We start from the raw sequence: 288358 nt of genomic DNA on the forward strand, positions 1-288358 counted from the left end.
ACCTTTAAGAGACAGTGTTGTGTCCTGAAAGTGTGGTCCCAGAGGAAAGGCAAAATGGCCAATACAATTAAAAAGCAATATAAATGCAAAAATGTGACTCAGTCTATCTTTTAGGGATGGAACATTCACTCATAACTAGTCAATTAATTGACCACCAGATGTAACATTTGCAAAACAGATGCAAAATGGGCACTTAGTGTGCACCTTTTTTATTTTATTTTATATAATCCTGTGATTATTTGGAATATTTAAAAACTATGTTTATCTGCGTCGATATATACATGCAATCATGCAGATGCTATGTTAACCGTATTTCTATCAATTTACCATCAGTGAAAATCTGCTGGAAAGCTATGTTGCTCTATCTCCTGGAGATCCGTCCTCTATTTGTCCCCAAACTGATTACAGCATGCTGCATCCCTCACAACCTCTGTCTGACAACAGGTGCTATCCCAGAGGAAGAGGAGTAATGTCATGAGGGGAAAAAAAGATCAGTGGATGTTGCTCATAACGTCAATTTAGTCTCTGGTCCAGACTCGCAGCACAATTATCTCGCTCTGGAGAGCTGCCTGCATGTCTGAGGGAGTATGCCTACAGGGGTACACCCCTAAGATTAAATGTCCAGTGAAGACATTAAAATGATTTTCTATTGTCATTATGACCATCATTACGGCAGTTAAATCGTTATCTGTGTCATAATGTTTTTGATTAATTATTAACGATGACTGGTTATAAACAGTTATTAACTGCTTTGTTTTTAACTGTGCACCTCATAGAAAGACTTTTAATGCCAGTAACTCTTTTAGCATGGCTTTAGAAATGGCCTAAATTAACATTAATTAGAGTATCTTCAAATGCAATTTGTATCCCTCCCATAATAAGATGTGGTGTCTTTTTGAAAGAGTAACAAAATAACCAATAAGTATACTTTCGTTGTCGACCTAATGCAGCAGGTGACTCACCAAAAAGGAATCGGAGTGCTCTGGAGCACTGCCTATTTCACTTAAAATAATTTTTAAAAAATGCTGTTTTTCTGACTTGATTAGAATTTTTTTTGCTTTGAAGCTACAAGACCTTTTTTGGCTCTGATGTTATGAGATTCTTCTGAGTCTGAATTAAAAGACTTTCCTTCAGGTCTGAATTTATGAGATTCTTTTTTCGCATCTGAATCCAGGAGATGATTTTGGGTTTTAATTTTTTTGATTTTTTTTTCCAGCTCTGAATTTTTTTGCTATCTCAAAACATCTGACAAGAAGCTTTCAGGATGCAATATGTTTCCGTATTTATCCATGTAGCATACAATTTCTATTGCTGTGTAAAGGCAACAAACCAATAACAATACCATCAATGTTACTTAAATGCTGGAGAATCTCCCAATGTCTCAAACCCAAAGAAAAGTAAAACTGGATTAAGCACGGGGACATCTTTGCTTTCAAGCTTCATCCATTCAGAAAAACAGATCCTGAAAACAAAATAATCAGGAGAAATTATGTCATTAATTCTGAAAAAAACAGGGCAATTTCTTTATTTTAAGTGAATACTTCCGTAGAAACATGTCCAGCAAACAAGAATAATGAACTCCAACATCATATATAGTTTCAGCCACATATTTTATATACTGAGTATAAGCTTCTCATTCCCTACCTTCTCTCTCTGTGTTCGCTGCCTGCTGCTGCTGCTGCTCTCCCTCCACCTCTATCTCTATCCCTGCTCCTTGAGGAGCACTTCACTGACCCTGGCTCACTTCCATTGTGACAGGTTGGCCTGTACTTTGCAGAGATGCAGAGGACGGGAAGGAGACAACACCACCTGTAATGGCAGCCAGGTTTGCTGCAACCGCCGGAGACAGACTTATTGAGTACTGCCGCTCCCTGTGATTGTAACGCTGCCAAGTGGCAGTCACCCCATCCACCTCTTACCCCCATCACAGGAACCAAAAGTTGTAGAACATAAAATCGGGAAACTGTTGTTTGCAGTAGTAAGCATTATTTTAATGTTATTACAATAAGGGAAGTTGAAATGCTGACGTCATAAATAATGTGTGTTCAATATGTATGTGAGCTGATGGATATGGCGCTAAAAATGAATAAATAACACTTAAGCAAGCATCTCAGACAACATTATACTGACTCATGAAAATGAAGGTGACCTTATATTTTTCCTTCCAAATTATTCCATGTCTTCAAGGCCTATTTGATCGGCATGCAGGAAAAAAACAACAACAAAAACTAGAACTTAAACATCCACATCAAGATGTAACCCAAGGCTTCGTTCTGAAGCTGCAGGACTAGTTAACCCCAGACTTCTTTTTTTAATTTTTCTGTGGCTCAAGATCATAAATGACCCCTGGCTGGTGTTTCAAACAAAAACAAAATAGCAGTTTTTTTTTTGTTTATCTGCATGAATCAAAATAATGGTGAGCAAAAACACCAGGCAGAAACATGGGTATGTCTCACTGGTAGAGCAAAGGTCTGCTTTGTCTTTCATGGATTTTGCTCTTTGCAAATGTATTGACACTAATTTGAGAGAAAAGAACAGGAAGACTATAACAACAATATTGTCGTTCCACAAAGACATGGATTAAGGCACACACACAAACACTCACACAAAATAAAAAGTCCCATCTGTTATCATTCATATACGTTCATGCACCGTCTCTCTCGGTCAAGAAAAACTTACTTTGTTTCCGAGTGGACAAGGACGCTTACTTCCGTGACTTGATTTGAAAATTGGATTGGGAAACCTTGGCCGGAGGAGAAGCATGTAATGTTGAAAGGAGTTGTGAGGTTCGATTTTAAAAGAGTGCATCACACATGAATGAAGAAGGGGCAGCGAGCGCAGATTCGGTCCGGAATAAAATCGATAAAGAAACTATGTCGTTCAATAACAAAGACGGAGGGATAATGACAAAGGGGCAACATGTAGAGATGGGAAATCATCGGCATAGTATCCTATTCAGGTAGTCTGATAAGTTTGACATAAGCATAATGGAGTCAAAAAGGTTTCACAGATTTAAATAGGGCAGGGTTATCAAATGCACTGTAAGGACGTGGCTCAAATACGAAGGTCAAGGTCTTCTTAATAGTCACTAATTTGAGGTCTTTTATGTTACGCCGCGATATCCAGTTTGTAAATGATGGTTCAATTAGAGTCAAAGAGACATTCACGAGCAGGGACTGCACAATCAGACGACAGCGCATAAAAAAAGGTTTTATTTATTTTAATTTGATGGATGAGAGTGACACCGGGACGATGAGTTACGGCGTGGGGGAAACCTTCGCGGGGATCAGCTGCAGCTCACACATCTAAGGAAAGGAGTAGAGAGGAGGGAGACAGAAATAGAGGGGACGATGTGAAGAGGGAGTGTCGAGCTTTATATAGACGTAGGTGAAAGGGAATGATCGATGTGTGCTCCTGAAGGAAGAAAAGCATGGACTGGTTTGCTTCATGGACATAATATGAAAAATTAAACACTTAACATGAGACACTGATTTACCTAGGACCATCCAAAATAAAAGAATGAAACATTTTGTTGTAAGTTTTGAAAGATTTAAAGGCAGCTTCTGACTTAGCCTGCTCTACTCTTTATGTTATAGTTAGACGTGAGCGAGCGGCTACATCAGTTTAATTAAAGTTGTTGTGCAACATTGCAATCCACTGTATATTTCAGTACACTAACTACAACACATTATGAGTCAGTGAAAACAGTAGCAGAGTTTTCTTAGTTACAGAAAAATCATCATTACATAGTGAAACGCATGTTGTCACCAGCATGGTTTCTCTGTCGACACAATATTACATCAGTATGAAAAGAGCACAGTTATGAAATGTACTTAAGTCATCAACATCATGGTGTGACCGCACTTGTATTGTTTTGTTGCTTTAAATCGTATTGTCTCGTTGTGTAGAGCCTGTCTGGATCGGATCCAAACCTGCTGACGCAATAAATCAAGGTCACTGTACGAGGAGAAAGAAATAAATAAGGAAAAAATAATGTTACGGGAAACCATCTGGAAAATGAAAATATATTGTCGGTGGCAATATCTGAGAGAGGCCGTTTGTGATGTGTAGTACATACTTCAGACACCTGTCAGTGGGAGATGCTGCCGTGTAAACTCCTGCTGCTGCTGTGTGTGACGGTGACATTTTAGTGTGAACTCTTCGCAGGTCAGTAAATTATTGTACATTCTAGATCAATTATGGAATTATTCACCAGTGCAAGTTTTGTGTGTTGATAATGTCCACAATACTTCCACATGGAGGTGATTTGTTTCGGAGCAAGCGAGATAGAGGAACATCGATAGCAATGTTCAAAGCACATTTAAAACAACCGGGGTTGATCAAAGTTCTGTACAGATTCAAACCAATACAGACCATAAAATCAAAAGTAAAATCGTACAATGATGCAGTTACAATACATAGAATAAATAAATAAATGGGGTTTATAATTTTGTAATTTTATAATTTTTTAGTAAGGATTTAAAAGCCTCGGTCTATCCTGCAGAGCGGATGTGCCATGGCAGGTTGTTCCAGAGCCTGGGGACCGCTGCCAGTGTTCTGGCAGGGGTGGAGGAGCTCGGTCACGTACTGGGGGGCTAGGCCATTAACAAAATTAAAAAATGGGCAACTGGGAGCCAGTTGGGACCCAGTTGAAGTGGAGCTAAGACAGGGGCCATGTGGTCAACGTTGTGCTAAAGTGAAACGGCTGCAAAACAGTTTTGGGTTATGACTGAAAACACAAAGAAGAGCGAAGAGTGAAAAGTTTTCCGAAGTGGATTCTACTGTTCATAAACTGGGTCATTCAGCAGTTTGAAGGGATGAATGCTTCTTGGCCCCTCCAGCCCCTGTAATGCAGACAAACACTTCCTCTCCCTCAGTCAGGTCTGATAGTTTTGCTTGACAAAGTTTGTTTTCAGAACAGCATAGAAAAAAGGCAGCATTACCAATGCAAAATTATAGAAAGGCATCCTCTGCAGCTTTAAGAAACACTTCTCTAAAACACAAGGTGACTCACCAGAGTTTACTTTGTTGATTTGCATTTTAGAAATACTGTACGGTGTTGACCTTGACTCAACCCTCTGAGGAAATGCTGCGTGGAGTGACAGGGGTGCTGACTTTTCTCAGGTGTTGCTTGTACAGGGCAACAGTGTGCTTAGAAAACTTTTGAGATAAAAAAAATAAATAAATACTACTGTCAATATGAACAAGCAGTCAGTGAGATGCATCTTTAGATTGGTGTTGTTTTTAGAGACTCTAAATTGGTGGTACTTGGACCTTATCTCTCTCTCCATCTTTCACTACACCTGTGTGAATTATATGTGATGAAGAGGAGGAGTCTGGTGTTGTAACGTTGGTGATAATGGTGTTACTTCAAGAGCTCCATGCTTTCTCAGGTGGTACTTGGTATACAAAGTTTGTATATTAAATATGGTATTCTGGTTTCCTCCTGAAAAGGAGATAAGAATATGTTGATTTGCCATTCAATGGATCTTGTAGTGAAACATCTACATTTTATGTTCTCATTTAGACACAAAAGGGATGGTAAGGCACGGCACATATCAGTGGAATATCAAATCGACCAAAATCATCAAGATTTCAGAAGGAGGTTGGTTACCACTTGGTGGATATTTGAATCCACCAAAAACCCAGACCAGAAGTATGAGTTATGAGCTGTGTGGAAATGTCAGTGGGCACTTTTGATTTTGAAGAACCATTTGATCTGTTTCCCCTGGCTCTAAAGCTTTTAATGTTAACACATGGGCCCATCTTCAGCAGCCTATTATTTAACTTTTTAAGGTTTGGAAAAAGTCTGCCCCATAGCATTTAGGCAGTGGATCTAAAGATGGTGAGAACACAAACCACAGATTTGATCACGCTGTGTTGGGCCTGCTTTGTGGTAAGGGGTGTCTGAGAAAGTAGTTTAGTACTATACTTTCTTCCTTAATGTTTAATTCCCCGACTTTCATCAGAATCCATACTCCGTTCGTCTGTTACGTGTCTGTCAAATGTGATTCTGCAGATGATACATCACACAGCACAGGCTCTATTAAGATGATTTGTTACCGGGATGGTGCATTTTCTCTCTATGGGTTTCAACTTTAAAATGTTGCACTGATAAAAGAGCTACAGAATATTTAAAGGGCAAAATTTAAATACCAATCTTGATGCCACAGATGACACTGAAGATTAAACATGGAGGATTTTTTTTATTTTTTTTTTCATCTCTGAATTCTGACATTATAAAGGTACCATGGAGGAAAGGTCATATCTTAAACCCAACACTTAAGCTAATCTTTTCAGGTTTTTTCAGTTTAGGTGGTGGAAAAAAAAAGTATTTGTCAAAAAGTTTCCATCAATACCAAAAAAACAAAAATACTATACATTTAAGACACACTGGCATTGGCACTCTTTAGCCATTTTTCCACATGATTACCACAGTAAATTATTACATAATGCTACTGGGAACCTTTAAACTGAAGTCTAGTTCACACTACACTTTTTCGCAAATGAGTTTTGCAACTTTATGAATTTAATCAACGTATTATCCCAAGATAAGGAAATGAAAATTTGTTGCTGAACATTCTTGGCCTGCGCAAAGTCATGATTGATTTACAACTTTACGTTATCTCAAACCCATCAGCAAAGTCGCGCTGAGTTAAGATGCATTAAATCAGAAATAATGCACAAAGATAAACTGTATACAATGAATGGAAAAAAAGAGATGAAGATGTTTTCATCACCATGAACCATTTTATCACAGTGTTCGCCCACAGTCGATCTGCAGCCCTCTGCTGATATCTTGAATTGCCAGGACTCGGTTTGATTCATTAACCCACAGCAGACACGGAAGGAATATGTTGCCAGCTGAAAACCTGCTCTGCTGGGAGCAGCGAGAGGGGGAAACCAAAAACCTCCAGTCTGGGAAAAGTAGACCAGAGAGAGAAAGAGAGAGAGAGAGAAATGTGTGAAACAAAAAAAAAGAGAAAGGGATGAGTCTGGGGAGAGAATCCCCAAAGCCTGAGATCTGCTGCCTCATTGGCAGCTTAATTGTGTGTGTCATAACTGGTGTCACCACCTCATCTCCACCCCCCCACCCCCGCTCCCAAACCTTCATCTCCACACACCCCCACTCCACCTGCTCCATTCTCATCTGTCTTCACACAATCCCCTCCTCCTCCTCCTCCTCCACTGCTGCTCTCTTCCTCGCTCTTAATCCTGAGCCTGGCACATAATATTTTTCAGTCCCACAACCAGAGATTTTATCTCCTTCTGCTCAGCACCTCAAAGCATTAGCCAAGATTTACATCTTGGTTTGGGCAAAAAAAATAAAAACATTCAAATGTATCATTTTGCTATACTGAAATCAGCAACATAAAGGTTGTCTTAAAATAATCATCGGATACAAACATGCAGAGTGTACCAACAGGGGAGAAAAAAAATCAACTTGCAATCCGTGTTTTATGTCAGACCTGTGTGTGTTGATGGACACATCTGTAATAAATGCGTCACACCAGCAGAGCACTGCTGCCTGGGGAATCATTCTCAGCCAAAGACTGTCCATCAGATAACAGAAGCAACACTCGGTATCACCGGCGAGCAAGTGCAAGGGTTTCTGCAGTCCCGACAACTTCACCTCCAGAATGACAGCGAGCTCGCACTGAATTTAACACTTGACGGCACACAGGGTTATTATCCACAGCTTGTTACAGCTCTGACTTACATTTCGTGGTGAGCATGAGTAATATGAAAGGCACAGAGTGATTTGCATGCAGTGTTATCAATCAATAAATTATACATTTTGTACACACACACACACACACGCCAATTAGTGATGGTGAAGTTGACCTCTGCATTTAACCCATATTGCTCATGTGCACCCATGGTAAGTTGCCCTGGGAATTACACACAACTCCTTATATGGGCATCCTGGAGATGTGTGTTTGTAGGTCACATATTCAGGCTTTATGTGTTGTTGAGTCAAAGTTATGATTCATTTTTAGTAGCAATAATTGTGCAGAAGTCGTCTTTGTCATACGAGCGTTGTACTTTTTGCTCAAGTGTGTTTATATAGTTAGTGAAAATGATATAAATGTTGTCGTCATCATATTGCCTATGTTGTGCTTAAAAAAGGATATAAGACACTCTATGTTGCACATTCTTATAACCTCTGGATATACTGTACGTTTAAACATAGTAATGGACAAAAAGCAGCCAAAATGCTCTGTGTTCCAAGGGTTAACCCATCCTTAAACACCATTAGTGAACACACACATCACATATGCGCCTGGGGAGCAGTGGGGAGTTGGGTGCCTTGCTCAAGGGGTTACCTACATCCTTAATATCCCAGTTCCTTTCCTGCCCTAAAGAATGTGATGAAGCACTACATGGATGGAGCTCGAGGGCTACAGGTAGCAATCACCCACACTGACATATTCCACTCAATTCAAACCAATCAGCAGATTATTACTAATAATCCAGAATTGTGCCAAGAGCTTAGAGAGGTTAAATGAATTAGTGAAGATTGAGCGATGAGGAGGAATCCAACGTGCCAGGTTAAGACGAACTGAACGACGTCGTCGTTTAGTATTCCACTGGCTTCCTCTCTCTGAAAAAGATGGAAAATACAGGCTGAAATTTGAGAGGTCTGAGGTATAAATTGCACAAGAGATGAATTGTACCTGAAAGACATAAGACAGGAGGGAGAAATTAGTCGGGGGGTATTATCGGGAACAGGTGGTGGGTCCATATTGAGAATGTATCGGTGGACTAATAAGAATTTGTACCTTCCAGCTCCTTTTCGGAAAAAAAACTTAAGATTCAATAACGGACAAAACTGCAGTCACAACCTCTGATGACATTGGTGCTGAAGGCAGGGCTGGACATAGATGGATGTAAAGCCCTGTATGTTATCAGTATAACAGTCAAATCATCAAAAATCAATTTAGACATTGAATATATATATATATATAGCCATGATTTGGGACATTTTTTTTTACCATATTGCTACTGTGGAATTAAAAACATTGTTGTGCTTCATATCAAGCTCATGTATCAGATGAAGGTTAGATTTATACAGTATTATATATTTTTTTTTTTAAATCTTTCTGTTGAGTCCACAGCCCCAGTCACATTGTACATTTCTGCAAACCACAGATATGTGAGGTCACATTTCTGAACCACAATTACATCACTTACATACCTGTCAACGGACATGATTATCTGCACGATAGCGTTGCACCGAGTGCATCGGAACAACCTTCACTGATACTAGGAAACGTCTAGGACACAAAACTTTTTTCCATGGAGTTAGATGTGGATCCATGTGTTTGTGCAAAACGACTGATAAATACCAAATAATTAATAAATGATTGTGATTACGGAATCTTGGACTCTAGTACGAAATGTCCCTACAGTCCAATCAGTTCTGCCTCATTTGGGAGAGCAATTGTTCATGAATTCAGTCTCTGAATGTCTGTGACCACGGTCACATGGTCGGCGAGAGGAGAATTAATTTTTATAGCCCAAAATTAAAACGGTTGTTTGTCCAGTTAATATTATTACTGAATGGCTTTAACGAATGAGGAAGGGACAGAAAACTATGAATCTATCAGTCAACTATCGATACTGGAAATGAACATGGCAATATTTGCCATGTTAAATTTAATTGCCATTCATCTATTGATGTAATAAATCTCTCGGTCTATCTTATTTCATAGATTAATATTATCCTTAAATCCTATTGAATAACAGTTTTAGAGGCCTTTGAGCCTCTCGTGTCTGCACGTGAAAGTCATTGTGGAGGTGGGCGTGGTTTGGCCAGGTGAGCTGATTAGCTCAGCTGGCGTGAGATAACCAATCAACCTTTCTTTGTCCCAGCAGTAGTGGCTGGATCAGAAGGACAGCTGCTGCACACGGGGGGGAGTGCAGAGCTGAACGTATGACTTTCATTTTGGGTTTCAGCTGAAATTAAAAATAACTAAGCCGTAACCTAGTCGTTGATAACGGTCAACAGGATGACTGTTGGTCAGTATCAGTGTACAACTCCAAATGTGTGCATCCCAATAGCTTAACTCTAATGAAAACAGTAGTCCACAGATCATATCCTTGGCTCACAACTGTGCAAAGCAGGACAAAGTTGATGCAAAGTTAGACAAATAATTTGGGATTTCTCATGTTGTGCAGTGTATTAAAACCAAAATTACAAAAAAAAACCACTTTTGCATATATAAGCAATTGTCTTCTATGATACGTAAATCAGGGCAGTTGCATAGAGCAGCACTATGACTGGAATTTTTATAGTCGGAATCTATCGCCAAAGAATATACCTGGACATTCAGTAGAACTTGATTCTTATCACAATCACAATTTTGGCTTTTCACAAATGAGATTGTCCAGTATTTGAAATGTGCATTCTGTCAAATAACAATAAACAACACATGAATTACTGAAGCACTGTGGCTAAAACTCTTGCCTTGCACAGCAGATGCCTTCATCTCGCTTTCTCTCTCTCTTTAAGCTCTCAAGGTTGAGCTGTAAGATCAGCTGTGTCCCATAATCCATTCATGTTTTGATGACTAGTATTCTTCTGGTTCAAAGCAAATAATCAAGTGTTTAAATTCATTTTTTTTTTACAAATTGTATGTGTGAGTTTGGAGTGAAAGGAAAACACCACTGTGCTTTGTCACATGTCACAATCAATAAGGCAGAAATAAAGACTAGCTTTTGACCCATGTGACCTATTCAGTCAGATTCAATCTGCATTTAACAACACAACACAGGCTCAGATCACCTTCAGTTGCTGTTTCATTTCCACTGGGTGGGAGCTGCCTTCATTGGCCCCAGGCTGTGCCAAAGCCAGCCATGCTGAACACGACAACCGAGAGAGAGAGAAAAGAGAACTTCACACCGCTTCAAACCGTATTGATCCCTGATGATTAATCAATGCAGAGATGCAATACCAAATTCTTGTTCGGACTAATGGATTTTCCACTGACTTTACTTTTAATCTGGTTGACGAGGCTGTGACAATGCTGCCACTCAGTCACTGTGGACGTGCTTCACACCGCTTCATTACAATGTTATGGCAGAATAAAAACCTGATCAATAGTTCCACTCAAATGTACATGCATTTATAGAGAGGACCTCGAGGTCACTTCAAGACAATCGCTCTTGTATTCGGTGCAGTGGGAGACAAATGGACTCGTAAATGCTCAATAGAACTGCAGTTGCTATTGGCACACAATAATGGGCTGCTGTGCACTTTCATAGGCTTTAATGGATCGAGGCGGCCGTCAGATAATAGCCATTTGCATGAATATACAACATAGACAAAACATGAGCACTGCCATTGTCAATCATTTTATGTAAATGTTTCTAATTTTAACAGCCCCGCTAACACCCAGCTATGAACATCTCTTGTTCATAGCTGAGCTAATGACAAATGACTGTGCTTGAAGCACTACGCACAGAGTGCTATCTATCACAGAGGCTCGGTGATGGCGTATTGATCAGACCAATAATGCATCTGTAGCATAGGATATCCATATGCTCACAACACAACACTTAATAAACAAACGTGGGCTTTTTTATGCAAACAAATGCGTCTTTCAGGGATTTACACAACGATAAAATGTGCAATACAGTTTTATTAGCAGAGTCATCAGAGATGCTGTATGTGCATAGTACAAGAGGCTGAGCGAGATAATGTATAGATGAAGCAGGAGAGATAATATAAAAGTCCCTGCGTCCTTTGTTGGGCCTGAGCGTGTTTTACAACCACTGCCTTAATTACATTTTGATGGATTTCACACAAAGTGTTTAGATGCTCTGTCGCAGCTCTCCTCAAAGAAATATGGACACGGAATTAAAATGCTGTAAATGTTTCCATCATGGGGCCATCAAGCAGCACAGATTAATACAGCACTATTACGCAAACTACAATAAAAACACGCATACCAGGTTAAATTGATAATACTGATTTCAGGCAAGGAGATGAATGTGTGTTTGTGTAAAGATAATGGATGATGTGCGATGCAGACACAGTCTCAATATGGATCCTCTTCACTAAGGTGTGTGTGTCTTTTTGAGATAAAGGCTGTCTTTTGTCTGCAGGGTAATTACAGGCTCTGGGTGCAGTCATTTCTCCCTTTTTACAGACTACAGTCACCTGACCTCACTGTTGCTGAACCACTCTGAAGCCATTATACTCTCTTAACTTAAAAGGGACAACAAATACAACTGATTTCTCTGAAATTGCTGGGCGCCATGTTAGTGTTTTGTTTTTGTTTTTTTGGAATGATGAGATCATTCAACTGCCAAACATGTAAATAAATAGAAGTTTAATGTCACAATCACTACAGCATTATGTCCATTTTGGAGCCATTGGACTCAAAAAGACCACAACATGTATTGGACATGTACACCATGTGATTGACGGCTAGTACCCTCCAAAAAATTTTTGCTTTTCCAAATCCTTTTAGTCCACAAAACTGGCCAAACATTCTAAAGCCAAGTTTAAAAGGGCAGACCACAGACTGATGATTGACATCGCTATTACTGTTGGTTTCCACTTTTATTTATTCCAGTTTAACAAATGCTTAAACAAATGTGAGGGAGTATAATCTACTGAGGTACTTAATGGAAGAGTCATCTGCATAAGATGTGACCTGTCCCAACCGTTCCATTCTTTGGCACCTTTCTCTAGGGGTACTAGAGCAAAAAGGCACAGTACAGTCAGGGTAGCTCCACCAGACAGTCAGAGACAGAAAAACTCCACTCCCTTTCGATAGGTGTAAATATCCCATGGAAGTCCAATCAAACACCTGCAGTCTATTTTTTGGGACAAACAGCCACAAACTGAGCAGAAAAAAGAGCTGCTGGATGTTCTCTGTTGTTTTTAAATGACCTAAGCGTTTAAGTTAGTAAGATATACATGTTTACCAACTAATATTTCCAGTAAAGTTATCATTACTCTACTACTTCTGATGACCCTCATGTGCAGCCAAGCCTGAAATGCCTCCCCTTCAGCTTCACAACCTCTTTCATTGCTGGTGTACAACAATCTTGGGACCCATTTTCAATAACAAGCAAGAAAGTAGCAAGAAATCAATCTCTGTGGATAATGGCCAATATTTTGGGGAATTCTGGTGAAGACGGTGGCTATCAGTGCCAAGATATCCACTGTTTACTATCTACAATCTGACAAATGCAAAACAAGAGTTTGTGATTGAGTGAAAACATCAATAACCAGATTTATTTTGGTTCCCAACTACTGTAATGGTGGAAGAATGTCTATTAATAGCAATAGCTGTCTGAATATGAATGTAGTCAATACATTTCTGTCAACGTGTTCCACCTCTTGTGCTCTCGACACAGACCCTTTAATTGCAGACAAGTATGTTGACTTAAACGTAATTGGTCAGTGATGGAAACGTCTTGCATTCCCTGAATACTGTCCCTCTCCTACAGATGCTTAATGTTAGCATGCAGAATCTGTTAATAGTGGTTGGGTGTATACAGGTAGCCACAGACAGCCTTGCCATGGCCATCTAATATTGTTTCCTTCTGTAAATGATTGAAGGCAATTAAAATCCCCCACAGCGAACCCTTCCAGGTTGGAAACTGTGAGTTTTAGGATGTAAAGAAAAATGCATATAACTATCCATTTAGTCAGCATGCACAGAAAATACAGCTAGTTGCACAGCGGTGCACCACTCATGATCCTGGGAGAAATCCCAACCAGGCAGAGCTCGTCTGTGCTATATTATGAATGAAAATTGATTTTACACTAAATAGAGATAAAACAAGTGTTGCAAATAGAATCCGCACAGTAAATCAAAAATAACATAGCCTTCATACAGTATGCAGTATTATCCAATACTCCAGTGTGAAACTAAGTGACCCTTGCAACCTTTAAAGTAAGACAAGATCAATGGAATAAGAATTTAATGGGCCCAATTTTTTTATTGCTTTCTAAGTGTCAATCAGTGAGTTTTAAGTTATAAATTAAGAATTAAGTTACAGTTCCAATGGGAACTGGGGAAGACAGTTTGGTTGCATTAACCCATTGAGGCCTGAAGCGTCCGGAAATAATGTGAAAAAACATGAGCTTCAATGCCGACTAAATGACTGATTTCTCAGCCTCTGTAGCAGATATAGGAACACAATTCAAAAAGTATTTGAGAGCTTACACCTGTGGCTAGTTTATTTAGATAGAAAAATGAAAAATTGAAGTGAATAACAATTTTCAATTAAAAAACTGTAAGAAAATAAAGTAATATCAACTTGTGTCAGTGCCTTGATTTAGTCCTGATGGAGTGTGAAGAACAAGAACAGCATGTAATGAGTGTAACAGTCTGCTTCACATGTGACGGTGATAGAGCTTACAGCGCTGTGGCATCTGCAGGTAAATCCACCGTTACCCCTGGTGCGCGGTTGTAAACACTCCGTCGATTACGTTGGTATTTATCGTCATTATTGCCGACCTCGTCGTCTTCAAACATAATTTTGTCTTAACCATAAATCCCGGTCGATTTGTTCAGCGTGTTTGAAGTTATCAGTGATGACGTCATCGACGATGAAACTCCTCAAAATCACTGCCTTCAGAAATCTCTCCGCCAAGTCCTCCATGTTTGCGCGAAGTAATTTCAAAACAATGTCGCGAGGAACCCTTATACCCCTGAAAATTGACGTATCCGCTTTACTGGCGTCTATGGGAGAATAAAACGTGCAGCCGCTCTCCCGGCGTCAATGGTAGAAGTGCGGCAATGCTTTCCCGGCGTCAATGGGTTAAGAGAGAAAACCTGGGACACAAAACTGTGTTGATCTCCTTCTCATGTGTTGTATTACCTTTAGTAAACGATGGTGGATTCTAATCCCATGTGGGATGGGCCAAATGGCTTGACACAGAAATAAAAATGAAATAACTAACCAACTAACTGGAGTGCATGGGTGGCACTAATTGAAATGGGTGTAATCAGGGGAGCAATTTATTCCAGGAAGTCTGACCTCCTGGATGTGGATGGCAGTGAATTTACATTAAGGTAGTTGCGGCTGATATTAGTCCTCATAACCCAAAATTAGATTGATATTGTTTTGGAGTCGGTGTCCAATAAAGAGTCGATAACAGAGCCAGACAGGTACCATCTGAGTCTAACAGGGATTTATATTGGGACCCGAAACAGCACTCACGTCTAGTCAATTTGCAGCAGATGGATCAGCTCTGTTGGACCGTGAACAAAAGCCCCCCATGGGCCAGTCTGACACCTGCTTGGCTGCGGCCCAGCGATGCAGCACTGTGATGACCAATGAAGCAGGTCGACGCTGACTGCATGATTTGTGTGGCCCTACAAGAGGACTTTTTGTGTTCTTTGCATACAGCTAATTTGAGGAGATGTGTTCTGGATTTGCCTCATTTGGATGTGACTGAACCATAAAGACGAGAGAGATTAAATGCCAATCAATCACAGAGAATTTCAGTTTCTAAGCCAACAAAACAAACAGGAAAGTTGTTTCTACCCTGAAGCAATACAAGCAATGAGGAAAAGATAAATAAAGCTCTGCTGGGAAATGCACAATAGTCTAAAAAGTTGACATGGTTCCTCCATAACTACGCCTTTGAAGGGGCTAGAGTGATTGCATTCAGCATTGTGATACTTCAGCCTCATTTTTCACTTCAATTTGACACCGACTCCACTGAAATGCTTGACCCATTTCTGTAACCGCAAGGTTTAACGCGGTGGAAAGAATGGACATGGATGGAGAGGTTAACAATGCTGCTGCTTTAGTTAAACTAGGCCAAGCTGACGAGGGCAAGGGAGCTGAAGGAAATAAGAGACGAAGCGATGCATATTAAGTGAATTATCTCTGAGCTGAGAGCAACAGCATCTGAGTCAACCCCCCCACCCACCTCATCTGGACTCCTATCTCCAATTAATCCAACACACATTTTTGTCATAGTCTTTGAAACATAGCCTTGTCGGTTCTAATAGACATGAGCTGATAATAGGGGCATAGTTAGAGTTGATTTTCAGTGGTGCCGGGCAGATTGCTATGACAGTATGCCAGAGGTTGTGCCCCTCTAATGTGGAAGGCTGCAATTAGTGGCCTGTTTGCAGTGTGTATGGGGTTTAGCCCTGGTCCTGGTTCATAGGTATTGAAATTATATGCAAAATTGGTACTCTCTAAGCCTCAGGACAGCGAGACACAATGTGTGGTCAAACGAAAATGAATTTAACAGGACCTAATGCAACTCGGATGCATCGCTTGCAACACTGACTCTTATGTTTGAGTTTCTATTTTAGTGTCTCCCTCATTCTCAATGTGTCTTCTTTTTTTTTTTGTCTGATTTGCTCAGACTGATAGATGAACAGAGACGAGTTTTCAGTGTATTGTGCAGTGTCTCTTGATCTGGATCCATCTGCGTGGTATGGTCTGAGACTATTAGGGACACGCGGGAGCAATTTAGAAAATATTGCTGCCAACCATTATAGTCCTCTGAAAACAGGTGTCAGGTATTAATGCAGATGGCTATTGGTATTCTGATAGCAATTCAGTGGCATCGTGAAGCTGAGGTGCACTATTAAGCAGCGTGTGGGATACCTAATTACACCTCTTACATGGCAAATCAAGAACACACTCACCTTGAGCCGCTGTTTTACAGCTGAAAGAAAACTGACCTCGCTTGGTTTTATATATTATGCGCAGTATAATACACAGGTACGGGAGCTTTGTGGTACTAAAAAGTATATCCTTCACAGATCTATCATCGCAGACATATGATTGAACCCCCGAAGAGCATAAAGTTGAGGTTACACCCACATGAACAATTACAGTACGCGGTAGAATAACCCAAGGTTACCGACAGCACCGAGACATGCCGTCAATCCTATAAAACCACATTTTTGTTTTATTCTACACTCTTTTTGGGAACAAATGACAGTGTGTGTGGTCTACTGATTCAAATGTGGCGTGTAGTGCTTTCAGAATTTACATTCTGTATGCCTGAGTTGTATTAAGTGATCATTTAAAGGGACACTGTGTAGTATTTATGGGTTTATATGACCCAAAATCCACTTTTGTATACATATTATGTGCTCCCGCATTGTCTAGTCGCTGTATAATATTCTTTGTTTCATTTTCGTAGTGTTTCAAAAAGTCATGTAAAATAACATGGTCGCGGGCCGCTACTGCATTGCCACAACGCCATATTTCTACGGGAGCCTGTATAGACAAACGCGAAAGAACAAATCAAGCGTCGCTTTACTTGTAGCGGAAGTCCCGCCTCCACTCTCTCCGCTTCGTCTGCTACGGCCGCGGTAGCTCGGCTGCTGACACGGAGAAAGACGAAGAGGACGACATTTGACCGGCTGAGGATACCGTAGCTCTCAGGGAAGGGAGGGGGTGAGCAGAGGAGCAGGGGCCTCATGTACGAAGGTTGCGTACGCACAAAAACGTGACGTACGTCCTTTTCCACGCTTACGTTCAGATGTATGAAACGTGAAATGACCGTGGAAATGTGCGGTGCCCACGCCAACTTCATGGCTGGCGTACGCCCGTTTCTCCAGCTATTGTTCCTTTGGCGACACTTACTGGTGATGCTGGGAAACTGTTAATAATGTGAAAACATGTAGTCATCATGTGCACATCAGAGACACATTTATGAACAATCTGACGTGAGCGAGTATTTAGGGAACGCGAGGATTTACTTGCAAACTGATAATTGGCTCATAAGCCGATGCGGTCAGGAGTGTTCCAGTCAACCCTGAGCCGAGCCACGTCAGCTGTGTGGGATGGAATCATCCGAATGTCATCCAGGTACATCACACTCCCATACAATGCTGTTGAACAGGCCAACATTAAAGCGCAATTTTCAGCGAGAGCCGGTTTCCCTCATGTAATCGGAGCTATTGACTGCACACACATCGCTATAAAAAGCGCCGTCACAGAATGTGTTTACGTTAATAGGAAACATTTTCATTCCATCAATGTTCAAATCATATGTGATGCGCAAATTGAACAGGCTGGAGGCTGGAACAGTGCGCGATGGGTGGCTTCTGGGTGGGTAAATAGTTTATTATTTTAATTGTCCCGTATGATGAAAACCAGCGCCATGCACATTTGGGCATGTGCGCATTCACATATCATGTTTTTGGTTTACTTTGCTTTTTTCTGCTGGTGAAATTAGAGCTACAGAGCTTTCTAACAAGCCCCTGATTGTCTCTCTGTGTTCAGTATTCATGTCAGTAAAAGCGGGCGTAAAGTTGCAAATGTCAGCCGCGGCGCACTTCTGCATTCTTTAATTGTGAGAAATAATAATAAAAAAAATTAAACATGAGTCAAAGTGTTTAATGTCCTGCCATCTTTACGCACGAGCGATGTGTATTGTGAGTGTATTGTGTGTGTGTGTGTGTGTGTGTGCGTGCGTGCGTGCGTGCACGTGTGTGTGTGCGCTGCTCTGATCCCACAGACTCACACACACGCTCCCACTCACGTCTTTTTTGTCATATTTATACCTGTTGACAGGGTGTCAAACAAAATCTTCCTGCGCGTTTTCATTCACTTTTTTCATTCACTCTTGAATCTCTTGCTCAGACTGTGTGAAATTCCTTTACTTTTCTCTGTTCAGTACATTATTTGATCAAAGAGGTGAATCGCAGGGCCTATTTAAATTGATTTGCATATGTAAATAAGGGCGTGGACAGGGAGGAGTTTGGCACCTCTGCATGTGCGCTCAATTCCACGTTGATTTGGGATGTACAAAGGGAACATGCTTGGATCCATGCGTACGCACACTTTGATACATCTGAATTTATTTGTGCGTACGACAGTTTCTGGGTTTTGGCGTACACCAAAATTTAGTAGGAAATCCACGCAAGTCTTGTACATGAGGCCCCAGGTCTTTGTATGTCAGCCTCTCCTCTAGATGGCACTATAAACTACTTACTTCACCTTTAATATAAATGTTGGCTTGCCTTAATATCATTTTGAACCAGACAGTTGTTCTGTTTCAACTATACAGTAAGTTGTCTTTAACCTTGTCTGCGTGCCTAAATACATCTACATTTTCTTTCAAAGTTATCCTTGTATGTGGATGAAGTACAGTCCATTGTCACTTGCTAAGAGGAAACATGAGGAGAATGTCTAAAGGCTAAAGAATGTACCGACACATAAAATATGACTAATAATTCAGACATACTGTATGATTCATGCTATAGCAGTAATTACTGTTGGGGTTTTGTGCTGTATAACTCCCACAGTATGTCATTGTAGTTGTGCTCTGTATTAACGCAGACCCATTCTATCTGTGTATATGTGAGGCTACGTCAAGCCAGATCTGCTCTCATAATTATGTTTTGCATCATGGGAGAGTGTCAGAAGGCTGAGTGACCCTATCCCCCCTTTCCTGTTTAATTACTGACAACAGAAAAATATCTGTCAACCGACCTGTATCCTTGCAATCCCCATCATGACAGCACCCTTCATCCCCAAGTGGCCATCTGTCTGTACAGTGAGTAATACGTTTGTAATACGCAACCAAATGGAGCTGTCAGTCTCAAACACTCAAAAGTGTGTGTATGTGAGTGTATGTGAGGCAACTAGGAAGTGTGTGGACAGAGGTGTGGAGTTTGTATTCTGTTGTTTGCCTGTGACTGACGGCAGATGTTTGAGAAGTAAAAAGTCATGGTGCGGTTTGGGATCAATGGGGGTTGAAGGTCACCTTCTCTGAGGATTTTTGGCTCCGCCACAGTGAACCTGAGAGCAGCAGCAACATTGCAGTCAGAGTGTTTGGCATGAACCGATGTAAACCGATGACAGGATTTGAGAGATTATACAGATCCTTGTCCTGGAGCTGCAAGAGGCTGAGGCTTCATGCCAATAATGCATCTCTGCCACTACTTATGCTAATATTATTTCATGTCTTATTTGAGTGGAACTTGATGTAAATGTCAAGTGTAGTAAACTGTAATACAGGATTATTTTCTGCAGCTCTGGGTAAGGAATTCGCTGTAGATTCTACTATAAAGTAGAATAAAATCCTCCTCAATTCAGCATTTCATTTCTGAAATGAGTGCTGCCTCCCTTTATCTGCGGTAAATTTAGTTTGATAGATTTTTCTTCTTTTGCAAATCACGAGAAATGTTACATATGACATTTTAATCAATTCAAATTGAATATAAATAAGGCAGTATCGTAACAATAGCAAAATGTCCATCAAGGAATATACTGCACACCAAATCTTGTGCCTATCAGAGAACCAGGTGAGAAAAGTTCTGTCTGAACTTTTACATATTCTTTACCAGCTATTTATTACTTTTATTTCAGCCAAAAAAAAAACACTTGCACAACTGTTTAAAACACTATACGCTTCATTTATAAATGAGTATCATGGTTTTTGGTCCGGAAAGGTGAGTTTACATATATCTGTAGCTTGAACATCCACAGCTACTTTGTATAGAAGCTATCACACCTATACGGAAGGAATTTTGAGTCTTTACCCTAAATTTGAGTGACTATCTTAGGACATAAACCCCAAACTCTCCACATTCTCTGCTGTTTCTCCTAACCCAGTCTGTACCATTCTCCGCATCAATCTCACCAAGTGTCTATGGTTACCATCTTCTTCATTGTCTCAACTTTGACCAGAATAAGGTGGAACATGTGCAGTTGGTCCATGTTTCCACTCGGTTTGGTATGGTAGGGTATAGATTGTTATGTTTTCATTAGGAATAGTACCAAAATAACCAGTTTTATTGGCTCAATCTTGTACGTCCTTCATGCCGCCTCCATATAGAACAAATCTTCTTTTCCACCGGCAAAAATCCTAACATGTAAAACAACCAATGATAATGCTTATATAAGTAAAGATATCTCAGTATTCATTTATATATTTGCTGCCTTTTATTTAAAGAGGGACATGGTAGTGTCCTGGTGAGCACTGTTGTCATACAGGTAGAAGTTTCTCGGTTAAGACCTGCCAGCAGACTGGAGTTTCCATGCTCCTCACAGTCCAAACACATGCAATTTTAGGGAAATGCAGAGTCCTGTGATTCCTCCATTCCATTTAAAAAAAAAAAACCTCTGTCTGCAGTTCAATTTCTGTATTTCCCCGTACTGTATTTTCCTGTACTCCTGCAGGTCAGTGTATTCAGTGACAGAATATTATGACTCAGTGCTGATGCAAGGAGGAATTCAGGCATCACACTGTCATTTTTATTCTAAGCCTCAGTGTGACTGCGAGGGCAGCGCACACAAACAGGTATAGATCTGTGCCGTTTAGTATTACTGCAGTCAGCACATCATCAGCACAGGCTGTGGAGGAGGATCACAAATGGAACCGTGTTTGGCATGTGACGGGAAACTGAGAGTCACAATTTCCCAGCATGTTTCACTCGAGGGAGTCCCGTAAACAGAATATGTAAGTTTACACTCGCCACACAGCTTCTCATTAAGTCTTAGTTGAAAAAGCTATTTCCTTTCCACCAAAGAAGTGGGACTAAAATGTTTTAAATGGCTTTAGGGTTAGAATATGAAGAGGCCTATTGGGATCAAGATGGGTTGGTGGGGATGTAATCTGCCTAATGGATTATGACGCATTGTGTGAGCCAAGTCAAAATTTGGCCAGTTAACACCAGTTGGCGAGACGCTTTGTGTCCACGTTGATGCATCATATGCTTGTAAAACCGCCCCATTCTAGCGTGACATACATGCTGTTCAAGCTCTAGAAGGTAAGGTGAAATGTTAAAATGGCCGATCGCCATCTCTGAAACTGTGTCGGTGTTGATGAATCCCATTGTTTTTAGTTGATTTATTCAGGTGTGATCTTCTCCAAGCTTTCAGTGTTTTCTACGTGCAACTTTTTCTATTTCGTCCCGACTATTTGTAATGATTCATTTGCTGGGGTTTTATCGACTGTTTCAAAATGACATCCCTTGACATTCCTTTCATAGGAGGAGGCCAATTTGGCATTATGTGTTTCATATTGTATTCCCTAAAACATTTTTATAATGCTTCTATTCAACTTTTCCCCCCACCTCCCTTTCTCATCTCCTGGCAGCAGCATTGTGTTTGGTCTTAGTAATCAGTTATGCTATCGGAGTCCCCGCTGTACTCTCTGATTTTATCTCTCCTGCTGTCTGCATCTTCTTCCTCACACGCACAGCATGGGATTTTCTTTCATAGATGATAAAAGATAAATGGACAGTTGTCAGTCATCGATTCACACAACATTCGCGCTGCATTTCAATATCTTTCCCTGTCGCCTGTCACTGTCATTCATAAGATGTCAGCACAGCCATTGTGAGTTCCATGGACACTGTGAGTCCTTTTCTTTTAATTCTTAAGATCGCATTATTAGCAAAAGGTCATGTAAAAATGTATTAAGGGCTAGATGATATAAATCTTGTCAGATCAGTGACCCAAGTGCCCTGCTGCTACGCCGTCTGCCCACTTCCTGCATGGATAAAAAAAGCAGTAAAAAAGTTGTCTGTCTCTGCAGGTGACTTGTGTTGACTGTTTATAAATTAAGGTCAAAGATTTAAGAAAAGAGTGTGGGCCACAGTTTTCTGTCCAAGGATGACCTGAATTGGACAGGCGTTTTTTTCTAAAACTTTACAGAAGCCACAGTGCAGTTATGACATCAGCGCTCAGTCAGGAAATGTTTTAGTTTATAAGTATTTTCACCATTCCAGCTATTGTCTCATTGAGATTACCTGCCTCGACCCAGTTAGTTTCACCTGTGTTACTCCTGGCCAAATGTTCCTCTCTTTGTATTCAGAAAGCATCCAGCACTCAGTATTATCTCCTGTATGGTACGCCCCTCTGTTTTTCTGATACATCCTCTGTTCTTGATTGTTTGCCTCTGCACTGACCCTCTTAAGAACCTCAGAGAACTGATTATTGTTTGTGTGAGACCCCAAGTCTTCTCTCTGACCTTCTGCCTCATATGTATAGATATTGAATTAAAAAAAAAAGAAGGTGCGACCCATGTAGCACCTTTTCTTACCATTGGCCCTTGGGTTGGGTATCCACGCTCTATTTCATAACAGCTGTTCCATGTGTCAGTCTCAATGTGGGTCAGTGAAATAAATAAAATACCAACATTTAAACTGCTTGTTCAGTCATTGACCCGCCATATTTTTTCAACCGTCAAATGGGAACAATGTCGTCTTTTTTTTCCTTTTTTTTTTTTTTCAGATAACTGACTTCACACCCGGCAGTAACAGTGCTGGTTATTTAATATACATCCCTCGTACTCAACGGTGATGTGCCTCAAGGGCATTAATGAAGTGTGGGCCGGCCAGCCCATCTGTGACAGAGCACACTGAGACATCTGGTGACTTCTTTGAAAAGTTCCAAATTAAAGCAGAAAACCATCTAACCTGATTGGCCAGGATGTGAAGCAGTGTGAAGTGGATTAGAATATCAACACAGACAAAAGGTATGTGCATTTGTGAACATTAACACACACACACACACACACACACACACACACATGCAAATAAGGAAATCAAAGTAACCGGTCATATCACAAGCGCACACACACCCACGTACTCACAAACGAATGCTAATTAATAGAAAACAAACAGTTACTTAGGCGGTCTGTAGGGACTGGATTATACTGTGTCTCTCCTTGCTGAACAAATTGCTCTCTAAATTCAATCAAACACACCAAGCTCTTCTGTGAGTCTACGGGAGACTGTAATCAGCGTGGCGGAGAGGAAAGATGAAAAAAAAAGTACAAAAAAGAAGTCGGTGCCCTCAAACTATTCGGAGGACTGTTTGTTTGGCACAGCATCAGCACCATTCATGGAGAATTTCTTGATTTAATGTAATTGATATGTGCCTGTAGAGAGCTCACGGCCTCGGGCGTCCACCAAGAGCGGGATGGGAGCAGCTGCACTCGCAAGATTTCAAAATACTTATCTCAAAGATACGAAACCCTCTACATCTAGATTGTTGTTGGCAGTGAAGAAGTATTTGGGAAATTAATTTGGCTCGGTTTACTGGAAGCATTGCTACTGACAAGCACATGTTAGTCTACTCTACTCTGATCCAAACACACATCTTAGGGGGGTTTTAATTAGCCTTTTATTCCCCTGTTTGCTGATTTGTAGAAAAGTTTAAATGCAGAGCATTTAGTTTAGTTCTTTGTCAATTTTCTTTTGTCAATACAAAGGAAGATGTTCTCAATTATTTCACAACAAGTACACTTAATATTCTTTACAGTGAAAGTTCCCTGTGAATGCTTAAACGGGAAGTGAGCCACCATTTTTCTTTACATGTGACTTGCAAATATCCACTTGAAGCAGCTTGATGTAAATGACTGCTGATGATTTCAAGCTGTTCCTCTAATTGACAGTTGCCAATGGTGCTAACACAGTCAATAGTGATGAACCAACAAACGGCAGGAAGAAGATGGCACTGTAAAGAATGGAATGTGATGCTTCACTACGAGCTGAAACTGGTGCACTGCTCTAAGTGCTATGACAAATTATTGTCTCTCAACTCGTGTGACGTAGTCCAATACAGTATAGTTCTAAAGGCTTGATTTGTGAACCGTCTCATAAAATCTAGTAATTGGAAAAAAAATGGCAATTTTGTCAGTTGACAGGTGTGGGAATTGAGAAACTATAGTTTCCTATCAGAGGTGCCTGTGTTAAAATAAGATAGTGGTGTACATACACAGTTCTCCCAGTTTCAGTAAATTTCCCCGTGGGGATTAATGAAATATTCAGATTCTGATTATCTCATGCCAGCACATTACTGCCTCTCAGCACAGGGAGCAAGCCAAGCACAGTCACCTGTTTGTTTTTCTAATATTTAAAATGACCATTTATTTAATCCCAAATGATCTCTGTAAAGCTGAGACTTAAAGTTGTATGCCCTTATATCATTTTGAGTTAAAAACACCCTACGCATGTAGTTTATTTAGAAACAAGGTCAGCTCGTGCGCCAGTCATCGTTGGCTCATTCAGTCACATTGTGTGGAGAATGCGTCAGCCACAGAGTGAACTTTGATGGTGCTTTGTTGGCTCAGTTTGAAGCCTGTCATGTCCAACCTCAGCATCATCTTCTAGGTCAGTCCCAGAAGCATGTACGCATCATGAAGCATCATGTACTTCAGTCCACAAATGCTTTGTCTCCGGATGCTTTAGACCTGTTTGCACGTTGTCATGACAAATCTTTAAACCTTTTTTTTTCTTTTTCTGCACTGACTGTTTTCAGCCCTCAGAATTTAGCAGAAAATATATGCTATGGATGTCTGTAGAACATGTTTTAGGCTGGGTTTGAGTTACGTGGGAGTGTTTGAGCTCCTATGAAGATAGTAAAATTATACATCTGTGGCTAAAATGAATTACAAATAATGCAGTTTTCAATATAAAGAGTAAAAAAAATACAAGTTTGCAAGTAGTGGGTTGTGTGTGTTATTTATGTATCTCAGCCTTAGTTTGACGTCAGTTACTAGAGACCCCAACAAAGTTCAGGTTATAACCCTGGTTTAAGGTAATGTTTTCAAATGAAGACATGTGAATCCATAATGCAACTAACTGCTCATGCTGGACATTTTTTGAAGAAAAGCCGCCTCTAATCCGAAAGGCTCCAATAGCTTTAATTGAACAGTCTCAGGTGTCCAACAGAGCACGGCTTACTTGGTGCAGGCTTATTGGAAAGCACTATTGACTGCGTGGAAAAAAAATGGATGTCGCTGTGTTTATGAAGTGAATAGAGTGCTAATGTGAATGCAACTGAAATCTGTATTCTCTAAAGGCCACAAGTTAGTGGCTGCAACAAAAAAAACTTTATTTGTAAGCCAATAAGGAAATGAGCCTACTTGTCTATTGATTTATAGCATCGGTAAACATTTTCCTCAAGAGTTTATATCCTCAGTCACTTGTAGCAGGAAAAGCTATTTTTTAAAAATTATAATCCCATTTTGAGTCAAATTGGTCATGTATTGGGGTGTGGAAACCATTTGAAATGGCATGGATGACGATGAAGATGGACATGGAGTCATTGGGCATCAGTGGGTCACAAGAAACTTGTAATAAAATCAGATAAGATGACTGTTAACGTGTTTTAAAGGTAGTACGGACATGTCTCTAAAGAGGATTTATCATTAACAGTTAAAGCAATGAGAATGGTTTGTGAATTATTGTTGTGTGTGTGTGTGTGCGTGTGCGTGCGTGCGTGTGTGTGTGTGTGTGTGTGTGTCTGTGCTGGGTTTTATGTCTCATTAGTGAAATATATCGTGTACGGCCAAGTTTACTCCCTTGCATGCTGAATTTCTTTTTGCACCACCAGGATGTTTTTAGCTGTTTTTCTATCATTAACGGGGTAATTGGAGGAACAAGGAAAGACAGACAAAAAGTTAATTATGTCTGCACAATTAAGCAAGAGACCCTACTGTTTTTTTCTGTCCCTTATGATATTCAGCCACGGAATGAAATTGTTTCTGCCACTCACATATTGATTTAATTCTCTCATCCACGGCGTTAATTAACAAGTCATGACAGCTGAAGTCAGACATTTCCAGCGTAACTATGCTACACTTAGTACAATTACAACACTACATTGTGGTGGCATAATAAGCCACCAGGAATCCGCAGTAGAACACGAGAACAGATAAACGAGCATGCCAAAAAATGTGAAGGTAATAAAAGTAAATGTGGCAAAGTTGGAGTATACTGTCAAAGTTACTAACAAACCTAACTTTTTCAAATAGCAAGGGAAACGGTCTAATTTTTTTTTATCTCCAGTTCATCATCTTCAGCTGTTCTGAAAGTTACTTGGTTAGTTATTAGGATAGTAATGGCTGTTGGCATCTGTAATGTTGCATCACTGCCCTTTCCTGAATCTATTCATCCCCTTCATCTTCTGCTTCCCTTCCATCATCTTTCTGTCTCTTCTTCTTCTTCTCTTGTGCTCCATGGCAGTCAGCATCTGCAATCGCTCTCTTCTTTCCTTTTGCAGATTTCATATTATTCTCTGGTGCCACATTACTGATCTCCTCTGGATTCAATCACCCCTTATAGTTTTTACAACTAGTCTTGTTTTCACGACCTTGATTCTGCAGTGTTCTAGTCTCTGAAACAATGCTCTCAAGATTACAATGTCCAGAAGAATGTTTTCCTATAGGAGAACTAATCAAATTGCTGTGACTTATTCTCAGTCTGTTCATGATCACCTCCACCTCCTCCTCCTTTCTGCCTCCTTTTTTCGACAAAGCCTGCTCAGATAAATTGTGTCAACCAGGAATTGTTTATGTGAAGCCGATTGTGAAGGAGACAGTAGTCAGCGCGGGCAAACAACCCTTTCCCTAGTGTCAAATGATCAATAAAACCCATAATATATCCACACTGCTTATTCTAATTTCACTTAGATTTAGATTTCTCAACCCCTGTCTCATTTCAGCTCCTGAAGTGGTTTGTCTCCCCCTCCCTTTATCGTCACCCTCTCCTGGTCCTACCTGTCTACGTTCCCCTGCTATATAAGCTCCCACATGTCCACTTGTTCTCTGCTACCCTGCCATTTTTTTTTGTTTGTCCTGTTTTCCAGTAGCAAACAAAATGCATCACAATAACCATTCAATATTATACATTAAATAACTCACAGTATTCACTGTCTCTGTATCTCTGTACCTTTCATCTTTCCAAATCCCCCCACTCCCATCCCTGCTTTTCTGTAGTCAACTAATAATGTTCAGGTACCAGGTGACACTGTCCAGATGGCACTGATAAGAATCAGCACTTTCTATTGGCTTAAATTAATTGTGTACACTTTGGTGAAGGCCGATCCTTCCGCTGACAGCTGTTTTGTTGGCTTTCTCTGCTACTACTGACATATGTCAAGCCCAAAGCACGCTGTATGATGGGAAAACTAATGGCCTTGTCATCTTAGATGACGCAGGAGATGTAATAGAAGGGGACGAGGAGACTGTATTTATACGCTGGGGTTTCACCTAGATAACCGTTAACTCCCTGTATAATGATACTTATTGCTATAGCTATAAAGAAGAATATTGGTCAAATTTGAAACTGTGTCATGTTTTGTCCCCATTGCACAGATGCTCTGTCCATTGTGAAGGACACACATTACATTTCACTTATAGGATTTTTTGAGGAAGCCTGTCATTTTTAAATCTAGCACTGGAACAATGCAATAACAGGCCACTAAGGACACAGGATATCTAAAATGGCATAAGTGGCACCCTGTGTGCTCTTCTAATTTTATCTCCCATTTGCTACAAGGTGAATTCCTGGCTCCACTATAGTCTAGACACTTAACCCCACGGCTGTGCCAGTAGCGTGAGGAGGGGTATGAAAGATGTGGGATAGAAAAACATATGAATATGGGTGTGAATGGGTGAATGACAGTCAGTTTTATGGGCATCACGGTTGGTGTTCTGGTTAGCACTCAAGACCTGGGTGGAGTTTGGAAGTTTCCTTCCATAGTCCAAATCTGGATGAGGCAAAATGGACACAAATTGACCATAGGTCTGAATGAGAGAGTGAATGGTTGTTTGTCTCTATGTGGCCCTGTGATGGACTGGCGACCTGCTCATTTCCAACCAGCGTAGGCCATTCTCTTTTGACCTCTGTCATCAACACAGGATTTTGCCTCAGAGAGCTGCCATTCATGGGATATTTTCCTGTTTGTTGGACCATTCTTTATCTTTGTCTCCAGAGATCACCACACCTGGTCCCATCCAACCACCATGATGTTTAACCTCATCATTCTGATGCTCAGTCTGAACTTGAATCTACATGTCTACATGTATTTGGTCACTGCCATGTGAATGATTGATGAGGAGTATTTAAGAAAGTGGGTGTAGGTGTTGTTTCAGTACCATCTGCAGTTCTACAGACTGGGGTCAACGTGGCAGATAGAAAGGCTTTGGCCATAGATGAGACTGTGAGCTTCTTGCTGTTCGGCCAGCTCACGCAATGGTTATTTATTCTCGTGCTTTACTGTGTGCAAAGGAATTCAATTAACAAACACTCAGGTCACATCTGATCCAGTCTCTCACACGCACTTAGAGCAAATTGCAGAGACCAGGCAAAGTGTAATCTAGGTTGAGCCTTAATAAGAGGGTGAGATAAACATTTATTTGATCAAATGTTAGCTATAGAAACAGAGTGGATAGAACTAACATTACCATTCGAAGCAACACCTTATTGCACTGGTTTTTTTTTTATTGCATATGCTCTATTGGTAATTGCATTGTGTAATTTCTGGCAATCACAGATCCCTGTGCAAGAGATGGAACTAAACAATACAAGTCATTATGCCACCACTTGAGCACATAATGTGCTGGTAGATGTTATTTAACTCTTCATCAGTCCACCACCCAATGAATAAAACAAGCAGAAGGTGTTTGTTATGGGATGCTTTCGTCTACAGCAATTGGTGTTGCAGTAATGTAATTAGGGATGAAATGTTGTGTGGGTGACTCAGTGTATAGGCAGTGCAGATGTGATTAGTCAATGACTGACAGAGGCTGCTGCTTTGGCAACTGGCGTTTCTTTTATTGTCTACTATTATTTAAGGCTGCGTGCGTAACTCTTAGTGCTTTTTGTTGGTCTTTGTGAACAGACATGACATACCATTATTTGTATGCTATGTCCTCAATCTGTCAAGCAATATTATCAGACCTGACTGTGGAATTGTGTGGATTCATCAGCAGGGCAGGAGCAGGGATGACAAAGGTTTGTCTAGTTAAACTGCAGAATAACAAATATTTTTGAACAGTGATTGGGTGTGCGGAGTCCAGTGTGTTCAGGCCAGTCCCTCACAACCATGGTCACACTTCTGGAGGTCAAATAAGACCTGAGACTTTGCAGGTACTTTGAACAGTTTTGTGGAGCCTGAATCTGAAGGCTACGGCTTTCAAACATCATGCTATAGCTATTTTTAATCCAATGACTGTATAGCAGCAATTCGTCATTATGTAATGTTAATTTAGACTAAATAAATTTTACATCAGGGTTATGACTGACTTCATACTGAATCGATAAAGCTGCCTCATATCCATTAGAGGACTTCAGCTCCGTTTATGTACACAAACCACACTGGATGGAAATAAAAAAAGATCTTGTCAGCCAATTGACTGAGCTGATGCTCGTGTTATTGCCTGCACCCATCGCTACAGTATAACTCTTCACATAATTTATGTGAGTTAATCAGTTCTGCCTCATGCCAAAATGACTGCAATACCTCAAATTCAAAGCCATAAAAATTGATCAGTGTGGCACTCCTTTGCCCTTGGGAGTGATCCTGTTATCATTCAACTTATAATTAGCTTTTCTGATACATTCATTCATTACCTCATTCACGAATACGCAATCCACTATGCCAAACTATGCCAGAGGACTCTCAGATTGGTGCTAATGAAAACATTTCATAAGGTTTAAGAGCGATGATTTTATCAAAGGATGAAACCCTGATGCCTCCCAGAACAAAAGTATCACATATACACCGAAAGTTTATTGATCACAGCACAATGATGCAGCTGAGTGCTGCTACCGTCAGATATGATGCACAGAACCAATGGGAACTTCATTATCATACCAACAATGAGGTGCTCAGGAGCCATACTGACATCACCGATACCAATACAATGACTGATGCAGTCATTCTACACCTTTAAGCTATTCATATTTATATTTTTACAGTCTATGTATAGTGAGGCATGTGATACATAGTTTTTTTTTTTGAATTGTATCGGATTTTACATTTTTCAAATTTTTCTAATAACTGATCGGGTGATTTTGACCACTGACAAGATTGGACCGCTTAACCCTTTTGTACCTAACCCTCTAAATGTCCGTCTTTTGCTTATTTTAATCATAAAAGGGACAGAAAAAGTCCTGTGACTTCTGCCCATTGTTGCCCAAAAAACACTGTAGTTGTACACGAACACCAGATTTTAAAGTTAAATTTGAAATTTGAACATTATAACGCATATTTAAAGTAACATTTGTTTGAGTTGTTTGTTTCCTTTCTGGTGATAAAGACGGTGATTCAACTTCTTATCTTTCAGACACCGTTGGAATTTTTCCAATAGCGTGAACGGTCGCATAATTACGGTAATGCAAAGTGCACAAAATTGTTACAGGACCTTTACAATAAGATAATTAACACAGATAATGTATTGTATTGTCGGATTGCAGAAAACATTATTTTAAACACACACACACAGTTTGTATATGTATTAGTGCTGGGCACGCATGACGAGTTTCCATGACGACTGACCGGAAAAAGACGTCATGTTTTATGTGACTCCCGTTTGGTAAAATTAGTCTTGAAAGTAGCGTGCATAAGTTAGCAGGAGGTTTGATATTCGCTGGATATTCGTTTTTGAAAGACATTTTCTCAATCAACAAATAGTAGTTGTGGAGTAGTTGCCAATGGTAGGCAGCTACTTACTACATGTGAAGTTTTGTTGATATCTGCCATTATTGTAAAACGGTATGAAATTAAATATTAAAAAAATTCACCAAAAATCAACAAAAAGATATTTTCTCATTCTGATTGCTGCAGTAGTTGCCAATGGTAGACAGCTACTTACTACAGGTAAAGTGCATGAAGAGCTTTCACTGCTGCTGATTGGCTGTTACCGTGACTCAGTGTAACCAATCAGATGGTGCTGTGGGTGGGACAATGCTGGAGACACAGTAGTGACTCTGCAGGCAGAGATCAGCGGCTGTAGCGGAGCCAAGGAAACCCAGTTGTTGATTTTTGGTTAATATTTTAAATATTTAATTTCATACTGTTTCAACATAATAGCAGATATCAACAAAACTCTACATGTAGTAAGTAGCCTCCTACCATTGGCAAATACTACAGCAATCAGAATGAGAAAATATATTTTTGTTGATTTTTGGTAAATATTTTAAATATTTAATTTCATACTGTTTCACAATAATGGCAGATATCAACAAAACGTCACCTGTAGTAAGTAGCCTCCTACCATTGGCAACTACTAAGGCAATCAGAATGGGAAAATGTCTCTTTGTTGATTGAGAAGATGTCTTTCGGAAAAACAAATATCCAGCGAATATCAAACCTCCTGCTAACTTATGCACACTCTCGAAAGCAACGCTAAACAGAGGCACACATACACAGTATACAGGTGCGCTGGTTATTTGTAGCGCTGCTCGTTTCATTTGATAAACAGACCGCTCCAGTTCAACTGTAGGCGCTCTAATGGCGCTAGTTAATGCAGCAAACGGAGCTAACTGATAAACGGTGCCTGGACTCCGTCCGTGCCTATATATATATATATATATATATATACACACACAAGAGTGTTTGGGCTGAGAAGGAGTATTTATTAATTCATGTCTCTCTGAGAGGGATTTCCTTGCACAGGAAGTGGTGTGCCGTGTTCATTATCAAGTACATGGGAGACCGAACGATATGTATACGATAGAAGTGCCACAGCCATAACCTTAAAAGTACAAAGACAACACACACTGACAGGTGGGACATTATTGCAAGTACGGTGCAGAGACACAGTGCTGTGCAAACTTGTTGTGCATCCAAAGCAGCACAGTATCACAATAATGTGACCACAGAGTAACATCCATAAGAAAATGTGTAGGGCTGGGGGGGAAAGCAGTTCTCATTAACCTTTGGCAGCAGCGGAGGGAACAGAAAGCAGTCGAGTGACTCAGCTTTAATATTAAAGAGACTTTATCATGGTATTTTTTTTATTACGAAATACAGTATCCACAGCTCTCCTGGGTGGGGATGTTTTTAATAAAGTCTTAGATTTACTCTTGTGCGCAATATAAACTGATTCCAGACTGGAGAGGCTAAAATGGATCAGGGCTGCTACAAGTACTAAAAGTATAGTGAAATAAATAATAGAGAGATGAATTAAATCTGATACATTAAGTTGTGATTAAAGGGGACTCTTGTGCTGTACGTCTCACCTTGCATTATTTAACCATTTGAACAGTTACAGGCTGGGTGGAGCAGTGTCTGCACATCCACACGTGACATTCAGGAGTTTTAATTTAGACATTTAGAACCAGAATCTGAAAAGAACCAGAATCTGAAAAGTTAATTTTTAGTTTAATTAACGTTTTAACACTGAGCTTATTGCAGGCGACACGTTCGCACAAGCGCACTTTGCATTTCGGTAATTATGCAATGGTTTGTGCTATTGGAAATATTCAGACGGTTTCTGAAAACTGAGAAAGTGGCTCGTCAAAGCCAACATGTGTTTATTACGGTAATTGCACTCACTCTGTTGCAGGAAGCCGGCGAATCAGCATCTCTGTCGCCAGTACATAGTTTCCGCTTTTGGCCTGTTTTTGGACAATGAGACAAAAACTCAAACCATTCTGTTAAAGTGGGCAAAGCACATTTGAATCGCTCTATTCTATACAGCAATCCACTGATGTTTGCTAGTCCATGCCACAACTGTTCACAAGCCTCTGCGTGTGTGAGACGAGGCTGTAAGCTCCTCCTTCACCGAACAACGAAAGGGCACAACAGACAGGAAAATACACCAAAACATGATATCACGGACAACAACTTTGATTATTACATTTCGGGGAAAAACACAATGTCACATATAACTAGATTCATGTTGATTTATGTCTTGAGATTGTCCATATTGTGTTTGTGATGGATGGCGGCGACATCACGAGTAGTCACCGGTCATTACACTTTTGAGTCAGAGTTGAGGCTCGTGCTCTGAGTCCAATTCCCCAAACAAGTGCCAAAGTGAAGTCCAAGTGGAATCCCCGTTACATGAGTCCGAGCTGAGTTCCAAGAAGTCATCCAGGACTCCACTTAGAACCGACTTGCACAAATGAAAAAGATAGACGGCAACATTTCGACACTATATGCCTCGTTTACAGAGCTTGACCAATTGCCAACTTTAAAGTCTGGCTGGAATCTAAGTTTAAGTGATCAGCTTTATCTATCTGCTTTTAAGCTATCTTTTCAGCTGTTGATTACTGTATATCCACATTTTTTGTTTTTATTTGTTGAATAAAAAATGGAAGGAAGTCCACAGAGCTGCTGGTGTAACATTGACAGCAAGCTGCGTCTGTTTCTCAGTCAGTTAATGAGATTAACTGTGGGGCCAATGCCACATCCTGCTGCTGCAGGGTTCATTACCTGAGATACTGATCGAGTGTGCTGCTGCATAATCAGACTCGAGAAAGGGCCAGAAATTAACCCAAAAAGTCACTATGTAGATCATAGTAGCCTTTCATACCGTAGTGGAGGTATTAGTTTATTTATTTTTTGGAGGCATTTACCTCCGTACTCAGTGTTCATAAGTTTAATTTGAGGTGAATTGAGACCCACATATCAGATGGGATTGACACCAGTGCCCCCGACAACCCTCATGTGGAGATAACACGGTAGAAGATGGATGGATGGATGGACTAAAAACACTGTAAATCACCTGATCTCAAACCATTATTGTTCAATTCATCACTTCCTGCACTTAATTTAACTGTGATTAGTGATTTTGCCTTGTCATTGTGCTTTCAGTCAATGTGAACATTTCTGACCAGCATAACGTTTACCTGGCTGAAATAATAATCACAATTGCAAAATTCTTCCATAGGAACATCCTTGAAAATGGACAGGGTTGGCAATAATTCCATTGCATACAAAATACACTCAAAAGGGTTAAATGAGCAGCAGCAGCATTCGGAATCATCCACCCTATGAAGCTTGACGACTTCACAATATCCATTGCACCTCTATGGACATCATTCTGAACTGGAAAAAAAACATAAAGATGGTGGTGCCCATGTGGGAGAGATCACTTCTTACATCATCATACTCTGACAGGCCTGTATGTCACATATTGTGCAGATGAGACCCACAAAGTGGCCTCCGACACTTGGTGATTGAAGATGCTATCGCTGTCGTTCAATCTTGTTTCTCACTGCTATTATGTTTGATGAAGAGCTGACTTGACACACACTTCCTCAGATCTCATTTGGATTGTAGCCTATAGCTACAGGGCCTGGTGCCATTATACTCGACTGGTAAACACAGAAAAACACACACACACACACACACCCACCTAGATGCACAGACAAATGTATTATCAAACGCCTCCAGGCAAGCACACAAACACAAATTAAACATCCATTTGAATCACTCAGTGTCTAATTTAGGTCATTCTCTTCAGACTCTTCACTTGCTGCCTTTTTTCCTCCCCCTAATCCTTTTCTTTCTGTCTTTCTCTCTGGAGACACCGGTGAATGTCACGGGGCGAGAAGACTCAAGGAGGGTCATACATCACTGTGTGTTCATGCAAACCCAGAGAAACGGGGAGATAGAGGCTGCGATGATGACAATAGCAAACTGTGGACCAAGTTAACAACAGGGATTCTCTTATCACTCATAAAGTGTGTTCCACCTCCCTGTGTACCCCCATTTGTATAATAACAGTCATAAAACTCCTAGACGGCTCCGCGGATGTGATGGAATGTGCTGTGCATCGATATCACTCTCCTCAAGTTTCCTCATCTCTGCTGCCCACGCACCTCTGCTGATTATACAGCAGCATTACAGATGTTGGTTTAACTCGTCTCACCCACACACAGAGCAATACCTGCTACATACATTTGTTCAGCCCGGCCGCACTCGTGCTGACAGACGACGGGCTATCGACAGACTACTGTCTGCAAACTAAGTGGATGTGAGTGTGTGTCTGAAGGGAAAGCACTGGAGGAGGTAGAAGGAGAAAAGAAAAGGATATAGGAGAATAGACACTGAGGGAAATATGACTTTGGAGAGAGTGTGTGCGTGCGTGTGTGTGTGCGCTCACAAGGGACTAACTTCTAATTATCTGGGTAAGTTCACTACAAACAACTTCGACTTTAGCAACAGTTTGCAGACAAATACACAAGGGCATTGACACTGGAAGCTGACCAACACAATATTGATCCACTGAGACAGTTCTGCACCTCGCTAACGAGCAATCTGACATCAGTTCTTGTTGGATGGAAAGCATATTACTCTCATTTACTCTAACAAACTATACATATATATATATATACATATATATATAGGAATCATTTTCATGAATCCATTTGCCTTGATGCACTTTGACACTGGGAGGGATTTTGACGTGGCTTTATTAAAAAAAAAGAAGAAGAAAAAAATGATTTGAAGTTTTCTTTAATAATAGTCAGCATCACCGTGAACAAGGATCCATTAAGAATATTAGCAAAACTTGTAAGGAATAATTTTAATGATTTTTTGAAATTGAGGAAATGATCCATTTGCCCTGATGCCCTTTGACACTGGGAGGGATTTGAGGTTTTTCATTTCCATTGAAAATATTAGCAAACCTTTATGTATTTTCTTTCCGCAGCTTTTAATTGGTTCTGATTATTGTACTTACTCTAATATTAAGTGTTTCTTTATTGTTCTTCTTATTTTTTGTAACAACTTTAGTGATTTCTTCTTTTGGAAGAGTTCTCGTTATGTAAATCACTCTGAGCTGCCTTTGTATATAAAATAAGCTATACAATTAAAATTGGCTTTCTCTCACTCACACACATCCACACACATGCGGCAGCCCACACAAAAAGCAGCGGCAGTTTGAAACTGGCTGCCTGGTTTCAAAAGAGTTACAGGAAAAACATGGCAATTATCAAAGGAAATTCAAATCTTTTCCAGCCGTTTTTGTTCTTTGTATGAGTCTGCATGACAATGTCATTCCTCCAATCCCATCACACATTCAGACATACTGAATGATGGTGTTTTATAATGCAGTTATGTAATGATGTGGGGCTGCTTGAGGTTTCAATGATTTCCTTAAAGTATATTTTTGTTCAACAAAAATAAAAAATAAACAAAACAAAAAAAGCTAGCAGACAGAAAATGTGTTAAATTTAAGTTTAATCCACAGGCTCCACCAATATTCTGGTACAGTTGTGTGTTTAAGTGCTTAAGACACATTTTTTTTGCAACCGGATTGGCCAGGTTTAGCTGATTCTATACAATAATTCACTTCTAAGTGGCTCCTCCCTCATTGGGCTGTCTTCTGGTTTTGTTAACTTGAAATAAATGCCCAGGCTGGTTGCCAGAATGGCTGATGAGTCTCACCTATAAGGACTGTGAGGTGTCTCCTCTGCAGGACAGCTGTTTTTCCTCCTCATGTGTTCATGAAGCACTGTGTACATGTTGATGGCACAGTTCAATCAGCAGTTTCCACTCACCTGACTCCACTGTTCGATCTACGTTCCAACCCTCACCTATGGGCATGAGCTTTGGGTAATGACTGAAAGAAGGAGATCTTGAATACAGGCGGCTGAGATTAGTTTCCTCCGCAGCGTAGCCGGGCTCAGCCTTGGAGATAGGGTGAGGAGCTTGGACATCCAGGAGGGGCTCAAAGTAGAACCGTTTCTCCTCCACGTCAAGAGGACCCAGTTGAGGTGGTTAAGGATCTGGTTAGGATGCCTCCTGGACACCTCCCTGGGTAGGAGGATATGTCCTTCCAGGAGGAGACCTCAGGGCCGACCCAGCACACCCTGGAGGGATTATATCTCTTGCCTGGCCTGGAATTGCCTTGGGATCCTCCCTGGAGGAGCTGGCAGAAGTGGATGGGAAGAGGGCGGTCTGGACTTCCTTGCTAAGTTTGATGCCCCTCACAACCTGGGCCCAGCTAAGCGGAAGAAAATTAAATGAAACCGAACAGAATGTCAAATTTTACATGAATTTTAGAACTATAAAACTGACTAAAAAGGCACAAAATAAGAGCTTTCACAGGGAAATATTTAGACAACATCTCCAAATGGCGCAGTCTATGCCAAGTGTCCACCTCAGTGAAATACAGATGGCTTATGTTTTATTTCCAGAAAAATCGCAGTGTGTAAAACCATCTTCCAATCTTTGTGACATTTCGGGTTCAAAATAATTTAAGCAGTCTTTTATGGACCTAACAGCACGTGAAATCCTCGTCTTTCAAAGCAACAACTGACCACATTAATCAAAAGAGCAGTGAACGGATTTCCAGTTGTAAAATGAAGGTAGCATTTCTTTGAAGGTTATCCCTAAATGTTCATAAAGACAACCCATTAAGTATTTACAAGGCGCTGTTATCTTGCAAAAATTAGATTTTTAATGACTTTGCTTAATGATATGTTCCGCGCATGTCCTTCGAAGCTCTAGTGCATCTGTGAACGACAGCGGCGCCGGTGAAGTGCCGTGTCTGCTCAGTAATTCATGCATATACAGCGGCAGACGCATGCACACCTGCCTGCAGCCACGGTGAAATGAAACACGCCACCAAGGGCAGATGCTTCCAAGCAAAAACACACAGCTGTTCCTCATTGTCAAGGAGAATCTCAGGAGCGTGTTGCCCTTAAGCGGCGTCGTGTAGTTCGACAACATAAATCACCTCTTAACTTAGACGATTCATGTTGTTGTTCTTACATCTTGGTTGTCAGAGCGACGCTTGGTAAAAAAAAAAAACCCGCCGGCAACTCGCAGATACAGAGTGAACTGCCCTCTGGTGTTGACATACTGACACGTGGGGTTTATAATTGACTTCGGTGTTAACCCACTCACAGCAACACGAGATCCCCAGAGTAAATACTGGGGTTGTCTGTTGACTCAATGTAAATCTACTCACATCCATATTGGATGTTTTGACATCCAAAACATCCAGAAGAGGCACAGGGCATTTTCTGCCCAAATTGAGCATTCAGTCCTTTGGAAATATTTATTTTCCTCACTAAATCTCACACTCGAAATCTTATTTTCATAATAGAGAGAGAGGAGCACAGACATCCATAGATTATATGGCTGTGAAATTTTTATTCCATTATTGTTTTTTTAACACAACAGACTACAGACTACAAAGTGTCTTTTTTTGTTGTTGGGAAGACGCGAGTAAAAGCGAGAGAACCCACCTTTGAATGAACTGCAGAAAATGGAAACCCGGTTATTATTAAACGGTATCAGATTGTCCTTTGGGCTTGATGTGAGCTTTTTTCCAAGTTGGAATGATGTATTTCCAGAAACCCAGAGGTTTATTGATACCATCTGTTTTTATCTTTGTCTTTCCAGTCGAGTAGTATCTGGGGTTTTTTTTTGGGCGACAATTACTTTGAACATGAAAATTAAGGTTTTTAAGGTGTGGGGTTGTATATGAGGAGAATTTACCTAGAGGAGAGATGAAGGGGGAGAGGGGGATGGTAAAGAGGAGTATCTTGAGCTCAGCTCCAACCAAAACTGACTATCTTCCCAGCATTTAAGAATAAAAGATACACATCTCCAGCAAACCCTTTCTAATTTGTGTATTTGCTTTTAGTGCTTGTGCTTGGTGACAGTGTAAACTTTTAGAATATACACTGAACAAAAATATAAAAGCACGCAGAAACACTTGTAGTTATTGTTATGTGACGAAACAGAGTAACTATCCAAAAATAACATTACAACTTTATCAATAAAGTGGCTTTAATTTGCGAGCATTAGGATCAATTTCAAAACAAAAATCCTGGAGCAATGGCAGGAAGAACACAATGTCGATTGTGGCCTGGGGGATGTTGTCCCACTCCTCCTGCAAAGCCACTTGTAAGTTGACGGCCGTTCTGGGGAACTGGAACTGGAACGCGCTGGCGGACACGCCTACCCAGAACATCCCAAAGGTGTTCGATAGGTGACATGTCTGGTGAATACGGCGTAATTAAGATTAAGAACCCGATTCAGTTGCCATGCTGTGTTGCCACAGCTGTAACGCTCAACCCAGCACTCAGCATGCCAATGGCACGCTCCCTCATGATTTGTGACATCTGTGGCATATTGACAAGTGACAAAAGTCCACATTTTGGTGTGCCCTTTAATTGACCAGACCATAAGGAGTGTCTGTGTACTGGTCACGCATAATTGACCACCACTCTGCCATGCTCCATGACTCTCGTGAGTTGAAATAATCAATCTGAGATTGTTGTCAATAGGAGTGGCCAAGTGACACTGGACTACTGGGTTTGAGCAAAGGTCATGACATTCTATTTTTGTTCACCATTTCAAGTTTGTGCGTTGAGTATATGTTTGGTCTGGCTTAGGGATCATAGCAGTGTGGGGGGCGGGGTTGGACATCAAACTAAATATACATTTCACAGATTTATTATCCACTTTGGATAAATGTAAATTGGTTTGGGTAATAAGGTCTTTGAGGTCTTGACTTTTTTTCCCCCTAACATCTCAAAGGTCAAGATCTGGAGAAAAGAAAGGCTTTAGCCTGGCAAAACTTGGAATTATAAATGAAAATACTGTACAAACATGATACTATGGATTGACATAATTCTGTTAGAGACTGTATTAATAAGCAATACCTGTATGCATGTTTCATTGATGGAACATTGCGGATACGGCTTTGGTGATCACAGCTCTTAAAAATTGTATTTTATAATGACATTATCAATATATTGTTATTTTGCTGGCCTGCATGTTGTTGATAATAACATTTACTTAAATGTGTAAATTGTGCGTGTAAATAATAGTTCATACTGGGGAATAAGAGAGAAGGGAGAATAAAATCAAACAATGGGTGTCAATATGGGCAAAGAATTCCAGACATGGTGAATTTACGTTGGGTCTTCCATTTTGTGTCTGACTGTGGTCATCTGAATGAGGGGGTTTCTATCCCTCGTCTGTCTTGTCACGTGTAACTTACTGTTTCCCATAATGTAAATCCCCCCCTCCCCCTTGTGTGTACTTTTCTTCTTCTTCCAACTTTATTTTCTGCTCGTGTTTCTGATTAGCTCATTAGTTTCACCTGCGTCTCATGTGTGTCATCTGTGTCTGATTAGTTTTCACCTCCTTGTGTATAGAAGCCGCCTGTCGAGTGCCATTTCATCTTGTTGCCCCTGTTGCCTTTGTTTTGCCACAGCAGTAGCTCTGCGTTTGGATCTTACAACACTTTCCTATTTCACCAGACTGTTGTCTTAAAAATAAGCAATAACATTTATAAAAAATGCTCAGTTGTAGCTTCAATCAAGAGACATATTTTAGAATATCACATCATTGAATGTTACATCTACAATATTATTCAGACGAAATACAGAAAAATTATTTGAGATTCTCCCTTTCAACTGATTATTGAATTAGAATATTTCCAGCATACATATCCCAGATAAAATGTTGTGTCTGTAGCTGCTGCTGTGCAGCTTATGCCAGCTTCTTACTGTGTTAATGCCCCCTGCAGATCAGTGGGAAATTGTAACAGCATTGGCAGAACTGTATTCCACCACCCATGGGCACAAAATAAACAGAGTTTTACAATCTGGTTAAACCCTCCACTGCTCTGATAGAGCTGCATTTCTGATTGTGTTTTCTTAATTGACAGATGTGACTGGTGCTTGGCTCCCGTAATTGAAATTCCGACCCATAAGATGTCCTTTTAGCAACCTGAAACCCACACGTGTCAACAAATCAACTCGTGTTAAAAGTCAACGCCATTTTTTTTTCTTTTTTTTCGTAATACGATGTGAAAAGACGGCTCAAAGCTGCAGAGCCGAGATACAGCTTCATGCCCTTTTCCTCGTCCTCCCCACATTGTGGACGCTGTTAAAAAAATAAAAAAAACAAAATACTGCACCGTTTGAAGCGTGAATGTGTGGAAGCAGAAGCATCAGCCTTTAAAAAGAAATAATGTACACACAGTATATAGGCCGCTGCATAGTACACAAGTTGCATACTTGGTATAAAGAGAACTCCACTATACAACTGTGGGCTGCTCTCCAGCACAGCTTGTTCCATTAACCCATGGTACAAGCAGTCCAGGACACAATATGCCCTGCAGCCAGGCACACTGGAAACACAATAACACCAGAGAGACACAAAGCCAAGCATCAATCCAGCACGAAGCTCAGGACTAAGCTTTGGACGGCAGTCATTGTGTCGACTCTCGTCACTGTGTAATGTCAGCAGGTTTAGTGTCTCCTTGTTGTCCATGTGTCCGAGACAACACAGAGAGGACAGACGATCTCTAAAGGTTTGGTTTTCGGTTTCAGATCAAATAATGACGTTTTCTTTGAAAACATAATGAGTTTGCTTCTGGAAATTACATTTCTAACCATTAATATGGGCTGATAATCATCAAAATTGTTGGTGACAATTCCGCATGACTGTCTTCATTGCACACTTTGTTGATTAGTCTCACAATCATTGTCTTCACGAATCAATGTGCATTCCCTAATGCCCTCAAATATATATTTTTATTGTACAAGCAACAGTCCAAAACACTCTGGTTGACTCTTACATACCCACAGATGTAAACAATCTTGGAATATGCAGTAAAAATGTCCTGTCTTTTGTCTCACCTTTACAAATTGGCTTGAGATTGACTGTACAAAACAAATAAAAAGGTTAGTTTGACAGGTGAAGTTAGTTGGACTTAGACAGTCATTGGAAACACAACAATTTAATATAATCCAAGATAAAACCATACACCCATGCCCTAATTGTTTGAAAAAATCAACATCAATAAAATACTGGTATTTAATTGCTATGTATCTGATATTAATAGAAGGTTTAATGCTCATCTATCTAGTGGGCGAGAGATTAACCAGCATTAATGCAGTGAGGACAAAAATACACGCAGGATGTCTGACTGCAATAACGTGTGTGCTGTGACATGAGAACATGGAATGAGATAAAAAGCAAAACAAAAAAATGCTCATGTGTGTGTTTGTCATGTGGCAGCATGTGTGCATAATCTCAGTCCAAGGACAGCACTAATGTAACGTCTTTGGTTCCACCAAAATCCTCTAAAGCAAGGTCACAGTGATGGAACATGACGCGATGAAATACAGCGAGTGACACCGAGATCTATTATCTAAGCATCAAGAAATTGTACACTGACCCCAGAATACATTAGATACATGTTCCTGAACACAGTGTGAGCCATGTACTCTGTGTTGTACCAAAGACTTTAGGGTGTAAACCATTAAAAACAATAAATCTTCCCTGGGAATAACCTGCATGTCATTCCCCCGCAGGAGGAGCAAACAGTGTTGCACCACTGAAGAGGAAGGACAGGGAGTTTATTGGAGTTACTGAAAGTGAACTGGGAGCACCACCCTCGCATTCGCAGGAACGCGGCAGCTTTCTGAAGCCGATTGTTTAAACTCGCCCCGGTATTTCAAACAGACGGGCACAGTTCTGCCTTTTTCTTGACATTCCATTAGGCCGGTCGCAGCTTCCATGCAGAGAGGAGAGAAGGAAGGGAGGAGGTGAGGTGGAGGAGGCATGGTGGAGAGTTGGCTTGAGTCACACTGCCATCTAGTGTTGGCTCAGACAGCAACAGGTGCTGTCCATGGTGCTGACAGGCACAGCTCTATATTTCCGTCCCCGTCCCGCACCCCCACATCAAGACTGTCACATGTATTCAGGAATCTCACTACAGAACTTAAGGCTTGTTCACAACAGTTGTGAGGAGAAGTCAGGTCAACCCGCACAGGTAAAGCTCAACAGGCTGGAGGTTCGGTCTTGTCATGTATGCTATAGCACTGGGATGTAATGGTGTTGACACTGTATAACAACTGCAATATACAATCAACAGCCACTTTATTAGATATACACCTGATTGACTGTGTGTTACAGCCATCAACAGCCTCACTGTCGTAAAATCTCAGCCCCCCCCCCCCACAATTAAATACATAGCAAACAGACATTTTATCTCAAAGATACTTAAAAAATCAAACAGCGACAAAAAAAGCCAAGTCGGCCTCCGTTTTGCACGCTTCTGTGTTTTTCAGTTCCCGACATTTGGAAAAAGACAGTCTGACGTTTAGTAATGTGCGAGTAAACCCCTTGCTCGGTCAGACAGTTGTTTCCTCTTCCTCGCTTCCACTACAGTTTCCTCTGCCTCTTTTTCGAACGTCTAAAATGATGCTCCTGCTGCCTTGATCTATTAGCCAGTACCTGATTGGGAGTCGTGTGTGTGTGTGTGTGTATGTTGTGCCGTAAAGCAAACCGTGTTTCTTCTGAGACCCGAAACTCCTCGAGACCCCTGATTTCTTTTTGATTTTATCTTGCGAAGCTGAGTTTTTCTGTTAGAAGATGGTAGGGGGAGTAGAGACGGCCCCCAGTCTCCCTGCAACAAGCCACTTAACCATCACAATGACTCTGAAGTTACATCGGGGTAAAAATCCTGCATAGTTCTACTTTAATGCATTTAGGTCAGTCAGACAGCTGGTCTGAGTACTGTAGACACTGCTAAGACTCTCAAGCACAACTTTTTTTTCTCCGCGGTTTACAGAGAATGCTCCAAAGGTTGAAAATACCCAGTGAGCAGCAATTTTGTTACAACTAAAGAATCCAAAAGACTGTCTCTCAATGAACTTGAACCGACAGCAGAAGACCAACCCTGGTGTCACTTTTTTGAAGTGTCCAGTGTACATAACAAATTGGCTGCTGGGTGTACTGAAAAAAGTAGGACATTGTGACATATAAATAAAACATACAGCGAGATTCATTCATGTGGACTGAGACCCACTAGTCATCAGAGCAAATATTGGATTTGAGCCATTGGAGTCGGTGTAGTCCAGCTCTGTGGTTAGTGGCTGGAAAATCTGAAATGACATCTGTTGTTTTTCTCTCTTTTCCTTCTTTATTTATTTTTATTTAATTTAATTTTCCATCAGTCTTGTCTTATGCTAATGGTTAAGTTTGGCCATTTTGATGTCTACAACTTGGTCTAATGAATCATTCCAACACTTAAGTCTAGAGAATCACTGATCTGAAGACCTGACCATCATCGTTAGGTCATGCTGTGGTGCTTCAAAGCAACGCTGTTGCTTTGTGTTTTTTTCCATTTGTGTGGAACTTTCCTCTGGTTAGTCAAGCCTCTTCCAACAGTCCAAAGACATGCAAATTGTGGTTTCTAACTGGAGACTCTAAATTGACCATAGATCTAAATGTGATTGTTTATTTCTCTTGATAGGCTGACGATATGCACCCTGCCTCTTATCCAGTGTCAATGAGATTAGCTCCAACTCTGCCCTTAACCCTCAAAGGATAAGCTGTAGTCGGATCAAATATTTAACCTTGATGAACACATTACTTCATTAAAATTCAGAGCAAATGTCATGTCAGTGAAGTTTGCTCTAGATATTCACAGCATTAGTAAAGTACTAAGATATTTTGGTGACCCCTCATCTATCTCTAGTTCCATCATTAGACCAAACATTCACTTGTACACAAAGAATTCCCCCTCATTAATGCATTGTGATTAACTTACAACATTCCTTGAGAAGGAACTCTTTCCATGCTGGGTGACTGCAGTGCTGCACCCGAGCCAAAATGTCAACTTTACAAATGAGGCTCGGTGGTTAAATCAGACCAGTGGGAAGAACGTGGGCTGAAACTAAACTGAGGTAAATTGACCTAAGCAGATGTCAGGAAACAAGAGTGGAAATAGTGCAGGAGTGGGGGAGTGTTTTCAGTGGTGCATTAATCCCCATTTGGTGCTCGAGTGTGTGGTTTGGGCAGCAGGACTGTGTACATTAAAGTGAGTGAAAATACCAGTAAACAGTGGGGATTAATGCTGTGTTTTAGGGGCTTTGGACAGCAATGGATGGAGCAGAAGGATAAAGATAGTAAGACCTGTTAGCAGGTTACTAACATATTCCTTTAGTGTTTCATTACAGCTTATACGATTTATGTGCAAGGGAAAATGACGTAGAAGCAAAAGAGAGAATGTCGAGTCTGTTCCAAAGCATAGAACGGTTATGGGATTCATGTAAAGATCCCCTCACTGACTGTTGCTGCATTAAATGGAAAAATTATGTTCCCACACAACTTAAGTGCATTCTCGCATACGTTTCTTACAGAATGTAAGCAACGTGTTTTCTCCCACTGATGTAGTTGGGGTTAATTTTATCTTTGTAGGTGGAGAGGCTGAGACCACATGTGTTTCAGTGATGCTATAAGGCAGCAGTCTCAAACTCATGGCCATCACTCAATTTCAACGTGGCCCTCCAAACAATATCAGGTCATAATATAAATTTGCATCTTATTGCTGTTTTTCCCATTGTGAACTACTTTTATTTTGAAATTCTCCAATCCAACTTTATTTGTGAAGCACTTTAAAAGCACCATAGTTGACTAAAGTTCTGTACAGAATATATATAAATATAATAATACAATTATTTAAAAATGACAAAAAAAAAACAACTTGTGAAATATTGTATAACTGTTATCACAAATATTGGAGTTGCAATATCATGATGGTATAGTGTCATTTAAGCTCATATCATCCAGCCCTACTGAACAGTTAGTTTTTCCCAAAAAAGTTGGGCTTTTCTTCACATGACCAGACAGGACATCCTGCTATGAGAGAATTCAGTGTTGTTGGTTTACTGGCCTTGTATTCTGTGCCTAAAGAGTTACTTAATAGTTCAGTGGTTATAAGGATACTAGAACCAATATTTTCACAAAAAAAAAACCTTTTCCAAGAAACATTTCCTTATACATCACGTGGTATCAGCGCCCTAATATCTATGTTTGCCTTTGAATGGAACTCAATAATTTATGTTTACAACTTGAGGAAGTTTTGAACATGACATTCAAACGGTAAAGTATGAAGAACGCTGTTATCCACAAGTAACACTTTTGAAATGCCACACAAACCTTTGTGTCATAAAGTGGCAAACGGCAGCGGTGCTGTGTACTGCAGATGCCAACTGCCATAAAGAGCCAGAGAAGAAGACAAACACTGAGAGAATATGGGAAAGAATATGCTTCGGCTGAATACATTTACAAGAAATCGCTGTATTGTAACAGTGTAACCACTGCCTTAAGATTCAACCAACCAAAATACTGTACCAAACAACCCTTTTTCACACTTCTAAGCATGCAAATGGGCTCATTTTGTAAAAACATGTTTAATGTACAACATTAAATTGAGCAAAACCTCCGCTCTGCTTCCTCGACATGTTTACCAAACACTTCTGACATAGTGTCCAGTGTATTTCTTTAAGCTGAAACCTTAACCAAATTTCATCAGTTTCGATTTCACTGGGAGGTTTTTAATGTCCCACGATAGCTCTTAATGCGTCTCCACCGCGACTGTAAAAACTGTTTGGCTTGAGAAATTCTCTGCTTTCAGAAAGTCTTATGTTGGTACAATTCATCAGAAGCTGTCACGCTGGCGTACGGAACGTAGCCTTCATCAGCCTTTTTTGCCCCTCTGGTTTCTCATTGCGCTGAAACAGATCGCAGCAGTTCAGCCCCGAAACACATACTGATCCACAGCAGAGGCATTACCCCAACCACACACATACACACACACACAAAAACATGCATCTCCATCAGTCTTTTTGACTGGAGGGCCTGTGTTTTTTTCTGAGGTCATGGAAGATCAATGTTGACTCCACGGCGTAATCATCTGAGGAATAAGATTAGCATATCTTAGCGCCGATTGAGTTGTCTCACTGGCTGCAGTGGGGAGAGGTGATTAAGGACTGATTGTCCCAGCAGGAGCAGATGAGAATTTCAGGAGACAAAGATGGAGAACAGCAGAAAATGAGAGAGGGAAAATACAAAGACACTTTGGACGTCGTTTTATCAATTTCAAATCAGTATTTTTTTTCCTTTAATACTCAATCAATCAATCTTTATTGATTTGTTTATTAGAATAACTGTCCTTTATCCAAAATTGGCCATGGTTTCTAATTAAAACCCTTTAACAGCGAGCAGATCGCAAGACGTCACGCTTGCACAAGTGCACTTTGCATTGTCGCAGTTACGCGGTGGTTTGTGCCATCGGAAAAATTCCAGCGGTTTCTGAAATGTGAGAAGTTGCGCGTCAAAGTCAACATCTGGTTATTGCAGTAATTTCACTCGCGCTGCTTCAGGAAGCCGGCAAATCAGCCTTCTTCACCAGAGAGGAGAGAGTTGGAAAAACACCTGTGCATAGTTTCCATTTTTTGGCCTGTATTTAAATATTGAGAGAAAACTCATGTTTAACATGTTTTATACTGTTCAAACTTCAAATTGAGCACACAAAATCTGGTGTTCATGTACAACTACAGTGTTTTTTCTTCATTTGCAATTGTTAATACACTATTCTAACATGCAATAAACTGTAAATAAATGCCAGATATTGGACGTTATTCTGGAAAAATGGGCAAACGCACTTTCCTCACAGGACATTTTCTGGCCCTTTGATGGTTAAAATAATTCTAAAAGTCCAGACATTTTGAGGCTTCGGTGTTAAAGGGTTAATGACAACACTGTACTCGTAGGTACATGTTGTAACTGGTCTGTAAACTCCTATTTTTAACTGACATTCATACAAGCTGACTTCAACACAGGGCCATGACCTGGAGTCTACGTTCCTTTTCATGTGCAGTCTGTGGATGCAATCACTGAACGTGTTCACATTTATTCTCCGTCACACCTTGATCTCTTTTCAATGAGTTTGTCTAAGCCCCAGCGGTTTGTTTATCACCTCTCAGTTCTTTCTCGACCCAGCAGACTTCTTTTTTAGATCTCCTAATTAAAGAACGTGACCTTGGATGATTTCAGCCAGTACACGATAACACCAGACCAGAGTAAGTTTCTCTTTTCTTTCTGAAAGTCAAAGTTTGGAGCATGACCACAATCTCACATTGGCTTTATTTTTGGAAACTGAAATTCTAAATCTTTTTTTTTTTAAGAAGTTTTAAGTTGCAGAACCACATCTGGTCATGGATCAACCGGAGTGATTTAAGTGTTGTGTGGCGATACTGTTGCTTTACTAGAAGATTAAAACTCTCCCAGTGTTTCTTACTTGAAAACTTTTGTTATTAGTTGTGTTGCAAGTTTAGATTAATAAAAAGACGTGAACACACTTTGTGCTTTATCTTCTTTTGGAACCATATTAAGGCCTTTTCTTGACCCTGTTGCAAATTCTACCCTGTCCCTGGAGGCTTTGACCAAACACAGAAAAGTTCAGAGCGAGAGAGAGCACACTCCAAATTCTCTACAAAATAATCTGCATGCAGGTCCCTCCGGTGGAACGATCAGAGGGAAATGCGTATCCTGAAAAAAAGGAAGTCTGAGAGACAGTTGGACCATAAACACAATAAAACCTGTGTCAGCCTTGGCAGAAAGTTTCAGAGACGGAGAGATTGCCTCTGGTTTTCTGTTGCATATGAAATGAGTGTGTCTGTGTGTTTATCTGATGAAACCCAACAAGCAAATACCATTTCTCGCAGTCCTGCAGCTTTGATGTTTACTCACTTCCAAAGTAAAAAAAAAGAGAACTCTGCTTACCTTTTTGTTTTTATGTGGGGAACTTCGAGATCAGAGGCTACATGGTTGGTGTAGTGGTTAGCGATGTAGCATTGGCAGCAAAAAGACCTGGGTTCAACAGCCTTCACACAGAATAGTACTGATAGCATACATGTTTAGGGTTGGTCTGTTGTGTCCCGCATGATGTTTTGAGGCAACCGGTCAATGTACAGCGAAGTTACAGGACACTTCCTGTTTTATGGTGAAATGGATGCAAAATTTAAAACAGCCGACTTCCTGTTGGGTCAAGTTTGTGTCCGTAGACATGTTTGCGGTCTGTCTCTAGTGTCACATATAAAGTTTATCAGTCAATGTATGCCTAAGTTATAGGGCACTTCCTGTTTGGAAATTCACCAAAATGCCAATGGTTGCTGTGGCCGCGCCCACCTTTCGACAACTTTTTTCCCTTTGATGTGTCTAGTACAAATTTAGCATTACATAGTTTTTTTAATGTTATTACGACAAATGTGTTCAGACGAGTTTGCTCATTTACGTAGAGTGCAAATTGGCAAAATGGACACCAAAATTCAAAAAAGCAAACTTCCTGTTGAGTTGAGGTCACAGTTATGGTCGACTTTTTTTTTATTCATCTTGGTCTATAACATCTTCCCACCAAGTTTCGAGAAATTCGGTGGAACTCAATTTTGCCTCTGTTTTCACCTTAAGGGGCCGCTTTAGAGCCCTTGAGCAATGCAAGGGTCCTTGAACTGTGCCATTATCCCATTTTCTCCAGACCTGACCTCCATACATAGTTTCAAGAGTTTGCATGGATGTTAACGCCCTCAAAAATAACCACAAAGCCACGGCTATAATAATAATCTGAAGGATAACAATAGGTTCCTCACAGAAATTGGTGCCAGGAGGCGTCTCGGCCCCTGCCAGTTGTGGCTCGGGCCCTAATAATAAAATCACAAAAGTTATCCAAAAATAAAACAGAAGGGAAATGATTCCTAAGTAGAGGAGTAGAAAGAAAAAGCAGAGAAGGAGAAGAAAAGGCAAAGTGAAAGAGAAAAGAGCAGTAATGCCTTATTAGAGACGTAAATTGCCTTAAAACGTAGAACAAACAAACCAAACAAAAAAACAAATTCACAACATAATTATATACATTTGTATTCTGTACTTACAAAAATGCTCATGAATGAGGTTTCTGCAGACAGCTAATTTCCTGCTCTCATTCAGAACAAAGTAGCTGACCGTTGTTTAATGTTTCGCTGGATGGCCCACTTTAACTGCCATGATATCCATTAGACACCAGACAGAGTCACGACGCGGCTCAACATCCAGCCATCAGCGGGCAAATTGGAAATTCTCTACAAACTTGTTCTCATTTCTCATTCTTTTATTATCTGGCTGTTTGTTCATAAATATTCATAAATAAATTCCAACCCCTGACTTTAGCTGTCACGGGGGAAAACAAAGGGCTCATCCACGTTGCCAGTTGCTGTCAGAGAATATAAAGAGCCCATTATTGTGTCTGTTTGAGTAGCTGTGAATATCATTACAAAGTCCTCTACGCCACCTCTGAGTGCGTTTTGTGGCTCTCCAGTGGGGCGAAGGTGCCACCGCGTTCATTTATCGTGGCCATTACTGACATGTTTACAGCCGCGCTCTCCAGATGCTGCTACATTTGGCGCCGCTCGTCAGAGTGTGACTGACAGATGCCAAGCGTGATTAGATCCAGTGGATTAAGGTGGATGCTCGCTGCCTGAAATACACCTCCGCAGCCCTCAGATGGCACCCATGAAATGAGGGAGACACTCTAAATGACGGAACAGCTCAAGCTAATATCCCGTCACAAATACTGTTTACTCTGGGTGTCTGGGTTTAGCCTGACCGCCCATCAATATGCCTGGCCAGGCTGTGTAGCAGAGGGAAGCATTTTTCTCTTGAAAACCCACAACGCTAGAGGTTGAATTCACCTAAATCTCACTCGTTTGTGTCTGAAACTGATCTGACTAGCGCCTCATGTTGCTGCAGAGTGGCATTGTGCCACAGAGGCTCACTTGTGAGCCATAAACGTGGCACAAAAAAAGTGTTAATTAGTGAGACTTTTGTCCTTTTGGACAGTTTCCTGTTGTAACTACAGTTGAAAGTTAAAGCACTCAGACTGACTTCATCACCGAGAGAATATCACACTTTTAGATGATGCCAACTGTAGTGGCCGAGTACCATTTTCAGCCGCTGCTAATTGCTAATTGGTAGATTTTGTCAGACGTGTAACTCTGTTACTTTCAATAAGTTTTCCATAAAAAGTGATATGGACTATTACGCCCCCTGGTGTACAGGAGGAATAAACCCGGAAAATAACTATGCTACACCAACATTCAGCCTCAGTGTGAGTGTAACATTGCATGTAAACATAGGTGAGTGCTATACGCTGGTGGTGGCCCCTATAGAGAAGGTGGACATAGCATGTTACCTGTCGGTGTCCAGTGTGTGTGTGTGTGTGTGTGCTTTTGTCGTCTCAGCTGTTGTTATTCTCAGTGCAGCGGTGTGATAAGGGTTGCTGGGAGCTGATCTACACCTCGCCTCTGTGTTCGGGCTGTTTGTTTTCAGCCCCACTGCATGGACAAGACAAATGCTCTGACCTCTTTGACCTCTCAGATTGCCGCCTCTTACACACTGTGCTTTTTCACATAATAATGAAAAAGGTGCGGCTTGTAATGTAATGCTGTTGGTTTCAGATGTCGGCTTTAGGTTTTATATTATTATTATTGCAAAACAAAGATGTTCTGTTCTTAAATTGCATTTTTGTTAAATATACTTTATGGTGTAAACATTTTGCTGTACAGTGAATCCATTATTGTCATTTATTATAGATGTTTCATTCACCCACCTTTGAATTGGTATCATATAAGATTGTATTCAAATAGCACACATTTCTATGCCTTTAAACCTTTTCAAGTTTAAAGGCATTTAAACATGAAACCCTAACCCAAGGCATTTAATCCTTAGAACACAGAGCATTTTGGCTGCTTTTTTCCATTACTGTGTTAAAAATTACAGTATATGCAGAGGCTTTAAGAAGAGCTATAAGTCGTCATTTTCCGTCTTCTCACTCATCATATGATGGGAAATCATTTTCTCATCCATAAATTGTCATATTTTTCGTTGACCTCATCTAATAAACTCCCATTTTTGATTAAAAATCTATCTATGTGTTGTTCACATACACACACACATACACACACACACACACACACACACACACACACACACACACACACACACACACACACACATACACATACACACAAACACACAGGCTAAGCTCTGAGAAAAGCTTTAAAGGAACCGCCGTGTTATTTACGCGTCTTTTGATGATACCAGGCTGACATTTAAATGGCGACGGGGTCCCCGCTTTGTTTTCCTTTGCCGCCTCGCTCCAGGTCCAAATAAACAGCACTCGGGCTGAGAGTAAGAGCCAATGCATTTGCATTAATGTCCATTTAAATGCCTTGCCGTCCAGATTGTAATGTCAGTCGGAAAACAAATATTATAACTACTTCAGATACTTAACTTTGGGGAGCATTTTTCTAAATTATTATTATTATTACTTGAGAGCCTAATACTCACTGTCATATTAGTTGGATATTTTTTTTTTTTATCTCCGCCACAGAACAAGAGGCAGCCCTCATTTTTTTTTTCTTTTACCTACAGTATAACCTGGCCCCGACATTGTCCGCAATGCAACACAAACGCCATCTGTTATGCTAATAGCTGCTAATGTAGCTAACGCTGATCAAGGACGATGAGAGGAGACGCAGGTTTATAACAATCACTAATCTTAAAAATGCACATCCCAGATTATTGACCTCTGCCAAGGAGGTATATGTTTTCGCCGGAGTTTGTGTATTTGTTTGTCTGTCTGTCTGTTAGCAACATAACTCGAAAAGTCAAGGACGGATTTGGATGACATTTTCAGGAAAAATGGGACCAGGAACAAGTGATTAAAGTGATGATTTTGACCGTGTTCCGTAGATGCAATCACTATTTTTATTGCTATTTTGTGGGGGCTGAGCTGCCTTGGCGGAGGTTTGCGCTCTCCGAGTGCTTTTCTTTTAAAGTTAGTTTTATCGCTTTTTTTAGTAAATCATTGCAGACGAAAAAAAACACATGACATTTTTGTTTGAAACACTAATTTTAAATCTCTGTCTGTCTAACTCTGTCTCTATATCAGACGTAATCTACACTTTTTCCATAACACACCTGAAAAACATATTTCACATGATCATTCGTGGATATGGATCATGTATATGGTGGTGAAAGCAAAATTCATAGATTCTCAAAATTACACTTTAAAATGTGGTTTGTATTAAAAACAACATATAATAACAAATAATAACATCTCACATGTGAAGCGCATTTTCCCTCCAAGAAAGCAAACTGTGAAGCTGTGAACTCAATGTTTCATTTATAAAATGAAACATTTAAATGTTTAAACCATTAGGTATTTATATTTAGCGTTTGCATTTTGTTTTACAAGAAACAATTTACAGAAAAAATACTATATCCGGGCGCTCAGGTCATACCGTCAAATAAATAAAAGAACACAAAAACATCCATCCAGTCAAAATGACGATCAAATGAAGACACCTCGTGTCTTTCTTCTGCAGATGTTTTCCCGTCACTTGGGCCGTGCAGCAGTCACTAATGGCTGAATCAGACTCTGAAGTAGAGGGGTGGGGAAGGCTGACAGCGTTCCGATGTTGCTCGATTTCGGCTTTTAGATCAGCCTCCATGTAACACAAAGTGACAGGCAAAGCAGACTTCTGAAAATCAAAGCCTCCTTTAGCTTCCACACTCTGCGAAATAGAACTATTTGAGTGGTTTAGAAAAACTTCAAAGCTGCAGAGAGAGAGAGAGGGAGAGAGAGAGAGAGAGAGAGAGGGGGACGTTTTTAATTTCAGATAAGGCCCCGGAGCCGAATGTGAACTGCTGGAATTGTACGAGTTCACATCTTAATCGACGTGACCAGCTGAAGTGAGTGGAGAAGAAGTGATGTTAGGAGTTGTCGTTTTTCTTTCTTTTTTTTCTCCTTCCTCCCTCCTGGTTTTTGTTCTACATTTGTATAATTGAAACATGTTGAAAAAGCTACAGGTCGGGGACTGGTCAAGTCAAGTTAATATCGACCGAAAAAGAGCTTTGGTTAGGACTAAATACAATAGTTAGTTCAGCTCTACTGGTGTCATCAGCTCCATTGATTCCAGTTTGATGCTGTGTTGTCATTATCAAGCCGAGATAATCTCTTCTAAGTCAGCCTTCTTGCATGAGCAGTCAAGTCAGAGGCTTTCAATGTATTAGCATATTGACTCTGTGTGTGTGTGTGTGTGTGTGTGTGTGTGTGTGTGTGTGTGTGTGTGTGTGTGTGTGTGTGTGTGTGTGTGTGTTCTTGTATGGGTATCTTTGTGAGGACCAAAAAAATTGACATTTTGGCTGGTCCTATTATATTTATATTATACAAGGATCCTTTGAAAATATTTGCAAACCTCTTAAGGAATCATTTTAATGAATTTTTGAAATTCAGGAAATTATCTATTTGCCCTGATACACTTTCACAGTGAGCTGACTTTTTTCAAAAAAACAAAAAGTATCTCGGAATGACTTGACATTTTCCACCATAATAGTCGGCATCGGCCTGAACAAGGATCCATTGAAAATATTTGCAAACCTCTTAAGGAATAATTTTAATGAATATTTGAAATTCAGGAAACGATCCATTTGCCCTGATGCACTTTCACAGTGAGCTAACTTTTTTCAAAAAAAAAAAAAGTATCTCGGAATGACTTGAAATCTTCCACCATAATAGTCGGCATTGGCCTGAACAAGGATCCCTTGAAAATATTTGCAAACCTCTTAAGGAATAATTTTGATGAATTTTTGCAAATCAGGAAATGATCCATTTTGCCCTGATGCACTTTGACAACTTCGAGCCCCGGTTGGAACAAGGGCCTTTCTGCATGTTCTCCCCATGTGTGTGGGTTTTCTCTGGCTTCCTTCCACAGTCCAAAAACATGCAATGTGGGGATTAGGTACATTGGTGTTGCGATGGAATGGCAAACTGTCCAGGTTGTACACCATCTATTGCCCCCTATGTCAGATAGAGATAGGCACAGCACCACCACGACTATCCGGTGGAGGATAAAGTGGTAGATAATGGATGGATGGTTCTTCCAAAAGATTATCCATGATTCTTTGACAGACAGCCATTATTTATAATGTTTTTAGTGAGAACTGTTTTGTAACTGCACTTTATCACCTAAACCATGGTGTTTGTGAGGATAGTGAGTGAGTCTCACACTGCACTGTGCAAGGTTCCCATTCAGCCTTTTCTCCAAATGTCTCCTGGTATAAACACAGCACCAGCTCAGGCCTAAATGAATAGTACATGGACAATTACCACGAGGAGAAGACAAGGGGACAAAGAAGCAATAATGTGAACACATTAGTTGGAGTGAGTTGTTATAGATTTGAGGAGGCGCTGTAAGGCAGAGAAATTCAAACAATTTAGCAGTCTTTCACTGAAAAACAACAAGTAATCAATTCTCTCTCTCTCAGACTAATTTCATTGGGCTCCAGTGATTATGGGCCAAGGATTTTGCTAATTTCCTTTGTGAGAGAACAGCCCTTTGCTCCTTAAGCAAACTAATGGCATGGGCAAGCAGCCATACACAGACATAATGCACAGAGCTTTTAACAATGGGTGAGTATTCTTCAACTGTTCAGCACAGCGGACTGAAGGTGGAACTGAGGGCTGCACGGCTTGGGCACAATCACAACATTTTAATTAGAAAATGCGTATAAGAGATGCATGTTTAAACTGTAATCATGGCTTTCTTTCCTTTGCCTTCACTCCTCGAGGACATTGTAATGAATTAATTTAAAACCTAGCAGAGATGTGCAAATGTGCACTAAATGAGCAATCTTCGACGCCAAAATAAAACCCATATCTAAATATATAGCTCAACAAAAAGACCTGTTTTTGGACACTGAGACAAAAACTAAAAGCTTTTTAAATGTGTTATACTGTTCACATTTAAAATTTAACATACAAAATCTACAGTGTTTTATTTTGTTTTGTTTTTAAAATAAAAGGTTTTGTTTTTCCTAATTTTAAATTGTTTTAACACCATTTTAATGCCTGATATTGAATGTTATGGTGGAAAAATTGGCAAAAGCACTCACTCACTGGACAATTTTCTGGCCCTTTTATGGTTAAACTAGAAAAGCACTCCCCCCACAAAATAGCAATAAAAATAGTGTCTACGGATCACGCCCAAAATTTAACCACTTGTTCCTGTTCCCGTTGTGGATTATGACTATTGTTGGGTGTAGGCTCAACAGTGACTAACCTATGGTTACATTTATTCAGCAAAGGCACTTGGGATGAGGAAAAGTTCTTGTTGTATTCCTAGTAGCATCAAAACACTGTGTTTCTGGGGGAAAACATCAACCTATTCTTATAACATTTTGGGCAATGTTCACAAAAAATACAGATAAGGGACCACAAATGCGACAAAGTATATTGTTTTACAATAAAGATAATTGAGCTGAGCGGCCATGATAAGCCGCAGCGAGCTCGGCTGTTGAAATCAGTTGTGCTGCGATGTCAGATTTGAGTGATGATAACACGCTGGAATTGGATCAAAATAACTACTTTAAAACCATGTCAGTGAGCAGTAACATAAATCATCCATCAAGCAGTTACGCTTGAAAGTCAGTGTCGGCGTCGGACTGAGTGATGGACGCCCGCAGTCTGGAACCACCAAAGAGGCGAAAATGTACATCTGAAAATGAAAGCTGACATAGTAAAAAAAAAAATTAAAGACAAAGTCGCACCACAGACGATATGTGACTAATATGAATATGAAAACATGAATGGAGTGCTCTGGTTTCCTTGGTGAGGTCAGTCAGGAAGTGAAAATGTATTGAATGGCCACCTGAGGGTGACACTGCTGGCTGCAAAAAGAAGTCTATGGGGAAATTAGCCCAAACGTCTCACTTGATTTACGTCAGTAAACATTTTCCTCTGGAGTTGTTGGTTTTGAAGATTTTGTTCCCATTTTGAGGAAAATAAACAATAAAGCATAGCACATACACGTATGGGAGCAACGTGAAACCCAATCTTGAACCGTTGTGGTTTAAAAAGGGGAGTTCACGTTCAGTCTTTGGACCTTGAGAGATGTTCCAAATAGCCTCTACTCCAATTTAAAACTACCCTATTGGGCAGCAGATTACGATCTTAAGTCCGTTGAGCCAAGTCTTTTTTAACCCTAACCCACGATTGTGTGTCAAACTCATTTTAGTTCAGGCGCCACTGTTGATCTCAAAAGTGGGCCGGACCAGTAAAACAATAGCATAATAACCTATAAACGACAAGAACTCCTATTTTTTTCTTCCCCTTTGTTGTACAAAACATATTATGAACAACCGGACATTTCCTGAGAAAAATAACTATATTATGTTTAATTTACCATTTACACATTACAACACAGATCACAGTCTACAAAGGGACACAACATTTAGTCCCAGGTGTTTGGAACTGAAAAATAAATTATTTCACATTATGATTAGATTTTCTCAAATTCATCCCATGGGCCGGATTGGAGCCTCTTGTGCCTAATTGAGTTGAAAAATCCCGGTGTCTCTCCTACCACTGGGGGCAGTACATTAGGAAACGCTCTTACGGGTCATATTTGGGGAAATGGCACCTTTTTGGTGTTGGGAGGCTAGAGTTCAATTTTGGGTATCCAGAACGGACTCAGTAAAAATAAATGTTGGCAGAGTCTGTAGAGTTTGTAGAGAAATACCAAGGATTTACTTAACAAATAATGTCTGATTTTCACAAATTAAAAAAAAGTGTTAACCTAGACCACAGGTTGCTCGCGTGGGGAGTTGTCTGAGGTTTGCTGCCATGTTGCTGCTTCGCCTCCAGCCGCTTAGTTTGTTTCATTATGTCAAAGTGTAGCAAAACAACCCTGTAGCGATCATAATCCTGTAGTCTGTGTCGGTGTTTGGAAAACTCCAAAGAAAATTCCCTTCCTGTGCTTTCAAAGGCCTGGCTTTCACACTTCAGAGATGGCTGACTTAGCTGCTGCAGGCGAGCGTTGGGAACCCACACCGCATCCTCGCTACAGAGGAGCAATAATGCCGTTCTCTGGACAGACGGCGAAAAATATTTAGTTTGGAGCATAAGCAGCAGCAGCAGCAGCAGCTGGGAGAAGTTTCTCTGACCTTGATGTAATCGCCTGCGGTGATGGAGCTTCTCACGTGTCTAAAGTGAACTGAGGATCCGTCTGTGTTTTGATGCGAGTAGACGGTCATAATCACCGCCGCGAGATTCTGCCTCATTGGTCCTTCAGCAGGACCTACTGTACTGTGCGTGCTGCAGAGTGGAGATTGTCACACAACTATACTTGCTGTCAGTAACTGGGAGTCGGCTTTGAATGAGATAAACCTGTGCACATGGTTGATGTTCACAAGTCTAATTATATTTCATCTTGTGAGCACCATGCACACACACACACACACACACATCCTGAGCTTTCGGTGCCTCTTAATCCCGTCACACTCTGTAAAGCTCAGCAGTTTGCCTAGTGTTTAGCTCCATCTTCTCACTCTTCTTTATTCATATTTATTTATTTATTTATTCCCATGTTGTGGACTATGGTCCCCCTGTGTGCTGTGTTGGTACTGCAGGTGAACAATCACATCTCCATCCGTCCGTCTTCTACCGCTTTATCCTCCTCCGCATGAGGGTCGCAGGGGGGATCGATAAGTTTTAATAAGAAAGTTCAAAAGATTAAATAAACTTTTTGTGGAATTTATCTTCTATAATCTGACGTTTTTATAGTGTGTAGCCCTAGTATAATATAATGTGTCAAAAACAAACAAAATAAAACAGTATGGCCTTCGTAAAACTTTACTTCTTTGGACATTTGTGTCTTTGATTTTGATTCTCAGACACATATTTAAGCTATATTTCTGACGTAGATTCTTCTACGTGGACTTTTGAAATGCTCAGTTAATAATTAAATGTGATTTATCACCATCAGTGAGTCCAATACTTTTTATTGTATTTTTCTTTAACCTTCTTGGTTTGTGTTTTATGTCCAGTTTTTTATGCTTGTCACCATTGTGCATCAGTTTGTTCCTGGATTACTCTTTAAATGTTTTTGTCATTTTTTGGATTTACTTAGGTTTTGATTTCTGCCTGGCTATTATTATCTTTGTCCTTGTTTCCATGTGCATTTTTTAACCACTTCCTCTCAGGAACCTAAACAGTATTGCAGGCCAGGCAGAATTTAACTCCAATAATAACCTCTCAAAATAATGTAAGTCAAGTGACCTGATAGAGACTTCTGCACCTCCTGTTTACAGCCTCAGACACAGCACTTTGGAGAGAAGGCACTCCCTGGGTGAACAGACTGTTACTCCAGCACCAACATCAACTGCATATGCTGCAAAGAAACTTTTAAAAAAAGGACGGAAAGAGTCACAGAGTGATTTTTGACAATGAGCACAAAAAACACATGAGCAGAGATTTTCTTGCATCATCAGTGCATCCGTCCACTCTCGTCTAATGATCGGAGCTCAGGACAGGGATTGTAGCTACGTGACGTGTGACGGCACAGCATATCATTTTTGAATAACGATAAATGCTGGTTTCGAGGCGGAATATTTCCGGCACAAATTAACATTCGGCACATCTGGGAGCTAAGTGCAGTTCTCGCAACCTGACATCAGACAATTTCCCCCGCTGAAGGTTGGAAATCAAGCTGTCGCAATAAAGTGGCCGCGCGGGGAAAATATTTTTGATTCAAAAGGTTGATTTCGTACCAAGTCACATCACTGTGCGGACAAACAGCAATTTGTATCCCTCTTTGGCTGAATGATGATGCACTAATAGCCCGTGGGTCTGCTCACAACACAGCATGACAAATTGGGGGGGAGGGCTGGTGTTTGTGTGGTGTGGCTGTTGATGGTGATCAGTGCATTAATGAGAAGATATAATTGTAATTTTTCTAATATCAGTCGACAATGAACACATATCACACTGCCTTCTCTAACATGACAAGGAATATTTTTCAGTTAAGGCAAATAACAAAGTTCTGTCAAGGTAAGACTCTGAAAAAATGCTTAATTCTCTTATATACGTCTATAAACTATAACGGTCTTTGTGTCGGGGTTATCCAGGCTTCCATTGCTCGCCTTCAGCTTGTTCAGAATGCTGCTGCTTGCCTTTTTAATAGGAGCTCACAGGCATGAGAACATTTCATCCAGACCTGGCTTCCCTCCATTTGCTCCCAGTACACTACAGGATCCATTTTAAGTTTGTTCACTCCACCTTACCTCTCCAACCAGCTCCATCTTGGTCCCTCAGATCAACTGATTAGCTACGCTGAAGCTCAGGGCTTTCAAGGTAGCAGCTCCCAAATTGTGGAATGAATTGCTGCTACACATGAGGCAGGATTTATCACTTCTGTTTTTAAAACACAACTGTTCCCTTTGGTCTTTCACACAACGCAAGTTGTTGTTGTGTGTGTTATTTGTTCATATTTGAGATTTGTGTTATATGTTGAGTGTACTACTGACGTCAGTCAGGGCGCTGGTGCTTTCATTTCGAGTCACTCTTGTGCTAATGTAACATAATAAACACCATACAGAGTGGATGCTATTCATTGTTTTGTACACAGGATCCCACAGTTCTTCATTGTTTTGGATTCGGAATAAAGCAGTTTATTTGTGCAGTAAATGGCGCTGCCCTTTTTTCAGTGAAAACATCTCTCCTCTTGCAAAGAAATAAAGACATATACAGTGGATCAATGTGAACACGCATAGTGGAAATTGCAAGTGCAAATACTCTTAACATCACAATAAAATATCGAAGCCAAATGGTGTCGGTTTCAACTTTAATTTTACACAGTTTCAACCTAATTTCAAAACAAAACCCCATGTAAACACTAATGACTGCCAGTAGCAGCTCCATGGCAGACAATCAGCAGACTCGCTCCCTGTGTGAACAACAGTAACTGACTTTCATGTATTGAGTGACAGCTGTGATATCCAAAATTACTCTTTGGCTTCTCTGATTAATTGGAAGTTGCTGTTCAGTGAGTTTGTCTTTGAAAGCGTGTTTTAGATTATTTGTGTCATAGTGAGACAGGTTTCTCCTCTCGTTTGCTGCTGCTGTTTGTTCCTACATCCTGAAGTCCCTCCTAAACATCTCACCTGCAGTTCATCATCTCGTCAAGACTCTCTTCTGCTTAAAAACTTGGCTCTCAGCTCCGCTCTTTGTCAGATAGTTCACTGACCTCATGTGGGATAAGTCTTGGTAAATTCTTGTTTCATTTAAACCTTTTTCATGTGCTATAGTTCTCATCTCTTTTTGGTCACCACACCTCACCTGCCTATTTGGGAATACTGGATCTTCTGCCACAACTCACCCTGACCATGCCACTGCTTCTGTCAATGCCCAGCTAACTTTAGTTGTTTTCACACCTAATAGTCTGCTCGACTCGGTACGATTGGGGACTCGGTTCAATTGGGGGTTGCAACATTCAGTCGGTCCGAGTTTTGCTTTCACACTTTTGCACTTTAGTGAAACGAAACAAACCTTATGAATAACGTATTCCCCTCCTCGCCTGAGGCGGCGCTGCATGAAGAATTACTGAAAGACAAGACGAGACGACAAAGAACAAGAAAACTCGCTCGTCTGTTGGTTCATGCAGGACAACTTCTGTTTCTGCCACATAAGAACAAAACATGGAGCTGCATCAAATCCTATCGGTCTTTTGGTGCGCATCAGAGTTTGGTCGCACCTCCCCAAACGGACCGGACTTCCCAAGTAAACAAGCAAGGGTTCGATTAAGTAGGGCTGGTGTGAATGCATCCTCAAGTTCCTCTTAAACCTCTAAACATCGTCAGTCTGTGTAACTTTGGTCCCCGACAATTTACGACTAAATATTAGTTATATTGCTTTCATGTGTGTACCTGCTGCGTTTATTGAACAGATGCAAGTGCAAAAATATATTTGGACAATACATTTTCATGGACATGCTTTCCTCATCTTACTTCAGGTCACATTGATTGATTCACATGCTGTATTTATAGTATATTCTTTGGGGGTTCAGAGTGTCACCCAAGGACACTTTGACATGCAGACTGGAGGAGCCAAGGTTTGAACCGCTGATTAACGGATGACCTGTTATACCTACTACATACTGAAGCATATTGCATAGTGACAACTTAAATCTTCTGTATTTGAATGATAATAGAAGCAGCCAGATGATCTATCGGCAGACAGGCAGGCGCTAACATCGGCAGCTCAGTGTAATGGATCCCTCCCACTGTACTGCCGCCTCCTACTTTCCTAAAGAAACTGCTGGTGGTCATACAAAGGAGTTAGTGCTCTAAGCATGAGGCCATTATAGTAGCACTATGTCCAGTAGATGTGGCCATCTGTCAGCATGGGTCCACTGCTCTCTCCCAGGTCTCATTATGACGCCGTGGTGCTGAATATCAAACCAATGCCATGCTGCCGGTAGGAGCAACCGCTAAGCCATGGAATGGAATAACACACACACTGAGATGCACAGGTGTGCATGTGAGCATGCAAAGCACACACACACCACAGGCGCAATATTTAGCCATAAGGTCACTTAGAAGAGACACAAACTGAATTTTAATGAGACCACAGCTTAGTTAGTTAATGAAGCGAAATTGTACACAAATGATGGATTTTAAAACGGGAATTTGAAGCAGCATTATCTCTTGGTTTTGGATGTTTAGCCCATTTACTTACAGGCAAATCACATTTACACTCCATTATTGCTGCCCATTTTTCGTGATGTACTGCTTAAGTATACTTTGATTGATTTTTTTTCTTCCCCCCATTCATTATGATTAATTGCAATGTCCAGCCACTTTGAAATAAAGCTAAACACATGGCTGCATGCGAAGGTGCACAAAACATTTCCGAAAACATCACGATCACGGTCTGACGTTAAGTGCAGACATTAAGAGATGGGTGGGATTAAAGGTGGAGTGTGATAACCCTAATCTTGTCTGTATTTCTGAGCTAAACCCAACAATATTTATAAGAGGACTCAGCTCCTCTGGTCTGTTGTGGTCTGTCGTGTGTGTGCAATGCAACTTACACACATTCTGCAGTGTAAACACAGTGCAGAGTAAACTGCACTGTGTCCAGGTGAGAATGTCAGTCATTAGTGTTACCTTAGAAAACCTCTGTGTGAACAGTAGTTGGTACTTGTCTTAAGAAAATCTAAACAATACCCAGCAATACAGAAGGAGGAAAATGGCTGACCCATGGGACACCTCTGCCCCTCTCTTCCAGATTAAATCCAATTTGATTTTATTTTTGTCTTTTGTCAGTATATATTCTGTATATATATTGATTTGGGTTTATATTTAACCAGCTAACCTTTCGATTAACTTGGCACCTTTATCCTAAAATTGTATTTCATCTCTCGGAGACAGGGAGACTGAACTGAACAGAAGAGAGGGAAGGGATATTAAAGGAATCAAATATGGGGAGTAAAAAGTACATGTCAGAGGGGGGGAGAAGCTTCCTCCTCCAGTAATCTGTCTCTGAAAACACTCACACGACAGGGGAAAATGATAAATCCCAAAATATTGATTTCTTGCATCACACAATTAGTTCATATGAAGATGAATATTTCCTATTGACGCATTTTAAACAGTTCCAAATTGCCTCGAAGGTTGAGCCAAAGTTAACTGTCAGGATCAGTTTCTGAAATTGCCTTTTCAGCCAAACCACTTTATGGAATCGATGGCCTGAATAAGAAGCAATTAATTGACCTTGCAGTTCTCTGTGCAGCTGCAGTGACGCTTCTCCACACGAGCAGCAGGCCTGTTGCACAGCGGCGTCCTCTGTCAACGAGACAGGAGAAACTCAAATTTTAACATGGGACATTTTGAGGGTAAAAAGAAAAGTGTGTAGTCAACAACACTCACATTCAGAACTAGGTGAATTTCATTTCTAAATCGGCGTGTCTTTGAACTGTTTGAGGAAGCGACATTATCAGGTGAATACACACCAGAGGCGTTTGCGCTAAGACGGTAAGGGAAGTTCTGCTTCCTCTAAAATGTCATAAAATAAACGGCCAATTCAGAATAGAATAGATAGAATCAGTGGCGGCTCCTGAAGAAAATTTCAGGGGGGGGCAATTTTTTCTGATAATGATTAAGGTGACCTATTCAAAAGGTGCATAAAGCAAGACAGTATCAATTTGTTAGGTGATTAACACTCCTCCTTATTGTGTCCACTAGATGGCAACTTGATAAACAAATATTATTTACATGAATTTATTATATGTATGATGTAAAATAGCTAAACAGGACACAAGATGTGTCCAGCAACCACATAAAGACAGGGGCAGCATGTTAAGGGCCTCATTTACTAAAGCTTTGCGCGTGCAAAAACGTGTGCAAACTGGATTGCACACGCAGATCTTCGTTGATGCTGATCTACTAACAGGGCGCAACGAGGAGTGTGTCCCTCAGACGGGCAAAATAGCACTCGCAACCCATTTATCGTTCTTGCCTTATGCAATATGGGGCGTTTACACACTATTTTGCGTGTGATGGGAGGAGAACATGTAAATATGTTATTTTAGAACGCGCAAAGTGATTTATCAAAACTGAAACTGATTGCGGTGCTTATTTCTGCGTCTATATTTAGCACGTTTGAAAGGCAGGTCTTAACTGGCACAGCGGTGCGCACACATGGCTGCGGTTATTTATAGTTATATTATATTTGTAAATCAGGAAATTACGCTTCTCCAGAGAATGTTCAACTACGCGTTCACAGATGACGCACATTCATTTCTTATTTGGTATATCTGAATAAATTAAATATAGATATCCATAGGCGAAATGTGTGTTTGTACTGGTATGGGCTTACCTTGGTCTGCAGTTTGTGGTTCAAGGAGGGGTCGTACCTATGTTCCCCGGTTAAGACACCAAAACCTCACAGGCAGGTTACCCTAACTCTAACCCTTCCAGTTCCAGACACATTTAAATGCAATAAATAATCACAACAATCACTATTTAATGTAACTCTCTGAATCAGCTATAGATATATCATCTATATCGATTGTTCCGTCGCCTCTGACGTCAGTTCAAAGGCTGTTGGCACGCGTAATGGAAACTCAGCCTGACTGAATGAACACAGATGAAACCAGGGACGGACTGGGACTAAAAAGCCGTTGTGATGATCCGCTATATTTATTTATTTACTTATTGACAAGAAAGTCACACATCCATTGAAATTAGACCTATGTGTAATCTTGATAGAAACAGCAGAGCGCCCCCTGGCAGCTGTCAGTGAGCTGCAGGTGAGTCAGGAGGAGAGCGCAGCACCTTCTTTTCTTTTTTTTACGGCAACATCCATAGTCCATAGTTTTCTTTGTTTGATACGTCAGGTAATGATGGACTTTCGTTCAGTGGCTTCAAATTTCATTCTGCGCTTCCGTTGAGTCTGCTCTTTCTCCATGTGGACAACTCTTGACTCGCGCAAAATCCTCATTTAAATAGGGCGGTCTTAACCACTTCTGCGCCTGTAGTCAATTGCGGCCGCAATCTTAGTAGTTCACCCGCAAAACGTAATCCGGTAACAGGCGCAGTCTTTCTGCTCACGCAAGCAATTTAGCGCTCTCTATTTGGAATCTTAGTAAATCAGGCCCTAAGTCAAGTATTTATTAACTGACCAAGGATCAAGAGCTTTCACAACCTTTACCAGATACATACAACAAACATACATGACAAGATAGTGCAGTCAAATTATTAATTAAGTGTAAGGAAAGTGCAGAATTTGATCTTTAGATGTGTTGATAAATGCATCTTACAACACTCTCTCACACAAAACCAAAGTCCGATTGTCTGATTTGCGTGAAGTTTAACCTGCAGTTAAACCCTGATCACACGTGTCCATGACACTTGGTCCGTACAAATCAGGTTTTTGAATCATGAAAGAATATAATCTCTGCTGCGCCCAAACCTTCTCATTGGTCTTTCTCTGACTAACTCCAGGCTGGACATAGTTGATATCAAATCAACCTCAGGGTCAGGAGGGGATTGATCGCCAACTGATTTTGAATCCGTTTGGAGCTATGCTAATTAATTGAATAACTTTAACCAACATTACCAATTTCAATAGCTAGTAAAGGTTGCAGAGTTCTGTGTCCAGAGACTATTAAAGAGTGATTAGAGACTGTTGGCATAAGGAAGACTTTGCAGCAGATCTTAATTCATTGCCCCAACATCCCTCTGCCTTTTATGCATCCATTAATATTCTGAGGCTGCCGCCTGAACAGAGGAGAGAGGAGAAAACTTAGCCCTAGGCTTAGTTTCCTAATCACTACAGCAAAGATAGAAGGGCCAGGAGAGACTAAAGGAAGGCCTGCTCTAACTGGCTCGCAGGCAGTCTGGGAGGGCTCTATGTGTGTGTGTGTGTGCATGTGTGTGTGTGTGTGTTATGAATGAGTCACTGAACAGAGGCCAACTCGATGTTCCTTGGCCTCAGGCAAACACAGACAGGAGTCTGCTCCGTTCACCCCGTTCTCTTCCTATTTGTCCCAACAATCATATTTCAAATAATGCATCACATCTATTTTCACTGATCTGCTGAAGGCGTCTCTGTGATCTGTCTCGTGTTACATCTCCAAACAACTCGGGTTAACTCAGGTAAAGCTGTGAAGACATAATTCCAGTCAGCTATTTCTGCGCTGCTGTCAGTTTCAGTTTTGTGATCACAGTTAGCGGTTGAATGTAAGCAGATTATATAGAAATAGAAAGAGAAGTAGTGAATGTATAATTCAGTCCTGCCAGCAGAAGTAAGTGACTGAGAGGGCTTGAGAGAGAGCGTCTTTTTGGGAAATAAAATAAAATGTATTTGCTTTATAACAGGGGTCTGAAACTCCTGGGGGCCAATCTATTGTGGTCAAGAGGGGGCTGGCCTCCAGAACAAAAAGTGGGAAAAAAAAGAACAGACATTTATTTTAATTACATTAATAATAGTGTGGACAAATGTAATTAAAATTGGTACCAGGAGCCGTTTCAGCCACTGCCATTCGTGGCTCGGGCCCTAACAAGTGTATTTATATATGTAATTGAATGTTGTATATGATACATTTAATAATGGGATAATTATGACCAAATGTCTCATTATTACTGTTATAATAAACATTGCTAGCAAACATATATCATGATGGCCGATACAAACTATCGGCCATCATGGACAACACCTCTCACCCACTGCACAAGACTGTTGGGGCCTTGAGAAGCTCCTTCAGTCAGAGACTGATGCACCCTAAGTGCAGGACGGAGCGGCTCCGCAGGTCGTTCATTCCTACTGCTGTCCGTCTGTACAACAGTGTGCAAACCAAATAACTATGTTTGTGTCACTGCTGTATTAGTCTGTTATTGTTTACAGTTTATGTTCCTCGTTTTTAGCTGGTCTGTTAAGTTATTGTTTACAGTTTTTTGTTTTTCGTTTTTAACTGGTCTGTTAAGCTATTGTTTACAGTTTTGTTGTTTTGTTTTGAACTGGTCTGTTAAGTTATTGTTACAGTTTTTGTTTTTTTGTTGTTTAACTGGTCTGTTATGTTTATTGTTTACAGTTCAGTTTCTTGTTTTAACTGGTCTGTTAAGTTATTGTTTACAGTTTTTGTTTTTTTACTGGTCTGTTAAGTTATTGTTTACAGTTTTTGTTCCTTGTCTTTAGCTGGTCTGTTTAGTTATTGTTTACAGTTGTTGTCCTGTTTGTCTTGTCTGCCTAGATTTGTCTTATTTTTACCTGAACCAAATACGCACCTTATTTACATTCACTCTTATCTTATTTCTTTCTATGTACAGTTTTTATAACATTGTGTAATTGTTAATCTGTATACGGAGCTGCTGAAACCCTGTTCTCTCCCCACTGTGGGATAAATAAAGCTATCTTATCTTATCTTATCTTATCTTATCTTATTATTCTATCACCTCGCTGACAGCTGTGCCTCAGCTTCACACTGTGTTTAAAAGACAGTGAGGTCGTGGTCCATGTATTCATTAAAACATGATATTAAGTGAGGGACTTCATGTAATCGATTTGGGGGGCCGCCAGTTTGAGACCCCTGCTTTAGAAAGAGGAAATAACAGCATATGACTACTGTTTATAACTATCAGTACAAGTTTATAACTAGCAGAGCTCTGAAATTCCCCTTCTCTTCAATGAGTGTCACTTTCAATCCGATCCAACTTTAAAGCACTTTAAAGACAACACAGTTGGCCAAAGTGCTATACGCAGACATGGCAAATAAAAGAGTAAAAATAATAAAAGACAACCTCTCAAACTGAGTTAAAAGCCAAAGAGAAAAGAAAATGTGTTTTAAGAGAGGACTTAAAAACAGGAAGTGAGTCGACGTGCCTGATGTGCAAAGGCAACTCATTCCACAGTTTCACTTCTAAGCTTCAGTCTTAGAGGTGACTGAGGCCCCGCCCCTAAAATGTCCACTTGGTATGGAGTGCCCTCAACCGTAAATTCCCCTTGTTGAGGGAAGTGGCTTCCCTATGGAATTGGAACACCATAATTAGCGTAGTAACGAACGTGCTTACCTTCGTCACATGCTGACAATTCTACCAGTGGAGCTAGTTAGCTAGCTGCTTTCTTAATCGTAAGTCATTTTCTGACATCAGTGTTCAAAGCTCAATGGTCCTCTGCAGATGTGGCCGCCATCTTTGTTGAAAAAAAATCAGCCGGCTCGCTGAATTTGCAAAGCATCATGGGTAATTTAATTGTCCACTAAGTTTTAAGCCCGCATCAGCACTCACTACATTTTGAGGGTTGATTATAAGGGTAGAATCACACTCCCCTTTGCTCCCTCCCTACACGAGAATACACACAATTTATTTCCATGTTCATTCCTGTATGTAAATATCAAGCTGATAATGTTTATATTCTGGTAATTTAATCTCTATAATCTATTTTTTTTTTTTTTTACCTTTTTATGGTCTCATCTTTCTATATTGTACACTCACCGATGTGAAAATGCATGTCATCATAATTTATTACCTTTATCTTTACTGACATTTCCATATTGCAGGACTAATCTTATCTTACTTTATCCCATCTTATGTTATCTGTACTATTTAAATATGTGTTTTACTTGAATCACTGAATGTGTCCCTTTGTTTGTCCAAAGAGTACAGACAGAGCAAGTAACAGAGCTACGACAAAAAAGTTGTCTTTTGTGACTGAACTGCTTTATTTTCAGCATAATGATAAAATGTTTGGACAAAGATAAGGAGATTTTTAAAGTTTAGTGCACTCAATCTGGAGTCGTCACGTACGAAATCATCCCAGTCACACGCTGTTAGTTTAACATTGTGGCTCCTTGCGCCTATAGATATAGGAAGTAAAAAGACAAAGGCAGATGGGAAATAATAGGAAATGTACGAGTGACCGACCAGGTGAGGAAAAGTTGTGCCGTACAGACAGAGTAATGGGGATGAGATACAGGAGGAGAGGGGGAGCTGTGCGGCACTGGCTGCAGAGCAGTCTGCTTGAGAGTGCCTTTTAATCAGCAGAGAAAGCACTGGTGAATTGGATAAAATGTTATCTGAGAGCTGGAAAAGTGGAGGTAGAATTTATGGTACATTATGTTCAAGCTATAAACAAGTGCTCCACGAATTTTAGCTCACAGAAGTCATTCATCAAAGCACTGCGTCCCTTTTCTTTGCTTTTTGCACACAGGCTAAAAAGGAACCTGGACCAATTTAATGCACAGAGCACTATGAAAAGTTAAGAGGCAGAGAAAAAAGCCTTTTCTTTTAATTTCTTCCAAAAGAAATTCATTTAATTTATTTTATTTTCCTCTCAGTCTGTGGTAAACATATCATATTATTTGATCCCAACGTGTCCAAACACTGACATGTAAACACAGAGGAAATGTTTAAAAGTCAACACTGAAGTCAAATAAAGACTTGCTGCTCGCACTAAGTAGCGCGCGTGACGTCAAACTGATTCAAGAGGACCTTGGAAGCAAATTAGTACCTGACTGGTGCTTGTGTTTACCCTCAGTGCAGATGATGTAAATTACCAGAGGAGAGGACATTAACCTGAAAAAAGAGGCTCCGCGGGTTCGAGGAGATGGCTGTTGACTTCTGACAGCCCTGTTTTCATCACGCTTAAAAGCCGAGCAGAGGTGAGTTGAAAAGGCTTGAACGATATGTCAACACATCAGCCGAGGACACAAGCACTTCGGCAGGAAGCACAAAATTGCGTGATGTTTTCAAGCCGGTGGCCACTTGGAATTAATATGAGTCGGAGATTTGCTGCGAATTAAAATCAGAAAGGTGGTGGAAATGGAAATGCAGACATTGCATTGACAAAAAAATACATGAAATGAAAGTGTGCTGGTAGCATGTCAAGTGTTAATGATCAATAATTGCATTGGTGATGTGTCAGCACGGCTCTGTTCATGGGACACTTTGACCAATCACAGTTCAGAGAGAGGAAGAGCACTCCCGATGGCTGCTCTTCTACTACTTCACTTAATGATTTGTTAATCATTAGGTATTCATTAATTTACAGTTAGATTATAATTATTAACTAATCAATTACTCATGATCGCCCACCCGTGGCATTCAATTTAGAAGAGTACTCAATAACCGCCCAAAAATACAATAATTTGACAATCTTTAATCATGATAATTTCCCAAAACTGACATTTCCTATTGATTGGCGAACCATGATCTAACTCGATTTTGTGCATCGCCAAATTTTTGTGACAAGTAGAGATTAAAAATGTGCGTCACATGAATAAATGTGAGAAGAAAATGCATAAGATATATGAGGGTATTAAAAGTATTTTTTAAAAAAAGAAAGCAACAGCACAACACAAGTAGGTATATTATATGGTTTGTTGAAATGTTGTTGAAATAACTAATAAAATCAAGAATGACAGAGTAAAACAGAGGCAGAATAGAATAGGAAAGTGGTTGTAAAAACTTTTTATACCAAGTATCACCTGAGAAAACATTGAAGCTCTTGAAGTAACACCATTATCACCAACACTGAAATACAGTGGATCAAAGTCAGCTACAGACTTTTCACAGGGGGCAGATTTATTCCCAATAAGGTCATTTGCTCTCTCATCATCCTCCTCTTCCTCACATACAGTTATACCACCGTTTGAGAACCATCCGACAGGTCGCTGATCCATCATAGGGCCACATACATGGTTTAAATAATTAGAACATTTGGCATTAAAAGTTCGATTTTTCTTTTTCAACTACATTGTTATCTGTGGCATAAGCTCCTCCCACTCTATTGTGTTCAGCTGGTTACCTTCGGGGTCACTTTAGAGAACACATACAAATGTGACGGTGCTTTCAGCCGGAGGATTTGTTGGGATTCCAATGTTGGGGGAAATGAAATTCTCTGCACGATCCTGGCGTGATATGCAAGGTTGATCAGATCTGTCAGACTGCATATAATGGTCTGCATGTGGCTGGAAAACCACAACAATGAGGTTTACAGTTTATCGACCTTCATTTCAATAGTGAACTGTAGAGAGGTGACGGGAAATGAGTGGAGGGAGATACATGGAGTCTCATCCCCCCCCACTTCTAACCAACCATGGAAAACCAGTGTCAAGGGTGGAAGCTCAGGACTGTCAATCATTTAATGAACGCGCTTTTAATGTGACACTAAAGGCTTTAAACTAAAGGTGTCACTGTGGCTAATTCACAGGCTAGAAAGCTCCCGCTTCCTGCATTATCTGTGAGAGAGTGAATGTCGGTGATGGGATGTGGCGAGTGGAAGGGAGGGAGGAAGAGAGAGGTTGTTGCACAGTGGCTACATCTGCTATTATATTGCTCTTATCTTGTCAGGTATGAATGGGGTCATAGTGACCCAGGTTTGATTCTGGTTTGCGGTCCAATCTCATACCCTCTTTATGAAAGTACGATAGCACTGATGCTACAACATCGATGGTGGAACAATTACTCCTTCTGAGCCCAGTTAAGAAATCCATTACCCGTTTCTACAGCGCTTTAAGGCAGACTGATATGATAAATGTGCAGCGTGTCATGCAGACGTGGCAAAGTGGACTTGGGATAAACGTTGAAGTGGATAAATGGAGCAGGAGAATATCTCTCTGTATGTAATCGTGTCAGATTATTGCAATTTAAAATTAGGCACCGTTTGCAGATCTCCCCAAACAACATCTGATGGTATTGCTTTGCATATGGATCCTCTAGCTGTCTTTGCTACTGGTCTATCCAGCCTGGATGATTTTGTAGATTCTAGTTCCAACAGAGTATATGCTATCCTTACATCTTTTTATCAAACATATTTGTGTCCTGGATAAATAACCCACTTAAAAAAATATGGCATAAAATAATTGTAAGAGGAAAAACTTCTTTAAATTAGTAACTCACATTCCTAAGCACAAATCTGATAAGACTATAGCTGCAACACGCGAATCACAAAGGCCTCTGTGTAACCCTGGCACATACGATGTCATTATATCTTTGTTGAACCTAACCTAACTAGGACAAACGACCGATAACTCAACACAGTGCTCCCCAAGATCGACTCTAGGTGTCAGCAAAGGAAGGCACCAGACATCTTGACCTGACGTCTCTCTCCTCCCTGAGATTCACAGGCAGACGGACAGAGGATGACCAACTGTTAACATCTTGTTCATGTTTGGCATTGTCTCAGTTCTCCTCAGATGTGAGCTGTTTCCAGTAAAGCTTCTTGATACCTTAGCTACCTTAGCTAGCTAAGGGACTGACCTAGCTAGCCTTCAATTTCTGCTCTGTATCTTAAAGGTGCATTATGTAATAAATCTAAAGCAACTGGCCATAAAATCCTCCTAATATGTCACAGAGACTCAGGAATAATGTTCATATAACAAACTGAACTCACCAACAACAACAGTACACCCAAAATATTTGCATTAAAAATATATATTTTGCAGACTGCAAATCATGTTTATGTTTTGAAATCATGTTTTGGCATGTGGCGCCACCTACCAATCATTGCAGTCAGTAGAGTCTCAGCTGCCGAGCAACCACGAGTTGCCAGTTACATTAAAAAAAACGAAACCTAAAAGACCTCTGTATTTTGAATTTGAATGTAGTAACCATTTTTGGCCACATTCTTACATATGGCACCTTTAAAATTGTGATCTCAACCCTGTCATCTGATGTGTTTGTATGCACTGCACTGGTAAGATATTTCTTAAATGAATGCCATTGAAGAATTTCGTTGCACCTTATAGTGTTTTATTGCTGAGAAAATAGAAAACTCATAAACAAGAAAAAAGAAGAATGATAGTACTATTTATCCCTCCATGTAAAAGTTGGTGCAAACATTTCATGTTCCAATCAAGGACTGCGCAAAATATTCATGTTAATTGTCCTGCATTATCTCCGTTTTACATGTTGATGCTGTTTGAACCAACTAAACATGTTCTCAGTTCTCAGTCACTGTCACATTTTGTAAAGTGATAACCAGTCCTTCCTTCATCTCCACACTGACAAACCTTATCTCCCTTCTGCTGCTCCGGGGAGCTTTATGAACATCTGCAACGCTCGCTCAACCTGACCTTATTCTCCTGTCGTTCTCTGTTCTGATGTTTCGCCGCTCTAATGTTTTCCATGCGGTTTTGATTTCCTCTCACCTGAAGCGAAGGTCACCCCATGTGTGAGCCATGTGACACGGAGAGAGCCCCACAGCAGTGAATGTTAGAGCAGCAGGAACAAGATATAGTGATAGGTGGTTTAGCGCGTTGAAGATTGCAGATGGGGCCTTTAGTGTGGTCCCACCATTCACAGGCTTATATACTGTATCTATTTAACCCTGAAGGGTGCATAAAGAAAACAGTGGCTGTGGCTTCACTCTTTGACAGACTAAAATCTAATATACCCGACATTCATTGTCAATATTTGTCCTCACTGTCACTCCCAGCAGCTCCCTGTCTTTGCTCTGTTTAATTAATAACAGTGTGTCCAAGGCAAATCATTCACTCTGAATAAATTGTTATAATTATAATTGTGTTGGAATAAGGAAAATCAAACTCTGTACATAGTGTCATTCTCATACAGGTGACTTCATTATGTTAGACATCCTTTTTTGACAGGAAACTGAAATATGTGTAGCTTCTTTTTTTTAATGCCTCTGTTCAAAGTCCATTGACCAAAACCAGCTATTTTGGTGCACATGACATGAATTTTAAAAAATTATGAACTTGTTCGTTGTCTACTTGTTATACACTCTCCATGAGATTAATGGCCCTTTTTTTCCATTACACAGTTCTAGTTCTACTTCACCCGACTCCACCTCTTCAATGTGGACATTGGCAAGTTAAAAAACTAAACATTGGCTAAAAAAAAACCGGTGGGTTTGATTCTTGTGTTTGATGTCGCGCTCATCCAGTGACGACACTCTCTGACCAATCACTGGCCGCTAGTCTGTTGATATCACATTTTAGTATCAGTTCACCTTGCTTGGAACCTTGCCAGAGCATGTACCCAAACAAAAGCACCAGGTACTATCACTGATGGAAAAGCAACACAAACGAGTGCATTTGAGCCGAGAACCAGCCGAGTAGTGGTGTAATGGAAAAGCCCCATATGTAGTCTTGTGTTGTATTTCTTGTTTTATTTTGAAATAATTACCATTGCTTGCTTGTTTACTTTGTCTTTCCTTTGTCCTTTGTCCAGTAAGCAGCCTTGCTAATCTAAAGATGAATTACTTTTACTTTGACCTCTTTTGTATCTTTTGTTGCCTTGTATTATGGTATAGGTATTATGTATTTTATTGTCATTTTTTTGTAAAGTTTAACTACACTGGTTCTTTTTACTTCCAAGACATTGTGGTAAACAAAAAAATTATACTGTGCTGTCCTTACCACAAAGACTGGTAATTGTAGAAATAATTGTACATTATTGACAGTGCTGCATTCAGACTGTGGAAGATGCCACCACAGTGATGGTGGCATGCTTACTTCCAAATTAATTTATTAATCATTTTTAAAAAATAAACCAACATTTTTCGCCTGGGATCTTGTAATACTGCAGTATTGGAGAGAGGGGATGATATGTAACACAGGCCTGTGTCACTCATGTGTCGTTTGAAGAGTTTGAGCCATTTGAACAAGATGCACGGAGGGATAAAATGAGCTCCTCTACAAACCAAAATCCTTTCATCACAGCACGGATCTATAATCAAAGTACTGAAGTGCTTGATAATCATCATCAGAGACTTGTTTTCTTTCCAGCGAAAACTCAACTTTCATCTTAGCGAGCGTTTGAGATGGTCTGTTTTCCTCTAACTCTGCTGTTTGACTAATTGGCAACTTTATCCTTGTTTATACCCTGTTGCTTGCTAAAAAATTCCCAAAAGTTTTGATTTATTTCTACTGTTTTTAAAAGCATATAACATTTTGAACTGTTCATTTGCGTCCATTATGGGTCTTGTTCAACTAAGAGGCACAATAAAGGCATAGTCATTTGCAGTGTGTGTATGTGCTTGTATTTATATTTTTGTGAGATCCAAAAAAAATGTACAAACCTATTTTGTGAGGACATTTTGACCTTGTAGGCTTTTACATGTCCTAGCTTTAAATGGCGAGGACGTGTATTATGTATATGTGTCCTCACTAAGACATAAAAACAAGTGTGTGTGTGTGCGTGTGTAGCCATGTGCCTCTCTGGATAGTATGCAGCAGACACACCCCACACTGAATGCTGCAGCCCAATAAAATCATGGCAGGGTGCATTCCCTCCTGACCCATCTCGGAGGATGTGGGCCTAATAAAAGAGATATAAGTGGCCTGTCATCAACCCCATGTGGAGATGACTGCATTGGCTGTTGTTATTTTTATTTTATGAGGAGCCATGAAATGAAAGCCACTGTTTGATTGTTCAGATGGCGAGGTAAAGAGATTCGTCATTCACTAGAAATTAAAGTCCAGGCGTGTGGCTTCTGGTTCGTATGGAGGTTTGTGATTCTGCGTGTTTTGTTTTTTTATCGCTTCTGTCCTTTCATTATCACAGATAGGTGTTGTTTAATGAGGGCTTTGGTTTTGCCCATAACTTAAGGATTTTCCTGAACAGGCTCTCTAAATTGCATGATTTCACTGACAGAAATTGAACACACAACCCATAATGTTGTTTGTGTGAGTGTTTGATCGCTTAAAGAATAATAATAGTTTGTTTTTTATAGCCACAGATTAAGACTTTATGTCGGGATCAGACTATTAGGGGGAATCACGATTCTAATCATCCACGATTCTGAATCGATTCACAAACTTCAAAAAACAATAATTTGAACTTTTAAGTTTCTATTTTGAAAAACCACACAAAACACCAGTTTGTTATTTATGTACAATTAATTTTTGTAACTTCTGGGAGAAAAATGCAGCTAGCCTAAGCTTTTATTTATACAAGTTTAAATTTTTTTTTTATTTGTTTTGAATGAATAAATGTTAACTTTTTGTCAATAAGTTTGCCTTTGTGTGATCACATTATCACATTATCTTATACAAACTGTATTGTTTTGATGCCATAATTTGCCTTAACATGTTTGAATCTAGAATCGTATGAATCGAATCGGTTGAATCGAGAATCGATTTTTAATCAAATCGTGACCCTAAGAATCGGAATCTGAACAGTGAGCCACCCAAAGATTCACATCCCAGACTACACAATATTTGTGTCTTCCACGATGTCCACCATGTCAGATTATCAATCACAGTGGCACGGATTCTAACCCTAACACCCAAGCATTACAAGTATTATCCCAACCAATCATCGTTCATGACACTGCGCGAGTTCATAGGTCATCGCTGAAACCAAGCAGTAAACATGATAGTAGCTGCATGTCAGGAACGGGACAACTTCAAACTTAGTAGTAGTAGTCATGGTGGAGGAAGAATACTTTATATTACAGTACACTATATATTGGTGTAGTAATGCATGTTCAATTGGGAATTCCTTTAATTTTGGTAATAAATCTTATTTCTAACTAATCACCAAGTAATAGCTTGGTACTAACAATAAAAAAAAAATGTGGTAGGGAAAATATGGTATTTACTAACTTTGGTTCCCAAATATTTTAATGTGAATGTATTACAATGATGTCCAACAATAATTGTCACCTGTATACTACGTTATAATATTTATATATATAATATTTTATCTCCCTATTTAAAACATCATTACCATGTCACTGTACTAGAATGTTAAGTGTCACCATTGTACACTATCATTGGGGTCACTTAGAAATGTCCTTATTTTTAAAGGTAAAGCACTTTTTTTTCAATCAATCTAACTTTAAATGAATCATAAATACACTCTATACATTGTTAATGTGGTAAACGACTATTCTAGCTGCAAACGTCTGGTTTTTAATGGAATATATACATAGGTGTATAGAGGCCCATTTCCAGTGTTCTATTGTGTGTGCTAATGGCGTTAGAAGGCTATTGGATGATTAGAAAACCCTTGTGCAATGATGTTAGCACAGCTGAAAACAGTTTAGCTGGTTCTTTAAAGAATAAAAATCATTATTTCTAATCTTGTCAATGTCTTGAATATATTTTATATTCATTTGGCAACTCCTTTGATGAAGAAAAGTGTGGAAAACACACAAAAATTGTATTGGTTGAATGGTAGTGTACAGTATATTCATAGTATGTTCATAGTAATTTCCTCCGTATACACATAAGGCCACTGTGAGGTGAAACAACGAACACTTAACTCCGTGGTGCCTGGCTTGGGTTTGGACAATGAAACAGGGTTTAAGTTACTCGCCAGAAAAACTGCATCGCTTTCATAGGTGTGAAGTTACTTCCCCTCTATTAAAAAGGTCTTTGAGTGGAGTCAATTAGCCCTTTCAGAGCAGTCCCTCACATTACTGTACTTCCCACTGACAGCAGCAGAGAGCGTGTGTCCCTGCCCCTGATCCATATAACGCAGACGTTTAAGATTCAGACGTTCAGAATGCCACTCCCCTCACTCAGCCACTCACTTTACAGCTCCACCAGCCTTTTTATCTCCTACAGTAAACACAGCTATTACTGAGCTCCCAGTGCTGCGATCGGGCCAAAGTGCTGCAAAAGCCTCACCAATTAATCAAGTAACCATTACAAGATCTGCACATTCAGATGGCTCTCTTTGAGAGACAAGCTGTGGAGCAGTGAATGGAAGAGCGGAGCGTCGCGATCAGTCCTGCTCACTGATCTCTGCCACTCTCTGATTTCAGTAAACAGGAAGTGTCTTTAAAGCTGTGACACGAGCAAGAGCACTTAAATACAGCAGCAGCAGCAACCCACAGTGGCAGCTTGCATTGTGTGCAGTGTAGTGTATTTTGACAACAAAATATGTATGGCTGTGTTCATCTTTGAAATGGTAATCATCCATCTGGATAGATTTTTCCTCCTGCTCTTTTTTGTTTTTTAACTGAACATCCACTCAGTATGTCACCTATGCACCAGCATTTATCTAATGCTGTTTGAACTTCAACATCTCACTTAAACCATCTTTAAAGCGGACCTAGACCGGAAGTTCCAACTGACAATGTTGTTTAGTGTGTATCTGCGTCATTACCTTGTTTACGAAGCCCTGAAGTTTCGAAACAAACAGTTCAGCCATTGCTGAGAACGCTGTGTTTTATTGTAATCTGGGGCTCAGCTAGATCTCTGATAAAACCCGGTCCGGTTACGTGAACAGCGGTTCTCCAGAACAGCAGATCCTCCTGCTCCGGGCACTAGTCCGGGCACATCCTGTTACATACATTGAACTGCAGAAAAAGAATAACGTCCGTTGTTGAGGTGTTTCACGAGAGACAGTGTCTTCTGACTCTGGGTCTGACTCCGGGTCAAAGTCATAAAAGGGACTGCGGCGGGGAGTCGTGAAGAAGCTATTTTTAAACACTGTTAAAACAATGTTTTGATAATGAGTAGCAGTGCATCCACCGTTCCAGAGGGGGGAGCTGAGCTTCTGAGAGAAGGAGTGCAGAATATGTCACTTCCAGGTATTGGCCAATCACAAGACAGTTGGGAAGGCTCTACTCTGGCTGGCCAATCACAACACACTCTGTCTTCTGGGTGTGAAATTTATGTCTGAAATATCGCGGCTGGGGAACAGCGTCAGAAAAGAGGATTTCTATCGGCTCGTTTACAGCAAGTAGGAGGTTTTTGACCATAAAAACAAGTTTATGGTATGGTATGTGTGTAAGTAGACCTCCATAACTAACATTTATGTGCAACAGGACCACTGTATGTGAGCTTTAAGAGTTTGATTCTTATCTCATTTTGCATTATTTCTTCATTTAACGTTCACTTGTTGCCGAACTTTCCCTCAAAACCTTGCCCTCTCTTTAGAACAGCTCTTCGCTTCGATGTACTGGGGAGTGTGTTATGGATTAAACCATGGATTAAGCATCTATACTCTGATTTCTGCTCTCGTTCTTAGATTTCTCGGACTGGAATTTAGTTCTAACACCACTAATGTTTATTATCAGTTGCTCAAAATGTAAGAAACTGGTAGAAATGTAGGTTAGTGTTTCGAATACTGAACAATGAATTGTAGACGATGTGAGTGGGGAAATACATTTGTTCCATGTGATTATTAAATCAGTTGGTAATGATGGGCTAAAAGGGAGTGGGCCATTAGTCCCATGATGATAACTTTTAATAAGTCACAGGTAGTCACATACTCTGTTCAGTCAGATTTAATATAGTGCTTAATTGCTGTATAAAGAAAATTATTAAAATGATTAGCGTGGGGTGCAAGAATTTGTGCCTCCTTCGTGCTGGGTCCATCTGTGTGTGTGATTGTGTGTGTGCATCTGAGAATGATTCTGAATGAGAGTGTGGTCGATGAGCCTGCTGTCCAGACCAAAAGGCCAATGATCCTCTCAGCTTGTAGTTGTCCTAATGGCTGGAGAGAGTTGTCATTAGTCATTGTCCCAGCCGCCACCCTCTCAAGCAGCCCTTCATTTATGGCACATCTCCCTGGCCAATCATATGGCCATTAGTCTTCATTTCTCCTTCTTTTATGGCGAAGGCCTGCTCAGTCCAATCAGTTTCTCCTCTCATTTTCTTCACATAGGTTTTTCGAAACAGAATCAGCAGAGCTGGCAGCCTTCCAGACAGATACTTCTCCATCGCTTACGGAGCTGGAGTAAGAGAGAGGGAGAGAGGGGAGACTGCAGCAGAAGTTCAGCTGCTGGTTAATGCAAACATCCAATCAGCCATTCAATCAGTGGGTTTAGTCGTGTGCACATGGTCAAGGCGACCTGCCAAAGTTAAAATCGAGCATCAAAATGGGGAAGAAAGGTGATTTCAATTGAAACATGGCATGGCTGTTGATGCCAGTATTTCTACTTAAACTGTAGATAGACTGTAGATAGATTTTCAGAGTCCAAAGATAGTTGATGTACCTCATTGATGTACCTTCACTGAATGCACATCATCTCAAACGTGAAATCCTGAATGTATATAAAATATTGTTTATGTCAAATGCTATATTAAAGAGCTGCTCACTCTCTGTGGTCCAGTCTGTATCCTGAGATCCGATAATCAACACTCGCTCACAAGTCAATGCTGGTATCCAACACTGTTCCAGGATCCTGATGCCATGGTGAAATTCAATGTTCCTTCTCTTGACCTATTTGACCTAAACAACTCTTAAACATAAAGCCTAGAAATGGAACAATTCCATTGAGGAACAGTTGCAGTAGAACAGTCAATAGACTCTCTCTGAACTGTCTTGTGACTGAATCAAAGTCTCCCATAAGATATCATCAATGCTTGATTCTGGAAATATTGATCAATAAGACTAAAAAATATTCTGCCTTATCAGACATTACATGCAATGCAGGTTGTCCTTTAGAAAAAAATAAAACTAATAAATGTAGTGACGCATACTCAAGTCATTCCAATTCATTTCGATCATGTGAAACACACATCCATACATCAGCTCAGTTCACTGACACCAAAGACAAAGACACATGACTCGCCAGTGGCAAGATGGCTTGAAGTGTTTGTAAAGCCATTTTCTGTCATGACATGAACCTGTAGTAATGTATGGAGATGTAGGTTCTCTCCAGGGTTGACGGGTGCAGTGGGGCATTGACACGTTCACAACAGCAGAAAGGATCCCTGGAGTTCTTCCTGCAGACATTTGTATTTACACATAAAGGCCCTCCAGTCAGTGCACAATAAATGTACAAAGACATCGTTGCTATGTTGTTATTCTTTATACTTTACATCCCCCTTGTGCTTTCATTTCTTTGGTTACGTCTGTGTATCCTTGAAGTTTTTCCTTAACCTTTGAGGCAATTTTGTTTTTCGTCTGTTTTTCCCCCCCATTTCACTCCGAGACACATTAGCATAACTTAAAGCCTTCTCTGTCCGACAGAATGTTTTCTTTGTCATGACTTAATTCCTCACGTCTGACACAGTGCCCAAGATGAAATGAGAAATGGATCTTAAATTGAAACTGTATTTTTCATTATGCCTTCATGCACTCAGCACAGATGGAGAGGGGTTACAGGAGTAAATGTCACTTATTGTTTCCACTGCATTCTCTTTTTTTCCCCCCTCCAACACTCTTCATTATAGCTTTATTTGTTTGAGAGATGCAATTGTTGTGTTTAAACTGTGTTTTCTCAGCCTATGGAAGTGCTGCTCTGAGGGGACACAACCAGCCGCTCACAATAAATGAGATGTGGCATAGCAATCTGTAGTAAGAGGCTCCGGTCATAATACGTGCCCTCATCCATAAATTACCTAGTTAATGCACAGCTAATCATCCAGACAGACAGAGGGCAGCACCCACTGGTGATGGTGTATGTGCACTTCTGCTGTGTGAAATGGGATTGTCGGCCTGCACATGTAAATGAATGCAGCCACATAGATAAACAAAGTTTGGTGGAGTTATGATGAGTTTTTGCATTTTATCGTCCATTAGCTATATCGCTTACAATCACAGCTGGCAATATAAACAGATTACCGGTCTGTAACCGGGTCAACATACAGGGACAGACGACCATTTGGAGGCTAAACGATTCATCTGTTTGCCGATTGTTGTGTTCCATGTCGTCTTCAAGTAGATACATGTAAATAATTTGGGCAATTCCAGTTGTTGCGACATGTAGGGCTGGCTCATACTTATCACATCTGGCATCTGTAGAGATGTGGAATTTGCACTCCCATATGTACAGTTCATACTTAAACAAGGGTCTGTGTAAAAATAAAGCTCACGTTCTAGTCTAGTAGCAAATATTTGTTACCAAGAGTTTGCACCTTTTGTATGTCCATCTAATAGTTGTGTCGTCGGGTTTCTTTCGATGAAAGTGACAGTAGTGTGTAATCCCCATCGCCCATCGGTCATATAGTGGAAACTCCCGATGGCTGCAAGACATGATCGCAAAACAAAGTCATGGGGTGGAAACTGTGAACCAATCGCACGACTCTTAAAGAACTCTGAGTGCTTTCAGTCGTGTTAAATTAAATCAACCATGGCGCAGCACAACAAAATGAATAAAGTGTTGTCTGGAGAGAGGGTATAAATAAAAAGGTCTGGGTTTGGTGTCGGTTTATTTTAAGAACTCGCTGGGTGTTCAATCTCAATGATTGCACGACAATGAGCCGAATAAGGTTAATTTTCCATCCATCTTCTGCTGCTTTATCCTTCACATGAGGGTGCGTGCTGGTTCAAATCCCAGCTGTCACAGGGTGAAAGGCAGGGTACTTCCTGGCAGTCCATCACAGGGCTCTGCATGGTTTTGGACTGTGAGAGGAAACTGAAGAACCCAAAGGAAACCCATGCACACATGCGGAGAACATGCATATTTTAAAATTCTTTGTCTGAAACGGTATGCTACACCTTAAAAGTCATCATATTCACAGACAGGAACATGAATACACACAGGAAGGCAAAGTTCAACAACACTGAGGGTGCATCTCTATCTGAGCATTCAATAGGCTTATTTGTCACTGCCTTTTCGTGTAAAATATCTGTTAAACAAATAATATATTCATTGTGTGACACATGAACACAACAGATATTGTGAGCAGACCAAGTATCCATTATTCCATCAGACAAAGACTTCCATTCAAGTCTCTCACGTGAACCCATCATCATCACAGGCTCATTTCACTTCCTTGGCATAATGCTCAGATTGAATATAAATGCAGATCACCTCCCCCAAGCAGCCCGGCAGAGGCTGTTTTCTCCCAGACAGCTCATGAAAGCCAAAGTGACACGAGAACTCCTCCCACAGTTAAAAATAGCTGTTACTGAAAGCGTGCTCATGCCATCTTTCACGGTCTTCCATGGCAGCTCCAAAACCTCACGCAGCAACATTGTGACACATTGTCAATAAATTATTCACGACCATTATATTGAATACGGTGTAGGACAAAGGTGTGCTAAAAATGGCAGGTAAAGTCGTGTCTAAGCAGTCTTTGCGTTCACCACCTTATCTAAGCCGGAGTAGCATCCTGCTTTCTACATGTGTGTGATTATTTTCACCAAACGTGGTGTGAATAATACGTGGGAGTTTATATCCGGATGGTAAACTTTTTGATAGATCAAAGAAAAGATGACAATCTGAAGCTTAAACTCCCCATGTCGTAAGTGACAAAGAATTCAAAGTACAAAATAGTTTAACATATCTGGTCTGTGCTGTTTAAAGTTATTAAGTCATATGTGACTCATACATCAAGAGAATTCAGCATCTAATTTATTTGCAAATGATTCCGTATTTTGCAGTGAATTTGGTAATATTCAAAGACACAGACCTACTAGTCCATTTTTACCCCTAAATTGAATCCAAGCACGATTTCTAAAGGCAAATCTGTGTTTGACAAGATTAAATAATGACTAAACCATAGACAGTGTATGGTTACACTAACTTCATACTTAATACAACCCCCACCATTCCCCCCCACCTGCCTTGCCAATAATATGATCCACCGTATGTCTCCATCTTTTGCGTATAAAAATGGGTCCTATAATCGCCCCTGCCTCACACTCCAGGTACAGGAACTCCATGTGCTGTAATATTAAGCTTACGCTTTAAAGGGGACATATTATGCAAAATCAACTTTTTAATAATTTAAATCCTTATATTTGGGACTCTGGAGGCCCTATCAGTGGGGAAAGTGTGAAAAAAGATGACTCATTCATATTTTTTGTGGTCCTCCTCAGTCTAAGTAGAGGAAATAAAACATGCGATGTTGACTTCCATGCTCATTGGGACATCACAATGCGCTAAATTCCTGGAATTGTTGACTCGTGGAGCTCCGCTTTGTCCGTAAAACACGCGAGAGTGCTGGTAAGGGCAACAGTATCCGAAAAACTTAAGTCCGCGAAAAGTTATATTCTTGTCTCCACAGTGCAGCACAGAGTCCTACACAGACTTGCGGCCTCAGAGGATTTATCTGTCCAGTGGATACATGTTATATATGACAGCAATGTGCCTGCTAGAGCCTGCAAATGATCACTTTTCCAAATGCTAACTGCTGTTAGCTCCCAGTAGCCTCTGTGGCTGATGTCATTTCCTGTTTTTTTAACTTTTTTTTGAGGTGTACCTTTAAGGTGGACCTAAAGAGATACTACTAAACCGAGCATTCTGAACAGGGCTGTTTTGGCAGTGTGATTGAACTGCTGTGGTGCTTCATCCTTATGGTATTTTGACCAAAGCATGTAACAGACATGTTCATTAGGACACCAGGGAACTAGGTCAACTTGGAGAAATAGGGTATAATATGACTCCTTTAAAGACTTTGTTACTGACTGGGCCTGATGTGTGTGAGATTTAATAGAGGTCAATTTTGTGTGGATAAAATACAGTATGTGTTGAGAGTGTGGGTTAATTTCAGAGGTGGCAGTGGTATCAGGCTGACGCTGCAGTAAAGGGGATAAAGTATAGAGTGAGGCCCCGGGGTTCCTGGCAGCTTCTCGACAGAAGTGTCACACTGGCTTAAAGGGAAGGTTTTACTGCCAACATCCATACCATATTTTCCATTTTTTAAAACAACATTTTTTCCCCCCATCAAGACACACATTTCTGCTCCACATCAGAAATTTGCATCCATTTTTCCACAGTGTAGCCTCTATAATAATATTATGACCGAGTGCCTACCATTGGAAGCAGGAAGGAGATTTTCTGCTCTTGCTGTTTGCCAGAAAATATGACAAATGAGAATCATCAATAGTAAAAAAGTAAGAGCTGGGATTTCTTTTAAATGTCAAAAGCCTTTTTTTTTTCTCCAAAGTCTGATAGTAAACTCACTTCTGCCAGTCACAGCAAATGTCCATATCTCACAAACAAAATGCAATTTCAAGTTTCAAAAACAAAACAGAGCCGGCTGCGTTTCTGAACTTCGCCATTTTATTTATTACACTACACAAAGTGTAGCAGTGTGTGGCTCAGTCGGTGTTCACCGGCATCAAGGAAGCCACGTGTAATTATAACAATGAAATTCTCCTGCCAAATTACATCTCATAATAACACTCATAGGTGATCCCTAAATTACCGTTGTGTTCCGTTATTCAAGTCAAAGGTGGACTTTAGAGTAATTACCAAAACACTGAAGTCACTGTGACCCCCCCCCCCCACTCCCACACACACAGAGAGAAAAAACACAGAAAGTAATGTGGAGCAGATACGCTTAATCAGCATCGTGTGCACTCATTCGACTATGCTTTGACTGTTGCTGACATTTACATTTACGTTTTTATTTAAATGTTGCGCACTAAAACTTCAAATATCCAGCAGGCTTGAAATAGAAAAGTCACGTCGCTGTCACATCTGACAGTAAGATTAACAGCAGTCAAAGTCAAATGTATGATTTTACCATGTATGATCTTTCAGGGAGGGGTAAATATCTGGCAGTATGTGAGTAAACATTTCCATTCACAGCAAATCAAATGCATAAATAATGTCCCTGTTATCCCGTCTCCCCTCTTCAAACAGGCATGCGTTAAACAATGTTTAACGTATGCAAAGCCCAAAAACGTTAAAGCAGAGTGGTTTGATTGTGTACTTACAGCTTTAGCAATAAAAGGAAAGTTATTCATCTCCGGTCGCGGGCTCGCTTCACTGGTTTGTCATTTTAACCACACTGACCTGAACTACAGCAAGTTACACAGCAGACACTCACGTCTAAAGTCATTTCCAGGCTTGTTCGTCTCCAGATAGCCATCAGAGTGTCCAATCACAGAGGTGTACATGTTGTACAGCTGCTGCAGATTCTGTTTTTCCCTCCGTCTACACTGTGTTTTCCTTGTGTCACTTTCATTTTGTGTCAGTGAAAGTGTGATGCTTGTGTGGAAAGGCTGGGTATCTCGTTTCTAAAGCAAACAACATCAATACTGAAGCCTAAATGCAGGAAGAAACTAGAGGTCACCTTTCTATGGCGACATATTATCACTGGCAGTGTTCACTGTTTATCACACGCGGTGCGATTTGACTCACAGTGCAGTGCTATTGCATTACATTTCTGAGTGTGTAATAGAATCTGACTGCCTAGTTGACAAATGTGATGCCTCAAAGGTGGATTGACCATTAATTAGTGTTCAAACTCTAGCACCTCTGTTCTGAAAGTGCAATTGAAGCTGGATATTTACAATTAATGCAGATATTACAATCAAAATTCAATTATTTGCTTGATTACAATGCGACTATACATAAACATTGAAAAGAGGCTAGATCGTAAAATCTTTCTGCTACAATGACTACACCTAATTTGTGGTTCATCTACTACCACAAGGTGGCAGCAGCAGGCCTTTAGTAGTCAGTGGATTGCATGTCTGTTTGCTGGTTTCTTGAATGCATCTTAAAGCCTAATCTATAAAGTTGGAGACAGTGTGAACCCTGCATTGCTTTCACTAGCGCTCATGCACTGGAGCTTGTTGATGTTTGTTTTCTTGGAGTTGACAAAATTATATTTGACGTTGAGAAATTTAAAGAAATGTACACTTTTTTACGTGTTTTTCCACCCCATGAAGAAAACGTGTGTTTGTGTGTGTACCCAAACGTGGTGGTGGTGGAATATTAAAATATTCATCAATAATCCCATCAAATCAAACACTTTTGCTTGACAAATGCTTGACACCAACACTCACATGGGGACACAAGGAAAAACAGATTTTAGCCACTTAACAAAGATTACTAATGTTACATTTAGCACTTAATCTTGCTGGTAGACACTTTACCCGAAATATTATTTCAAAGTATTATTTCTCATGCATTATTACAGGCATTACCAAAAATAGCCAAACAAAAACACAGTAACACATACATATGAACAGTTTAAAGGGACATATAAAACTCTTGATATGGCTATTCTGTCTGTATTAAGTCTGTACTTTACAACAGGTATAATAAACTATAGAAAAATTCCCTGAAAAAGTCCACAAAGCACTAGAGCTACGTAACATCTGAAGGGACCATGGACATTTGCATTGAATAATAAACACGTTGTGGGTGGTGGTTCTCCCAGAGGCCACATATTCATAAATTCACACAGAAGGAAAAGTGAATTTGTTGCTAAAAAAATAAATAAAACCCAATGACCAATTGTGTAACAATCATGCTGTCAGTCAGATACAGATACTTGCATTTCCTGGGCCAGAAAGGACGGGCATAAATAAAAAATTAGAAAAGTTAAATAGTTCAAATTTGCTCCAAACATGATGATCTGATATTGCTTGCTCTTTGATAGTCTTCTAAAGTCACCCAGTACGTAAGGTGCTGTTTTGTTTCATTTTTTTGCTCCGCCCTGCCACTTATGTGATTTTGAAGTTGCACACACAACCGGTCGTCGTCGTTACAATCCACTCGGTGCTGTTTTCTCTTCAGTCAGCATGGTGACCCAGTGATACCTGTCAGCCTCCACTGGTGCTGAAATAACTGCAGAAAACAACAAAGGAAAAAAAAAACAGTGTAAGGGCTATAATGGCCGTGGATAAAGACATTCCCTTGAGATCCATGCTAAATCGTGCTCTCGTGCATTTCCCAGGAGAAAGCCTTCACTCACAGGTTCTGCAACTGAGACTTTTATTAAACGGTCAAATTAAAGTTAAACAAACCCCCTTCAAAAACATTTCAAAAAGTGGAATATTAAAGCTGCAGTGTGTAACTCCTGCCACCAAAACACCTCTTCCCGCCGCTGCGTTACACAGTGTAGGAATGTCATCTGAAACTCAATTCTACTGGACAAAAAAGTTATTTATCTATAATAACATTGTGTCGCTAACCAAAGTATATATATATATGTATATATTCATGAAACAGTCAAAAAATAGTGTGTATATATATATATATAAGTGTAAGACCAAAACAAGCATTGACTGTTTGTTAAAGTATGACTATTTTATGTCCTTAATAGACCTTTAATTGTTTTTTCATTCACAAGATCTAAAGAATCAAATGTTAGTCAGAAATATAAAATGTGGAAAACCTGTTGGATGAGCTGCATATGTTGTGTCCTAAATTGGAGCCTTTGCATTTGCTTGTTGTGCTGTTTTTAAACTGTGATTTCTTTTTGAAAATGATCATTAGTTTAGTCCCACTGTGCTCCACAGTCCAAGACATTTACTCTTGAATTTTCTGTATTTTCGGTTAAAAATGGAAACATTAGTAGGATTTCTTACCAAAAATAATATCAGACTGCAGTTCAGTCTGAAGTGCTTTGATGAATCCATCGAAGTACAAGGATGCATCATTACTTGCAGTTTTATTGCAAAAATCATTATTTTATCTCTCTTTGGGTTTGCTGATACTTTTAAAGGGATAGTTCATTCTTTTTGAGACAGGCGTCAGCAACTTTCAGAGAGGGATATGTACCATAAATATGTTGAGGTTTACCATGTTGTCGGACAGCCCATTTCCTATATTCTCGACAAATTCCTACACCCAGATTTCTGCATCCGTTTCTACAAGATAGCATGGTGTCGTATTTTTCAGTTGGGCCTTCTAGATGAACGCTGAGTCTGCCTTATGTCGATCCACTTCAAAATACCTGAACTATCCCTTTAACAGCAATGCCCTGTAAGTCACAGAAAAAACTTTTTAGTTGCTGCAACAGAAGTGTTTAAAAAAACAAAAAAAAACATGTGCAGTTCATCTGTGTATTGAAATATACTTCATGCATACCACCAACATGTTTTTGAATTCATGCATCTGCACTGAAACATAAATTCACACTCTTCTACAGTCCCAGTCAATATATTCAATATATATTACAGAGTATGTTTATTGAATCTGGGTAAACAAAAATGGCAGCGTTGAATCCTTTATTCAGTATTTTCTGGCGACAGTTGTCCGATCATTATTCAAAATCACTATAAATAATGTGTCTCCCTATCAATATTGGGGACTGTACCTAATGTCATTAATCCAACTCTCTGCTGCTGAAGCTGTCACTATAGTCACGCTATGACCTGCCAACTGTGGTAATGGCGGCTCCACTAGATGGCAGAACACACAAATTGGTCGTCAGATTCATCTTCAGGGACATAAAGTTGCCGCTAATTGGGAGCAAATGTTCAGACAACGCTGAATTTAATTTGACAGCAGATGTTATTCACATGTCACCGTGAAAGCAGAAGTGATTATTCGTCTTGACCTCAGAGCCTGTGAACTAAATCTTGGTTTCCGCTTGTCCTCCTGTCACAACACAAGCACAGTGTCACGTCTGAATGAAAGGTCGTCTATAATATCTTCGCACGGCAAACCTTACTGTGTTACTTTGTACTTTGTTAATGTTGCTGCTGTCAACATTACACACGTGTGGTTGTTTCAAACCTGGGGGGGTTTAACCTGTCCAAAATAGAAGCAAACTCAGCTGCAGAGCCCAGCTGTGGAGCAAACAAACCACTTCCTCTTTCAGCACTAATAGAGAATGAGAAGGTAGCTTTTTCTCTGGTCAGAAGAAGAAGAAGTTGCTGCTTTCATCCTGCACAGACAAGACAGATAGAAGTCACCCACAGGGCCAAGCAACGCTTTCATCCTCAGAAGAAGGTGCAAGGCTGTTCCAGTCAAATTTGCTCCTGACCTTATCAACCAACAAGTAAGTTGTAAGAGGCAACAGAAGTTCTGTGTTTACTCTTTGTAGACTGTTTGTTTACTGTGTTTATTCTTATTTTCTCCCCACTTTTGTTCACAGATAACCTTCAACATGGCCCACTGCAAAGAGATAATGTTCTTGTTTTACTCCACACTGCTGGTGTCCTTCATTTTGACCACATCCCTGACAACTCTAGACTCGGAGCAAGAGCTGGAGGACAGCGGCTTCGGTCAGCCTGCACCGCCACGCCACGGCCTCAAGCTGCTGGTGTGGTATGTTCAAAACTGCGTGGACAACAACATGGTGGCTCTGTGTCACCCCACGAAAGGAGAGTATGGATTTCATTGTTTCCTTAACCAAGGACCCCTGCTCCCAGTGATCAAGGACATAGAGCAGTATGGATACTACACCGTCGGGAACCTAAATGCTCGTCATTCCAAGGACTTGCCTGATGAAGTCAGGAAGTACTACAACCGCAGTGACCCTAGAAGTAACATGGACAGAGTTTTGGTGAAATACAACAACAACAACAAACGCATTGAAGAGATCTACGCATCCGCACATTATAAACCTAGAGAGACGTACAAAATCGGGCCCGATCTTGTGGCGTCTCTTCGGAAACCAGCGACTGTTGTTATCAGAGAGAGGTGGTGAGGTTCTGGTCCGAAATGTCAAAGCTCTATCATTCTTCAATGCTGATGTTCTTCTTTTTTGTCCGACCAAAACTACTTTTGTTGATGTTGTTGCAAATTTTTGCTGATATATAACAGGCTGATGCATGTGGTTAATCTGTCAAATGAGGCATCGCGTGGCTACAGAGCAATGCATGTTTTACTCACCAAGGAGCACAGTGATACTTTGAAATAAAAATAAAGCAAATGAAATAAATGATAGGCATTTTAGAGATGTGTAATATAATGTCAATGTATTGCCATGTGCTGTAATTGCTCCATTCTTTCACTTGTATTTAGTTTGCTTGGTTGATATTGCTATATTTGGTTATAATAACACTGTATTTAACTATTTGTACAATAAAATAAGTGTTGAAATAATGAGCCTCTCTCTCTTTCTCTGTGTGTGTACTTGTATTAATATCTTTGTGAGGTCCAAAAAAATGTAAAAACCAATAATGTGTCCTCACTAAGATATAAAAAAAAACAAGTTTGTGTGTGTGTCAGACAGCAGCCATACCCATAAACTCCATTAAAATACATACAATCACATGCTTATTTTGACACTTCCCATTATTTCTCTTGAAAAGTACACATATATATATTTTTTTCTTTAAACTTATACTTGAATATATCTGGCCATTAAGTTAAGTATTGATTTTTTTTCAGCATGTAATTACAGGAACCCATATTTCCACTTGTGTTTTTCGTGACAAATGATAAAAGGCCCAAAATATAATATGGTAAAGAAATGGCTGCAAGGATAAAATATAGATTCTTGGAAGCATTTGATTAAAACACAGCATCCATTTCAATTGTGTCAAATATTAATGTTAATTATATTTTGTGATTGTTTGTACGTAACTATGTGTCAAACAATCAAAACGTGATGTTAAACTAAAAGTTAGCAGGCAGTCGACCAAAATGTTGTGAAACAAGGCACCTCGCACCCTAACGACCACAAGTCACAAACTCTCCCATAACTGACTTTCAATATTATGATGACAGAGCACCTTTGTGTCTGCACACTTCAAACCGCACAGAAAGGCCTCGTTCATCTTCTGCCGTCCCTCTGTTGCCCGTGTGAGGACGACATTTGGATCGCTGTACTCTCACAGGTTGAAATTTGATTTGATTTGATTTGATTGGATTTGATGCGCCCAATGAAAATATTACAGGGCTTTTGGAAGGACCCATGGACAAGGAGGGGGCAATCTTATAGGTAAGAGAGATTTATGGGATCTTTTCTCTGTGCAGAAATATGTGGAGCATTATATGGCCTAGGTTTTGTGAAAGGACCCTGAGGTGCCTCAAAATCGCACATAGACATCACAGCATACTCTTAATATAGTAAAATTAAAGCTCACATAGAGTGGTCCTGTTGCACATGTTAGTTATGGAGGTCTACTTACATACATTAACTTGTTTTTATGGTCAAAAGCCTCCTAGTTGCTGTAAACGAGCCGATAGAAATCCTCTTTTCTGACGCTGTTCCCCAGCTTCCCAACTGTCTTGTGATTGGCCAGTACCCGGAAATGACATTTTCAGCACACCCGCTCTCAGAAGCGCAGCTCCCCTCTCTGGAACGGTGGATGCACTGCTCCTCATTATCAAAACATTGTTTTAACAATGTTTAAAAATAGCTTCGTCACGACTCCCCGCCACAGTCCCTTTTATGACTTTGACCCGGAGTCGGACCCAGAGTCAGAAGACACTGACGCTTGTGAAACACCTCTACAACGGACATTATTATTCTTCTGCTGTTCAATGTACGCAACAGGATGTGCCCGGACTAGTGCACGGACTAGTGCACGGTGATCTGCTGTACCGGAGAACCGCTGCTCACGTAACCGTACCAGGTTTTTTCAGAGATCTTGCTGAGCCCGAGATTACAATACAACACAGCGTTCTCAGCAGTGGCTGAACTGTTTGTTTTGAACCTTCAGGGCTTCTTAAACTAGGTAACGATGCAGATACACACTAAAAAACAGCGTTAATTGGAACTTCCGGTCTTGGTCCGCTTTAAACTATAATCTATAGTATTCTAATAATTAAAGATATTGAACAAATGTGTTATTCGGTAGCTTTATCAAAAGTTGAATAAGAAGTGTGTTATCCCCATGTCTGTGGATTTTCTCTGGTGTCCTCCCATACTCCTACACTCTTAGAAATAAGGGTTCCAAAAGGGTCCTTCTACAAGGGCTGAGGTTCTACCTGGAACCATTTGCTTCTGAAAAATCCTTTCCCGAAAAAAGGGTTTTTCAAGGGTTCTTGGTAACACTAATGATTCCAGTAAGAGCCATTTTGATCCAGAGAACCCTTTAAACCCCCTTTCCCGAATAAAGGGTTCTTGGTGGAACCCTCCATAAGGGTTCAAGGTGGAACATTTATAAAAAAGGTTCTACCTGGAGCCAAAAAGGGTTCTCCTATGAGGACAAGCCGAAGAACCTTATATGGTTCTACTTAGCACTTTCATTTCTAAGAGTGTAGCATTGTACAAAATGTCTTGGTATGCTGAAGCGTTAAGATTACCCTTCATTGGAGATAAGGGGCCAAGCCCAAAGCCCTTTATTAAAACACCTGAATCCAATACTCAACAGGTGTGGCCAAATACTTTTGTCCATAGTGTATTATTTGATCACTTTTGAGCTCATAATCCCTCCAAAATCCCCCAGAAGTCAATGAAATGTCCACAAGAAACCACATGCGAATGTGCACGTTCTCTCACGTTATAGGTTAGTTCATGACATGCGACGTGCAGCAAATCTCTTCCGCAATGAAAACAGTATTCAACGTGGATAGCAGTGCCGATTTATACTCTGCACACTCTTCCCTGTCCCCCTACCTCTCCACCTCTGGCTTCTGTTCCTCTTAAATGGCCTTCAATGGAAATCAAACTGAAGGCGGCTCTTAGAAGAAAGTGCCTCTGAAGTTTCTCTCTGCCTTTCCATGCCTAACAGAAGACAGGCTCTCTCTGAGTGGATGTCTGCATGCATGCGCGCGGGTGTGTGTGTCTGTGTGTCTGTGTGTGTCTGTGTGTGTCTGTGCATGTGTGTAAAGTGGGGGGGGACGGTTGAGTCCTAACTCTTTGACAGAATTGTAAAGCGGCGGAATGAACAGATGTCTCCCAATGATTAATGTTCCCCCTGCCTTGCCTCGGAGGAGCTGCGTGCCCATGCATCTCTAACCCTACACCCACCTCCTCCTCCTCAGCACTCTATGTAGCTAATTTCTTTAACTCAAAGCTTTTTTCTCTATCTTTCTATTCCCTCTCTAGTATCATCTCTCCTCTTCCACTTCCTGTCTTTGCAGGTCTAGTCATGAAACCTAAATATCTTGCTTTATTTGTCGAAATATGGCACATATGGTATTTTTCTTGATCAATTCTTATGGAAACTTCTGTTTGTTTGTTTGTTTGTTTGTTTGAATATAATTGTTTTACTGATAGTGTGTGGGTTCATGTGGAAATTCCTTTCAATTTTGATGACAAGAATGAAAAAAAAGAAGAAAAAAAAAAACTGTAGTGACACTTGCACACAGTGTCAGCCTGACCCCTATTGGCTGAAGTGAGAATTTATTTTTCTGTTATTTTGTATGTGAATAAATAAGACCTGTTGTGTTCCTTCAGTAGTTTGCGTTCATGCATTAAAGGAACAACATGAAAGCGTGCTGAGCAACTTCCTCTCTCTCATCACACACAAACTTCTCCTTTGTCCTCCTCTCAGCTCACACCTATAGAATGTAATCAACACTAAACAAATGTGACTCAATAAAAGACAGAATAAAAACACACGGTGCAAAACCTGCATCTTATATTTCCTCCAAACATCCCTCTTAGTTCATCTCCCCCTCCTTCTCTTTTCTTTTTAAATGTTTCTTAGTTTTGGATGAGATTCTTTAAAGAACTGCAGAGCAACAGCACCCCCTGCTGAAGCTGCTGAGGAAGCGCGAGGCAACCCACACACACACAGTCTCCGGGGAAATTGCCCATTAAAATCCAACACTGCATGGTAATGAATACCAGGCCTATGGTAAAGGGCTCGCATTAAATATTTACACTCTCGCTTAATATTTCATGTGGTAATTTGATATTTAAATTGGATTTAATTTTTAATATAAATACAGAGCTAAGTGGGGGTGTACTATCTTCAAACATCAATCCATACACCTCCTGTACAACTTGGGGAGTAAAAATTTAACACGGTTCGCATACATATGTACATCGTTAAAGTGAAAACATGAACATGCACAAAGTAGGAACGGACAGAGAGGGTGTCTTCTTCGCCGGCAGCACTGGGTCTATCGCTGGAGTTTATAGGACTGTGTTCAGTGGGGTTGAAATGCCGAATGAGACATCACTGTCTCAAGAAGCTGGGCCAGCCCACCGAGACGTTAACATAAACTGTATTTCAGGAGTGTTTCAGGCTCTGTGAAACACATCAGCTCCGTATGTCGAGGATAAACAATAGTGAAAATGCATTTTCCGCAATTCTGCGCAAGTGTCACACCGTGCCGTGACAGGATGACAGTCAACCAGCATGCGTACAGGAATAGTGAAAGAGAATTCAGTCATCATTCATAAATATATATCTATATATATCCAGTATATCCCTGTACTTTAGCCTTTGCTCCCTGCCAGTTCTGTTGATGTTGCCCGGGTTTTTGTCTCCTCGCTTTGAGTCTGTGGACGAGGAGCCTGCGTCACACTGCCAGCTGACTGCCTATGCTCTGCAAGCGTCACTGTCAACTGACCCCGACATCACCCAGTTTGAGTGGTGTTCACTCTCTTAGATTGTGATGTATTCTTTGATTTAGTTGGTCTTATTCAGCCTTTTGTGCGCTGACCTGTTTTTTGTTTTTTTTCATATCTCGACCTTGCATCTGCATGTATTGTATTGCCTTATCTTGTACAGCACGCACTTGGTTTTTATGATGATGTGTCCTTGCCTGGCTGCAGTCAAATGTTTTTGAGATGATAAAGTTTTATGATGTAGATGTTTGGCCAGTACCATGTTGGCATTGACACCAGGGGTGTCAGAGCCCCAAATACATGCTTTGCTTTATGATGTGTTTGACTCTGACCATAATGAGACCATAATAGTCTTCAAAATCCATATCAAGTATTGAAGAAGACTTGAATCTGATGATTGAGAACATAAACTTCTTTGGCAAACTTTTACTGAGATGTGAGGAGTACTACTCATATAAAATACTCATACAAAACAACTAATTGATCACTGGAATCACCCCCTGATGGCCATAGGTTTCTATCAATATTTTAATGTATTTGCCTTACTTTTTTTATTGTAAGTACATACCTTGCTTATTTTATGGCTGGGTCATCATCACCACATCCAAACCTATGTCTTCATTCATACCTAAATGGAATATTTCTTCTTTTCCAAGCATATTCAGTCTATACTATTCCATTCCAGTGTTGGCGGTATACTCTCACCTGGAGTTCACCTTCATTTGTACACCCTTGAATTATTTGAGCACAGACTTTTACATGTGTGGGCACTGCCAGACGTCCTCATATAACCTCAAGCAATGACAAACTCCCTCTTCTCAATTGTCTCTTTTGACGGTGCAGTATCAAACAGAAGTTCTGCACGTCTTCCATTTTCAGCCAGAAGACTGTCTGAGACCCAAATGGGTGGATGACAAAATGTACATCACACTGACCTTAGTAGATCTCAGTGCTCATGCAGACACAAAAGGTATGACCTTGCCTTCAAACATACAGTAATTTCTACTAAAAATGTCTGCCTGACTGTCACCAAAAAAACAGAGAGATAAACGTACAGCTGGTGAAAACATAATACAGTATTCAGCAGCAGACGTTTGTGGGAATGAAAGTGGAGAGAAAAATTACTCCATCCGTCTCAATTTTTGTCTCTTTTACGTCCATCTATAGTCTTTTGTGTTTGGTATGGACATTTACGCAATACTTCCTCTAGAGGGCAGTGCCGAGTACCAAGTTGCAGGCATCAACACACTTGGCGACCATTGAAGAGCTTATTCCATTGAGATATATCTGAAATAGACGGTGGCATGTAAGACCACTTCATGGAAGTCATCCCATTAATGGGGAGTATCACTCATTGGTGTTGCCGATGAGTGAGATTGATGATTTCCGTCCGTCCGTTGAGTTGAGACTTTTGACAACTTGAATCCCACAGCCATTGAGTGAAGCCAAGCCCCTATTTGGATGATGAACTCTACACTGCCCCCACCATTTCCAGGGGTATTGCTCCAGTTCGTGCATCATCGTATAAGCTCTCCTGCTAGGCGCTCATTGACGGACAAAATGACTCCACCCGTCTCCGTTTTTTTTTACGTTGATTATAAATCCGGAATAAAACATTGGAATGTGTCTCTGTGTTTCCTGCTGCGGCATAGCCACAAATAAATAAAAAAATGTAAATAGAAAATAGAAAAATACATTTATATGTAATATAAATATATAAAAATGAAATATTCATTTTCAATTGTGTGGTCAGAGGATAATATTGATTCCAACTTTACGGAAACAATAGACAAACGGTACAACTTCTCCACCAGTTTAAGTCACACCAGTTTCCCCTCGGGAAATAAAGCTCATCCCTTTCCCATATGGCATTGGCAAACATCAATATAGATTATACAGAGATAGTGAGAGAGGGTTTTTTTTTTTATCTACTTTGATAAAATTCCAAATAGTAATTTCTTGGAGTTCTTGGCATACAGCACAGATTGGAAAGGATTAAATTGAATTTAAAAAAAAAAAAAAAATTGACCCATTTGGCGTAGCTTTATCTGTGTGGGCACAGCACAGAACTATGAGTGACAGATTTCTCAATGCAACAACAAATGCTTAGACAGCACACAAGGATATCTGAGGGTATGTCATCCTCATCAGTGGCCATCGGGTAAGCTGTCATTTCAAACATTCTGCCCAGAGGAGGAACAGACGGCGCAGAGGAGATCTGTCTCCACAGAGAAAAGTGAAGATGCCTTTTTGCTCTCAGCAGACATTGTGTGGTTTGGCTCAATGAGAAAGTGATGGAGAGGATTCAACAGACTTGAGATTCTCCCATCAAAGCAAATAGTGCAGACAGAAGTGATCAATCACTTGAATGAACTTCAAGTTGATGAGGTCTAGACAGACTGTTAGTTCTCCAGTGTGCCATACTTTCCCACCCTCCAATTATCTCTCAATCGGTTCATTCATCTTAATTTTATCCATCCTCCCAAATTTTGGATATTTTATTTCAGTTAATTAAGTTGTGCTGACAGGAATTAAATAGCTTATACCCATGGTTCTCAAACTGTGGGATGTGGACCAGCAGTGGTACTTGAGCTTCCACTGGTGGTACCTGGAGGAAAATCAGAAATGCTGTTGTAGTGGAGCTGAGGAATTTTGACTGGAGTGCCTGAATAGCAAAAAAGCTATAAAAATAATTAGAGTAACCTTATCTCTCGCTCCATCTTCATCTAATTTCACTATACCAGTATGTGTAGTATATGTGAGGAAGAGGAGGATAATGAGAGAGCAAATGATCTTATCTATTGCAAATAAATTTTACTGTTGGCGATAATGGTGTTACTTTGAGAGCTCAGTGTTTTCTCAGGTGGTACTTGGTACCTGCAACCTTTCCACCAAAGGGATTTGTAGTGAAATCACTCTGAACTATCCTGTGATTGGTTCAAATCTGATTGTAAACAGTTGGTAAAGTTGATGAAGCAGGCTATTATACTTTCATTTTCCAGAGGACAAAAATTAGTTTTTTGAGATCACTGTAACCTGCAAAACTTTGGCCACCAATGTATACAGTAATCTGGGAATCCAAGTGAATGTTCATGGTAAATTTTAAAGGACTCTTTCAAGACATATTTACAACCTATTTACAAAGGAATGTGAACTTGCAGGCACCTGTGACTCCTGGACTGCAGGATCCAGGTCAAGTTGCGAGGATACTTTTGAGTAGCAGTTGCCGTATTGTATTCATCATTATCAGTATCCTTTTTTTTTTTTACAACAATTTATTCTGCTGCTTGTATAAATGACACTGTAATAAAATATATAAACATATTATGAAAATCCTATGACAGAATGACTCTAGTTGTTAAACATTTGCTTCTGGTCTCAAGCTTTCATCTTTGACATTGCTTTTCTCTCCCCGCAATTTGTCCCTCACCTCTCCTCTCTCCCCCCATTTCTCCTTTCACCCCCATCGGCCGAGGCAGATGGCTGCACATCTTTGACTCTAATACTGTCAGAGATGTCTTCCTGCACAAAGGGGAGTGTATTTTCTCTCCTCTGACACCAACTGTTAACTCATTGTGTGAGCTGTTGGATTTCTCTTCTGTTCTTTGTGCCTTCTTACTATGTGAAGTGCCTTGAGATGAATGTATGTTGTGATTTGGTGCTCTATAAAGAAACTTTGATTTGAATTGACTTGAAATGACTCATTTACATATCATAGCAGTTGTGCTTATGAACATGATGCTCGTGGCTGAAAAGATGCAGAATGTAGCTGACATTAATTTATGCTTTTCATAACACGCTGAAAATACACTGTACTCACTCTGTATGGTATGCGTGGGCATCAGGTTCTGTTTAAGACTCCCACCTGACTTATTTACATGCCACACAAATTACTACAGAACACACTGCATCTCGTTTACGCTTTGTTTTGGGCTCAGCCTGAGCTGTGTTGTGTAAAATTGCAGAAAATGACATAGCTTTTAGTAGACATTTCCCCGTGCTTTGGATTTTTCGCTCAGAGGTCAACATGTCTCAAGTGGCATTTCAGTAGATGGATTCAACCTCTCCACAAGCTTCACACATAATATACATGTCTTCCCCAGTCCCACTTTTGTTGTGGTTTTCAACTTCCCTATCAGGTTATTTCAGTTTCCAACCACAGCTGGTTTTTATTAGTTTTGCGTTGCATTTCCTCTACAGATTGTTTTGTGCCACCGTACAATACACAGTATTCTGCAGTATGGAGGTCCAGGCTGGTTCTGGGGATATTAATACTTTTCCAACATCTGTTCTAAGATGGTGGGCCAACCTTTGGAGACCTGCTTCCTCAACAGCTGCTCTAATCACACAATGAGACTGGCCAAAAAGATCTTCACAGACTATTTTACGTCCTTTTTTTTTTAGGATGGAGCTTTAGGGTGCCCAGCTGGAGAAGGAACAGATACAGTCATTCATTCCCTCCTTACTCCATCTCACTTCTTAACCAAAATGAATCCCCAAGGAAGAATTGGTTAGGCCATTGAGGAAGTTTAATGTGTTTTATGGACTTCATTTTTATAGCTGAAATTGTGCTGTGCCTGATTCTGTCTTCTGTCTGTCTCGTACCACTTTTAGAACGGTGGTGCAGACAATACAGTATTATCTTATCTTATTTCAGTCACAAATCACACCTGCATTTTAAGATGTGTGACACATATGTCTGTTTTTGTGCTTTCTTCATTTTAGTATACAGACTGAAAGGTTCAAAGGTGAAACACCCATGTATCCATGTATTTCAAAACAGGAGGTAAAATGCTGAGAGTGCACTTAAGTCCAGCAGAAGGTCACTCCAATTATTTGTGATGACATGCATCTTTGTAAGCCACTTTTGTATAGAAAGCATCTACACATGAATATGAATCAGTGTTGAAGGATGAATGGAGCTGGCCGGTTTTCACAGCGGAGATCCCAATGTCAGTGTGGCAGGAGAGGACGAAGCTTTCATTAAGACAGGGGGATGCTGCATTTACATCGACTGTGCTCATGCAATAAGGAGTTCGCTTGATTGGTTCCCATTTCAGTCAGTCAACATAGCAATGGACCAACATGGGTGATTATAATCCAACCCTGGAATAGAGAACACCAGAGTGATCCATGACAGTCCTGATGGGCCACTTATCTGTTTGGCTAATCAGAGGCAAAGTATAATTTAATGTGATGATTATCACTCTAAAAGTACCTAAATTGCCCAAAGAAAAAGAAGTTTAAAGACAGTCCAATTACATGAATTAGCAGCAAGGCTTCCAGAGCCATTTTCAGACATGAATTCAGATAATGTTCAATGCATTGAGTCCTGAAAGTGTTTGCTGTTCACATAATGACGACAAATGTATTCAGAGACTGTGTGTGGTTGAAACACATTCATAACAGCATGAGAATCTCCAGGTGAGAGGGCGGCTCTTGGTGCAAGAGGCTGGACACGTAACCATTTGATTACATGGAGTTGCTACATTCTTACATGAGCTCACTCGGATACTATCTGGAGATTAGAGTCGGGACATTTGTCTTCACACATTGAGATCATTCATTAAGAGAAGAGCATAACAATTAAGATCCATATGATCAGATGCTAATTTCCAGAAGGACAGGTCTGATTGACCGTCAAACACATGTCCTAACATCGTGACCTTGGGGAAACATCTGAAACATCAGAGTCTCTGCACCCATGTGTTCATGTGGCATGAAAGTAAACCAAAGCCTGTACAGAATAGTATAAGGTTATTCTCCTTTTTTTGTTTTTGTCATTCACATGAGTTGTGTTTTAGTCACTAATCAACAGCGTGATAGGTCTGCTCATATTATTCATTTAAATGTGACAATTCTGTTGAGCAAGGCCAGCAATATAAAATAAAACCAGAAGTGTTGTGGTCTTGGGCATGAAAATGCTGGGCTGAAAATTGGACCCACTCAGGCCCTGACGTAAGATATTTATTTAGAGAACTGGGGAAAACATTTATCACGATTAGCTCCCCCTGTTGGTCTAATTTGTGGCTATTATTCAGCCTCCCGTCACCACTTATTTAAGCAGCAGAAGTGAAATGTTTACTGTGTGATTGACCACTTCTATGAAAGAAAACAGTCAGTTTTATAATAACCATACACTCTACATTATGCAGTGAGCATAATGCACAGAACACCACAATAAAATTAAAAGTCTGCGGACTTAAATCAGAACGTAGACAAGCACCACCTGACTTTATGACCAGAAGTGACATGTCACAACTGAAAATAGAAATGTGCATATCTACTGCTTTTTCATCCACATGAGGATTGCAGGGGAGCGATGGTGCAAAAGGCTTGGACAGGTCACCAGTCCATCACAGGGCCACAATGAAGCAAACAACCTTTCACGCTCACATTTACACCTGTGGTCAATTTAGAGTGTCCACATTTGCCTATATCCTCAAATCTGCGCATTAAATTTGGGCTATGGGAGGAAACCGGAGAGCCCAGAGAAAAGCCATGCCTGATTGGTGTCATTTATGTGAATTTGAATAAAGGCCATTTCAAACAGGCAGCAGTTGCTGCATTTCAAAAAAGTTTGTGATAATGGATGCATTAATCATACGCACAAAAAGACGCTGCTTGTGAACAGCCCCTAATGATGAGATAAAGCAACAAACGAGAGGCTAAACTAGTGCAGATTTTTTTTTTTTTTTTTTTAAAGGCTGAAATCCCCACTGGCGTGCCCACTTCTGTAATGTGGGTTCGAGGCACAGTCAGGTGTCAGGTGTATGTGAGTTGTTGTTGACTGTGTTTTTCAGTTCCTCATACAACCACACTACCCCCCACGCCTCCAAAAAACTGAACCAACACAAGAAGACAGAATAAGAAACAACCTATATGATGTCTCTGTGTCCCTTTTTCTATCCTTGACACAGTATTAGGAGTAGTGTGTGTGTGTGTGTGTGTGTGTGTGTGTGTGTGTGTGTGTGTGTGTGTGTGTGTGTGTGTGTGTGTGTGTGTGTGTGTGTGTGTGTGTGTGTGTGTGTGTGTCTAGGATATGAGGGGGCAGAGCCATATAGCAAGTCAGGTGAAAACAGAGTTTATATGGATCCGTCCTGACCTCTGAAAGAGCGAGAAAAGCAAGCATGCAGGGGAAGACTATATTAGATTACTACTGATCTTTGCTGAGGGACTGCCCTTCCAGGTAGAGCAGACACTGGTCTTCGGCTCAGCACTGCCACCAAGTGGAGAGAAATATGACACATTACTTCAGTGTCAGCATTTCTGCTGATTTACTGCAAAAATATCACAAGAAAGTGGAGCTTCTTTTATTGGCCCAGTCACTGATTTAATCAATAAGTGATTTAATGTGACACTTCAGGGGGGAAGAAATAGAGCTTTATTGGAGCTTTATGAGGCCGTAAGAACTGGCAATAGAAAAATATTAATTACGCAGATTTGTTAATGTCACGTGTGGAGTTCCAATTGTGAATCAACGTCGAGGCTGACACCAATGTTGAATCTTGCCGAATTACTGCTTGATTTACATGTGGATCATAATGTGTGAGCATCACGCAAAGGGGTTTTTCAGTTAAGGAAATCACATACATATTCATAAAGTGTTGGCAAGTGCATGTCCACGCTCATGTATATATCAAAATTGAAACAGGCATGCCTCTGCCACACGAGCACATTTCCTTTCATTTGTCATGCATTTGATAAACAAGGGTGACAGCGATAGCAGTGTCAAGTTCATTTTATTTATGTGGCCTTACATCACAAATGCAATTTGCCTCAAAGGGTGTACAGTAAGTGACACAATCTATCCTTAGACCCTCACATCAAGTGAAGAAATACACCATAAAAAATCCTTGTACAGGGGAAAAACCTCAGGAAGAGCCACCCAGGATGGGCAGATGGGTGTCACATGAGAGTGGAAGCATATAAAATACATGAATATAATATAATGCAGAAACAGAGGCTAATACAATAACCGTAACAACAAGTGGTATTAATATTTATATCAATATTAGCATTAATGAAAATGGCATGAACACAAGGCAGAGGTTTGGTTCACAGTCACAGGTCCATTTTAGGTAAATGGAAACAGTGGTGCAGGTTTTGCCAGATTTGGGTCACATCGGAAGTATCTGGCAACCCAAGACGCTGCCAAACAGAACGAAGCCCCCGACCACCGTTGAGGCCTCCTTTTTGCCTGATGGCTTGAGAGATGTCGCTTAATAATTGATGTTCATTGTTTATCACTGATGATTATTCTCACCACTCTTTGCCTCTCCCTGCCACCAACTCACCATCTCCCTGTGACTGTGACTAATTGCCGGAGACTGGTTGCCTTCTGCAAGCCTCTACCACCCCCTTGTGGTCAATATTAGGTACTGACAAGGTTTTTTTTTTAGACCGACACCATAGTCACCTCTTAGTCTTGGGCCATTTTGAATAGGTAGTGAGAAATCAACACAAGACCATTCTTCTGATTTTGCTGCTATTTAAGATTAAAGCCATTATCAGGGTAAGAACATATCAGGCAGCAACAACAGCTTTTTTTTTAGTAAAATGTAACTTAAGCTTAACAGAAATTTAGGAAAATCTAAAATATATTGTCCAACAATACTCTATCTTGAAAAGTGACTAAAATATTGAAATAAAGTAGTCTTAGTCTCTGCCTTTAAAGTAGTTATAATAGCCATCATCTTAGTGCAGATTGTTCCATCTTTCCCACTCCCAGATCCCAGTTGCAGTTATTTCCAAAGATGTAGCAGTAGTTAGGTTAAAAAAACTAAAACAAAGTAAACAATCCATCGCCCTCTGTCAGCTGATATTAGTGAAAAGGAACATGTTCAGCTTTTGACTCATACTCAGGTCACGCTCACAGTGCTCTATAATCAGGTCACATTTCATAACCACCAATGCATGTGATGTATGACTCAACACTGTGTGAACTTTGTTGAGAAAAATAACTCAAACACTCAAGATAAAATATGTCAATTAAGGGAGTTGTAGAGAAACAAAATCTAGTTTGGAGAAAATCCTAGTTTGAGCGTTATTCATTCTTCCTTCAGGTTATGTCACCAGATGGACAATAGTGGGGAAGCATGTGATATTTAAAAAAATATAATATACACACTGAACTGGTGCAGGCACCTGTGAAACTAATCAAACCATTTTCCTTTCATGTGTTTGTTCAAATTACTTGCACAACTCCATCATCAGACTGACCCACACATGGGGACTATCCTTCTGTGCATCAAGCAGTGCATCAAAAATGCTGTCATGGTTGATGAAATGTTTGTGTAAGTATTTAACAACAAAACTGTTTAGAAACTAGGGCTGCAACCCCAAAAAATGTGGATCTGTTTCCCAAATCTGGAAATGATGGTTCTCAAATGTCTTGTTTTGTCCGCAAGGCAAAAAGGGTTAATTTTTAATAATTTATTTGTTATATGGAGCAAAGAAACCAGAGCATAGTCATATTAAGAGGCTAAACATTTTAATTTTAATTTCAAAAAGAACAAAAAACAACAACACTCAAACTGATAATTGCTGCAGCCACATTCGAATTGTGCTACTATTAATGTTGTTGTAGAATAAAATAATATTGTTATTATATATTATAAAATATATTGCAAAATGTATGTCAATAAAAGAGAAAGTTACAAATGACAGACAACTATGCGTGCAGATTGTGGTTAGGCTGCAAGGGCGGTATATTGTATTTTTCATAAAATCTCTTAACCCCGTCCCCCCGGAGTGCCGAAGCTTGACGAAACACGCGAACCCATTGACACCCAGGAAGTAGAGCTAGGGAAAACAGAAGCAGCGTCGGAGTAACAGCTGAGTTTCGAGAGACAGTAACAACTGTGTTCTCCTGACGAGAACACGCAGTCTGTGTTTTTGTTGTTGTTGTTTTTTTTGTTTAGCTCACGAGCTGTTTTCCTGTGCAATTCATAACATGTTTTCCACAAGCGGGAGAAAAACGGCGTCCTCCTCGCAGTGTTTTGCTGCCGTTGTGCTGCTTGTTAGCATCGTTAGCCTGGGGGAATGTCAACCAACTCCATCACCACAACCGCCTACCCGTAAGTTACTTCAATAATAGTGCAGAAAAATTAGCGACACTGTGATGTTTAACTTCATAACTACGGTTTTACGTGGTTATGAACGGCTTCAACAACACAGGGTTAATTCCTAAGTGAAATAGTGTAACTATTCGTGATACGTCAGTTCAATGGCGTAGTTAAGTTTCTGTTTATCGCTCTTCCCCAGCTTGCTCCGCCTACAAGAACTGTGACACTTGTGCTCCAAATGCTAAGGTAAGATGATTATCAGTAGTAATGCAGTGATTGATAGTACCAGACCTTTGGCCAAAATCTGGTCTGGTCAAATTATTATGTATTTCCTCGTTTGTCTGCACTTTAACCCCCCAACACAATCAAACACACCATGTTTATTATTCGCCAGTAGGGCTGGGCAATAAATCATGTTCATTTTTATTTTTTTTATTTTACCTAAGTTTAAAACCCATTCTCAATGACGACCTGGGCAAGAGGCAGTACACATAAACAGCACAAACGACAAGAAGAGAAACATCAACAAAATGCAATAGAGATTTTTGTCCATAGGGACATGATAGAGTCACATAGTTTCTGTAAGCACATTCCAACCTTGCCATATTTTACTGAGATCTGGTGGCTGTTGTGGTTATTTGAATGCAGGAAACTCATTTCATTTTTTAACAAACTGGTTTGTCAAGAGAGTTTAGTTCTTCCACTAAAACATTGCAGCCCTTCCCTAATCCCGATAGAAAAAAAAAAACACCCACGGCATGGACACAATCAAATCACCACAAATTGATTGCTCCATAGATATTGAATGTCAGTAACATATGTACTTGAAACTAATACAATACAAGCATGCTACATGTAAAAGGCCTTTGTGAAAGTGAACAATTATTTATGCACAACTGCCAAAGTCATGCACCTTATTTTTAATTGACAGCTGTGGGGGTGGATAGATCTTTTCAGATTGTGACTCCTCTCAGAATATTTCTTGAGTAACGCAACATCTTCTTTCTTTTTACCATTACATTTAAAACAAAGAAAGCCAACAGGAAGCTGGAGAATCCATTTCAGTCAGTGTGTTGATTGATATTTGTGTTTCATCTTCAGTGTCTGTGGTGCTTCTCAACCAACAACTGCACAGACTATCCAGTGAGCTGGCTGCTTCCCCCAGCTTCACTGTGCCCGTTGGCCCAGGCTCGTTGGGGAGTGTGTTGGTGTGAGTTGATACATTTGTTTACTTTGTTACAAAAGTAATAATAATAATAATAATAATGCATTATATTTAAGGCGCCTTTGAAGACACTCAAGGTCGCCGAAAAGTGTCAGCTTTCCTTTTTAAACAAAAACAAATTCTCAGCACATCATGTGACAGTCGCTGTTAGAGACAATAGGATCCAAAACATTTCTTTAAACAGGCAGTGAAAAGACGTGTGCCCTACAGGTAAAGTAAACATAGTTTATTGGTCTTTCCTGTAAAAGGGAAGTCAACTTGGGAACTTGTTAAAAGTTGTGACGGTTGTGGCTGTTATTGTGAGGCTAAGTGTGTAAGATATAATAAGATAATTGATAGTAAGAGAGGATTATTGTTTTTAAACATGTTACATTTTCTTATTCTTATAATAATTATTATTATTATTATTATCATTCTTGAGGGAATTTGAGTTGTGTCACAACTTTAAACTTTTGTAGTACAGATCAGAATCAAGGCTGACATGACTTTTTTTTTCTAGAACACAAGTGAAGTAGAAATTAGGAAAATTAACCCTAGGATGAAAAGCCAGTTTCACAGTAAATATCACAGCTCCTGTTGTTGGATACTGGAAAAGTGTCTTAGAGATTTACTGTTGGACTGAAAGACTCTGTATATCAGGGGTGTCAAACTCAAATACAGAGTGGGCCAAAATTTAAAACTGAACAAAGCCGCGGGCCAAGGTTGAACAAATTAACCTTTTAATAGGGACCCAAACAAGTTTTGCATTGAATATTGAACTAGCAAGGCTTATATAACTTTATAGTGACATGCAAAATCGAGTTTCAAATAATAATAATAATAATAAAAAAATATCAATGGCATATCAAATAAAATTTAAATAAAAATTGAATGCACCCTAAATACAGGATAAGCGGTAGATAATGGATGGATAAAAATTGAATGCCTATTTCTATTTGCAGCCTTCTGAGGTAAATATCAAAATAAACTTTTTCCACAGGCTAATAATAAATTTGAAAATAAAATGACAATAATGAATGAATCAAACATTCAACCCTTGAAGTAGCAAGAGAAAGTGCATGAATAAAACGTTCATTATTGCTCAGTTTGCTACACTGATTTGCTTTAACACTGAATATGGAACAAGCAACGCTTATATAACTTAATAGTGCAAAATCAACTTTCAAAAAACAAACGAAAAAACATCAATGGCATATTAAATAAAATTTAAATAAAAAATTGAATGCCTCTTTTCTATTTGCAGCCTTCTGAGGTAAATATCAACATCATGGTGCCGCTGTATAATACCGGCGGGCCAGCTCTAATGTTAATTTGATATTGCCTCAAGGGCCAAATGAAATTACACGGCGGGCCAAATTTGGCCCGCGGGCCAGAGTTTGACACCCATGCTGTATATAATTCATTATTTTACTGAAAACAGTCTTTATGTTTAAATTATTAATCATGGATATCAGTGATTTTTTTTTTTTTTTTACGTGCCATGTACTCCAAATGACTATATTTTTAGTCTGTGGTACAGGGCATAATTCTATCTACTTTTGAATAAACAACACATAGAAAATTACAAAATTATTATTCCATTTAAGTTAGGCAAAGCTTGTCTTTTAAGTTGGATAACAATCCTGAGACTGCAGAGGCCTCAGGCACAGTATAAAAAATTGTCACACCTCTAATGCAAACAAAGCACATATATACATATCATCATATGCCTGTTTTGTGTCACTGTGATAACTTTTTCACTGCTAATAGTTCACATAATGTTGTCAAGGACATGGCAAAAATGGTCATTGGTTATTTAAACATGTAGGAAATAAGTGGCTTTCACTGAATGTAGAGTTGAATTAAAATGTGGTTACTTGCAGTGAGGAGTCAGCAGGTGGCACCATTGCATAACAAGTTAAATGTAAAACATGTAAGAGGGAGCAGAAGTAAGGGAAATACTATTATTATTATTATTATTATTATTATTATTATTATTAATAATAATATTATTAGAATAAAGGTCATTGTCAGTGCTTATTGGAATAAATATTAAATGCACTATAAATAAATTATAAAGTGATCACTTTCCTTCTTGTTTGATTCAGTGAACTTTGAAGCCTTCATCATTACCTTGGGTGTGATCGGTGGAATTATCCTGATCAGCATTGTCATATGTTGCTGCTGCTGCTGCTGCTGCAAGAAGAGCCACACAGTGTAAGATGACATGACAAACCAACTCCATTTCATTACTTCTGCACTATTATCTACTTATTTATTTATTTATTTATTTATTTTTTGACATAAGTAAATCTTCCATGAACTACTAGTCTTTGTAGCGTGTCTCACTTTTGATTATGTTAACTGACTCACTGCTGTGGTCCACAAAATATCTGAAATCTTTGAAAAATGACTTCATCACATTTTCCATTTTATCCACAAACCAAAGATATTCAGTTTACTGTCAGGAGCAAACAAACCAGAACATATTAATTTTTAAAAACTGATTGACGATTAAAACAGTTGTTGATTAATTTAGTGATCAGTTACCACTGATTCATTGCTGCAGCCCTAATAGCATGTCACACACTGGAAAAAAATATCCCTCAAGTCCATTTTCCAGTATTTACATTTCTGTTATTTGTTCCATTGAGTTAAGTGTGATTGTTATGTGGTTCTATACACCTACGAAAGTAGTGATTGTGAAACTTTCTTCATTATTTCAAGGCGTGACAGAGATGAGGAGAGATATGCCAGGAAGAGAGAGGAGATCAAACAACGCTCTGAAGAGCGGTAAGAACTTAAGAGAAAAAACACCCTGAAGCGGCACTAATAAATTCTAAGTGTTTAACACCTTCACATGCATGACTGATGGTAGTGTCTGTAACTAATTACTGTTGAAGTTAGATGCCGCGGTGTTTAATCAGTGTCAAAACTTTCTTTATCATACTATTTTTAGTGACTTGATCTGATGCTGCACAAATACATTTGAATTAATTATTGGCAACTCAAAAACAACAGTAAAGGCACCACTATTATCTGTTTGTATGGCTGCGAATACGAAGAGCAATCATGTTTTATTCATTTTGGTGATTATGGGTTAGGGTTTTACGCAAATAAGTCCAACAGTGATTGACTAAAATAAGCACATAATTCGAGGAGTATATCAATATATCAGGTAATATGGCACAAAATAACTGAACATCAACTCTTTGCCACTCAAAGTGTTGGGTGTTTCTACCTCCTCATGATATCCCAACTCAACACATAAGGGATTTCCTGCCCCAGAAGAGTTCAACATGGTCCCAAACAAAAGGGCCAGTTGTAGATTCATGATCTCAGCAACTGGTGTTTAACACCATGTCCCCGAGGAGGGGCTTAGTTTTCCCCTGCTTGCATCTCACAATACCAATTGAATTAGCAAGGCTGGGCAGCTGCTCTTTGGCAACGTGGTCAGAAATAGAGTGTGCTGCATCCTGTAGAGCATTACACACTGTCAAAAGAACCAGTGTGATATTCATTGAATCTTGCAGTTGGTAGACTTGGAAATCCCTCCTCGTTCTAGTCTCCATAAATGTTTCAGCTTCATCTTTCTATTCGGTGCCTGTGTTCCCAGAGCACTCAGCCTTAGATGATGTGTTGGTAAACGGTGCAGTCGTGCAGAAATATTGACAGTAACTGTTTTATCATCATCACTTGCACTGCCGGGAACATCGTTGAGTCCCAGTTCTTTCTCTGTCCGCTCACTCACTCACTCGCTCTGCGTGTGTGAGAGAGCCTGCAAGAATTCTTTCCAACCTCTATGAGCTTTTCTGTCATGTGCCACAGAATCCAGTCAGGGTTTCCTGCGGTGAGCACGATCAAATCTCCACAGTCAGAATTAGTGCAGTGACCTACATAGATGCGGTCTGTGCTGTGAACAGGACATTCTTAGTGGAAAGAGTGGACCCATCTTTGAAGATATTAGTGGATGTAGACACCTCAAAGTCCATAGCCATCTCACAGCACTGAGCCTGAGCTCAGCTGGATGACTAGAATCAACATCAACTGCCATAAAATGATATCAAACTTTTTTGATGGACGGTACATAAAAATATTTGTAGTCTTTTGGTCTGGAAAGTAAGAATCTATAAGAAAATTAACTTTTTTTTGTATAACATCGGTAAACTTGAGGAGTTTGTGGTCTCCATCACTAGTTTCAGGTCTTTTTCAATCCTGCATGATTACCAAATTTGTAAAGTATGGTCCCATTTAGACTCACATAGACCATAATCCAGGGGATGTACTGGGATTGCTCCATTGTGGCTGGTCGCAGGTATACTGTAGGTGGATGTGCACAGACTGAGCTCTCATTCAGATGCTACCCTGCTCTTCCAAATATGGCCACCTCTGGTTATGTTAACACAATTTCATCGTAATTCTCTCCCCATTTCTCCAGCTGTTGCCTCAGGTAAACTTCCCATGTGCCTCTTTGTGATTTCTTTAAGGGATGATGTCTCATTGTTAGGAGGCCTGAGCAGGACCACAATAAAGCAGAATTTACAGACAGGCAGGGTGTTTAATAAGAAGTATGTGTATGCGTCATACACGGTCAGAATGTTTTCACAGTAAAGCTGGATCTGATTTTATGAAACTTCTCACAGAAGAAGAGAGTATGAGATGCAGAAGTGTCTGAGTGTATTGAGAATGTTAGAAATGTTGCATGTTAGAAAAGATTTCATTCCCTCCTTGCTCTTTCTTGTCACTTATCATCCGTCTTCTCTACACTTGTTGAATGGAGTCATATATTAATGCGGAGGGCGTATGGACATGTCATGTCAATTAGCTGCATACCAGACCCCGCAGCAGGGCGGGGGGGACAGATGGCAGACAGAGAGAGCTCAGCAGCCCTGATTTGTCACAGATCACTACCTGGCAATAAAACACTGACTGATTTACACTGAGTGTTTGTGAAGAGATGAAGTGAAATGACGCCCCTGAAGGTCCGGGGTTTCAAACCTCCACCCAAACTTTTGTTAGCCTTCAGAAAGTTTGGGTGTCGAACAAAAGGCCAAGGCTGATGGTCTCCCAGAGCAATGCGGCAGTTGGATTTCTACAATGTTGTTCAGGATTTTTAGAAAAGCTGTTTGGTTTTTCCTGTCAGATCTGCAATGAGTTAAAGATGAATGAATACATAATATATTTATTGTCTGCTTCTAATACTCTCTCTTAGTCTTTCGTTTTTAAATCCTTTGTCCTTCATATTGTTGTCTTATTATGACAGACAGAGCTGGATGATGCAGTTATTGATATTATAATATGAGGCCATATATCAATATGAGGTTTTTGTAATATTGTACCCTTGTAGCCTATTGTTGTCTGCTCTTGGTCTCAATGCTATACATTATAGAACCGTTTAAAGGCTGTTCTTGTCGAATGGTTTAGTGAAGTTTTCCTCCCAGCACTTTCTCTTTTACTTTTAGCAGCTGACAGGCAGGGGCATGTTAGTTTGTTTTAAATAGAGGGCAGACTGGAGGGGCATGGTGTGGGTCGGTTGCCTGTCATCGCTCTAGCTTTTCCAGATTTATCGATCCCAGATTGTCCTGACACTGCTAATTAAGGTCAGTGTGACAGTGGAACAGTAGGTTAAATTCACCTTTTATGTCAAGTGAAAGTGAGTGGTTTACTTAAACGTCGTCCTTTTGAAGCCCCGGTGAACTAAAAAATGACATGCTCTCAGTTTTAACCCCATATCCCCCACGTCAACGGTCTTTAATTTGCTAATTATATGTCATAACATTTGTATCTCATTGAAATGCACTGCTGCCTTTTGTATATTGGCTTGATCGTCCTCACTCCATAAACAATTGATTATATTATTGATCATGGTCAGCATCTTTCTCTGTTTCATCCTGGACAAAACCACCAGTTACATTCACAGAAGAGAAGCCGAAGATGGTGGTGAGAATTATGAGAATTAGAATCAGTTATTTTTGCACACACCAATTAGTGATAGTGAATTTGATCTCTGTATTTAACCCATCCTTTTTTTTTTTACACCAGTAATGTACACACTCGGGGTTTGAACCCCAGGAACCCTCCGGTTACAAGTCCAATTCCTTTACCCTAGGCCATGGGCTGCCAAGTCCTTGATAACAGAGAGCAGTCTGCCCTCATGGTTTTGTGTGTTAAGCTGACAGTTAGTATCCATGCTACCACAGGTCTATAGTGCATATTCAGTGCTTTTGGCTACTGTAAACTGTCAATCGATATCCCTGACACTTTTTTCCCCCACTGCTTTGTGTCAGCGCACACACACACACACACACATAAATATGCACAATCAAACAGAGCTCTGGCATCAGCTTTATGGGGATTTTATAAAGCTTACAGAGGGTCAGTGAGGTATAACTGTGGTGCAGAGGTTAGTTGGACAATTTACGTGAGATTGAAAAATCTATACCTTACAAACGTTGTCTGCTTACACAAAACCATTGAAGCGAAAGCTTTCACTGATCTGTGGGATAATAATACGTCTTCTATCATCCTCTGTTTATTTTTTTTCCAGGAGGGACGAGAGGAAGACTCGGCATGATGAGATCCGCAAGAAGTATGGTATGTATGAACCTCTGGGTTAGATCAAGTTCCATTACCATATAAACTCCCTTTCAAGCTCTTTAATGATAGTCAGACGGACTTGGTGCACATCTCTCACTGTGATATATGAAGCTGTTGTATTTGAGTTGATCAGGAAGCCTAACACAGTTGAGGATGTACTGCCTCTCCTCTCTCTTCTTGTCATGTCAGCTTTGTCTCAGATGCATGTTGATTCGGCTTTTAAATTTCCTTTTTTTTTTTTTTTTCGCCAGGACATTCTCATTGACTTTCATTTCCCTGTGCAGCGCTTGAAATGTTTTATTCAGCAGTTAAATGCCTGAGCGAGGCAACTCGGGTCATGTCAAGGATAACTCCTGTCTGTTCAATTCAGTTTAAGCATAATGTCAATTTAAATGTCATTTATCATATGTTGGTGTCAAATGTATGCCCCCCCCCACACTGAAACAGCAGCACTCGTATTTGAATTTTTACAACGAACCCTGTTATAGGAGCCTTTACTATACAGTGTATCATGAATACTTAAATGTTTTAGTACTTATTGTGGTAGTCTTTTTGGCACCCTACCAATACCAAATGAGGTTTCATTACAGATTGATTAATGCTTCTGAGGGAAAGTTGGAAAAAAAAACAGGTAGTTGTGGTTTTTAAGCAGAAAATTGCAAAGGCATGTTAAAGTTGCAGTAGGTAGGATTGTGTTCTGTTTGTTGTTGAGCCATTGTAAGCATTTAAATCAGAGTTAAGTGTCATAATTACTTTGATCAAGATAACTGTATGATTAAAAGTGTCATATCACCATAGGCCCTACGCCCTAGAGGGTAATTCATCAAGTTGTTTTTATATGGAGTTTAATAATAAAATGTTATCACATTTATTCCTAATCATTCAGGTTAGAACAAATAATTGCTATGAATCTTTTGATATTGTTATGCGTGTAAGTTATTTTTTTCCCCTCTGAAAGACATGGAAACTGTAGTAAATCTAAGCAGAAGAACTCCACACATGATGTCCATGTTGTCACTCTCTCTTCCCTCTGTGTCGCCCCGTGTGTGCAGGTCTGATCGGTGACTCGGACCACCCATACAGCAAGTTTGAGAACGACTAGGACAGCCGGAGAAGTTTCCATATGCAAGCAGCGTCTGCGGCCTAGAGTGATGACCCCCCCCTCTCTTTTTCTCACACATAAACCACACACAAAAAAACACCACAGAGTGCAGTACACAATGATTCACTTTCCTACACAAATCGACATTTTACATTATGACTTTGATGGACGAAGATTTTATTTCACCTTGTGATGCTTGGTAATGAAAATTGTGTTGTGCTTTGGGTGGATTTTGAAGCTTGTTCTTAAATTGTTTTTGTGTGTCATGAGACTCCTTTTCACTCGTTTTAGTATAATTTCATACCACTCTTTTCACTTAATTCATACAGTATTGTTGTTTTTTTTTGTTGTTTTTTTTTAAATCCACACCAATTATTGTTTTCCTAAATGTGTTTTGACACATTAAATAAAAAAAAAACCCTCTTTTAACATTGAGGTTTTGTTCATCTATCGATAAAACCTGGTGTTTTCTGGTGATCTGCAGAGCCGTGAAAGGTTTCTGTGCAGTGACATTTGTGGGGTTAAAAAAAGGGTTCATACAGACCTTAGTCCCTGTGTCGTTTCCTGTGGTTTCTGTGGAAAGTTTTGCAGTGGAAACAGCTGAGGTGGTGAATCTTCTGACTTTAAATAATAAAGATGAGGGTTTGTGTGGTCATGAAAACTTGGACAAATTCTGGAATTTCAAAACGGACTTTTTCTGGCTGGAAATATATAACTGTGTGTTTAAACTGTACATGGGTAAACGCTGAATTTCACCTGGTTGACTAGCTGTCATTGGCTTTGCCTCAAAGATGTGTGATAACTCTGAAAGGTCTTTGTCCTTGTCATGATTGCTGCTATGTGTAACTCTTGCTCTTCATTTTCCTTACACTGTCGAAATATCCAGTCATCTCTGTGTCACTCAGGCGTCCAATCAGGCTTTTGTGTCTGCTGTCTGCTGATGCTTTCCCTTCACCACCACCCGCCCGATTGTCCAGCTAATGTTTTGTCTCCTGTCTTTGGGGTCTGCGCTTGTCCAATGAAGATTAAAATGACAAGGTATGATCATCACTCACAACTATCACTGTTGTAAATCTAGGGTCTCGGGAGGAAACGGTGTTGCAGACTCTGACTCCATATGCATATTTGTTATTAATTTTAGATGATGTTTTGGCTCATACACCTTTATTCTTCCAGATCATAAAAATCTAAAGTCAGCACTAAGGGTAGGGGCAGAATGTGATAAAATGCTAAATAAGGTTCCCCACAGGTTTTCTGTTCTCATGTCTGTTACATGAGAACAGAAAACCTGTGGGGAAAATGATAAAAATATAAAATAAATACACTCTCTACACTATGTGGCAGTATGCAAGTTTTTTTTTAGTAGATATACTGATTAACTTTATAGATACAATTGTATAGAGAATACGTAGATATTACAGGAAACACTTTAGATAACAACCTATATAACAGTAATTGACAGTTTTCTCAAAGCATGGATTCAATAACATGTATATCAAATTCTCTAAATTCACTTTCATGGCATTTGATTTGCTCAAAACCTGTGAATTTTACTTCAAACTTCTGGAAAACATATTTATTGACGTTTTATGTATTGATGAGCTCTTTTGTGTGTCTGTTCTCCACTAATAATGTCTATCAAATGCTGTTTTTTTTGCCTGCCTCTTTGCTGCCACCACCTGGTATGCTTACTCATGTAGCAACCCCAATGCTTGATTCTCTCCAGCATCACCACATTCCCTATCCTTTTTCTTTTTAAATACAGTGTATACTATCATGTTCCACACCATGGACGACATAACTTCTCCTGTTCTTGTTCTGTTTCTGGGTAAACTGGTTAAAGTTTGTGTCAAACACAAATGCCGCATTATGATGAAAGTTTGTTTCACACTAATGGAGCTGCACATTTGTCTCACTTATCCCCGGGGTTTGTTAGAGTAATTAGGAAGAACTGTCTCTGCATTCCGCAGATGTTTTCAGACTGCGAAGGCCACATTCAAACACTGAGACGTGTCATGGTGTCTGTGAATTACCCATGTGGTCGCTGTGGTGACTGGAGAACAGACACACATGACATGCAAGGCGAGCACATGAAGACACCAGACACAATCGGAAAACACAAGCTCACAGGCTCACTGCTGCAGCATTTAGATTATTGATGCAAGATGGAGTCGCTCTGATGGCTTTAATCCCAGGCCACGCTTTTAAGCCCAAGTATAAACTATGAATTAACTGACAGAATATGATGTTGTCGTCGTCGCCGAATCGGTCACACGTTTGAATTATGTATAACTCATTTTGTTTCACACACATAATATATAACAAAAACAGAGAGGAGAGGAATCACTGGAGACTTAAAAATGACGATGGTTGAACCAAAAACAGATAAAAACTAAGGAAATAATGAGACAAAATAGACTGAATAAATAAAAGAACAGCTGGGTATTATTATGAAAAGTCTGCACTGAAGTTTTCTAGTTATTTTAAATAAATTAAAATCAAGCAAATTAGTTATTTGCATAGTTCTGGTGAAACAAGTTATTTTATTATTATTATTATTATTATTATTATTATTATTATTATTTTAGATGTATTTTACTACCTCGTGTGACCTTTTTTTAATGTCTTTATTTATTATTCCGTGCGGCACTTTGTTCCACTGTTGTTGTGTTATAAGTAAGTGCTATATAAATAAAGTTGGATTGTATTGGATTGGATAAGATAAGGTGTGACACATGACAGTAAAAAGTAAGTCAATTCCACCTCCTCAAGCTCCCATTAATCCCACCATTTATCACACAACAAGGGGACGAGTATCAATAATCTCAATAACAGATGCATGTCATAGTAAGTGAACTATACTTACTATTATTATATTATATTTCATCTTGTACGCTACTATTTTCCCCCCTGTATAACACACACACACATATATATATATATATATATATATATATTTGTGTGCATATGTATATGCATATATGTATGTATGTATGTATATACACATACCAGTAAAATATGCCATATATGTAGCCTACTGATACATGGGTAATGCACAGTGCAGTGAATGCACTTGAGATATAGATCTGTATATGTAGATATATACAGTACACTAGTGTACACTGTATATGGTGCTTGGATGTGGAGGAATGCTTATGGAGCTCGTGTTGGGGAATACCTCTCCCTGGGTCTTGCAGAGGGCAGCAATATCAGGCAAGACCTCAGCCAAGAGGAAGAAAAAATATACATATTCCTCCTCCTGCAACAAACTCCAGAGGCGGTGCTGGGTCTTTGACGGTCAGTCTGAGGAGCGAATAGGAACGAACATCTTCTCAAAATTCCTCCAATCCGCATTCTGGGCGGAGTCTGGGGGCTCGAAACCAGAGAGAGAAATCCCAAAAATGACATCTCGGTTGCGGTGGAGCAGGGGTCGACTGAGACTCTGAGGAAGAGAAAGAAAGAAAGAAGTGAAAGCTGGGTTTCATCTGTCGTGGAGCAGAACCCACCCAAAGACGCACCAAGACAGGCAGGCGCGGAGGGGCATTACGCACGGTTTCCATTTGGATGCTTCTGCTCGAGCGCGTACTTTTATTGTCTCCTTTGGAAATGTAGTTACATTCTTGAGAAAATCTCAAGAGGACAGTTGCTGTTGGTAGTTGTCGATGAGAGGAGTGAGTGTGAGCCGTTGATCCTCCCGTTTCCTGTGTTTGCCAGCAGCGCTGCAGCTGGGCTCAAGAAGCCCCGCTGCGCTCACTGAAAACCCCGGCGGTCCTCCGTTCTCCGCGTCAGACCACATCCAGCAGCCCACTGCAAAAGTCCAGCTTCGGTGGTGAAGGGAGAAAAAAAGAAAAATGTGCGACCTGATGCCAGCCTCTCAGCCCGCGGAGAAAATCGGGAAAATGAAGAAGTTGAGGAGAACTTTGTCCGAGAGTTTCAGGAGCATTGGTGAGTATAACGGGAAAAGTCTGATTTTCCATTTTTCCTTAGCCACACTTCTCCTGCGTCTTTGTGCACGATGTTAGATGAGACATGTCTCCAGCAGCAGAATCAGCAGCAGCAGCATGAGCAGACTGTTGCTTCCCTCTCTGCTGATGTCTGGAGACTCTCACAGCCATAGGACAAAAAGCCCACAGCAACTTGGTCTGTCCATGATTCTCTGTGGTTCTTTCACAACCATCGACCTCATACAGCAACAGTTATGAGAACTGTTAGTCATGGATTTCACCGTTTTTTTTAAATTGACATTCATTTTTAATCCCAAACCCTTTATAAATTTGATATACTTGAGCTCAGTGTAGATTTAAACTAATATTTTGCTTATGCAAGGAACTCAAACTTGATATATCACTATATCATATACTATTATATATATTACTATACTTACTATTACTATATTATATTTCATCTTAATTGGCTTTACCTGTTAAATGTTACTATTATTGCAACTAAACACCAAATGCAAATTCCCAATTTTTTACAAGTTGATTCTAATCAACTGTAATTGATGACCATATATAATCTTTAATTGCATAAATGTAGACTTTACTGTAATTTAAATCTGAATAACCAAACAAATTATATTTAACATAGATATTTAAAAGGCAACTCTCTACTCTACCTGCTCAACTTTGCAGCACTGACCCTCACTGTCCATATCAATCCCCTAAACTGATCAATACACCAATGCGTCTCAGATATTACCACATTTAAGTTGACATCATCAGGATTAGTCTACAAACACTGCATTCCAGTGTCCTTTTAGCCTGTGGCTGTGTCGCTTGTACTCATTTGTACGAAAGGAAATGTCATCATTTATCAGAGCATGTGAGCTCAACTGGTTGGTGAAGCAGGTGAAACTTGTACACAGTTATTTTTCACTTAAGTAATGTTCAGTTTTTATAATACAGCTTTTTAACTGGGACATTCTATGGTGTACGCGGTGTCCTGCCTACCTAATAACGTGGCTGTTGTGGCACCTGATAAAGGTATTCTGTCACTGTAGTCCATCTGCTTCAAGGTTTGACGTGCTGTGTGTTCAGAGATGGACGTTTGCGGACCTTGGTTGTGCATGAGAATCCCAGTAGATCAGCAGGTTCTGTAATAACCAGAGCAGCCTGTCAGGCATTAACAGACATGCCATGTTAACGTCACGTTTCTTCCCCCGTTCTGATCTTCGGTTTGAACTTCAGCAGCGGTTCTTGACCTTGTCTTCATGCCTAAATGCATTGAGTTGCTACCGTGTGATTGGCTGATTTGACATCATGTGTTCACATCGGGCTGCAGCTAACGATTATTTTCACGATCGATTAATCTGTTGTATATTTTCTCTATTAATTGTTGAGCCGTAAAATGACAGAAAATGTTGAAAAATGTCAATCGGTGTTTCCCAAACCTGGAAATGAGGATGTTTCTCGTTTTGTCCACAAACCAAAATGATTCAGTTTTAATGATTTCTTTGTTACATGGACCAAAAGCAGAGAATATTCACATTTAAGAAGCTGGAAAATCAGAAAGCTGGTTTTAAATTATTGGGGAAAAAAACAAAACACTGAATCCGATTAATCGATTATCAAAAGTGTTGATTTATAATCGTTGCATCACTAGTTCACTAGTTCACTAGTGTCCATGTGATAGATTTATTTCTGTTTTCTGTTTTCTGTTTTCTCACAGCATTTGGTTGAGTGTCCATGTTTCTCTGCATGTGTGCTGGTTTTTTCCTGGGCTCTTCAGCTTCCTCAAACAGTCCAAAGCCATGAATACAAATCGGTGTAGCTGATGACCACTGAATTGAATAAAGATTTCAGGCTTTTTCTGCAACGGCTTCAATCTCCCAAAAATGTTTAAATCAGTCTACAGTCATTAAATTACTTTTTGATACATTTTTGTCTTTCACGATGGTCACTATGTCAGATTATGACATAATGACCATCGTGAAAGTGGTACAGATTCTTGCCTTGTCTTGTTTAGGGGACTGGAAACACTACAAGTATGACTAATCTGCGCAGATTCATAGGTCATTGGGGAGGCGGGGCAAGGAGTTGTCAACAACTGGGTTTTCTGAAGTTCCTCAGCTTTTTCTCGCCAACCTTTTTTCTTTTTTTTTTTGTCGTGGTAGACCCTCGAGGAGGCGTCAACGTGGCAGAGGTTATTTGGTACATCCCTCTTTCTCTTGGCCATGTTTATGTCTGTTTGTTATGCCGCGTCAGAGAGCTCCGTTATCCTATTGGTCAATGTCATGACCAAACCGCTTGAAAATCGGCATGAATTTGTATAGTCTGATCCCGGCATAAGCCTCTCACCGGCACATTTTCGTGAAAGCTATTTCCGCTTAACGAGACTCGGCTCCTGCCTTAATGAGACACAATGATGCCTTCAACTCTGGCCTCGCTTCTGATGATCTGAAGTTTCTCCTAAGGCCGTTCATCAGTCACAAGATGAGTTCAAACAAACCTCCACTGTGAACCTGTGCAACATAATGATCGGTAGATACAGCATATTATTTCCCAGTTTGACTATTACAAAGAAGATGATTGGCTTCTGGGAGGAAGAGGCAGGATAGCAGGATATTTGTTACGCTCTGCCGTCATTGGTGTTCTGTACGAACAGTTGTTACAGTTCACGATTGAATAATCTGCCTCGTGTTATATCTTCAAAGAGCTTGTTTTGTCTGACCGACAGTACAAAGTCCAAAGGTTCGGTATATGCAAAGATAAACGGTGTGAGGCTTGTAATTGTTGTTGACGAATAATTTGCCGCCCTTTTGTTTTTTGATTACTTGAGAAAATGATTGCGTTCCTTTGGCAGACATCTATCTTCTCAGGGTTGAGGTTTGAATTGGTCTGTGTGTGTGTGTGTGTGTGTGTGTGTGTGTGTGTGTGTGTGTGTGTGTGTGTGTGTGTGTGTGTGTGTGTGTGTGTGTGTGTGTGTGTGTGTGTGTGTGTGTGTGTGTGTGTGTGTGTGTGTGTGTGTGTGTGTGTGTGTGTGTGTGTGTGTGCAGGAAATGAATAGCTGGATGCAGTAAAAGATAGGAAGAAGAGTTTGGGTCGATGTTGCATGGGAAGAAAAATTGGCATTGACTTTTTTTTTGTGCCGTGCCGATGCTCATCTGCCCTCCCTATCTAAATCAACACATCTGAGCGATCGATTGGGGCTCTCGCTCTGCTCGACGGACGCTTTAACAAAGCACATTCCAGAATTACCTTTATTGTTTGTATCCTCGTTTTTGATCCGACTCGTTCCCATGGGCAGAGCTGCCTCACATGGGGCTGTCAAATTATGGCATTGTGCAGAATAATGCATTATAGATGTTTTCATTTCAATGGCTCCAAACATATTTTAGCAGCAGTTAGAGAGAGATGTCAGGTTGACATGCGAGTGTGAGCGTTGCATGTTCGGGATCAGGGAGGAAGTCCCCGAAGGATTATATGGAAATTATGGACCACCTCATCCTCTGCTTAATACATCTTTATTAAAAGTATATACAATTCTCTTGTGGCCGCACAGTGAGGGACACATTTGCTCCATTACTGACAGACTTAATAACTGTGACCGGTGTTAAAAGTCATTGTGATTCTGTGGCTTAACAAAGCCAGCAAATAATTTTGCTTCCATATTTATCTTCAAATTATCATTTCCGGCCGCAGGTGAGGTGCCCCTGAGCGAGACCATTAATCCCCGACTGCTTCCGAGGGGCTGCTGAGACACAACCTTGTCTCCTGAAAATTATGTTCCCCACACAGTTTAACTGCAGTCTGAATTGGGTTCTAGATAAGGAGCCTATTACAGGCTGCAGACATTGTCACTTGACATTGTTGTTGATTTATAATTATACACTCCACGGTCCCTTTATTTGGTATTAAGTGTTTAATCGCTTGTTTTAACTGCAATTAGCCAATAAAATCATCAGTGCATTTAGGCATGTTGACATCAAACGAGCGTCAGAATGAAGAATAAAGCCGTTTTACGTATTTCAGGAGCTTTAGTGTTTACAGAGAATGGTCCAAAACAAAGACGGTGTCCATTGAGCAGGGCGACAGTGCCTTGTTGATGTCACAATCTGGATATGCGGTTGAACTTGGGTGAAGTACTGTACAGTAGTTCATACTAAAACAATCCATTGACTTTAAATTCTGCAGCCTACAAGCGCTTCAGACTATGTGAAGTAATTAGTTCATGTCCAGCAGAGGGCCCTTGGCCTTCATCATGACCTCTTTGATGGGCTGTTTTGCAGTTACCATACAATACCATATATTATAGCAGTATGTGGAAGCATTTCTGGTTCTATACCATAGATTGCAAAGTAGCAACTGCGTAGAGTGTCGTGTAACATTCGTTCAAGTATGATTTTTTTGGGAAACGGGACACCCTTGAGGCAACAGTAGCTTGCAACTAAGAAAGCACTTTCTTTGTTACCTTTGTCAAGAAGGTGTACGTTGCAGTAAGATTTTTCTCTCCTTCTGCAATACTACAAAAAAATGTAATTTGTAGGAGGTGTGGGACTTGACCTGAAAACATGATACATTTGTAGCATAAGCAGATGTAGAGATAGAGGATTATCTCACAAGGCCAAAGACCTCTGTGACAGCTCCGCTGCTTGATGTTATGCTCACTCTGTCCTTGGGATCCGCGGCAGTTTTGACCCTCAGTCCAGTCCACACAAAGGGGATCATTTTCATGAATGTACTAAGATAGCAGACTTGGTAGTGTTTCACACTGAATGGAAAACACAATTTAATAGAAAAGAAAGGCTGGATTTCCGCTCGCATCCAAGTTATTTTGATGTCTGTCTATCTATCGTGACCTCAGGAACATATTTTGGTCTAGGACTATATAAATGCCGTGGTGATAAACTGACGGACACTGCAGCAAAACATCAGTTGTACAGACAAAGATTGTGTTGCTGAGACTGAACAAAATCCTCCACCACACGTCCTGGTCATGTTTTACTGTATCTTCCTTAGAGGCAATCACAAAGTACCTCATGACACGATACATTAATATATTGCAGGACAACCGTATAGCGATACATCACGATATCTGTAAAGAAAACAAAACGTCTGTGAAAAGTTAAAAGTGCAGGATTTCTGTATTTATTCACAACATGGAGAACAATGTGCATAAAATCTATGTATTGAATGTGGATGGAGCATCTCTTAACGTAGCTGTTATACCGCTGTAAACTCCCTCTTTGTTCAGCCAGGTAACTTCCACCCAGGTTTCACACAGTTGCCGCGACCGATACTTTAAAGCGCCTTAATCTGTGCGATATTCGCACTGGCGTATCGATTATCGTACTGCACGAGGAAGGACAATTTCAAAAACATGTATGATATGTTGTGCATTGTAGAATATTTCCCTCCATGCAAAAACCTGCTCTCTGGTCTAATTAGGCTCCATTTGAATCATGGAGAAAGTTGAAAGCATTGACCAGTGCCCTCTTCACCAGGGGCACAGGAATAATGTGGTGTAACGTGTGGTTCAGCATCTCAGGGTCAGACTTTGTATTCTGTGAAGGACAGACTTCAGTGATGACATGTGTTTGATGATCTCTCTCTCTCTTCTTTTTTTTTTTTGCAGCTTTCAAGAAGGAGGACAGTGGCTTTGATGAGGTACGTCCAACACAAGTGAATTTTACTGGGCAGGTGACATCACTGGTTCATGTTCAGGTGTTCTACACTCACAGTATCAGATGGTGCATCTTCCACCGTGATTATTCATCAGGGTCTTGTTGGCCACATGTTGTCATAACCGTCTTTGCTGCATTGATTTTTTTTTTTTTTTTTGATGTGGATGTCGCTGTAGCTCAGCGCATATGGTATGTAATATATTCATGCGTGGAGTGTAGTGGTTTTCCCTCTCATCTGAGAGACACTATCACAGGGCTTCTCTGCTCAGCCAAATGAGACATCAGCACACTCCGTCGGAATGAGTGCAACAAGGGTTCAAAAAGTGTCTCTCGTTCCACACACTGTCCTTAAGTGATAATTGCCCAATTCTACTTTTTACATATTTATTGCACATTTGTGTTTATTGCTCTCTTTGAGCAGCTGAAGTGTTCTGGCGGATCAGAGTCTCCCATATTCTCTGCAGTGAAATGCAGAGCGACTCCCCTGACTCATTCTGAGTGTAATGTGTTATTCAAATGAAATGGATGGTGTATTATGTAAAGCAGCCAGATGGACATAGTATTAAAAAAAAATTTTTTTTTAGGCATAACTGAATTCCTCCTGAATTCATGTGTTTTTCATTGGAAATCATTTGCATCCACGGTGTGGAGATTTTTCAAAAGTGGAAACTTTCCATGGGGATTAACTGGAATGTATGGGAATTAAAGGGAATTAACAGGAATAAATTGGAATTTATTTATTTATTTATTTTAAATTGACGTAAATATAGTTGGTAATTAATGCATTGTAGCATAATCTTGGCTAAAACAATCAGATTTGATGCAAATACACTAATTTCCCTACATGCACTGTGAATTCCTCCATCACATGACATGGATGTATTAAAAGAACTAGATAAAGCACCTCCCCCCTTTGTTTGCAAATATTTTTTCCAGTGGACACTCTTGGTACTGCAACAAAAAAATACTCACACGGCCCAAAAAGCAATTTCCCCATAGACCACAACTGTAAAATCGACGACTGTAAACCTGTTCTGAGGACACCTGGAGACATTTATAGAGCTTTATATTATATATATATTTTTTTTAGTCATAGAGTCTTTTTTGTGAAACCTTCCTGGAGGCAGTTTCAGTTTCTGGGAATTTTCCACCCCTTTGTAACCCTAATTTACCCTAATTTTTTTAAGTGAAAAATGACTCTTAGTCTGCTGACTTTTACCATCGAAGCTACATTTGTACCGTTTTACTAATGCAAAATCCAGAGTTGAACAACTAATTCAGACCTGTTTGCTGACATTAAAGTTTGAAAGTTAAATCATCTTTGCATTACATAAGCAACAAATCTACACATTGCTATTTGCTAACTGTGACATTGACATGTAATATTTATTCATTAACCCTTTATAATTTCATCTTTAAACATTTCAGTAGGATGATGGACTGATATTTACCAATAATTAATATTTTTCTTGTGGTTTTATCTTGAACCTGGTGAACCATCACATGGCTCCAGTGCGAGGTGAAGGAAAAGCCGCTGTCTTAGAATGAAATCAAGTAACTACAGAGTAATAGCTTTCACCGTTCCGCGTGAAACCGGATTCTTTGTTTCAGCTCCAACTGATTTCTTGTGTCAATTATTCATCATGACTGGAGCAGAAAGTGTTTGCTCTTGTACTGCAACCTCAGCTTTAGTGTGAAGGTGTTGATGGGGCGAAGAGGAACGCTGCATTAGAAGCATCTAAGCATTTTTCTCATTTCGAGGACTTGAAATCTTTATTTCTTGTTGTGTTTTCCTTGGCCACGGGGACACGAAGCGCTCGTACATCACAGGCATCACATATGTCTGACAGTTGGGCTCCTTGTCAAGTTTCCTGTGCTAATTTATATAAGGAGATATCGTCTATGTTTTTTTTTTTATTTCAGGATGGGACTTTTGTGGTAGAACAACATGAACAAGGCCATTTCTTCCCAAGTCAGTTCCATGGGAATTAGCTCGGGCAATTTGCTATAAATGGGCCTTTCTCCGAAGGAAGAATGTAAAGAATCCGAGATGGAAAAATTCTCCTTCCTGTTCTGCAACACGATGTTTGTAGAGGAGAGTGAGTGATGGCCTTCTGTTACAGTATTTGGACGTATAGGAGTTTGATTTAAAACTGCAGGAAGTGATATCCTGTGTGAGTCTGGGGAAAGCAGGCAGAGACAGAGACCTTGTTTTCCACCGAGGGCTGTTGAGCTGATTATCATTTATCACAGCGAATAGGAAACTATGTGTCTGTTGAAACCATAAAGATGACTGATTAAACCGAGGAGCCTCAGCCAACATTCAGACAACAGCATTTCAAGCTTCTCACTGTTGTTCTCGGGCCGCGCGATTTATGTGAGTGTTGTCATCGCAATTTGTGCGTGTTATCCAAATTTAAGGGTTCTTTTCTTTGTTACAGAAGTTTATTGGTGTTAGTGAAAGGGAAACTGTATATATAAGGATCTTCTTTAGTCGGAGCTGGCCACATTTTCACTTCCCTCCGAAGCTCCGCCTCTCCCTCCGAAGGAACACGCAACGTACACGGATTCACGAGAACCGCGCCGCATCTGTAACTTTTCTAGTAATTTTCGGTGACGTTTTCGGATACTTGCTCAAATTGCAACACAATGCCGAAAAACAACAAATACCCTCAAAAGATCACAAAGGCGTAAAGTTGACCTTTAAGGTCCAGTAGAAACATCATTTTGCAGCCCTTTCTGTCCCCGCCGTTCAAACGCAGCACCGATGTTCACTCTGGTCTGTGATCGCTCTGCATTAGCCTTTTTCTTGGCGGTAGCTTTTCCCAAAAAAAATATTTTTCATTTGCGACAAACACCTGTTGTTGGCACCTTTTCTGCCATAACGTTGCTGCAACTTTTGTTGAATTGAGCAAGCTAGGATAAGCTTTGGCGCTGTCTTTTGAGCATGCGCGATTAGTGCGCAAACGCGCATGGGGAGGGAGCGGGTGCATATGGCATCACGATCCACTTAATTTTTACAGACTGTGATTGGATGGTGTTTTTACAAGCCTGTCCTTTCCACTAGTTATTTTTTAATTTTTAATTTTTATGACAATGCATTAATTAATTGGTTACAATTGGTTAGTGAAGAGGATTTTAAGGGACAGTAAAAAAAAATGCTCCAGAAAATAATCTCCCACCCAACCTTTAGCATATTAAATTATTGTCCCTCCTGTTATTTTGCCAATGTGACGATGAATCTTATCTGTATATAAATTCCCAGCTGCCCTCTCTTAGTTCAAGGAATGATTTCCCAGGTTTTTGTCATCACGGTTCTTCTCTATGCAGACAATAACCTCCCGTTCACAGTCGTCACACACTGAAAATCACTGTATTTTCCCCACATCCAGCTTACAGTGTATAATAACTATAAGGAACACACTTGACCCTGGAGGTGAAGGTCACTGCAGCATCTCCAAACAGCTGTGAAGATGTTGCATCTATAAAAAAAGAATATGTTAAAATGTTATACCCTTTGGGCCTTGGGGAGCTGAGGTCCTGTCATGTCTGTTGTCACTAAGCAACCGAAACTGCGATCTCGAGATGACAATGAAGATGATGCATGATGTTCCATTTCCAGCAGCACACATTCTCTCTCAGTTATGTGTGCATGTGTGTAAAAGTAGAACAATATCCATTGTCCATGCACCCTATGTGATTTGCTCACTCATTTTTGAATCGATTTGCCTTTCAGGCAAATTATTCTCCTTTTACAGTGAAGTGACCTGTCCTCTGACATTGTTAAGCGCACACAAATAGTCATTAGTCGCGGAACCACAAGAGGCAGGTTGTCAAAAAATGTGAGCAGAAGTTTTCTTTTTTTTTGTTTGTTTTTAAAGATAAAAGTCCCTCTTAAAAGCAGTGGAGGAAAGTCCCTGCTCCCATGTGAGTTGTTCTTACCCTCTCTCTCTCTGCCTCTAACTGGAAAAAGCACTCAGAGCTGACTGGCTTAATTTAAATCTGCGCTCAAAGTGCTGAACTCGACACAAAGAGCCTGCGGAAAAGGCTTTGCTTATTTTGGATGCTCTCTATGCTTATCTGCTCTCTGGTTGTTGTCGTGTGTAATTTTATTGTCGAGGACCAACTTTGCTGCCTGTTATGGAGCTGGTTTATGCTTCTCTCTTTTTTTTCCCCCCCTTGACTGTACTCGTGTGTTTTCCCTCTCCCTCATGCGTCTTGTTTGTGTGATTCAGAGTATAGCGTTCAGACTTCAGAGGGATGTGTGAATCAGTGAAGGAAATGTATGCACGTTATTGTTCGTCGCCACAGCGGATCATCTGCCGCCATCTTGCCCTATTCTATGCATCAAAATGTGTCTTTGAATTGAATTATCCATCATAAAATGTAGAGGGAATGCGTCAACTGGAACAACGTCATTTTGTGGAAACCAGAAAAAGCGCGTGCGGTTCCCACATAATTGGCTCAATCTAAAGTGGTAATAGGGAAATGCACGGATACGCACAAGTGGATACGGTTCGTTCTCGGGGCTGCGTTCTGATTTCCAGCCCAAGTTTCTTCAGATGTGAATCCAATCTGATTCATTACAAATGAGATTTGATGGTTCACGTTCATTACTACATAAGTGTTTCGCATCTGAATGCGACTGCAGACGCATGATAGAAATCAGGATTGCAGATCGGATTTCTGTGCCATGAAAAGATCAAATCTGTCTCAATTCAGTAGTAAAAAAAAAATCAGAAATTAATAATTTCAGCCTGGTAATGCGATTACGATTCAGGGCCTATGATTCGATTGTTAAACGATTATCTTGATGCAGTTTCTATCAGTCTTTTGAAAGTCTTTGTCTCTCTGTGTGATCACGACAGTGAGATATGTAATGAGAAACAATCGTTTTAAGGTCCCATATTATGCAAAATCAACTTTTTAATCATTTAAATCCTTATATTTGGGACTCTGGGGGTCCTATCAGTCAGCAGAGTATGAAAAAAGATGCCTCACACATGTTTTTGTGGTCCTTCTCAGTCTAAGTACAGGAGATAAAACATGTGATGTTGACTTCCACACTCATTGGGACGTCACAAGACGCTAAATTCCTGGAATTGTTGTCTCGCGGAGCTCCGCTTTGTCCGTAAAACACACGAGAGTGCTGGCGAGGGCAACAGTATCTGAAAACCAGAAGTCTGTGAAAAGTTCAATTCTTGGCTCCACAGTGCAGCACAGAGTTCTACACAAACTTCCAGCCTCAGAGGATTTATCTGTCCAGTGGATACATGTTATATATGACGGCAATGTGCCTGCTAGAGCCTGCAAATGATCACTTTTCCAAATGCTAACTGCTGTTAGCTCCCAGTAGCCTCTGTGGCTGATGTCATTTCCTGTCCCTGTAAGTTTTTGTGATGGACCTAAAGAGATACTACTAAAGAGAGCGTTCTGAACAGGGCTGTTTTGGCAGGGTGATTGAACTGCTGTGGTGCTTCATCCTTATTTTGACCAAAGCATGTCACAGACATGTTCATTAGGACACCAGGGAACTATGTTAACTTGGAGAAATAGGGTATAATATGACCCCTTTAATTAATCTTTATTATCTTTTATTAAACTACTTGAAATATGTGTAAACTGGAAGGTTACAACTGCATCGTAAAGAACCGAAGGTAGCAGCAACCTCGGCTTTTAACGGCCACTTAAGATCACACGTGGCTCTCATTCGTTGTTCTTGTTTAGAGCGCACGCGTCATTAGTCTCCAGTCATCGGTGTGTAGTTATTGTAACGTAAGGTTTGTCATTTCTATGCTACCTGCTTCTATCAGTGAGGCCTTGACTTCTGTTTTGGTTTAATTTCATTGTTGGGATTGCCGTGTGAGTGAAATATCATTGCCGTATCTTTGTCATGCGCTCCCTGTAAAGTGTCCGTTTTCCCGCCTTTACGTAGCGTCTATTTTACGTTATTTAACATTTACGTAATTGGAATTTGGACATTTCTGTGATTCGATTCAGAACAGGTCATAAGCCTGATGCCACAAGAGCAAGAGAGTTTTCTGCATCGATTCATAATCATTACAGAGAGAAATATGCTGTGTCTCTACCCTTACACTGTAATCCATTTTATCAGCTTTAATATCTAAAAGATGTGTTAATGATGTGTAAGGAGAAACAGTGCGGCATACAAATGTGTTAATGTGTAAATGGAAACGCCATATACGGTATAATGTGACAAATTGGTTGTCGTGTTTGGGAAAAGTGACGTTTAAGATCCAGCAGAGTGTCAAGTTTAGTCGACAGACGTCACGACGGATAGCGGCTTTCACGGCTCCATCTTTGTTCTCTTTATCTTGTCATCTCTCGCTCTCCATTTCGTCTTTTGTTATACGCTACATTCATGCCGTCTCGTCTCAGTCCAGTTGGAGCTGAATAATGTTTATGTGTTCGGTGTAGGTATCGGACATTAATGCAATGAGTGTTGCAAGGAACAGGAATTAATGTAAAGCAGAGCGCTGTAATTCATCCCCAGGAAGCATAAATCACTGTGGATTCTATTTGCTCTTGTAGTTTTAATCCCTTCCTCCATGTTGTGTCCTCTCATCAGTATGGAATTTCAATTTAACGCAGGATTCGACCAGAGACCAAAAAATTCTATGTTCTAGTTTCTTTCTAGTTTCAGTAAACTTTGATTTGTGAATAAGACAAAGACATTTGGGGACATTGTTATTTTAACCCTTGAACACTGAGCGTATTGCAGACGACATGTTCACACAAGAGCACTTTGCAATACCGTAATTAAGCAACGGAAACATTATGATGGTTTCTGAAAGCAGAGTTCAAAGCCAAAGCCAACGTGTGGTCATTACGGTAATTTGTTGCAGGAAGCAACCTCCACAGTTTCCATTTTCTTGGTTTTATACTGTTCAAATTTCAAATTTAACACGCAGAATCTGGTGTTTGTGTACAACTACAGTGTTTTTTTCTGAATAAAACGTTTTCTTTTACCTTTAAAGGGGCATTATGTAATAAATGTAATAAATCTAAAGCAACTGGCCATAAAATCCTCCTAATATGTCACAGAGACTTAAGAATAATGTTCATGTAACAAACTGAACTCACCAACAACAACAGTACAGACAAAATATTTGCATTAAAAAAAATCTGACTGCAGACTGCAAATCATGTTTATATTTTGAAATCATGTTTTGGCATGTGGCGCCACCTACTGCCGTCTAACAATTATTGCAGTCAGTAGAGTCTCAGCTGCCGAGCAACCACGGGTTGCCAGTTACGTCAGAAAACGAAACCTTGGTATTTTGAATTTGAATGTAGTAACCGTTTTTGGCCACATTCTTACATATGGCACCTTTAACACTATATTAACATGCAGTAAATTGTAAATAACTGCCAGATATTGAAAGTTACTCACAGGACAATTTTCTGGCCCTTTTATGGTTAAAATAAGCAAAAACAAAGTGCAGACAGATATTTTGAGGCTTAGGTGGTTAAAGGGTTAAGTTGTTTGGGAGAGAAATTTAATCAAAATGTTGTGCATTTTGTGGACGAAACATCTCATTGATTAAGTGAGAAAAGTAATTGGCAAAAAAAACGAATCGTTAGCCGCAGCCCTGTTTGCGGAATCAATCTTGCCCACGTAACATTTCAGGGTGATTGCATGGATTGATGCTGCAACTGCGCTGTCCCTGGTACTGAAAGAGAAGAGAGGACACAATAAGGGGGCATGGAGTCACGATGGTGACTCCACACTGTAATGTGTCGGGCATTGTTGTCTTTCGTCATTTGGTAAAAGACCAAATTGTCGTTGCAGAAGCGCAGCAATCTCTTTTTAATTTGAAAGAAAATGATTGAGATGAATTACTCAAGTTTCATTCATTTACATTGCAGCCATTAAATGACAAGAACTCAAAGTAAGCAGTTGTGTAACCATTCTATATTTTTCTCCACCAGAGTTTGAAAGAACTTGATATAACACTAACCATCATTTTAGAATGAAAATGCTTCTATTAAACCAAAGTAAAGTGATGTAGTTACTTCTTATTGAGCTCCGTTCCCGGTTTAAACTCATTATTTATCCGCCCGCTGCATAAATGTATTGTTTGCGATTCACTCACTTTGCTCTGTAGCGTCATTTTTAGCCGCAGCAGGAAGTCGTTTTTCACTGGAGAACAGTTTCAAACAACAGTCAGTCGGAGTGAGAGACTTTGGTGAGTGATTTTGGCATAAAAGGGTAAAAAAGCACAGAACGCACACAAGCGCCACAAAGACTTGAGAGCCAAAGGCGTTTCTAGCTTGTACTTTTGTGCACATGCATGAGATTCAGTAAGTGTCCAGATCAGTGGGTGGTTTTTATCTGAATCTGTCACATCAAAAAAGGGGAAAATGGAAGACTCACAAAGCACTTTATTCTGGTAAAAAAGAAGCCTTAAAACATCTTTTTCACCAAAACATTTCTTTTGGTGAACAAGAAATTGTAGCTGGAGTCATTTTTCTTGTAGCTGAAGGACCGTTCCGTTGACAAGTGCCAACGTGTCGGAAACACCGGCCATCACAACGAGCCCATAAACTGCAGAAGCATTCTCCCATAACAAAGTCGACACCCGTACAAGGCAAAACTGCAAAGGCAGAGTTTCATGACATTGATTTTCCTCTGGTTATAGTTCAATTATCACTGTTTCTTTTCATGATCAATAGCGTGCATCATTTCCCCTGCAGCAGCAAATGAAAAAAAAGCTGTTGACAAAAGCTCCCTCTGGTTTTAACCCATGTATAAGCACCGGTTTTTGTATGTGCTGCATGTTAATAAATGTAAAAACCACGATTTCATGTCGGTGCCGAGCCGAGCAGAGGAAAACGACTGCAGAGGAGGAGAAACGGCTTCACGACCAATCAGTTAGCGAAAGAGGAGAGGTGATGAGAGAGTGAGATAGGGTGATGGCTGCAGGTAATTCAGCCTGTGTGTGTGTGTGTGTGTGTGTGTGAGTGTGTGTGAGTGCAGCACACTGTGGCGTTGATTAGAGCTTTCTTCACTTCATGTGATGGAGGCATTTGTGGCTCAGATTACCTCACGGTCACGGCTAACATCACAGTAAGAGATCAGACACAGCGAGGCTACCTTTTTAAGGTTATTTATTTAATATTTCATCCACTTATTTTACATTTTAACATATTAGACTACAGGGTTTTGTATTATGCGGTAGACTAGGGGTGAGTCATAATATCGTTTTGGTGATATATCGTCGTCCTTCCTCGTTTGCCACGGCAAATATTAAAATGAAGGCGCTCTAAAGACTCGATGACGGGACTATATGTCACCTCGTGGTGGCGCTGCTCAAGTGGAAGAGGGGAAACTTGGTCGGAAGTTACCTGGCCGAAGATAGGGAAGATTGCGGCGGTATAACGGCGGAGAAAGCTACGTTAACAAATGCCCCATCCTCATTCGATACAGAGACTTTATGCACTTTGTTCCCTATCTTGTGAATAAATTGAGACATCCTGCACGTTTAACTGGACATAAATCGCTGATTTATCGTTATATGATTGTCTTGCAATACACCGATTATGACGGAATCAGTGTATCGTGATATTATTGGCATCGTGGTCCATGTATCGCATATCGTATCGTGTGATTCCTACCCCTTCTGTAGACTGCTTGTTTATTTTATTTCAATCTTATCTATTATTTCTATTTTTCTATGTATTATCTCTAATGTGTCCTCATTCTTTCACATACATCAGCTGTAGTCGATACAGTGTGCGAGTGAACCTTCTTTCCCAACCAATCTACCATCATGATTGGTCATTGTTCTATTGCCATCAGTCGGGGGGGGATAAAGACATGAAAATGTACCATACTTTTACACAAAAACACCCTCCAGCTCGACTTGTTCCTCCAGTGTCGGTCTGTAGAGCGTTCAGCTGATGTCTGGCTCTCTTCCATCAGGGCGTATAGAAGACAATCAGTGTCCGATTGATCGCGGCAGTATTACAGTATAGGAGAATTTGTCAAACAGCCGGAGGGAGTTCTGACCTGTCAGCAGAAAGTGCTCTGACTTCTTCACTAGCTTTGAACTCGTGGTCCTTAGCCGGGGTAGCGGAGGAATCGGGGGTGCGAGATCACCGAGGCTTACGTTATGTTCTTACTTGACTCTTGTCGTGATTTTGTAAAACGTGTAATCGATAGATAAAATTGTCAGACGTGTTGACCCTGTCCGTGGTCGGGTGAGGCAGGAACCGTCACGTCAGAGATGAACCTTATCCTTGATGAAATCAGACTTTTTATTTATTTGAAAGGGTGACATCAGCGGTCACCAGGTCCCAGAGCAGATCTGGATCAGTGTCTCTGAGGTCTGTGCTCAGATTTGTTCTGCACTCCTTGTTTGACCTCTGAGCTCTACTTTTCCCTTTTTTTTCCCCCTAATTTTTTTGCTGAGCTGCAGCAAGATATTGATAGATACCCTTGAATGCTCCTCTCTGCGGGTTGTGTGTGTGTGTACATGTGTGTGTGTGTGTGTGTGTGTGTGTGTGTGTGTGTACATGTGGGTGTGGTGTGTGTGTGTGTGTGTGTGTGTGTGTGTGTGTGTGTGTGTGTGTGTGTGTGTGTGTGTGTGTGTGTGTGTGTGTGTGTGTGTGTGTGTGTGTGTGTGTGTGTGTGTGTGTGTGTGTGTGTGTGTATATAGGGGTGCACCGCATCATGCTGCTGCCAAACAAACTGCACTCCACTCTTTACTCCACTGTGGCTGAGCACGTGCACCAGGGTGGGGAAGAACATGGGGCCAAGATTACTCATTTATTTTTGTATGGTTGTCCAGTGTGTGTGTGTGTGTGTGAGTGTGTGTGGTGTGTGTTTACTTGTAGATGTGTTTCCTCCAGCGTTCGCTGCTTGAGGATTGTATTGACCTTCTGTCAGTCTTAAGGTTAAGTCCATAGTGGGGTTTGCCGGTGACTAAAGACCAGGATTGAGGACCTGTGCCTGTGAGGACCACGAACTAATGACTGCAATATGATGCTGACAGAGTAACAGACCCATATCCAACACATCCTTTCAAAACGGTCCCAGAACCTGCCTGTAGTTGGATCAATACTCCTGAGGCTACTTTTTCTAATCCTATTACAAAAGTCAGGAAACACACGTCAGACTTTTAAATCTGATCAAAAGACGGCGTGCGGCATGTTGGCAGTCATAGTCGTCGTTGTTTTTAAAGCCACATGTTTACAGAAGATATGAGAATTACATTAACATCTATTTGGAACTCTTATTTCAGGACGTTCTCTTACTTTTAGCCCTTCAGTAAATGTTAGGCTCTTATAGGCTACGCAATCACCACAGTAAAGATACAGACTTTAGAACCAAAATACGGACAAAATGGACTGTAAATGTGTCTCTCGGATATCTCCGTTCCGTAATGTTGTTGGCCATGTTTTCAAACGGTTCATCGCAATAGCTAAAAATGTAAATATTACTCGAGGTGGAGCATAATTTGGCAAATTACATCCCACATACAGAACGTTCAAGTTTGCTGTCACCTATTCAAATGTTTTGTGTTTTCCATTAAAAGTCACACTTTTATTCATCGAAAGATTTGCAAACTTAATCGAAAATATAGTCAAGACATTGACAAGAAATGATGATTTTTATTCAAAATAATAATATTGCCCTGGAAACTTTGCTCTCGTCAAAGAACCAGCAACACTGTTGTCATCATTGCACAAGGGTTTTCAAGGGTTTGCACCTAGAACAGTCGTGTACCACATCAACAATATTTAGAGACTATTTCTGATTAATTTAATGTTATATTCGTTGAAAAAAAGGCATTTTTCCTTAAAAAATAAGGACATTTCTAAGTGACCCCAACATTTTGAATAGTATTGTAACTGTCATAACACAGATGAGGTTTTAAATTAACTGTGCATGCATCCCGTTACAAGCAAAATTTCCCGTTGTAAAAGAATCCTTTCATTTTTGACACAAACATCCAGTTGGATTTGGTGGTCAGTGATTGGCAGTGGTTTTGCAACAGAACACAAGCAAAACAGCCTGCTGCCCGGGGCTACAAGCTGAGATGGGGCAAGGTGGTTTTAATATTGGCTATCTAGGTCTTTTCTGCCTGGGGCCTTCAAAGTCCGTTGAGATGACCCTGGTTAAAGGTCAAGTTCAATGTGATCTTACAGTATAAGCCAATGTCTTATCTGGAGTGTTTCCTGGAGAGAATCTTTTTAAATTTGGACTCCTGAATTTACCGTGTAGTACGACTGGTCAAAAGTCAAATGTCAAAGTTGGACATGATTTTGGCCGCTTGGATTTACAGTTTCTAGTATTTATATTTGCACATCATATGTGTATGTGTTGGTAAACAGAGGCATTTAACCATTCAGCATTTTAAGAAGAACAGAAAATGAATATTAAAATAACAAAAAGGTCAGATGATGTAGTAACATGAACATAAATTAGTACATATTAAAAAAAAAAAAAAAAAAACAGCTTTTGACACAAACGCATCCGAAAAGACCATCCTCTGTGACTCTGGCAAAGTGGTTGAAAGAGTAACAGTATAATTAACTCAATTTACCTTATCTCTGAAATGCATTTATAAATTTAACCAAATCACATTTTATGCTCTTCCATGTGATCTGTTAATGTAATAATATGATATTATTCACTTTCCTTTCACTGAGCCTCACTTTAAGCTATTTAAAGTCCCTCAGGGTTGCCTCACCTCCTACTGAAAAAAAACCCCTGGCACTAATTCTTATTGGCTGCTGCTTGCTTGTCCATCCACGCTTCCTTTCCTTTGATTTAATTTACACATTTCTAACGACTGAAGTCTGAATTTGAGCTCTAAAGTCATTGACCCTGCATCCATTTTCTCCACACCCCACAGCTTAGGTCAGGAACAGCGTGGTGAGGGTTCAGGACCTTAGAAATAAAAACCAATTTCTTTCAGTTGAGGTTGAAAGTATAGTACATGCTAAAATTCTCCTGTCCCAATTTTAGCGTATAGCCGTTTAGCTTCTGTGAGCTCATTAGCTTTTATCGTAGCACACGCGTTTGCCTCCATATGACTCTATTCACTCACCCATTGCAGCTAATCCTGACTGACTGACGGAGTGTCACAGTTAAGTTGTCGCCGCCGGTCATGTTTACTCGCCTATGACAGTCTGATTTGTGACAGCTGCTTGCTAATCTGCACATGTTTCTCGGATGAGAAATTCAGCCAAACCTGGGGTCGATGGCTGAGTTGAAAGTGACTTGAAATATGAGGGAGCACAACATTATTTTAATTTTAAGAAAAAAGCAAATTAAGTTGAGCTTTTTCATCAATCTCAAGTTGTTTTAATTTGCAAGATTGCGTTCACTCACGCCAACATCAAGGTCCCAAATAGCTCATTCTAAGAGAGTCCTTTGTTTGGACTGCAGTCCAATTCAGATTTTTGAATCTAGCTTGATGTGGCAGTTTGAACAGCTAAGAGATCTGATTGTGATCAGATTTATACAGATCCCTTTCAATCTGAATGTCTCAGATAGGAAGTGTCATACTCGCAGAGGGACTCGAATAACAATGACGTAGATCTGGAGTGACAGAAGTTAATTGGATGCACGTAATCGAAGTCAGTTTCTTATAAATCAGAAGAAAGTATGATAGATTTATATATTTCTGTCGTCTATTTTGTTTATTTTTTAGTAACTATAGAAACCCACGTGGAAGACTAGACTAGACAATGTCGATATGGACTCATGCAGAGTGGATCTGATCACTTGCAATGTGAACAGTTGGTCAGCAAGATCAGATTCTCATCTGATATGCTTACAAATCTGATTTGAGCTACAGTCTAAACAAGGCCTGATTGTAAAGGGCTGATGGCCTTGCTAAAATTTCATATCACAATCTTTTTTAACCCACAATGATGCACTTTGAGTTTTTATCAAGACTAGTAAAATATCCTAGTATGACACTTATGCGGGATGTAATGTGGCCACTCAGCCTAATCATCTACAGTAGACTTTTAGTTTGTGTGAGTGCAGCATGGATCTACATTAAAAGGCCAGACAGACTATTAGTAAAAAGAACATTAAATGTTGCTAAGCCTAATTTGTTTCATTAGGAGATTGTGTGTGTCTTCACGATCGATCACAAAATAAAATGATCACATCAGGCTCCCCCCCTGCAGGAATAGCGCCTCATTATACATTTTGAGTGGTCTAATTGTATCTTTAATTAACCCTTCACTAAATGGCCCTGGAGGCAACCCTAATGGATTAAATGTTGCTGAGATATTAAAATGCAAATGGAGGCGAGGGGGGCTGGCCTGGTGGGCCTCTGTCGCGAAGCATGCAGTGATGATGAGGTTGGATGTGATGTCACATCCATCATGTTGAAGGCTGTGGAACTTCCCCATATGCTCCGCGGCTCAGTGTTGTTGGTGTTTGCTAGCAGGGAATCGGCTCTGACTGTTCTCCTGAGGAGGTGATGGAGGAAGGTGATTCTAGGTGATTCTAGGAAATGAGATATAATAAGGCTAATGGAATTGGGTTATAACTGTGAATCAGCCTGACGGTTATGCTGTAGGTTTAGCGGGGTTAAGCTGGCAGTCATGCGGATTGCTCATTACCCTTGCAGATTTTACGCAAAGTAGGAGCGAACGCCTTAACCCCTGCTGACATGTAATGTTCATTACACTCAACAAAAGGAATATACGAAAACGATCATTCTGCATTTTTGGAAATTAAATGTCACTTCTTACTGAGGATGATTCACATTTGAATCAATACTGGTACCTTGACTTTGGTACCTTTTTGTTGTTGGTACTTTCTCCTCTTTCTAATGACAACAACCTTTTCAATTCCACCAGCCAAAAAAAAAAGAAGCTCACTCATGCACATCCAAAAACAGCCCCGTCAGGCTCGTTTGAACTCCCTCTGACCTGAGTGTGCTCTAACTCACAGTTACAGGTTCAGCAGTTCAGGATTCTTTGTAGCCGTATAGCAGCTGCGTATGTCGCCTTCAACATAATTTAACGTAAATTGGTACTCCGTAGCACCAATATAATTCAGATGGGCCCATTAAAGGTACTGAGTTTCAGTCCATTTTTGGTGGCTCAATTTATTTGGTAGTTTTTTGTCATTTTAGTTTTGCCGATTTCTTGGTCCACCTCATTGCGGATTCAGCTCCATAAATAATTAAACTGTCGAGCACAATTCAAAGTGTGCAAATAGGAAATGGCACCATATTATATTTATTCATTCATTCAGTCACTCACTCGGCAGCCCATAGCCAAGCGGAAGAGGAACTTGGCTTTTGTTTGAAAGGTTGCCAGTGTGAGTCCCCTCCAGCAGGTCAAAGGCTGAGGTACCCCTGAGCATGCTACCCAATTACCATTTCTCATTGTTAATTGGACTCCAAATTGACCCCAGCCACAGCGGGGGCCACATCCTGTGTACTCCTTGTGCCGGACCCAAGCCTGGATAAATGGGAGGGTTGCGTCGGCAGAAAAAATCTCAGCCAAATCAAATATTTGGATCTGCTGTGGCGACCCCTAGAGAAGGAGAAGCCAAAAATGCTGTCAATCATTAGCCGCTCACTCTGCTAACTCTTCATTTCTCTGCCATGCTTGCTCTCACACACACAAAGGGTGAATTCCAATTCCTTGCTTAACCCTCAATCTCAAAAATGTGCGCTCCCTCTAGTGCAAGTGCTGTCCCGATTCTCAGAAAAATTAAGTTGAGGGGCAAGTTTAAGGGCTGTATCGCCCTCAATATTGAGATTTTCCGAGAACACCCTTGGGAGCAAGGGCTACCCAGAATGCATTGCGTGTTTTGACATAACAAAGATGGCGCCGAAAGCAGCGAAACGAGTACGATACAAATTAAGTATTTTCTTTGTTAATAGAGATATAAAAATTATGAAAACCATTGTATTAGTTTAGGCCCATATTATAGATTACTGATGTCATTGTTGCATAACATTTATTTTTATTTTACGATCTTTTGTCAATAGCCGGCTGGTGCGGACAAGCGATCGTTTGCTATCGTTTACTTTTCAATAAGCCGTGGTGTGTGGTAACTGTCAGCTGAATATGTCCGTGGTTGTGGTATTTGTATGAGTATCATCTTATAACTAACTGACAACCTAATAACTTGACTGACAAACGGATCGTAATAAATAATCGTGACGTAAATGTGTTCTTCTTCTTCTTTTGTGGAGTTGACAGACTGGACGCAGCTTTCGCGTTATTCTGCCCCCCACAGTCTGAAGACGTATCTGCATTTAAGGTGTGTCCCATTTCTAAGTGACAAAATAACCCTCAACATTTGGTTTTGAGGGCCAGTTAAGATTAAGGGTTGAGCTTGAGGGTTGAGATTGAGGGTTAAGATAGGAATTGGAATTGGCCCAAACTCCCATTTTTGGACGTATTGGATAATTTTTGCATGTTGCCCAAGACCATAGTTTGACATGTTAGCAAACACTTGCTATTAGCTTCAGCAGAAACACAGCAACACTAATATTCATTGGAAGCCATGTGTTCTAGCTGTCAACTGAAGAACATTTATGTCCAACATTTATGCTACAAAATGTAAACAAAGTGAGAAATAATTAAACTCAACTCATTAAAATGTGGAAAAAACATCGTAGAAACTTTTCTTTGGCCATAACTTCTGCTTTGATTAGACATCTTCACACCTCCGTGGTTACGGAAAGACTTAATAAACCTAATTAATAATGTTGGAAACACAACTCTAATTGACATTCAGTAGAGGAATATGAGCGAATAACCGTTAAATTGGGAGGATCTTGGAGGTGGCAGGCAGCTGTACAGAGCTGGAGGCAGTCGGCGCTCATGTTGATATCGATGATTAAATGCTTCGCGGCAGCTGGTGTGTGCGAATATTGCAGCATCTAATCAGCCCTGAATGATGGCGGCGACACACTCTGTCTGCTCATTCAAACCGTATTTAAATCGGAGCAAACAGGCATAAACATGGATGATATGCGTTGATGGCGCGAGACCTCTGTGCTCTACAGATGTACCGAACTCGCGACAGAAGCCCGTGTGAATATTTAATAAGCACCGCAAGACGTGCTGACATGACCGCAGACTGCTGAATAAATGGACTGCTAATTAAGCGGCTCATTAAATCAAACACAATACATGTACATTAGGTCGCACATAAAGGCTTCAACGCTTTAAGTATCACTTTGACCTAAATAAACTGCAGCCATGTTAATTATGAGTCATGGCTGTAACAACAGTAATTGTTGACTATAAAGCCATAGTTTCTGTCAGGCCCTGCCAGAGCTCTTCAGATGCAACTCAGCACAAAAACTTAGAGAATAAATCTGCCTTTTAGTCTATTTTTTTCAAATAGAAAATTATTTAGGAGTTCCGAGTTCCATCCATCTATAGAGCTCCAGATGTCACGTTCGTTTACCGCCACCATGTTGGCAGGGAACGCTGTTAAACTTCACTGTGTACTTTGGATTCATGAAAACTGGGCAATGAGTTGTAGAAGTTGCTGTTTCCATCATGGTACGGTTCAGTTTCATACAGTAAGGTATGGTTTGGAATGGTAAAGTCCTGGGTCAGGCTTTCATTTCGACTGAGAACAGTTTCCTTACTTTGTGGGTGGGGTGTGGGCTGTACCCGATGGCCGTAATGGCCACAATAATCAAGGACATCCAACATTTTTTTTTCCATTTGTGGCCCAACAAGACATTGAGCTTTCAATGAGGATAGATTGTGGGTGTTGAAGAAACACTGGTAGCAAGTTTTTCATCCGACTGTCGTATGGTACCCTGACCATTACTCCAGTACCCCATGGGAAGGGTGCCTAACTGACTTGATGGAAACATGGCTTATGTGACCCTAACAATGACCGCACAGAGTGTGGAAACAATCGGAATGGACACTATTCCAGACCTGCAGTATTCTCACATCTTAAAATTTTCCTGAACTTGTGTGAATCGAGAGGTTTTTAGTCCTATAACATTTCATATAAAACAATATTTATTGTTAATGTTATGAACAATAGTCACCATTAAGCTGAGAAATGTCTCACACAAGCATGGAACACGAAAGGCATATAAATGGTCTCTATATCATCAGCGTACATTTGACTCTGACTGGTTAACACTTCTCAATAGAATCCATTTCTGCGCATCACACAGCAGCAGCACAATAAGCCCACGGCAGCGTGAGGCGGCCATATGACAATCACTGTTTTTCTTCTGCTGCTGCAGACAAATAGCAAAAGCTGCTTTGTTGACAGGCTCCCTCGCTGCATCTGATTTGGCAACAAAGAGCGTCTTTCATCCTCAGTGGCTGTGCTGCTATCTGCAGGAGGCTGCAACCTTCCCATCCTTTCCCCCACGACCACAGCCTGAGGATTCAAGGCTGGGCAGCTATTTGAGATGCAGCGCTTCACATTCATATCAACACAACACCAGTTTAACCCAGACTGCTCTCAGATTCAAACTTCTGCCGCTAAAACAAGAAAAGGAGATGATTTTATTCTTCAGTTATTTGCCCTGTTGTGTGCTAAATTTAGATTTTTGGGTTTTCGGGTTTTGAAATTGAGTATCCATATTTATTTAATAGAAAAGCCCTAAAAAAACTAGATAATGTTTTTTTTTTTTTTTTACCATTTAGGCAGCGCTTGGACCTCAAATCGAGACTTAAACTCCCACACCATGTCTTGATTAATTTTTCAGTCCAGTCAGATGAAAAAAAAAAATTACATAAACATGTTTGGACTATGAACATATTTGAATAATATGCCCAGGAGGAGTAGAGTCACATGACATCTCATGAGTGTTGGCTGCATAGAACTGCATCTGCCACACTGCAGTCAGGCATGTGGATATATTTTAAGATAAAAGAAGTGAGAGCAAAACAGACAAAGCCAATAAAAAGCAGCAGCAGCAGCAGCGTCAGCGTAACTGAGTCATGATTTTTAATTCCTTCTTTTATGGGAACAGAAATGCATAATCAGAAATGTAATTGACAGCTTAGTTGTTCCACAGTGGTAAAAAAAAAAAAAAAGAAGACTGCACTGATGTCAATATTAGTGAATGCTTGATTGATTTTGACATCAACTGACTGTGTGCACATAATAATTCTGCCCAATCTGCAAGTTAAACACATTCCTGTGGGTTTAACTGCAGCCAGCACAACGTTAGTAGGTTGTGGCATTAATATTAGACATGATAAAGTCTTATTGGTCCATTAGTAGTGTTCACACTGATGTGTCCATGCACTCACTGTCCAATCCTTCATGAGACTCATTGCCATCTGCTGGCCAAGCTAAGCCCTAATCCTGGCTTTACTCCTGTCATTGTTTGAGTATTTACAGCACTGACAAGCATCAAGTCAAGCTCGGGTCAGTTTAGCTTCAGAAGTCACTCTTGTACAGCGTCGCATGCTTTTTTTTGCAACTTAAGCTCTCATATCTCACCTGAGGGTCTGGAGCCGTTTGCTTTACGACAAAGACGACGACTCTACTACGGCTCACGGAGCTTTTTTAAATTCTGCAGCAGCGCCGTCTGTTTTATGTGCCAGTGCTGTATCATCCTGCTCATTTGCATTCTGATGCTTGTCTGCAGCACAAAGCTGTAGTTAATCCTTCATGGCAAGCAAACTGATGAGCTTTTTGACCACTGATAGTGAAAGTAATTGTCTGCAGGGCTGCGACAACTGTCTTTTTCTTTAATCGATTACCTTTTTGATTTATCGGTTAAACGTCGGGTCGGTAAAACGGCCGTAGTAGTTTGGACATCTACGGGACAACACTGACCAAAAACCCAAAGAAAAATGCACAACACCATACAGAAATGTACATTTACTTTTATATTATCTTGCTTATTCAGCAGTGCAATACTGAAGACAAATGACCTGCAATGTTATATACAGTCTGCAGTCTTTCTGAGGCCAACGGCTCATATACATAGGGGATGTAATCTGTCTCTGCCTATCAAATGCACTCTCCTTGCTACCTGAAACTGGCCATATCAATTATCATATGTTTGTTTAATGTTCATTCAAGGACCAAGTACAAGGCAATTACATTTAAGTTGAAGTATTCTCAAAACAGGTCCAATAATGTCTCAATTTACACATGTAGCTACAGCAAACCGTTCTTAAACCTCTTGTTATAGACATTTCTTGTCGTTTCTCGTTGGCACAAGAGTTGTTGGCCTCTCGGTGGTTTCCCCCCTGAGGCTGTAAAGCAGAAAGTGCAACACATCCTCACACTCTTAGAAATAGGGGTTCCAAAAGGGTGCTTCTACAAGGGCTGAGGTTCTACCTGGAACCATTTGCTTCTGGAAAAACCTGAAGAAAGGGGTTTTCAAGGGTTGGTAACACTAATGGTTCCAGTAATAACCATTTTGATCCAGAGAACCCTTTAAAACCCCTTTCCTGAATAAAGTGTTTTAAAGGGGTTCTTGGTGGAACCCTCCAAAAGGGTTCTCCTATGAGGACAAGCTGAATAACATATGGTTCTACTTAGCCCTTTTATTTCTAATAGTTCAGAGACAGTGTTGTAGTGGTTACCCTTTTCACTTAACCCTTATGTTACCTGTATCTGTAGCTCTGGCGTGCGTACTTCTCATTGCGCAACTCCTAGATCTTTTTGTGACATCTAGACAATTCAAAAAACTATGGACTGGCACTCTGTGATGTGTTTGACCCTGCCTACGTCACGTTTACGTGATTGTTAAAATGAGACTCTAAAGTAACGCATACTGCGTATGAGGCACACATACGGAGTACACAGGTACACTGCTTATTTGTAGCGCTGCTCTTTTAGTTTAATAAACAGACCGCTCCAGTTCGACTGTAGGCACGCTAACCGCGCTAAAGGAGCTAATGCAGCTAACAGAGCTAACTGGTAAACGATGCCTGGACTCCAGTGTCGCAGCACATAAAGATGACGTCACGCGCGTAATTTTCCGGTCAGTCGTCATGCGTTAACCTAGTGCCCAGCACTAATTTTTTGACAATTCTACAGCCATAAAATAAAAATAAATCTATGCGGTCTGAATAGCATGACGGTCATAAGAGCATTAAACTCCAGACTTAGTAGCATAATGTGTGCATTTACTTGTTTTTCCATCACTGTCGATCACAGATGTTAGAAACAACACAGAAAAAGTCCACGTCTATTGCAGACTGGTGAGTGAACGGCGATTGTATCCACTCCCTTTGTAGAGAAAAGATAGATGATACCAGGTGTTAGTGTTTTTTTTTGACCAGTTGAACAGTTGTGTTGGGATTTCATCATAGTTTAGGGTTTAGTTCTACCACTTAAATCCCTTCACCGTTAATAGTCAATCTGTGGTGCTTCAAAGGCAGAACATATTCCCGTTTAAAATCACAAAACTTGTTTGTTGTTGTATAGAACATTTAATGAATGTTGATGAATTGATCATTAAATCGATGCAGTCGTCGATGAATCGTCGCAGCCCTCGTCTGAAGGCTCCTCCCCCCGAGGGCCACCTGTTGTTTTATGAATTACTCCCAAAAATTAATTGCAGCGCTGAGCTCGTGAAGCAAAATGTTTTCCAATAAGAACTTTCATTTGTGATTCACCGTGTGTGTGTGTGTGTGATTTTATTCTCCTCTGCTATTGATCGGCCGGGGGCCCCCGAGGTGGCGGGCAATTTGGGAGTGTGTACCGTATGCTTAATAATGATGGATTGATGGAGGGGGCAACGTGGAGGCTCTCTTTCTGGAGAGAAGCCACAGGCGTCAGCACCAAGCCCGTTCCTACAGTCTAGATACAGACGGTTTTGTGGGAAGGACAGTGGACAGATGTGCCGTCTGAGTCTGAGGGGAATGTAGGCCAGGCAGTGGCGTGAATACCACTGAACATTTGTCTGCATTTACACACACACACACACACACACACACACACATGCGCACATCAACACATAACCCATAAACTCATATAAACAGCTGGGCCACTAAGAACAGAGAGTATGCCTTTCATCCTCTCGAGGTCATTCGGTTGTTCGTCATGGCGGCAGTTAAGTGGATATGGTGTTTCTGTGGCAGTATTCGCCTTTGTCCTTGTCAATCAATTCGCTCTTTTATTCGAGAGGTAGGTGCCAGTTTCTTGTCTTGTGTGTGTGTGTGTGTGGATGTTTTTAATTCACAAGGAGGAGTCAATGTCATCAGCGGGATGGAAAACACACTCGTGTGCATTCTCTGTAGTTTTTCAGCTGCACACACACACACAGAGAGAGAGTCTTTGAAGAACTGTGCGTGTCTTTGGCCGCGTTGGGTGTGCAGCCAATTACAGCGCGGAGGCAGCGTGAGGTGATGCCTCAGCTCTGAGTGTGAAAACATTGAGCTCGTTTTTAATAGCTACCTGATGTGTGGAGCCTGCTGCGCCACTGCAGCTGTAATGAGATCCACTTTCTCTGGCACTTTCTGCCTCTTGACCTTGTTGACTAAACACACAGCTCAGCGCCGAGCGTCCTCTTGTGACATATGTAAAACTGCTGTTAATGTGACCCGATCTGATCCGCACGCATGTGTTTTCCTCCGTTCCTTTTGTTTTCCGAGCTTTATGAATTATTTAATTTCCTTTGCACTCACTTCAGAGCGGTAAAATAAGTTACTTACGCCTCGTCGTTGGCGACAACAGAAGTTTTTGGCTTTTTCGTCTGTCCTTTTTTGTAAAAACAATAGTTCAAGAACTTCAATTTTGGGCACTTATAGAGTATATTCACTTGGACTGTGAGACGATTTTGTCAATGTCAAAGTCACTCTGACTTCACAAATCACATAGTTCAGGAAAGCCATGTTGGAGTCCTCCAATCATTGGACACAGGAATGAACTTATGAGGTGTTTTTGGTTCCCTTAGTGTTACCCTTTTAAAACCCTTTATTCAGGAAAGGGGGTTTAAGGGGTTCTCTGGAATCAAAATGGTTCTTACTGGAACCCTCAATGTTACCAAGAACGCTCAGAAGCTATTGGTTCCAAGTAGAACCTCAGCCCTTGTAGAAGAACCCCTTTGGGACCCTTATTTCTAAGAGTGTATAGTGAACAACCAATGGTCACTAACTAAGCAATATAGATCAAAAACAAAACAAAACTGTGGTAAACAGTTGGTTGGTCCTTGGTTGGTTGGGGTTTTGTGGTACACAACATCCATAATATTGATATATTGCCCTCTTCTGGATTCTTCTTTCCATCTTCCTCCTCTTTCCTGTTTTTTTCTCAATAGTTGGGTTTCCATGACCCCTAGAAATGCGCAGAACCTAAATATCGCAATAATAAAAACTACATTTTGACAAACCCTGTCAAATATCACTGAAACATTTTTACACTCTCCCGAAGATGATGGATGATCACTTATTGGTGGCCACTTCCATACATACATCACATGCTGCCTTTAATTTCTGTTGAAAGCAATCGAGATCACTGGTCCGAAAACCATCGAAACATCCATCTACTCCATCTTTATGAAAGTGGAGTTTCACAGGACGAGATTTTCCAAGAAAAATCTGGATTTTGTGCGACTATGAGAATCACGCGAAACACCCCTCAATGCAAACACCTGCAATTAGCAATGTTTACTGAGATTTTTTGAAATATCGCTTTTATTTTGGAAAATCTGTCTCATGCTCAGTGATAAGACTGTAACAGATTGTTTTCTAATTGATGTGGGAAATAAGCTCGGCTCGTGTATTCATCACATCAATACAAGCACTTATTTAGAAAGGGACTTTCCACCCACACTGTTTTAATTGAAAACATGATGAACAGAAACGTCAGAGTGGTGTTGAAGTGTGTGTGTGTTTTTCATTTGGCTAATGAGCTCACGTTCTGACTCGCTACAGAGAAATCCATAGATGGTGAGAATGGATGAGGGGATGAGCGAGTGATTTTCAGACACAATGTTGGACTCAGATTTGAACTATTGGTGATTGCAGTCAAATGTCAGCGTGACCTCAGTTAGAGAGAGGGAGGGTTTCATTTCACACTGATACAGTGGTTAACTGATTGGAATTTGGTGGTTAAAACAATTTTCCTTGAGGGATTGTTCACAACAGTGGATGAAGTATTCACATTTCTTTGGCCAAAGATCTAGTTTACTACTTTTATTTTTTCATGCTCTGTCACACTGACGATTAATGTTCTCTGACGTTAATGAGCAGGATTCATTTTCTACAGGGAGGTAAATTGGCTGAAGCTGTTTAGTGGAGGTTTCTTTCCATCCACTGACAGAGCTGGACTTGTGTGTCAGATTTCATGTCAAGCACACACACACACACACACCCCGCGCACACACACACACGTTCGGGAGGGGTGTGGCATTTCCAAAATGTGATTTTTGTCCCTCAAGTACAGCACTATACCATCTGGACAATTGGTGTCATATTTCTTTGGAAGCACACTGCACACATGATCTCCAGTAATTGAGTTTTGAGGTTGTGTTGTTCTACTGTAACTCTAACTCACACCACAGTTTTAGTCAAAAATAGTAAGGTAATAATAACAATTGATCAAAACAATAGGCTTCAACTACACCGTCATTAGTTGCAGTTGGAATTGGAAATCTTCCATGAAAATTAATGAGAATTTGTTAGAATGTATGGGAATTAATGGTATAAACTGGAGGTTTAGCTTTCTATAGATAGTTAATTCATAGTTATATACAAATGGTGTTTTTTAATTGCATAAGTTTGCATTCATGCTGGCTTATAAAAAAACTAAATGTTTGACCCAGTTTATTATTTTCAAACTAAACATTTCCAGTTTAGGGGAATTCTCATTAATTCCCATAATTCCCATGGAAAGTTTTGGCGCAATTTTTCTATTTAAACTTAAATATGTTGGGGACATTTCTTGTGTACTGTTAATAATTAGATACACTTTGTCTATAAAAAAGCACTCACAGCAATTAGCCATGTCCACTGCTAGTTGATTTTTGCAGATTTTTTCTTTGTGTGTTCATTTTTTCCCCACTTGATGTTGCCAGTGTAACATCTTCCTCCTTGAGAATTCAACGTAATAAATAATTCAACTGCCAAGTATAATTCAAAGTGTGTCTGAAAAGGACCGGGCACTTATTAGTGTACATATTTTATTGTATATATACTGTATATTCATTTATTCAGGCTCTCCTGACCTTGGTCTCCCTCCCTTTTTCACTCTTTCACTTTTTCAGTGTGTGAATAATGTCATGTACAACATGCTGTATAATAGCGATAATATCATTACTGTATTGAATACTTTTTTTTGTGTATTTTGTATATTTGAAGTACAATTTAAAATCAGGATTTTGTATTTTACTTGAGTATTGGACTTAGTGGGGGCAGCGTGGCTCAGTTGGTTTTCCTGCGTACCCCAGAACCAGACGAATGATGATGTGATTAGCACCAGCACTGGCGCGTGAACATAGAGCGTGTGCGCCAAACGTGACGTGACGCCAGGTGCGTGAGCTCCAAAATAGTTTTGGATTTCTGACCCCTTGTCATATTTCTACTACCCTCACACCCCGCAACTACTTTTTACTTCTACTTGATTACATTTTCAGATGACTACTTTTACTTCTACTTGAGTAATATTTCATCAAAGTATTGGTACTTTTACTTGAGTAAAATATTTTAGTACTTTCTCCACCTAATGTACACACTGTGTCTATACTGCACAGTAAACGTTTTAGGTGGTTGATAGCTACAATTCCGAGCGGTGCAAACAAGCTGATAGCCTTAGCATTAGCCTTCAGGCTATCAGCTATCAGCTTGTTAGCACCGCTCTGAGTTAAAGACCGGCAAATGATGGGAACTTAGTGTGTTTTACTTCTCATCCTGTTACAATTTAGTACCATAGAGTCTGTAATGTAATTGTCAACTAAATTTGTGGATTTGGGATTTGTGTATTTACATAACTAGCGCTAGCATGACTGCTTCACAGGGCACTGGGTGCAGTGCATTCTGGGAGTTGACGTTCATCTACATGAGCCAAAAATGTCTTTCTCGGCCAAGAAGACCCTTACTTTAATTTTTTTTTTTCACATTTCCATACATAGATGACAGTTTTGATAAACATTCATCTGTCCAGTGGTGAATGAATCGTTTTTGTTGTTGTTTTGAAATTGTATAGCAAAGGTGTGGATTTCCAGAGCGGAGAATCAGACGGGGATATCCAGGATCAGAGACATTCATCACTTAGCTGAGGTCATGGATGTGGATCAGTGGTTAGCCTCTGCGATCATGTGACTCCGCTGAATGAATCCTATTAAGAGGCTGATGTAGACGAGGATGCGGCTGCACATGAACCCTGCATGTGCTTTTTTTCTCGATTGCTCATGAGATGGAGGCTGAAATTTTATTTATTTTTTTAAAAATGCTCCAGGTGAAAGTGGACATTTTATGACAGGAACAGGATAATTGAGTTGAAGCTTGTGCTTGTTGTGTTAAAGGACAGTGGCAGAGATGGATGACACCATGGTTGATGACATGTCTCTTGCCTGCGGGCCTTGCATCTTTTCCATCCCATTACAGTCCCGTAATCCAGCATGCATTCATTACACAATGTGACATGCGGCAAAAATTGATATTATATACTCTGACACGCGTTGCCACGAAGAATTTATTCGAGCCAGCTCACACGGTATGACAGGTAATGAACCTGCAAGGTCATTATCACACAATGCCAAGACACCAGTGGAGAGACGGAGAGAGAGAGGAGAGGGGAATGTTGATAATCTGTTGATTACTTTCTAGATTAATCTAGTACGTTTGGTCGATCTGTGCTTCCCTAAACCTGCAAAATGATGATGTTCTTAAATGTCTTGTTTTGTCCACAAGACATTAATGATTCATTTGTTATATGGAGCAAAGAAACAAGAAAATATTCACATTTAAGAAGCTGGTAGGAGGATAAAGCGGTAGAAGATGGAGGGATAAATTGAACGATAAAGCATTTCATTTAGTGGATATTGACAACTATCACAATGCAATATCAGAAAGTTAAAGACTTAAAGAGTTTTGCACAATTTTTTCATGAGTCATATCAAAATCCTGTTTGGGCCAATACGTTGGTAAATAAGTGTATATAAGTCGAGCAAAGGCAGATTTGTTCCCATTAAGATAATTTGCTCTCTCATCATTCTCCTCTTCCTCACATATATGTCACACACTGGTATAGTGAAATTAGATCCATTAGAATTTGTTTAATTTTCTACACACTCCGGTCAATATGTCCCAGCTCCACTCCGATCACTTACCCTGGATTTCCACTGGACGCGGAACGGCCGCGGAACGGCAGCGGCGCGGTTCTGCTTCGTCCTCTCCCCAGCGTCAATCCCCACCGGGCGCGTTACGGCAGCGGCGCGGAGCCTTGGGAGCCGGCGGTATTCACGGAAGATCGCGTGATAATCTCGAACGGACGCGAGTTCGCGAGATCCAGCGATAGACTGTGTGTATAAAGTAAACAACAACAACACAGCTTCTTTTCATTCTCCGACGTGGAAGAACTGTTGATCTGGTGTCATAAATGATTTTATGTTTCTCCACTTCAACAATCAGTCTCTCGTTGTACATTATGACTCCCAGAGACGCTCTGATTAATTGACTGTTTACCTGACAGCAGCGGTGACGACGTAATGTTGATGTGAAGTTGTGACAGGCGATATTACCTGCGTATTGTGTTTTATTTTGAAAGGGGGGCGGAAATGTTTTACTTTGATTCTGTGTCGCTTTTCCTGTCTGGTGCGATCTGCTTCGTTGAAATTTACGAGGTTCAGCAGCGGCAACGGAAAAAATAGAACTGATTCCTATCGATAGCGCTGCGGCGCGGCGAGCCGCTTCTGGGCCGCTGCTGAGACGCTCCGCAGCGCGGCCGGTGGGAATGCTCTCATTGATAAGAATGGAAGCGATTTGCAACGGCGACCGCGCCGCTGCCGTTCTGCGGCCGTTCTGCGGCCGTTCCGCGGCCGTTCCGCGTCCAGTGGAAATCCAGGGTTACCCTAGTATATGCAGTAGAACAGTATTTCAGATTTCCCTCGCAAGTACCACCAGAGGAAGCTTGCGTACCACTGGTGGTACACCTACCATAGTTTGAGAACCATGGTCAAATTTGCTGTAAATAGTAAAAATACGATATATATATATATACAGTACATTTCTCTTGCTTACCTCAGTGTGCACCTCTGTCTAAGCATCTTTCCGATTCAGTGTTCATCACATCACCGGGCAGGCGCTGCATTGTCTCACCTTTCTACCCCTTGATGGATCCCCCCACTCAGCCCTGTAGCCTGTGTGCGTGTGTGTGCGTGTGTGTGTGTGTGTGTGTGTGTGTGTGCCTCCATCTGGTGGCAGAGCAATTTCTGTGTAATATTGAATAATGAATGACCCACAGCCATCCCCCCCACACTCTCTCTCACACACACACTATTCTGTACCATGCTCTCACAGGTCAAGCTGTGCATATGTGTGTGTGTGTGTGTGTGTGTGTTATGGTTTTAACTGATCATCGTCTGCTGCGGATTGGAAATCAACCCTTGTTTAGATCCAATCTGAGCCAATCTCATTGTGGATTTCACACCTTCCTGTCTGAGCGGAACACAGTAGCCATGGTGTGGTTCCTGTAGCAACGAGCCTGTCAGTCAAGGTCATCCAAGACACAGAAAGTGAGAGAGAGAGAGAGAGAGAGGGTGGAGAGAGTGAGTGAGAGAGCAAAGGAAAAAAACAGAGTGAGTCTAGGTGAGAATGTGAACAAAGGAAAAGTCGTATCTTTGTGATTGGTATTTTGTGCAGAGTGATTTCAGTGGAACACTGGTGAATGGTCAAAGTAATAACGACAGATTTTCATCAAACTGTGTGTGAGTGTGTCAATTTGAGCTGTATCGCCGTATCATGAACAAAAATATGTTCCACATTTTTTCATTATATTTCATCTAATCCGATGCTGGCATTAATCATTCCCCATTATATCACACATTTAAATGTATGTAAATAACTAAATGTTACTAGCTTGATGAACACAGACAGCTTAAATATTGTGTTTATTTTATTATTTGCAGGGCGGGAAGCTGAATGCAGCAGTTAACTTTTTTTGGCTGAGCAAACTTTGTAGTTTTTTGTCACATGCATTTACACCAGGGGTTCTCAAAGTTTTTATACCTGAGGGCCAATTTAGGAACCCAACATTGGACTGAGGGCCGCCAAAGGAAAAAAAAGAGAAAAAAACCCCAGAAAGAAATCCTATTTGTAATAATTTTAATGACCAGATTGCAGTTCTACAGTTTACACTTATTGGTCTGTATCCAGTAATGTCCAACAAACATTTAACAAGTTTAGTAGCTCCTGGATTAGAGATGGACCAGAAATGTTTCTGCGGGCCGCACTTTGAGAACCAATGATTTACACAAAGCAAGCTGATCCACTTTTCTATGTTGATAAGAGCATTAAAATTAGGAAAAATAATGATACAAAAATAAATCAGGGGACATTTAGAATATATAAATATGTGCCATTAATTGCCATAAATCGCAAGTTAACTATGACATTAATGCGATTAATCGCATTGAAATATTTTAATCGTTTGACAGCACTAGTACAAATATGACTTGTGGGTTATTGTCTCAAGAAATTTATCATTCAACGTTGGTTTCAGGAGGAAAAGAAAATCTTAATTGTGATGATATCGAATCACATTAAATCCCAATTGCAATCCAAATCCAAATATTGGAATTGTGACAAAAGTATATCATTGTAGCCTGAGTGATACATGCCTCTTATCAATAAGTCCCTATGTACAGTATATATGATATATCTGTATCTGTCTTAAAATGAAAATTGTGGTCTTAAAATCAGCCTTTTCTTTTTATGCGGGCCTTGCTTTAAGGATGCCACCATCCTGTACCGCCAAATGAAGACGAACGGCTCTGTCCACACAAACCACATCCATAAACCCACAAAGCATCAGGAGGTAAAAACAGAGAGAGAGAGTGTGTGAGAGTGCAATGGCTACCACTTCCTGACATGCTTTTCAATAGGAAGGGTGAGTAGATTAGTGTGTTTAGACTCTGCAGTCTCACCATTAGACGTCACTAATTCTTACACACTGGGCCTTTTAAAGTTAAAATTTGAAGAATTCTTCTGTGCATTTTATTCTTGAACTTTATGTCTCCTAAGAGAGTTTGTCCACCTGGTCGGTGAGGCATTTTAAGATGTTTTATCAAACAACATTTTTATATAATTTCCACCAGTTATGTCGCCTGTGAACCTAACTACATCCATTAGCGACCTCCAATGTGGTTCCTAATGACAGTGTAATGACTACAGTTCTAGCACTTACTCCGCTCGGTTTGGCTTTAGTCACGTGGTTTTCCATTGCTATAGTCCCTTCTCAATGTGGGTAGGGTCGTCGTGGCACACAACTGCAGGTTGTTATTCCGCTCACAGTCCGAGTCAGATCAACGCATTCTTCGCCATTTTTTAAGTTTGGCATTTTTTTGTTTTGATTCCTGTGTTGGATGTTGTGATCGTGACTCTTCCAGTGACTCTCTGACAATCACATTTTAATATCGGCTCAGCTCTCATGGAACCTTTCCAGAGCAGGTACTAAATAAAGCACCAGGTACCAGGTACTGGCCATAATGAAAAAGCAAAAAAAGAGTAGTGTTGAGCTGAGTTGAGTTAGAACTGTAAAGTGGAAATTGGCTGTTCATCCAAACTACCACATTTTGCCACCCAGCATGATCAAATCAGGCAGCTTCACTTGCTCACCTGAGTACTTGTCGTTCTCACAGAGGTCTTGGTGTCCAACAATCCAGCCTAGTCCAAAATCTTCATTTGGGTAATATCTGAGAAGGCCCTAGCGTATGATTCTCACTCCCATCATTTATTGTTATCATCCATGTGCTGTATGTATGAGAGATGAGTTGGACTTAAGCAGCCTGTTTAGATAAAAAATAAAGCATTACTTTGATACTTTGAACCCTGCAGGCCAGGGTCAATCCTCAGATATGTTCGCATCGTTGCTGCATTGTGTCATGCTTGTCATACACATACGGTTATCCTTCAGATATTCCTTCCTCTGCACTCTGTGTTTGTTTAAAAATCACTCCCCCCATCAATCAAAGGCTTTATCTTGCATGCTTTTCAAGTTTGAAAGGAGGATCTGTCATTTGAGCTGCTGTTTGGCCATTACTGTGAAACATTTCTGCATTTCTTCTTCACAAACCAGTAGCTGAAAACACTCAAAAACTATCGTATTGGGTATTAGTCCATACGTAAACAGTGTGTTGGGACACCTGAATTGGTATTTTTTTGAAAACCCAGAGTGGCCAGAGAGGCCCCATTGTACACATGGGAAAATCTCAAAAACGATGCCCTTGAATTTTCATGTGGACAATGAATATGCTACTTTTGGGAAAATGATGATGTCATAGTCCCGTCCGGCTCTTTTGCTGACATTCACTGTACCTATCGTCGTCATTGTTGTCATCTTCATACTCTTGTGTTTACTGTCCCTGTTTTTTTAACTATTTCAATGCAAAGTAACTAAAATCAGACAGAAAAGACATTAGATGTCACTAGAACACGTCCCGTGTCTGAAGTCTCAAAAAAACCCCACAGATACTGGTTTTAATTATTTAGAAAACACTCAAACCGAATAATTGATAAGCAAAATAGTTGACTATTAATTAGTAATAATTAATTAAGTATCGATTAATAGTCAATTAATCAAGTAATCATTTCAGCCCTAGTTATTAATTAAGTGATAGTTGGCAGAGTTTCTTGTAAACATATATTCACATAGCGGATTTGTCCCCTTGTGGCCATTTAATAGAAGACAGTTTTCATGCACTTCCATAGTGTGATTAATAAATCTAATCCTAATCTGTGATTTAGGAGACTATGTCCATTTATCTGAGCAAAAACAAAGCTTAGGTCAAAGGAAATGCCTACACAAAATGTGGGTCTGAATATTGTCTGAATGTACTGCATGGAAAGTACAATCAGTGCATTGTTTTAGGGTTTCAGTCTCTGTTGTCGGTATATAAAAGAATGGGTTTCCTGCATCCATAAGGGCAAAAATCAAATAAAGAAGACGGGAGGGAGGAGTCCATCTTTCACACAAGACTGCTCTCCTGCTGAGAAGCTGACTCTCTGCTGTGAGGGTCACTCGTATAGAAATTGCCAGGGAAAAACCAAGGAATCGCTGCTTCCTGAACACTCTCCTGTGAGACCCTCTCACAGCTGCAGCATCGTCTAACTAATGCTGATGCGATTTACCAAGATATCTGATTTGCCAGTTTGTGGCGCTCCCCCGTATGCGTTGATCTGTTATCTCAAACATTGTCTGCTCTGGAGCAGGTCCTGCGAAAGCTCATGTTACCATGGCAATTTACCCTAGTTAAGAAGTGAAACGCCATCATAAACCTGACAAAACACAGTTAAACCTGACGGTGTGTCAATAAACACGAATCCGGTCTTTTGTATTGTGGTCTCTGGCGGATGATAATCAATATTCAGTATTCTAAATAGATTATCTGGTACAGAATAAATTGAGTTTCAGCGGTGTGATCACATTATGACATCATTATTTATACAAAAGGACCATATGTTAAAAATGGAATGTGTATTTTTTTTCTCCATAGTATTGTCATATAGTATGACATCACCAATCACCAAATAGTTTTCACAAATTTGGGGGAAATTCTGGGCTGCAGGCAGATTTCCGTATAGTTTTCCCTGTACTATACACCACAGTGTACCAATTTGTTGTTGTTGTGTGCATTGAGACCTTAGACTGTATTGGAGCAATTAATTAATATTTTACGGAGCTGCAGCCTGCGACGTTTGCTTATCAAGTGGCGTCCTGGAGCGAAAGAGAATATTTAAATCCACCTCAGCTGATTTTTTTCACTTAGCATAGCTCAGCTCAGATTCTCATACAGCGGTGCTTGCATCGCTGTAGCCTCAGCTGCTAGCCATCACTGCTGCAGACACTGTTTGCTTCCTCAAACTCCTTTGGGCTGTACCATTTCCGCCGAGCAGGGGTCCTCTAGGGTTTCAGGATGTCCTCGCTGGAAGACGTTTTCTCTCCCGTCTCCCGTGATGTACCCGTTCCTGTCCTCCTCCCCCCCTCCCCCCCTCCCCTCATGTGCCCTTCCTTCTTGTCCCTCGCGAGCCACGGGTTCACTGTTCTCTCGGGGGCTGCCGGCCAGAAACAACACAGCCTCCTAATACACTCCGCTGCCTCGGATTTCACTCCCCCCTCTGCTTATAGTACAATCTCATCGTTTCCAGCTTGCAAAGAGAGCGGAAGAGAGAGAGAGAGTGAGATAGAGAGAGAGGGAGGGAGATGTTTTGAGCTGGTTTGCAGGGCGAGAGGTTTGCCTGAATGCGTTCTGTCTGCTCTTTAGAGACATCCAGGTGAGCTGCTTCTTCCTGGAAGGTAAGAGGGAGACTGAGATTGTTGCTTATTTTAGTCTTCATCTGTTGTCATTACTCCCCCTATTGCTCTTGCGTCGGGTGCATTGCTTCTGCCAGTGTGTGTGTGTGTGTGTGTGCATGTGTAATTGTGCATCCCCAGGCATACCACACATACACACGAACTGTACAAGGCAATGTGCAGACGTTCCATTATTCAGTCATTCATTTAGAACAAGCAGATATAGGTTGCAGTTGTGTGTGTCTGTGCGTTGTGTATGCACGAGTGTCACTGTTGTGTTTTGTGTTTTGGAGGCGCCCGGGTGTGATGATGAGTTCTTATGCTAGCATGACAGCTATTAAGTGGAGAGCCCACCTGAGTCCCAGTGCATCCCCAGGAGAGGAGGATGTGACAAGTGACTCTTGCATGATGTTTTCTCAGCCCAGAAGGACAGAATGCAGGTTCTGTGTGGCGGACGTGGTGGAGAGAACAGTGACAGGCCGTTCACCATCTGTGGCAACATTTTGTTGACGCGTAGTGAGGCTTTCTGCAGGGCCATAAGCAGCTCTTTGCGTTGACAGTAGGCCAGCCTCTTTGCAGAAAAAAGAAAAAAGGAGAGAGTGGAGGAGAGCTGAAAGAGCACAAGTGGAGTATCGTAGTATCATGTGTTTGAGAGAGGATAAGTGTTGTCAGGATACAAGGGCCGAGTGTTTAGTGTAACAGACGATTGACAAAAGCTGATCTTCATAGAACATCATAGAGGTTGTTTAAATGAAACAAGCACTTGTTACAGCATCTATTTTTGTTTGGTCTTGCACACATTATTATCGTGTTTTGTGGCGGCTACACTTGAGGAATGTTTTATTTGGGACAGATGGCAACAGCTCTTAGCCTCAAGAGTTTGGTATACTTCAAAAGGAATCAAGTTTGTGCAAAGTGTTTGTTGAACCACTTCTAAAGGCGGCCATGTTTATACCTGTTGACAACACTGAAAGCTAGGACACACACAGTCTGCTGTCATCGCACCGCGTTGACATGATGGAGAGTACAAATGGGAATAAGAGTGCATACTCTGAGACATTCTCACCAGAAGGCATTCATGAAAGGGATGTTTAAGGCCCCACTACTGGAACTATACCACTGTGTGTTCAGGGTTGCTTAAAAATAGCATGTTCTATGTTTGCTTGGATAAAAAAAAAATGTAGGACAGGGAGTCAAAAATAGGCATGCAAAAAATGCACATAGCTGTGTTTTTAATGATACAAATGGCAGGCCCTAATTTACTCTACAGTATATCTCTTGGTTGCTGTGAAGATATAAGCCAAACCAAATTTCGTTTTAGTTTCATCGTGATCATGCTTGACATATTCATTATAGAAAACATCAGAGATATCATTGCTATACAATATATATGAGTATATATACACTAAGAATTGTACTTTAGCTTCCACACGTCTTGAAAGACTTTCTTCAATAGTTTGTTTCCTCAAAGTGTTTCTTCGGGGATTTTAGAGCATTTGTGAGGTCAGGCACTGATTGAATGAGAACGCTCACAATCTCTGTTCCAGTTCATCCCAACGGTGCTCGATGGGGTTTAGGTCAAGGCTCTGTGCGGCCCAGTCAAGTTCTTCCACACCAAACTCAAAGTCAAACCATGTCTTTATAGTCCTTGCTTTGTGCACTGGGGCACAATCATGTTGGATAATAAAGCCCTTCCTCAAACTGTTGCCACAAAGTTGGAAGCATAGCATTGTCCAAAATATCGTGGTCTGCTGAAGCGTTAAGATTGTCCTTCATTGGAGATAAGGGGCCTACACCAAAGGGTCATTAATATTTAAGTTTTTGGGCAGGCATTTCCTGTCCTGCATCTGTTTGAAAATGGCCACACATATATCTGGTTTTACAACCTCTTGTTACAGATTACATGGAACTGTGAGTAGTTGAGTCCAGTGCATGCTTTCTAGCCTATTACCAGAACTGAGCTCTGGGATGTAAACTGGATTTGTAATGATCTGTACAAGCAGGATTTAGCCTGTATTTTAACCTATTCTTTGTTTATATCTACTCATTAATGTGACACACCATCCCCGTTATAATTTGCTTATTTGTGTTGAAGTTACAGCCATCAAATAAAACCTGGGCTTTAGTGCTACCCATACTAGCTTCTACTCCAGGATCACTCCAGGGCAAGACCTGCAAACAGGTCTCTGACAGCACATGCAAGGCTTTTATTCAAATGTGATTCCTCAGAGACTAATCGAGGGGCACGTGGTGCAATTCATATCAAGTGGCTACAAAATGAAGGTGTTTGCTGAAGTGGCACTTGTGCTAATGAGTCAGCAGTGCCCAATTACACATGAAATCCACATCCACTTACATTGTCATGCTGATTTCATGTGGACTCATCATTGTCAACATATTCTGTAATTATTAGCTATGGCCTGTGCCATTCCTCAATGAATCAACCCGTCTACTGCAGTGGTCCAGAGTGAAATATGCCAACAACTGTTGGATCAATTGGGACAAACAGACATTTATGGTTCCCAGAGGATAAAACTGTCTGACTTTGGGGTTCCCATGACTTTTCCTCCATCACCAGCAGCAGTAAAAAATTTTATCTTTTTATATTTGCCTGTTAGTTTTGGAAGAACAGACCACATGAGACAATGGTGAAACCAAATACATGCAGGGTTTTTCCCACATAGCACACTGCTAAGTGAGAAATTGACTGTGAGAAATTGCCTGCTGCCTGTGCCTCTTCACAACATTTCCAACACGTGCCTTCAAGGAAAAGACACAGTTGCACCAGGCATCAATGTTGGCATATTTTCCTCCAAGGATAAGGATAGACTCTGAAATCTAGTTAAATCGAGAGCAACTTAATTGGAATTGAATTAATTCAGGAAATGTGTGGTGGTAGCCAGCACTAATCTACTAATTGGATTGGTACAAACTTAATACTCTCCGATGTTTGAATCATAGCCACAATTGTGTTGTCTGCTTCTGCCAGTTATTCTTGTAACCTGTTTTATATTACAATTATTGTACCTTATGAATTGATTGCACCATTAATCATATATAAATACACTCTATGGACAAAACTATTTGGCCAAACCTTTTAAGAATCCATGTGATGCAATCAGGCTTTGTTCTAGGCCTCTTATCTCCAGTGAAGGACAATCTTAACTCTTCAGCATACCAAGCCATTTTGGACAATGCTATTCATCCAACTTTGTGGCAACAGGTTTAGGAAGGTCCTTTTCTATTCCAACATGAGTGTGTCCCAGTGCGCAAAGCAAGAATATAAAGACCTGGTTTGAGGAGTTTGGAGTGGAAGAACTTGACTGGTCCACACAGAGCCCTGACCTAAACCCCATTGAACACCTCCGGTATGAACTGGAACAGAGGTTGTGAGCCTGGTCTTCTCGTCTAACACAAGTGTCTGAACTCGTACATGCTCTGCAGAATGAATGGACACAAAATTCCCATAGAAACACTTCATAATGTTGAGGAAAGTCTTTCAAGAAGAGTGGAAGCTGCAAAAGGGGACCAACTTTATTTGAATACGTCATTGCAGTCCCTGTTCGTGTTATGGTGAGGCATCCAAATACTTTTGTCCATAATAGTGTATATGTAACAATGAAACATATAGAAAAGTCGTGTGCTCACTAATAAAAGTCTAGCTGCACTGCATCCAATTTATCTTAGCGGGTTTTCCTGTCGTAAAGAGGTAACGGTGACAAAGAAAGCCAGTGATGCTGAAAAGTTTAAAATAGAATTAGGGAGAGAAAAAAATACAGTATTGTGGCATAATTACTGTGAGTAATGGGAACTTAGTGTGATACTTTTCCCGCCTAATGGTGTATCGGGAATCTGTAATGAATCCCTAGAGAGGAATTCATCTTATGGCAGACAGAATTAAAAAAAAATAAAAAATGTGCCATTAAGATTTTGCATTATAACAGTGAACAGTTGCTAGGCTTATTAAAGTATTTTCACTGTGTCTGTGCCCCTGGCTCGGGTTTCACAGCTGTACGTGACAGTAGTGTTGAAGATTAGCAAGAGTGGACATTAACAGAGGCGGTAAGTAGAGAACTTGGAGGGGAGAAGTCTGGCCATGCCACAGCATTCTTCTGAGTAACTGGGTGCTGCCCTGAAGTGGGAAGTTGCTGCTGGGAAGCCAGCCAGTTTAATCATTTATATGCCTGTTTTTAAAGCATTTCAATCAAAAGCAATGGCTAGCAATACTAATAAGGATGTAGAAGAGTCTGACCGCACATTATCTCCTCTAAGAGGCCTGCTATATAGTCCCCAGACCTTCTTCATAAGGTTCTTCAGAATGATGAAGCTGCCAGGTACAAGTCATTGAGTCGTAGTCATTGGCTTGCAGTGTAATGGTGGTACAGCATATTATAGTTTAAGAGAACACTGGGATTATGTATGTGCAGCTCCTGGATATAAATTAGATTAAACATTTTTTATAAGGAATGTACCTTATCCTACTTATTCTCAGGAAACTGTCAAAATTAGCTAACTAGCCTGGCACTCCTCTGGCAGTTGTTTTGGCTAGCTTATACATCAAACTATGTTAGTATTAATTTATCCATATTTGGTTTAAATTATATCATTATATTCATATCAGCCTTTGTTCATGGCTGTTACTATCAGCTAGATGAAGGTAAATTTGTGGCTTTGTGTTTTGACATACACTTGAACAAAAGATGCTAAACACAAAAGAACTAGCTGAGGAATAGGGATTAGCCGATACGATACTCGGTATCGATCCAATATTGGTCAAAATTACTGGATAGGATATGTAAACTCCTACAGCATTTTAGCTCATGTTACATTTTAGCTAATTTTAGAGTCATGTTGTGGGCTTTTTATTTCTTCTTTTTTCGGAATAGCTTGAAAATGGCTACAGAACAAATGTGTTGTTAACAGCTTCAAAATTAAAAAAGGACTAAAATGACTGTATAGGACTGATATCGGTATTGCACACACAAAAGTGCCTTCCCTAATCACTAGTTTTTGACCTTCCACATTATTGCAGCTGTGTAAAAATGGCTTTGCTCCTGCATCACAGGGCAAACAGATTCACCTGACGTTGAAACTGAAACCCCAACCTGGTCATGTGGGGCTTAAAGGCTCTGACTATAGGCTTTACCTTAGTGGATTGTCAGCATAATGTTTATGACTGTTTCCTTGGAAACGGCTGTTCGGGTTTAGCACCAGTAATTAGTGAAAGGCATCACAGAGCTCGACATAAGGTGGATACCATGACAAAACTAAATACCATCTCGCTTAACTGGAAAATGCTTTATTAATTATACAATATATTTTTGGGCTGGACGGCCCTATAGCGTGGTCAGGCCTATAAATAGGGAAGTGTGACTAAGCCAGTGAATGAGTAACAGAGTTACTTCAGATCCATCCCAAAAACGCACACAGCGAATGAAAACTACTATTGTTGGGCCAAGATTACAACAGCTGACAACTCTGTCGACAGCCCAGCAAGAGCTTTGTGGTGAATTTCATAACTGGGCTACAAACTGCCAATTTTATGTCTAAGTTGATTTTTTTTTGTTTTGCATCCCCATACACTGAACAGCCACAGGCCTTTAGATAGTATTGTTCTGTCACAAGTGCTAGAGTAGATGCTCATTCATAAGGAATGCATGAGAAGTAGGCAAAATATTAACTCACCCAGAAGTTAATATAGTGTGTGCATGTTTGATTGTTGTCTTCAATAGTTCTTTTCCAAAGAACTGATATCATATCACGATGAAACCGTCTCAATTACAACAAAATATCAATGTTAACAACACATTTCAAAAACAGAGATTCATGATTAATTATTCACCATCTCCAATTCAAGGATTTACAAGTACCTTATGTGTGGGATACAGTTATCATTGTTGTTCAATATTCTAATTTTATTTTAAAGTTGTTGGGTTTAGAACATACTTTGCAATAGTTTCTGAAGGGCAATGTACAAAAATGATAAAGAGTAACAGCAGCAGTCACTTTGCACTTTGACTGGAGTCCAATATAATCTGGGAAAGTATCCGAGTTTGCCAAAAATAATATTACAATAATTCATGAAAATAGCAATCTAGAAAATGTATGAAAACTTAAAGGTGCATACATCTTTTTTAATGTGTACTTGTTTGGAGAACATGGAGACAAACTGTGAAAAAGCCAATAATTTGTCTGAGCAAGTTAAGTGCTGTTCAGCTTAAAAGCCTGCCATAATATTTTAAACAATCTTCAAACCATTTCATTTGATCCATGTTTTACACTTGGTGCCTTGCTCAGTGGCTTTTGATACAATATCAAGGAAAGGGAAAATTACTTTTCATCCACTTTCCTTTTACATTTATTTTTCTTAGCGGTGCAAGGATTTGAATGTGTGACCTTTTAGTAAAAAGCCTAATGTCCCCAGAGTCATGTCGGACAGCAACTAACTGATTATTTTCATAACTGAATAATTTGTCGGCTATTTTTGGATTACTCGATTATGGGTTTGGTCTATGTATAGAACGTGGATCTTAACCTCTTCTTCACGGTTGCCCCCTATACCAGGTTATTTCCACCGGAACAAAACCACTTCTAATGAAGAACTACACTTTCCAGCATGCTTTGGGAACAAATCTCGGTCTGATTGATCATTACAGAGTGACATTAGATCATTCTGATTAGAGAAGGGCGAATGTCCACACAAATGCGTCATATGCATTTATGTCCTTTTGACTCGCTAATGAAGTGATTTGCATGCATTTGGAGACCGGGGTCTGATTCTACCAGTTTAGAGGTTTAAAACGAACTGTCAATCACCCTAATTGTCCAAGGTAAGCCAGAGCTATGGCGCTGCGTAACTGAAGACGCTGCAGAGTCACAGAGTTGTTATTACGCACTGCATAGTGAGCATCCATTTACAGCGAGTTAAGATACTTTTTTTTTTTTTTTTCAAAACAAGTTCTTTTTCAATAGTGACATGTCTATATAATTAAATGGGTTTTAATAATTTGGTGCCTAAGAAATCTAAAATGGCCCAGATGGTGCCAAACTGTGCCAAAAGAGAGAACGCCTAGACATCTCTTTACTAAAACCTTTGTCATTTCAATCTGCTTCACTTTAGCAGCATCAGACTTTGCACAGCTCATGTCCACATGTTGTTACATGACCTCCATGTGTTATTAAGCTCCAACTGCATATTTTAAAGGGGATATTTGCTTTAAAATGCAATATGTTTCTAGGCGGGAGAAAACAATCCTTCATTTATGCTGTGTTCCATTTTACTCTGACACAGTGGCATCTACAGTGAAAACTACTCCAAAAAGAGGGTCAGGGAAGAAGAGGTTAACGTAGCTTTCTCCACCATTATCCCTTCTGCCAGGTAACGTCTGCCCATGTTCCCCTCATTCATTTGAGAAGCGCCACCATGAGGAGACATCAAGTAGTGACGAGTGAAACTAGCAGGAACTGTTTAGCGTGCCTTAATTAGATCATTAATATATTGATATTTGTGCCATCGTATAATTTACTGTATTGTGAGAGGAACACAGCATGACATGTGTGGACAGCTATTAACATCCAAAAGGTTTAAAAAAAATAACTAAATGGTGTCCAAAATACTAAACTTGTAGCTGAAAAGCCGCATTGGGCTGGCACTTGGCGATGTCATAAAGAAGTCACAAAGAAGTTGCCATCACATGGCACGAGGCACAGAGCAAATTCAAATGAAAGCAGCCCTTTTGGCACAAGGTGATTATTCTTGTCAGCAGCTGCACGACAGTCATTTGATTCTCACTTGATAAGTGCTCAGACACGTCGGTTTTAACGCTCAGATCAGATCTCCTTTTAAATTGTGTCGGATCAGATCTCCTTTTAAATTGTGTCGCCGTTGTATCAGTCCATCATTATGTCCACCCGTCTATAGACGAAATCTGTTAAACCGAGCATCACACAAAAAGCTGCTGTGTTCGAGGAGGCACTAGCTATTTTTAGCACACACACACACACACACACACACACAGCTTTATCTATGTGTAGACGAACACCGACACAAAGGCTCGTGCTTTCCCGACAGTGTGGCTTGATGGAAAGAAGGATGATTCTTTTTTTCCAGTCTCCTCTCCAGTGTATCGTCTCTCACCATCATTTTGAGCCTATACAATGATGAGCCCAGGCAAGTTGATAGCCCCGCTTTGTCTCTGGAAAATGGAAATGCGTTCACACAGTGGGTAAGCACTGAGTGTGGCCAAGTTAACATGGCTGATAGCTTTGAGTTAGCAGAGCATGCAGGCAGACTCTGTGCTTGATTGCTCTTTTATGGCCTCTGTGCTTCTTGTCATCGTTCAAACTAATGTCATCAGTAACTACTCCAGTGGACATAGTTGCATTAGCCTGGCTCTGCCCACCGTGTTACTGCCTACCTTTTCCATTACTGCATGACAACCCTAAGATAAGATTAATCCCAAATGATCCCTGTGGGCGACGGGGTCACTGCGGCAGCACTGAATAAATTATAGATAGAGAAACAATGCCGTTTATCACGGTTTGTTTATATTTGTACATGTGTGCATTGATGGGAGAAGTAGTGATTACAGAGGCTGTCCTTCAACCAGAATCGATTTGGTGTAATTGCATCTCCGCTGTCTTGACGGGGCGTTTTCATCCTGGCAACAGAGGAAGAGCAGATGTAACCGGGCGCCCACATCCTTTCACCCTCAGCCTTCCATAATTCATGCCGATGACATGGTTTTTACTTGTATTTCACCAACTCATGGTCTGCATTATCAAGATGCTCCATAGTAAAGTCAAGAAGGACGGCTGCATGTAAAGCTGAAGGCATCAGCTTGACGATGAGTTACCTGCACAACATCTGAGGTGCACAGGTGTGTCCACCTGAGAAAATGAAGTAGAACAATTCCCTACTGACACACAACGTTCAAAGAATGTTCCCCTACGGTTCTCTTAAGGTTAGTTACAACCAAACCAAAAACAAATGTTTAGAGAACGAATGAAGTCTTTAGAAAAGTAACTTTAGGGGAATGGTAGGAAAATCTTCTATGGCAACCACAGGAGAACCTAGGAGGGAACTATCAGGGAACGTGCTGGGAACCAAAAATTGTTAGCTAGATTATCACCAATGTTAAAATACAGTGGTGTACATAGGCAGAGCAAAGTCAGCTATAGACTTTTCACAGGAGGCAGATTCATTCCCGATAAGAAAATGTTCTCTTTCATCATCCTCCTTTTCTTCTCATATACTTCACACACTGGTGTAATGATTAGATGAAGATGGAGCAAGAGATAAGGTGACTCTAATTATTATTGATGAATTTCTTTTTATTATTATTATTAGTTTCATTTTCTACGCCCTCCGGTCAAAAGTTCTCAGCTCAACCCAAATCACATACCCTGGTATATACACTCTTAGAAATAAAAGCGCTAAGTAGAACGATATAAGGTTCTTCGGCTTGTCCTCATAGGAGAACCCTTTTTGGCTCCAGGTAGAACCTTATTATAAAAGTTCCACCTAGAACCCTTTTAAAACCCTTTATTCAGGAAAGAGGTTTTAAAGGGTTCTCTGGATCAAAATGGTTCTTACTGGAACTGTTAGTGTTATCAAGAACCCTTCCCGAAGAATGGGTTTTTCAGAAGCAAATGGTTCCAGGTAGAACCTCAGCCCTTGTAGAAGGACCCTTTTTGAACCCTTGTTCTAAGAGTGTACAGTAGAACAGTATTTCTGATTTTCCTCCAAGGACCACCAGAGGAAGCTTGCGTACCACTTGGCAGAAAACATACCACACTTTGAGAACCATGGAAGTAGAGCATAGAGTCAGTCACTGGCAAATCAGTAGACCAGAACAAACCAATTTATTTACCTTTTGAAAAGGTGTCACTATCATTAAAACAAACAAACAAAAAAACATATACATATAATCATGAGAACGCTTCAGTCACAACACAAGCCGTGCACTTTCTATGAAACCTAACTCACTCCTTAGGATGTTCTTGCACACCATACAGCATAAGTTAAATCATTTACAGCTGGCACTTGACTATCATGTGTCCAGTGTGGAAGAAGAAGAAGAAGAAGTAGCATATTCACTTTCCTTATACATTTAAGAGCTTAAAAACTAGTAGCCGACATTTCCATTTGAAACCTCGACATTTGAGCAAAAGTTTCTGTGGAAGTGGTAGGGGCGAAAAACTGATGCAAAAAAGTGCGAGTATTAAGTAATAATTTGATAGTTGAAGTATTTCAGTCAATAAGATGAGTTAGTATGAGGTACATACAATTGTGTTGATAAATAAAGATATATTACTTTATATGTGCATTTATTTAGCTTATTGTAAACCCAAAGATGTACATACAAGTAATGTGAAATTAAATAAAATGAATATAAATAAATCCAAATGTTCACATAGACATGAAATAAATCCTGAATAAAGTATTAACAGTGGAGCTGCTAATAGGAAATCAAACAGCCCAAAGCACAAACAAACACTCATTTGTCATCAGCATAAGGCTGCTATTAAAGAAATAATCAATACAAATGTAATTTGCAGTGGGGGGAAAAAAACATAATCATTGTATTCATTCAGAATTTCCAATTGGGATTTCACAAATATGTCACAACGTCATGCAACTGTGAAAAGTCCGGAAACGCATTAGTGTCACAGAAAAGGAAGTCTGTATTTTTTTCGGGCACCGTTTTTCCAGTCTGTCCTCGTATGAAACCCGGCCCAAGTTAAACAACAAGCCTCTGAGCTGCAAGACGACTCCTCCTTGTGTATTAGGGTAATTAGAAGTTCTTCCTGCAGGGGAGCCCGGGCCTAAATATTTAATCTGAAGGCAGCTCGTGGCAAAACATGTCATGCCGCCTGCGCCTTTTGTGTTCAGTACACACAGTCCATGGTGGAGGAGCAGCTGGTGAGTTTGCTGTGTGTTCTTGGAGGATGGATGTGAAGCGAGGATGGCCAATTTTGTAGAGAGACAATTGTGCGTAGTTGAAGAGATGTGTGTCAGTGATAAGGAGGGATTTTGCACAGTAACGGAGGCAGAAGTGTAACGGCAGCTAGTGTTGTGTACATGTGTGTAGTCGTTGAGTAGTCAAGTGAGCCTGGAGCTGTTTTGATCAGGAGGGAAAAGAGAGAAGAGATAAATAAAAAAAAAAGACTTAGCAGAGCGGTAACAACAATGCTTTCCATGGAGGAAACCCAGGCTGACAGGGATGAAAAGCAGGCAGTGTCAGGAAGGCATGGCTGTGGAACGGTGGGTAAAGCGGGTCGCTTTTCCCCACCGGGAAGGTTGAGGGTTTTGTTGCCAGGTTTCTACGTGCCGATTTTGTTCCTGGGCAAACGCTCAATATGAAATTGCACCTGGCAACTGTGCTGGCAATGTGTGAATGAGCGTCAATGGGGAGGAGAAGCTCTGCGTAGAGATACGCTGGATGAACATATGTGTGAATTAGAGCAGAGAAATTTTTTTCAATGGATATAATGTAATTAGCGAGTTGCAAAGGCTGCGGTATATGATTATATGTTTTCAATTGTCTAATAGTCTCTGCAAAATGTTCAAAATGTGTGAGAAAAAAATGTATAATCTAACCTAAAAATACACTAATGCTACATCACATTTATATCCCACTGAATATTGAATGACATTTTGATCTTCGTTTATCATATGATATTTTTCAGCTTCTTGAATGTGAATATTTTCTGGTTTCTTTGCTCCATATCATTAAAATTAAATATTTTATTTGTTTTTGGACAAAACATTCAAGAACATATGGAACATATGTAATTTCCAAGTTTGATAAACATTTTATGACATTTTACGGACCAAACGAGCACTCGAATATAAGAATATAATAGACAGATTAATCAATTATGAAAATACTGTAACTTTGAGTGGTCATCAAGATGAGAAAATCACTACATCAGTACAAATCATATGAGGGGCCGTTATTGGTAATCACGGTTTTTCTTTTATGCTAATCTTTTAATCTTTGCCCTCCAATTTTCTCCTCCTTTTCTCACAGATATGTGTCACAAAGATGTCCACACGCAGCTGCCAGGGATCAGACTCGGTCATCAAGCCCCTGGACACCATCCCTGAGGACAAGAAGGTGAGAGTTCAGCGCACGCAGAGCGGCTTCGACCCGTTCGAGAAGCCTGCCAGTCAGGTGAAGAGGGTCCACTCTGAGAACAATGCCTGCATCAACGCCAAGACTTCGTCTGCTGGCAAGGAGTCCCCCAAACTGCGCCGACACTCCAGCCCCAGCTCTGTGAGTTCCACCTCTGCAGAACCATAACTACACATTACAGCGCGTCGGCCTTTTGGCAAAATCTCTGTTTCAAAGCGTTATGAAGCGACTGATCAGATAAACTTTTCTTATTCTTCACACTGCGGGTGAAAGGATGGATTATGGCTTCTGGCTACGTCTGTGAAATGCACTTTTGTTTTTCATGTCGACAGCAGAGTTCATCACAGTCCAATCAGTTGTCCTTGCTTGTTTTTATGTAGCCCTTTATCATTTAAATGAAAACTTGACTTCTCGGGTGGAGATAGGGAGGGAGGGGGGGATAAAACACAGCAGCCTTGCTCGATTCATTACACTCGTGGCTTTTGCTGCAGCAGCTTCATCAGCGGCCTTGTTCAATGTGGAAACAGTTACACCGGACTGAATTAGACCTCATTTTAGCATGAATAGGAGCGTGGGCATGAATGTGTGACTAGAAGGCCGACTCAACTTTGTGAGGACACGAACAGCCTTAATCTTTTTGCAAGACAACTCGCAATTACAATAATATGCTGCAGTGTAACCAATATGTTGCGAGAGAGTCGTGTAAAAATCGTTCAAAATCGAAGAATACAAAATGTAAAGTGCAGGATACGGAGCAAATCACATCCTTCTAATTGCTCTCAACTTCCATTTACACTCTTAGAAATAGAAGTGCTCAGTAGTGCTAAGTATATAATGTTCTTCAGCTTGTCCTCATAGGAGAACCCTTTTTGGCTAGAACCTTTTTATAAAGGTTCCACATGGAACCCTTTTGGAGGGTTCCACCGAGAACCCTTTTAAAACCCTTTATTCAGGAAAGGAGTTTTAAAGGGTTCTCTGGATCAAATTGGTTGATACCGATTATTCTTATTTCTAAGAGTGTGTTCCTCTCTCAAGGATCCCAACAAAGAGTCATGAAGAAGCAGTCATGAAGATTTCTCGGCAGTTGCTTTCTGTTTGTTTCAGGTGTGTTGGCGCCTTTCCTGAACCATTTCGCTCCTCCATACGTCTAATTGATGCCAAACCTAATGATTTCCCTTCATCTGGCAAATGCGATTTTCAGATTATTCTACACACTTGTTTCCTTTTTAATTCGACTCCAAATGCGAGTGTGCCTAATGAGCGCGCGGGCAAATTAGATTTAATACGTGTGATATGGGGCTTGACTGACTGCCTGCCAGCATCACTGCGAGACATTAATGAATCGCTTCAGCCATAATTATGAAAATGTGTAAATGGCCTGTTTTTTGTTTAGACAGCGCAGCAAACCTGACGACCTCACAGACAAGGTCTTGGGGTTGAAAGGATAAAGGGTGGATTCTTCCGCTGGCACTCGCTTTAGTAGCAGATAATAGGTTTTTAAACGGCATCAAACACTTACTGTATAGAAGCTTCTAACTAGAAACTGCTCTTCAGCCCCACTTTATCCATTAGAGTGTCAACAGCCCGGCTCCACTTCTTTCTTTCTTTTTTTTTTATCCACTTCCGAAGTGGATTTTATCGCGCATCACAATCAGAAGCACTCACAATAAGTTGATTGGGGGAGAATTCCCATCAAGAGGTCAGTGGCGTTGTGAGCGTGTGAATGTCAGGTGCCTGAACTCAGAAGTTCTCAGAACTTTTGTGGTTCTCTATTCCAAAAGAAATGATCTGAGGAAGGTTTGGCAGAGGTGCTCAGCTGGCGACTGGGATCTGACTGGCAGAAGTGAGCAGGCAGATGGTGAGAGAGCCAGTCCAAACCACACAGGTAGGCGAGGGAGAGCTGGACATGGGAGAATGAACCACAGACACAGACTGAGAGCGCATTAGATATGAGTGAAAGTGACAAACAGGCAACTTAGAGCCAATATAAACGTGGCCATAATTATGTTACCACTGAGGTGATTGAATGAGGGGCTAGGAGATTGAGATATATTTTTAGAAAACAACAAAAAGAGGCACACATGCGTGTCCTTGGTCAGACTTTCCAACAACACTGTAAATGATGCTGAATAGAGGGAACAGCTTAATTAGACAATGCGGATGGAACCACACTGACAGACTGTTTCGAAGGAGTTGAGAGTGTAATCTACCCAGGCCAACTGAGAACCTGAGGTCAGGAGGTCAGAATACGGTGACCAGATGTCCTGGTTTCAAGATGAGTGTCCAGAGGTCCTAAAGAAAATATCTGTATGACACTAAAATGTCCTTCCTCACTCCCCATCCACTATATGAAACTTTTTTTGTATGTACGTATATATTTAATTCAGGTATGTACACTACCGTTCAAAAGTTTAGGGTCACCCATACAGTTTTCCATTAAAAGTCACACTTTTATTCATCAAAAAAGTTGCAAAATGAATAGAAAATATATTTAAGAAAATATATTTAAGACAAGATTATAAATTATGATTTTTATTCAAAATCATAATTTTGCCCTTCATACTTTGCTCTCGTCAAAGAACCAGCAACACTGGACATATTCCATTACAAACCAGACGTTTGCAGCTAGAATAGTCATTTACCACATTGTGTAGAGTATGTAATGTATAGAGTGTATTTCTTATTAATTTAATGTTATATCCATTGAAAAAAGTGAATTTCCTTCAAAATATAACTTTTGGTTACGGTTGTGTCCACTTTTGACATTTATAGCAATGGTGAAGGCTACGTCTCTCTCTCTCTTCCTGTGTTTGTGCCACAGCCAGGCACAAACACAGAGAAAGGTAAATGAGGTGGATAAACGGTGTGTGAAGTATGGACATGGCTCGAACGTTATATTCACGAGCGCTTCGCGGCACATCCTCATCCAGTGTGACCTGGCTGTTCCGCTTCACGTTCCTGCAGCTCGCTCTCATTCCTCTCTAGGCTGTTTTTACCAAAGAGCTGATCACTGTTATGATATGGTTTTGGAACAGTAATCCTTAATTTATTTAGCTAACGTTTCCACCGCGCGGAGTCTTTAGGGTTATTAAGGATGGAGAAGGTGACTTGGTAAACTACAGCCGGCTTTGAATCCTAACTTCCTCTTAATGTATGGTGTTGTTAGAAGTGGCACATACCACATTACCATTTAATTCCCAATTAGCTGACATATCTGTCAGCTAATTAGCTAGTTTGTAGCGCCACACTTTAGATGCTAGCCCTCTGTGCAAGGTATCCCAATAGAAGGGCCAAAAAAAAGTGCCAAAAAGTGGGATGACAATCTTCGTAATGTTACGTAAGTAAAAAAAATCCCATATTCAACAGTATTTCATCTGTGAATGATCCCGCAATAAGTTGTAGTTTTAGAATTCAGCTCTGGGCTTGATTTCCTCTCAACAGCAGTTAAGTTTCTCTGTGACCTGCGGGGAAAGTGATTTATGAAAAGTTATGAGACGACTGTTAAATGAAAGCAAGGCACCAGAGTCTCTCTCTCTCTCTCCTCCCGTTCGCTGGCATTACATCTCCCCGATGACGCGCTGCAGATTTTCACATCCTTCACAGGCGTGTAATGACTTCTGGGAAAGCCTCGGGAGACTCTTTCTTTTCTGGGTTGACATTACTTAATCTTTCTTACCTGTTTCTTTAACTTCCCCAGCCCACGAGTCCCAAGTTCGGAAAGGCGGACTCGTACGAGAAGCTGGAGAAGCTGGGAGAGGGCTCGTACGCCACGGTGTACAAGGGGAAGAGCAAGTGAGTAGCTGCGTTCGTGTCGACTCACTGTTTAATCCCGTCGCTCTTCAAAAGAGCCACTCATGCACGCTGTGAATATTACATTAAATTATACAGCTGAGCTATAACTGCATATATTAATTAAAGCAAAAAGCAATAACAGTTTCACAGTATAGTTTCATGCCACTTTTTTTCTCTATCCTGCGTGCGTGCAATCTCTTTTATTTTAATCACTGTGGCGTGCATGTTTTTTATGGCCTCATTTTTTATGTTTTGTTGCTCTTCTCTCAGGTTTTGTCCACACAATATTAATATACGAGTGTGCGCAGACTCTAATCTTCTCGGTAACAATGCTTATGTTGCTTTCCTTTTTATTACAGCGCCTTTGATTGGTGAGCTTCATTCCGGTTTAATCCTGTGGCCTTGTACTCGGGGTCTCACTCCACTGCTGCTAAATTACATTTTCTTGAGTTGAGACAAAATTGCCGTCCATTCTGCGAATCATAATCATCACTTTTCCCCGAGAAATCAAATCCTGCCGCAGACTCTTTTATGGCCATTTCATCCACATACACTTTGGAGTCATAGTTATTATTGACCTGACATAGTTATTATTCAGGAATTCATCCATAGGTACCTGACATTTGTGTTATTATCTCATCCTTCAGGGAAAAACATAAATAAATAGATGAACAAAAATGAACAAATAAATGTCACAATAATAAGTTAGCAGTCATTGTTATTATTAGAAATCTAATGTATGACCCTGGTAAGGAAGAGCATCCACTGCTCTTGTGACTGTGACTAAAAGAGGGAAAACAAAGCCAGAAGGGGGAGAGGAAATAAAACAAAAATAAACAAATGTTAATTGAATTATTAACCATTTTAGACTCTGTAGAAGCTGTTTAATCCATGCATACCTTAGAGCCATAACTTGGCGATCATCACCTAATCTCATCAGGAAAGAAAACAGCGGAGTAGAATGAGTAAATAGATACATGAAATATATATTTTTTTATTATTATTATTAACCCCATTAGGTATTTTAACCACATATTCCTTAAAGTCATAGTTCAGTATCACAGGAAATTAAAATTTTGACTCCGTCGGGGAGAATAATTTTTAATTAAATCAACAAAACACTTCTCACCTTTCCCCCGGCTTCTTTGATTTTAATATATTATTGTATTAGGACTCATGAAATGTCATTTTTTTAATCTATTTAATCTACTTAATATGCCGTGTCTCTGCCAGGGTGAATGGGAAGCTGGTGGCTCTGAAGGTGATTCGCCTCCAAGAGGAGGAAGGAACGCCCTTCACGGCCATAAGAGAAGGTAAGAAGTGAAACAGCTTCAGGTGTTTGAAGATTTACAGGTGCGTAACGTTAAGGAGGCACCTTTTTTTTTTTTGGTTTTCATAGTATTTGAATACGCATTTCATATGTTGCAGAGACAAGGGCCTCTTTTACAAGTAGGAAGTGATGAAAATAGAAAAACCTTCCATGGGGATTAATGGGGGTTAACTGGAAGATTTCAAAATTGAATGGCTGGTCCCAAACCCAGATCAAATGGGTGGGTTGCTTCAGGAAGAGCATTTAGCAGGAAAAATATCTCCCAAATCAAATATGGGGCTGATCCACTGTGGCGCCCCCTAGAGAGGGAGAAGCCAAAAGAGCGGAATATGATGTTGTTTCTTCTGCCTCCTGCTCGACAGTATTCTATAACTCTATATTCAGTCTCTTTAAATGATCCAAAATCTCCAGTTAATTCTCAATAATTTCCAACCCTACTTACAGGCAAACAAAGAAGAGCAGCATGTCATAATGGTCTGCGAAGGCCACCATACTCTCCTGACACACTACACAGGGAGTGTATATGGCTTACATACATATTAAGTGCATGTGGCTTATTCTAAGGCTACAAAAGCAAACACATTTTTATTCCTTAGAGATTAAACGCTCATACAAACAAACGTATAGATGGATTTTTTTCAATGTCTGCCTACAAACCTTCCTAAAAGTGGAAGATACAACTTTAAACAACTTCAAGAAGCTGCTAATGTGTGTTTTGATTGTTGTTTCCCTGCACATAGAGATATAGCCAAGTCTATGACTAATGTCATAATATTATAATTCTATTATTCCAAGTCCTCTCTAATGTGTTCCTCATAGGAGATTTGAAAATGACATCAACGTCTTTGCTTGTACAGTATCATCTCCCTCTTCTTATTAACAGTGTCTATCACTGTACATCATAGCAGTGCTAACAAATGAGTATGGGAACTTCCAAGAGTAAATCCATGCTGTATTCTCTCCCGTGTCTGTTTAATCTTGCTTCTTTTTTTAATCCCCATGTATGTAGTGAAGCCTGTAGGGGCCTGTGTTACATTCTTAATGGTGTAGCTAATGAGGAAAGGCTCATAGTTTAAGTTCTCAGTGCCTCACACCAAACACTTCTATTCTGCTCTGTGTCCTCAGCTTCTCTTCTGAAAGGCCTGAAGCATGCAAACATCGTGCTCCTCCATGACATCATCCACACCAAGGAGACCCTGACTCTGGTCTTTGAATATGTGGTGAGTTTGCACTCTGTCAAGCTCTGAGTTTTTTTTTTTTTCAGCATTCAGTTTGGACAAGTGAGGTCTGGAAAAATGCTAAGAGTCTGTTTTCAGTGTTTATTTAAAGAGGAAAGAAACCACAGCTTTTTAAAGGGGGGAACTGAGGTCGTTGCTGATGTCTGTGTCCTTACTTCCATCGATTTGGTCTGCTCACGTTTCAGTTTTTGATATCAGACCCAAAGACACATGAGCTGTGGATGTTGTGAGTGGCATTGTCTTCTTAACAGGTTACTTGAACAATGTGAGAGCAGCTTGAAGTTTTTTTCCGCTCGTGTGCCAGGAAGCCATTATATTGCAATTATTGTTCTCCTATCGGACACTATGGACACAAATGTCAATGTCATGAGTCTAAAAGTTATATTTTGACATAAACGTGGACAAATCCAACAGTTTCCAGTTCCAACAGAGGATTCAGAAACACAAATGATTACTAAGTTAATAGTTGACCAGTTTTAATATTTTTTTTTATAATTAAGACGAGCTTTCTGATTTTTCAGCTTCTTAAATGTGAATATTTTCTTTTCTCCATATGTAACAAATAAAACATTACAACTGAATCGTTTTGGTTAGTGGACAAAACGGCGGCCGACAATTTTCATCATCGACTACGCAGATGCATCCTGGGTGCCAAAAATGTCCCCCAAGTCCCCGGGCAATTTAAAGGGACCATGGTCACTAGGCAACCGTATTTGCTAAATTATAATTAGGGCTAGGCGCATTCACGGCGTCAACATTAACGCATGGCGCGTTTCCATGACTACAGACTGGAAAAAGTTGCGCATTGTTAAAATTAGTTGCTAAAGTAACGCTATACTTTAAAAACAGAGGCACACATACGCAGTACACAGGCACGCTGGTTATTTGTAGCGCTGCTCTTTTCGATTAATAAACAGACCGCTCCAGTTCGACTGTAAGCGCGCTAACGGTGCTAAAGGAGCTAATGCAGCTAACGGAGCTAACTGGTAAACGGTGCCTGGACTCTGGTATCGCAGCACGTAAACATGATGTCATGCGTGTCTTTTTCCGGCCAGTCGTCATGGAAAGGCGTCATGCGTTAACGTGCGTTAACGTGCGTAAACGTGCGTTAACCTAGTGCCCAGCACTACTTATAATATAACTACTTATAAGAACTCATTGATCATTTCAAGGTTTGGTAAACACTGATCATCATTTTCTGACTTTTTATTGACCATAATTATGAAGTACTTCATTAATCGATTACTGTATGTTAATCCTTAGTTGCAGCCCTATTATTTTGGCATATGTGTGGCACTGACCATCTTCACTCCAGATAACAAAAGACAGGACGACACACATTTTCTCCCAGTGTTGAGTTTCTTCCTCAAAGAACACCCTCTGATTTGTGGATTGGAGGCGCTGGGAACCAAACGACTCCACTTCAACTTTATAATCTGGTATTTACCAAGTCTGAATCCCAATTATTTTAACGGGGATGTATTACACCGATGAAATGTTAATACCTGGCCTGAACCGAGCATTTATATTCAGGTCAGAATCCGAGCGAAAGCCAAGTGTCTCAACAAAGAACGAGCTGACTCAGCTTTCCATCACGACTGCACTTAGTGCAGAGAGAGACAGAGAGATAGTGCGATGCTCCTCATTTGGGCGATAGAACATATGTCAGAGTTTCAGCTTTGAGAGGAGTTTTGGAAAGACTCCAGCGTAGAGCTCAGCATATCATGTTTAAATAAAGAATGAAAGCCTATATTTTGTCGAATACATCTTTTGACACAATTCTTTGGAATTATATAATGAATTTATTGTTCTTTCTTTGACAACATTGGTAAATGTGGTAGAAAAATAAAGAAAGACAGAAGATGTGGAGACATGATGCAGTGTTACTCTGGCCTTCACGTCTGCTTTGTTAGTGAATGAATGGCCGTTTTTATGAAGTAACACTTGGACGGAGTGATTCAGACAGACGCTCATTCACAGATGCACCTTTCAGTCTGAATGTTCTCCATTTCAGTTTCCATTTCTTTGTTGTTGTTTTTTTTATTGTCTGCTCTTTCACAACTCCCCTTGTTTTTCTCTTTTACGCTTTTCCTCATACTCCTGCCTCTTCCTGTCAATCATCATTAGCACTGCGAGGAGAACAATAGCTTCAGATTGTTGCAGTTATATAAAAAAAAAAAATCCCTCTATATGTAAAACAGCACAGACTGATTACTGCGCTGAGCACAAAGCGACGCACACGTCGACATCAGATGCTTTGTGTGGCGACAATACTATTGTTATTGTGATAAAGACTCACAAAGAAGACACTGCCTTTGCAGTTTTGTTTTGTTTTCTCTTTCACAAAATATCAGTGGTTCATTTTTAGTTTCAGACTCCAATAACTGTGTCCAAGATAAGATTTGGTATTTCACAATAAAACGTCTCAACCATTATGAACCAATATCACAAATCCAAATATCTAGCTGCTGTTAAATGGTAGGTAATGTGGAGTAATAATGATTATAGTGGAAAATAGTTGTTATTTTTTTTGTGTGTAATTTATCATTGATATTTATATTTCGTAACACCATTTAATATTAAATTATGTTTTGTTTGCTTCTATTCCTATTTAATTATTGTTCGATAATTATTCGATAATTTGTTGAATGTCACTATGGCGATGGAGACAAAGACAGGTAAAGAAAAGTATATACACCCTTAGAAATGAAAGTAGAACCATATAAGGTTCTTCGGCTTGTCCTCATAGGAGAACCCTTTTTGGCTCCTTTTTTATAAAGGTTCCACCTGGAACCCTTTTGGAGGGTTCCGCCAAGAACCCTTTATTCAGGAAAGGGGTTTTCTCTGGATCAAAAAGGTTCTTACTGGAACCATTAGTGTTACCAAGAACCCTTGAAAAACCCTTTCTTCAGTAGCAAATGGTTCCAGGTAGAACCTCAGCCCTTGTAGAAGGACCCTTTTGGAACCCTTATTTCTAAGAGTGTAGTTTCTCACGACCTTTGACCTTTAATGTTGCCTTACGCTTGTTTTAAACATGTTTGCACGTTTAACATTTTTTTTCCTTTCTTCTTCATTTACAGCACACAGACCTGTGTCAGTATATGGACAAACACCCCGGGGGTCTCCATCCAGACAATGTGAAGGTACAGTGAGTTTAATGTCTGATATCATTCTCCCTGATCATGAAAGACAGTGATTTCTCCTCGTTGTCCACACTCAGAGGCACACACTCTCTCTCCCTCAAACACAACACGAGTGATCAGTCACTGGTGTAGGAGTGTGCCGCTGACATACTGTGGATGAGCAGGTGTAAAGTGATAGAGTGAATGAGGCCACGTGATGCGTGTGTGTGTTAGGATGTTCTTTCATGCAGGAAAGTGACAGTTCAGACTACATTTGTTCAATAACGGCTCAAACCTTTCTTTTGCCGTCGTGGATTTACATAAGTAATAGAGTTATTCCTGCTGACTGTAGCCTCACTTATTTTTGCATGAATAATTAAGGATTATTCTGATGCAGCAGCAGCAGCAGCAGCAGCAGCATCAGTGTTACTGGCCTCATGCTGACTTTGTGACTTCTTGGTGAAACGTGTGAGTCGTCGCCTGTAATCTGATTATGGGGTTTGTGCGGCGCTGTTTGTGCTGAGTCTACGCGGCGTTCTCTGAGTGTGAATTGAATTGCCACGCGGAAACAAAGTAGAAATGTAGATGCGCTGGACCATATCATGCAAATCATCGCACCGATATAGATCAGCGGCACATGAATCATAGTCCTTTTTTTGTGTGTGTCTGTGGAAGTGAGGTTGTTTTTAATGTATCGATGCACACTGAGAACCAGCTTGAGCCGCAGATTGAGACAGTGCCAGCGGGGACACAAAGAATAAACAGATTTCAGCCATTTAACAAAATGGCTCACCCAATAAAAGTTACACCTGCTTAAGGCTACGGCGTCATAAGAATTTGTTTGCTTCTTTATCTTGCCGTTAAACTGCGTTTACCCATTGTAAACTTGCAAAAAAAGTTTGCAAAGCGCACCTATGTCTGAACGCTGCTGCTCTAATGTGGCCTCTTTACGGTTACTTTGTGACAAACGCAAACACATTTGAATCTTACTGGGGGGCAGCAACTCCTGCGTTCAAGTGCGAGAGCAAATTAACGTTTAAGACACACTCTCTTGCTTACAGCTCACATAATCATTGGTCAAGTACGTATGTGCGTGCATGTGTGTGTTCTGCAGTTGAAGAAGCACTGAAGTTTCTGTTTTTATGAGCCCCATTTAAATCTATAGAAAGCGGCCTCGTCGCGCACCGCTCCGTTAACTTTTTCCCTCATCCGTGCACTCGGCTGCAGTTTGTTAACAGCGGCGCACTAATTGAACACAAGTGCTTATGACCTCATCCGTCCATGGCTGCTGGAGTGCTCGTGTTATTAGATTACTGCGGGGGAGACCGTGTCTCGGTGACATCTCCATCTCCGCGGATCGATGGGACACACGACAATCACGGAGCAAAGTCTACCGATCCCGAACAACAGCTGGCATTTATTCTTACGATCACGTTACTGTACACGCTCGTGAGAGCGATGAAGGCATCGGTGTCGTGTCAGTATAAGGACATGGGTCAATATTCATCAAATAAGTAAAACATGGGCGAAAGCTCAATAAAACAAAACATCTTTTTTTCCTGAAACGTGTTGGATTTAAAAGTTGTGTTTATGTGTATTTACGTGCATTTACGTGCATTTACGTGCATTTACGTGCATTTATGTGCATTTACTCGTATTTATGTGCATTCGGTGGGCCCCAACTGTTCCATTTCTGGCACCCCTCCCTTGGGATAGCAGACTGAAATGGTACGTTATGTCAACTGATTGGTCGACAGAAAAAACGTCCCTTGCGACCATTGTCGCAAATCAAGCAGAAATAAAGAGCTGCTGGATTTTCTCCTTTGTTGCCTGTTACGTCAAGCTACGAATCTGGCAGCCCACACCCTGCCCACCAAGTAAAGGTAGTGTTCTCAGTTGAAACGCAAGCCTGACCCAAGGCTTTACCATACCAAACTGTACCATGCTGTACCAAACCGAACCATGATGGAAACACGGCATATGTTAGTCCTGGTTGCTGTAATGTTGGCAGCTTTTCAGATAATTCAGCCTTTTTTTTTTTTACAAATTTTTTTTTCAAAAAGTCAGGTAATCAATTAAATTTTCAATTCAATGGCAGACCTTCACAAATAACAATTTGCCTCAAACAATTTATCATAACGTGACAACATCTGTCCTTAGTTCTCTACAAGGCAAAGAAAAACTGCAGCCAAGTGAATCCCATTCTTGTGAAAGAGAAGGAAAAAGTGCAGAAACCTTGTGAGGGATCGCTCTCTCGCTCCTTGGACAGACAAAAGTGTCATACACGTCACCCACTGATAAACACCAACGTGTGATTCATTATCTGTGTATACACGACTGTTTACAGATCGTTGCTTCTCGTCTTTGGTCAGCTATGTTCGCTATGTAAATACAGCGTTGACATAGTTTGACTCTGTGTCAAGATACTGTTTGACCCGCACGCGTCAGTTAATCTGAACTCAACGGGAGAAAAAAGGTATTTAAAGAGTGAGTTTAGCTTCCACGAACAAAGTGTTCATATTTTTGCCCTTAGAAACTTAATATTATATAATATTCTGAGTACAATGTTAACTCAGTGAAGATGAATATTCTACAAGTACCATAACAAATTCCAGATCGAATAATCGAGTTATCAAAAAAATGTCAGGAAATATTGATCAGTTGTTTCTCAAACCTGGAAATGATTTTCTGAAAATGTGACTTGTTTTGCCCACAAACCAAAAAAAAAAAACAAAGAAACCAGAAAATATTCACAGAATAAGAAGCTGACAAATTTATCAAAATAGTTGATGATTCATTTAGTTATAATTGAATATTTGAATAATCGACTAATTGTTTAAACCCTATACTTCCATTTGCATGCAGCAGAGCATATTAAATGCCCAATAGAGTAACAACTGTTCATATAAATCTAATAAAAGTATCTCCTTTTACTTGCCATGTGTTGTTCAGTTGCTTTGTGTACAATCTGCAATCAAAAACTAGACGGGTGCCGATATATATATATATATAAATAAAAAATCAACATAGACCATGTATTAATCAGAAAAATGCAATTTTAACTATGTAAATGTTACACACTCACCTTTAACTAGTCATAACTTTAGTACAATTTATTTTGGTCCATATTTACAAGTCAAAAGCAATACATTGGCTTTAAAACTGGCTGGATCAAAGACTCGATTGACATTTCTCTCGTCCAATCATAACAAAGTTTCACCCCACAAATACGCCCACTCTGTCCAGCCAAACACGAGCAACATCATAGCCAAACTGTCCATGTTGTTGCTCTATGGCGTGTGCAGTCGTGTTTCGGTCGTCCTATATTTACACGCACACACAGAGGCCCCGCAGTACGACCACACGGACGCTCATTAAAACATGAGCCAATGACACTTCTGGCCATATGTGGAGCTTTATAGTCCTACGCAGGCCTCAGCCACATCGTGCAGGGTCTCTTGATTCAGCCCATTAAGGACAACACTGTAATAGCCTTACTGGAAAGATAAGGGTTTTTTTCCTCATGCCTGCTGGCAGATGGGAGGATGGTTTCACCCCATTTAACACTCCTTCATTTCAGCTCTGCATCAGTGTTCTACTGATTTCAGCAGAATGCCACTCTAGAGGTCTGTCAGTGAATGTGGAGACATGTCCTCAGCGGCACTTCTGTTGACGGACTCTTTGTCAGGGTTATGTTTTAACTTTCTCAGATGGTCTTAACTCACAGAACATGTACTGTTGATAGATTAAACTCCATTAGAGATATTTTTTATGATTATTGTAGTCAGTCTGTCTATTGGCGATGATGATTGGACTCAGAGTCTCTCAGTAGGTTTGTAAGGATGACTGTGTTTGCCAGGACCAAAATGTCCTTGGTTGTTGTTCAGATACATTGTGTTGCAAATGATGACAGTTGTTTGTGTTCAGTGCAGATAGTTATTATAATTTTTTACCTTCATTTAACAAGGAAGTCACATTGAGAATGGGAGACCTGGCCAAGGAAGCAGCCGTACAAAATCACAAAAAACGACATTGAAACACATTTAAATCAAAGACCAGTGCAGCATATGACATAAAAGACAAATGACAGCAAATCTAACTATTTCCGGTGCTCTTTCGAGAAAAACACCCACAGGCCATTGTCACCACATTCATTATGATTATCTTGAATTTGCTGAGAGATAAGGTGCATTATAGGACAATTTTTTTCCCAAGGTCTGTAAAACCTAGGGGACAATGTACTTGAGCATACAACGACCCCTTTCAAGTTAATATTATGTGTGAAGTATACCAGGCTTTTGTGCTCAACGATGGTCTACAGCATTGGTTCTGAAACTTTTTATACCAAGTGCCATCTGAGAAAATATTGAGCTCTAAAAAGTAACACCATTAAAATACAGTGGTGTAAATAATCCGCACAAAGTCAGCTACGGACTTCTCACAGCAGGCAGATTTATTCCCAATAAGATAATTTGCTCCCTCGTCATTCTCCTCTTCCTCACATACGTATACTGCGCACACTGGTGTAGTGAAATTAAAATTCCTCAGCCCCACTCCGATCCCCTGGTACCCTGGTATATACTTTAGAACACTATTTATGCTTTCCCTCCAAGTACCACCAGAGGAAGTTTGCGTACCACTGGTGGTGCACGTACCACAGTTTGAGAACCATGAGTCTACTGAAGCCAATAAAACAGAACATTTCAAGGTATCTCAAGGATCAGAAAACCAGTCTGCTTTGATTAATTACCTCATGTTTCGCTGCTCATTAAGTATGAAACTAATATCTCTCCTATATTTAAGTGAGTGATAACACACAGCTGATATGATCCATGCTTTCCGTTTGCTCTGAGTGTGATAGCAGTGAGAGTTTCATCATTAGGGGAATGTCAGTGTGTTTATTGGTGTGCCGGTGATGGATTATTGTGGAGGCAGTCGAGTCACTTTTCAGATGATAGATTGTGTTAATAGCTGTTTTAACTATGGTCTAACTATGTGTCGCATTTCTACTGCAGTCCTGAGCTGATCACGAGTCTTGATTAAACAGTCTCTCTGCAATCTGCAGGGGTTTTCGATATAGATGTAGACATGGTCAAAAAAGACCTGCTGAGGTTTAAACCAAGCATCGGAATGAAGGCAGAAAGGTGACTGAATCGACTCTGAATGTGGCATGGTTGTTGGTGCCAGACAGTCTGGGTGGATTTCAGAAACTGCTGATCCACTGGGATTTTCACCCACAACCATGTGTAGGGTTTACAGAGAATGGTCTGAAAAAAAGAAAATAACCAGTGTGGAAAATACCTTCTTTGGTTGGAGGAGAATGGTGATACTGGTGAATGGGTAGAAAGGCAACAGAAATCGGCAAGCAATTTATGCACACGTAAAACCTTGAAATTGATGGATTACAGCTGCAAAAACCCTCATCCAATTCCACTTCTGCCACTTTATTATGTATCTTTGTGTACCTAATAAAGTAACTGGTTTATTGTCACTTATTGTTGGTCAGATCTGCTCTGGATTTGTTCCAGACTAAAGTTTCTTTATTATGTATAAGAAATATTGGTCGAAAAGGACATTGGAGGAGGTCCAACTTAGATGAGTAATAATTCCTCCAGCAGAGGACGAACACTAAGACACTGCTTTAAAAATCAAGGGGGGAAAAAAGTCAAATGTAAAATCACATTAATAGCTTTAGGGAAGACGCCAAGCCCCTGAGTGCTTTACAGTAGGAAACATAAAATGACTTAAAGCTGAGGTAGACTTTATTGATCAATAATTCCATAATAACCTAAAGTAAATCATATGAGCTCATAGAGAACTACACTTCTGCTCCTCCTCAAGGCTCCAGGGTTTCCAGCCTTGGGGAAAATCTGGCCGGTGACAGGAGAGATTGACCAATCACAGCACATCAAAGAAATTGAGCAAATCCTCATATTCTGAAACCCCAAATTTGGTATTTTTGCTTAAAAGAATGTGGCCACACACACTGTACATATCGACTGTGCATGTTCCAGGTAGGGCAGTACATCGGAGTGGAATAAACTGTGGGATAAGGTAACATGCGTGGCATGTGAGACTGAACCGAACACTCGTGTGAGCATGAATGGAAGCGTGGATGTGGACGTGTGAGCAGGAACACTTGCGCAACTCTCTATAGTCGGCGAACATAAAAGGTCTCAAGAGGCTTTTGCTGACAAAGGATGCTTTGTTTCTGTCAAACCTGAGACGGCATGCTTTTCTTTCCTAACATTCAGCCCAGGTTGACGTCTCATGTGACTTGTACGGTGAATGGAGTCAGATGTTCCCTCCTTTTTCATTCAAATGCAGAATTTGCCCAAGAACTGACTGTGTTTAAAGCACTATTCGGACGGGATTTGTTTTTTATGGGTAGGTGGAGGAGTGTAATTTTACCACAAGACATCTGTAATATTAATGGCCAACTCGCATGGGATGATACATCTTAGTAAAACTACCACAAGTGTGAGGGGTCAATCGATTTACGCACCGCAGTCACCTCCTGTCCTCATGTGCTTATGATGTTGCTTCCTGTGCGTACTACACTGCTTCCTGATATCCACAAATTATGTATAGAATTTGTCATTTGTATATATATATACATGTGTATGTGTACAGTATATACTTAGAATGGTGTTCGTCAGTTTGACACAGACTTGTTCGACCGCCGAGTGCAAAACTGAATGCTTCCTCAAGCACCTTCATGATTTAAAATCCGTGGAAATCTACCTATAAATGGGATATGATGGAATATTTACGCACATATTTATTGCTGGTCTATTTGCATGGGATAAGTATGATGTTGGGTCATTTTTCACAAGGTAAAAGTTTCTGTAATCTTTACTATTGAATCGTTTTTTTTTACTGACGCAGCACATTCGGATGGGGCTACAATCACTGAGAAGCTCTGGTAATAATAACCCCCACCTCTCCATGTAAAACTGATCATATCCATGAGTGTTAGTTGAAAATCGACCTGTTTTGACCAGGTTGTAATTATTATTGCCATTGTCATCAAAATGACCATAGAGGTCCCCTAAAACTGCCCTAAGCACACTTAGCTGTTTGAAGTCTGGGCCAGCCACACAAATAAAAAGCTCCAGAGTTTGATGATTGAATTCAAAGAGAGAATAAAATGCCTTTTTCTCTCCCTCCTTTTATTTCCTTGCAGTTGCACTTCTCACAGTGTCAAGGCTTCTGGGTGTTTGATATACACGAGTGAGCACACATCTCCCATGCTAATTTTCTGCACCGCAGTTCCTCCCTCACTCGCCGAGTGCTGGTTTAGTAAATCACTGACCCGCTGAGTCCAGATGCCAGACAGAGCCCGTCTTTGATTGGACTTCACCGCACTTCAGTCAGCTTAATTGGCCACAACTGCATGAGATAAATGAGAGGGGAATGCTGAAGATGGCGTAGGACCGAGCGATACATGCTAATTACCTGTTGATTGACATTTCTTACCAGAGCTCAGATGCAAAACAAAACAATTGTTTTTGGGGGGGGTTTAGCCATGACTTTGATTAAATTACACTTAGGTCTATCTATCTATCTGTCTATCTATCTATCTATCTATCTATCTATCTATCTATCTATCTATCTATCTATCTATCTATCTATCTATCTATCTATCTATCTATCTATCTATCTATCTATCTATCTATCTATCTATCTATCTATCTATCTATCTATCTATCTCAGATAGTGGTACCTTTTCAATATTGCAAGGATAATTGCCACGAAATGTCAACAATTTACCTCTGGTCAACAGCACCGACGAGAACCGGCAGGGAACAATATTTGCTGAAGGGTGAAAATGTGTGCGTTTGTGTCTCGACCCTTTCTGGACGAAGGTTCAGTGGTTCCAACTTTCTCCTGTCACGCTGCCTCCCTGTGCCCTGGTGTCAGCAGTCCTGCTGCGCTCGGTGCAATCGATTTCGCTGCCCTTCACGGAAAATGAAAAGGAGGCGGCAGACAGCGCTCCCTTTTTTTTACACCTACAAACACATCTGCTGTCACCTCGCTGTCACCTCTTCCTGATCCAAAAAGATGTTCACGGTTGAAGGAACATGCCTTCTTACACCAGAGAAATTATAGATTAAACATATCACGAGCCACACTGTACTGTACTGTATAAACAGAAGAGGTCTTTTTTGAATCAGGAATAGTTACTTTATTTTTATATGACCGTCTCATTAATGCGAACAATATTCAGTGGTGCAGGTGAAGAAGACGGTGGCTGTGTTTTTGATGATGTGGTCTCCCTGTCTGTTCTTATCTTGACTAGAGTGAAGTCACAGCTCAACCGATCAATAGGTTTTTTTCCACACTTATCCAGACCTGCACAGTTTAATGTGCCATATGCCATGGATGGGAATTAAAGCAGAGACAAATGGGATGCTATTATGAAAATCAATGACGGTGCTATCAAGCGTGTGATGGGAAAATATTGCCCTCCTTATCAGATCTGTCTTTGTATGCAAATCTGGCAAAAAATAATGGAAGCTTCCATTTTATTCGATGGCATCACATTGTGACTTTTACCTGTCTTTATGTTTTGTGTTGTCTTTGTATTTGTAGTAAATCGCTGTAAACTGTATAGAAAATAATATGCTTTTTGATTACAGAACTGTCACAGTTACAACATGAAAGGTCCTCCTGTTAAACGTGTAACTTCTCTTTTATATTTTCCAGCTCTTCCTGTACCAGTTGCTCAGAGGCCTCTCCTACATTCACCAGAGGTACATCCTCCACCGCGACCTGAAACCACAAAACCTGCTCATCAGCGACACCGGAGAGCTCAAACTTGCTGATTTTGGTAAATATGCAGAACAGCGATGCTTTCACTGTGTGTGTGCATGTGTGGTTTTTGACGAGAGGATGTCTATGTGTGTGTGTGTGTGCTATCAGCCGACGTTGCATCTGCCATGGAAAAATGAGAGGTCTGATCGATTTTTGGTGATTGTTTTCTTTATATATATATATATACATATATACCGTACCGTACTGCTGCTGTTTAATTTACTTTATACCTTTAAAGTCAAGCTTCAGTTCAGTATTTACAGTTACAGATGGAGCACGACCACATGAGACGCCATTAAAATAGGAACTTTTATGCTCTAATTTAGTGGTTCTTAAAAATGTTTTATACCAAGTACCACCTGAGGAACTATTTTGCACTCTCAAAGTAAAGTTAAAAATACAGTGGTGCAAATAGGTCGTGCAAAGTTAGCCCCAGTGTGAACTTTTCACAGGAGACAGATTTATTCCCAATAAGATAGTTTGCGTTCCCATCCTCCTCCTCTTCCTCACTGTATACTTCACACGCTGGTATAATGAAATTAGATGGAGGTGGAGCGAGAGATAAGGTGCTGTTTTGTTTAATTTTCTACACTCCAATCACATACCCTGATATATATGTACACAGTAGAACAGTATTTCTGATTTTCCTCCAAGTACCACCAGAGGAATCCCCCGTACCACTAGTGGCACACGCACCACAGGTTGAGAAACATGGCTCTAATAATTCAATTTATTGTATTTTACAAAAATCGGGTTGGAGCATAGGACACTCAAAAAAAATAAAAGTCTTTCTGATTAGCTGATTGCATCGATTCAAATTGTGTATTTATTCTGAAAACAATTAATTGACCTAGCAGCAGCACATTAGGGATGTAAATTCATCTTATATTAACTGCAGAGTGGTTTATATCGTAGTGGAACGTAGAAAAACAACACTGCGACATTCTTTCAATGTCCAGTTTTAATCAAAGCCGAGTAATTCTGTTTCTGTATGTTTGTATATGTGTGTTAGGAACATATGGCTTGACTCCATGCTCGGTAAACACTGCATACAGGGCTTATTTGGCATCCTGTGGGGGGCAGACAGACAGACAGACAGAAAAACCCCGCCTCCTGTACACACCATCCATTTACATTCACCCACTCGTTCCTTAACACCTTGAAACTCCTCTACCCATTAATCTACTCCTTTCCTCTCACCCGTCTGACCCTCTTGCCATGTGGCACATTATTAATAATGCAAACCTTGTATTAGTGTCGGGACATTACTGTGAGGGAAATGGAAGAGAGAGAGAGAGAAAATAATGGACGAAATACCAAGTGAGGGAAAAAAAAAATGGCCTATTAGTCTGTCGCTGGAGCCGTGCTCATCAACAAACGTGCACAAAACACAGAATCAGCCTTTGCCTGAGGGATGCCAGATGACGAAGGCAAAAGGCCATTCGAGTGCGTGTGTGTGTGTGTGTGTGTGCGATTGTGTGGCCGCCAGCGCTCCCTGTGGTCCCCGGCCTTGGCAGCAGGAATACTAACGGCTGACAGCTGAGGCCAGTGGCACTGGTTTAGAAAGATGGAGGCAGAATATTAACAAATGAGCAGCTAAGGGGGGAAAATGAGAGGTGGTGGAGAAGTGTGAGTGAGGCTTGATGGGATGGAGTCGTGGCTCGATAGTAAGGGAAAACTATTGTGCGAGCAAATGAGGTTATAAAGTCAAAATATGTCTTTCTGACGACTCACTGCATCATTCTGGCATTTGATGCTTGGGCATGTTTTATACTATTCCAATGTATATGGGTTGAGATAAGATTATCATTCCCGAGAGAGGAAATTCAGATTGACACAGCAGATTTCTCAAAAATATTTTGATTATTATCAAGTTCTTTTTTAAATAATTAAATCAAGCTTTCTGATTTGTCGGCTTCTTAAATTTTCTGGTTCCATGGCTCCATTTGACAATGAAATCATTAAGACTGAAAAATGTCGGTTTGACTTCACAGAAAAATCATCATTTCAAGGTTTGGGGGAAAACACAGATGAACATTTTTAAAATGTTTCCTTTTTCTGAGGAAATAATCATCAGATGAAACGATTATGAAAAAAAATAAATCATAAATCTTAAGTTGCAGCCCTGGTAATAAGAGATAAACAAGACTCGAAATAGAACAGAAACTAAAAGAAAAATTAAGTTATCGTACATGGAAACTATGAATTAACCTTCAGAGACAACTATTTCCTTTTGTTGATGATATTGTATTGTTGTGATATGTGATATATGGATAAGATAAGAAAGACAATAGCTATATAAATAGCTATATACAGTATTTATGGTAGTTTTGGATCATGTTGCAAGCGTGAAATTGCTAAATTCACATCATATGAAACTGCTGTGACGGCATCACTTTAAAAGTTGCTCTTCGTCAGAAAATTGTGAGACAAAATTATCACCTTTCCTTCCATAAAGTTTCAGTAAGAGCTCCTTCTCTGCAGCTTTTAGAGCATTTTAGAGAAACTGCTTTGCTACTTCCTGGTCATTGCACTTTGTTCGGAACCTTCTTCAGTGAAAATGAGTCTTCGACCGTGATCCTTGTAGTGGTGCATTGATCCATAAGTTTAATCAACTTTCAAACAAACTAGATCTTTAAAGTGAAAAGTGTTTCATCACTGCATTAACTCGTGCGTTAAATAGCTCCATATTTGGACAACAATATCCGATCCAGAGTGTTTGCTTGGTGACACGGATCTTCTCAGTCTCACAGGCTTGATAGTACATCGAGGAGAAATCTTTGAGTATCGCACAACACTTTAATTCCAAACAGGAGCCAGAACTCTACAAAGAGACGGTCCTCTCTAGCTCTTGACGCTCTGCTTTTAGTCAGAAAATCAATGCTCTCCCTCACTGAACAACTTTGTGAGGTGATATTAGGAGAAGAGGGTGAAACGCTAATGGCAGCCAAGGACAAGAAGAAAGCCAAAAGACACTTTTCAAATACGTGCATTCCGATTTCTATTAAATTGCATGTATTTGGAGTCCCACTTCGTAATGATCGGAATGTTTTTGACAGTCACCTGATATCTCCAATCTTCATCATATAACTGCAAAGATTTGTTGGTTCTGCCCAAGAAATTTACACACTCGTGAATCCACGGAGAAAACACTTTGAACTTGTCAATATCACAGGGTTTAGTTTCACTCTTTGCCGCCTCACTACTGCCTTCAATATTCCCTAATAGCACTGTTATGACACACTGCATCACACTGTTATGACTTTTTTTTTATGTATGAAGTCGATGCCTTTTAAAGAACATTTATGAGGGCCTTAAAGCATTCTTTTATGTCACGGCTGAAGTTAACTGTGCTAGTGTTGCATTATTTGTAGGAGACTTTCAGGCTGGCGTTAATTCACTTTTTTAAAGATGGTCTCTGGAAGTTGTTAAAGTTGTATATTGTGAGTAGCTGGGGCGACCATTAGCTGACTTAGCAGGTATGTGCTGCCATATAGGTGAGGGCCCTCATACCCCTGCTGCCGGGGGTTTGGAGTGGAGCCAGATGCTTCCCTCTGCTCTTCTGTGGGTTTACTCACTTTTTAATGAGCTACACAAACAACCGACACATAAATGAGCCTGTGAGGAGACCACGTGTTTCATATCAAGGACATAACTAATCGGAGCCAACTTAAGTACTGTGTAGGGAGTGATTTATAATATTTGCGTGGTGGAGCTGTGCGGGTCCATAATCCCTAGATTTACCACACCATTAAATCTGAGGCAGAATATAGCACTATGGGAAATCTAGATAGTTTTTTGTGAAATGGTGACTGGATGGAAGAAAATGCTGAAATACTTGACCAAACAAGCTGTATAAGGTGTTTTGTTTATATAAGAGCACCTCTGGAAATACAATATCAGCACATTCATGTGAAAAGAAAAGATTAATGTCGGGCTCTCTGCTTCATTTTGGAGCCAAGTAAAATAATCCTATATGTAGCATTTTTTAAAGAGAGGGTGAACTATAGGGCAAATGTGTTGCAAGTACTGATGTCATGTGAAAAAAGTTATTTTCACCCACAGACATGACCTTAGATGGTATTAGTCACAGATGTTTATGATTTACTCTATTACTTTAGATTAGAAAGGCTTACCTGTCGCCAGTTTGTCGGCAAACACCAGTTCATACTATAAAATACATTCAACACTCATGCGTGGAATTCACATCACTGATAATTGTTTAAAAATCCAGTCGAAATCAGAAAACTTAAAAATCTGAACATTTTGTAAAAAATGTGCTTGTTTCAGTTATTGTCCGAATTGTTTGAATTCCAAGTTAGTGTAGCCAGAAATTCTTCAGGAGGCTACAACTAACGATTATTTGTATCATTGAGTTATCTATCTATCTATCTATCTATCTATCTATCTATCTATCTATCTATCTATCTATCTATCTATCTATCTATCTATCTATCTATCTATCTATCTATCTATCTATCTATCTATCTATCTATCTATCTATCTATCTATCTATTTTCTCAATGAATCGAGTTATCGTTTGGTTCATGAAATATCAGAAAATGTTGATCGTGTTTCTCAAACCTGGTTACATGGAGCAAAGAAACCAGTAGATATTCACATTTAAGAAGCTGAGAAATCCAATAAATTGTGTTAATTCTTAAAAGAAAATAACAAAAAAACACTGAAACCGAACCGAACCGAACCAACTAAGGCAGTACCAGAGGTGATTTATCTACAGTTGCTTTTTTTGGTCAAAAATATACATTTTACTATAAATTACAGTTCACTACCTCACTTTTAAAGAAAAAAAAAAAGCATTTATCCTCACACTTGAGAAGAACCTGGAACTTAATAATTATTTGGCCATTTTTACAGGGGGAGAAAAAGTACTACCTCATTGTGCCATGTTTAAAAAGAGTTATTTTTGACTTTTAAAGGACATTGAAGAGAGAATAGCTGGCTCAGGGTTACAAATCATAAAGTTTCGTGTGCACAAAAATCACAAGAACGTCCAATTTATTAACTCAGAATCTCAAACTCATGAGCCATACTTTATATAGGACCTACTGTACAGCAAGTGTTGGAGTAAAAAAAAAAGAAGATATTTAAAGGTGCATTATGTAATAAATCTAAAGCAACTGGCCATAAAATCCTCCTAATATGTCACAGAGACGCTGGAATAATGACCATATAACAAACTGAACTCACCAACAACAACAGTACAGCCAAAATATTTGCAAATCTGCAATGAGTGCAAATCATGTTTATGTTTTGAAATAATGTTTTGTATGTAGCGCCACCTTTCGCCGTCTACCAATCATTGCAGTCAATAGAGTCTCAGCTGCCGAGCAACCACGGGTTGCCAGTTACGTCAGAAGACCAAACCTAAAAGACCTCGGTATTTTGAATTTGAATGTAGTAACCGTTTCTGGCCACATTCTTACATATGGCACCTTTAAGTATTTGATCACAGCTTATGTCAGCTCTGTAGACGCTGTGTATTTTTCACTCCGCCGCGGCTTTGCTGTAAAGTAACAGCTGCTGGGATAATGATGTGTGAGGAGTGAAGTAATGTGACAATAGCGCTGAAGGAATTTCTCAGGCATCTGGAGCCGACTGTTTGCCGCTCCCCAGTGGACTGTTCCACCGCGCGCCTTGCAATAACACCGGGACGAGTGGTGGTGGCGGGCCGTTGTTATTTATTTATTTCAAGTCTGGATACATAGGGTGTGGAGGTTTGCAGATGGTAGTTTGAATAGTGGCTACTAATGTGTCTGTGCCTCTATGTTGTTTTCTGCCCAAAACTGAGGTCTGACCGAGTTACATATTGGCGTGTTCGTGTGTGTGCACATGTGTGTGTGTGTGTAATGACCCTACTCTAATGTAGAGCTCATTACAGTCCACTTTGTGTTGGGAAGTGAGCTGGGACCGCAGCAGGTGGTGTCTAAACCCACACACACAGAGAAATTGACACAAAGACCAGTTTTTCCTTAAAGACGGCCAAACATGGCAGCGTGAACCCCTGAGTCTTATTCATCATCTCGTAGCTCAAACAACAGAAAAAAAGGTGCTGTTTTTATTTCCTTCCCTTTTATTTCCTTTTCCTCAGACATTATCCAGAGGTCATTCACTGGCCATGTTTTTTTTGAGGCTCCACTGTTTATATTGCTTCCCTGGGTATGGCCATTTGAAGTATACTAGTCTCAATGGCAAAGTTTTAGATTGCAAGGATGGGGCTCACATGGACCCACTGATATAAATGGGTGATCTGACAAGCAGCTGATGAGAATGCTTGGTTTACTGGTTTGGAAAATAAGGAACTGGAAACAGTTGTCAGAATGGACAGGGAATGTTCAGGTGACGATCTGAAAATAAAATGAACAGGAAATGAAATATCTTTTTTTTTTTTAAAAGAGGTGACTGAATGTCATACACTTAGAAATAAGGGTTCCAAAAGGGTTCTTCTACAAAGGCTGAGGTTCTACCTGGGAAAGGGTTTTTCAAGAGTTCTTGGTAACACTAATGGTTCCAGTAAGAACCATTTTGATCCAAAGAACCCTTTAAAACCCCTTTTCTGAATAAAGGGTTTTAAAGGGTTCTTGGTGGAACCCCCAAAAAGGGTTCCAGGTGGAAGTCAAAAAGGGTTCTCCTTTGAGGACAAGCCGAAGAACCGTATATGGTTCTACTTAGCACTTTTATTTCTAAGAGTGTATGTGCATGTCATCATTCAAGATATGATACAGAAATAAAGGACACTCAGTCTGGCCCTTGAAGGATGATCCAAAAATGATTGATGTGAATTTGATGAATGAATATGATTCATGAGAACGGTTGATTGAACCCTAATGAAGAAACTAAATGGATGATAATGATGACGATAATGACTGAAACACAGCCACCATTTGACATTACTACTTAAGGGTTTTGTCTCTTTCCCTTCTCTTTGAAACCTTTCAGAAGCTTTTAAGAATATACAGATGGAGAGAACGGAAACTGAAAACCAAATTGTTATTGTTATTGTTATTATGTTCAAGAGAAGGGGATCAATATAAATGTAGATTAGTTTTATCACTGTAATGACCAGCTTAATTGTCTATTTCAGCTTTACACACTAGCAATCGATCATTATCCAGACTTCAATGGGAAATATCAGTATAGCTTTTTGCAGTGATGAGGCTCGGGTACTTTAAAACTCTGAAGGCTATGATTTGTGTCGATGAAGATCGTCTCTCTGTTTGAAATCAGTTCGACTTTCACTGCAGCCACCGGATGAAATCGCTCGCATTTCCTGTGTCTGTTAACCTGTAGTGACACAAACAAACAGTGCATTTGCCAGCCATGTTTTTTTTGGGGTGTTGTCCGTGATTCAAACTGTTTTTAGAACATGCTTTTTTGTTTTTCGCTCTGTGAAGTGATTTCAAACGGCATTAAAATGCCTGCTGGCAGCGTTCTGCAACTTTCAATCTGCTGCACGGGAGAAGAGGAGGGAGGAGGAGGAGGAGGAGGAGAGGTAGGCAGGAACAACAAAACGATCTTCAAAAGAACAGTGGGTTGTTCTCCCTGGAGAAGAATACTATTTTAGTCCTTCTTTGTATCCTTCATCATCTCACTGCAGTATCCAGCACCAACTCTTCTACTCTTAGGTGCATGATCTGACCCCTGTTGTAGTCTAAGATGGAGATGCATAATTGACTGGAGAGCAGCGACCTGGACAGAATGGCAGGTCAGCGATAGTAGATGAAGGTCTCCCTCTCCTTCTTCTCCTCTTTAATCCATAGGTCAGGACTTTGAAGTCAGACGCGCCAGTGTCTTTGGACTGGAGGGATTTTTCAGGGGTGAAGGTCAGCAAACACAGTGGTATTGCTGCTGACCTACCTAACAAATAAAGCAGTCTTGTCAAAGCACAGGAAAAACACCAGAACAAACTACAAACACCACAGAGAAAATGTGACTCTCTATCTGCCTTAGAACCAGAGCTCATGTGACATAAATATCGTCATCCAGCCTTCCGGCATGTACCCCAAATTGTGTGAAAGCTCAGACCAGACAGTGCAGTGCAGCATAGTGTCCACCAACTGGACACTACAGTCACATGGTGTCCCTATCCCGTTACATACCCAGCTGTATTGTTTATTCAATCTTTGACTCCATCTGCCATAGTGTCTTGTGATGAATTAGCCCCCTGGGGGAAATGGCAAGTATTTTGGGGGCATTCCGTGGACAGATGTTATCCAAGCCAAGATTTTACTTTTTTTTCTTTCATCATGTCGTGTTTACAGCCCAACTAGCCCTCCTCGTGGACTGTTCACCTGCAGGCAACCAAAGCCTCCTCAGATGTGATTGGTAAAACTAAATGGAAACCCTTCTGCCTGAAATTATAGGTTCATCTACTGAACATAGTTCATGTGCAGTTTATGAGTGGTCGAAATAGTCACATGAACATACTACAACATGTCTGTGGATGGAAAACTGAATTCTTCACAGTTTTTTTAGTAAGAATACAGATGAATGCGAAATAGCTCATTTACATGTCATTGTTGATGAAGTCTTGTTGTTTTTGTACCATATTGTTTAGTTTTTTATGGTTTAGTCCTTGAGCACCATCTGCCTCCTGGTGGAACCTCTCACTGGGACTGTGTTAAGTCCTTCCCTGTTGGAGTTATTTCTTGGACTAAAGCCGTGTTTCCATTGTGGTAGAGTTCGGTTTGGTACAGTGCGGTATTGGGCTGGCTTGGGTTTTGACTGAGAACATTACTTTTATTTGGTAAACGGGGTGTGCACTGTGCCCGGTGGCCATGCCAGCGAGATATGTTGTGTGACGTGGTACCGGTGCGCTGATGGCAAACAACAACATTGAACGCAATACAACAGACAACAAAGGAGGACATCCAGCAGCTCGGTTTTTTTTCTTGCTTGCTTGGTTTGTCTCAACAAGACTTTGTATGAGAACAGACTGTGGGAGTTGGAGAAACAAGACTCAATGGAAGTGATGTTTTCTATCAAGGGTCTATACCGTACTGTACATTCACTCTGGTACCCCAAGGGAAGAGCACCAGAAGAGTTGAGAAACGCAATAAAATACTTACCGAATCAATTCAAACCGTTCCACTTGATGGAAACACGCCATAACTTGCAACCAATGGAGTGGCCCTGATGAACATTAATGCATGCATGGAGTACATGTTTCCGAGCCTTGCACATTAGCTTCTACTGCATCTCTTTGACCACGTGATTATGCAGTATGTTTATTTTGACATTCAGTCAGTGGTTGTTTCTTCCAGACTCTTAGCTCTGCTCACTGTTGCACTCTTCTACGCCTCTTCATATCACAATCAGGCGAAACCTCCTGCTCGTGAACCTTCTTATATGATGAGTACATGTTGTTGATGAGAACAAGTTGTCTTGAACCGCACCCCCACACATCACCCCCGTATATATATATACACACACAATGTGTGCAATCAGAATGATAGCCTCTCAGTGTGAGCGGCGAGATAGTGTCTGTTCTACTTTCTATCAGTGCATGGAAATTACAGAGCTTGGTCTTGATGAATGCGGGCTGCAAGTACTTTCTCCTGTGGGCGTTGAAACACAAGGAAATATTAAATACCTCCTCCCTCGTCTCATTTGCTCTTCCCTTTCCCCCTTTTCCGCCCACACAAAGGGGACAAGCAGCAGGGCAGGAAGTCTTGTTTGTCTTCTTTTTTTTTTCTAACCTAGCTTAAATGCTTTAATTAAGTCTTCCGACCACTTGGGAAGAGACAAAGAGGTTATGCCATCAGCCTCATTAAACCTTGCTGCATGTGCACTCTGCTCTACAATTAGCTGCCATGGGAGAGGAGCAGATACGTAACTCACCTGGCTTTGTTTCAATGCGGAGGAAAACACTAAAGCAGGGTTTGGATAAAAACCTGAAGAAGCTTGTGTAAACCCTGGAGGAGGGTTTAAAAAGTAGCGCTCTTTGAGTCTTTCACAAAGTCAGATTTAGCTCTTACCACAGTCCAGTGTTTAAACCAACACTCTAAAGAACATTTGAGACTTTTAAGTTTGCCCGTTTACATAGGTTTCTTCCAATTCTCAAAGATCTTGGCATGTGTCAAAGCAGCCACAGTTCAACACTCCAAACAAGGTCACATGATGCTTTTGATCACCAAGATGATGATTAATGCCGGGATCAGACAGACGACGTGATATTTTTTTGTCTTTCACGGCGGTCACCGCATGTCTTGTTTGGGTGACTGGCAACACGACAAGTATGACCCCGACCAATCATAGGTCATTGACGAGCTGGGGATTGTTGTAGTCCTTTGAGGAGACGTCAAAGAGGCGGAGGTACTGTTGCCAAAACGCAACAAAAACTGTCAGCAGCAGCATCATCCCTCTTCCTCTTTGCCATCTTCATGTCTGTATGTTGCACCAAGTCAGAGCACTCTGTTATCGTATTGGTCAACGTCCAGGAGCACGTCGTAGGAGATGTTGGAGTAAATTCTAACATGCTAGACTTCGATTTGAGGTGCCGCGGAGTCTCCAAGAAGCCAAATCTCTGCCCTTCAGTTATGAGTTCATAATTGAGTCAAATTGCTTCAAAATCAGCCTGAATTTATGTCGTCTGATAAAAGTTTGTTTCTACATCATGTCCACACGGCAACAGAGAGTGTTTCCATTTATATTCATAGTCATTTGGGGATGAACCCCCCTTTCTGTTATTGCCACCATAGACTTAAAAGATCTATGTATGATGTTAGATGTTCTGTAAACAGAAAAGAGGGCACTATTTTTAGGCTCTTCCTCCACTTCTTGTGTGAAAAAAATAAATAAATAAAATTCTTCAGCCAGATGTGAGAGTGCTTACTGCACTGAGTGTGGCTGCTCTGCTCCAGTTTTCTTCCATGCTGACAGCAATCATAATAAGGTCAATGCTAATGTTTGCTGAGACTGTGCTCTTGTGTTGTGCTCCCAGGTCTTGCCAGGGCCAAGTCAGTCCCCAGCCATACCTACTCCAATGAGGTGGTGACCCTGTGGTACCGACCCCCTGACGTCCTCCTGGGATCCACTGACTACTCCACCTGTTTGGACATGTGGTGAGTTTTTCTAACCTTTGACTGCAGACATTCCCGTCATATCCTCATATTTTTGTTCGGCACGGACGTTCCTAACCCTAACCCAAAATAGGGTTGCAGCTGCGTTAATACCATAAGCTATCATAAGCTTCAGGATTAAGATAAGACAACGTGATTAATCCATGGACTTTATATAAAAATTGACAGAACCTTCAGGTTTGATGAGTGAACCCTGAGAAGTAGAACTGTGAATCCATTTAAACCGAAGTCTATGGGGAAAATGAGCTTAGACTTCTCACTTGATTTATAACAACAGCAAACATTTTCCTGTGCGAACTGAATAGTGATAATAGCTTATTTAAGTTTCAGAGTGTTTTTATTGAAGCATGATGATGTTATTTTTGTGTCTTTTTGAGGTCACTCAGCCACGGTTAAAAAGTGAGGATCTCTTCTTTTTATTCCAGTGCATAAGAAGCAGCTTTTTTTGCAATAATAAGTCATAAAGTATATAAACCAGTGTTGTCAATCGCTATAGCACAATATGTCAGTTCAATAATGATCCCATTTAGAGGAAAATACATTTTCAAGCACATAAGAGTAGACCCACACTAACATGGCGCCTTCACAATGAGCTTGTTTTGCAACTGGAAGACTACTTCACTTTCAATATACAGTCTCAGGGTTATTCAAGGCTAATAATTTGGTTAATTAGTTACTTTTTTGACAGTCCAAATGCAGCAATATTAATTTCTCCAAACTGATATTGATACATGCAAGGAAGTTTGGATTTGTCTGCGGCACAGATTGAAATACATACAAATGATTATGTTTACGTGAGTTTTTAATTGATGAATCTCACATAAGAAAGCTGCTCGATTTGCTCGCATTCTCTTTCTTTAAAAGAATACAAAAGCAACATCTGATGAGTTAAACAGAAAGACACAGTGTGTTTGCCGTGTAAATCCCTCAGTACTTTGTTGTTTTTGTGCAGCAGAGGTTTTCCCAGTCATGTCACACATGTGCTCTCTCAGCCATTTCTGCTGTCTCCAGGAGGCTTCATTAACGGTCTGTGAGCAAACAGGCCTGTGTTTACTGATGCTCATTTACTGTGCTAAAAGTTAACACATGCAGCTGGCCCAGCCCGCTCTGTCACAGCACCTCAGACGCTGTGTAATTACAATGACAGCTGTGATAAAAGTGCAACAAAAAGCTAACCGAACACCAAAGTTAACGCGATTGTGATTGCACCCACACGCCTGCATGTTGGCCTCGCTAATACAGAAAACATACTCTGAAGACAGACGTCATGTTTATTCAGTTACATATGAGTCCAGGAGGTGGAAGGCTTGCTTTGGAAGTAAAACCAGAGCACCAGAGGTCATTACCTGCTGTGTTTATTGCTGCATTCAAGTGGAACTGTGAACTCATAATTACATCAAGGGAAGTCGTATACAGAGCATCCTGAAACCTTTCAGAAACCTTAAAGTCAAAAGGTTGTGATTAATGTGTCTCATGGAACATGGTATACGATCCCATCTAAATGCAGTATATTTATCTCCAAAGTCCTGCATGGTGCTAAAGTCCCAGGGCTGACCCAAGCCCTAAGCTGAATGAGGTGGTAGCGGTGGGGGGGATTTAAAGTAGAGTGCTTTAATTGACTCTCATTGATGCCAATGTAACACTTTACAATACATTTAAATGAAACTGAATCTCTCACAGGAGGTCCATTAAATAAAATAAAATGAAAAATAGCATGTACAGCCACTGCAATCAATTTATACAAAATTCCACCAATGCTTTCCATTTATTAAATAAAGTTGTGTTTACACCAAACCAGTGTAACTCTTGTTGTTTTTAACCTTGAAGGGCAGTCAAATCACAAAAGTGGCTTACTATTAATTTGCAATTTCATATTGAAAGTGCAGCACGAAGTGTGGTGATGCCTGAACTTGGACTAAACAAGTAAACCAATTTTAATGACTTTGCTTTTTGCACAGATGTGCAAATGAGCAATCTTTAACAGCAAAATAAAACCGAATAACTTAAGCTCAACACTATTTACGTATCTAAATATACCTTAAGAAATCTCGATCTCTTTAATATGTAAACATCAGAACGGCTACTGAAACCGTGGTCCAGATAACAAAAACATAGACGGAGTGAGATGTCACTCTCCGCTCAGCACATCATTATTCTATTACATTTACATTGTTAATGTTTTTTTCTCAACATTACTGAATGTTGCACACTCAAACAGATTTGTGTACTGGGCATTGGCCAAGTGACAGTTGTAATAAAAAAAGATCCTGTTATTATTAGACAGCTTGGTTAAAAAACGTGCTTGTGATCGTCAGTTACACCACTTCTCAGTCTGTAATTTCTATATTGCAGACTTATTCAGTGTACAACAGACCATTACTGGGTCAGAAAACCTTAAAATAAAGTGGAATATATTCAATGACATTGCTTTTAATAAATAAGAAGAGAATAAAATGTTGGTTTTGTGTTTAATATAGTGCTGGGCACTAGGTTAACCCACGTCAACGCACAGCGCGTTCCCATGACAACCGGAAGAAGTCGCGTGTGACGTCATGTTTACGTGCCGCGGCACCAGAGTCCAGGCACCGTTTACCAGTTAGCTCCGTTAGCTGCATTAGCTCCTTTAGCGCCGTTAGCGCGCCTACAGTAGAACTGGAGCGGTCTGTTTATAATAACCAGCGTACCTGTGTCCTGCGTATGTGTGCCTCTGTTTTAAAAGTTTAGCGTTACTTTAGAGACTAATTTTAACAATCCAGAGTCACGTAAACATAACGTCACGCGTGTCTTTTTCCAGTCAGTTGTCATGGAAACGCGTTGTGCCTTAACGTTGACGACGTTAACTGCCGTTAACGCGCACAGCACTAGTTTAATACCTTTTCCTCAGTTAAGACGCACAACAGGACAAGAAGATAGTGCAGACCAGGTGAAGCCGTTTCACAGAGGTTAGACATCTTCACTTTTATAAGGCTATGTATTTGTAATAGAGATACGCACCAACAGACACATGCTGAAGAGGCAAACACAAAAAAAAAGTCCAACAGTAAAAGATATAATATATTCTCTCACACACACACACACACACATTTAAACTCACAGAGTGGATCTATACGGTCCAATAGAAAAACTGAGGTTACAGCTGTGTCATGGAGATGGATGGAGCATTTTCATTCACAGCAGGCTTCAGTGATGCCGGAATGAGAAGGGTGTAGCGGGTATTTGAATTTGAGGAATGTGTCGTCTCGTGACCTCTCGGTCCCTTCCCCTCTTGTGGATTCTCTCTCTCTCGCTCTCTCCCTCTCTGTCTCTCTATCCATCTCTCTTTATTTCCATCTCCCTCATCACTTTTCTGGTTTCGACTCAGAGAGCGTGTGCACATAGCAAAGAACTGTCTCTCAGGAAATGATGGTACTTTTACAAATGGGAGTTGACACACACACACACGCACACGGACATTTTTCAGCGTAACATCCCCCTGTAGAATTAAAACACCCATTTACTGAGGCTTGCAAAGGGTATTAAACTACTGCATATAATTTATCGTTGTTTCATTTTGAAAGGCAAACTTAACTTAATCCTATTTAACAATTGAGACCTACCTTTGACAGGGTCGGTTAGCATTGATAAAATAACACTGCAACAATATACATTAATGATATGTACAAAAAATTAGGAGTGCTTTTAATTAATTAATTGATTAAATCAAAGATTTGCAAGGTTCTCAGTGGTACGCAAGCTTCCTCTGGTGGTACGAAAAGTCCTAACTTTGCTTTTTATGTTAAATTTGGAGAACCACTGGATTAAATGGAGCACTGCAGCTATGTTTTACTCAATGTAAAGAACGAGAGAGTGATCCGAGAGCACATACACATCCATGTAGCTCCATCAAAACCAAAGTTGTAATCGTTATCTTCACCTGCACCACATTTTATGGTGTTTTGTCCGTTATTTAATATTTATCTAACCCTAACCCACATTACAGAATGTGATTAAATATAATTGGTTCTTCCTCCCCGACCAAGTTTGAAGAAAAACAATACAGTGGTAAATCCTGCTAACTAATAAACAACAGTGAAAACATAACCTTCTTGGCAGAGTCTCATTTCACTTGTTTTTTTTTTTTTATGATTGTGATAATGATGCTTTTCATTTTGGTTTTCCCTGCAGAAATCTCAATCCTATCAGGACACATTTAAACAACCCACTGGATATCACAGTGTTAGATAAGCTGCTTTAGTTGTGCCAGCATTAAGCACGGGGGCGCTTGTTTTACTGTATGTCTCCTTCTCTCTCTCTTTAAAGGGGAGTGGGCTGCATTTTCATTGAGATGATCCAAGGAGTGGCTGCCTTTCCGGGGATGAAGGACATCCAGGACCAGCTGGAAAGGATATTCTTGGTGAGTCACTGATGCCGCAGCGTAACCATGTGTGTGTGTGTGTGTGTGTGATGTGTTTGTACGAGTGTGTGTAGAAGACTCTGCAACAGTAGTGCAGGACCTAAACCTTTCAATTCAACAACATCAACGTATTTAGATTCAGGTTAAAATACAATGCCCACATTTTTATATGGATATAATAATGTCCTCATTTTGTCAGTTAGTTAAACAGAAACGGACCGGGTTGTAAAATTGTGACAGTGTTCCAACAGATGCTCAGAGATGGTCACAGCTGGACACACAGCTGTCCTCTTTGTGAGACTCCCGTGATTGTGTGTTGACGTTACAAAGAAATCTGTTGATAAAATGCGGTTCAAGCCTGGACGTAGTGATATGACGGAGCAAAACTGTTATGTTGTGATGAAAAGTCGATTCGATTGATGCATTTACTTGGCTAAATCCAAACAAAGACTTTCATAACACAACTGAATTTATGCCTGGAGGTAACAGTAAACCAAATATCTACTGTGGCGAGTGCAGCATGGGCCAAAATCTGGTGGAGGTACATTTTAGGAGCATTAAGTGAAACGCATACCTGGCACTTGAGAGTTTAACAATGCAGCACACTTGCCAATAAATGATTACATTAAAAGAAAAGGGAGATTTCATGAATCCTTTAGTGACATGATCTGTCATCCATCTACATAATTCCATCCCCAATCTCTTAATTGAGGCAGAATGTTACAGGGCAGTCATAATGGATTTATATTCACGGGCTGGAAGGGTCTGAATAATTAATTTAGAAAATTACTGAGATAAAACTGTGAGAGAGGTTTGACCACAGGAAAAAAAAAATCAAGTATGGAGACAAAGCATGTTCACTGCTGTTTGGCCTCTGGGTTGAATGCTGGAGATACAGAGTGTGGAATAAGAATGAAGGGATGAGGAGAGGTGAAGGATGCCCTGCAGGCAGGGAATCACTCACAATGAATGGAAAACTAGCACAAGAGGAGCAAGATGAAGAAAAAAACACCTCTCATTGATTGTCTCTTATGCCAGAAGGGGGAAAGAGGGACTTCCTGCACACATCCACAAGAGCCTCCAGCACTCAGTGATCGCAGCTCCTCTCTCAGACGCAGACACACCATTATAGTATGAGGAAGGAGAGGAGCTCAGCAGTGGGATGGCTGCTGGCCAGACTGACAATGAGGCTCAGCTGCACATTGGTTCCCTACAAAGGCTTTCTAGTTTGCTTCTGTTTCATAAAAATTCACATTTCAAACATGCATTTGCTTTGTCGGCATGACTAGGATGCACAAATGTACAACCCAAGGACAGTAATTCATATGTTAATAACAATGCAACATCACATTTTCTGCTGTTAAAAATACAGACACAGATCTGGACGAAACCCCACGGACGGTGATTTCTTGGTGCCTTTGTGAGGGAGCCTGCTGATGTTTGTTGATTGCACTGGAAGATATAGCGTAAAAAACATGGTTCTCAAACTGTGGTAGAGCTTCCTCTGGTGGTTCTTGGAGGAAAAAACATTTATATATTTTAGAATAAGGCTATTGACAGAATAAAGCAACATAAATGAAGTTAAGAATAAAATAGTTCTTTAAAATATATTCAAAGTAGAACACCTGTAGCTAGTCTACAGAAGTAGTCAGAAATGGTTATCACAGGCCTGACAAGCTAGCTCTGGCTAATGTGACACGACCAGAAATTACTTTTTTTCCCCTTAAAACTGTTTGTGTAGCATTAGTGTTAGCATTATCATTAGTGAAACAAACATAATTTAAAGAACTGATATCAGTTTAGTGCACACTGTAAAATTCACAAGTTGGTTCAACAGTTGCTATAGCTAGCTTTGCTAACTAGCAAATTGGTCAAGTTTATTTTATAAATACAGTATGCAGTATTTCATACTTAAAAACATTGTTGTAATATGTGTCCAGACACCAGTAGGACAGTACTCTCTATATGACTTATTCAATTTGACACAAGAAAACTATGTTTTTTTTTAACTTTTACTGTCAGTGCTTGGAGCAGCCATCTTAAATTGTAAACTAAGGTTGAGGAGTTTAAATTAGTTGAGAACTTTTCAATTTTCAATTTCAGGGAGCGCTCATAACTGAAAATGAATTTATTTCTATTCATAACTGAGAAATTGCAAGCTCTGACCTCAACTGGAATGCACAAAAGTGTTTATAATGTCACACAATACAGACAATATTCAGGCAAATACCTCTTATAAAACACCCAACTGACTTTTTGCCATTTCTCATCCAACTCGAAGCCTGTGTTTTGTGTATTCAGCTGTCGGCTACAAGTGAAAGACAGATGAATATGGAAATGTGAAAAGATGCAGCTCAGTAAGTGTGTGCGATCGCAAAACAAGCTTACTTGTCAGAATTGGCTGGATGTTGACATTTCCATCCGTGCCTCGGCTGTGTGTCTGTCAGACAGGTCAGAGTTTGGATGCGCAGCCTTAGAGATTCACGTGAAGGGCATCATCAATGAATAATGCAGAGTCAGAGGCATCTCAAAGGCCACTTTGTTTGAAGAAAGGAAGAGAAAGGTCAGCCTCCATCACTGTTTGAAAGGCACCTTTCCGGGGGTTAGATCACTACATTGAATGGGGTGGCTGGTAGTTTTTCACTTTTTAGCCTCAGTGGAATGGAACATTTGCATTAATGCAGAATAACAATTGGTCTTCCAGGTGTTTTTTGTGGTGTAGGAGTCAGTTAGTTTAATTAGTGGGAAATAGTGTTGATTGCATGCATCTCCCGCAGAATACCTGCAGTCTATACTGTGAATGACAGATTACTGTGGGAAATCAAACGTTTGTCTTTTCCATCTATCTAAACAGGGAAAAGTTTATGAATATTCACATAAATATGCCATTGTAGCCATATGTTCAGAAATTCAAAGGAAATGATAAGACTATTTGGATTTTCAGATAGCTGCTGGGACCAAATGTTGTTGCTTTGTCAATGCCACTTCATATAAAGGGTTCAGGTCAAGAGAGGTTAATTACATAGCTTGTTGGTGAGGCACCCTAATCCCTGGATCAGACGGCACGATATTTTTGTCTTTCATGATGGTCACCATGTCAGATTATCAATCACAGTGTCTTGTTCAAGGGACTGGCAACACTACTAAGTTTGACCTCAACCAGTCATTGTTTGCGACACTGCATGAGTTCATAGGTCATCGGAGAGACGTGGGGCAAGGAGTGCCTCCACTATTTCTCGCCAACATTTTCGTTTTTTAACTTTGTCATGGAGACGTCAAAGAGGCAGAGGTTGTCGTCGTGTTTATGACTGTATTACGCCGCGTCAGAGCGCTCTGTTATCCTATTGTTCAACGTCCTGATGCACGTCATAGGAGATGACAAACTAGGGAAAATTAAAAACATGCTAGACTTCTTCGTCAGGGTGTCGCAGAGCGTCCCAGATGTTCTTTTTTTATTTTTGTTACACTACATGGTCATTCATCGTTCCCAACATTCCGACTGTGGAAATGTGTCAGTCGTGACCAAATCACTTGAAAATGTGCCTGAATTTTTCTGATCCCAGCATAACATCAACTTTTAAACGGACACTAAATAGTGTGAATACACACTACCATGAGTCGTTTACCTTTACACGTCTACAGAGTGTGGGGGAGATGCTCTGTCCAGTGAGCTGTATTCTGGTGGTGTAGCTTCGCTGCTGCTTGTTGCACCTGTCTCTCCCTCCACTGTTAGCAATTTGATGCTCACTATAGGCTTCGTTTTCGCTTGTAGCTTGAAAAGTCAGCTGGCATTAAATCGATATTGTTTACCTTAGGTTAATTCTCGGGGCCGGCTCTTGCGCTGCTGTGGCTGAGGAAAGATTTGCAGCAGTTGTCATGGATGTCAGCTGCTGTGGTGGAGGGAGAGTTGGATAAAGAGCGAGGGGAGGTTGGAGGATCCTGGTGTAGAAGCAGAACTTATTGGAGGGATTTCAGGGGGACATCTGGAGTAACTACCTCCTGACAGTGGATGAAAGGAAGAAAAATGAGAAGGACAATGATTTTAGGTCTTGAGGACAAAATGGAGGTCCTCAGAACATCAATGGGCTTTCTGGGGCCTGGATTTAAGGTTAGAATATTAGTTGTGACATATGTGTATGAATGACCTCTATTGAGCGATTGTGCATGTGAGTAAAACTTGGAATAAACCATTCATAATTTAGCTACTTTATAGTAAAAAAAAAACATCCACTCATTTTAATATTATAGGTTCCACAGTGAAATATATCCTGTCAGGAGGAACATTGCCCTTCTTGAATACTAATTACAGCTACTTTGTATCTTTCAGTGCAGTCATTAGTATTCTGATAATTAACATCCTGTCCTGTAAGACTACACCAGGAGGGTTCTTATCCACTTCTGAATTTTATATGCACTTTCTACAGTTTCTGTTTTGTTGGGTAGCTACAGTATACAGTAAGGACATACCAAGTTTTACTTTTTGTTTTGTTTTGTTGTAATTCATATCCTGATGGAAGAGTCCTGCTTAAAGAGAAGAAAAATCCAGCAGCGATGACCTTTTCCTCCCAAACCGCTCCATCTCGACAACGGGCCCATTAACAATTAAACGTCAGTCTCCTCTGACAAAGAAGGGAATGAATAAATAAATCCTCACATGGTATTTCTACTTTGTGCTTGCGTGAAACCATATTTTTCTTTATAGACTCCAATTTCCCTGTGATACCACACATTTGCAGTGTGATTATCCTTGACAGCTTTAGGGCAGTGCCATTTCCTGAGCTTATCACCTCCTACAGCACTGCAGGGAGAGCGAGCTGTCAACGAAAACTTAAATATCTCCAAAGTGTCCGCATTAAAATGTGTGCTGGGCGTCTTAAGAGTATTGGAATAGTTGTGTTTATCCACATAGATTGGTGTTAACATGTCTTTGTGTCTCTCTCTGTGCTTTGGTGGGTTCTAATGCAAACCTTTTGAGAATGTCTGTGTGGATTAAAGTTGTGGTGTTTGAGCTCCACGCTCACTGGTGCTGGTTAACTAGCTGTCAGCACACAGAGGATTATGTCCAGTGGAGAAACCTCTATGAATATGGACAGATCTACTTGCAGGAAATAGCCTGTCAGACTGAGGCGAGTGTGTGTATCTCACATGTCTCTGTGTGTTTCCACAGCTATCTCTCAAAGTATGACTTAATCAACATGAGTAGATGTGATCGTAATAATCTGATTATGATAATGCATTTCTGCAGTTTGGATGTTTGCATATTGCTAAATGTCCGGACGCGATATGTGTGTCTTTCACGATGGTCACCGTGTCAGATTATCACTCACAGTTGCACGGATTCTTGGTCTAGAATGACCCTGACTAATTGTCGTTCTTGACACTGCACGAGTTCATACAGTAGGTCATTGGGAAGGTGGGCCAATAATGTATATAATAATATGTAATAATTACTATTTCTTGCCAGCGTTTTTGTTTTTTAACCTTGTCATGGTAGTCCCTTGAGAAGATGTCAAAGAGGCAGAGGTGCTGTTGCTGCCAAAGCTGAAAGAAATGTTCTTCAGCGTCACTTTTCCACCTAACAGCAGCAGCAATCCTTCTTCCTCTTCACCATGTTTATGTCTGTATGTTTACGCCACATCAGAGCACACTGTTATCCAATTAGTCAACGTCCATGAGCACGTCGTAAGAGATGTCAGAAGAGGCAGGATAATACTGTAGACATGCTAGACTTGCATCCCAAACACCAAATCTCTGTTCTTCAATTATGTTACGTTCATAATCGGGTTCGACACTGGAAATGTCTCGGTCACGACCAAATTGCATGAAAATCGGCCTCAATTGGTGTAGTCTGATCCCGTCGTACAGGACAGTTTCAAGGAAAACAACTCATCTTATGACAACTTTATTTGAGTAAGATATCTTTCACTAAAAGTATGTTCTTCAGTTGTTTTTAATTTTCCATTTTCTCTGCTTACATGACAGAACCACAATGCCTCACTTTGCTTCATCCACAGCATCCACAGACTAGGACTATGACCGTCATGCTTTGACTCTGTCCGTAATGGAAGGGCCTCCTTATTTTGGGACACTGTAAAATTACTCTTAATCTACAGCTTTACTACTGCCTTTACCAGCAGTGAGTACCCAGATATATATGCCATCTTGTTAACTATAACTGCAGTTATTAGAGCACATACTGCCATCAATGCCAAAATGGTGGTGATGGAAAATTGGTAAAAGGTAATAGAATAAGTTCAGCACAAACCTAAAACTTTGCTGTTGTCAGCAAACCCAAATAAAGCATCACTATTTATCGAAACACTCACTGACTTATCTAACCTTTGACTCTCAACAGTACATCCATATTTTTTCCAGCTAAAGACATACTTGTACAAAATTGTATCCACATATATTTTCTTTGAATACAAAGTAAGAGCCTAAAGCAGTTGGTGTCTGGTCTCCTCTGCAGCAGAAGCGTCCGCCATGGAGCTGACATGCATGGTGTACGGCTAACATTTCTCTCCGTAGAGCAGCCTGATTATCCCATGTATGAAGTGTCCGCCAGTGCACATATGAGTTGATCTTCAGTCAGGAGAGAGCTGCAGGCTGTTGGGGAGATAAATAATGCAATTTCACCAACAGCCGCTGTGTCTGTGACATGACCATCCATCTCCCGTAAGCCAGACTGGATAGTTAGGGCTTACTGAACACATTCCACGCATGCACAGTGGGAGACAGCTGATCCACTTGGCTCTGGTTCGGATGCGTTTGACCCCTGCCTGGAGGTGACCCCAATCTGCCTGACTGTGACCGAGAGAGAGAAATAGAGAGAGATTTTGGAGTAGTGAATGAAGATGTAGACAGAGCTTTAGAACAAAAAGCAAAAGTTTAAAGCTCCCAAGTACCAATTAACACTGTTTCTTTTGGTGTGTATCTGCGCCATTACCTTGTTTATGAAGCCCGAAAGTTTCGAAGCAAACACTTCAGCCACAGCTGAGAACGCTGGGTTTTATTGTATTCTTGGGCTCGTAAGGATCACTCGATCACCTGAACAGCAGATCCTCCTGCTCCGGGCACTAGTCCGGGCACATCTGGTTGCGTACATTGAACCGCAGAAGAAGAAGAACGTCCGTTGTGGAGGTGTTTCACTTGTGACAGTGTCTTTAAACAAATCAAAGGCTTAAAAAGGACTGCGGTGGGGAGTCGGAGGTTTTTGACCATAAAAACAAGTTCATGTATGTAAGCAGACCTATTGTCATGCGTCATGAAAAACCAGATGTCCCGGTTGTCAGATTTGTAAGTAAAAAAGTAAAATATGTCCTTGTTATGACTGTATTTAGGTTTAGGCACCATTCTGTAATTAGATTTAGGCACAAGAAGCACCCAGTTAGGGCTGGTAAACATTTTACCTCACAGCAGTAACATACTGTCCATAAAAACACAACAGTAGATCCTCATTACACTGTAATGATCCCAAAGTGTGGCCTTCTTGCAGACATCTCCTGCTTGCCGTGTTACATAGTTCTGCCTCAAATACTTGACATAATTTGCCAAAAATGTCCCAATCAATCATTGTTTTTTGTACAGTATGCATAAACGTAGTTTTTCCCATGCTTGGCAGAAAAGTATACTTTTTTTTTCACCCTGGGAGACCAGGCTGCTGTTGTAATATCTCCACGACCCAGGCGGTTGTCTCTTCATGCCTCAAGGTCAACAATATTTCACTTGAGCTTAGGAAGTCCACAGTGGCAGCTACCACCCATCACAGCCATTATGATGAATCATTTCAAGTGGCTGCTCAAGGACCATGTCCATAGTTTCCCCTCCTCACTGACCGTCGCAGCTGACGCCAAAAACAACTGGGCCCCCCCATTACATTTCTCTCCCGCCGTCAGTGGAATCACAGTCAGGACCTCGTGAGTTCTTCAAAAAGCACTTTACAGCCAACTTGACCTGGACCTTGAATGTCTCCTCTCTCATCAACGCAGCACGACAGACACACAGAAAAAACATCCAACCTCCCCCTCCCACTCTCCCCACAGTCTATTAACCGGCCACATGTTTGTCTGGTGAGGACAAAGAACAACTTCTCATCATGAATACCCGCCGAATACCACGACTTTAATGAAGCCCATAATAGTCAATTCAGCTGTTTGTTCCAGACAAGTCACTTTATTTGTACCTGTAGATAGATTTATTTTCAAAGGTTTAAGACAGTGACGTCCATTAATAAACATCTTCCACCATGTCTAACAATGCAATGTGAAATAAAAACATTATAAAGCTAAAGTAAAATAAAGATAAAAGTGCCAAAATAAATAAATAAGTAACAGAACCACCAGACCAATACTAGACCAATATTGTATTATTACTTATACGACTGTGCAATGGCTGCTGGAACAAAGCCACTCTGATATTGTTTTGTTCGTCTCCGGACTGTAAACATCCGTCGAGAGGGAAGCACTCTTACTGTCTTGAGTACAAGGTTACTGTCTCTAAAAAAAACATTTATGCTCGGAAGAGAAGTTTCGGAAGTTTCCAAAGCATTTGATCGGACGAAAGGATAGAATTTGTTAAAAAACGCATTTATTAATTTCTTTCTCCAGCCTCACACAGTGTGTGTTGTGGAGGTCAGGCTCACTGTTTGTGTCTGGCTCAGTGGGTGGTCTGTTTCTGTCATGGAGGGGGCGCAGAGTACGTATATACACCAGAATGTGTACACAGAGCTCAGTGTCATGACCTGTGACCTCTCATGAAATCTTTCTGTGACAGGACTTTCTCTGATGGACAATATCTCTCTATAACACGCTACCGTGGTTTTTCTTGGTATTTGAAGACCATGGTCAGAACTTTTTTATTACATCACAGTTTTTTTTTTGTTTCAGATTAAAAGGGCAAATATGGAACTTTTTGAATTAGAATATGCTCAGTAAAAATGTCTGATTTGCTGTATGCGAGTTGACATAGATGTTATGAACACGACCAAGTCTTGTCTAGAACTTATTGAATGTTTTTATTGCATCACAAAGTTTAAATGTTTTTTTTTTTTTTATTGAAACGTGCAAATTCTAATATAGAAATATATATATATATATATATTATTTTCTTATCCTGACATTTCAGGACTTGACACTAGGGGATGTAGAGTGAGTCATCCACTAACCAGAAAGTCACTTGCTTTATTCCTGGCTCCTCTCTGTGTTCCAAAATGCCTTTAGGACAAGACACTGAACCTTAAGTTGTGTATAAATGGGTGTAGATGACGTGTAATAGAAAATAGTGCTGTATAAAGATGTGCTATATGATTGCGTTTGAATGGATGAAACTGCAGTGTGGAGTGCTGTGAGTATCAAAACTGGAATAACTTTATAAATGCAGATCATTTTAGACACCCATGTTGATTCATAATAAGATATTTCCTGTTCAATGGAGAGAAAACAGTCATATATGGGTTTGTATAGTTTGTATCTGTTACATTGGATATTATGGTGGGTTAATGAGTCTAATTAGGGATTTTCCTAGTCCAGTTCAAACTGCAGCAGTTCTGTAAGGCTGGTGTAACGCATTCATCTGCCCCAGAGGAAACAAGTGTGGGTGAAAAGTTCCTATATCACTAATAATATATATAGAAATTACTCTGAATCAGACTTTGAGTGACCTTGAGCAAGGCACTGACCCCCAACCGGCTCCTTGCTGCTGTGAATACAGAGCAATCATGACTGATGTCGGCATTATCTTTGAACTGTACGTGAGAATAATATTTTATAATCACGTTTGGAGATGAACAGGTCTATGTAATGTGATAAAATCAGATCACACCAAATATCTTAATCCAATTTTTATTTTTTTCAGAGTGTTTGACCTTATTCAGGTTAATGTAATCACAGTTTTCTGATTGCATGCTATAGTGTCTTATTAGACAGTGTCTATATAGATTTTTTTTTTTTTTTTTGCATCATGGCTGTCTATCTAAACATAGTCACAATGAATACACTGCAGAAATGAATCGGGGAGAAATTCTATCCAAAGATTTAGGCATCAGCTGTCCCAGATCATGAGCTCAGAAGGTAATGAGGTGTGAAAATGGTATTATAATGATGCAAGAAGAATGAAAGTGAGAGGGGAATTAAGCAACTGTACAGTAACGCAGACAGCTGATTTGGTGCCAGCGGGAAAGAGAACTCTAGTATTTTACTCATCTCAGTCTAAACAATCGTCTTCCAACCTCAACCTGCATTTCAGATTTTAATGCGGAAGATCAGGAAATTGATCCGCGCAGCATTGACCAACAACACGATTTGTTTATTTTATTGAATTTGACTTGAGGGCCTGGTTTTGAGAGAGTGCAGCGTATCTTCTAAACATACAACAAGTAATTCAAAGCCTATGAGGATGAAACCAGCTAATAATGTTTCAGTTTATAAAAACAGCTGTGGAGTAATCAGTGGAAAGTATCTATGCACACTCACATCTCCTCTGGAGTTACAGTGCTTACTTTTAGGCCAACTCTCTTGTTTACCTTCTTACGCTTTTACCTGCATGCCTCTGTTTTTTTTTTTAGCTTAAACTGACACGCACTATCCCAGCCGCTCGCTGCCCTTCTTCCATGTCTGATGTCCTCGTAAAGACTCTGACATTCACACAAACAGTCCCAAACCAGCTCTTTACCTCATGCTCCCTCTCTTCACTTCAGAGAGCACTGAAACTGTTCCATCAATAATTCAAGCTCTGCAGACCAGATTGAGATCCACTCACATGTCCACTCGCTCCCCAGTCACCGTGTTACACTCCCACAACCTTTCATCTTGTCCAGCCTTGTCTGTGGACATGTCCTGTCATTGTAGTCTCACATTTACTCTATTGTACACACAATGTACACTACCGTTCAAAAATTTGGGGTCACCTATACGATTTTTTTGTGTTTTCCATTAAAAGTCTCACTTTTATTCAACAAAAGAGTTGCAAAATGAATGGAAAATATAGTCCAGACATTGGCAAGATTAGAAATAATAATTTTTATTCAAAATAATAATTTTGCCCTTCAAAATTTGCTTTCGTCAAAGAACCAGCAAATCTGTTTTCAGCTGTGATAGCATCATTGCACAAGGGTTTTCAAGGGTTTTCTAACGATCCAACAGCCTTCTAACGCGATTAGCAAACACAATGTACCATTAGAACACTGGAAATGGGCCTATATACACCTATATACATCCATTAAAAACCAGACATTTGCAGCTAGAGTAGTTGTTTACCACATTAACAATGTATAGAATGTATTTCTGAGTCATTTAATGTTATAATCATTCAAAAAATTGCTTTTCCTTCAAAAAAAGGACATTTCTAAGTGACCTCAAACTTTTAAACGGTAGTGTATGTGTTGTGCGGGCAGCCTTATTGTTGTGAGTGGGTTGCATGTTTTTGTTAAAAGAATGAGGACACATATCTTCCAAGTCGCAAATGTGTTTTTACTAAAGTAAAATGTTTGTAGGAGTGTGTGCTTTCTGCAGGAAATAAAATAAATAACTGCATATGTATTATTTGAGCAATTAAAGGGTCAGGCAACATGAAGGTAATATCACATCAGTAAACAACAAAACAGGAAGAACTGGTGGATAACGGCTTAGATATTAAACAAAATATATAAAATGTAGAATGGGACATAAAGTAACCAGCTGTCCCTTATGAAGGGAGACACTCCTTGATGGAAACTCTGATCCATTGTAGACTGCCCAATTTTTTTTTACATTTTACAATATTCAAATAGAAATTAAAGATTGTTGTAATAATATGCATATTATGCATATCTGCCTGCTTGGCCAGGCTCCATAGACGATTAATTATCCATCTCAACTTATAGGGACTGATTATGGACATGTAGGGGATGTTGCCTGTTATGGACTGCCCTCTAGTGGCATGTACTACAGTATTTGTCTGCTTTATACTCTTGAACATGTGATTGTGATATAACATTGCATTTAACATGATGATAAAGAAGAAGTTAAAAAAATAGGTGTAGAAACCAAGTTTTAACTCACTGTGATATTTTTGGTATCATCATCATGCCACATTGAAGACCTGAACGTAGTGTTTGAGACCATTTTACTCTGCAGGAATATGTTTTAATGAAATGATTAATCAAGTGAAAAGTAGGCAAATGTGTTCATAGACCTCAATACAAACCAGTTGAGTCGCCTGCTGGTGGCCATGATTCAAGATCATACCATGGTTTCAAACATTTCCACACGGGCTACGTCCATTACTCTATGAAGTCTGTGTTGGGTTCTGGTTGAATCAGACAGGTTATTTTTGCTAATTGATTTGTTTTTGGTGAGTTGTTCTTGTATATCTGTCGTCCTACCCAACCCCCTCCTGGTGACTAAATAATAGTAATAGATTCAGTGTTTCTTGTGTTCTTTGTCATTGTGTTTCCACTACACTCTTTTTGGAAAGCAGGTTTAGATGTACAGTAGTTCTACAATAATATATGAATGTAATTTCAAGGTGACAGGATTGATATAAGACGTTCAGCCGATCCGTTCGTCTGTGTGTCTAGAATCCCTCCACTTCCATATTTCTCTCTAAACGTTGCTCTCTTGGTGTGAAAGTGTCTGCCCTTACCAAAGGTAATTTTTTTTGTCCCCCCTGGGCATATTGATAGCAGCGCAGTGATTGATATTCACACAGAGGACACACACACACTCACCAACATATAAGGGCACTGTGCAGAGGCTGCAGTCAGCCCTCATGAAGTCAAAGCACTGACCAGTGAACAATGCATCAAAACTTATAGTTGTACTACTATAGGTGTCAACATGTATTCTGAAAAAATGCATATATATGCATATATATAGGACACTCATAGACATAATCCCTTGCCCCTTACCCTAACCTTAACTTTCACAACTAAAGGCCTAACCCTATTCCTTAACCTAATCCCAGTTCTTAGCTCTTAAAAAAATATGTTAAGTTTTGAGGACCAGCTAACATGTCCTCACAAGGTCACAATGTCCCCACAGAGATGGTTTGAATAAAAAACTGTCCTCACAGCCTTGTTGCTCTAAGTTGGCCTTGCTGTACTCTACTGCCCTCTAGTGGTGTTATTTTATTATTACAACAAATATGAGAAAACATTGGTGACTGACATGCTGTCATTAATCAATCATCTGATCCAAATGAATTCCTTTGTTTACTAGTTAATTCATTCCAACACTTAATTAACCTTTATGTTTTCATCCACGTGTGAGTATTTGAACATAAATGATATAATGTGACGTTTATACAGGAGGGAAGAAACTGTTTTGTCAGCTGTTAAACACGGGCACAAGGGTTAATGCTTGTGGAAACACACCAACCTAAAATAGATTATAATCAGGGGGAGCAACCAACTGCCTGGATACTCTGCTATGGAAACATAAACGGTGGTTTCCCCAAACATTTGCTTTCATTTTCATGCTCATTTTGTCTCCGAGCCTCTTCCAACATCTACAGTACGTCACGGCAAGTGTTTGCATGCATTATCCTTCAACGGGCAGCGTTAATCAGACATGCTCGGCACGGCTCTTTTTTTTTTTGCTGTAGGAGAGTTCTGCAGATCAGGGATGACTGTGCAATCTGGAAACTATTATGCTGCTTCACTGTGATGGATCATGTCGAAGGCATGTCCGCTGCACTGGGTTTTGTCATCATAAACCCAGACTACGTGCCACGAGAGCTCAGCCAGCCTTTCCATAAAAAAAGTTAGTCCTAGTCAAGAGATGAGTTTTCTGCCGGAGAAAGTTTGTGTTTGTCAAACAAGGACACTGAACTATAGGGTTTTACCCCATTATGTGTCAAGTTGTAGTTAAAACTATGTTTTAAGTGTGTTCACTTCCTCTTCTCCATATCCTGCTGTCTATTTCAGGTCCTTGGAACACCGTCTGAAGAAACCTGGCCCAGTGTTAACTCCTTGCCTCACTTCAAATCAGGTGAGGCCTCTAATATCATAAAGCCCTTCTTGGTGATTTGTCACAAACAAAGTAATCTTGGGGAGAAAATGTTTTCTTTAAAACACATGATGGAGTGTTCAGTTGTGTGGGAACATAAATTTTATGAGGAAAGAGCTGGAAGCAGATTTAATTATTCAGTTCTAAGTCAAAATAACCAGTAAACAGTGTCGGCTTAACAGGGACCATTAAACTTAGTGGCTTGAAATTATTTATTTATGGTGACGTTTTATGAATTATTAATTGGTAGGTATTGTACAAACTTTTTGACATTGTTGCTCTCTGTTTTTATTGTTAAAAACAATGTGGAAACATATTTGCAGTAGAAACACTTGAATTTAGATTCTCAGGAACCTAAACCTCCATATGTTAGTTTATTAGCAACCATGGTTACAACTAGACGATATGGACCTTGACCAGTGGTTGTCCCAAAATTGACCCAAAATACCCCCCACCTCCAGTGACCCATCTATTGGTCCTGACCCAATCTTCAGAAATTCCTACTGTATATGTGCATCAGTAATATTTGTTTCCTGACATCTTGTAAGGCTGACTGTTGACCCAACCCATCCATCTTCTGGTGCTGATCTGTGCCAATCTCAGCTGTGATAGGGCAAAAGGCAAAGTCACACCCTGCACAGATTGTCACTCCATCGCAGGGCCACATAGAGACAAACAACCATTCACTCTCACACTCGCACCTATGGTCAATTTAGTGTCTAATTTACCTAATTAAAACCCGGAGGAAACCCACGCACACATGGGAGAACATGCAATCCGGGTTAACCTTGTGGCCCAAGACAAAACCCAACAGTACAGAAACAAAAATGAGGCAAAACAAGATTCACCAATGTTCATACAGCACATAATACCTCCCAGTGAAATATCAAGCATTGCATTGGCAATGAAATGCCTGAGATATAGGCCACATGCTACCACACTGTCCTATGCAGTGTTGACAGTAGCTCCCACGTTGTTGAATATCATTGTACATGATAGCCTATGATCCATCCAGTTACACACTCAATTATACAGTGGGTATAACCCTGACCCTCAAATCCAACCAATGGGTTAGTCTGTGTACAGCTGCGGCATTAGGAGCGGGGGGAGGGGGGGTTGGCAGCTCTGCCAGGGCAGTCGTGCCCTCTGGGAGCTCATTAGGGCTTTTTAGAAGCAACATGAATAGAGACTGCAGATTAGTGTTGCAGCTGATGGAGGGTAGAAGAGCTGGAGTGGAGGCGACGAGAAAAGGGGGACAGGCGAGGGCGACCATAAAGAGCTTCAGAGTAATGGTGAGGGCCAGCGAGGCATCACTGAGCTATGGAAGGCAGCCTGTTATCTCCAGTGGCCAATTAGTGGCCAAATGGTGTGACCCTCACACGTACACAACACATACAAATGTAATCTGTGGTCCTGTGGCCATGGCGATAGTTGGCTCTTGTTAGCCTCTCGCACACTGTGCTGAACAGCTGTGCAGCTGTCTGACACACACACACATACACACACACACACATACACAGGTTTGCACAGCTATTTTTGCCAGGTCACTGCATTGACTTCCATTTATTTTGGCAGCCGAAAAAACAAAACATTATCCCTAACCTCAACCATAACCTTAAACTAACCACATTTCCCATTTTAATATCCTTACTCTAAACAGAGGTTTTGCCACTAGAGGACTGATCTTTGATCTCTATGGGTACACACTCACACAGATTACCCTGGTTCCTTGCATTGCATTGCTTTATATGATGTCTGCAGATCTGTGCTGTTCTGCGTGCATTCCTTACTTTATTTATACAGAGACGTAGATAGATACATAGAAGACTGAAATACAATAAAACACCAAAAATAAAAGACACTAAAAGACAGACAGAGACCACACAATTTTCATGCTGGTTTAAAAGCCAAGGAGTAAAAGTGATTTTCCAGAGTGGAGGCCAGCATTGTTAACATGCACTAAAAAAAGAGAGATGTTACCAGAGGAGATGGATAAATGTAACCACATGTTGATGTTATATAAAGCAGCACGACGCCTCAGAGTACACAGTGATTACAGCGTATCATGTAATCAATATGTTGTGAATGATTATAGTGTGGTTGCAGTGTATATATTTATAGTTACTGAGGATACTAAGGTCGTTTATTCTGTGAAAATTGGGCACACAAAGTTAATCTGATTGTCTTTTTGACCATGGGGACTGCTGACCTTCAAACCAGGTACACATACTACCACAGACAACTTAAATTAAATCCAGTTTTGTTGTTGTTTGTTTGTTCTTAACATAATGGGTTAGTCATTTTTAAAATAAAGGTTTATATGTAGTCGGAATTAAACACAACCACATGTTGTGGTTGTGTTTATTTCTCAGCACATGTGTCTAAAATGTGTACTTTTAAACTCTTTAAACTGTAGTCTTTATTTATTGCTACTGAAGCTGCAGACAGTGAGCACAGGGGGAGGGGAAAAAAGGGGGGGGGGTCTGTTTTCCACTTGTTCACATGTCGGCACGTTTATGAATTAATAAATCAGTTCTAAAGACATTAAGTTATAATTTGTGTTGTTGTTACAACAGCTCTGTCAATACTTAGTCTGACAAAGACGTTAAATTTGAGTGCACATGTTCAGCGGTGAGCAGCAGGTGGCAGTAGAGCAACAGTTTGGAACCTTTTCTGCAATCACAGAGCAGCTCAGTCCTCCTCTGAACTGACATTTCTTTCCAAATCCCAGTCTCTGTATCACTCCACCGCTTATGATTCATCACATTTAACTTTACTTCCACATGCACAACACTTTCCATCATCTTCTTTTTTTCTCTGCAAGGTCTCATTTAGGTTTGGATCCCAGACTCGACCTCACAGTGTAGGCTACATTTCTCTGTGGTCATGAAAAGGGTTTTGCAGATACTTACTCACTTCTCATCTTTAGCCCTGTCTCCAGTCTAATGCCCTACTCGTTTTACACCGAACAAATCTGATCTGTAAATGTAATTACTGTAATGAGCGATGGGTGAGTTCCCCGGGATGACCACTGACGTTTTTTATGGTTTTGGGTTTTTGTAACTTGAGCATAGGGCAGAGGGATATCACAACTAATATTAGCATAGAGGGTAAAAATTCAATATACGTCTGTGTTTAATAGTTTTATATTCTGACAGCTACACACTGTAGATCACGGCAGCTACGGGGAGAAAGTTAGCCAAGAGAAATCGCCGACAGCAGCTTTAAATTCAACTCAAACCGACAGTTTATAACTACACATGTTAAAATACAGTATATTACATGTGATTGGCTGCAATAATTACTTCGTTCAGGGGCTACATACACCACAATTTAATTTCAAGAGGGCTGGACCAGTCAAATCACAGCATAATAACCTATTAACAACAAGCATTTAAAATGTTTTCCTTTATTTTACATCAAATTAAATATTTTTTTTACCAAACATAATAGGAAAAACCTGAAATTTCTTGAGAAAAAAGATATGCAATTTCAACAGGGTGGACAGGATTGGACCCACTGGTGGGTCGGTTCAGGCTTTCTGGTTTTACAGGTAATATTTACAGGTTTATTTGCTCCAGTTGACAAAGAAATCATTAAAACTGAATAAATTTGGTTCGTGGACCAAACAAGACATTTGAAGACATCATCATTTTCAGGTTTGAGAAACACCAATCAACATTTTTCTGACATTTTATAGACCAAACTAGTACTTGATTACTCAAATAATCGACAGATTAATCAATTGTGAAAATAACTGTTAGTTGCTGCTCTAATCCATACATATATACATGCAGCACATACACAACATATACACTTCTTATCCTCATGAACCTATTACATAGAATTGTACTTGTATTTATTGTAGTAATGCCATAACTCAAATCTAAATAGTACATGAGAATCCAGGCTGGCAGTCCTCACCTCTGTGGGACGTGTGGTCAGATCAGGCCGACTCTGGCACTGCCCCGGTCTGACTGGAGCCACTGTTGGGGAGCTGGCAGGCTGGACGCTGACCCTGACAGACAGTTGGGTGGTTGACTTGCAGGATTAGGCTGGCAGAGTGAAAGGGGTGGGCTAACTCGCTGGGTGGCTGGCTAGCTGGGTATGGAAGCCAGTCAGTTGGCAGCTCAGCTTGACGGTGTGTCCACATGGCAGCTTTGGACGAGATGAAGAGAACAGTGTGGCATAACAAACATAGCTGTGTCAATATGGGAGAGAAAGTGATTCATAAAAATAAAAAAAAAAACACCTGAAAAATCTGACAATTTCAAGTGGCCGTGCCAAAAAAAACAGGTTGCAGCGCCGACAGTTACTCAAGTTGTGCTCACGACTGTTACTAAAGGCAACACATCGCGATAAACTAGCCGTAGCTCTGATTTTCTCAGTGAGAAGTCATAATAGAGATTGTTCTTATGCTGAATGCCCTTCCTGACACAACCCCTCTGTGTTGTGTACCTTAGGATGTGACCCCCCTGTGACTGAGGTCAATTTAGAGTGTCCATTTGACTCAAACCCTCTGTTTGCAAGCCATGGTTCTCAAACTGTGGTACATGAGCTTCCTCTGTTGGGAAAATCAAAAATACTGTTCTACAGTGTATACCAGGGTATGTGATCAGAGTGGAGCGGAGGAATTTTGACTCAAGTGCGTAGAAAATTAAGCAAATAACCCCCCAAAAAAATAGTACGCTAGAGTCACACCATATCCATCTTAATCAAATTTGAAGTATACTGTGAGGAAGAGGAGGATGATGAGCACTCAATTTGGTATGACGACTGAAAATGGGTCATATTCAAAAATGCAAACGTTGTTTTACTTGTCAAATGGAATTAACCACACTGTCTCGACAATGTTCTTTCAAAACAGGCTGACGTATGTTTCAAGTTTCAAAAAGGTCCTTACAACACATTTTAAAGGTCAAAAGAATTATGGAGTAAGTCTATGCTCCTTTTGTTAAAGAGAAAGTAGTCTCTCTGTAGCTGTGGTAAATAAGATCATGTGATTATGATATCACAGTCAAAGCATGTCATGTATGTTGTTTGTGTCTCATTATAATATTTAAAGTGTTATAGGATGGATATGGATGATTCATTTAATTGTATTGTTTCTTCTCATTACAGAACGCTTTACAGTGTACAGTGCTAAGAAGCTCAGGCAAGCGTGGAATAAGTAAGTTCTGACTATACACTGTGTGTGTGGGTGCGTGCATGCGTGCGTGTGTGTGTGCTTGGTCCAAAACACTTAAAAAAAGCCACCATCTTTTTGGGAACATTTGACCTTGTTGGGACATTTTGTCTGGGCCCCAGAGATGTAGAGTTTTTTTCAGGGTAAAAGTCAGAATTAGGTGTAGGTATGGGTTAAGCAATTAGTTGTGATGTTAAGGTAAAGAGCTCAGGAATCATGTCAATGATGTGATGATGATGTGTCTTCACTAAGATATAAAAACAAATGATGCACAAAATGCAGCAAATTTGCAAAAATATTCAAGAGAAGGAGAAGCTCTGGGTGGGATAGATATGAAATTGATAATTGCATATGAATAATGTAATGTGCATCTATTATTAAGGAGGTTTTCCATTAGATGATTTTGACACACCATTACCATTCATATTGTCTTAAAAGTCAAATTCCCCGCACACACTACAAACACACAAACGTGCTGTTCCAATATCATACAGACTTCCTGCTGTACACACATGTGAGACCTAACTGTGGGACACCAGGTGGTGTGTGCGTATGTTAGGAAAAGGGTATGGTGGCACAGTCTGGGGCTTCTTTTTGCCTCAGGCATACATCTGGAGAGGAGAGCACAGAGAGCAGGGGTGTGTGTGCGTGTGTCATGTCCACAGGGAAATTTAAACTACAAGCACACATGTGATTTATATGAATCTCTAGCCTTTACTCTCTGACATGAAGAGATCGCCGCTACTTAGCATCTATCTCTACTATTTATCAAATACTCTCATTAATGTCCTTTATTGTCAGATAATCTGATTTAAAGTTGAAACTATGAAACACTGTCCCAGGTCAGGAATAGTGGGGGAGAGGATGATTGACAGTTTTGATCCTTTGCTTGGACTTATTTGATCAGTGGATCTGAATGTCACCTTTGACCAGGTTTTGATATGTGACAGCAGCCTGACATGGCAAGAGGGAATAAAAACAGTCAAACTAGTAAAAGTGTCAAATAGAATACTGTTGCTATGATCATATGGTGCATATAATGAACAGGGGGGTCATCAGGTCATCAGGCGCCGTGAGACTGCCGCAAGATCTGCACCTTCAAGCTCAAGAAATATCGATCTATAAATCAAGTTGCGTCTGTGTGTCTGTCTGTCTGTCTGTCTGTCTGTCTGTCTGTGACGGGCATATCTCGCTGACCGTTAGTCAAGTTTACCTAAGACTTTGGATATGGGTTGAGCATGACCCAATGGTGTGCATCCTTGATTTCCATCATAATAGTCGCCATCGCCCTGAACAATGATCCATTGAAAATATTTGCAAACCTCTTAAGGAATAATTTGAATTAATTTTTGGAATTCAGGAAGTGGTCTATTTGCCCTGATGCACTTTGACAGTGAGCTGACTTTCTTCAAAAAAAAACATTAGGCACATTTGCGTTGTGCACAGTGTTTGTATTATTTAGCCTTTACGTTCCTTATCATGCATTACCATAAATGAAAAATCTCTTCAGCCCACTATAGGAATACATACTTCCTGCAGGCACTGCACTAGTTACAACAAAACAACAAAAAACTATAACACTCATAATTCCCAACTTCAATTAATAGTTAATCACTTCGAATAGACAGTATTATGTTTTTCATGGAGTGACACTAAGTAACATTACAGTACACTCTCCAGGGTTCCCACAGGTCCTTTGGTCTGTGAATATCGTGCCCTTGTTTTTTACGACACCATCTACTGTTTCATGCGTCCCTGCATTGCTTGATGTACGTCGACTAGGCCTACACAGAACAAATGTAGAGTTGTAATTACTAGGTATTCCATGCAGAACAATGAGCGAGTTATGTGTTGTTTGGGAAATGCAATTTCCAAGGTCTGTGCCTCACAAAAGAAATAAAATGACAAAGATTGACTTTGACTCAAGATGCCAAGATCTGCAAATAAATAAAAGTATGCCATGGTTGAAGTGGCTCTTACCAGATGCCCTTCTACCTTAAGCTGTGTCAGCACATTTGGTCTTTGAATTTGGAACAAATTAGTCACGGGAAGTCCTTGAAAAGTTCTTGAATTTGATGTCAACCAAGGTATTGGAAACCTGACTCTTCCCACTCTCTGAAATACGGAGAGCACATTTAATTTGCCTTGTAAATGTAAGCGCTTTCCACTTTCCACAACTAGCAAGCTATGCTATAGTCCATGTGATAATCATGTCCACAGCAACCAGTAGGACAACACTGCATGTACGACTTATTAGATTGGATGCAGAAAATTGGTGAAAAATAGTAAAAACTATGGCTTTCACACCTGTGATGCAAACAGTAGAGCGGCCATCTTGGATTTTGAGGTTGGGCCGTGAGGAGTTTGAACAAGTAAACAACCTGGTGTTACAACTTCAGCTGGCAACGTCGAATGTAAACGTGTAACTCGTAAGTCGTAAATTACAGCCTGTGACCCAGTACAAGTAGAACATGCTATAATTAAGAATTAGTCACGTAACTATTAATGTCAGTCAGTCTATAAATGGATCAGTGGTTAAGAATTTGGTATGGACACCTTTGGGCTTGGTTTGCTTGTTTGTTCATTATGAGCGATCAAGAGCGTAAAAGTTCTTCGAACCTTAAACAAGCAGAGGAGGATTTGGACACTTCAAAACCAAAAGCATTGATTTTAAAAATAAAGCTCCATGGCTTACTTCCAAAAAAAACAAAGCTTTTTGTGTGTGTGTTCTTTTGATCAAAGAAAGATGTCAGTCAGTGTCTGCTGTGGGGCAGCACAGGCAGCTTGTTGGGCCTCACCTCTCCCAGGTCCTGTTTGTTCTATCACCATGCACCACTGACGATGGAATGCTTTTCACTGCTGTGAATGTGTCACCACCTGTAGCCGTTTGATAGATGGAGCAGATACGATCCATCTCGCCGCAGACGCGCACTTATTCATCCGTGCTCGCTCGCTGACCGCAGTTGCGGCAAGGAATGTGCACCTACGAGCTTTCAGCGACCAACGGGGCTTATCTCCACGTGATTTCACACCTGCACGTTTATCTGTTCTGACTCCGTGTTATTACACCTAGAGGTTTGTTGTTGTGGCCTGTAGTGCTGCCTTTAGACCAAAATGTACCACATTGTTTGTGAGTCAAATTAAAGGGATTAGCTGTGTTATATATATATATCGTTTGAACTACGTTATGGTCCAGCTTAGGCGCTTATTTTTCTCCTGAAACCAAACAGTCGTCCTAACGAAGAACCAAAATACATAACTATACAAAAACCAGGACAGAAAGCAGTGGAGTCGGCCAACCCGAGGGTAGGGCTCTTGTCTTACTTTGTATTGTTTGGAAGATACTAAACAGGTTAGACGAGGGCGGCTGATCCCTACAGCCACAGTAATTTGAACTGTGCAGGTTTTGTGTGCCTTCAGGGCCAATTTGTCAATTTTATTAATTATATTTTATCTTGTTTAATTAGTCGTAACACTTTAGGCTGATGTCACGGTCTTGACATACAACTTGGGTATGTCGGCATCTCGTTCATTGACACATTTTATATTTAACTAGCACAGTAGGAAACATGTTGGGAAACCATAAAAAAAAACCCAGCCTCCCTTTAGTTTGTTGTTTTGTTTTTTTTTTGCTTTACAGTGATGTAATTTGCAGACATGCCTCCACACTCAGGCCCTCAGTAGACATGGTTTACCAGTCAGCCCTGAGGTTTATTAATGGTGACAACTACAACATAACACGTCTGGTTGGTCTTTTTTGACAGAAAGATGAAAAACCCTTTGATATCTGTTTATCTGTTAAGCTTTGATTGAAAAGTTACATATTATATTTCACGCTTGTTTCGCTGGTCCTCTTTAACTCGGCCGAGTACGGTTCATCGAGCAGTCTTCTGCAGCATGACCTAAGAATGAATTCTGTCTTATCGCCTGGACGCTTTAGGTCTTTAGTTAACAACCACCCCATATTGGCCTGTATGATGTCTTTGTTGTTATGTTTTAGTAGCTTTTAACGCTTTAACGCCAAGCGTACCACACAGACGACGCGTTTTGAGAAAGCACTTTTTGCATGACCGCAATTACGCAACGGTTTGTGCTCTCAGAAAAGTTTTTGAACGCTGAGAAGTTGCAAGTCAAAACCAGCCATGTGGTTATTACGGTAATTTCACTCATGCTGTTGCAGGAAGCTGGCGAATCAGCGTCTTTGTCCCCAGAGAGGAGACAGTAGGAAAAACACCTGACCTGGATTTTGGACATTGGGACAAAAATGTGTTACAAATTTACAAATTTAACTTTCTAAATCTGGTGTTCATGTAGAACTGTAGTGTTTTTCTTCATTTTAATCTGTTAATGCAACATTTTTACATGCAGTAAGTTAAAAATAAGCGGAAGTAATCCAGACGGACAAAGGGTTAGGCTTACAGACCGAACGCAAAGTGATTTTTTGGGGGGTTGAATTGGTTGTGACAGACCCGATTATCAATATCGGGAACGATAAATGGACGTGTGGTTTATCATAATTGAAGAACAGAGATTTGGCGTCAGAGACGTTCCACGATTGCCCGACGAGAACTCTCGCATGTTAGAATTAATTCTATTTTCCGGCTGAGTCTGACATCTCCTACGATGTGCTCCTAGACGTTGACCAATAAGAGAACAGTGAGTGCTCTGATGCAGAGTAACATACAGACATAAACATGGCAAAGAGGAAGATGGATGAATGTTCTGTTGAGCTTTGACAACAATCTCCTCAAGGGACTACCACAACAAAAACATTTAAATATACCATTAATATGGGTTAAACGTCACAGCTCTGCGGAAGACTTAAGGCCAGTCATAGCTTGGACTGAACCAACTCAAAGGGTTGCACATTTTCACACAGACTAGTTTGTCTTTAGATTTTTATGCAGCAGAGTTGCACTGAATGTTCCAGCTGCTTGAGAACGAGGAGAGGAGAAGAGGCCCTGATGGACTTCATTAACTTTATCCCTGCTTCTTTCCTGAGTGGTGTTGATGAGCTGAGCTGAGATTTATCCTCCCTCTGTCTCTTTGCCGATAAGTCGAGTTGAGATCCCCATCGAGAGCCATGGGAGCGTCTGTCAGAGTGCTTGACTAGGGAGCCAACCATGAGACGTCGACAGAACATGAGAAGCGCTGTGAGTGCTGCACGCAGCAGGCCAGTGAGCGGCGCTGAATAACATCATGTTTATTTAATGCACTGGATGCCTAATTACTGACTGAATTTGTTGCTCCCCTTTTTTTCTCCAGTCTTTTTCTCTCTTTTTTTTGTATCCCCCCACAGCGCTGCTAGGTAGAGCTGGTTCAGGAGTTCAGTGACTCCCAGTGCAAACTCTCAGACATGCACTCACATATGTTCAAACACAACTTGCATGTATCTTGGCTCCTGCTTTGATGAACACTTTGTGTTTCTCGCAGTGGCCCCGACACCATATTTGATGCAAGTGTGTATGTGTGTGCTTGTATTTATGTCTTTGTGAGGTCCCAAAATTGTAAAAACAAAACAAAACATCTTTTTGGGGACATTCTGTGTGGGCTTCACGACTTTTAGGGTTAGGTGCTTTGTTGCGATGGTTAGGGAAAGGGGTTAGGGAATGCATTATGTCTATAATGTGTTCTCACTGTGGCATAAAAACTAGTTTGTGTGTGTGTGTGCACGTGTATGTGCTTCTTTGCATATGTGTGTGTCTAAAAATTCCGTCTTTACTCTTGAATCAGCAAACCTGGCGCATAATTGAAGAGCTTGTTTTCTGTTGTCAGCAGCTCTGTGACCCGGAGGAAAATGAGATGTTTCTCAAAGGAGGAAAGAGAAGTTAAAACTGTTTTTAAATGTTTATGCGATGGAAGCAATTGGTCAGAGGGATGGATGGATGGATGGATAAAAAAGGTTAAAAACTGGGATATTCTTGTGTTACAGCATTGGTAGCAGGCATATAAAATCATAAAGCCATGAAATACAAACTATAAACAAAATATAACATGTATAGCTGCAATCAACTATTACTCCGCAATTTATTAATCTCTCAGTCATTTTCCTGATCAAGTAATTCATTGTTTGGTTTATAAAATGCATGTCTAAATACTGTAAAATGGAAAAATGTTAACGGCGTCAACCTTAACGCACAGCACGTTTCCATGACGACTGACCGGAAAAAGACGTGCGTGACATCATGTTTACGTGACTCCAGATTGTTAAAATTAGTCCGTAAAGCAGGGGTCACCAACCTTTTTGAGACAGAGAGCTACCTGAAGGGTAAAGAATAATATGGAGGGCTACCACATTAACATTTTATTTTTTTTGTTTACCATTTAAATGATTAATATTATGCATTCAACTGCATACACATTCATTCCAGTGCTTACTCCTAACGAATACCAGTTTTTATAAACAATATCAAAGATATTTTACTGAGCGATCATACGGATACATGCAAGTGAGGTGAAGTGAAGTGAGCCCGCGGGCACCGTATTGGCTGCCTGCGGGCTACCAGGTGCCCGCGGGCACCACGTTGGTGACCCCTGCCGTAAAGTAACACTAAACTTTAAATACAGATGCACACATATGCAGTACACAGGTACGCTGGTTATTTGTAGCGCTGCTCTTTTTGACAGGCCTCTCCAGTTCGACTATACGCGCGCTAACGGTGCTAAAGGAGCTAACACAGCTAACGGAGCTAACTGGTAAAGCGCTTGGACTCTGGTGCCGTCCTAAACATGATGTCATGCGCGTCTTTTTCCGGTCAGTCATCATGGAAATGTGTCATCCATTAACGTGCGTTAACATGCTAACGTGCCCAGCACTCAATAAAACTATTAGAATGTACATAATGTGCAGCACATTATAAGCGTATAGATGAACAGTAATGATATATCTGTTTTTCTTATCTAACTCTGTGTTCCTCTGTGTGTCAGGTTGGGTTACGTGGACCACGCCGAAGAGCTGGCCTCCAGATTCCTCCAGTGCTTCCCAAAGAATCGCCTGTCAGCCCAGGCAGCGCTGAACCACGAGTACTTCAGCAACCTTCCTCCGCGGCTCTGGGAGCTGCAGGACAGTACGTATAACACACAACACACTCATCGGCATCATCGCAGCTCTAAAGTCATCTGTCGTTGCTGACGAGAAAAAAAAACAAACTATTGCCTTGGTAATTGTGCAACGTGACTGGCTCTCTCACATGACAGGATGAGCCTGACTGATGGCTCTGTGTATGAGTGAGTGAGTGAGTGAGTGAGTGAGTGAGTGTCCCGGCTCACTCAATTTTGTGAGGTTAAAGGTCAAGGTCTCTGTGACCTCACATTTTCAGGATGCTTTTTAGTTTTTTAAGTGAATGTGTGGAAGGTATTTCATTACATACGGTGCAAACATTCACTCATTCTTGAGTGTATTAGCTGTCAGGGGTCAAAGGTCACTGCATGGTTCGAGTTCAGCAGAAAAGTGATTGACATTCACCACGGAGAGATTGCCAGCTACATTTTTCAAAACCTAATAGAGCTGAAACGATTAATCGATTATTAATCGATTACTAAATTAATCGACAACTATTTTGATAATCGATCAGTCGGTTTGAAGCTTTTTTCATGATAAAAACAAGATTTCTGATCGTTTCAGCTTCTTAAATGTAAATCTTTTCTTCATTTCGATCTGACAGATTAATTTCATTTTATTTTGATTCTTTTGCAGATCAGATTGGACAGCTCACATTCATAATTACATCTGTTTAAATTTTAAAGACGTCCACAAATCAATAGACTGACTCGTAAACTTTTACGGACCGTCTCTCTTTGAGATCAAACGGATATCAAAAGTTAGTTCTGTGGATTTTCACTAGTTTTATTATGACCTATTTTGGACACAATAAATTCCTTCTTAGTCTTCGCTGCTTATTTTAGCTGAGTCTCGACAGACATTTTGCGGCGGCCTAAAGCCACTAGGCAGTAATTCTATTTTCTCTTTGTCTCTCTCCCTCTTTCTTTCACTAATTTCCCTGCCTTGACTCCCCCTCTCTGCTTTGTCTTTCTTCTTTTTTCTCCCTTTTTCTTGAGCTCCCTCGGCTCAACTGGATCTTCCAGCATCCTCCTCCTCCTCCTCCTCCTCCTCCTCCTCCTCCTCCTCCTCCTCCTCCTCCTCCTCTCTGTCTCTCTCAGTAAAGAAGGCAGGCAGCAGTGAGTGACCTGGGGTTGGATTGTTTTTGTTCGTGCAGAGAAAGCCTGTCTTATTATGTGCATGCCGGTGGGACAGTCAGCCCAGCCGCCACAACATGCTCAGTTTGATTTTCTATCTTCCTGAGTTGTTGTTCGCCCAGAGCAACAACACACCGAGGCATTCTTTCAATATAAAGTCAGACTTTTTAAAAAGAAAAAAAAAAGAAAGAAAAACACTACATGATAGCTCTCAACATCTTCAGTATTAATCATGGTTTACAGTGTTTCATCGCGTGAAGCACCTTTTGAGTTGCGTCACTTTAAATATGGAAATTGCTGTGTAAATAAAGTTTGATTGATTGAATCAAACCCAAACAAAACACTCGCACGCATACATTCCTGTTAACTCCTGACGCCTGGTGCTGAAGCCAGTTTTCAGGAAGTTGTCGGACTGTGAACTGCTGTTGCTCTGTCTGCCGAAATGTACGTTTTGAGAGACAAACAATCTGATGCATAAATGTCATTTGAGTATCTATCATCTGTGCCGGAGTTTGGAAAGTTGTGGAAGAAATGTTCAGCTTTGTTTTGCTCAAGCTGTGCCACATGCAGTGCAAGTAAATGTCAGCATCTGATCCAAAATGAAGCTTTGCACATGCAGAATGCTCCTCCATTGAGAGTTGCTCAGACAGATGCTGGAAAATCAAATAAAACCCAATATTTACTCAATAATACATATTAAAATACAGTTGAATCTGCACATTGCGAATGTTTTAATAATGATAAAAATATTTTTGCACCTCTTTTCAAATTGCATTGTTCCTTTGCTCAGTATCTCCCACAAAACTGAAATTGACATCCCGAGAGTGTTATTTGAGGATATAACAACTTTTATAATATAATATATATAATAAGATCTTGTGGATATGCATGTTTTTGGATGTTATGAATTTACAAAATATACTTCCTTCCCTGGTAAAGGGTTAATAAGAGTTTTCTCAAAACCTTTATATCTAGAACAATTCACTCGACAGAATCCCGTTATGACATGAAAGCCTCTCCGATATGACTTCGCGTCCATATCGTTTTTGATATAGGCTACATGTACACACACATAACTGATCCATTAAGCCTGTATTCATTAGCGCAGTGTAAAGCCCTGCTCAGCAGACCTGTGTGTGCTGCCTCTGACATGGTGGTATAATGTTAATGGGAGAATTCCATCTCTTAATTCCCCCTGATGAAGATTTTTCAGCGTTATTAATCCTGTTATCAGCACCCAGCAGGTTGTCATGTCTGAAAGCAGCGGTCACTGAGAGAGAGAAAGATGGTTCATTCTGATTCTCCTCATGCTCGCTCACTCTCCTTCTCTCCCCTCCCTCTTTTTTTTTTATCCCTCTAACTCTCTCTCTCTCTATACTGTGTGCACATGTGAGACAAGCAAAGCAGCAGAATCGCTGGGGGAAGAATGGAAGGGAATTAAATAAAAAAAAAAACTTTCATAAAATGAGGACAAGACTGGATAAACACAAGTATCCTCTGCGTGCCTGAGTGTGTATTTGTGTGTGTGTGTGTGTGAGTGAGTGGAAGACAAGTGTGGATTTGCTGCTTTGCACTTGAGCGTAGGAAGGATGTGTCAGAATTATGCAAAAATGTGATGAGATGTGGACGTGAGATAAAGCGATGGCTAATTACTCCAGTTGTATTTGGCTACAGCCGCAGCATAGCAATCAGGCTCTGTCACCAGAGAAGACTCGTGGAACCAAAGGGAAGCGCTCGGTAGACGCACGCATGCGCCGCCTTGTAGTTAAAGTCAATTAAATCTACACACTATATTTTCAATCCCACACCAAAATCCATTGAGAAAATTTGGAGACACTGTAGTTCATTTGCAAGTTTGTGTCACCTAAATAAAACTGTCTAAACACAAGTTCTGTATTTCATAACATTCCTTTTGGGGCAAATTATTTATACACATGATGTACTCGACTAAAAAAAAAAAGCACAGCATCAACTCTAATCCAGAAGTGAAGGAAGTGGGTTTTTGCCACAAAAATGGCCAAGAGGAAAGGAACTCGGCTCATGTTCGGTTCAAATTCAGGGACGGGAGCAGCAGTGGTTCAACAACTCCAAAGTAAGCCGTCAAAGTAAATTCACTGGTTTTGTTCATTGACCTTGGTTTAGTAGATTGAGCGGTTTACATAGTGACAAAAAACATCAACATCCAGTCAGTAAAGACTGACGTAGGGCGATAGGCGGGGTCATACCCTGGACAGGTCGCCAGTCATCACATGGCCAAATAGAATGTCCAGTTTGGAGTGTCCAATTTACCTAATCACTAAATCTGCATGTTTTTGGACTGTGGGACAGAGAAAAAGTGGCAAAAATGTTGTTAAAACAGTATGAATTAGTACTTAATGGCGTAAGCGTTAACGCACAACTTGTTCGACTGTAGGCGTGCTAACGGCGCTAAAGGAGCTAACAGGTAAACGGTGCCTGGACTCCGGTGTCGCGGCACGTAAACGTGACGTCACACGCGTCTTTTTCCGGTCAGTCGTCATGGAAACGCGCCATGCGTTAAACCTAGTGCCCAGCACTACTATGAATGCACGCCTGTCTTATGCTGCAGGGGGTGCACACAGTGCAGTCAGCTCATATAACTGAGTATGTGTCAGTATCACTTTAAAACTCCTATAATTACAATGATTACCAACACTCAGATAACAGACTGTGAGATAATGCTGGCAACGCAAACGTCAGTAAGTGGTCACCGATGCTTGAGAAAGTGATGAACCTTTCAAGTTCAACTTCCATTTTTGTCTCCGCAGAAATGACCGGTGTCGTTTCTTCTGGCCTGCTGTGCTGTGTCTATTGTCATTTGTGTTATGGATTTATCCAGACAATACCCAGACAGATTAGGGGGGGAACAATGACAGAATTACTGAGACAATAGAGCCTCAGAGGATGCTGTGGCTGTGTGGATTGGATTGTGTGACATTTTTAATTTGATTTCAGTGAGAGTGTGCTTAGTTGTTTGTGGCAGTGGTGAAAAATTGAGCCACTCACAGGGCACGATCCTCTGGACCCTGTGGTGTCTTTTCATATGCTTTGTTTTCCAAGACCTCAACTACTCAACTACCATTAACTCCTCAGGAAAATTGTTAGCTGATGTTATGATTCAAGTGAGAAGTAGGGTCATTTTCCCCCTCAGACTTCCATTCAAACAGATTTATTTTTCTTTTTTTTGCAACCAGCAGAGTTTCCCCCCTGGTGGATATCGAGTACATTCTTACTTCTTACTGGAAGAAGTCAATGTTTTTTTATACAGTCTAAAGCTCTGGATACGCTGGCATTTTCGAATCACAAAAACAAAGAGGTTTAAAATCGCTGCTGGCACTGTTTTAGTTTGAAAACTGGACGGGCACAAAGTGAGACTTTTGAAATGAAGAGTTTTTTTTTTTTCTTTTTATGGGCCACAACTAGACGATCAGCTGTAAAAGAAAAGCCCTGTTAACAGTTATTCATGAAAGTAAATCTTTGTTCTTTCCTTTCATCAGTGTTTCTTCACTTTAGTACACTCTTAGAAATAAAAGTGCTAAGTAGAACCATGTAAGGTTCTTTGGCTTGTCCTCATAGGACAGGGGTCTGCAACCTTTAGGATGAAAAGAGCCATTTTTGTCGTCTCTCCACCCAAATAAAATTTATTTGGAGCCGCAAAAACACACACAAGATGAAGATAATAACACGTCGAAAGGTTTTTATACAGACAAACTATATACAATAGCAATAGTCTCTTTCATTTATGACATTTAAGAACTACAACATGTTCAGTTTATACCCAACCTCTAGACCCCGTAGACCTGGTTCTTCCATTGTTCATTGTTTGTGGCAAATTAAAGAAATTAAAATGAACCCACTTTGAAATAAATGAAGCAAATATTTGGATTGTATGTTGTTCATGCTCGAGAAAACGGTTTGTGGATCCAAAGATGGACAGGACACCAAACATCCAGACATGTACTGAATATTGAATTTTACGTCGACGTTGGATGTGATGCACAAGCTATTAAAACACTTTCATTTGTCGCCTTGATCTCTAAAGCTACAACGAGCCACTGTAGAGTGGCTGAAGGTTGCAGACCCCTGTCATAGGAGAACCATTTTGGAAGGTTCCAACAAGAACCCTTTGAAGACCCTTTATGCAGGAAAGGGGTTTTAAAGGGTTATCTGGATCAAAATGGTTCTTACTGGAATCATTAGTGTTACCAAGAACCCTTGAAAAACCCTTTCTTTGGGAAAGGGTTTTTCAGAAGCAAATGGTTCCAGGTAGAACCTCAGTCCTTGTAGAAGGACAATTTTGGAACCCTTATTTCTAAGATTGTAGTCATACTTTGAAGAACCAGGTTTTTTTACACAGTGTACCAGTGTCTGGCCACAAAAACATGCTTGTCTGGCCCTTGTAGAAGTGTTCTTCTACAAGGGCTGAGGTTCTACCTGAAACCATTTTTGTTTGGTAATGGTTCCACTAATGGTTCCAGTAAGAACCATTTTGATTCAGAGAACCCTTTAAAACCCCTTTCCTGAATAAAGAGTTTAACACTAAGGGTTCCAAAAAGGGTTCTCCAATGAGAACAAGCCGAAGAACCTTCTTTGGTTCTACTTTTATTTCTAAGAGTGTGGTGGGACAAAATATTGATTTGGTGATACAGCGTCGTCCTTCCTCGAACAATAACATAATCAATACGCCAGGGCTCATATAGCAATATTTGAATTAACCAATTAAAGCGCCGGGTGCTGATTCTTTGCGTCTTCTCAAGGTAGCGCTGCTCAAATTAATAACTGGGGCGGAAGAAGTGGAGAAGAAGGGAGTTTACGGCGAGATAAGGGCGGAGAAAGCAAAGTTGAGGGATGCCTCATCCACATTCAATACATAGATTTTATTCTCTTTGTTCTCGATGTTGTGAATAAATAGAGACATCCTGCACGTTTAACTTATCACGTTAACGTTTTGTTTTCTTCAGCTACACAGATATCGCTATATGTATCGCTATATGATTATCTCTTTCTGTCATTTCCTCTGCAACTCTTCAACTTCTAAATATCAAGTCAGTGTGTTTCACAAACTCACTTTAAAAACTCTTAGCAAACATTATTCTGATTCCGCCTGTGTCTTCTTTCCAACCCCCTCCCGCAGTGTCTTCTATCTTCACCGTACCAAATGTCAAGCTGCAGACAGAGAGCGGGGACAGCATACAGGTGTGCGCGCGAAGGAACAGTCACGGAAAAGGTTCCTCTGGCAGCAAACACTGACCTGAGGCGGAATCCTCCTGCACATGGCTGCCTGACAGGTATGTGTTCATTACCATGCAAGAAGCAACACAAACAGTGTCTGGCAGCATCTGCAGCTCGATGCACTGGCACAGAACAGACGAGATGAGGACCTGAGGGGAAAGTTGAATTAACTGGTTCAGTGGAGTCTGGCTACTGCACCTTGTTCACCTGCGTTACTGTGGCTTCCTATATAATAGATACTAATATATACACTACTGTTCAAAAGTTTGGGGTCACCTGTGTTGTTTCTGGTTCTTTCATCAAAGAACCAGCAAAACTGTTTTCAGCTGTGGTAACATCATTTCACAAGGGTTTTCAAAGGTTTTCTTATCATCCAATAGCCTTCTAACGCGATTAGCAAGCACAATGTACCATTAGAACACTGGAAATGGGCCTCTATACACCTATCTACATATTCATATATATATTAAAAACCAGACATTTGCAGCTAGAATAGTCGTTTACCACATTAACAATGTATAGAGTGTGTTTCTGATTCATTTAATGTTATATTCATTGGAAAAAAAGTGCTTTTCCTTCAAAAAATAAGTATTTTTCTAAGTGACCCCAAACTTTTGAACGGTGGTATAAGACTTTATTCCCTATTTCAGACATCTTTAGTCATTTGTAGGAAGTTGACTCGGTAGATGTATGTAAAAACATGTATTTATTACTTTGCATGTTTTGTTTTCTCCACTTTAATAACATAATGCTTTAGAGCTACCACAGTGTATGCTAGAGGTCTGTTGGTTAGGGCTGCAACTTGCCATGGGAATAATAGACAACTCCTTATATGGTCATCCTGGGGTTGTGTGTTTATAGGTCACATATTCAGGCCAAATTTCACAAATTCAATCTGATTTTAAACATTTTGAGTACTTTTTGCTCAGGGTGTGTTTATATAGTTGGTGAAAGTGTGTGAAAAAGTGGTGAAAATTGTGCAGAAAAAAAGGATATAAGACACTATATTGCACATTCTTATAGCCTCTGTCTGTTTAAACATAGTAATGGGAAGAAGCAGCCAAAACACTTTGTGTTCTAAGGGTTAATCCGTGCCATTTTTTAATGGATTTATCCAGTACTTTAAAAATATCATAAAATGTGGATTGGTGTTTCCCAAATCTCCAAAAAATGATTGTTGTTTTGTCCACAAACAAAAATGTATCACTTTTCATGATTTCTTTGTTATATAGTGATAAGGAACCGGAAAATATTCACTTTTAAGAAGCTGAAAAATCAGTGAAACAGATTCATCAAAATAGTTGACAATTAATTTAGTCATCTTGTCGTACTAAACCAAAGTTATTCTTGTTGGAGATACAAGAAATATCTTCAAAATAAGGAGAACAGAGTGAAAATACAACGACACCATGAGAAATCGACAATCACTTCATTATAAATGTTAAGAAACATACAAGTATACGTGTTGTACAACATGCCTGGATTGGATTTATACATTATCTTTTGATATGGACCACTCTCTACCCACCACTTATCTGCGTCCCACCACCAACACTGACGCCATGAGATCTGTTCTCGCCGCACTGAAGCAGAGAATGCAATAATAGATGGAGGAATGGCTTTAAGTGGGTGAGGAGGGTGTCCCATTCATTAGAGGCCGCGCTCTCATTCACTGCTCACATAAAGCGACTCTATTTGCATGTAATAAGAGGTGCAGAGGCCAGCCACGGTGACAATGGCCGAGCTAATGATGGACTCAGGGATTGTGAGGGGCCACTGTGGGGCCACGGCGCAACGCTGAGGGCCAGATTATATCTGTAATTACTGACAGGTGCAGAGCCACGCCGCACACAGCAGCGTCTCAAATAGTGACCTGCAGCTTTTTTATATATGATGTCCTCGTGTTGTCTCTGCAAAGTCTTCATGCATCCTAAAGAGGATATTGGAATATGTAGCATGTGTGTATGTGTGTGTGTGTGTGTGGATGGGGTGGAAGTCACCCCACTGTGAGAGATGTTTCCTCTCAGCTGCTGCATTTAAATTGAAATCAGTCTCTTTGTCCCAGCGCTGTCCTAAAGCCTGACAGGCTGGGAGAGCTTCACTGATATCAGGCTAATCCCCGCGCACACATTCACCTTAGTACACTGACAAATCGGCACCAACACATCCACCGACACCATAAACTGAAATTTACGATAACAATAGCTGCAGTGGGAAATGGATGTGAAAGAAGTAGGACAACGTGAGCGACGGAGAATGATCCGACTTAAATGTTCTAGCAAGAGACCAAAAAGTATGAGAAAATGATGTGGACAAACACCAGTAGTTGTCTCTAAATTCATCTTATCAACTTTAAATGTGATGATAGGTTAACCTTTGTGTTGACACTGCTAATTTAAAATACCAGTTATTGTTTGTTTTCCCTGTTAAGTCCTTGATCATGCGCGGCCTCTTTACAAGGCCCTAAGCAACTAACCATCAATCCTATTCATGAATAACACATATCCATTCACTTTCAGCGCTGTAACCCTTTAAAATACCAGTTAGTTCACCCTTTTCAACGCTAAAATACAAAAAACAACACATTATTTTACACATAGTACATAAAATAAGATTTGCTTCTGAGGGTTAACACAATTATTGTATTTATTCTCGAAAGATTATGACTTTACTCATTATATTGTGATTTAAATCTCGAAAGATTACGACTTTATTCTCATAATATTTTAGACTTTATTCTCGAAAGATTTTCGACTTTATCCTCATAATATTACGATTTAAATCTCAAAAGATTACATTATTCTCATAATATTTTCGACTTTATTCTCGAAAGATTACGATTTATCATAATATAATGACTTTATTCTCGAAAGGTTACAACTTAATTCTCATAATGTTACAATTTCAATCTCAAAAGATTACGACATTATTCTCATAATATTTTCGACTTTATTCTAGAAAGTTTACGACTTGATTATCAGAATATTATGACTTTATTCTCATATTACGACTTTATTCTCATAGTATTACTTCTTAAATCTCAAAAGATTACGACATTATTCTCATAATATTATGACTTTTTTCAAGAAAGATTACAATGTTATTCTCATAATATTATGACTTTTTTCAAGAAAGATTACAATGTTATTCTCATAATATTACGACTTAATTCTCATATTATAACTTTATTCTCGAAAGATTACGACTTTATTCTCATAATAATTCAACGTTATTCTCATAGTATTATGTCTTAAATCTCTTAAGATTACGACATTATTCTCATAATATTGAAACAAAAACTATCTTAAGTTTGTCCCTAATGCTCCGCCGTAGCACTTAAAACCGCTCTAGTCTACCTCCTGTATAAGCGAGCCATTTCAAAACAAGCGTTTTCTTGTAACAGTGCCGAAATTACAGTGCACGGCTAATATAAGACAATGCTACACAAAGAAATCACACACATGATTTTGACTGAGTGTGTGTAAGCCTGTTCTTAAAGCGGTGCTTTTTCTTGTTTAGGAGAATTAGAGGTAAAGGATGTGAGGAGAAGGGGGGGAAACGGGAGGAAGGGGGCGATAAAGGAGGGGGAATGGAAGCAGAGGCTTGCAGGAGCAGGGTAGGGTTTCTTTTTGTTGAGGCAGCGTTGTATTATTTATAGGAGGTGGTGGTGGTGGTGGTGGTGGTGGAGGCAGGCTGCTTCAGACAGAGGAGACCAAAGAAGGCGAGCAGCCCCTTTCTCTTTTGTGGGTCTATTCCCAGTGGGCAGACTTTGTGCTGGCTGGATGGCTGCCTTTGAGGAAACCCGGGCAGCTATTGAGATGAGAGTGAAGGCTGGGCCTGACTCGCCCGCGCTGACACACAGAAACACTGGAGCACTACAATGTCTGTCACTGCTGCGGCCAGGGGAGGGGAAAAGAAAAGGATGCAAGGGAGAGTGACGGAGGATGGGGGAATAGTGGGAGTGTTTAATTTTGGCAGGGAGGGAGAAAGAATAAAAGAATGAAAGAGTATTTTGTGGCGAGAGAAGAAAAAAAGGAAAAGCCAGAAAGAGATAGGAGTGCATTGACAAAATGGAGGCAGGGTTGGGAGGATGGAAGAAAGGACGGAAAAATGGGGTGAGAAGAGAGGGGGGGGGGGAGTCAGGTCTACTTTACAGTATATCTGCACCGCGTGGATCTATGTTTATTCATGATAATGCATTATTCACAAGATTAGCTGATGCAACTCGGTGCCGAGGGGAGGCAACGGTTACCCCCACCACGTCAATCCGCTCGGTGACCACACAGTCAAACTCCGAGCCACAACAACAAGTGTTAGACAGCTGCCCAGTCTGTGAGCAGGGTGTGTGTGTGAGAGAGAGAGAGAGAAGAGTCGGGCGGCTCGCTCACACTCGGAATTCATAACAAAGCATGAAATATTGATTTAATCAGGGAGCAAAAATCGACATAAAGGGAGGTGAAATCAACAACTTGGTGCCTCAGTCCAAATATTAACATGGTTGTTATATTTTGAAAGCAAATGCACATCATATATCAAGATGTATATCAAGAAATAAGATGTATGTAAATAACCGATTTAAATCATAATTGGTTATAAAGTAATAGATACAGTATCTGTATCCATGACAATTGCCGTGTTTCCACGACATGTTCCCAGCTCGCCTCGGCACTACTTCATTGGTTTGGTTGGTTTTCCATTGCAAAAGTGCCTACTCAATGTGGGCGGAGTCATCGTAGCGCGGCTGCATCAAACTGCCGCGACAGACAAGTGACTATTGACTTGCAAAGCAGTTGTTTTCAGCTTAAATGAATCATTAGAATCAGTTCATTAAAAAGATTTGTTCAGTACTTCTGTGATCACGGCACAGACTCTGTCATTGGACTGGAATACAGCGGCAGGGTTTGTGACGCCGATGCTGCTGTTAAATCATGAGGTTTTAGACATTTCCCTGGTAATTGTTGGAGATTAATCCACATTTTTAGGATTGTGAATTCTTTTTAATTGATCTGTCAAATCAAATTTATTTATATCAAATCAAATTTTATTTATATAGCTCACAATTACAAAACACAGTTAGTCTCACAGGGCTCCACAGGGTTGGTAACATCCTCTGTCCTTAGACCCTCGACCAGGGTAAGGAAAAACTACCACTAAACTAAAAGAAAATACTCTATAGTTCGGAAATTACAGAAATTGACGTCTGAAGTTCTGTATATTATAATGTAATATACAGACATATTATTTCTCCAAAGGCTTACATACCGAGCTGGTAAAAACACAATTATCTGATATTAATAATTTTTTGTATTTTGCTTGCCTGTGCCAGTAGGGTAATTGTAATGTGAATTTTTGTTCTCTGTGTTCTCTGTGCTTTGCAAAGATAATACAGTTCATTGTAATGCAATGGGTTATTTCTCCCATAGCTGCTTTTTTTTTTTTTTTTTTTTTTTTTTAACAATTTGAAAATGTGATTCATCATTCAATGCTTTGTTCTCAGTAACGATTCAGACTTTAAATTCTCTGCTCTTTCAAACAAACATTAGCGCCGATCGATTTTGCTTATTCTAATTTATATACATTAAATCTCGTCGTCGCTCACGTCAGTGGATCAAAGCCTTGCACATGTCAGTGTCCTTTTGTCTCTCCTGAGCTCTAACCAGGTGCTTTTTGTGCCTCAAACTAAGCACATATTTACATAAATAATGCATTTCTTTATTTATTTTTTTGGATGCTGACAGTTCAGTCAGAGCAGCTCTGACAGCTGATGTCATGCCTCTGCTGGCTGCCTGGCCTGGGTTCACAGAAAGCAGCAGTGGCTCTACAGCGTTTGTATGCACTGAGCCATCACAGTTTGGTGAAGGGACACTGGCCCTGAAGCATCACTGTGTCACTTTGAAGATAACAGCTGCAGGCAAAGCTGGGCAGCAGTGTCTTGAATGCAGAGGTGCCAGCTATTTATCTAAGCGCTCACACACGCACGCACGCACACACACACACACAAACACACACAGTCGCCTCAGGTATCTTCTCTGACCAGGCTACAGTTTTAGGGGCTAAAATGTAGGAAAAACCCTCGTGGTTTCACATTTGTGGCTCTGTAGTAGGAAGAAATAGATTTTTTTCTGGTCCACACATAAAAACGACCCGTCAGAAAGTTTTTCAAGGTGAAGGACAAAGGGGTTAAAAGTGAATCCCTGCTGCGAGCCTCAGGGTGGTGGTGGGTACGAGCGGTGGTGGTGGTGGGTTAACTGAAGGCACATCCTTGAGAAATGGAATGCCTTCAGTCAAAAAAAAAAGTTGCTTTTACTCTCCCTCTGTACAGTCTCGGTGCCTGTCAGCAGCGTGGGCTTTCATTTTAACACATCCTCGTAGAAAAAGCTACTTGATGTCAACTGTAGCTCCACTGTACATGTTATATATATATGTGTGTGTGTAGTTTTGAGGGGCTAAATGTTTGGGGAAAAACATCAAGTTGGGATTTTTCTGACAGATATTGTGAGCTTCAGTAGGAAGATCCGTATAATGGAGCTCGAAAGCATCCATTTCAATGAGAGGAAGAAAAAAACTAAACAAAATGCTTTCCTTTCCTGCAAACCTTTCCAAGTCGTGACCAAAAATTTAAATTCTAAACCTTAAAACGTTGAACAGTGGGGTCCACATTTAAGTGGAAGGGGGTAAATTGCTGTGGGCAGCGACAGGAAAAGGCACGTCTAAGAACATCTGCCCATTTCCTGTTTTCTGTTGTATTTGATACCTCTAACCTTCTCCTCTTGTGGTCATCGGTCCTGCTCTGATGTGTTTCACATGTGTCCACTTATCCCAGCTCCCTCTCCTTCCTAACCTCTGCACTTCCAGTCGTCTTTGTTTTGTTTTCCTCGCTCGGACGTAAATCGCATTTAAACCACGCCAGGCTGCTACAAGTGACTCCATGCAACCCGGCACACCTCACAAGGTCAACATGCAACCGAGTTTTGCACGATCGTGTGTTTTGAGACTTACCGCAGATACATGCGAGCTCACGTTACTGAACCAGAACGATGTCGGTCGCTTGCATGTCCTAAGACACAGCTATATAAGATTATATAATATAACTCTACTTGAAGGAGACATATTATGCAAAATCAACTTTTTAATCATTGTAATACTTATATTTGGGACTCTGGAGGCCCTATGAGTAGGCAAAGTGTGAAAAAAGATGACTCTGTCATGTGTTTGTGGTCCGCCTCAGGCTAAGTAGACAGGAGATAAAACACCAGATGTTGACTTCCACGCTCATTGCTACTTCACAATGAGATATTCCTGGAATTGTCTCGCTGAGCTCCACTTTGTTCCTAAAAATCACGAGAGTGCAGGCGAGGGCAATAGTATCCAGAAGAGCGGAAGTCGGGCCACAGTGCAGCACAGAGTTCCCCACAAACTTACAGCCTCAGTATTTACGTGTCCAGTGGATACATGTTATATATGACAGCAGTGTGAAATGATGGCTTTTCCAAATGCTAGTCAATGCCGGAGCCTCAGTGACGCTGACGAGGTTTCCTGTCTCATTTGTATTTAAAGAGACAAGCATTCAAAACTGAGCGTTCTGAACAGGGCTGTTTTGGAACTGCTGTGGCAGTTCCAAATATGTCTAATTTAAATGTAACATTTGCCAGGGGTTCTCTGAGAGACTAGACTTTATCAAGATATCTTTATCGTGCGGCGGCTCTGTCCTGGTGTTGACAAAAGCTTGTTCTTGGCCATGTCTGTGCATCAAGAGTTGTTTACTCGACTGCACGTCAGAAAGAGGACATTTGTCGAAGCAGATCACTGTTACTGGTGAACGCTGTGGTTGTTATCATGGAAACCAAAATCAAGTGAAGTGCTCGCCAGTTGCCACCATATGAGCAGCGGTAACATAAACTTTGGAACAAGCCACAACTTGACGCCACACGTGTGTCAAACATTCTCTGAAGTGTTTACTGTAAACAAGAAGCGCTACATCCCTCCCACTTCAGGCCGATAGTGTTACCGCGCTACCCGATTTTTATGACAGCTGTCCGACTCTACGCTCTGTTACAGACGTTGGCAAAACACACGGATTTGCTAAACAGTGGCACTTTAAAGATTAAAGGTCTGATATTGATTTCATGTGTAATGTTGTGGTCACTGGAAGCAATAGATTCATTAGCCTATTTTTTCCTGTTCAAAAAACACATGCAAACATCTGGCTTTTGCCTGCTATGGGTAAAGTATCTCTAGAGTAAACTCTGGCCCAGTCTCCAACTTTTCCAACGTAATGTTATGATGAAAATAAAATTGTTGAGTCGCTGCTAAGTTTGAAGGAGAAACTGAAGTTGAAAAACGTAGCTGCAGTAAGCATTGTCGGAACTCTCCGTGGGACTTGCTCCTGTTATGTGTTGCATTTCTGCTCTAACACATTATGTCTCTGTGACATTGAACACAACTGAAAAAAATCACTAAGACAAACTATGCACTATTATGCAAACTACCTGGATCAGATGACACAAATTTAACTACTCCCCAAGTTCGACTCTAGGTATCAGCAGAGGAAGGTGCCAGATATCTTGACCTGACGTCTCTTCCCTCTTCCCCTTTTGTCCAAAACCTTAGATATAACGCCATAACATAGCTATGTTTGGCATTGTATCTGAGCTGCTTCCAATAAAGCTTTTCAGCTTAACTCATCACTGACTCCAGAAACTCCATCCTTGGTCATCTCACCTGATCATCAAATCTCCGCAAGAACGTAAAACGTTATTTTAAAGGTCCCATGCTAACCCAAGTAAAACTAAACTTAAAGGTGCCATATGTCAGAATGTGGTCAAAAACGGTTACTACATTCAAATTCAAAATACCGAGGTCTTTTAGGTTTCATTTTCTGACGTAACTGGCAACCCGTGGTTGCTCGGCAGCTGAGACTCTTCTGACTGCAATGATTGGTAGACAGCGGTAGGTGGCGCCACATGCCAAAACATGATTTCAAAACATAAACATGATTTGCACTCTGCAAAATATTTTTTTAATGCAAATGTTTTGGCTGTACTGTTGTTGTTGTTGGCGAGTTCAGTTTGTTATATGAACATTATTCCTGAGTCTCTGTGACATATTAGGAGGATTTTATGGCCAGTTGATTTAGATTTATTACATAATGCACCTTTAAGGGATAGGAAATGACATCAGCCACAGAGGCTACTGGGAGCTAACAGCAGTTTGCATTTGGAAACCATTTGCAGGCTGTAACAGGCACATTGCCATCATATAACATGTATCCACTGGACAGATAAATCCTCTGAGGCTGGAAGTTTGTGTAGGACTCTGTGCTGCACTGTGGAGCCAAGAATAGAACTGTTCGCGGACTTCCGGTTTACTTATACCGAGACAACAATTCCAGGTATTTAACGCATTGTCACATTCCAGTGAGCACGGAAGTCAACATGACGTGTTCCATCTCCTGTACTTAGACTGAGGAGGACCACAAAAACATGAGTCATCTATTTTCACTTTGCCGACTGATAGGACCTCCAGAGTCTTGGCAACAGCACCTTTGCCTCTGCCTCGACGTCTCCTCATCAAGAAACTACCACCACAGAGTTAAAACACAAAAATGTTGGCAAGCAACTCCTCGAACAAGAAATGGCAATAATCCGTGCCACTGTGATTGATAATCTGATACGACGACCATCGCAAAAGACACAATTATTGTGTAGTCTGATCCCGGTATAAATCAACGAGCCAGTATGACAGAACCTGACCTGATCCTGGATGTAATTTCTAAATATTTGTCCAAACATGGCCCAATCTCATCCGTCTTTCTCCTTTGTTACCAAATCCACATTATCAGTGTCGGGTGTTGTCCTCTTCACCCAGCTCTGTAAAACTGAACATTTTAAGCAAAAAGTAATGTAGTTTAGTGCCTCCAAAATCTGTAGGAAAAAAAAATTATGTTTTCCAGAGATTCAGACAAAGTAGTGTATCTTTTTCACCCCATCTCTCAGTTTTCTTCTCCTCCTCTTTCCTCCACCATATGGCTCTCCCTAATGAGCAGTGCACCTCCTTTCTGTGTTTTTTTTTTTTTCCGAGCCTCCAAAAAGAAAAGAAAGTGCAATTCCTTCGTCTGTGAGGCAGCCAACAGCTCAAACAGATCTGGAGCATCCCGTCTCAGCTGAGTGAATTACTTTCAAATGAAGTATGCTAATGAGTTTAACTTTGTCTGCCTGCCATTTGAAACACCATGGGATAATGAGTGGAGCAGAGAATGATACAAAGAAGGATGTACCATTTTTTTCCCTGCATTGACTGAATTTATAAGAAGCTTCCTCCCGTGCATCAAAATGTGTGTACCTCAGATTGCAGTGGCACACTTTCTTATGAAAGAGACATCATTTGATGATTGTAGAAGTTTGGAGGTCCAGTTTGAGAACTGGAGCGCGACCACTTTATAGAAATAATATCTGAAATGTTCAGGAAGCAAAAAAAAAAGGCTTTCGACGTGTCTGTTGTCTGTGTTGGTTTGTGTCTTCCGTTTATCACCGCAAAACAACCTCTAAAAAAAAGTTCCTGACACTATAACAGGACTGTTTTTAGCTTTTGTTTACGCTTAAACTGGCTCCTCAAATGTTCTGTGCTGTAACTCAAGAGGAGGATCGTTACTGCAAATAATTCAACAACACTTTATTCAACTAAATGCAGTCAGATTATATTATTATTATGTGTCTGTCTGTGCATCAGTCCATTACCCAAACCCAACCCATCTACTAAATCTGTCTTCTAGCAACGCCACAATTCTTTATTACAGTAGAAGTTGATTACCTTTATGGTGTATTTGACCCTAAATGAGACAATAACCTCCGAATATTGTAGAATCCATGAAACTGTACTGTAATTTAAAACAAATGATCCCTTCGAGAAAGCAGTGGGCTCATTTTCTTACAGACTTACAGAACATAGAAACCCATGAAGGCGCCCCCAGATGGTCATTGAAGAGAATACAGTTGGCAAACACTTCTGCTTTGGCTTCAAATTTGTAATAATAAGTCCAATAATATGTGTGTGTGCACTCACTGTATACTGTGCATCTTTCATGAATTATGTTTCAAAGCGTTAAAACCCTCTAACGGTCCCAAGAGTCTTTAGTGTTTACTGCAACAGCATACGCATAATTGATTGTTGTTGAATCCTCGCTCAAAATTTGCATCGCAACACAAATACGAGAGATTTAATTCCTTTTATTCTACTTTTTATTGTCCTAGTGTCATTATATAGTTCTAGCACTACTCGGCTTTACTCGGTTTGGTATCAGACACTTCTTACTCACTTCACTGTACCTCCTCCGTGACTTTGTTTTAGGGTGCTTTCACACCTACAGCATTTGGTGCGCACCAAATGTGTTTGGTCCCTTGGTTCGGTTCGTTTGCGTAGGTGTGAATGTAATCTCGTTACTTTGGTGCGCACCAAATGAACCGGTCCGAGACCTGCCTGAAGGGGTGGTCACTGCTTGATCTGCCCTACTTTGGTACGGTTCCTCTAGTGTGAAAGCAACCAAATGAAATGGGACAAAACGGTATAGTTTAATGCATTATCGGTACGAGATGAGATACGGGATCACCCCAAATTCGCACCGGGCTCGTCAGTGGCGTGGTACGTAAGTGCCTTGGTTTTGCGCCATCAGTTTAGCGAGCCATCGATCAGCTCCGGTGACCATGGTGGTGATGCGCACTGTGGAAATCGGGGGTTAGTCTGGTTCCGGTGCCGATGGTCTTCGCGGTCTATTTTGGTTGGTTTAGAAATATGCGTATTTGAAAGCAAACCGTACCCACGTCTGTTTGCTTCATTGTAACATCTTTCTGACTGGTGCGGACCAAAGCTATCAAACTATAGGTGTGAAAGCGACCTTATACTCAACCTCATCGTCGGACCACATTGTATTTTTGCTTGCTGTAACGCTCTTGTCGGTTTTTTAAAAAATGGTCAGTGACGACACTCTCTGACCAATCAGTGTTCGGCAGTCCTCGCCAGAGCAGGTACCAAAAGAAAAGCACCAGTTGCCAGGTTCTATCCCGAAAGGAAAAGAAAAAAATAAGTCAACTTGAGCCGTGTAGTGCTAGAACTGTACAAAGGTGCAAGTACAAAAGTGCTTTTGTGTGTTTTTTTAAGTTGTCTATTTATCGACGGAGCGTCTAAACTGATTTTCAGGGACGCCATGATAGGAAGTGCAATTGTAATATAATCGCTCTCAGCACAAAACATTTCCACCCAATACAGCCATTCCTCAGTGTTTCATACTGGTTTGTTGGCTCCAGCGCGAGGATCTTCTGACCACTGTACCGCACCAGCTCTGTTTTCCCAGCGTTCATCAGCGAGCCAAGGCAGGAAGTCAGCAGGAGACTGACTTGATCCGAATTGGACACGACTCACAAATTATACACTCGCGGGGAGTCTGCATGTTAACAGCAGCACACAGCAGCCCTGTATATGAGTGAGGGGCATGGAAACACTGCAGCCAGTATACATGAGCCCACACTGCAGGAGGAGAGAGCAACAAGAAGCGAATGTCAGTTGCTTGAAAGGGAGCGTTAAACGAGAAGCAGGGGGAAAGCTGCCCTGCCATTTGGTCTGTTTCGAGAAACTGTGTGGAAATATTATGATTATTAATACCCGTTTGAAGTAGTGTTCAGTGGACGTGCAGTGAGATAAGAGTACTTATTTTGCCAACAGGGTGGGTCAGCCTTCCCTCTCTGACATGTTGATGAATACTAAACACAAGATCTGTGCAAACGTCTTTTTATTGAAGCTGTGTTCTTGGTTGACTCTCTGGAGTAAAAATTCTTATTTCAGAAAACAAAAACAAGAATCAGTGCATGTTTGCATTAACTCCATGTATTTACATACCCAGGAGAAGGTTCCGTTATTATTCAGGCAACAGTGTCAGGCAGCTGTGGATCTGTGGGTAAAGTGGGGTTGGGGCCACTAACCAGAACTGAGTGTAACCACAGATGAATGGAAAATACATTGTACGGGTCTTTTTGAAGACCAAAGTAAATCCGTTTTTTACATATTTGTTTTTGTCTTAAGAAGCTCAAACCCCATCTTCAGGATCGCATGTTGCCAATGTACGTTTTCTCCAAACCACAGATGCGTGTGAGCTAGCATTTTCTGAACCCAAATGACGAGACTTATTTACGTGTCGACAGACGCGCATATCGATATGGAAGTGTTTCAACCTGCTTGTGTGGAGACTTTTGGCATCGGAATGTCTGCACCATTCCACAACTGTCGTTTGTTGCTGACCCAGCGAACATCCCGCAGACGCTCCAACTTTTGGTGTCGAGCTGGCCTTGAACTTTTGGTCCTCCTGCAAATCGCTCATGGACGCTGCAACAAAACGTCCAACACCTGGTTTTGGCTTTCTCCTGGATGTCTAAACGCCATTTTTGCCTCAAATACTTACATCTTGACATGATTTCTGAAACAATTTGCCAGAACAGAACAATCAAGCATTTTTCCCCTGTACATAATCTCCTATTATATAATTTACCAGGCTTTATAAAAAGGTAAAATAGCAAATATTCTCTCATAAACCAAACTGAATTCCTTTACCAGCTACCCAGTGCTACATATTTGGCTGCTGTTGCCTCCAGTTGCCCTTCTAGTTCAATGTATGCTCACCCTTTTAGGGTCAACCTGACAGCATAGAGCGTTATTGTGACCATGTAAACACACCACATAGCTCTCTCTTATTGTTTTCATTTAAATTTTTGTCCACCAGATCACTTTTCGGAAAAAATACATCTGCAATCCACAGAGAATTTGAAAAGCGCCTTCAAAAGAAGCGACTAAGATGGAAAATGTAATTTGAATGTAACATTTTAAGATCAGGAGGTACTGTGTAAGTACCTTCATGTTGTATGTTGCTCAGGTCAGAAGCAGTTGTCAGCAGAGGTGGAAAAAGTACTAAAATATTGTACTCAAGTAAAAGTACAAATACTTTGATGAAATATTACTCAAGTAGAAGTAAAAAGTAGTTTGAAATGTACTTTAAGTAAAAGTTACTTAATTACTTTGCATGGGGTGTGAGGGTAGTAGAAATATGACAAGGGGTCAGAAATCCAAAACTATTTTGGAGCTCACGCCCGGCGGGACACAGGATATTACATCACTTTTGGCGCACGCCCTCTATGTTCACACACCAGTGCTGGTGCTAATCACATCATCATTCATCTGGTTCTGGTGTATATTTTCCCCCTGTAGGTCTTCATTGTGCTTCATTTTTATTTTTACTCAGTAACAGATAGGATTTATAAAGTAACTAAGTACAATACTTGAGTCAATACGTACTCAAGTAAAATACAAAATCCTGATTTTAAATTGTACTTAAAAAATACAAAATACACAAAAAAAAAGTATTCAATACAGTAACTTGAGTAAATGTATTATATTACTTTCCACCTCTGGTTGTCAGTCTAAATAGTTGTTTTCCAGATTAATGCGGCCAGTTAACAACGCAACGCTGAGACGTGATTGAATCAGCTTGTGGGGGGAATTCCTCACTCTTTTCCACGGAGAAGGGCCTGTAATGTTAGGTGAACTGGAACAAGAGACAGACACAGAGAGACAGAGAGACAGAGAGACAGAGAGGTTCTGACCAAAACAGCCAGTTCATAAAGTTAAGTGGCTTTTCTGAGAAGAGTCAGCTCGAGGGCAGTTGTGTAACTGTCCTATATAAGCACTGTCACACAGGTTATCAGTATTAATAAAGAATAGGATTATTTATTGTTAGTAGTAGTTGGAGTAGTAGAGTCAAAATAAAGAAATACTTGATTATTCTCTCTAAAGTTTGATTTGATTAATGGTACTTGTTGGCTTAGGGTTAGAGTTAATACTTATGCGCTTTCTGTGTCGGCACTTTAGTATGTTCTTGTATTCTTTCGAGTGCAGACACATACGTGTGTGGGTAGCAGCAGTTTTCCTCACGTAACCTGAAACAAGTTCCCATGGTTGCCCTCTTTTTATTGTCCCCCGTATGACCAAAACAAGAGTGCGCCACCACCTGGACTGGAAAGTGTTCCGCTACAGGGAGAGCGAGTTTGTGATGTCTGCGTGCGACGGTCCGTGCTGAATCATATCGGAGGTGTGATGTCGGTCGTCCGTGGCAACATTTGGACAGTTGGACATGGACCCTTGCAGACATGTGGACTTGGAAAGTATGGCCCAGAATGTGTGGCCCAGGAACCGTGTGAGCATGACTGACACACAGGGAGGATAATGTGAATCAGTAAACCAGCAGGATAAACTTCGGGTGCAGTCTAAACTGTCGTCTTTGCACTTTCCTAATTGCATTGTTTGAAGATGATTATTCTCAGTTGCAGTTTTGATCTTAGACGAGTGGTTTTGTGACTTTGACATTTTCGCCATATTGAACTAAAACTGTCTCTCAAGTAAAAAGAAGAAGAAGAAGAAGAAGAAAAAAAAGCCTGTTTTATATTCCAGCTTTCAACAGTCCTGCTCCACTGTGGTCTGTCTGGGTCCAGTAGAGTCTCAGAGGCCAAAGGTTTCTTGGCAAAGCCTCCCTCTGCTGATCCTCTCTGGGCTAAATTCAACCGGGCTCCTCCCTTCAGCCCTCTCCCTGTCTTCCCATGCCCCAGCCAGTCTGCCCTGTAATGGGTTCACTCTCCCATACAATCCTTTCACTCCTCAATGCTCTGAATATCCCATTTGCTGCCTTTCTCTCTGATCGACAGCCTCCCTTGCCCTCCCTCCCCAGTCCTTTCACCCTTCCTCCACCCCCTCTCTCTATCTTTTAGGATTGTGTCCACGAGTTGAGGAGAGGGACACTGATGTGTTTCTCAGCGGGCTGGTCTTGTCTGATGCACTGAGACCGTCTCTCTCCCATGGTGAACACGTTATGTTTGACTTTGTCTCCGTGAGCCTCACACTGAGCCCTTTGCCCTCGCAGTGGAAGCTCAATCAAGTTCGAGACTTGTACCAATACAGAGAGCAAGTGCTTTTTTCAAAAAGCAACATGTGCAAACTCTGTGCAGCACCGTTGCCCGTGAGTCATTTCTGACTCTCAACAAAAACAGCAATCAGACAACATACTCTGTGCCGAAAAATCTGAGCCATCCCTTGTTTATGCGCTGCCATGTATATACATGTTATGTTGAGCATTTATATGAAAAAGTATATCCTTTATTCCTCTGCCTAATGTATGCATGTGACTGGGTTAGATGGTTGAACACAGCGTGGTGAGCAACAGAAAGAAGAAGGGGGAGGATTGCATGGAAGCTGTTGCATTATTCATCATGTTGGATAAGGTTTAATTAAAACTGCTGCTTGGCATTGTGAAAGGAATGAATGTGTGTTTTGCCTCGCCTGTCGCTGCCTCATTCACGTTCGCCATGCTCGACTTATCAAAGCGGCCCCTTGGCCCATCCTCTTTTGCCTGTGTGAGTTTGCATAATGGCGCGGCCTCCGAAAACCTTGTGATTACCGAGTGAGAACGGTGCAGTTTTGCAGCTTCCGCGCCCGGTCCTCACTCGGCTTCATGAAGAATTCCAGAGTCGCACATAACAGAGGGAACTGTGACAGCGAGGAGGTGTTATTTATGTGTCGATGCAAAATGGGAATTTAGAGAGTGTCGGTGCGGCATGCTGCCATCATGCTTGTTAAAGAACAGTATTCTTATGTAAGTGGGGTCCAAATGGTACCAAAAAAAATTCTTGCAAATCAGGTCGTGTTTGACTCAAGACCATATTATCAAAACCTGAGAGTACCAAGGAGACACAACAGTGGTGACATATATAGTGTATAGTATTTCTGTTTTGAGCCAGCAATGTTTTCAATCTCCTCCATTCTAAAACACCAGAGTGTGAACCGAAGGTCTATCTGGAGCAGAATTAAAGCTAATTTTTAAATGAAAATGGAGGAGCCTCTGTTGATGATGCCTCTGACCAGATTTATACCAAGACCAAGGGAGTGAAACGCCTCAAAATGGGTTATGTTTTTTTTTTGCTTCTTTTAATCATAAAAGGGCCAAAAAAATGTCCAGTAACTAAGTGCTTTTGCCCATTTTTACAGAATTACTTTCAACATCTGGAAAAATAGTCTATTAACAGTTTAAAATGAAGAAAAACAAAAAAAGTTTGAGTGGTAAATTTGAATTATTATAAAACATATTTAAAATAACATTTGTTTGAGTTTTTGTCTAAACTGTCCAGGGTGTACCCCGCCTATCGCCCAATGTCAGCTGAGATAGGCACAGCACCTCCCGCTACCCTTCCGGTGGAGGATAAAGCGGTAGATAATGGATGGATGGATGGATGAGTTTTTGTTGGCTTTGATGTGAAACCATTGGAATTTGTCCGATAGCACAAACTGTCACGTAATTACGGTATTGTGTGCAATACGCTTGGTGTTAAAGGGCTTTAAGAACCACTCAGAAAGCTACTGCAGGTAACAGTTGTAGATGCAGATGTTTTTAAAAAGAAAAGGTAGAAGAGTGGATCAACAAGTCACTAAAAACACCGTCTGACTTTCCCGTCGTCGATGTGGCAGCCACATCATTATCAGCCTTTGCAATTAGAAAAAGTAGTAGTTTAATTTAAACAGCTGCATCCTTTCCTGCAGCAGCAGGGGGATTGCAGTTTGAAGTCAATGTTACTGAGACATGGAAATAGTGTGTTTTTTTACGGTGACTATTTTCAGCTGCGGATTAATGCACATTTGGCAACCTACTGAATGTTTCTGGCAGTTGGACAGACGTCACACGGGGCGATTGATTCATAATCAACACAGACGAGGGAACGTGTCATTCACTGTGACAACGTGGCTCGTTGTTGGAAAACCATGGAGTTCCATGCATGGCTCAGAGGGAAGAATTAGTTGTTTGAAATCTACATTTGTGGTCGTTTTCTTCTTTCTTCTTTGTTAAAAAGGTATTAAACATAATAAGGGCTGGAACTAACAATTATTTCCGTGGTTTTGTCCACAAAATGTCAAAAAATGTTGACAAATGTTGATCGGTGTTGACCAAACCTGGAAACGATGTGTCTTGTTTCGTCCACAAACCAAAACTATTCAGTTTTGATGATTTATGCGGAGCAAAGAAACTGAAAGAGCTGTAAAATCAGAGAACTTGTTTTAATTTTAAAAAGAACACTCTACATAATAGTCGATGATTAATTTAGTCATGAATTATAATCATAGCAGCTCGAATAATAATTCATTATACTACAAAAAAATGTAAAAGCTCACATTTATAATATTATAATGAGGAGAAATTGAACAAAAATGGCATTAAAATGCATCAAACAGTGATTATATATTATGTATTGCTAATGATTTTGAGTGTGTTACACCTGCACTTGGAGATCATCATTGCCTATTTCCCAATGGCTGCTCTAGGGATGAAGCTATAAATGTTTAGTTTTTTGGTTTGAGTTTTCCTTACCTGGTTTTGCCGTTTATCTTCCACCTTCCTCAGAGCTGTCACCTGATGTCAGATGGTGAGGTGCTTTATCGAAACCAACCAAATCAGTTGACATGATGAGCTTTCATAACATAGCATCTTTGTAGCACTTTTGTCCAATCAAATTAGTTGTAGACGTAGTACGTTCCCACAGTGTCTATGGTGTTGCTGTTGTGTTTCTCTTTACGTAAAAACCATGAATATCTGACTCAAAGGTAAACAGACTTGTGTGTGACTTCATTTACAGTTCACACGTCCTTGGAAACTGGAATGCTCTGGTCTTGACTGGACCAACATGGCGGTGACGTGGACGTATTTGTTCAGTGGCCAATGACACGAATTAGCAACTAGCAAACCAGGTTTTAACCAGCATTGAGCTCAAGTTCCTGATCAGCAACGGAGGGAACGTTCACGTGCCATCCATTTTCGCTCCGCTTTCAGACGTGCACAGGTGTACAGAGACACATAGCTCAATAGAGACCTTCTCTTTTAAAGTCAGAAAAAGTTAACTTAATCCTCTGTTACAGTGTTTAGGATGCACAGCATGAGGTGTGTGTGTGTGTGTGTGTGTGTGTGTGTGTGTGTGTGTGTGTGTGTGTGTGTGTGTGTGTGTGTGTGTGTGTGTGTGTGTGTGTGTGTGTGTGTGTGTGTGTGCGTGTGCGTGCGTGCGTGCGTGCGTGTGTCAGAGAGCTGAGGCGCAGAGAAGTCTAAACAAAAGACAGCCAACCCCAGTCAAAGATAGAGCTCTGCGTGGCCTGGAGGAAAACCAGCAAACACACACACACACACACACACACACGAACAAAGAGGAGCAGGAGGTATAGATTGACTCATCGTGGTGGGAGTACGGAGTAGTGATTTCACGCCTGGTTGTTGGCTAACAAGGCCCTTCGCTTTCTGCACTGCAGGGCCTGCTATTATGAGTGTGTGTGTGTGTGCGCGTGTGTGTGTGTGTGCGCATATGTTTGTGTCTGTCTGTCCGTCAGCAGCTGTTTGTGTGTTACCTGGGAGACAGACTTAAAGCCCCAGTGCTCTGAGAGAAAGGAGAGCGGTATAGTTGCGGTACAGGGGGATTAGGGCTGCCACAAACGATTATTTTGATGGTCGACTAATCACCGACTATTAACTATCGGCATAGTTCAGTTAATTTATGGGGTATGCATAAGAATGACGGAGGACGATAGTCGACTATCGACTAATCAGCAACTATCGGTGGCAAGTCTTCTGTACTCATTTGGAGCAAAACGTCCTCAAAATTCAACTCGCGCTAAAACGATAACTAGCGCTATAGGCGTGTTTGTAGCATCAGACATGCAACGTTATTCAGTGGTGGAAAACTCTGGATTTAAACATTTACTTATTTGGATTTAATTTGACAATAAGGGCTTAGTGTGGTACGTTGCAAACAAATGATGGACAAAAAATTAAATGAGCTATCATGAGATAAAGACCAATGATCCTAAACTAAGTCTAAAAAACGGCAGATCCATCTGCGATAAACGAGAGGAAAAAAAGATAGAGAACCAAATTGAATTGACCTGAAAGTAGGGAACGAATTGGGCTCATAACCGGTGGGTCGCTGGTTCAAATCCCGGGAAGGGCCCAGGAAAGGCTGGGTTACCTCTTGAGTAAGGCACCCAATTCCCAGGCACAGATAAGTGCTGCCTGACGTGTGTGTTCACTGTGTAATAAGGATGGGTTAAATGCAGAGGTCATATTCACTATCACTAATTGGTGTGTGTGTGTGTGTGTATGTGGAAAAATAACTCATTTTAATTCTAATAAAACTGCTGTGAACGTGTTTGAGAGACAGTTTGTTGTCGACTTGAAACGAAGTGACTGCTGTAACAGACGGAACAATTACTACGATACTTTTTTTTCTCTCTCCCTCTCTTTTTTTGCAAGCCAAAAATATTTCCTAATTGTTTGTGTAAGTAGCCTCAGACTGACTCGGGGGGGTCTCAGCAGGGGTCTGTAGATGGAGGCAGGGTGTGTGTGGGGGGGGTTGTGGTGGATCCTCATCCTTTAGAGAATCCCTGTATTACATGGTGTGTAGGTTTGCAAATGATATCATCAAAGTCTTTAGAGTAAATGGCTTGGACTTGACGAGGAGACAGTGAAAATATTATATTTTAAAAATGCTCGGTCTTAACAGCCTCAGTGTCAGACCCCATGCCTGGAAAAATGAATTATACATATGATTGATTAACCAGCTGAGTCCCTGTGCTCAATCCCTGAGCAAACACCAGCCTTTTTGGAATAAATTAAAGCCCAATGTTTCACTTCCAGTGTCTGCAGGAGCGTCTAAATAATTATGTAAATATGAAACAAATTTCACAAGTAGATTTCCACCTCTTCAGTCTTCCTCCGCCATTCTTATGCATACCCCATAAATTAACTGAACTATGCCGATCTTTATACATACACAAAATAGGCTAATTAATACACTTGATAATAGTGTTCTCCTGAGGAGGAGGAGGAGGAGGAGGAGGAGGAGGAGGGAGCTGAACTGAATCCTCATCACACAGAATTGTAAACCCGAGGCCAAACAGCATCGCGTCAAACTGCTCTCTTGTAGAGCGGCGCGAGGACACGAAGACGAAGAATTAACAAGAGGATCATATGCCTTAAGATTGTCCCATTTAATCGCAACACTGTGTTCTTTGTGCACTTAGAGGAGTCAAAATAGAAGAACTTGGATCGGCACCAAACTCCGGAGACGCTCATTCGGCTGTTTTTGTGTTTATCTGCATTTTTATCTGCAGGAGAGAGAGACACAGAGCTCATTATCCAAACTAGTGGTCGTTCAAATTACAGTCCCTGCTCTTCCAGATCCTTCCCCCGAAAAAAAAAAACCCCACAACACGTTCCCCAAAGGCCAGCGCTGAACCGCTTCATAACACTGTGTCTTCCTCACTGGTGCATTTGAATATAGATTATGGAATGTGTTGGGCTGCCTAATTACATATCGCCTTATAATGACCATCCCCATATCTTCCTGCTTTCCTCTCTCCTTGAGAACATTTAATGGGCACAGAGAAGGATGAATCCGCTGCTGCTCGCACTATACAGTACATCCTGCAAGGGAAATATGTAAGGATATTTATTATTTCATGTCTGAATTCGATGGAACGATCTGCAGGCTTTCTTTTTTTGGCATCCTTCCACTGTTTCCTGTTCACTCCCACACATTTGGCATTTGATTATTTCACCAGTGGGGGGAAAAAAAAACCTGTTGAATAATCAAACCGCACGTTTATTGTGCAAGGCAAACATAAACCATTGGAAATGTCCCCATTGTGTATATAGTGTATGTCAGTGGGCATTTTGGTTCCCTGCTAGTGAGTCTTGCTTTTTATTTGCTATTGTTTATTGTTCTGCACACCACAGCGTCAATGAACCCGCTGTGAACTTAGGAATGACGCCAGCGTACACCCAGAGGAGAACTATTTTTGAAGCCTGTCTCATCTATTGGACCAAATATGCCTCAATGAACGCCCAATAATAGATTCAGTCCATCAGAGGCTGACAATGAACTTGGTTGTGACTGTAGTTGAGTTTCGGCACAGTGAGTAACGTGTGGTTAGCTTTAGCTACACAAAGCACCTTGTTAGGGCTATGAAAAGATGAAGGTTTTTTCCCTTAAAGCATCACAATATCCGACACTGGAATGTCCATATAACACGGTGAAATCCATTAAAGACGCCAACGTTTGGTTCTAAAAATGGTTTCTGGTGCTTGGAGTTTGTTTTAAAGCCCATTTATACTCTACCCAAAAGTTGGAGACAGAGACGGATTGAGCCTTTTGTCTGTACTAATCTTACAATGACACACCGGAAATTGTGGAAAACAAATAGTCCAATCAATCAGGAAAATTACCAAGAAGAGTCTGGACGGTCAGAAAACAGAGCCAGGTGCTTGGCTTCACTCACTGGCACGCCTTGGTTTAAATAGAGGGGCCAATCTGGCGAAGCAAGGACTTATAGCAATATTGACAATGTCATCAATCTCTCTCTTGTCGGCAACTCCAATGAGTAATGTTCCCAATGGGACGACTTCGATTTAGTGGTCTTACATTCTACTTTCCCCGATAAGTATTGCATTAACATCTATACCAGCACAACAAAGCATGGACGTATGTAGATACTTGTATATAGAGATAGAGATAACTGTTGATACTACACGTAGGAAAACCACTGGCCAAAACTTAACATTCAAACATTTATTGTGTACAGAATGGAAACAGCAGTGCTTAATAGTTTGATGACAAGTCAAAAAGGAGAATGTTTGGGGGAGAAACCCAGTTGCTGCTGGTGTAACGATGGCCAAACGATGCAATTGATATTTCCTCATTTGGTGTTTTGATGACCGTGGTGCAGAGAGCTGATAAATACGTCCTCTAAAATCCCCCCATAGTCAGCCCAATACTCCATGAATCACATCCTTACTGGGAGATCCTTGGGATTTATTATTAAGTTCTTAGGCATTGCAACACGTAGCATGTTCCTCATGTAGCCAAGTCCAAAAAGGCTGTGGTGGTTGTGATGGATGAGCTTATAGCTCTACTTCCATGACGTCTGCACTCCCAGACCATAGTTTATTTGCTTGAGCCATGATATTTCCCTAATCTTATTCATAAATCAGTAAACATTTAGAGAAACCATTGGCACTGAATCCAGAGGTCAGCAGCTTCATTTTATGGCTGTAGGATTGGTTCATCTGATATGTGGTGACTATAAAACCCACAGTTTATAGGTTTTTTTTGGTTCTGAATTCATTCATTTAATTTCACATTGATTTGATAATGAAACCCCTCATAAAAGTTCAAATCTTTGAATATTTCGTGAATATTTTCTCTGCACATTCGAGCTTGAATAATGCCCTTAATGGCCAAACAATACAAAATATCAGATCGGCTTTCCAAAAAACAAAAATGCTCTCTGGAATAAGATATGGTGACCATGTTCCAGTGTGGGCTACACCCATTCTTTTCAACACAAGCTGTAATTCACTGGAAAATGACACCACAGCTGACAGAATGTCACCACAACTATCTGATCTTGCAGTTCTTTTCTCAAGGCCAACCACCTATTACATATTTCTGAAATTGAGACGAAAGTGATATATGAAATTCTGCGTATTCAAGAGTGCACATGTGGAGCCCGAGCTGGCTCACGAGACGTTCCCAACAGAGGGGTAGTCACAGTTTCCCAATGACACCACAGAGCTTCCATAATTAACCTACTGGCCTCATGGCTCTTCTCTTGGCCACACAACCCCCACACAGTTGGCTGCAGTGGACGTCTTCTCTCCACATTGTTATTCTAATGCTTCACAAAGTATTGTGTTTTTCGAATAAAGTGTCAAAAGTATTTTCTATCAGAAAAGTAAAACACGTTGATCGCTAATTGGAACCATTTTCGAAAAACTTGGCCACACTTATATAGACATTTTCAAGTCGACATCTCTGGTTTAATTTTTTTTTCTGGTGTTCTGGCCAATATGACAAAAAAACTTTTTTAATCGATTTGCTTCAAGACATTGTGATGTCCTCCACACTGAGCGATTTCAAGCCTTTTTCTCTCTCCTTTTTTCAAATTTCAACACAAATGATCACCATCTTCAAAAAATTGGATACTGCATATTCCACACACTGGTCAAATTAGACCACACACACTGGAAATATGGAAATGTTCAAGGGCTACTTGAGAAAGTTTAACAGTCTGTAAAGTGCCTTTTGATGAAATCTCACAGACCAGGGTTTGTTAAGGTGATTTTTGGGCAGTAAATCTGGACATTTTCCAGACAGAGGGTTTTATGTGAGTATTAAAAATGTCTGCAAAAGTCACTCACATACATTTTCCTGCAGCTTCCCCTGCCAGCCTCTCGCTGGACTGTTTTTCTTGGCACGGTTCGGATGAAATGTAGAGCGATGCAGATTTTGCTTGTAACTTCCCAAAGCAGCTACTGAAGCCACCATGGGAATAGTGATATATTTAATAGAGCCTTTTCACCACAAAGATTTGGCAAACGCTCAGCTGGCTCAACAAAACTAACTACCCTCAAAATGAGACACCGTAATTTCTAAGTGAGCCAACTTTCCAAACTGCTTTGTTCTCCGAAGGCATGCAATCAGCCACAGCTCGTAGGGAACACGACAAATTTTCATATAATTAACTAAGTGTACTGTGTGTGTGTCTGTGGAGTGTGGATGTATATAGTTGGGCAACATTGTGGAGCTGATCCACTGTCTGAACAACTAAGTTTCCACTTTCCAGTGTAGAATTATTACATTGGACAGATTGGCACAAACTGGCTCTGGCGTTGATGGTTCTTGGGGATTTAACGTTGTTTGCTTACAATCTTTCTCTGATTTAACACAAGAACACTTCATCAGTGGAGTGACACTAGCACTTGGCACATCCACTATATGTACAAAAATTGGCCACACCTGTTAAGTATTGAATTCAGGAGTTTCAATCAGGTTTTTGGCTCTGCCCCTTATTTCCAATGAAGGACAATCTTAACTCTTCAATGTCATTTTATACACAAGACATTTTGGACAATGCTATGCTTCCATCTTTGTGGCAACAGATGATTGTGCACAAAGCAAGGATTACAAAGACATGATTTGACTTTGAGTTTAGTGTGGAAGAACTTGACTGGTTTGCACAGAGCCCTGACTTTAAACCCCATCGAGCACCTTTGGGATGAACCGAAACAGAGATTGTGTGCCAGGTCTTCTCGTCCCACAGAATGAATGGGCACAAATTCACATAGAAACACTTAAAAATCACGAGGGAAGTCTTTCAATAAGTGTGGAAGCTGTTTTAGCTGCAAAAGGGGAACCAACTCCATGTTAAAGTCCTGTAGATGTATTTGAATACGTCATTGCAGTCCCAGTTAGTGTAATCGCCAAGCGTCTGAATACCTTTGTCCATGTACTGTGTATTCAATGAATCACTGTCTTTAACCTGAAAACGCGGCCAAAATGAAAAACTAGACAAGACGTTCCGCAGAGCAGACGCTCCAGTGTGCATGTTAGCCTTGTGATTCATCTGTAAGTTAATACGGCAAAAGAAAATATGCAGTTTTGCTTCAAACCGTGAAGTCACCTGTTGGTCTGTGCGAATTCCTGTTTTGAAGTCTTGAGCATAATATTTTGTCCAGTGCCGTTTATTGTTTTATTTTCCCCCTCCATTTGATACATTTCATGTTTAAAACTTTTCTTCCCGTGTCCAACACGTGTTAACTTTACGACTAAAAGTAACATGTCAACAAATTCAACCTCAGCTCTCATGTAGCCTTAATTTAGAATACATTTTTAAAAAAAAAGGATTTAGTTAAGTTTAAAGTTTAAGTTAAAACATCTGTGGAGTTGACCTTTATCTAAATATAAAAGGCTCATTCTCGGCTAATGAAAAACAACAACTCATACAATTGGGTGATTGTACACTTTAAAATTAATGGAGTCTTGCATTAGTTCATGCGGGACACAGCAGTCATACGCCACAGCTCTAGTCAGCTGACAGCCAGCTTACTGCAATCTATTAGTCACACTTCAATCACAGCCACCCTCACACAAAGGCCGTCCATTTAAGTAATTATTCACTCTTATTTCTTACCACACAACTGCTGCCTCACTCTGCTGCCCCTGGCACCATCTCACTCTCCAACATCTCTCCAAGCCGGCTAAAGTTTATTTAGCCGGCTCAAAAGTTTCAAATGTTTTCCAGGGCCTTGCTCGAATGGGCACATTCACATGGGCGAAATCCAAGGAGCATCTAAAGAGCATCGGAGTCTAAATGCATTTCCACTTGTTGCAATAAATGGTTTAAGTATGACAAGAGTGTTCATTACGGAAGTAGTTATTTTATCCATTTTACCCCAAAAACTTTCAAATGTTAATACGTATTTAATATTTACTAATAAAGGGCTATTTAAGTATAAGAGTATAATAGGAGACGGAGATGGAATTATTCCACGGTTTTAAGTTAAAGCGGAACCTTTTTCGCGAGAGCTCCTCCCCCTTGTGTCTACCGCTTTATCCTCACTGAAGTGAAAACTCACCGCTGACACTCCAACCTCCCTTCTCTTCTCCTGGATATGCACATTTGTTTTCAATGGAGACAGCGAAGACGTAAGCCGTGGAGCCATGTTCGTGCAAATGGTTCGAGCAAACAACTTTACAACTACAGCAAACATCGAGGAAGTGTAAATACGCAAAGAACAGAGAGTTTATCCAAAAGATATTTAGCGTCGGCATCCATTTTACATGCTTACATGTTTTTCAGTTCTTGACATTCGGAAAAAAAAGTTGTTTCCTCTTCCTCATTTCCTCCGACAATGTTTTTCTCTGCTTCCTTTTTGCTGGCTCTGCCATGATGAAGGTCTAAAATAATGTCCATCACTGCCTTCATCTCATAGCCAGTATGTGGCTGGGAGACGTGTGATTGTATTGCTATAAGGTAGTTAAATTCATGTTCATGAGACCTGGTTTGATCTTGCAAGGCTGGTTTTCTGCTAAAACACAGTAGGGAGAGTGGAGACAACCCCCAATCTCCCTGCAACAAGACATTTAACCATCACAATCACTCTGCAACTGTTAAATGAGGGTAAAAAATCCACTATTTCTAGGAGGCCAAAAGAACCTGTTGATACTTAGGTAGGGGGAGGTAAAAGATGGTGTTGAGGAGTCTCTTTGTGTTCTCATCATGGTCTTATAGGGGGAAAGCAAACACACCCAAACTGTAACATTCATTCTACTTAAACCATACTGTCTGCTCTGCTCGAATAACAGACATTATAGAGCCTGCAGCCTGCCTGCACACCGGCCTGAAACATAAGCCCGTACCATTCATTAAACCTGTATTGTACCGAGGCTGATTTACACTGTTGAAAATACCTTCCCTGCAGAGACGAGCATATTCCCATGCTGAGCAGTGTACCAGACAGACATCTTCTCCCAGATCAAAAACACAAAAGCCAAACAGTGTTATTTTGTTACCTGCATTAGGGCCACCATAAAAAAGGTTTCTGTCTCTCTACACCCTGCATTTTAGCGGCTGTAAACACCCCTCTCAGTTTCTTTACTTTAGGCTTCTTCCTATACGCTCCTCATGTCTGCCTGCTTTGGCTCTGGCTGCTGAAGTCTTTTCATAAACAGCCTTTATCTTATCAGCTCCAAGGTGGTTAAACTTTTCACTGTGTCTTTTATATCTGTCGGTGAGCAGCAAAACTGGAACAGTAAACAACTGGTTTTGATTTTATAGGCATGTGGACCCAAGATTCAAGATTTATTTTCAAACTATTGTTTCTCTAGTTTTTTGTTTTTTTTTAGCACAATGTGAGTCACTGTGGTCAAGTATCTGAGTTTAACTTCATCTGTCGACTGGTTTTTCTCCAAATAACCTCATTCAGAGACACCTTTTGTTGTGAGGTCACAGGTCGGGTGTCCTCCCTGTTCTGGGCACCTTTTGTAGTCATGTGGAGCTTTGCTGTGCCTTTTTCCACACTTTTATCTGGAAGTTTCCACGATCTTTTAAGGTGTGTCATCATCATCACTTCCGCTGTCCAACTTTAAAATAGGTTTTTAATGATATTTTGGAAAGTGGAAACTTTTGACCTAGGAAAGTTTCATCAAGCTCCAACAAATCGTTCAATCACTGTTTATTTATATAGCACTTTACAAGGTACTCAAAGAATAAAACACACAATTAGTTTAGAAGGAGTAAAATACTAGTGCTGGGCAGCTAACGGCATCAACGTTAGCGCACAACTCGTTTCTAGGACGACTGATAGAGAACGCGTGACATCGTGTTTACGTGACTCCCGAGTTCTTAAAATGAGTCTCTAAAGTAATGCTAAACTTTAAAAACATAGGCACACATTCACAGTGCACATGTACGCTGGTGCTAAAGGAGCTAATGCAGCTAAAGGAGCTAACTGGTAAACGGTTCCTGGACTCTGGTGCCGCGGCACGTAAACATGGCGTCACACCCGTCTTTAATCCGGTCAGTCGGCAAGGAAACGCGTTGTGTGTTAACGTGCCCAGCACTATGAAATACTCGATATAACATTAAGGAAAAACCAAGAAACCGAGAAAATAAGAATCAATTAATTTGGAAATTGTACAATTAAGAACAGAGGGAAAGTGTCACCGTGCTTCTGAATTTTAAAAGCCGTTCTAAATAGTTAATGCGTTTCTGTTTTGATTTTACTTTTGAAAACTCCTTCATGGAATAGTGATGGGAAGCCAATAAGGGGGTAACCTTTTTCCAGAGGTTATTATAGGAGCAGCAACAGTAAAGGAACGCTCACCCCCACCATTGGTATCTTGACCTGGGGACACCCAGTCGTCATTTTCACGTGACTACTGTGTCACATTAAACCCTTTACCTTATCCCCCCCCCCCCCCGTCATTTTTCCTTTTCCCTGTCACATTCCACTCGGCGTGTCCTCCGCCCTCCTCTCAGTGTTTCCATCACCTTACGTAAACTCCTGCGAGGGGGTAAGTCATCCAGGCCTCAGACAAGAAAAACATGCCCCCCAAACGAGGATTTATGGAATGGGAACCTGGCAATCCCCGGGCCAATGGGTGTATTTGCAAGTTCATGGATGAAGGCGTTTCCACTCGGCGTATTCTCTGGCCCTCGGTAGACACTCATTACCACAGCCACAGCTCCACACGCACGCAGCAGAAGAGCCGAGAAACGGGAGGTGATTTTGTTTAACTGCACTTAAAGTGCAGATTGGAACTTGGACGCTGCTTTCTTTCTTAAATGGGTCACACTGTCACTTCAAATTAGAATTCCCGGGTTTGAAGAGAGAGACTTGAAGGTGCCATTACCGTCTGACTTTCATTTTAGAACATCTCTACGCTGCCAGCGACACAAATCTGTGGAAAGTAATGAATGCTTCTACATTTATTCTGCAGAAAATGTGCAATTATTATAAATACACATGTTGCCTGGGAAAAAAAAGCATAGTTTTCTATTGTCTGTTGCAATGCATTTGTCTGCAGTTTTTCAAGTTAAAATGATCAGTGTCACAAATCCTGCAAGAGGTGGCCTTTACAACCTTAAAACCTCAACTTTTCAGGAGCTTTTCCTATTTTCTAGTCAAGAAAAGACAAGAGATCAACGTCTGCTTGAATCAACGTAATTCCCGATGCTTATATTTGTCGCGTTTCAGCTCCACGGGGCGTTAAGCGTGTCTTTATGTTCGTTTACCAGGTTAAAGTCTTGACTTGAGCTCGCAGGGTTTTGTGTGTGTGCAGAGTTCGGTCGGTGGTGTGATTCCAGCTATTAACTGCTGATTCTGTAGAAATAGAACGGGGGAAGTATGCTGCCAGGACATGGGCTAATAGGAAACACATGAATTTGCAGCAGGGTAGTGAAGGCTCTCTGTGCTGTGTGTGTGTATATGTGTGTGCGTGCTTTAAAGACTCATATTCAGTAACCCAGACAACTTTGGCAAGAAAAAACAAGAAACTGTGTCAGAACTGGCACGTCTGCGAGCGGTGCAGAGCTGAGTGGTAATTTTCCCTCTTCCTACCAACTGGATGTGGAAGACAGAGGGATGGATTTTCGTATCCACTTCGGTGCGTTTGGGGCTGAAGCTAAAACAACTTTCCCAAGCAAAGTACGGCTCAACAGGCAGAGCCTCTGTGGAATCTGTTGTTCGTGTAGCGTAAGGGGCCCCCCTACCCGACCTTCTCCCCCCCAACACCCAGCGCTGATCCTGCTGTTCACTGTTAATTGTCTTACAAGAAAGGAATTAGTGGTGTGATTTATTGCTTCATAACTCTTCCTTTTCCGTCTCCCTGTCTTCTCGTTTCGTTTATGGTCAGTAATAAAGCTCGGTTTTTGTCATTTAAAAGACTAGTGCAGTGCCCGTAGGAAGTATGTATTCCTATAGTGGGAGCTGAAGAAGATATTTCATATATGGTAATGGGTGATAAGGAATGTAAAGGCTAACATAATACAAACACTAATGCCTAATGAGGTTGCACAGTGTTGTATTATGTTAGCCCTACGCTAATGCTAATAGTAGCCTCGCTAGCTTACTTTTGGAAACAGGTTCGCCAAGTTAGCCACAAAGTAGTAGCATGCTAATGCAAAAATAAATATGTGCTTGCGTATTGGTGAATGGACACCTCGTCGTTTCAGTATAACACCATGTTCTGCGGTGAATCGTGTGAAAATGTCTCACCCACCGTAAGGACAGCCTCTTCACTCCCACCTCCCCGCTCCAGACAGCGCAGCTGCTGCTGATGAGCCGCTGTCTGCCTGGTGGAGCGTGATAAATTAGCGAAAATTAAAATTCCTCCAAAAGATTGGAAAATCAAGGATGCACACCATCAGGCCATGCTCCACCCATATCCAAAGTCTTCGATCGGCGATCTGACTAATGGTCAGCGAGATATGTCACAGACACACTGACGCAACTTGCTTTATAGGTATATGTTAAAAGTCTTTATCTGACATTGGTAAAAAGTTGTGTTGTCAGCTTCGCATCGGACACAAAAAAAGTGGCGAAAAGTTATACTCTAACTTACTCTCTAATGCACGCTGTAATAAGATGTCTAAACTTAGATAAGTCAATTGTGTCAATTCAAAGTAATTTAAATCAATAGTGCAATATTCAAAAAATACACTTCACTTATTCAATTAAGATTAAATGTGTGACAAAACATTATAATGACAGATGAGGACACAAAAATATGACTATTTATACAATGATTTGGTAAAAATGATCATCAATCGTATAACATGACTTGTTAAACAGCTCTGTGAGCACATGTATGTAATTACTTACATGGACAGAGAGAGAGAGAAAGCAGCTTATTAAAACATCAATACCTTTCCCAGTTTCCCACTTCCCTGGTGCTGCTCCATGAGTGCTACTTAAGGCCTGTCTGACTGAGTTCATTAAACAGGATCAGACATAACGGGACCTCCCTGCAGGGAGAGCGCTCAGACCCCTCTGACCTCACATATGAACACTGACCCTAAAAGGTCACGAGGCCTCTGTCAGTGCGATTTTGACCGACTCTTTAATAAGATACTATGCAAAAACAACGTGAATGACATTCTTTCACTTTGCTCCAGAATGTGTGGATTAGTAAGGTTTGAAGAGGATGAAATAAATACATATAAGAGGAATAGATATAGTAACTCTATCTCTATTGTTGTTGAGCCTGTCCCAACATAGAGGGTTTTTTTTGGGGGGGGGGGAGGGTTCTGTGGAAGGACAGCCAGCAGCTGGCCACGCCTGCTAAATCCTCCCCACAAAAACCCACCCAACAGTTCCATCTGCTTTCCCAGTGCAACCCCCTAGCACACACACACACACACACATTTATACACACAATTACTTGTCATTATTTTGGTAACACATTTCACCATTATTAAGCAATAACTAGGTGCTTACTAACATACATATAAGAAGCACACTAGCCCTTTATTAGTAAATATTAAGCACGTATCAACACCTTATTTAGGAAAAATCTTAATTCATGTCGTAATAGAGGTAGAATAAGGTTATGTAGAATAAGGTGTTAATGATTACTAATAAAGGGCTAGTATGCTACTTATATATGTTAGTAAGCACCTAGTTAATGGTGAATATGTGTTCCCTAATCTAAAGTGTTACCCATTATTTGAGTCCAAGGTAGCGGACGCCAACATCTGTTAATACATCACAGCCCTTAAAATTAATGAAATCTGTTTTTGGAGCACTACTGCTGCTCCTCTTACTGTAGTACGAAAACTGTGAAAACTTAAGTCCGGACAGGTAGAAATGAAGACTTCCTGAAAGGATAAATGGAGTTACACGTATTTGCTTCCTAAATCTACGGTTCTCAAACTGTGGCACGTGTTCCACCAGTGGTACACGAGCTTCCTCTGGTGGTACTTGGAAGAAAATCATAAATACTGTTCTACTGTACCGTATAAACCGGGGTATGTGATCGGAGTTTCACCTCGTCTTATAAAAGATATATCTGCTTACACTTTTGCGATACTTAAGCCTCAAAATGTCTTCCTGGATTTTTTTTTTCTTATTTTAACCATAAAGGGGCGAGAAAATGTCCTGTTGCCCATTTTTCCAGAATAACTTTCAATGTCTGGCAGTTATTTACAATTTACAGCATGTTAAATCACCAGGTTTTGCATGTTAAATTTGAAATTTGAACAGTATAAAACATATCGTTAGCCTAATAGCATAATTGCCAAAGTTATTTTTTATCTGCCTAACTTTACCAATGTGCTTGCTAAAAAATTAGTTTTTTCTTGTTTTCCGAAAACATTCAAATATGACTAAGGCAACTATGCTATTAGGCTCACAATATTCAAATTAATGTTAAAAAAAAATTCCCAATGTCCAAATACAGGCCAAAAAATGGAAACTCACTGATGGAAAGACGCTGATTCGCCGGCTTCCTGCAACAGTGAGGGTGAAATTACCGTAATAACCACATGTTGATGTGCAACTTCTGAGCTTTCAGAAACCGTCGCCTATTTACGGTTATACAAAATTGCGCTTGTGCTAGCGTGTCGTCTGTGGTACATGGTGGTGTTAAAGGGTTCATTTGAGATTTTATCATAATGTGAAAAAACACCCAGCGTATTCAGTAGAGTAATTTTCGCACACACCAATATTCAAAGTCGCAGAGCCTTAGTTTTAGTACCGTAACAGATGTACATGAACGTACACACAGACGTATAAGCGGTGCGCCTGGAGTCTGATGGCTCAGCCACACATGCAGGCATGCGTCCACTGGGAACCGACTTCCAACGGCTGGACAAATGACATGCACAGAGACATGGAGCCAGAGAGAGAGAGAGAGAGAGGGGGGGGAAGAGAATTTGAGGCAGTAAAGAGGAAACCTGGGATTTAAAAAAAAAAAAAAAAAGGGACCTGAGAGAGGAATGCATTATTTATCAGTGTACAGTTCCCTCGTTCATCCTTTACTCCTCCTTCTCACTCCTCCCCTTGTTCCTCTGCTCATGGGTGCGTTATATCTCTCAATGTTTTCCAACTTCTCAAGTCCTTCTCTTCCCTTTATAACTTCTCCTCCTCTTCATCCTCCTCGTCCTCCTCATCCATCCTTGTTTCTGTCCTAAGTTGTAGCTTCTCTGTGTACATTGATTTGACAGTTAAGGGTTCTTAAGGTTCGAGTTTAAAAGAATAATAAGCGTCAAAATGAGGGCTGCAACTAAAGATGACTAAACTAATGAAGCTATTCATCTGTTAATTGCATTCCCGATGAATCAAGTCCTTGTTTGGTCCATTAAATGTTGAGAAAAAACCACCACATCGGTTTTAACGATTTCTTTGTTACATGGAGCAAAGAAACCAGAAAATATTCACATTTAAGAAACTAGAAAACAAGAAAACTTGAATAAAATAAAAAATTAATTGATTATTGATATAATTGACGATAGTAATAGATTAATAATCGAATAATCATTGCAGCCCTAATCAAAATGCATTAAAGTACCAAGATTAGGCTGAAAGACCCACCTCAGAATAATAATAATTGTTTAATTTATACTATATGAATGTTAGACGGTTCTTGGAGTGGCAAAATGTTTGTTTACTGACAATTTACTGTAAAATAACAGGTAAATTAAGTGGATTTCTTACAGACGTTGAATAAATAAAATAAATAGTGATACTGACAACACAGCAATTGTGTCTTTTTTTTTAACTCTTGTTTGATATGTTATTCAAAGGCGCCATATGTAAGAATGTGGCCAAAAACGGTTACTACACTCAAATTCGAAATACAGAGCTCTTTTAGGTTTCGTTTTCTCCGCCATTGTAGCTCAGTGGTAACTGACAAGCTGAGACTCTACTGACTGCAATGATTGGTAGACGGCAGTAGGTGGCGCCACATGCCAAAACATAACTTCAAAACATAAACATGATTTGCGGTCCGAAAAAGATTTTTTTTAAAGCAAATATTTTGTCTGTACTGTTGTTGTTGGTGAGTTCAGTTTGTTATATGAACATTATTCCTGAGTCTCTGTGACATATTAGGAGGATTTTACGGCCAGTTGCTTTAGATTTATTACATAATGCACCTTTAATCTACAATTATAATCTAGCATACTGGAACAAAACCATAAACCAATTTGGTTTACTGAGCAACATTTTTAGTGGCATGTCAGAGGTAATAACTGGGCCTGAGTAAAACAAAGATTCCAAGTGGGGAAAAAAATAAAACATATCTTAAAACCGCTTTATGACGAATAAACAAAATGAAAAAAAAAAGACAATTTGCTGTTGATTTGAAACGTGTAAAAATATGACATGTCATTGCCTCGGGGTGTTTTTTTGTTTATGTCAAATGTGTCAAAAGTGTTTTACTGAGACTTTTTTTTTTTTTTTTTTCCCTCTTTCTCTGTGTTTCAGGGTTGCTGGTTCGAAAAAAGAAAAAGAAGAAATAAATAACGTGAAGACAAAGATGCTGAGATTGAGGATCCAAATGAATGAAAGGGCCCCGGTACTCTTTATTTATTACCTTCACAAGACGCGTGAGAGTGTATGTGAGTGAGTGAGTGAGTGAGTGAGTGAGTGAGTGAGTGGGTGCATGCATGTGTGTGTGCGTGTGCGTGTGTGTGTGTGCGCGTGTGAACAGTACACAAGACTCCAGTCTATCATTTGCAAAGTTCTGTTTACTTTTTATAAGGTTCCAATAACTCATTATACCGTATATCTGTGTCACAGTATAAACAACAGTTCTTTACATATTGTGTTTTGTGTTTGTAACTAGCCTCCTATTTAAGAATGTATATTTGTACGTATGATATACTCATTTTAGAAAAAAAAATATTCAGCGGAATATTCAGTTTTTAATATCGTTTCATCCTCTCACCACTTCATACCCACCGCTAGACAAATACGTCCAGAGGCATGCATGTGATTTAAAAACACGATAACCTATAAAACCAAAACAACGCATCAATTTAACCAGAAATAAAGTTGTTTTTTTCTTAATTTCTGTAAATTTAAGTCAAGCTCTAATGTTCATACAACAATAATAATAATAATAATAACAATAATAATAATAATAATGGAGAGCTCTCAGGTGGTGGAACACATTCTCTTGTAGCCATATTGAAAGTCAAAGGTACTACTTTGAATGTACACATACATGGTTAAAACGTGGTTATAGTTGAGTTTAGGACGACTGGTAATCCATGTTTTACGTCATATTAATAATAATCAGTATCGTCGTTTTAACAGCTTTAAGTTTAAGCCCTTTTTACAGCCTTATTTTTGTAATTTTAAACATTTTTCCTCTCACAAAAAAAGAACATTGTTGCAGATTGAGGGACTCCACTGTAAAAACAGGGTGGAACTTCTTTTTTGTGTGCTCGACGTGGTACGACGAAGCTGCTCATACTTCTTTAAATTATGTTTGTGTGACTGATTATGCTTGTAAGTACTTTTTTTTTTATTTTCACTTTTTTTGCCAAAACAAATTTGTAGTTTCAACCTTGCTGTCATTCTCCCCTAGTGGCCAATCGTAGGTATTGTGGGAGGAAACATAAACTGACAAACACGATTGGCAAACACCTTTAAAATGTCGGCGTAATCTTTTAGAATAAAAGGCTGGATCTGCGCGCATAAAACCCCCTTGTGGTCGAGTAATGTTAGTGATAAGAATCTCAATCTGATATGAGTTTTGTGTTCCAACTGAAAAGTTTCTCTCTAACTAAATAATCTCAGCTGGAGATGTTGATGGTGCACACATGACAGGGACAGCACCAAACAATAATGACGCAATACTATAAAACAAGATAAAGTGTGTGTCCGTGTGTGTGTGTGTGTGTTGAGGATGTGTGAGTGTCGGTTAGCAAGTGTGTAAAACATGGGCAATAGCTAAGCATCGGTGCTTCCATCCATGTAAATGAGCTAATATACAAATATGAGAGGCAATAGGCTGTGTGCAGCGTGCTGTTCGATTTGGCCCACGACAATCGTCCCTGTCACTTTTTACGATTTTGCAATATTCTCCTCTGTTCACGCGTCAAACTGTTAAAATCGATCTGGTGCTTTTGCTTTTTCTGGTAAATTTGGCAAAAAAAAACAACCTCGGGCTGAGTGCTGTACTGTGTGTGTGTGTGTGTGTGTGTGTGTGTGTGTGTGTGTGTGTGTGTGTGTGTGTGTGTGTGTGCAGTATGGATAGTGCAGGGTGTTTCCCATAATATGTGTGCCCCTCAACATCCCACATCTTCTACAGTAAGTGTTTTTTGGAGCTGATCAAGGTATAATGTAATATCATCTGCAAAGATGTTTATACTGTTTTGATATTTTTGGTTGCTGTTTTGTGTGAACATATATATATATATATATATAAAGTTATATATATATATATATATACGTATATATTATATATGAATATTAGAGTTTAAACATAATGGTGGTAATTGTGAAGTACTATCGACAGAATGGCTTCCTCTGTATCGGTCAACTGAAACAATAAATATAAGCCCGTGCACTGTTGATTTCGCCGAGGAGACGACGAGGCTGCAGATGTGAAGCCACAGAGAATGGCTTTAGTGGATATTAATCATGTTGCTCCATGGCCTTTTTCACACACGTTTACACAAACACACTTCATAATAATAATAATAACAATAATATAAATGTCTTTTCTCGTAGGATAAACCACCTGCATCTATCTCGACCTCTCAGCTACAGTACATTATAACCCCCCAGCGTGCTCTAAACCTGCCAACCCCTCAAAACATAATGTTACCATCCCGCTTTCTTCATGCTAACACTGAAGCAGGGCTGTTGCATAAGTCAACAATGACAATTTTGTGAAGTATTATTGGCTGGAAACCCCCGCCCCTCCCATTGGCTCAATATCATTAGCCAGCTCTGGTTTAGCTCTCGCTCCACATTGCCTGGGGCTCCTTAATTAATAAGTAATAATGGGATAAACTCTCTCCGATAGTGTTTTGAAAATGCACTTTAAAAACAAACACAAAAAAAATCACTTTGCCATTACATTCCAGCCTGTATGGTCACTGTTATGCACTTGCTCCCACCCCCTTAAAATAATAATAATAAAAAACAACAAATTCTATAAATATATATATGTATGATTTCAGACTATATAGCCCCCCCCAACCCCCAACTCCCTTTTTACATGTGTAAATATTTTACCAAGATTTGAACCTACCACAGATTTAAGGAGCGCTTGTACAAAGTAAAAAAAAAAAAACGCTGTACTTGAAGTTGAAGTTGTTCCCATTTGCTTTTTTCAGTGTCAGTCCCCGGCTGTGAGTGAGTGAGTGAGTGAGTGAGTGAGTGAGTGAGTGAGTGAGTGAGTGAGTGAGTGAGTGAGTGAGTGAGTGAGTGAGTGAGTGAGAGGAGAGGTGGTGGGTTAATATCAGTGATGCGGCGGCGTGACAGGCGACTGTAAACGCCATCAAACTGTGCCCAGCCTCGTGTCGCTTTAAGGGATTGCAAGCAGTATTAGCACGTGAATAATTATTTTTGGTACGCAGCCCCCCCCCCCACACACACACACACACACACACACACACACAACACACAGCCACCCCCTTGACAACCCTTACTTCTGTGGAGCTTTGGCAGCCTGCAGTCTTGTATTAAACTTTCAAACTGTTCCAACTTGAATGTTCTTCATATATTTGATAAAAGTCCAGTGAAGGGAAAGAGTTTGCGTTGTACATTCAGCTTCTGAGACATGGTTAAATGATCCAAAAAAATCTAAGGGTGATGGTCAAAGGTAAACAGAAACAGAGGCTACATTCACACTATTGCATTTTCCTTTTAAAATACGGTGCATTCACTATGTTTACACGTGCCGAGACTGAGTTACAGTATTTTGGCTCAGTTAGCGGTCATGTATTGTCTTATACAGTAGTGTGAATGTAGCCAGAGATGTTTATAATACAGGGTTACAACATGTCCTTTGCTATGCTAGCAAAGAGAAGTCATATATGAATATGAATATAAATATTTTTGGCATTCTTTATCATTCAGGACATAAGATGATACCCATGGTTGAAAGGGGGGACACTGAGTGTGCATTCTTGCTAAATTCTGCTAAATAATAATAATACATTTACGTGAAGTTTTTTTTTTCTCCAAAAAAAGGCTCCTCCCACTTTTCTCTATTTGTATGCTGCACTGAAAAATACACCATTTTGACTGTCGTCAGTCACTTCCTCGACTGAAACAATATAGTATACAGTATAGAGTAGCTGTTGCATTATTTGTTACAACCTGTATGTAATGTTATTATGGAAGATGTAATGTCCTTCTGTAAATGTTGTTTAATGTTGTTTTACCTGAAATAAAAACCGATTATACGACTCATATGTGTCAGTTGACTTCCCCTCAGTGTTTGCTAATTTGCGTTTCATGTCTGTATTGAACTCGATGTCCGTGTCTGCTGCTTTGCGAACCCTTTATTTAGTCTAACTGTTTTGCCGATGATGTTTAACAACATTTTCTTAGGTTTCATAACGAGCACGTGCATATAAAGTGTTTGTGGTTGTGTTTTAATGACTTTGGGTGATAATTTTAATTCAATAAAGTCAGTCATTTGATGAGACTTTTGCAAGAAAAAGCATGGCCAAGAAGCACAGATAACAGCTCCTCAGACATTTGGTGTCAAACTTGGTGTTCAATTGTTTTAATCCTCAGAAAAGCACAGCCCTACACTCTTGGAAATAAGGGTTCCAAAAGGGTCTTTAACAAGGTCTGAGGTTCTACCTGGAACCATTTGCTTCTGAAAAACCCTTTCCTGAAGAAAGGGTTTTTCAAGGGTTCTTGGTAACACTAATGATTCCAGTAAGAACCATTTTGATCCAGAGAACCCTTTAAAACCCCTTTGCTGAATAAAAGGTTTTAAAAGGGTTCTTGGTGGAACCCTCTAAAAGGGTTCCAGGTGGAACATTTATACCTTCCAGGTGGAACCTTTTTTAAAAGGTTGGAGCCAAAAAGGGTTCTCATATGAGGACAAACCAAAAGAACCTTATATGGTTCTACGTAGCACTTTTATTTCTAAGAGTGTAGAGACGATCCAGTCGCCAAGACGCAGGACCCCACGCTTGGCATTTAATCAAATGATTTCAGGGAGGAGATTCCAGGGATTTGTGGTCTCACAGAAACTGGCGATTTAACATGATTTAGCATGATTTTCAGAATAGAAACAGACATACTACAGGATCATTTGGCCACATAAAAACTGTTCAGCCTAAAGTCTGAAAATACCCAAGATTGTCGAAAGGGTCAGATCCAGACTGATATCTGGCCATTTCTCCTTGAGTATGAAGCAGGCTTTATGCTATTGCTGTGTTTATTCAGGAACATGCTCCAAAATATGCAATAATAATCTAATATCTAATAACACACGATCACATTTAACCACAGAAGCGAGAGAAACCGCTGTTTTGTAACCAGTATATACATTAAATCATATTAGGAATAAATGGTGAACGAGGAAGGAACACACAGTGTTTTTTTTCTTTTGATGAAAATCTACAGTGTAAATGTGAAAATAAGCAGTGAATGTGAAAGTGTGTGTTTACAGTGGGACAGGTTCAACACATCAGCGTCGCTGCTGTCGTCATCGTCGTCGAGCGGAGTTAATAACAGAGCGACGATGAACTGAAATGAACCTCTGAAAGTCAGGCAAACATCAGGAAAAATGTAGACCCTCCCTAAACCCCCATCTGTTAGGTCCTACTGGGAAATAGATGAGAGAGAGAGAGAGAGAGAGAGAGAGAGAGAGAGAGAGAGAGAGAGAGAGAGAGAGAGAGAATGAGCTGTAAAGCTACTCAAAGTGAGGTGGATGTAAACAGGAAGTTGTCGGTGAACTCAGTCTGCTCCTGTGCTGTTCATACTCTGCTGCTTCAAATGATAGCCAATCAATGTTCCCAGTATTGTTTTTAATTTTTTTCTTCAGTTTACACAACTATTAATTTCAGCTTATGTACTTTATTGCCACATGTAAAACAATATTTGTTGACAATGTTGGGGGAAAAAAAACACCCACCTTTATTGATTCTTTGAAGTTTTGTCATGATATGGATGTACTCTCTAGATATAGATATATATATATATATATATATATATATATGTATGTTTAGTGTTTTAACTACAATTACTATTTATTTTGAATCTGTTTTTGTTATTTAGATTAATTTTGCATCATAATTTATTTAAAAAAATACATAATTCAACATGAAAAAAATTTGTAAAATTTGTAAAATATCATAGTTTTAGTTGTCTTGAGCAGCCCCCTCTTAACCAGTCTTGATGCTCATTGGCCCTCAGGTCATTTAAGTATATTTTTTATTATTATTATTATTGTATTATTGTATATTGTATATCCATAAACAACTCCTTGTTACAGTAAACCAGTACAACCACATGTAAAGTATCTCACCACCAGGTTCTTGGTTGTTTGTCTCTGTATGATGACAATGCGACTGCCCGACGATGACCTGGTTTACGACCCCTGAAGACCCCACCACCGCCTCTCTTTATTTAACACTAAATATTTGGAGTATTTCACATTTGTGTCTTCTCCTCATGTGTCTCCTGTGTGCTGTACAGTGGAGCAGCAGTTGTTTAAGTCTGGAAGGAAATGTCAGCACAGTCTGAGACAAGGAACAGAGAGGAATCGCCGTGACAGATGGTCGTCAACCATTTGTAGCATTCCTTTCCAAATAAAGGTTGCCTAATTGTGCCGAGTTAAAGGTCCATACCAGTGTTTTTACTTACCTATCTGTGTATAGGAAGAAGTGTGTGGGAGCAAATTCATAGATATATAGATAGATAGATAGATAGATAGATAGATAGATAGATAGATAGATAGATAGATAGATAGATAGATACTTATTTAGATAGATAGATAGATACTTATCTAGATTGATAGATAGATACTTATTTAGATAGATAGATAGATACTTATCTAGATAGATAGATAGATAGATAGATAGATAGATAGATAGATAGATAGATAGATAGATAGATAGATAGATAGATAGATAATTATTTAGATAGATAGATAGATAGATAGATAGATAGATAGATAGATAGATAGATAGATAGATAGATAGATAGATAGATAGATAGATAGATACTTATCTAGAAAGAAAGAAATCTAGATAGATACTTATCCAGATAGATAGATAGATACTTATCTAGATAGATAGATAGATAGATAGATAGATAGATAGATAGATAGATAGATAGATAGATAGATAGATAGATAGATAGATAGATAGATAGATAGATAGATAGATAGTTTTCTTAGCTAACAATTTAGTTGTTTTTCGTCAGTGTCGACTAATTTAATCTCCAAACGGGAGATAACTTTATTTTGAACAACTTGTGGCGCTGGACCTGCATTCGTCTTTTATTTCGAAGTTCAAAACCGGAAGTGTCGTTGAACACGGCCGCGCTTGACTCTCCGGAGCGCAGTGAGCCAGAGCAGAACAGGTTGGAGCAGCAGACAGACGCTGCGTCGCTCACTGGAGACTCTTTCTTTCCTGGAGGAACATGGCTCATTTCTGAGGATTTCAGCAGGAGAGATTGTGATTATAGCTGTGGATTCTTCTTCCTGTCACACGCTCGCGTCACCTGCAGTGTTTGTTTGGTGAGGAGGAGAAAAAGAGAAAGGACGAGTGGAATAGTGCTGGAAGAAGCTGCTGGTTTTTTTTGTTTGGTTTTTTTTAACCTTGTAAAGAGGATTCGGGAAGTAGAAAGAAGCTGCTGCTGAGAGTTAGTTCAGTGACAGATACAAAGTGCAGCAGTGGATACAGTGTTCACCATGGCTCACAACAACAGACTCCTGCGCGCTGTGTTCACCGTGTTGTTTTCCGTCGCCTTCCTAAACGTTGGGATTTACCGTGTGAACGGACAGTACGGCGGCGACCGCGGAATGTCGATACCGGAGCACGGATTCTGTCAGCCGATCTCCATACCGCTATGCACGGACATCGCGTACAACGAGACCATCATGCCGAACCTGCTCGGTCACACCAACCAGGAGGACGCGGGGCTCGAGGTGCACCAGTTCTACCCGCTGGTGAAGGTGCAGTGCTCCCCGGACCTCAAGTTCTTCCTCTGCTCCATGTACGCGCCCGTGTGCACGGTGATCGAGAAGGCGCTGCCGCCGTGCCGCTCTCTGTGCGAGCGCGCGCGTCAAGGCTGCGAGGCGCTCATGAATAAGTTTGGCTTCCAGTGGCCCGACAGTCTCGCCTGCGAGTCCTTCCCCGTGCACGGCGCCGGGGAGCTGTGCGTCGGGCAGAACATGTCGGACCGCACGGAGCCGGAGGCCCCCTCTCCTCCTCCGTACCCGACAGAGCGCACGGACCCCATGCACGGCCAGTTCCGCTGCCCGAACTCGCTGCGCGTGCCTCCCTATCTGAACTACCGCTTCCTCGGGCAGGAGAACTGCGCCGCTCCCTGTGAGCCCAAAAGATCCCACGGGATGATGTACTTCAGCGAGGAGGAGATGAAATTCGCCAGAATCTGGATCGGCATCTGGTCAGTGCTGTGCTGCGCCTCCACCCTGTTCACCGTGTTGACCTACCTGGTGGACATGAAGCGCTTCAGCTACCCGGAGCGCCCCATCGTCTTCCTCTCCGGCTGCTACACTATGGTGTCCATCGCCTACATCACTGGATTTCTACTGGAGGACAAGGTGGTTTGCAATGACCGGTTTGACAACGACATGCGGACTGTGGTGCAGGGGACAAAGAAGGAGGGCTGCACCATCCTCTTCATGATGCTCTACTTCTTCAGCATGGCCAGCTCCATCTGGTGGGTCATCCTGGCCCTCACCTGGTTCCTGGCTGCAGGCATGAAATGGGGCCACGAGGCCATCGAGGCCAACTCGCAGTATTTCCACCTGGCAGCGTGGGCCGTGCCCGCCATCAAGACCATCACCATCCTCGCCGTGGGGCAGGTGGATGGAGATGTTCTGAGTGGAGTTTGCTTCGTGGGCGTCAACAGCGTAGACGCCCTGCGGGGCTTCGTTCTGGCGCCGCTGTTCGTCTACCTGTTCATCGGAACCTCGTTCCTCTTAGCGGGCTTCGTGTCCCTCTTCCGTATCCGCACCATCATGAAGCACGACGGCACCAAGACGGAGAAGCTGGAGAAGCTGATGGTGCGGATAGGGATCTTCAGCGTGCTGTACACCGTGCCGGCCACCATCGTCATCGCGTGCTACTTCTACGAGCAGGCCTTCAGAGAGCAGTGGGAGACGACGTGGGTCAGCCAGACGTGCAAGTCGTACGCCGTCCTGTGTCCGCTCCAGAACCACCCCAACATGAGCCCCGACTTCACCGTCTTCATGATCAAGTATCTCATGACTCTCATCGTGGGCATCACGTCTGGATTTTGGATCTGGTCCGGGAAGACACTGAACTCCTGGAGGAGGTTTTACACGAGACTGGCCAACAGTAAACAGGGTGAGACCACAGTGTGACGTGGTTTGACCCCAGCACAGACTCCGTAGCGACAGAAACAAAAAAAAAACTGAACGATAATCCTCGTTCGTCTCTGTATGTTTTCTTCTGTTCTTTTTTTAATGTACATATTCACTTTTTGAGATTTTTTGTAAGTATATATTTGTATTTAAAGATTTTAAAAGACAAAAACAATACTTTTTTTTTTTTTTTTTGACTCACTCAGTGTGGACACTACTGGGAGTATGTGCTGTCTTTGATCAGTGGACTGCCTCTGAGCAGCAGGGTCTATTCTAAGCAGAGTCCCGTGAAACCCAAGTGCTTCCTCGTGGCTGCTTCTTCATCCTGATTAAGCAGCTGTAGTGTGTGTGTGTGTGTGTGTTTGTGTTTGTGTACAGTGCAGCCGCAGTTGTCAGAGTCTGGAGGGAACTGTCTGCAGAGTCTGGGGACAAGAGACAAGAGACTGGTGCTCACTGCAGGTTGTGAATGTGACTCATTGTGACAGATGGTTGTTGCCAGTCGTCGCCGTGACAGTTCCAACATTCCTTTCCAAATATAACAACACACCTCGTCGTGCCAGGCGTACGACAGTGTTTCCGCAGCGTTTTTTAATCCACATAGTTGTTGTTTTTAATGAGGGATTAATTATTATTTCGTATCTTTTTATTCACTCGGATCAGAAAAACCTGCTCACACTGTCCGTGGACATTGGCTGAGCTCACTCTGGTTTCAAAGTGTTGTGTTGCTAATTAGATTGGGAGTATTTTTGGCACCGAGGATGCAGAGAATAATCAGTTGTGAATCGACTGTTAAATGAATCTCCAAATGTTTGAGAAAACACTTTTTCAATGGGCTGCAACGATTAATTGATTACTAAATGAATCGTGAAACTGTTTTGATGGTCGATTCAGTCAATTTTTAACAAACTCTCTGGATTTTCCAGCTTCTTAAATGGGATTATTTTGTGGTTTCTTTGGTCCATTTGACAAAGAAATCGTTCAAACTGAATCATTTTTAATTTGTGGACAAAACAAAGACACTTCAGAACTTCATCATTTCCAGGTTTTTTTTTTTAAATTTACAGACCGAACAAGTACTTGACAGCGTAATCCATGATGAATAAAGAGTTGTGGGACACAGTCATTGATATTTTTCACCATTTTATGAACTAAATTGAGGAAAAAAACAATGAATGACGGATAAAAAATGTGTGTTTTTACCAGCTTGTTGTGTAAAATGTGAGAAAATAGTTTCCACAAACCTCAAAAATAGCAACTTCCTCATGTGTTTTGCTTTGTCCACAAACCAAATATAGTCAGTCTGCTGTCATAGAGCAGCAAAGAAACCAGAACATTGTCACATTTTAAGAAGCTGAAATCACAAAAACCCGTTTTTGTCACAGTCGACGATGAATTAATCAAGAACTGATGAATTTTTACGGCCTTTAGCGTTCGGTATGACTGAAACACAAGGTTTGTTTTTAAACGTGGTTGTCATCAATGTCAGGGTGTCAAACATGCAAACACACTGCTACTGAACATGAATGAATGAATAAATGAATGATGTTCGCGTGTGAGTGAACTCCTCGTGAGATCTACTACAGCCACAGACACAAGGAAGGAAAACATAAGAAGCATTAAAACACATGTTTATCTTCATCTAAACCTGAACCATTCCCGTCTTTACAGTGCTGTGTTAAAATACTGGACAACCTTTGAGTCTTCACTGTTTATTTTTGACAAACTAATCTTGTTTTTTTCATTTCTATTACAACAAGTTTGATGTCTGAGGTTCATGCCACGTTTACAAATGTCTGCCACTATGTCAAGAAATTGATCAGGGCTTGCAATGAACAGCTGTTTAAATTAATAATTCACATTATTTGTGTTTCAAATGGAGTCATTAATATGGAGCAAAGTAACCAGAACATATTCACGTTTAAGATGCTGAAAGCAGAGGAAAAAAGAAACTGATTAACTGATGTGGTGATTAATTTAGTCGTTGATTATTAATTGAGTCATAATTGCAGCCATACAGGACTAAAACTATTGTTATTATTTTCACAATCATTTCATCTGAAAATGTTGATCAGTGAACTGGGAATATTCACATTTAACTTGTTTTAATGAGATTGGTGAAATATTCCCAGTTATCTCTCAAGCAAAAAGGTCCATAGATTATGAAGCTCCTGCTTCACAAAAATTGGGAGTTTCACGCATTTCCTTATCTTTTAATAATAAAAAGCTTGTGCTGTTAATTATGAATTTATTTTAAAAACATAACTTATGTTCAGATAGAGGAAATAATCAGATCAACTGGTGAAAACCAGCGAGAATCCAGACTTTATCACACGTTCTCTTGCCCTCTTTTATCTCGTGTGTCATGTCAGATTATAGAGCTGAAAATCGCAACTTAATTGTAGTAAAAACACGTTTGAAACAGATTGATTTTAACATTAAAATGCTGCCATAACAACAACAACAACAACAAAACAGTGACTGCATCAGTAACACAGCAAGAAAACAGATGCTGGATTTTTCACCGTTGTCCAGATTTAATCACGGCATTGTAAATATTGAGTTCATAATAGGACACACCTTTTGGAATTGTGTGTTTGTGTGTTTGTTTGTGTCGGGTTTCCTTGAGTCTACGTTGTGCTGCGTTTTAACCCGGAGGTTTGAGAGTATGTGAGTCAACGCTGAGAGGAGCCTTGGGTTGATGTGCATGCAAAGTAATGTGATCCTGGTGTGTTGACTGTGGGACTGAGGAGCAGCCAGTGTGTCTTCCACTGCAGGAAAAAAAAAAGGAGGCCTTGTGCTGAAATGCAGAGCAGCTGCTGTCAGCGCAGCTCACACACACACACACACACACACACACACACACACACACACACACACACACACACACACACACACACACACACACACACACACACACACACATGACTTGTGTACTTGTCAAACGCTCTTCCACATGGTGCTTCCGATTCATAATAATCCTTTTATTGTGTTGACGGCTCTACAATAGTCATGGCTTTGAAGTATTTTTTTTTTTCCCTTTGCATTTGTTATGAAGAGAACTTTTATATTTATAGAAAAAAAAATTATATATACACACTACATTGATTTCTTTATGAGAATAAAAAAAAAAAACACAGTCTCACCCTTGTAACTGCCTGAGTCTTTTGTCCCCACTTCATAGAAACATGAATCTGCATGTTTGGCATCACAGGGCCGCTTCAGGTTTCCTCAGGTCTTTATTAACACATGCAGCGCTCTCGCATATCGAATATCCTTACTTTAACATCTTAAGAGGTTTCGAAAATGTTTGCCCTCGGATTTGTGTGTGGATGCATTCATGTGCTGCCAAAGTCGTGTCGTAATTATTCGGTAACACGAGACCCCGGTCTCTGCGTTTTCTGCTGAGTGACGGTGCCGCGAAGACGAGATAATTCCTAATTTAATCTGCTGAACCCTCTTATTAACTTTGGTTTCTTTCGGTGCGCTTTGAAGTCGTCCTCGTCTCTCACGTTTGAGTCGGGCTGCTGTGTCATTGTGGGATTTCCCTGATGCCAGTCTGCAGACAAAGATGCAACTAATATTAACTCTGTCGATGCACGTACAGTATTAGACCAGCAGTGGTGTATGTGTGCTCTAAAAAGAAGCTTCCGTGATGTGTAACCTGCGATGAACTATGAGTCGGTAAAGAATCATCCGTAACAAAACCTCCTTATCTGATCAGAGATTCCCGTCAGCCTGGACAGCCTGAACAAACCTTAACCATAACCTGTTCCTCAGAAATGATGTTCTGCCTCATTGAGACCAGGTTTCAGTCTGTGTTTAAAAATGTGTTAAACTGCTATTCTGCATTCAAAGTCACATAAATCATCCATTCTGATGCTCGGTTTAAACTGTTCATGGGCCTAAACGTGTTGAGTATTCAAATGAGCAAGCGTTTGAACAGGTGTACCTAATAAACTGGCAGGTTAGTGTATCAATACATGAAAAACAATAGTCTTAACGTTATTTTTTTTATATATATATATAATTTAACATTTTATTGTGAGTTGTGGCAGAGACGTGAGATAGAAAAGAAACAGCACAGTCAGGAGTACACTGTACATCGCGGCCCGTAACTGTAGCCATGTTTGAGTCAGACGCTCGCGGGCCTCGCTCTGCTCAGTAGCTACTACACTTCACATCTGGTTCTACTGTACAATCTGGATATGGACATAAAGCATATTGTTTTACACATGTCAGGATTGTGGGGGCAGCTGACGTTGACGCAGAGGCAGCAGCAGAAAAGTTAAAACATTTATGTCTAACATTTGAAGATTAGACATTTTATTTTAGCCAGTGGGATTTGATCATTCTTGTGTTTGTTGTCATGTTGTTTGTTGCCCTGGGCTGTGAGAGGTTGTGTTTCCTCCCACAGTCCGAAAACATGTTTGGGGGATTAGACAAGGGATTGGCACCTGTGTCCCCCTGTGACCCTCGGAGTGAGTGAAGCCATGAAGAGGAGCAGATAAAACAAGGATCGGTCAGTGCAGGAAGCTACAGATCTGCAGCTCTTCTTAGTTTTCCAGAGTTTGCCTGTGTGGATCCCTGAAGCAGAGAGGGGAGGGGCGAGAGCACCTGAAAAACACAATTTATTTAAATCCCTGTTTACACTGAAAAAAGAAAATGGCTCACAATTGGTAAAACCTAAGTCAGTAGCAACGAGACCTGGGATCACAACCTGGTCAGCGCATGTGTTTCTGGTTTCTTCCAACAGTCCAAAAACATGCAGATTGGTGGATTAGGTGCAAATTGGACCTTTGGCGTGTGGTGGATTGAGAAGTTCACATCGTGGATGTGCAGGCGACATCGGATTTGCAGCAACTGTGTGTTGCTATCCCGTCAATATGGTTCGACGCCATCAAGGAATGATCCCAACGCCTTGTGAAATCAATTCCATGAAGATTTGAAGGCAGTTCTGAAGGCAAAAGTGTGTCCAGCCTGTAGCGTGGGCCTAATACAGAAGCCTAGGCATGTATGTATGTATGTACATACATTGAGTGGAATGGGTTATAAATAAGACATCCAATCATATTTTAATTTTTCACCTCGCTGTTGAATTTCAAAGTGCCTTGAGGTCAGCCGTGCGTTTCTGCAGCAGCAGCAGCAGCAGCAGCAGCATCTTCTTGCCAAATGAGCTGGCACCACATTGCCTGATGCTGTGAAGTCAACCTCACTGTTTCCATCTTCCTTTCGGAGCTGTTGTTTTATTCACTTCTTAGGCTTCCTCTCACTCATACACCCACAAATGTCACTGACTATGCTGCACGAGTCAGATCATTTGCCTTTCACCTGTTCCACTTTCATCTCCCTTTCCCTTTCCTTTAGCTGGTTTAGTTGGTACCGTGCTCAGTAGTTACACGTGTGCACGTGTTCAGATATCATTTGCATGGCAATTTGTTGCTCTGCTAGCTCCGATTGTCAGTGCATTACTCCCCAAAACGTTTCGTCGTCAATTCTTTAGCAAATATCATAATTGGGTTGTGTGATTGTGTACGATTTTGCTATCAAAGATTGAACGTGTATGGGAATCTCTTGAGAGAGAAAAGCTCCAAAAGCAGTGTCAATCACTGGGAGACATGCCAAATCCAGCGGTGTGCATCAGGGTAAGTAAAGCAGGTAGCTGCCTGAGGCCTTTAGCAGAGAGGGGAGGGGGTGAGAGGACCTGAAAAACACTCACATCCGTCAACTGTTTTTTAGTCCCTTTTCAGTTTGAGTTATTAATTGTGGGACTTCATGTTTCCTACACTGAAAAAGGGAAAATGATTGACACCAAAAGAAACGTGTTTTGGTAAAATGTCACTTGGTAAAAACTAATTCATTTGCTTTTTTCCTCAGACTTCTTACGTTAATCTTGGAATACTGACTTTTTTTCCTCGAGATTCTGGCATTATAGAGTCAGAAATGTGACTTTTTATGTTAGTTTTACAATTCTGCCTTTTTCTCTGAATTCAATTCAATTTCATCTCAGACTTCTTCTGACTTTCATCTCAGAATCTCAGTTTCATTTTTTTTATACTGTTTTTTTTAATTTTGCACATGGCCCTAATCCTCTTCCATATATTGTATTACACATATAGCCTATATAGTATTGCTTTTGTCAACCATTTAATTTTTTCAGTGTGGGAAACAGGGATTAAAAGATGATAAAACAGTTGACAAATACAAAAACATAATTACTATATTATAAGGAATTTTAACCCATTTTAAGTGTATTTCAGATGCTCTGCCCCCCCCCCCTTCTGCTTGAGGCCCCAGACAGCTACCTGTGCTTATCCTGTTGCACACCCCTGGATTTTAAACCTTTTTCGTTATGTGTTATAATTCCTCTTTTGATTACCCAATAAAATTAAAAATACTGCATTACTTTATAATTCAGTATGCACTGCGTATTCTGAGATGAATAATTCATTTATTTATTTTTATTGTATGATCAATTATGGTCTTGTGGTCTTCCATACTTATGAACCAAGAAACCACATTATGCTTCAGGGATTAAAGAAAAAATCAGTGCAGGGCCTTATGTCTGGGATACCAAAGTCTTAAAATGCATCTCCAGCCATCATACATTATCACATCTCCCACTCACGGTATCTGCTGTCCAATCTTCTCTATCTCTCTCTCTCTCTGTGTTGCTTTCTTCTTCAGTCTACATGAAACCACAGTGAAATCCTCCATTCATGAAAATTTCAGTGACTGCACGGCTGTCACATCTGCCACCACTGTGTCAGAACCAGAGACACTTCTCCACTGAGTCAGTTTATTTGAAGTAGGTGGTGCTTCTGTGGGAGTAATGTAAGCCCAGTATGATTAAGTGGAAAGACACTCCAGGTTGATTTTCTGGTTCCCCGGTTTTCCTCCCACACGTCTAAATGTCTAAATTGCCCATAGGTGCAAGTGTGTGAATGAGTGGTTGTTGGTCTCCATATGTTGGCCCTGCGATGGTCTTGTGACCTGTCCAGGGTGAACCTTTCATCTCATGTCAGCTGAGATTAGCACCATCTTTCTATAAAGCAAGTTGTGTCTGTGTGTCTGTCTGTGACAGGCATATACATCTCTGACCGTTAGTCAGATTGCCCAAATACTTTGGATATTGGTTGAGCATGGCCCGATGGTGTGCATCCTTGATTTTCACATTTTTGAGAGGAATTTTAATTTTCACTGATTTATCATGCTACACCAGGCAGGCAGCGGCTCAACAGCAGCAGCTGCGCTGTCTGGAGAGCGGGGAGTGAAGAGGCTGTCCTCATGGTGGGTGAGACATTTTCAAACAGTTCACTGCAGAACATGTTATACTGGTGTACAGTATATAAGGTGTTATACTGAAATGACGAGGTGTCCATTCACCAATACGCGAACACATGTTTAGTTGGCATTAGCATGCTACTACTTTGCGGCTAACTTGGCGAAACCTGTTCCCTGATGCACTTTGACTCACTTATGTGAGCTGACAAAAACACAAAAAGTATCTTGGAATGACTTGAAATTTACCATCAACATAGTCGGCATCGCTCTGAACAAGGATCCCTTGAAAATATTTGCAAACCTCTTAAGGAATCATTTTAATTAATTTTTTAAATTCAGGAAATGATCCATTTGCCCTGAAGCACTTTAACAGTGAGCTGACTTTCTTCTAAAAAACAAAAAGTATCTCGGAATGACTTGAAATTTACCATCATAATAGTCGGCATCGCCCTGAACAAGGATGCATTGAAAATATTTGCAAACCTCTTGAGGAATAAATTAAATTAATTTCTGAGCCAATGACAATGAACGACATCAACGAACATCGCCGAATGGTTACGTTGAACGGCGACTGAAAGACATCAAATGACAAATGAACACAACAAACTGCGTCAACGAAAATGACTAATGATGGTTTTCTTAATGGAAACAAAAAAGTCAGTGTCACGCGTGAGCATATACAAGGCTTTAGACTCCTGCCTCTCTGCACATTCACTAAAATTAGTCCATAG

At 40.5% G+C, this 288358-nt stretch overlaps 3 protein-coding genes across 3 annotated transcripts; all 3 read left to right on the forward strand.

The window, feature by feature from the left end:
• The first annotated feature begins 105643 nt into the window (after positions 1-105643).
• On the forward strand, positions 105644-115215 carry LOC310936597 (pituitary tumor-transforming gene 1 protein-interacting protein). Its single transcript, XM_083900675.1, has 7 exons — positions 105644-105901; positions 106089-106135; positions 106991-107099; positions 109202-109310; positions 109821-109886; positions 113641-113687; positions 114743-115215. Exons 1-7 carry the CDS (start codon positions 105778-105780, stop codon positions 114790-114792), a joined length of 552 nt encoding a protein of 183 aa, XP_083756801.1. The 5' UTR covers positions 105644-105777; the 3' UTR covers positions 114793-115215.
• A 3428-nt stretch (positions 115216-118643) lies between these two features.
• Positions 118644-236403, forward strand: cdk14 (cyclin dependent kinase 14; the record flags this gene model as incomplete). The annotated part of the gene is made up of 14 exons (XM_083894614.1): positions 118644-118737; positions 124369-124400; positions 169874-170119; positions 173676-173770; positions 175004-175083; positions 176226-176320; positions 179419-179481; positions 188170-188293; positions 199241-199361; positions 203679-203772; positions 217673-217736; positions 222876-222924; positions 229867-230006; positions 236288-236403. The coding sequence occupies 14 exons, from the start codon at positions 118644-118646 to the stop codon at positions 236401-236403; spliced, it is 1413 nt and encodes a 470-aa protein (XP_083750740.1).
• A 42281-nt stretch (positions 236404-278684) lies between these two features.
• On the forward strand, positions 278685-280346 carry fzd1 (frizzled class receptor 1; the record flags this gene model as incomplete). The annotated part of the gene is made up of 1 exon (XM_083891280.1): positions 278685-280346. One exon carries the CDS (start codon positions 278685-278687, stop codon positions 280344-280346), a length of 1662 nt encoding a protein of 553 aa, XP_083747406.1.
• Positions 280347-288358: the final 8012 nt, after the last annotated feature.

This window comes from Microchirus variegatus (assembly GCF_963457635.1).
Source record: "Microchirus variegatus genome assembly, chromosome: 1".
Lineage (NCBI taxonomy): Eukaryota > Metazoa > Chordata > Actinopteri > Pleuronectiformes > Soleidae > Microchirus > Microchirus variegatus.

What these genes read in the sequence shown, in the direction of transcription:
- LOC310936597 (XM_083900675.1), top strand. Translation starts at nt 105,778, where the DNA reads ATGTTTTCCACAAGCGGGAGAAAAACGGCGTCCTCCTCGCAGTGTTTT. An exon ending in ATCACCACAACCGCCTACCC is followed by an intron (nt 105,902 to 106,088) that starts GTAAGTTACTTC and finishes GCTCTTCCCCAG; the next exon opens with CTTGCTCCGCCTACAAGAAC. An exon ending in AAACAACGCTCTGAAGAGCG is followed by an intron (nt 109,887 to 113,640) that starts GTAAGAACTTAA and finishes TTTTTTTTCCAG; the next exon opens with GAGGGACGAGAGGAAGACTC.